The sequence below is a fragment of the Sciurus carolinensis genome, chromosome 9 (assembly GCF_902686445.1).
Source record: "Sciurus carolinensis chromosome 9, mSciCar1.2, whole genome shotgun sequence".
Taxonomy (NCBI): Eukaryota; Metazoa; Chordata; class Mammalia; order Rodentia; family Sciuridae; genus Sciurus; species Sciurus carolinensis.
The window spans coordinates 87,723,882-88,012,239 of record NC_062221.1 but is presented as its reverse complement, the minus strand read 5'-3'; the positions used below and the strand labels follow the sequence as shown (position 1 = coordinate 88,012,239).

General features: G+C 34.8%; 1 protein-coding gene across 7 annotated transcripts; it reads right to left on the bottom strand.

Moving 5' to 3' along the window:
* Positions 1–61,401: 61,401 nt before the first annotated feature.
* On the bottom strand, positions 61,402–268,815 carry Cblb (Cbl proto-oncogene B). Of its 7 annotated transcripts, none has more exons than XM_047563577.1 (19): positions 268,706–268,815; positions 267,036–267,217; positions 253,518–253,768; positions 177,274–177,420; positions 158,722–158,878; positions 151,903–152,024; positions 148,260–148,397; positions 145,006–145,093; positions 141,700–141,831; positions 131,185–131,388; positions 113,561–113,746; positions 111,739–112,104; positions 103,115–103,209; positions 94,346–94,492; positions 91,308–91,405; positions 91,060–91,191; positions 88,057–88,197; positions 80,764–80,883; positions 61,402–64,804 (listed from the first exon to the last, which is right to left on the bottom strand). In XM_047563577.1, the coding sequence occupies exons 2-19, from the start codon at positions 267,201–267,203 to the stop codon at positions 64,545–64,547; spliced, it is 2,952 nt and encodes a 983-aa protein (XP_047419533.1). In that variant the 5' UTR covers positions 267,204–267,217; positions 268,706–268,815; the 3' UTR covers positions 61,402–64,544. The 7 variants fall into 7 exon arrangements, with proteins under 7 accessions (XP_047419533.1, XP_047419528.1, XP_047419532.1 ...); XM_047563572.1 differs by having other exon boundaries at positions 268,593–268,710; XM_047563576.1 differs by lacking the exon at positions 268,706–268,815 and adding an exon at positions 268,273–268,545.
* Between the last annotated feature and the right edge of the window lie 19,543 nt (positions 268,816–288,358).

The window sequence follows — 288,358 nt, the reverse complement described above, 5'->3', positions numbered from 1 at the left end:
GAGTGATTGGCTTTCAAACCCAGGTTGATCTCATTCCAGGATTAGCTCTTTTCATTATACTGCACCTGATTCATTATACATAAGTGTTAGTACCTAGATTATATATTACCCAGAGGCAGAAAGTGCCATTAGTAGTAGAAAGACAAAGAGGAGTAGCCATAGAGTCAGGAGGCAGCGTGTCGGTGAGATTTCTATGAACCAGGAATTTTGTAAAGACTGCCTCCTTAAATAATCAAAACATGCCAACAAGATGAATTTTTTAAATTATGATTCAAGGCATGCATGAAGAATTTTTTTCTTTCCACCCCTTGAGTCCAAAAAGTGTGACTATGGCGGGTGGGAGTGGGTGGGAATTGACTGCTTGAGTTGGTAAGCAGTGGAATAGATCTGCTGAGTCTGGGCTGTATTGTTGAAGTGAGAGAACAGAAGGGCATGTTTTTAACCAAAATATGCAGTGTCAATCAGCCTATGGAGTGTTTGCCAATTTGGCATGTCTTGCTTGAGCATGTATCCACTCTGTTGGGTGGAGCTGTCACAGGAGATATCGATAGTCATTTGAGTCTCATTTGTTACTATATTCTGAGCTAGTTCCATTACCCTGAGAATCTTATTGCTCTGAATTATTTTTTCAAGTGTTATCTTAGTCCTATGTATATATTTAAAAATACCTTCATCCTTCAGGGCCATTTTCCAAATAATAGACCTTACTAAGGACTATATATGTATGGACACGTATGTATTACAAACCCCAGGGGAATATGTGAAGCTATTGTTTGGCTCTGGAGAGGAAAGAGGTGCCCATTAATGGAGATCCTCCCTCTAGAGTTCTCTCACAGCCTGGTGCTTCTCCTATGGTGGCAACCTTAGATCCTGACTTTCTTTCCCTTTCAAGCATCTACATTGAATGGGCATAGCTCTCCCAGGCCACTGTATATTTTTCAACTAATATAACATTAGATTGCCTTCAGTTATATCAATATTACCTGGTTAAAAATACACCACAGGCATATACTAACACATATCTGTCACTTTTGTCCCTCTCCAGCAGCTGCCTTCTGCTTAGAGATGAGCTGTTTCCTGGAGGGAAAGGGCCAGCACCCCTCTGAGATTCAGCCATGAAATCGATTTTTCCTTCCGTTCTCAACTTGCCCTCGAAACAGATGCTGTGCTTAAAAGACAAATTGATCATTTTATTTCAATTGCACAGAGATGATGTTGAAAAAGTGAGCAGACCTTGGGCCATTAGAGCTCAATACTTGGCAGAAAGTGATCTGCTTATCAATTAAAATTAGAAACGCAAATCCTCACTGTTTCTAATTGTCATGGTAATAAAGAAAAATGTACCCCCAAATGATACAGTGTTGACCACCAAATTCATTCTTATGAAACCATGCCTAATGAGATATTTATAAGATTAGTATTGTCAATTAGAGTAGAAACCTGCCAGTTGTAATAGCTAATGATTTATATGTATTTTCCTTTGCCACAAGCCTTAAGAGAAATGTGTTCTCTCTTTACCACATGTTTACATGAACTCATTTACTACTGTTATTTGTGTAATTTAATAATTTCCTTCCTACAATGTTTTTTAAATTTTATAAACAAAATGGTATTTGGACCACTTGCAGTGAAGGATGACCAGAAAATCCAAACTACTTAGAGAAAAGATGAGGGAAAAAAAGAAAGAAAAAGACTCTCATGATTAAATTCCCACCTCTCTTCTGCATTTTATTGCCATTTCCAGTTAACATTGACTCAGTTCCAATTATGTATCTTGCACTGTGCTTAGAGTTATACTAGAATCAAAGAAAACCAAAACAAGGAACTGGAAGAAAGAATGGAAGAAAGAGGTGCAAAAATGACTATAATAAAAGGTCAACCAGGACGAGTAACATGGCACTTGGAGTAGGATGTCAGAATGCAGAGGTAGAAGAGGTTATTTTAGACTACAGAATGCTGACCACATTCTTGGGGGGAAAAAACACTGGAATCTGGTTGTAAAATGAAAATTGATATGCAGGAGAGGGGAGGCTGGAGACTCACCACTAAGGGAAGAGAATGCATAGAATTGCACTTGTATTCAGGCATTAGTTGGGAGTTTCTAGTCTCTGGAACAGGCAGCAAAGGGAGATGCATCTAAAGAGTTAGGTTTAGCATATTTTTTTAAGACTCTTCAGATGATGGGATAGATAGTAAAAGTTGTCACAAACTCAGCTCTTTATGCACATGTTTTCCACAATGGCTAAACTAATTTACATTTCTGCCAGAGAATTCCCTTTCTCCACACCCTCACCAGCAGTTATTTTCTATCTTTCTGATACTAGCCATTCTAACTAGGAGTTTCAAACTTGTGGTTTGAATTTGCATTTCCCTGATGATTAGTTATGCTGATGATGCTTTGCATTTTTTCTTGTATTTGTTCATTATTTGTATATCCACTTTTGAGAAATGTATCTACTTTTGGAGAAATGTCTCCTTAGATCAATCACTCATTTTTAGTCCATTTCTTTCTTTTGTTGGTTCTGTTTATTTATTTTCTGTTGAACTGTTTGAGTTATATATTCTGGAGGTTAATTCCTTGTCAGATGATTAGTTTGCAAATATTTCCTGCCATTCTGTAGACGCCTCTTTACTCCACTGATTGTTTCCTTTATTGTATAAATCTTTTAGTCAATGTAATCCCATTTGTCAATTTTTGCTTTTGTTATATTTTTAAAATATCTTTGCCCAGACCAAAGTCCTGAAGCATTTCCCTTGTGTTTTCTTGTAAGTTGCAAGTCCTGAATGTAAGTCTTTGCTCCATTTTGAATTATTTTTATATATTGTAAGAGGTCAGGGTCTACTTACTTTCTTCCACACATGAAAACACAGTTTTTCCAGCACCATTCTTTGAAGAGGCTGTCCTTTTACCAATGTTACTTACTGCCTTTGGTGAAAATCAGTCGACCATAAATACATGGATTTACTTCTGTGTTCTATGTTGTGTTCCATTTGTCTACATGTCTATTTTCATTCCAGTACCATGCTGTTTTGGTTATTGTATCTTTGTACAGAAGTGAAATCAGGTATTGTGATGCCTACAGCTTTGTTCTTACTCAAGATTGTTTGGGCTATTCAGAGTCTTTTGTGGTTCTATATTAATTTCATTATTTTTTCAAGTTATGTGAAGCATGTCATGGGTATTTTGATAGGAATTATATGCAATCTATAGGTTTGTTTTGGGCAGTATTAGCATTTTCACAAAATTAATTTTACCAATCCATAAACATAGGATATATTACTTTGTGTGTGTTCTCTTCATTAACTTTCTTGATTAAATTTGCTCCTAGGTAATTTATTTATGTATTTTATTGATATAATGAATGGATTTGCTTCCTTGATTTCTTTCTCAGCAATTAGTGTATAAAAATACTACTGAATTTGGTACATTGAATTTGTATTTTGCAACCTTATTGAATCTGCTGATTCATTCCTACAGTTTTTTGATGGGGAGATGTTGAATTTTATTGAATGTTTTCTCTTCCTCTGTTGAGATGGTCATTCTGGTGATGTGATGTATCATGTTTATTGATTTGAATATCTTAAACCATTCTTTTATCCCTGCAATAAACTCCACTTAATCATGGTGCATAATTATTTTTTAATTATTTTTTTTATTTTTACATACTGCATTTTGATTCATTATACACAAATGGGTTACATTTTTCATTTCTATGATTGTACACTATGTAGATTCATACCATTCGTATAATCATACATGTACATAGAATATTGATCTCATTCCACCATCTTTCATACCCCATCTTCTCTCCCCTCTCATTTCCCTCTATGTAATCTAAAGTTCCTCCATTCTTCTCTCACCTCCCACCCCCATTATATATCATCATCCACTTATGTGCTGTTGGATTCAATTTTACTAGCATGTTGTTGAGAATTTTTGCATTTATGTTCACTGAGGATGTTGGTCTGTAGTTTTTGTTAGGTTGTATGTAGGTTTTTGTTAGTTTAGTTAGGTTGTCATTTTGTGTCCTTGTCTGGTTCTGGTCAGGGTAATGCTGGCCTTACAAAATAAGTTTGAAAGGGTTTCCTTTATTGCTATGAAATAGTTCAGAAGGATTGGCAGCTTGTTCTTTAAAACTTTGGCAAAATTTAGCAGTGAAACCATCCTATACTGTGCTTTACTTTGTTGAGAGATTTTGTATTACTGATTGAATCTTGTTATTTGCTATTGGCCTGGTCAGCTGTTTTTCTGTCCTTGTGGCTCAATTTTGCAGATTACAGAAATGTGTCTATTTCCTGAAGGTTTTCCAATTTGTGGGCATATAGCTGTTCATAAAAGTTCAAAATGGTCCTTTTTTATTTCTGTGGTTTCGCTTGCACTGTCTCATCTTCATCTCTGATTTTATTTATATGTTCTCTGTTGTTTATTCCCCACCCCTTGGGTTAGTCTAGTTAAGTGTTCCTCAGCTTCATCTTTAAAAATATATATATTTCATTGATCTTTCATACTTTTTAAATGTCTCTCTTATTTATTTCTCCTCTGATCTTTGGTATTTATTTCCTTCCTCTAATTTTGGATTTGATTTATTCTTGATATTCTGGTTGCTTGAGTTATATCAATAAGTGTTTATTTGAAGTCTTTTCATTTCTTTTTAATTTGTAGGCACTTACTGTAGGGACTTATTGCTATAAACTTCCCTCTTAGTACTGTTCTTGCTACATCCTACAGGTTTTGGTATGTTGTGTTTCCATTTCATTAGTTTCAAACAATTTTCCAATTTTTCTTTTGATTTCCTAATTGACCCATTTGTCAATTCAAAATAATGTTGTTAAATCCATGTATTGTAAACTTTCTACAATCCTATTGTTGATTTCTGATTGTTTTCTGTTGGGGTCAGAGAAGATACTAAAATATCATATTTTTTAAATTTGCTGAGACTTATTTTGAGTCCAATATGTGGTTTATCCTGGAGAATATTTCATAATGCTGATAAAAAGGATGTGTATTTTGGAGTTATTGGATGAAATGTTCTATAAATGTCTGTTAGGGCTATTTGGACCCTAGTGTAGTTTGATTCCATTTTTTCTTTGTTGATATTTCATCTGAATGATCTGTCTGTTGCTGAAGGGCAGTACTAAAACATCCCCAACTATTATTATATTAGAGATTGTCTCTCCTTTTCAAACTATTGCTTGCTTCATGTAATTGAGTGCCTAGCATTGGGTGCATGTATATATACAACTGTAATCTTTTCTTGTTGAATTGATATTTTTATCATCACATAAAATATTTTTTCATTATTTCCTCTCATTTAAAGTTTTTGAATTAAAATCTATTTTATTGATATATGTAGAGCTTCCTTCACCTGATCACTTTTGGTTCAAATTAACAATGTATCTTTTTCCATCCCTTCTATGCACATCTTTACTGGTAAAGTGAGTTTTCTTTGGGCACAATATTTGTATCTTTTAATTGGGGAAATTAATCAACGTAAATTCAGTCATTATTAATAAGTGAAACACAAGCCTAATATTCTATTTTATCTAATTGTTTTGTTAATCCTTTGTTTCTTTCTTCTTCTCTTGTCATTCTTTGTGGTTTGGTGTCTTTCTGTGTAGACAAGGTTTAATTACTTTTCTCTTTCATTTATCTGCTGTATCGTTAGGCTTCGTTCTTCCACATGTTTACATGATGATAGTCATCCTTTTACTTCTTTTTTTTTATTTATTTTTATTTATTTATTTTTATTATTGTACACAAATGGGATACATGTTGTTTCTCTGTTTATACATGGCGTAAAGGCATACCATTTGTGTAATCATAAATTTACATAGGGTAATGTTTGATTCATTCTGTTATTTTTTTCCCTTCCCCCTCCCCTCCCACCCCTCTTTTCCCTCTATACAGTCCTTCCTTCCTCCATTCTTGCCCCCCTCCCTAAACCTAACTCTAACCCTAACACTAACCCCTCCCACCCCCATTATGTGTCATCATCCACTTACTAGTGATATCATTCGTCCTTTGGTTTTTTGAGATTGGCTTATCTCACTTAGCATGATATTCTCCAGTTTCATCCATTTGCCTGCAAATGCCATAATTTTATCATTCTTTATGGCAGAATAATATTCCATTGTATATATATACCACAGTTTCTTTATCCATTCATCAATTGAAGGACATCTAGGTTGGTTCCACAATCTGGCTATTGTGAACTGAGCGGCTATGAACATTGATGTGGCTGTATCTCTGTAATATGCTGATTTTAAGTCCTTTGGGTATAGGCCAAGGAGTGGGATAGCTGGGTCAAATGGTGGTTCCATTCCAAGTTTTCTAAGGAGTCTCCAAACTGCTTTCCAGAGTGGCTGCACTAATTTGCAGCCCCACCAGCAATGTATGAGTGTACCTTTCTCCCCACATCCTAGCCAACACCTGTTGTTGCTTCTATTCTTGATAATCGCCATTCTAATTGGGGTGAGATGGAATCTTAGGGTGGTTTTGATTTGCATTTCTTTTATTACTAGAGATGTTGAACATTTTTCCATGTTTGTTGATTGCTTGTACATCTTCTTCTGTGAAGTGTCTATCTATTTCCTTAGCCCATTTGTCGATTGGATTATTTGCATTCTTGGTGTAGAGTTCTTTGAGTTCTTTATAGATTCTGGAGATTAGTGCTCTATCTGAAGTATGATTGGCAAAGATTTTCTCCCACTCTGTAGGCTCTTTCTTCGCATTGCTGATAGTTTCTTTTGCTGAGAGAAAGCTTTTTAGTTTGAATCTATCCCAGTTATTAATTCTTGCTTTTATTTCTTGTGCTATGGGAGTCCTGTTGTGGAAGTCTGGTCCTAAGCCGACATGTTGAAGCTCTGGACTTACTTTTTCTTCTATAAGATGCAAGGTCTCTGGTCTGATTCCGAGGTCCTTAATCCATTTTGAGTTTAGTTTCGTGCATGGTGAGAGATATGGGCTTAGTTTCATTCTGTTGCATATGGATTTCCAATTCTCCCAGCACCATTTGTTGAAGAGGCTATCTTTTCTCCATTGCATATTTTTGGCCCCTTTGTCTAGTATGAGAAAATTGTATTTATTTGGGTTTGTGTCCGTGTCCTCTATTCTGTACCATTGATCCACCTTTCTATTTTGGTACCAATACCATGCCGTTTTTGTTACTATTGCTTTGTAGTAGAGTTGAAGATCTGGTATTGCGATACCCCCTGCTTCACTCTTTCTGCCAAGGATTGCTTTAGCTATTCTGGGTTTTTTATTCTTCCAGGTGAATTTCATAATTGCTTGCTCTATTTCTGTAAGGTACATCATTGGGATTTTAATTGGAATTGCATTGAATCTGTATAGCACTTTTGGTAGTACGGGCATTTTGACAATATTAATTCTTCCTATCCAGGAACATGGGACATCTTTCCATCTTCTAAGGTTTTCTTTAATTTCTTTCTTTAGTGTTCTGTAGTTCTCATTGTAGAGGTCTTTCACCTCTTTTGTGAGATTGATTCCCAAGTATTTTATTTTTTTCGAAGCTATTATGAATGGGGTAGTTTTCCTAATTTCTCTTTCTGAAGATTCATCGCTCATGTATAGAAATGCCTCAGATTTATGTGCATTGATCTTATATCCCGCTACTTTACTGAATTCACTTATGAGATCTAAAAGTTTTCTGGTGGAATTTCCTGGTTCCTCTAAGTATACAATCATATCATCAGCAAATAGGGATAGTTTGAGTTCTTCTTTGCCTATTCGTATCCCTTTAATTTCTTTGGTCTGTCTAATTGCTCTGGCTAGAGTTTCAAGGACGATATTGAATAGAAGTGGTAAAAGAGGGCATCCCTGCCTTGTTCCAGTTTTTAGGGGGAATGCTTTCAGTTTTTCACCATTTAGAATAATATTAGCCATGGGCTTAGCGTAGATGACCTTTACAATGTTAAGGAATGTTCCCACTATCCCTATTTTTTCTAGTGTTTTGAGCATGAAGGGGTGCTGTATATTATCAAATGCTTTTTCTGCATCTATCGAAATAATCATGTGATTCTTGACTTTAAGTCTATTGATATGGTGAATGACATTTATTGATTTCCTGATGTTGAACCAACCTTGCATCCCTGGGATGAAACCCACTTGATCATGGTGCACTATCTTTTTAATATGTTTTTGTATGTGATTTGCTAAAATTTTGTTGAGAATTTTTGCGTCGATGTTCATTAAGGATATTGGTCTGAAATTTTCTTTCCTCGATGTGTCTCTGTCTGGTTTAGGTATCAGGGTAATATTGGCTTCATAGAATGAGTTTGGGAGGGTTCCCTCCTCTTCTATTTTATGGATTACTTTGAGAAGTATTGGAATGAGCTCTTCTTTAAAAGTTTTGTAGAACTCGGCTGAGAACCCATCTGGTCCTGGACTTTTCTTTGTTGGTAGGCTTTTGATGACTTCTTCTATTTCATTACTTGAAATTGGTCTATTTAAATTGTCTATGTCCTCCTCGTTCAGTTTAGGCAATTCATATGTCTCTAGAAACCTGTTGATGTTTCGAAATTTTCTATTTTGTTGGAGTATAGATTTTCAAAATAGCTTCTAATTATGTTTTGTATTTCAGTCGTGATCCTTTTACTTCTAATGTAGAACTCCCTTAAGGATTTTTTGTAGGACTAGTCTAGTGTTGATGAAATCCTTCAGTTTTTGTTTATAAAGAAGAGTCTTCATTTCTCTTTCACCTTTGAAGGATAGTTTTGCTATGTGTAGTATTCTTGGTTGGTAATTATTAGATTTCTGGACTTTTTTCATCTCATTTTCTCTTGGCCTGTAAGCTTTCTGCCGAGAAGTCTTCTGTTAGATTAATGGGGATTCTCTTATAAGTGACTTGATACTTTTCTCTGGCTACTTTTAGTGTTATTTGTCTTATATTTTTGACAATTTGACTATGATATGCCTCAAAGGGTATCTTTTTTTCAGAATGTATTAGCAGTCCTTTGGGTATCCTGGACCTGAATGGACATCTTTCTCAAGGTTTGAAAAGTTTTCAGCAATGATTTTATTGAATAGGTTTTCTATGCCTTTCCCCCTTTTCTTCACTAGAGGAAGCAACTTTAGCAAGTTTTCTTGCAATAGTGTGTCCCATAAATATTAAAAGTTTTCTTCATTTTCTCCATTTCTTATAATTTTCTTTCCTTTTCTTTTTCTTCCTTTTTATCTCTCTCTGTCTTCCTTTAAAAATATAATTTAGTCCAATTTGGTATTTCAAAAGACCTGTCTTCAAGATCAGAACTTCTTTCTTCTGCCTCATCAATTCTATTACCAAGGCCCTCAATTGTACTTTTAATTTCATTATTGGATTCTTTAGCTCTAGGATTTCTGATTGGTTCTTATTTATCATCTCTACCTTTGGACCGAATTTCTCATTTATATCATAATTTGTCTTCATAATTTCATTGAATTGTCTCTTTATATTCTATAGCATCTCATGCCCAGCTCTATATTCTTCACGGTTACCATTTCTGGCATATATTCCAAATAATTTGCTTATTTTTCTCTGTCATATTAACCCCCAAAAGTACAAGCTCTATGAAACAAGGCCATGATTCCTGGTGCATTCTCAGGTCACAATATAGTTCTAGTCATATATTCAATAAATATTTTAGAATTCTTGAAAAAACCTTAAAGTAGTAAGTTAAGAATATAAAAGTAGAGCAGGAAAGGGCACAGAGCTCTATTTTGCCTTATTTAAGAGTGGCTTGAGTCCTGGGATTCTTTCAATCTACCTTTAACAGGAACTATGGATTCATCTGTGAAAAACTAAGGCACACAGAAGTGGAGGGCTGGTATGGCAATTGAAAAGTAAAAGAAAGAAAACAAAGTTGCACTCACCAATTTTGTTGATTCTGTTGATAGTGTTAGGACTCTTCAATGATACCTCCAAATATGTTGCTTTGGACTTCCAACTGAGAGCACCTGTGGAGCAGGAAGGATAGGCTTTCTCTGAGGTTCCCCTGTCTACCTTGAAGGACAGCTACTCCATGACATTCAATTGTTCTGAATTCCTGCACCAGATATCTTGTCAACAAGGGAAGAGTTGATAGAATAGAAAGGAAGACTAGAGTTGACACTACACCCAAAACCAAGGCAAACTTTACCTCAGGCTCTAGTCTTTTCTTCAGGCCCATTTATCTCCCCTATAATCATTTACTCTTCCTAAGATTACTAATATCCCTCATGTCTCTCTGTCCTATGAAGAAGGTATATGTTTTCAAATCCTAGTGTATTATTAGGTATCACATTCCTGTGATGCCCCCATGCATGTAATAAATTTATATGGCTTTTCTCCTTTTAAGTTGTCTATTATCAGTTTATTTCAGCAGATTTAATTATCAAATGTCCAGAGTGAAAGAAAAGTCCCTTTGTCCTTACAATGGTATACATATCATATTAATATTGGAAGGGCAAACATGATAAAATGTAGCATCAACAAGTTCAAACTATTCTCTTTGTTAATTATTATTAACCTTAGTTTGAAGATAGAGAAAAAAAGAATTCAGATTGAAATCAGGTACTGATCTATGTAGCAGACTGTTTTCTTGTGCAATATCCATTTTTCTCTTCTTCCTTACTAATAAACTCCTGAGTTTTACCTTGAGCATCCTGCCTCTTAGAATGAAAGATCACATATGCTAGCAATCCTTATAGCTGTGGTTATGTGGCTAAGGTACAACCAAAGGAGACAAATGAAGCATTGTGGGGGACTTCAGAAATGTTGCTTAAAAGAGCTGCTCAATTGGGAAAGATCATTTTCAGCAGTAATCCATATTTTCTATGTAACCCTCAACAAGGATGCAGTGTTTGGAAACCTAAGAAATCTAGATGATATTGATATACAGATTATATTGCTATCCATCTGATATTGATATTTAGATGATACTGATGAATGACAGCCAGGTATTAGAAAGGTGAGGCAGAAATATAGGAGCTTCATGTTCTCTGATGATTCAGTACTGTCACCATAGCAGCTCAAGGATGCCCAACTTCAGATAAAAGCATAAGTAAAAGAGCTTCTCTCCTGTTTATGATGTTATCTGTAGCTTAATGAATCCTAACCAAAATATCTGGCTTCAAGAATATAGCAAACAGGTTATTAATGGAAAAGAGTACTGGATTTATATTCACAAAATACAAGTTCCTGTTGCAAATTTCTCTGACAACTATTATCATTTACATCTGGGAAAGAAATTTAATCTTCTTAAGAAGCTGTTTCTTCCATTTTTAAATTTGAGAAAAAAGTACATTCTTGTAAAGTTGTGATAATTAAGTGTAAAACTGCATATGAAAAGTGTGTGATGAACTTGAGTATTGGTAGCAAGTATGAATTCTTAGGGGAGAAGTCTTTGAAAAATAAAATGAAGTCTTTGACTCTGTCAACCTCTTTAAACATTTATAAGAGGCAATCAATCAGTGTTTCATCACACAATTTGACAATTAGAGACCACCTACAATGTACAATTCAGTATTTGATGCTCTGGTACAAATAAATAAATCATGATACCAGCCACAAATCACTTCTAAAATAAATGGAAGGGAAAGTTGTAAATAAATTATAACCCAGTCATGAATTACTTCTGCTCCTCCTCAAAAATAGACTAAATAATGCAAGTGACAAAAAGTAGTCGTTTCCTCTCTACTAGGAATATATATCTGGTAACCCGAATTGCTCCTCATAATAATGAGAAGAGTCTGAAAGTCTGCTGATTACTTTGAGAGTAGTTTCATGCAGATATTTCAAACCACATTTTAGAGTGAATTTGGCTAAATTTCACATTTCAACCTCAGGCTCCTCTATAGCAAGGATAAAATATTCGGTTGATAATACTTAGAAAAAGGAAACTAGAGATAAACAAACAAGAAGTACTATGGATGGCAGCATAGAAAGAGCTATTTTTACATTACTTTCTTACAAGAAATAAAATTAGAAGACAAGGGAGAAATAATGCCAAACCTTTAGACTTGCACTTCTGCAGTTGTGAGGAATAAAAGAATAGGTTGAAAAGTTACTAACAATGTGGTAATTATTAGTGATGTTTACAATTATTTCTGGTTTTCCAACTTCAGCACACATAGAATAATGTACTTAGAAGGGCGATGAGGTATGAGGAGACTATATATGTCACTGTTGAGCTGATGTCTTCAGTTATTGCCACCAGAACCCCTAGAACACTTTCCCTCAACCATTGTCATCATTAATGTTCAGAATGATGGTTCCTTCATTAGATGAAGTTCTAGAATGTGGGGAAAAACACAAAATCCCAGTGACCCACAATTTACACACAGAATAAGTGAGAAATACATTTTAATTTTTTTCTATCACTAAGAGTTTTTTATTCTTTTCTTATAGCAATATAATCTAGCCTTTGATCTGTGTGATATTAGAAAGTTTGCCCTATTGCACCATGGGGAGGCCATCATAGTAAAATGGAGTTATAAGAGACATATATAACTGGATGTTCATAGAAATTTGCTCAACTCCTTATGTAAAGTTAAAAATACAATAGAAAATACATAGCAGGAAAAATAATGTGTTGGTTTTGACTAATTGGAAAATAGAGCATATGGAGTTGTATTCTATGCTGAGGCTACAAATGAATACCAAATTGCACTGTACCTTATATTTTTTTTAAAAAAGGAAAAGGAAGAATAGTATAACTTGAAGATAGAAGTAGTGAGAAACACCAAAGCCAAGAAGACTGGAAAAGTTGGTTTGCTGGAAGGGCGGGAAAATTATGTGATTTTATATGAATTTGAAAATTAAGTATAGAACTGAGTCATCTAATTTGAAATTATATTAAGTAATTTTATAGAACTTGCAATGCAACCCTTTCCTTCTTTTTCCTACAAAATCTTCACCACATCTTCCAAAGTAAATACTGTTTCCACAAAATCTTAGAAACCACTACAGGTTTAGCTGAAATGTTAGGTCCTATTTAAAAATAGGTGTAGGGTAAAACTATTAGGTTCCCATGGAGTCAAGGAAGAATTGATAAAACATTTTCCCTTCTATTTCAAACACTCAAATTAGTCTGTGCTCCAAGAATCACAATGAACCTGCACAAATGAGTCAACAGACTTGTAAGTAAAAAGGTGGTCAAAGCTATGGGAGAATTTATTTATTTTATTTAACATTTTAACCATTTTATTTTTTCTTTTATTTTTATTTGTTCTGTTCAGATATACATGAGAGTAGAGTGTATTTTGACTGGAGTATAACTTATTCTAATTAGGATCCCATTCTTGTGGTTGTACATGATTTGGAGTTACACTGGTTGTGAACTGTCTTTCCTATTCCTATCCACCCCACCTTCCCTTCATTCCTGTTTGTCTAATCCAGTGAAATTCTGTTCCCCCACAACTTATAGTGTGCTAGCATCTACATATCAGAAAGTACATTTGGACTTCGGTTTTTGGGGATTGGGTTATTTCACTTAGCATGATAGTCCATTCCATCCATTTACCAGCAAATGCCATAATTTCACTATTCTTTATGGCTGAGCAGTATTTATGGAAGAATTTATTATCACTATTTTAGTTTTCAAATACATTTTTGGGGAAAAATGGGTTGTTCTTTTGAAGTCAACAGTATTTTTAAAAATACACAAGAGTAACATTGTAAAGGCCATCTATGCTAAGCCCATGGCTAATATAATTCTAAATGGTGAAAAACTGAAAGCATTCCCCCTAAAAACTGGAACAAGGCAGGGATGCCCTCTTTCACCACTTCTATTCAATATCGTCCTTGAAACTCTAGCCAGAGCAATTAGACAGACCAAAGAAATTAAAGGGATACGAATAGGAAAAGAAGAACTCAAACTATCCCTATTTGCTCATGATATGATCATATACTTAGAGGAACCAGGAAATTCCACCAGAAAACTTTTAGATCTCATAAGTGAATTCAGTAAAGTAGCGGGATATAAGATCAATGCACATAAATCTAAGGCATTTCTATACATGAGCGATGAATCTTCAGAAAGAGAAATTAGGAAAACTACCCCATTCATAATAGCATCGAAAAAAATAAAATACTTGGGAATCAATCTCACAAAAAAGGTAAAAGACCTCTACAATGAGAAATACAGAACACTAAAGAAAGAAATTAAAGAAAACCTTAGAAGATGGAAAGATGTCCCATGTTCTTGGATAGGAAGAATTAATATTGTCAAAATGCCCGTACTACCAAAAGTGCTATACAGATTCAATGCAATTCCAATTAAAATCCCAATGATGTACCTTACAGAAATAGAGCAAGCAATTATGAAATTCACCTGGAAGAATAAAAAACCCAGAATAGCTAAAGCAATCCTTGGCAGAAAGAGTGAAGCAGGGGGTATCGCAATACTAGATATATACAAAGCAATAGTAACAAAAACGGCATGGTATTGGTACCAAAATAGAAAGGTGGATCAATGGTACAGAATAGAGGACACGGACACAAACCCAAATAAATACAATTTTCTCATACTAGACAAAGGGGCCAAAAATATGCAATGGAGAAAAGATAGCCTCTTAAATGGTGTTGGAAGAATTGGAAATCCATATGCAACAGAATGAAACTAAGCCCATATCTCTCACCATGCACGAAACTAAACTCAAAATGGATTAAGGACCTCGGAATCAGACCAGAGACCTTGCATCTTATAGAAGAAAAAGTAGGTCCAGATCTTCAACTTGTCGACTTAGGACCAGACTTCCACAACAGGACTCCCATAGCACAAGAAATAAAAGCAAGAATCAATAACTGGGATAGATTCAAACTAAAAAGCTTTCTCTCAGCAAAAGAAACTATCAGTAGTGCAAAGAAAGAGCCTACAGAGTGGGAGAAAATCTTTGCCAATCATACTTCAGATAGAGCACTAATCTGCAGAATCTATAAAGAACTCAAAAAACTCTACACCAAGAATGCAAATAATCCAATCGACAAATGGGCTAAGGAAATGGATAGACACTTCACAGAAGAAGATGTACAAGCAATCAACAAACATGGAAAAATGTTCAACATCTCTAGTAATAAAAGAAATGCAAATCAAAACCACCCTAAGATTCCATCTCACCCCAATTAGAATGGCGATTATCAAGAATAGAAGCAACAACAGGTGTTGGCTAGGATGTGGGGAGAAAGGTACACTCATACATTGCTGGTGGGGCTGCAAATTAGTGCAGCCACTCTGGAAAGCAGTGTGGAGACTCCTTAGAAAACTTGGAATGGAACCACCATTTGACCCAGCTATCCCACTCCTTGGCCTATACCCAAAGGACTTAAAATCAGCATATTACAGAGATACAGCCACATCAATGTTCATAGCCGCTCAGTTCACAATAGCCAGATTGTGGAACCAACCTAGATGTCCTTCAATTGATGAATGGATAAAGAAACTGTGGTATATATATATACAATGGAATATTACTCAGCCATAAAGAATGATAAAATTATGACATTTGCAGGCAAATGGATGAAACTGGAGAATATCATGCTAAGTGAGATAAGCCAATCTCAAAAAACCAAAGGACGAATGATATCACTAGTAAGTGGATGATGACACATAATGGGGGTGGGAGGGGTTAGTGTTAGGGTTAGAGTTAGGATTGGGGAGGGGGGCAAGAATGGAGGAAGGAAGGAATGTATAGAGGGAAAAGAGGGGTGGGAGGGGTGAGGGGGGAAGGGAAAAAAATAACAGAATGAATCAAACAACATTACCCTATGTAAATTTATGATTACACAAATGGTATGCCTTTACGCCATGTACAAACAGAGAAACAACATGTATCCCATTTGTTTACTATAAAAAAAAAATACACAAGAGTTTCATGATTAATTTTATTCCGCAGCATGTTTCAGGGAATGTCATTCTCAGGAAGATATTTGGGATTAAAATAATATTTTAAAAAACTGAAAAGTACACACATTTATGCATCTCTTCTTTTCATTAAATATATATACAAAATAATAATACTATACAACAGTGAACTTGTTCTTAACAAGACTATTGTAAACAAAAGAGAGCTTCCAAACCAGTGGCCGGTGAAGGATAGGGAGGACACCCAGGTAAAGGAGTACTCTGTTCCACCATCTCTCCTGTTTAATCAGACTGTCCCCACTTTTATTTATATTAAATATTAGAATTCCAGATAAATGTTCATAGTTTTTAAGTAAAATGTTTGAATTTTCATTCCTTTGGGAAAGCTTAAATACTTTTCTATGTAATCTCTTTATTTAAAAAAGCATAATCAACAATATCTAACCTAATGCCAAATTTCAAATACTTGTCTTTCTGGTCTCTTCTGAACTATCTCCCTGGTGAGTTCTTTTCATAATGTTTTTTCCAGTCAGCTCTACTTCTCATGAACCTCTCTTCGTTGTACTCTCGAGACAACTGCAGGCCTGCCACACTGACCCCTTGTACTTAGAACATCTGGCACTTGTTTTCACTTCTGTGTCTTTCCCTCTTATCTACTAATGTATTATCATTTCGAATTTTGTTTTTAGTGTGTTATTCTCAGCTTTATATTCTCCAACATTGGATAACACTCTGACTCCTCCAACCTTGTGAGAAATCTATGAATTTGTCAAAATCAAGCACCATAACTTCAGCTGCCCATCTTCCAACTATAGAAACAAACCAATTAAATATTATCTTTACAGTAAAAATTAATTACCAGTCAGTTTTTATGTGTATTATGTTCCAAATCAGAGTTCCAAGAAGGGATCCTATTCCATTTCAAATACAAGTAATTCAAACATAAACTTGCAAATATAAACAATGCCCATTTTTATGATGTCTCTGCCAGGTAAAGTAGTAGTCTATTTCCAGAAAGGAGCACATATTACAAATCATCTAGGAGGGCAGCAAACTTATCTCCCAACTTTTGTTTCCTCAGTCAACCTGTCATAGAGACTTCACCTTCTGCTCACAAAGGCAGAATCATGGAATGAGAAGGAAGAGGGCCAAGTATCGTGTGTGAGTGTGCTATATTGATCACTTGCTTATGCAAATTTGGGACATGTTCATGCCCAGTCTTCTATATACCCCTGCCATTGGGTAATGGATGACTGTGCATGTGTACAAATATGGCTTCATGAAAGAGAGCACACTCAGTGTAAGATGAGGAGTTCTGTTTCCATTTGTCCTATGGGGGAGGTTATCTTTCATGAACTTGCATACGTTTGTCTTCTCAGGGTATTTTGCATATTCTTCTCACCAGGTTCAATAAACGGCATGCCTTTTGTGTAGTGGACAAGTGGAAGGTGCTGTGGAAATGTGACATGGTCAAAATCTCTGTGCGCTGACTCGGGTTAGAGAACTAGAAAGTTAACATAAAAGTGAATAGGTTGTGAAAAGATACTGTTGGCTCCTTCATGTGAAAGAAAATTGATTTTATAATCTTTTCTTACTGAGATTTAAAAGAATCATTTTCCATTTTGACTGTTGCTACCAGTTGCTAAAACCTTTGTTGATTTGCTCCAGTCAAGTATCCCTATTTGATAAAGCTACTCTGATGGAATCACTATCTGATCTGTAAGATATTCCAATGTCACTTTCTAAGAACTATCTAGTTTTTCAATAGTGAAACAGGGAATTAAATGAACTGAAAGGAATAACACATTAGTTTCCCAGAAATACTGTAAACAAGCACAATAAACTGGGCTAAAAGTAGAAATTTACCACCTTAGAGTTGTATAATTCTGAAGCTCAAACTCAAGAAGCTGTGGGGTCCCTGGTTCTCTGGAAGCCGAGGAGAACATCTTCCTTGCCTCTTCTCAAGCACCTAGTGGTGGCCTTCTGTCCCCAGTTTTTCTTAGCTAGTAGTTGTGCCATGCCAGCAGTTGCTTATATTGTCACTAGGTGTTCTTCCTCTGAGTTTCTGTGTCTGAACATCATATTTTTTTTCTCTGTGTGTCTCTCATAGCAACACTAGCTATGTCGGATTAAGGTCCTATCTTACACCAATATGATTTTACCTTAATTTAGCTAATTGTATCTGCAATGACCCTTTTCCCAAATAAGGTCACATTCTGAAATACTGGGATTTAAAACATCAACATATCTTTTGGAGGGATGCAAGTTAAACAATAGCACCATCCCTATATCTTTCCAAGACTTTTACATTGATACTAATTTCTTCAATTCCTTCAAAGATTCAGTATTGGGTTTGGGAAAAAGGATTGCTTTAGGGACAGAACATACTCCTTTTTTTTTTTTTTTTTTGGTACTAGTAATTGAACCCAGGGGTACTTAACCACTGAGTCACATCCCCAGTTATTTTTTTTTAAGGTTTATTTAGAAACAGGGTCTTGCTGAGTTTCTTAGTGCCCCATTAATTTGCTAAGGCTGACTTTGAACTCAAAATCATCCTGCCTCAGCCTCCTAAACCACTGGGATTACAGGTATGTGCCACTGCACCCAGCCACACTCCCTTTTTATTTTAATAGCTTTTACTCTGTTGATTAGGAAGCAGATATTATGATTCTGCTACTTACAGTTTATGTGTATACCAACTATGCATTCAGAAATAACAAAAATAACCTCAGTCTGCATTTGCAAACTCACATCTGTTCTGATATGGACTCAACTTGAAATTCCATTTAACTTCTTACCCCACATCCTAAGACCTCATCTTGATTGTCTCATGGTGACACACTGGCTCCAGAGCCAGTGCCTTAGGCATTGCCCTTTCCTAAAGAACAGGACTTTAGTAAATAACTGTAGGACTTTCTGAAGAAAGCCATAGAGAAATTGCATATTACAAATTTGTGGCACTGTCAAGGGGGACACATTATCTCTTAATGAAAATGTTCACAGATAAGTTGATCTAGAATTTCAACAGGTCTGGGAAGTGGGTGAAAAGCACTAATCATCATAGCAATCCACATTAAGTATACACAGACCAGGTTTATAGTTCTTGTATTAATTTGTACACAAATTTGCAACGCAACAGTCTTCTCTGTCTTAAGTCATTTCCAGTGATTCCTAATTATCAGAACATTTTGATTATCCCTCTGGACTTGACTTCTATTAAAGCAGTCATGTTTACATGACTCCGGTACTGTCATTTACCTTCTGTCTAGGAGGATCAGTGAAGGGTGGGGACTGAGAGGGAGAGATGGGGATTCACACAGAGATTAAGAGGGAATCTGAGAGAAATCAAGAGAGTGAGAGATCAAGATATCAAGGAATTAGCATCTTATGATTATGGGGCAAGTCTGAAATCTTTTCAGAAAGGATAATCTTTCTCAAAGTCAATGAGCTATATTTGTTAACCCATCTTAAAAAATAAATAAATAAATAAATAAATAAATAAATAAATAAATAAAAACACCTTCACATCAAAACCAAGATTAGTGTTCAAGTAACTAGTAGTCACATGACACTATTACAGTCTTCTTTCTTGGATCCATCAACTCTATGAAATATGTCAGAGTACTTAAATAACAGCATTTCATATCTTGATGCTGGTCTATCGGGGATGACTTCTGAAGAACTCTGTGGCAATGGGATTAACATTCTTCTCAACAAAGCATTCTTTTCTTTTCAATGACTTTCTGGGGACTGTGCTTTCTGGATCCTCCAATAGTTATGTGTTGGACAGATACTCTACAGAAAATAAATCTACACCATCATTTCTTACTCTGTAGATATTTGTATTGTTCTTTCTATAATATAAATATTGGAAGGTTTACATCTTCCATAAAAGATGATTTTGAGTCAGATGCACACTCAGTTGTTAGAGGTGGCACACTATACATCTCTGGAGAAAGTACATATACTCGTAAATTGTACCTAGTCCAATGGTTTTGTCCTTCTTCCCTAACTTGGGACTTCAAGACTCTATTCTCACACATGTTCTTTCAGTTTTTGTCAAATGAATGAATAAAACATTAAAAGTTTATATTTTCAGCTATTCCATATCATGTAAGATTTTGGTTTTATGTTCCTTTGACATGTTGAGATCTGGTTATAGGTCAAGAGACAATGACATTAGAGGCAGGATCACAAAGTTGGTTACTGATTGCCAGGTAACTACTTCACACCAGCACTTAGAGGATCTACAAACAAAGAACAAGCAGCCTTCAAAAACAGTTGGCTGCTTCTGCCAGTATGGGAGGATTAATTTTTTTAAATATTAATGCATACCTTTTATTATATTAAAATCAGGCAATGGTCTGAAAATACAAAAACTGATTAAAGAGTACTGTTATGTTATACTTTACTTACAGGATGTTAAATCCTTAGAACTAAGGTTTCCCCTGGAAAAAGATTAATGGGAACATCAATTGCTTTTCAGACCTGATAGTTACTGCTTCAAAAGATAGTTTTTACACAAATACTAAAAAAAAAAAAAAAAAAAAAAAAAAAAAAAACCTCATAATACCATGAATTGCCTTTATTTCAGTATGCATCCACTATTCAGCATTTGGTGCTCCTGAACAGGAAGTGGGCAGTTGCAGCAACATGCCAGGCCAAGTCCGCTGATTCTGGGATCTGCTGTGTACACCAGGCTCCTCCTCGGTTCCTGTTGAACATCTGGGAAGCAGTGGCACCAAAACCAGAGTCTGCACCAGGTCCAGGTTTCTCTGGTTCTGGTTGTTAAATTTCACACTAGATCCACATGGATGATAGAAGCTACCCAATGAGATCCTGTTCATACCTCTTCACTGTCTAAAAGCAAAGTTATTACAGGAAAAGGAAACATTCCAGAGGGACCCTGTGTGCTTACAAGTGTCTTCACATGGCCTTTCTCCATATCTAAATCAGCAGGGACTATGAGTGCTGGCAGGTCTGTGTAACCCTGGTGACTGCCCTGTTCACCTTGAGAAAACCTGAGCCAAAGATGCATCAGCTGAGGGTGACAGAGTGGCAGGGTCCAGGACCAAATACTCATTTCCCAGCCTGGTGCAGAGTGAATGTACATGTTTCCAAAATTAAAGAAGTGTTTTAGTCAGCTTTTTTGCTCTGTGATTAAAAAACCTGACCAGAACAACTGTAGAGGAGCAAAGGTTTATTTAGGGTCTCACAGTTTCAGAGACCTTAGTCCATAGGGTATCTCAGGACCTGGCAAGACCAGACTCATCTCAGACTCAAGGGAATAAAGTAAAAATTCTCTTAAGAAGAGACCAGTGGGACACCCTTCTTGTACAAGGGGGCTTAGGAAGTTTCCCAACATGTTCAGCCACCCAGACACTGAGAGGCCGCTACAGCAATGGTCCCTGGAGGCTATGCTACTGCTCAAGATGACACCAAACCTTGGCATTAACCACATGGTGCTGGTTCTGCAGGAATGCAGGATGCTGGAATTAGGCGGTTCATGGAGGTTTCCATCAAGATTTCAAAGGAATACCTTGGAAGTCACGCAAGGTGCAGCAGTGTCGGAGTTCCTGTGGACACCCCTTGAGAAAGCTAAACGTGAACTTTTGGGATCAAGAAAGTCTATTTAAATTGATTCCCATCATGACCTGTAGGACACATCTAACTCAACTGTGAAAAGACATCACATAATCATCTTGTTGCTGATCATTTGGCCTGGGGGCTCTGCCTTCTCCCCCTCCCCTGCCTGTGCCTACCCTGGGACAGTCCTCCAGTGGGATACTTCCTAGAGTAAAGGTTTCAGGTCACAACCTGGGAACTACTGCTGGGTGTGGGGAGTGATTTGCTTGCATCCTGCTTTCTTTGTTAAATGATGCCCCTTCCAAGCCAGCATCCTGCTCCCCTGTCTTCCACTCCCATCCTTAGCTGAAGCATGGATTGTAAAAATGCCTGATCCTTTACAATATCAAGCTAAGAATTTAAAATCTTGATTTCATTTTGCTCTCTTCATCGCTCCCTCCTTTCTTCATCCTCCTCTTTTTTTCTCTCTCTCTCTCACCCCATCTCTTCCACTCTTTCCCTCATTCCTCCCTCTCCCTTCTCTCTCCAGGTCTCCCCTCCTCTTCACATCCTTCCTCCTCCCTCATTTCATTCCTCTTCCTCTCTTTCCAACTCTTTTGCTTTCTCCCCTTTCCACTTATTTTCTTCCTCACCATCACCCCCTTTCTTCTTCCCCTCCCTTCCTCTGCCCCTCCTCTTTCTTCTGTATCTGGTATGTACAAGCTACCTGTCTAACTTGCATTGTGTGTATTCCTCTCTATCCTTATAAAAGACTGATCTTGGAAATTATCATTCTAACAACACCCAACTTTTATTTTAGCTGATAATTTATGATAATTTAAGCCATTTTTTGTTCATTTTGTCCCATTTACTTTGTGTATTTCATTTTCTTGTGGTATGAAACCACTGCTGTCTTTAGTCCAAACCAATCAGACAATCCCAGATGCTCAGTCTTAAGTGTGAACTTCTTGCTCCAAATATTTTATGAGTATTAGAAACAGAAACAATTCTAGCTATATTCAGAACTAAAATACAAAAAAAAAAAAATGAGCCTTTTTTTTCACTGAGGCTAGTACTAGAACTAAATTCAAAAATAGCCTGCAGCTCTGGTTCAGGCTTCAGAAACAAGAAACCATCATGAAAAACTGATTCTTAACACTGGAAGAAAGAGACTGGAAGTTGGAATATTGCTTTAAGAAAACCTCATTTTTCCTAAACTTTCCAAATCTTAATGGAAGTCCATCTATGGTCAGAATTAATTACCATAAGTAATTTATTAGGAGAGCTCTGGGAAGTAGAGATTTAATCTTTCAAATCTCACTGAAGGGGAATGTATTTGAGGTTGAGTGAGTACTTCCACAATTTTTATCAAAAGTAAAATGTATGGGGCTGGGGTGGTAACTCAGTGATAGAGTGCTTGTCTAGCATGTGTGAAGAACTGGGTTCGATCCTCAGCACCATATAAAAATAAGTGAATAAAATAAAGGCATTGTGTCCATCTACAACTAAATATTTTTAAAAGATGTTTGAAGTAGGCTCACCTTATGAAGTTCTTTTGCTAAGGACCCTGTCTGATTTTTTGTGATGCCTATGTGGAAGTTTTATGCAGTTGATATCCTACAACTTTCCATATGTATTAGAGGATGCGTGGCCCTCTGTCCAATAGTGTTCCCAGTTCAATCTGTCAGGGCAGTAGAGCAGTAAAAGGACTGCTGAAGAGCACTGAGCTCATTCTCAGAGGTTGTGCTGCTACATATAGCTCTGAGAAGTGAGTAGTCAAGGCAGCCTTCTGTACTGCATAAGTAGGAATATTGCCCTTAGATCTTGCACTTTAATTTGCCTTCATTTCAATATATGGCAGTCCTTCTTTCAGGATATTAAGATAGTTTTAAGACTTTGAATACCTCTGCATTAGTGGGATGGTAAAATTGCCCTGTGGAGGGGAAAGCATCCAACCTTACAGCGTTTTGTTTTTGGAGTTGAAATTTTCCCTGCATGGCCAATGTTCAAGTATCAACATGATACCACAGAAAAATGGAAGTGAAATGCATAATCAACTCTTTGGAATCATCAAGAGTGTGCTCTTCACTGAGCCTCAGGGTTTCTAGTACAGTGGAGGATGTGTTCATTTAGCTACAGCTTTGCCTCACCCTGATGACTGACTTGTGTTGGTAGACCTGAGAGCAGCCCTGAAGAGACAGTATTGGGAAGCGAAAGGGCGCTTTATCCAGTTATTTTGTCTTCTTATGAAAAGAAATAAAGGGTGTGTCAGTCTGGAATTCCTAAACTGGATAATTGGGCACATTTGGAAAGCAGGTTAGTATATACCTGATTATTCTTAAGCCTGGAACCATGATTCTTTCTCAGAACCTACATCAGTTTGTTATTGATATTTATGAGCATGATTATCTGATTAGTGCCTTTCTCTGTTAGATCCATGAAAGTCTGAACCCTATATGCTTTTGCTTATTATTTTATTCCCAAGACCTGGTAATTTCACCCAGAATAACAAGTAGTGGGATTTTTAAAATAAACATTGATCAATGAATGAACAAATAATACTGCCTACCAATTTCTTGAATCAACTCTATGCCCATAAATTGCCTACAGATATTCCTGGGTTATATCATAGTGAAATAACTAAATTATTCCTCTTTATGAGCAATGTCCAAATGAAGATTTACTTTCAATTTGCTTTGCTAAATAGGTAAATATCTGCCTTTTAAATCTTCTATATAAGTCAGGTGCCTTTATATTCCTCTACTTTGGATATTATATAATCAAATACTGAATGCAAAGAAATGTACCTTAGATCCCAATAAAATAATATTTCTGCCTTTTATTTATGATAAAGGCTTTCATATTATTCACATCTAAGAACATAGTAAAACCCAAAAAATGGGACACATGAATCATACTGATCTTATTATTATTAAGATAAATGAGATGTTTTTTGTATAATTCTTCAATTGTAGAAAGAAATGGGGATGCCTCCCAGTGAGACACTGAAATTAAGATGAAATCTTCTACTTCGATGACTTTGTCCCATTCTTAATCAACCTGCTGATCTCATGTCTACAACTGAGATCAGTTGTTCATTCAAATATATAAAACCACTTTCTCTGAAGTCCTCCTTGCCTATCTTTAGATTGTTATAATGTGTAGAGGGATGTGAATTTCTTCAAGGGAGATGGAAAGGAAATCTAACCAAATGATATCTGAAAATTAATTTCAAAAGTATTTAGTGCAGAGACAAAAGTCATAAAGAACAAAGAACTGCTGATGATATCTTTTTAATTTTCAATTTCATCATTTCACCATGATGTGAAGATTCTAGGTAAAATTCCTCCAAGTACATTTGGAAAAAGAAATTAACCTTATAAACTAAATCCAAGCAACTCAGTTTGTTGGCTCAACACTATTTCTTGTGGTAATGTCTGCTACCAAAGACAACAGTAAATAAGAAACTTTTAGATTATAGAAAAATCTATGGTAAAGAGGTACATTTACAAAAGGTTATTCTTAGATGGAAGACTAAGTTAAATTAGTCTAGATCTCTACTGTATGAAAGTAAAAGTACTAGATGAGGGGTTAAATTATTTATAAATCTTCTTCACTAAAATCTACATACATACACACACACACACACACACACACACACACACTGTTTTAGTCAGTTTTTGCACCACTGTGGCCGAAACACACAACAAGAACAACTTAGAGGTGGAAAAGTTTATTTGGGGCTCACAGTTTCAGAGGTCTCAGTCCATAGAGGCCAACTCCACTTTTCTGGGTTCAAGAGGAGTTATTATGGAGGAAGGGTCCGGCAGAGGAAAGATGCTTAGTTCTGTCAAGGTCTGGAAGCAGAGAGAAGGGGAAAGAGGATGCAGGAAAAATGAATTCTTCCAGGGCACCCGCCCAGTGACCCACCTTTCCCAGTCATGCCCCACCTGTCTACAGTTACCACACAATCAGTCCACTGAAACTAGGATTAACTCTCATAATCTAATAATTTACCTCTGAATGTTCCTGCATTAACAGGAACTTTTGGGTAACATCTCATATTCAAACCATAATGTCGTTCCCCTGGCCCCCAAAAGCTCATGTCTTTCTCAGAAAGAAAATGCATTTAGTTCATGTCTAAGAGACAGTTTTAGCATTGCCCAAGTCCAAAGTCTCCCCTAAGACCTTAGACAAACTCTTGGCTGTAAGCCCCTATAAACACCAAAAACAAGTTACATATATCCAATCTACAGTGTCACAGAGTAAATATTCTCATTTCAAAATTGAGGCATAGTGGCATAGAAAGAAGGAAGAGGACCAAAGCAAGTCCAAAGTCCAGTCAGGCAAACTGGTCCCAGAACTCTACCTGTAACTCTGTACAGCATTTAGGACACATGGTGAGATGTCATTTCCAAAGGGATTAAATAACCCTACCCCTTTGGCCTTTTTTGTTGCACTGCATAGGGCTCTCTTTGTGGTTTTCTCCACAAGCATCAGAGAGTACATGTTACTCTCAATTCCTGGGGTCTCCATTCCAGCTTTGGCTTCACCTTCACAGCTTCATGCATTGCACCCTCAGGGGCAGTCTGCAGGAACTCTAACCCTGCTATACTTCAGTCTTCTAGGCATTCCTTTGAAATCTTGATGGATTCCTCCATGACCCTTAACTCAAGCATCCTGTATTCCTATAGAGCCATCATCATGGGGATGACACCAAAATCTGCTACCAGATTGTGAAATAACTGGGTTCCCCAGAATCACAACTGCAGTAGTTTCTGCATGTTTTCATGATTTACATAGTAAAACAGCTTCCTAGCAACTTCCATATGAGTAGGGGACCCCCATGATCTCTTCTCAAAGGAATTTTCTTTTCTGTACCCTAGTATCTGTAGTGGGTGTGTCCTTGACACATCTTTCCTATTGTATCTGTGTACTCAGTATGCAAAGTACTCAGTATCTCTTCAGGAGCTATAATCTCTTACAAGCACAACTTCCTTGGCCCCAGTTTTACAAACATTTTCCTAGTGAAACTTCAAGTTTAAAAAAGTTTTAGCTCTATTTTCTGCTCCCAACTCTTGCAGTAAATCTGGCTAAAGCTTCCAGCAATATTCATGCAGTGGCTAGTGATATATTGCCTTGAAATTTCTTCTGCCAGATTAATTAGTCCATCACTTTTTAATTCAGTCTCAAAGTCTCAGGACATTGGCAAAACGTAGCCAAGTTCAGATATAAAATGAGTGGCCTCTATTTTAATTCTCAACCGAGTCCTCATCTTCCTCTGAAACCTCATGAGCCCTGTCTTTACTGTCCACAGTCTTATCAGTATTCTGGTCTTCTGAGTTCCCACCAGAATCTTCCTTAAAACTCTACTACTTAAAACACTCTAAAGCTTTTCTAGTTTGCATCTCTAACTTTTCAAAAGTCCTCCTGTAACCAACTCCAAAGGCTTTAAGTCACATGATCAGGTTAGTCACAGAAACAACCTCATTTCTTGGTACCAATTTCCATTTGAGTCAGCTTTTACATTGCTGGGACAAAACAAAATACCCAAAAAGCATCTTACAGGACTAAAATTTTATTTGGGACTCATAGTTTCAGAGGTCTCATCCACAGATGACCAACTCCATTTCTTCGGGCCTAAAATGAGGCAGCACATCATGGGGGAAGGCCCAGCAAATGAAAGCTGCTAAGCCCATGGTAGAATCAGGAAATGGAGCAAAGGAAGGGGAAGAAAACACAGAGAAAATGTACCCTTCCAGGGCATGCCCCCAGAGATATGTTTCCTTTAGTCATGCCCTCCTGCCTACAATGACCACCCAATCAGTTCACTCAAACTGAATAGGTTACAACTCTCATAGTTATTTTACCTCTGAATATTCCTGCATTAACAAGAACTTTTGGGGGGTCCCTCATATCCAAAACATCACACACACACACACACACGCACACGAATACAAAATGATTGATGTTTCTATCAATGGACTGTGTAATAGTATCCACTTCAAGTATACCATAAAGTTACCTGATTATCTACAATACATGACGTCAATTTATAAGCTTCATAAAGTTATTTGATATCTAACACTCCCATTTTACACATGAGGAAACCACTAGCTCCAACCTCTTATCACCACATTAATGGCATCTCAGACTGATGACATGTTTGTTCAGGGCTATAAAACCATATGCAGTTACAGTGGTAGAGCCATAGACCAGATCTTTTACTTCTAACATTTGAGGTATGATTTTTCTACTCTCTTGCTCTGAAAGTTACCATATGATCCCTTGGGATGAAAAGATCATGGTTATTTAACTTTCTATGCTTTCAAAAAATAAATACAGTTAAAATGTGGTTTGTCTCTACTACTACTGTAGGAAAAAAATTCTTGTTTTTCAATTTCATATTAGGAGTTTAGAATGAGGCAAACATGTAATTTTTTACATTGCATTATGCTAAAACATTTCACTGTTCAGCAATTTGAAGGACAGGGCACTAGCAAGAAAGTATAAAGTACCAAGCAGAACTAAGCCCAGAGGTAAGAAATGCTTGTATGTAAAAATTTCTATAGAATTTTTATTTGTTTTGGAAACTTCTGAAAGAGCAATTTAGAGAGTTGATCACTAAGATAAAAGATGCTCTTTAAATACACTTTAAAAAATGTAGTGCACTGAGAATTAAATCACCAGGCAGCTCCAAACTATAGGGCAAATGAAACTACAAATTACATTTATAGGACACATTTCATCCAGAGGAATCCCAGAGCACTTTATAAATGGATTAGAAAGCATACATCTAGGAATCAGCTCACCCACAACTGAAATACTGCTGCCTCTGGGGCCCGTCTTGGCAGCTCTTTAGCAAAAGACAGCCATGTGACCCTCAGACAGGTGCAAAGAGTGCCCAGCCCTAACCACCCACATGTCAGCTCTGACCTCAGTGACAAGGATTTGTGCATTACAGGTCAAGGTCTTGAAATGAGAATTTCTAGGAAATTACACTGGAACTAGCCATCCACGAAATGATGGTGTTTTTCTCTCATAACATAGTGAATAGAGTATGGACTTTGGATTTAGATGATACTTGGGGGAAAAAGAGTTTGGCCATTTATTAGTTATGTGAACTTGGGCAAGTTATCTAACTTTTCAAAGTTCAGTTTCCTTGTATTTGTTTTTGTAACAAATGATATGGTATAAAACCTTAGCTTGGTGCTTGGAACATTTATTTAATAAATATGTTTCTTCTTTTGCTACTGATTAGAAAAATTATCCTTTGTTTTTAACTGTTAGTATATATCTAAATTTGTTTCCTTCACTCCCTTTTTTATACAGTCAGTCCCCATATCCTTTTGGTTCCACATCCACAGATTCAACCACAGGATGAAAATCTTTGAAACAAAATAACATCTGTACTAAACCTTTAAAGAATGTATTTCTTGTCATTAGTCCCTAAATAAAGCATTTATTGTGTATTAGGCATCACTAGTAGTCTAGTCATGATTTTAAATTAATGGTAGGTTGTACATTGGTTATATATAAATACTATGCCATTTTCTATAAGGGAAATAAGCATACTTGTATTTTGGTGTCTTCCAGGGATCCCAGAACCAATCCTCTATGGACACTGAGGAAAAACTGTACCTAAATTTGTTTCTTATTCATGCTTATATTCTCCTTGCTACCACTATATCTATATATAGATCTTCCTCTCTATATATGTTTGTATGTGTATGTTTATATATAAAATAATATATCTGTATAATAATATATTATTTTACTATATATGCTTACATATATTTAACATGATGTACACTTAAGTACTTGGGAGGGAAGGTTTCCATTTGTTCTCTTGCCCTACCTCCACCTTTGGTAGAGGAAGGCCTGAGCACACATGTGGAATGTATGACATCATGCAGGAGAAAAGAGAGTTCTTCTGGAGTGTCAGGTAGGGAGTCTGAGCCTAAGAATGCAGACCCTCATAGGTGAGGGTACCTATGATGCACATCAGTGGGTAAACAGGCACAGTGGGTACCTGCGGTAGGGTAGTGGCAGTCTTAAGAAGGTTTTACCAATTGCTTCGATTTTCTCATTTTATCAGTGAGATGGAAGCAAAATCATCAACTAGGAGTGAAGGTGTGACTGGAGGTTTGAGAGGTTTGAGGAGAGAGAACAGATGTGAAAGACTCATATAGGAAATAGAGTAAATGACCTAGGCAGAAGGGGCAGGAATTCTTGCTGGTGCTAAAGACCCTCTTGAGGTTTCTGATTATGTTTTAAAAGTGAGACTATTTAGCATGTTTGTGTTCTCCTTTACTCATGTTCAGTGATGTGACTGTACACATGGAGCAGCACAAAATTTAACTTAACCAGTGTCTAACTATGGTCAGTGTTTCCAAGAGTAATGACAATGAGAAATGCGCAAGAGAACATAGAACATCCAGTGAAGGAATCACAATGGTTGGCTTAAAATTAAAGCTGTGAAAGGAGGGAAAGAGAACATCACTGGGGTGAGGTGACCAGGTGGTGGGTTCCCTAGACTGGAGGTTGTTTTAGTCAGTTTTTTCACTGCTGTGACTAAAAGATCTGACAAGAACAATTTTAGAGGAGGAAAAGTTTATTTGAAGACTCAGGGTTTCAGTCCATATACAGCCAGCTCCATTCCTTGGGACTTGAGTTGGAACATCATGGTGGAACAGTGTGGTGGACGGAAGCAGCTCAGGACATCACACCACGAAGCAGAGAGAGAGTGAACCACAGAGACAGACAGACATACACTTCACTTACCAGATACAAATACAAACCCCAAAGTCATGCCCTCATCCTACCTGCCACATCTTACCTGCTTTCAGTTACCACTCAGCTAATCCCTATATGGGGAATAATGCACCAATTGGGTTAAGATTCTCATAACCCAATCATTTCACCTCTAAATTCTCATGCATTGCTTCACACATGAGATTTTGGGGGACACCTGAAGAGATAGGGTTGAGGAATCAGGAGTAAGAACTCTATGGGCTGGGGTTGTAGCTTAGTGGTAGAGTACTTGCCTGGCATGTGTGAAGCACTGGGTTCAATTCTTAGCACCACATATAAATAAACAAATAAATGTCCATTGACAACTAAAAAATATTTTAAAATATTTTTAAAAAGGAGTAAGTACTCTAGAGGAGATGATCTGGAGGATAGGAGATTATGGTCAGAGAACTCACTATGAGACAAGTGGAAGGTTGTAGTTGCTAGCAATGACAAGATCTAGAGTGTTACCCTAGGAAAGAGTGCCTGAAGTGGAACAGAAGACAAGATAGAGTCAAGAGGATCAAAGTAGTTAGGAGGCCATTATATTTTGGAAGGAACATGTACTTATATATCAAATTCAATAAGATTTATAAAAACAATAGTGTGGGAGAAAATTTTATTAATTCGGGGCTTAACATATAAAGGGAATTACCCTGTGACAATAGAGGGTAGTTAGGTATTTGATCTAAGACATGAGATCAAGATTCAGTGGGATCTACTTGACTTCTGTTGATAGACTTAAAGGAAACTAGGGAAAAAATTAAGAATGGAACATTATATCGCCAACCAAAGATGACAGTACTTTGAAATGCATTCTTGCCAACATGTGAATAGAAAGAATATAAAATCAGTAACAGAGATCTGTGTGTCTGTTTCCCTCCTCACTTTGGAGAAATCAAAGAATCTATTGGAGATCTGAGGAAAACAGGTAGAATGATGAACTGGACAAGGAACTGAGAAGAAAGTGTGATCTACCCTCTTCCTCAGGGGGTCAGCCAAGCATGGAACCTCCAGAAAGCTTCAGTCACATCCTTACTCCACACCCAAGAAATAAATAATACAAAGTCAATTACAGCCCATGAGTTGCAGGAATTTGGAAGATGTATCTCTAATTATAAGCTTTGAAGGTATTTTTCCAGCCTGCAATTCTGTTCTATATAATCAAATGTATGAGTTTTATCTGTTGTGGGAAACTGCCATTCCTCCTGCCTCAGTTTCCCTCACAGAGGCAGAGACTCTTCAGGCCAGTGTATAGCACTGCAGAGAACAATTGGTCAATAAACAAAGTCATGTTCTCCAGTCAATTCCACCAGTAATAAAACTTGTTCTTTGATCTCCAGTTTATAATACCTCTGAAAGTGGGAAGGAAAACCAGAGAAGTTGTGTATGTGCCCATCCCTACCCTTCACAGACATCCTTTATTCTTTGTGTTTTCTGGCTTCAATGTCCTGTTCCCAAACGTCATCTCCACAACAAAGCAACATATTTTCCTACAATGTGCTATAGCACATTTATGGTGCCATCCTCTTTTCTCAAGTTTCTACTCTAGCTCAAATTTGTGACTCTATGAAATCACAAGTTAAATTTACATTTTTCAAAGTGGTAAGTTTATTGTTCTCAAACTATTTATTGAATAGCCTAGATTTCCTCAACTAGTTTAACATTATAATGTATATAGCCCAGATAGAAGGTAAAGGCACCCTGGTTTTGGAATAACAAATTAAATGGTCATGAATCAGAAATGTAGAACTCTTACTTTCTGAGTGTTCTTCTGGAAATTTATATTCACTAATTGTTTTAGGCCTAATTGAATTATCCCAGATTTGTCTGTCTGAAAGAGGATTTTGCCAAATCATCTTTTTCTTTTTTTCTTTTAGAAGTGTGTATACTAAAAGCATTTTTTCATCACTTGAAAAAAAAAAAAGGTTATTTCTTGGGGCTGGGGCTGTAGCTCGGTGGTAGAGCACTTGCATAGCATGTGTGAGGCACTGGGTTCAATTCTCAGCACTGCATATAAATAAATGAATTAAATAAAGGTCAATCAACATCTTAAAACATTTAAAAATATTATTTCTTTATATATGATATTTCTTTGTGAGCAGTGAGTAAGGAGCAGGGTGGTTAACAGTACAATTTTCTTTTGATATTATTTTTTGTGTACCCTGGTGTGGTTTTCCTAATTTTTCTCTAAGGATTTATTGAGGCTCTTGGATCAATCTCTGTAATTTTCATCAAATTTCAAATTTTTCCAGCAATATTTCTTCGAATGTTTATTCTATGCCCTCTCACCTTTCCTCCTGAGTCTATATTGATGCTAGAATACTTGATATTATACTATCGGGCAATGATTCTTCTTTTTCGGATATCTCTCTGCTTCATTTGGATATGTTATTGATATATCTTCAAATATTGTGTTTAATTTGTTGTAAGTCAATGCACCAAAATTTTCACTTTAGTTGTTGTATTTTACATCTCTAGAAGTTTCATTTGGCTTGTTTATTTTTAATGGTTAACATTCTTCTACTTCGATTTATATTTTCCATTATTACACACACTCACAACCCCCCCCACACACACATTTACTTATGACAGCTTTTATAATATACTTTTATGCTTATTCCATCACCTGGGGCATTTCCATGTCTGTTTCCATTACCCAATTTTTCTCCTAGCTATGAATTTTGTTTTCTTGCTTCTTGCCACATCTGGTCATTTTGAAAGTATGTTGAACATTGTGATGATTGCTTTATTGAGGGTCTGGATTTTATCATCTGACTTTAAAGAGTTTCTATGAACAGGTAATTAAGTTATTGCAGATCTATTTGATCCCTTTGAACCTTGCTTTCAAAGATTCCTACAGGAGATCTACAGTGCCCGACACTTGGATTATTCTTGTGCACTGGTGGGTGCTAGCCCACCACTGAGGCAAGGTGCAGCTGGGTCTCCACTGAATGACCCATGACCACTGAGGATTTGCTATTTTGGTTGGTTTGAACTCATCCTCCAACCCACTGTGAACTCTGGGATTGATCTTCTTTAATCTCCCTGATCATTCTTTATTCTGTTTTGTAGAGTCCTATTCCACGCATGTGTGGCATAGTTCCCAGTAAAGACTCAAGGAGCTGCTGATACAAATATCTTGGGCGTATTTTCTACATACCTGTCCCCTTTTCTGGAACTCTGATCAACAAATTTCTTCAGCTGTGGTCTCCTTTACTCAGGTCTTTATTGTTCAACTGCAAAAGACTGCCTCATTCTATTTAGTTTTCACCTTCCTGTGTCCATCTTTTGGAAACACTGTTCTCCAGTGTCTGAAAACAGTTGTTCTCAAACATGCAAACTTAGTTTTCTCTTTTATTTTGTTTTTAAATCAGAAGGTTAAGTCTTGTTATGTCTTCATTATCAGAAGCAGAAATCGACTCTTCAGAACTTTTCAATGTCTGCTTGCCACTTACATGAGATCTTTCTTTTGTGTTTCCTTTTAAATACTTGCCATAGCTTTTAGGAATTTTATTATGATGTGTCTATATATGGACTTACTTTTATTTATCCTGCATTGGCATTTTCATGTTTCACAAATAGAATATCTTATCTTCTTCACCATTTCTATCATATTCTCAGAAACTATAATTTGAACACTAGCTTACCATAAATCTATTTTCTCCATCTGTAATTCTGTACAATTAATATTGGGCCTCTTAATTATATCCCCCAGATCTCTTAATCTCTCATTTTTGTCACCTTCTGGTTATTTTCCTCAAATTTACCTTCTTATCATCGTGTCTTTATTTCTAGATATTCTATTTGGTCCTTATTCAAATTTTTTTTGTTATTTTTTCACCTTTATGAGTTTTAGTTTTCTTTACCTCAATAATTATATCCTTATTTTGTGTTGTTGTTCAGGTTATTTTCTTACTTTCTTTTTTTTTTACTTTTTAAAAAATTGTTCTAATTAATTATACATGGCACTAGAATGCACTTTGACACATCACACATAAATGGAGTATTCTTCTGGTTGGATATGTTGTAGAATCACGCCAGTTATATAGTCATATATATACATAGGGTAATAACGTCTGATTCATTCTATTATTCTTCCTACTCTCATACTCCCTCCCCTCCCTTGACTCTCCTCTATCTACACAGTAACTCTATTCTTCTCTAGCCCCCACTGTTTATTATGAATTAGCATCTTCATATCAGAGAAAACTTTCAGCCTTTGGTTTTTTGGGATTGACTTATTTCACTTAGCATGATATTCTCCTGCGCCATCCATTTACCAGTAAATGCCATTTTATTCTTCTTTAAGACTAAGTAATATTCCATTGTGTATATATACCACATTTTCTTTATTCATTCACTGATAAAGGGCACCTAGGTTGGTTCCACAGTTTAGCTATTGTGAGTTGAGCTGCTATAAACATTGATGTGACTGTGTTCCTGTAATATGCTAATTTTAAGTCCTTCAGGTATAGGCCTAGCAGTGGGATAGCTGGGTCAAATAGTGATTCCAGTCCAAGATTTCTAAGGCATCTCCATACTGTTTTCCAGAGTGGTTGCACTAATTTGCATTCCCACCAGTAATGTATGAGTGTACCTTTTTCCCTACATCCTCACCAACAATTATTATTGCTTGTATTTTTGATAATTACCATTCTGACCGGAGTGAGGTGAAATCTAAGAGTAGTTTAGATTTGCATTTCTCTAATTGCTAGAGACATTGAACAATTTTTCATACATTTGTTGATCAATTGTATTTCTTCTGTGAAGTGTCCTGTTCCTTAGCCCATCTATTGATTGGATTATTTGTTTTTTTGGTCTTAAGTTTTTTGAGTTCTTTATTCATTCAAATGATTGTGCATTTTCCTTAATGCTTGCTATACCTCCATTTTTGGAGTGTTTTCCTTTTGGATTTCATAAAGCTTATATATGCAATGAGGTTTTTTAGTTTTCTTCTGTAGGATGGATGAATGATTCAAATTGTGGAAATTAATGTTTCTGACAATTTTTAGGGCTATTACTGGTCATCAACCACTTGATTGATTTAAAAGTCCTAGAACTCTAGGGTACTGGAATTTCAAGACCTAAAGAAGCAGGATATTTATAACTCAGTTCTTCAGACTTTCACAGGATACTTTTTGTCTAACATCCAGGTGGAGATGTGTAAACTTCCTTTTCAATTCCTGTGCTTATCCACAGACTTTTTTCTAATCTGCCTTTTGCAGATATTTGAACACCTTGAGACGTAGTTTTATGCAAGAATTTGCTTTATCTCTTATTTCATTTACACGAGCCCTTGGCCTATTGATGCTCTTTGCATGAGCTTTATAAAACAAGCCTTTCCATGATTCAGAACAATAACAGCCCCTTGGGCAGTCACAACATAAGTTCACATTTATTACTCCAGTTCCTAGCTCACTATTTGTTTCTTGTATCTTGAGATTTTCATTTCTTTCCTGCAAGCTCTATTATGAATTCAAATGAATTTTTGTTTTATTGTGACTACCATCTCTACTTTATTTTAAGGAGGAAGTATTTTGGTATTATAGGTAATTATATTGTTTAACCAGAAATTCGGCATTTTTTTCTAGAGAATCAAAAGAATACATTATTCTTCTCATGAATCACATATAAATGAGATTCACAATGAACAAAAAACATTCCAACTCTTTCTTATCCATATTATCAATTTCATTTAATTTTTGGCAGAAAATTTTACTATACTTTTATTAATATTTTATGAACTCAAACAGTTGAAGTTGAATAAAATATCTTTTGAAAGCAGGTGTTCTGTGCTCAGTTTTTGAATACCACTGTGCAAATGAAAGAGTGACCATTTAATTCCTATGGTAAAACAGAGGTTTGTAAACTCAGCTTTATGTCAGAAATATTTTATTGTGATGAGAATAATTTGAGATTGTGACTCAGTAAACTCTGGGGTTTCCATGTGTAAATGGAAATTTAATCCTATTCCAATAACATGCTGAGACTCTCATGCCCTAAAAAATCCAGTGCCTCACCAAATCTACAATATTGATAACCAGCATCCAGGCAGCCCTAGAATTTGGAAATAAACAAACAAAAAACACAAAACACACATAAGAACCATGGTGTTTTTATTTAGAGCATACAAACTAGTACTTTTGGTACTGTCACTACATGTATAAATTGCCAGTTGGCTCCATTTAGTTTTTAGAAGCTGCAGAAATTTTTATCCTGCTGTTAACTGGACCCAAGTATCTGCTTATTGGTTTTATTCATTTCAGTTTATTTCAATTGAAGATGAGTTTAAGCTTATCTTCATACATGCTGAATTCTACTTTAAACCTCTTTCAGAAATCTCTCTGCTATTCTAAACTGCTATATAGTGTTTGAATTTTTATTTATAATTTTCCAAATAATCTTTTTTCTCAAATATATTATAAATGTATTGGGATCAAATACCCCAAAATAAATAGGCTTACCAATTCTACCACCATATCTAGTATAGCACCTAATACCTTGGTACTCTGCAAATGTTAACTGATCTTATGATCTTTATTTGAGATGCAGTATCCACATAATTACCACTCCTATTTGCTTCCCAGTTAATTTAGTCATCCATCTTTTCACCATACACTTTCTAAGAATCTTAGATATATGATTATCAAGTTGCTATTTCATGCATGTCTCGCCTGAACAATTTCCTTGTGGTTATGTCTATCTACAATATTCCCCAAAGCACTAAGAATTCAACTGAGAATTGTTATGATATCAGAAATCCAAATTCATTGACACAATTTGACCAAGACATTAAAGTCTACTACTGTATAACTTCAAATCTATTCTGGGGGAGAGGACATACTGATATATTAAAACTACTAGCCCAGAGTACCCGTGCTGTTCATGACAAAGTAGGTGGCCTTGGGTTAACCCACTGACCAATAAAGAAAAAATACAAAATGAATTGTGTGTGTGTGTGTGTGTGTGTGTGTGCTTCATGACACTGGAGGGCAACTTAAAGTAGGGTAATCATGCTCAAATAAAAGATATCAATTTAACTGGTTTGAGGATTCACACAGTAGGACTGCCAGGGGATAAAATTTCAGAGAAAGGAGGCATGAAGACAGGATGAAAATTCATTTATAATTTCATCTCAAGTTATTGACTCTTGAATCACAAAAACAAAGAGAAAGATTTTACAAAACAAAGGAGATGCCAGCAACTACTCAATAAAGAGTTGATATTTGGGATTATGCTGAGAATATGTAGATGAATGTTCATTCAAACTCTGTCAAATTAGGCAGGTCCAGTAAGCAGGCATACGTTTGAGTCCCTGAAATACCTTATTCAAGGGTGAAGAGTAAAACCAACAGGCCACATGTAACAAAGACTAAAGCTAACCTTCAAAAGAATAAATAATCCATCCAAATCAATGCACATTTTAAAAATATTTTAATGCTTCTTGGATAAAGAAAATATCATCAAGAACCTCCATAATTTATACACAATGTCTGACATCTAATCAGAAATTGTAAGGTAAAGCCATACACACACAGACAATCAAGATGACTGCAGGTTATAGGAAGACCCATGTAGACAGTTCAGATATTCTATTTTCAGAAGAGAATTTTAAAATGAATACAATTAATATGTTCAAGAAACTAATGGAATATATTTTGCTTCAGGAAATAACTAAGACCTATAAAAGTCAGTCAATGAGGAATTCAATTTTAAAACAGAAAAATGTAAGTCTTAATTATCCAAAAGTTATGCAGAAAGTGTATTGTAATCTCTACATTATCATTGTAACTACCAAGAGAGCAATGAATAAGTACATTAAGTTGATAATGAATGAAAAAGTGGAATTATAAGAAGTTTGATTTGTGCAAAGGAAGGCAAGAAAAAGTTGACACAAACAAAAATAAATGAACACAAATTGCAAAACAGTAGGCTTAAACATAAGTATACGAGTGGTTAATTAACAATCATCTATACTAAATATTCCAATTAAAAGTCAAAGAACAGGGTTTGGAGTTGTAGCTCGGTGGTAGAGTGCTTGCCTCATATGTATGAGGCACCTGGTTTGATTCTCAGCACCACATAAATAAATAAAATAAAGATATTGTGTCCACCTACCACTAAAAGTTTTTTAAAAAGTTTAATAAAGACAAATATCAGCATGCTGGCTGGTAAAGTTAACTATTAAGTAAACACACTTTAAGTATGTGGAGAAAGAATTGAAAGAAAGTATCAAAAAGGAAGATTTCATCTAACTCTAATTAGAATGGCTATTATCAAGAACACAAGCAATAATAAGTGTTGGCATGGATGTGGGGAAAAAGCACACTCATACATTGCTGGTGGAGTTGCAAACTAGTAAGCAGTATGGAGATTCCTCAGAAAGTGTGAAATGGACCCACCATTTGACCCAGCTATCCCACTCCTCAGTTTATACCCAAAGGACTTAAAATAAGTATACTATAGTGATGAAGCTACATCAATGTTTATAGCAGCTCAATTCACAATAGCTAGATTGTGGAACCAACCTAGATGCCCTTCAATTGACAAATGGATAAAGAAACTGTGGTATATATACACAATGGAATATTACTCAGCCATAAAGAAGAATAAAAGTTTGGCATTTGCTGGTAAATGGATGAAGTTGGAAAATGTCGTGCTAAGTGAAATAGGCCAAGCCCAAAAAACAAAGAGCTAAATGTTTTCTCTGAAAAGTACATGTCAATATGTAATAATGGGCAGTGGCAGGGGGAAGAGAAGAATGAAGGAACTTTGGATGGTGTAGAGGAAAAAGGGGTGGGAGGGGGTGGGAGACAGAAAGAAAGTAGAATGAAACAGACAGTATCACCCTATGTATATGTATGATTACATGAATGGTGTGAATCTACATTGTGTACAACCATAGAAATGAAAAGTTGTACCCCATTTGTGTACAATGAATCAAAATACAGTCTGTAAAAATAAACAAGATTTTAATAAAAAAAAGGCATACAATGAATACATGATTCAAAGAACAGCAAATTTACTAATTTAAGAAAGCTGTTTTTCTTTTGGTTGTTCCACATTTTTTATTGGTGCATTATAATCGTACATATTGATGAGATGTGTTGTTACATATTTGCTTATGCACACAATATAACAATATAATCTGGTTAATATCACTCCCGAGCACTTCCCCCTTTCCTCCCCTCTTTTCAGCTCTTGGTTCCTTTTCTTTACTAATCTCCCTTTGGTTTTCATGAGATTCCTGCCCCACCCCCACCTTTCTTTTCCTTTTTCCTCATTGGCTTCCATGTATGAGAGAAAACATATGACCCATGACTTTCTGAATTTGCTTATTTTGCTTAACATAATGGTTTCAAATTCTACCCATTTTCTTACAAATGACATAATTTCATTTTTCTTTATGGCTGAATAAAACTCCATTTTATATATATATAAATTTTATATAAATATATAAAAATTTTATATAAATTTTTATATAAAAATTATATAAAATATTAATATTAAAAATATAAAAATAAATATATATAAAATGTTTCAATAGTTTGGCTATTGTGAATTGTGCTGCTACACAATGTGGGTATGCCTATATCACTATAGTATGATGACTTTAATTCTTCAGGATAAATACTGAGGTATTTATAATTACTGAGCTAGTTTTATGCCTAGACTTCTGAAGAACTAGAAAACTAAGTTTTAAGAAAAGTCATTACTAGAGACCATGGGAAACATATAAGAATAAAGTCAATTCAGTAGGGATATGTAACAGTCCAAATTTATATGCTTCTAATATCAGATTCAAATATAATCTCAAAACAGATATTAAAGTTTAAAAAAGAGAAAAGCAACAGAATTAGGTAGTTACCTTCACAATCAACCAAAAGGTGAGAACTTAAGATATGAAAAAAACTAAGGAACAAACTTGACTTAATCAGCTCAAATTATGCTTATAGAACATTGTACTACACAAATGCAGAATAGATTTTCTTACGTACACAGGGAATATTTACAAAAATTTTCATACACTGGAATAAAAATCCACATAGTTTTTTTTTAAAGGATTGAAATAATTCAAGGTATATTTTGTGACTACACTGAAATTAAACTAGAAACAAATAAGGGATAACTGGAAATTTTCATTTTGTTTACAGATTAACCAACATTCCCCTATATAACAAATTTCACCTGAGAAAAGAACAAAACATATATATATATATATATATATATATATATGTAAATGTATTTATACCAGCTTTATTCACAATACTTATTTATAATACTTCCAAAAGAAAATAGTTCAAATGCCTATCATTGTGTGAATGAACGAACACATTGTAGTTTACCCAAAGACAGCAATTAAAAAAGAACAAACTATTGCCACATGAAACCATATGGATGAATTTTACATGTGTACTATCGACTCTAAGATGTAAGACACAAAAAGATACATACTTCATGATTGCATTTATATGAAGTTCAGTGATTGGCAAGTTTTATCTCTCATAATAGCATCAAAATAGTGATGATCTGTGAAAGAGAAGATGGTACTGACTGGGAAGGCACAAGGTAGAATATTTGAGGTGTAGGAAGAATTTTTAATACTGTTTTCTAGGATGTGGTCACAAAGAATGAGTGTTTCTGTGTGTGAAACTTACTGCGAGTAGATTATATCCCCTTTATGGGCCTTAATTGTGATCCCACTCACATGTTGAAGTCTTAACCCCTAAGACATTTGGAGAAGGGGCCTCTAAAGAGGTGATTAAGGTCAAACACATGGGCTTTAGTTCCATCCAACTCATATTCATATAAGAATAGCAGATTTCAACACAGACACCAGTGGTGTACATGCACAGAGGGACAGTGGTCCATTGCAAACCAAGGAGACAGACCTTAGAACACACCCCTGCCCCATGGCAGCTTCGTCATGGACTTCTTGCCTCCAGAACTGTAAAAAAATACATTCTGATGTTTAAGCCACCCAGACTGTAGTATTTTGTTATGGCAGCCCTCAAAAACAAATACAACCCCCAGAATAGAAAAGTAGGAACTAATATTTTAAGTGCTTCCTATACATATTTGTCCCTGAGTATCCAAAGGAGATTATTGCAGCACCCCTAATAGATAACAAAATCCATAGATACTCAAATTCCATAAGAAATAGTATTTGCATATAACCTAAACACACTCTCCTATATATTTTAAATCATCTTTAGATTACTTATAACCAATATTAATGCAATGTAAATAATTATATTGTATCGTATGGGGAATAATGATGAAAAAAACTATATCGTTCAGTACAGATGCACTATTAAAATATTTTCTATCTACAGTTGTTCGAATTTATGGATGTGGAACCCAGTGATATGAAGAGTAGATTATATTCATCACTCATTTTCTTTTAGCTAGCACTTAACTAGCAGAGAGCAATGGGTATGCAGATATTGCCAGAAAGTTCTTAGACTGAGCTCTGAGAGAGAGAGAAAATTTGGGGGAGTGGGCACTATAAAAAAAAAAGCATTAAAAAGACTTGCATAGAAGTGTGGATGAAGATTTATCCTATTCAAAATTCACGTTTGGAATTGACTCCCCTTTGTGAGGCATTAAAAGGGTAGGCACAATTCAGCTACGGTGTTTAAAGATGGGACCTTTGGACTAGCTAGTGATTAGAATTAGATAGAACCATCAGGGTGGACCACCCATTGTTGATATTGGTGGCTTAATAAGAGAAAAAGAGATCAGAAGACATATGCATATAAACCCCCTGTTTCTTGCATATGATGTTCTGCACCACCAAGGCACTCTGCTAGCAAAAAGGCCATCACTAGATGTAGCTCTTGACCTTGTATCTGCAGAACTGTGAGCCGAAATGAACCTCTTTTCATTAAAATTACCCATTCTGCTGTCCTGTGTTAATTAGCAGCAGAAAATGAGCTAAGACAGTCTGGGACACCAAATAGACAGTCAAGGAATATGTGTTGAATTAAAAATGGAAAGGACCACCAGATTTTCCAAAATGACCTTGTCCTACTTTCCATGTTTTTCCTCCAAACTAGTACTACTGTCATCTCAAACCTCCAATGATAGAAAATATATTATAGACCCATATCCCACCTCCCAAGTTCTGTAAGTTTTATGTATTAATGCTAATCAAATGTGCTAAATCTGCCAAATGTGCCTGTCGAAAATAAAATGTGATCAAGTGGTGAATTTTGGTGCCATATTTTTTCTGTCCTTTAAATATCTTTATTCTCCTCCAGAGCTTTGTTTCATCTGTTTATTGTATTCCCCTGCTCCCTTCCTCTCTGTGCAGTTGTCTCCCTGTCTTTTGCTTCCATTTCCTCTGATTTACTCCCTTTTTGGGGGACTGTCACTGGCTCAGCATCTAGTGATTGATAATAATGTCCTGTTCTCGCACTATAATTGCTGCGTCAAGACAGCAGGCGCAGCAGGCTGCCACAGTTTTAACACTGACTAAAGAGCAGATTTGCTGTGTGCTGATTAATTGGGGTAGGGGGTGTCTCAAAAGAGGAAGTGACTGTTTCTCCAAAATGCCTCCTTTCCTAGCTTAGAGAGAGAATCACCAACTGTACCACTAGAGCATTCACGCATAGTGGTCAAAGTAATTTATCGGTCAATATATTATTACTTTCTTTTGAATCATCTTCTTAGAACTTTTCAAGATAATGCTGATTTAGTTTTTCCCAAGTTCTTTATTAAAGAAAGTAAGGGCAGTTCTACTATTTTTCCTTACACACAAGGAAACAGAGGTCATGGTTCAATTATCTTTCTTGTAGTCTCTATAAAGAATCATTAGTGAAAGAACTAGAATTGTGGAATGTTTTTCCATTAACCCAATTTCAGATTATGCTTATCTTAACATATGCATGTATAGAGTTAAAGTCAACATTAAGCTAGAAAAACATCATTCTAAATGATTTCTAATAGTAATAATATAAAAGCTTGTCACTCAAGATTCTTGTGTGGATTTTGTTGTACTAATGGACACACTCCATCTTATGAGATGTGAGTCTCTAAGGCAGATGTTTTTAAGTGGAGCAGTTGCCTTTGGGGCCCTCAATAGTAGATGTTGCACTTGCAAGAATGAGGCATGAAAAATAACTGTCATAATCTTGCACTAAGTTTGAACTGAAGTTCGAATACTTTCTGATACCATTTGAATTCTAGGTTGTCAGATTAAGTATTTCAAACTAAGGGAAAACTTAATTGTTTCTAAATATACATTAAAACATTTGAACTTTAGCTGGTCTCATAATATGTCAAGAATATATCCTTGCTTTCAATTTACCTAAGAAAAAAAACATTGTGAGTCCTTTTAACTCCCTTTATACCTGCAAAGGATGTTAGGAAATAGCCAAGAAGAGCAAACAGCTCTTAGAAATCCAGGACAGCTAGGTCTGGAATTCACATGATGTGCATACCTCTAAGGATTAAGGGGACAAAGCAACGAGGTCAGAAGGATGAACAGGATGACCTCTTGAAGACCTTTCCAGGTCTATCCATCTGCAAAGAAATCTCATCGAGCAATGCCCCAAGTAAGTTCACGCTTGGCGCTTGGGCTTTAAAGGTTCCCTCAAGTGAGTAGGTTTTATAGTCTATCCTGTGAGTTCTTAAGAGAATGCAAAGCCCTCAGCAGTTGCTAATCTTCAGGTTTCCAGATTTTAGCACTGAGGGATTTATAGCAAACTCACTGCCTTGATGGAAATAAAAGGTCACTCTTCTTGCTCAGAAACTAAACCAGTAAGTGCTTAAAGTTAATCTACCTAATAACCCGCCAAAGTCAGCAGTGTGGTGAGCAGAAAGTTGGTTCAGAAATTTCCCAGAAATTCTGCCTTAAATTGTATTGCCTCCACAAGTTCCTCATTGCTTAAATTCAATCAAAAGTATATTCTTGTCTAAAAAGATTTGCTCATAGTGTTTGTGAATTATTGTTTGTGGAGGTACTCCAAATCAGATTTAGTTGTGTGTCTTATTAGGTTAGCCCCATCAGTCTTTTGGTGGAAGGTAAATAGAAGGTTTTATTATATTCACAGTTGTGATCAAGAGATTATTGATGAACGATATTTTTTTCCATAGATATATTTTTAAAAGAATCTACAGAAAAATGTTAGTCAAAACTTAGTATGTTGTAGATGTACAACTGAGCCTCTCTTATGTGGTTCAAAGGCAAAATTGGCAGACACCAATCTAATTTCTCTGAGTGTATACTTCACCTGTGACTTTTTGTGATAGTGAACTTTACAGTAGAATATTACAGACTAATGACTTCCAAAGTTATGGGTATACAATGGTAGAGGCCAAGAACTTTCTGGAGGCATTTCCCATTGAGACAGTTTTTAAAACTTAAGAACTTGCATGAGAGAGAATTATACGTGGAAGGACTGTAATAAGGGAATTTGGAGGAGATGAATCTGAAAATAATGAGAGAGTTCTGGTTCTCGATCTCTGTAAAAACTGTAATGAATTCAAGAATATTTTCTAAAATTGAGACATAATAGTTGTACATTTTTATGGATACATTATAGTAGTTCAATACATCTTTATAATATGTGATAATCAAATCAGGGCAATAAGCATTTTTTAAAACATTAATCATGTTTATGTGTTGGGAGCTTTGCACTCTTCTAGTCATTTGGAAAAGTATCATAGGTTGCTTTTAGTCTATGTTTATCCCACTGGGATGAAGAAGAATCAGAGCTAATTCCTCCACTCTGTGCTTTGATGTTCCCTGTAGAACTTCTTCCCATCCTACCTCCCTTCCTAGTCTCTAGTGACCACTATTTCATTCCTTTTTTCTACAAGATTGACTCTACAAATGAGTGAAAACATTATATTTGTCTTTTTGTGTCTGGATCATTTTATTTAACATAATAAGATCCAATTCCATCCTGTAGTTTCTCTTGTGCCAGGCTAGCTCATACGTGGGGTAAGGGCTTGGAGTCAAGACCCAGTCTCCCAGAGTTGGGTGGAAGCAGGCTTGTGGTGAGAAGCCTGCAAACTCGTTTATTGCAGGAACAACTATACATTTTATAGGTTTCCTGCCCTATAACAATGTGCCATGGGGGATCAGACCACCAGGTTCCTACATGGGTTCCCTTGGTAACACTGAGTCAACTTGGGGCAGTTGTTTACTTTCCTAGGTAGCCCAAGTGGAATGCTCCTCCCTGCAAGTTTTCTTTACACACTTGAGACGTTCACTGCTGTCAGCCAAGAACTAGGATTTCTCCCAACACCATCCACATTGTTGTAAATAACAAGATTTCATCGTTTTATGGCTGAATAACATTCCATTGTGCAAGTATTACCACATTTTCTTTGTCCATTCACGCATTGAAGGGCTTCTGGATGATTTCGTGTTTACTTATTGTTAATAGTATTGGGATAAATATGGGTGTTTAAGAATCTTTTTGGTGTAGTGATTTCATTTTCTTTGGACTTACACCTAGTAGGGGAATTGTTGGATCATATGGTGGTTCTTTTTATAATTTTTTAGGAATATTCTTCCTCAATAGCTATACTAGTTTACATTCCCACTGATATTATATATAGAAGATCACTTTTCTCCACATCCTCACCAGCATTTATTTTTGTCTTTCTGATAACAGCTATTCTACCTGGATCAACATAATATGTCATTGTGGTTTTGTGTTGCATCTACCAGATGGTCAGTGGGATCAAGCACTTTTTCATATACTTGTTGGCCATCTGTATGTCTTCTTTTGAGAAGTGTCTGTTTTGTTATTTAGCCCATTTTAATTTGCAGTGTTTAATTTTTACATATATATTTAGTGTTTTGAGTTGGATTTCAATCTCTTTTAGGATGAATAATTTGCAAATATTTTCTCAAATTCTGAAGGTTGTCTCTTAATTCAGTTGATTATTTTGCTGTGTACAATCTTTTTAGTTTGATATAATCATGTGTCTATTTTTTACTATTTCTGCCCATGCCCTTGGGCCCTATCTAAAACTAATTGCCAACACCAATGTATTGAAGTGTTTCCCTGTCTTTTCTTGTAGTAAACTCATAGTTTCAGGTTTAACATTTAGGTCTTTCATTCATTTTGAGCTGATTTTATTTTTGCATAGGGTGAGTGGAAGGAAACTTCTGCATGTGTATATCCAGTTTTGACAACACATTATTGGAGAGACTATCTTTTCTTCACTCTGTGCTCTTGGCAGATTTGTCAAAATATTTGGTCATATGAACATGTGTTTATTTTGGGGTTCTCTAGTTGGTTCTATTGGTCTATGTGTTATATGTCTGAATGTTTTGTCCTCTTTATTTTCTTTCTCTTTTTCTTTTGTTAGCACTTATGCTGTTTTAATATTACAGCTTCATAATCTATTTTGAAGTCAGATATTGTGAGGCCTCCAGCATTGTTTTTGTTTGTCTTTTGTGTTTTTGCTTAGGATCACTTTGTCTACTTTGATTCTTTTGTGGTTCCATATCAGTTTTAGAATTTTTTTCTTTTAATATGAAGAAAATTGTTGGTATTTTGATCAGAATCTCATTGAATCCATAGATTGCTTTGGGTAAAAAAGTCAATTTAATTATTAATTCTTTTGATTCATGAGCATGGGATATTTTTCTGTTGTGTGTGTATACGTGTCTGCTATAATTCTTTTTATCAGTGTTTTATAATTTTCATTCATGTCACTTCTTGGGTAAAATTTATTCCTAAATATTTTTGTAGCTATTGTTAATGAGAACACTTTCTTAATTTCTTTTTCAATATGTTAATTATTGTTGGATAACAATACTACATTTTTTGTATGTTAATTGTGTATACTGCAACTTTACTGAGTTCATTTATAGTTTCTAAGAGATTTGATGGAGTCTTTAGGACTTTCTATTGATAAAATCAAATTATATGAAACATGGACAATTTAACTTATTTCTTTCCAATTCGGGTGCCCTTTATTTCTTCCTCTTGCTAAAATTACAAATACTGTATTAAATAAGACTTGTTAAAGTGGACATCCTTGTCTTTTTCCTGATTTTAGAGGAAATGCTTTCAGTGTTTGCCTCATCTGCGAGGTAGTGTCCATGGATCGTTCATGTATAAGCCTTTAGTGTTTTGTAGTATGTTCTTTCTGTACCAATTTGTTGAGATTTTTTTCATTATGAAAGGTTGTCGAATCTTATCATATACATGTTCTGCATCTATTAAAATGGTCATATAGGTTTTTATTTTTTTTGGTACTGCGGATCTATTTTATTGTGTTCATTGATTTATACATGTTGGACCTTTCCTGCATCCTGGAATGGATTCCACTTGATCCTGGTGTATGATCTTTTTTATGTGCTGTTCAATTTGGTTTGTTGGTATGGAGAATTTTTGCATCCTAATCATAAGAGGCATGGGTCTGTAGTTTCCTTTTTTATCGTATCTTTGCTTAGTCTATAGGCTCAGGAATTTATGGATTTCTTACTTTTCTAGCATCTAATTATTCAGAATGGTTACTTACAATCCTTTGTATTTCTGTGGTATCCGATAATGTTTCCTTTTTCTTTTCTAATTTTTTTTTTATTTATTTATTTTTATTTTTTTACGTTTACATAGGGTAATGATGTTTATTTTATTTTTCCCCACCCCTCCCACCCCTCCCACCCCTCTTTTCCCTCTACACAGTCCTTCTTTCCTTCATTCTTACTGCTCTCCTTAGCCTAACTCTAAACCTAACCCTAAACCTAATGCTAGCCCGTCCCACCCCCCATTATATGTCCTCATCCACTTATCAGCGAGATCATTCGTCCTTTAGTTTTTTGAGATTGGCTTATCTCACTTAGCATGATATTCTCCAATTTCGACCATTTGCCTACAAATGCCATAATTTTATCATTCTTCATTGCGGAGTAATATTCCATTGTATAAATATGCCACAGTTTCTTTATCCATTCATCAACTGAAGGGCATCTAGGTTGGTTCCACAATCTGGTTATGGTGAATTGAGCAGCAATGAACATTGATGTGGCTGTATCTCTGTAGTATGCTGATTTTAAGTCTTTTGGGTATAGGCCAAGGAGTGGGATAGCTGGGTCAAATGGTGTTTCCATTCCAAGCTTTCTGAGGAATCTCCACACTGCTTTCCAGAGTGGCTGCACTAATTGCAACCCCACCAGCAATGTATGAGTGTTCCTTTTTCACCACATCCTCGCCAACACCTATTGTTGCTTGTATTCTTGATAATCGCCATTCTAATTGGGGTGAGATGAAATCTTAGGGTAGTTTTGATTTGCATTTCCCTTATTACTAGGGATGTTGAACATTTTTTTCATATATCTGGTGATTACTTGTACATCTTCTTCTGTGAAGTGTCTGTTCATTTCCTTAGCCCATTTGTTGATTGGATTATTTGTATTCTTCGTGTAGAGTTTTTTGAGTTCTTTATAGATTCTGGAAATTAGCGCTCTATCTGAGGTATGGTTGGCAAAGATATTCTCCCACTCTGTAGGCTCTCTCTTCACATTTCTGATAGTTTCCTTTGCTGAGAGAAAGCTTTTTAGTTTGAATCTATCCCAGTTGTTGATTCTTGCTTTTATTTCTTGTGCTATGGGAGTCCTGTTAAGGAAATCTGATCCTGAGCCAACAAGTTGAAGATTTGGACCTACTTTTTCTTCTATAAGATGCAGGGTCTCTGGTCTGATTCCGAGGTCCTTGATCCATTTTGAGTTGAGTTTTGTGTAGGGTGAGAGATAGGGGTTTAATTTCATTCTATTGCATATAGTTTTCCAGTTTTCCCAGCACCATTTGTTGAAGAGGCTATCTTTTCTCCATTGCATATTGTTGGAACCTTGTCTAGTATGAGAAAATTGTATTTATTTGGGTTTGTGTCTATGTCCTCTATTCTGTACCATTGATCTACCTGTCTATTTTGGTACCAATACCATGCCGTTTTTGTTACTATTGCTTTGTAGTAGAGTTGAAGATCTGGTATTGCAATACCCCCTGCTTCGCTCTTGCTACTGAGGATTGCTTTAGCTATTCTAGGTTTTTTATTCTTCCAGATGAATTTCATAATTGCTTGCTCTATTTCTGCAAGGTACATCATTGGGATTTTAATTGGAATTGCATTGAATCTGTATAGCACTTTAGGTAGTATAGCCATTTTGACGATATTAATTCTGCCTATCCAGGAACATGGGAGATCTTTCCATCTTCTAAGGTTTTCTTGAATTTCTTTCTTTAGTGTTCTGTAGTTCTCATTGTAGAGGTCTTTCACCTCTTTTGTGAGATTGATTCTAATTTTTTTAAATTTGGGCTTCTTTCCATTGTTTAGTTTTGGTTGACAATTTTTGTTTATATATTTAGTTTAAATTTTTTATTTATGCTCTGATCTTTCTTCTTTGTTTCCTTCTATTAATTTGGGGTTTGGGTCTTGCTTTTTTTAAGCCTTTGAGGTACATTATTATTTATTTGAGATCTTTCTGTTTTTATGATGTGTGCATTCATTTCTATAAACTTTCCTCTCAGTAGTACTTTTGCTGTATGACACAGACTTTGATATGGTATGTTGTCATTTTCATTGTTTTCTAGAAACTTTTAAATTTCTCTTTTAATCTCTTCAACTACCCATTGGTCATTTAGGACATGTTTAATTTTCAAGTATGTATGTACTTTTATTTCTTCTTGTTTATTTGTAGTTTATTCGTAGTTTTATTCATTGTACAATTTCAGTTTTTAAAAACTTATTGAGATTTGATTTGTGTCCTAACATATGATCTATCCTGGACATGTTCCATGTGTTGATGAGAAGACTGTGTATTCTGCTGCTGTTGGATAAAATGTTCTGTAAAAGTTGTTAAGTCCACTTACTCTGTAGCATGGTTCAACTCAGATGCTTTGTGTTGAATTTTTTGTCTGGATGATTCATCCATTGAGAAAAATGAGGTATTGATGTTCACTGCTACTACTAGTATTATATAGATTTTATTTATCCCTTTAAATATAAGAATATTTGCTTTATACATTTGTGTGGTTCCATGATGAGTATAAATATAATTTTTATCTCTTCCTGCTGAATTTTATCAATGCACAATGACCTTTTTTGTCTCTTTTTACAGACTTTGATTTAAAGTCTGCTTTATCTGATAGAAAAATAGCTACTCTTTCTCCCTTTTGGTTTTGGATTACAGATACATATTTTTCCAACCTTTTTTTTTTTTTTTTGTTAATGTGTATCTTCACCATGAAAGTGAGAATCTTGTAGATGCAATGAGTGTAGCTGGGTCACATCCATACTCCATGCCTCCCCCTTTCCCCCTTTTTTTTCCTTTCAACCTGGCTATCTTTTGATTGATTAATTTAATTTACTTATATTCAGAATTGTTATTCATAGGTATAAACTTATGCTTGTGATTTTATTAGTTGGATTCTGCCTGTTTATATATATATATATATATACATATATATATATATATATATATATATATATATATATGGTTTTTTTTTTTTTCCTTTCTGCCTCTCTTATTTTTTATTTTTTTTTATTTTTACAATTTGGCAGTTTTCCATAATGCTCACATTTGATTTTTCTATTCTTTCTCTTTAGTGTATCTGTTCTTCTAGTGAGTTGTATAGATTCATGTGTTTTCATGATGTTAGTTATCATCCTTACATTTCTAGTGTAAGATTTCTGTACACCATCAGGGCTGCCTGATGGTGATGAATTCCCTCAGTTTCTGCTTATCAGTGAAAGATCTTATTTCTTCAGTTTTGAGGGATAATTCTACTGGGTATAGTATTATTGTTTGGCAATAGTTTTTCTTTCAGTACTTGGAATATACCATCCCAGTCACTTGGGACCTGTATGGTTTCTGCTAGGAAATCTACTGTAAGTCTCGTAAGCATTCCCTTTTATGTGACTTGACACTTTTTCCTTTTTCCTTACTGTTCATGGAATTCTGTGTTATGCTTTTGACATTTTGACTCTAATATGCCTTGGTAAAGATTTGTTTTTAATTGAATCTAGTGGGGGTCCTTTGAGCTTTTTGTATTTGGATGTTTATATTTCTTTAAAGATTTGAGAAATTTCCACCTATTATATAATGAAATAGATTTGCAATGACTTTCTCCCTTTTTTTTACCTTCTGGAATTCCCATAAAGCAAATTTGTTTGTTTGATGGTATTCTTTAAATCTGATGGGTTCTCTTCATTCTTTTAAATTGTTTAAAAATTAAAAAGATTTTTTAATATAACTAGATTAATTCAAAAGAACTGACCTGAAGTTCAGACATTCTGTCTTCTGTTTGTTCTAGGCTGTTCATGGAAATTCTCTAGAGTACTTTTTTATTTCATTTCTTTTTTGTAAATTTTTTATTAGTACTTGTGTTAGCCTTTCTTCACTGTGACCAAAATACCTGACAAGAACAACTTAGAGATGGGAAAGTTTATTTTTAGTTCTTCATTTCAGGGATTCAGTTCATAGTTTGCTGACTTCATTGCTCTGGGCCCAAAGTAAGGCAGAACATCATGGCAAAAGAGATAGTGGAGGAAAGGGGCACTGTTCATGGCAGCCAGGAAGCAAAGAGAGCAAGAAGAAGGGGCCACAGGGAAGATGAATCCTTCCTGGCCTCACTACAGCAACCCACTTCCTCCAGCCTCACCCTAGCTGCCTACAGTTTCCACCCAGTTAGTCCATCAAAACTAGGAGGGACTGATTAGTTAACAACTCTCATAATCTAATCATTTCACTTTTGAATATTCCTGTATTAACACAGAAGCTTTTGGGAAACACCTTATATTCAGGCCATAACAGCACATTATAATCAAAATGTATTGGTTTTTGTTACTGTAACCAAAATACCCAAAAAGAATAACTTAGAGGATGGAAAGTTTACTTTGGCTTGTGTTCCCAGAAGTTTTGTCCATGGTTGGCCAAGTTCACTTCTCTAGTCCCAAGGTGAGGCACAGCAACTTGACAGAAGGGTGTTGTGGAGGAGCACTACTTCATTCATGGTAGCCAGTAAGCAGAGAGAACACAGGGGGAAGGGGCTGCAGGGAAGATGAACCCTTGCAGTGACCCATGACTCACCTGCCTACTTATCGTTATCACCCACTCAGTTCATTCAAAGTAGGCTGAACTGACTAGGCAATAGCTCTCACAAGCCAATCATTTCACCTCTGAATATTCCTGAAATAACACAGGATCTTTAGGGGGACCCCTCATATACAAACTGCAACCCATAAATAATCATGGGATTTATTATGATATATTCACATTCGCAATGCATAATTTTGTCTATTTCTTCTTTTATGATTTCTTTCACTTAGGTGAATTCCTCACTGCTATCCTGAATTCCTTTTCATATTTATTTGTATTCTTTATCTGTATTCTCTTGCATCTCAACAGATTTCCTTAGGACTGTTCTTTCAAATTATTTTTTCAGACATTTCGTAGATGTACTTCAAATTGATATCTATTACTGGAGACTTATTCTCCTTTTTCTCCTCTTTAGCTATCATGTTTTCTTTCATGTTCTTTATTTGTGTGCTTACATTGATGTCTGTAAGTTACCTAGTGTAACATTCATCTCTTCCAATTTTCTAAAGTAGTTTTGTAAAAGTTTTTGTTGTTGTTTGTTTGTTTTTAGGAAGACATAGGATGTCAATTGGATGGGTGCTTTGAGTTTGATTATACCTTAGCTCAAAGCGTAGTTTCTTTGTGAGTTCTTCATCTTGATTGATGTCAGCAGTGTCTATAGGTATCTCAGTAGGCTTGACTACAACAGTTCATGAAGGTAGTTGTATGATTTTGCAGTAGTCATAGACTTATGGCAGACGCTACCACAGTCTTGGAGTTATGCAATGTGGAAAGGACTGTCCCCAGGATTGTCAGGGCAGGTTCGAGTGATATCAAGGATTGTGGTACAAACATCCATGGTCCCTGAGCCTTGGAATATGAAGGAGATCTTTCCCATGATTCTCAGGATGAACAATGAATGGGGAGATGCCTGGGCTTATGGCACCAGAAACCAGTTCTGGAGCCATAAGATGGGATGGGGTCTTTCGAGGTCCTTCGTGATAAGCCCACATGATGCCATGTCTTGAAGTAACCAGGGTCTTGAAGTTTTGGAACACAGAAAGGACCTTCCCTAGGTCCTGTGGGTGACTATGTTTGGTGCTAGGGCTTGTAGCACTATTAGTTTCTCTCATGGGGCTGTGAGACCCAGATGTTAACTTCTTTAGGTCCCAAGGGACAAGCATAAGTTCCCTTTGATACTGGGAGCTATGATCCAAAATTCATGGGCTAGGAAGGAGATGATCTCTGCCTCTTCCAGGGCATGTTATAGGTAATATTTGAACTTGGGGCATGAGTGTCCACATTCCTGCAGTTATAAGATATTAGCAATCTTTCCTAGGGCCTGCAGGTTGAGTACTAATGGTGGTGGGGCTTGTGGCTTAGGTATTTGGGATCCTGGATCTGCAGGACACACATGGGAATATCCCTAGCTAGCACAGGGCCAGGCTCATGGAATTGGTCGTTAGAGTTCCAGAGTTGAAGAACATGGATTCCTTTCCCTAGCCTCAAGGAACATGCTTGAGTGATGCCTAGGTTTACCGAAGGAGCAACTGCAGTCCCAAGGTCAACTGCTAAGAAGTAGATCTTTCCTAGTTCCTAGTAGCCATGTGCCAGGAACTGCCAGAAGCAGCTACAACCATTTCCAACTTTTGATGAATAATGCACACATGAAACCAGACATTTTAACAAAGTCTACAAAAAGTCCCAAGGTTTGGGGTTGGGGAGGAGACTTTCCCTAGTTCCTGTCAGGCAAGTATATGTGTTGGGAGGAGTTGAAGCCACATTTATGGAGCTGCAGGGCTCAGAACTTTCTTGGCTCTAGAAGTATAGGAGCTAATGAAGCTGGAAATATGCAAAAGTGGCTGCAGTCACAGACTTGTATGCTAGGGAGGAAACATTCCTTTCTTCTCACAGGATGAGCACAGGTGGCATTTGAGCTTATGGTTATGGCAGCCACTGGTACTGGGGCTGCAGGATTTTGAGGGGGTTGTCTTCTGTCCACTGAGGCAAGCACTGACCCAAGCTTCTGGCAGGGTCAAAGGTTTGGCTGCTGGCCCCTAAGCCAAGATGGCACATCACAGTGGTGGTTATGGTAGTTTTAGTTCCAGGGCTTCACAATGTACAAAGCGAGTGCCTTCTTTGGAGCAGAGATGTTATTTTAGACCAGCCAATTCCACAAACCGGATGTAAAGCCTCTAAGTATGTGTACCTTTCCTGCAGTTAGGACTGCAGGTTTGCTTCTATGGTGGGGTGTTTTTGGCACTTTCTGGCAGTTGCAAATTGCTTTGTTCATTTCCCCTTGGTTGCCTCTCTGACTTTCCCTGCTCTTGGGTTTTCATGATCTCTTTACTAATTTCCAGAGTTCTTCATTCGCTGTCCTTGAAATACGGTTTCTTCTTTGCAGTCCTAGCTCTTCTCTGTGGCAGAGTCGCATACAGAGCACCTCTATGCAGCCGTCATGGCTCCCCACATTAATAACACATTCTTTAAGAAGTGTAGAGAGCATTGGTGAAGCAGTTTAATGTCTTTTAAATTCATGTGTGAATTTCAACTAGATTTCGAGGCATGTTATTAGTCCTTTCTAGGTAAAGTAATTTTTGCATCCATCATGTCAACTCTGAGGATGCTAGAGTTTAACTTAGTAAAAGACACAAAATGAATGAGAGCCTCAGCACTGCTAAATCTATTCTTTAATTTGGCATTTTTTAAATGTAGTATGTTTTATCCAACGTTCTGACCATTCTCTTAAGGAAAATAACTCTTTTTGATATCTGAACTGACTTTAATCAACAGTGGAGGGTTTGATTACTTTGAATTTTCCAGGTGGAATGGAATCATGTGATCTTCAAGGGGGAAATAAGTGCTCTTGATACCATCTTCAACTTCAAACAAATTTAATTGAAGGGGTTAATATCACAAAGGATTGGTGAGTCCTGCACTGAAGTGGTGGTGGTCCTTTGAGATGAGAGCAGGAACACTGGTCTCCTCAAGATGCTCAAGTGATGAGGAGAGGTCTGAGTGTCCTTACATGTCATTAATGTGAAAAGTGAAGTGTATTCAAGCTGAATTTGCTGTGTCCTTACCATGACAAGTTTACAGCCTCTTAGAGATTAATAGCACGGCTGCCAAAAGTACTCCTGTGCCTACACCTCAAAGCTACGCAAATGAAACAGATGTTTTTTGATTTAACCTGTGAGAATACTTATTTGTTCTCCATCTCTATTTATTAGCTTTTCACTGAATCAAGCAATTAGACCACTTTTCTTTTGCTGAGAAACGCTAAGCCGTAAAGTAAGGTGTTTTATTTTTTCTTTCTCACTTGTTAATAAATACAGTAAATTAAAATTTAAAAGTAGGTATTTATACTCATTGAAAATGGCTAGCTGAAAAGACCATAGTGCTAAGGCACTTTGGAATGCAAATTACTAAACTCCTCCACACTCTCAACTTGCTGATCACTTGGCAGAATTTGCAGTGTGTAGAATCACTACCTGATTCTGGTTTACTTTATAGGACTGAGTTCAGCAGTTGTAATGGTTCAGACTTGGAATGTCCTCTAGAGGCCCATGTTTTGGAGGTGGAGCCCATCTGGAGGAAATTGGTCACTAGGGGTGTGACCTAGAGTATATCTTGTTTTGGTCCCTTTCTCTAGATCCTTTTCCTTCTCTCTGCTTCCTGGCCACCAGGAGATGAGTAGTTCTGCTCCATCACACACTCGCCACCATGATGTTCTGCCATGCCAAAGGCCCAAAGTGATGGGATCATGTGACCAGGGACAAAAACCTCTGGACCTGAGCAAAGTATGTCTTTCCTCCTGTAAGTGAATTTTTCTCCTGGATTCTGTCACAGCAACCGATATGTACACATGTATTTATCTTTCAAGGTCACATCTACTGCAATAATGGTAACAAGTGGAAGTCCCTCATTTTAAATTTTCTTTCTTGCCCGTTAAAGGATGTTTAGATCTTGTGTGATTCTTTTTAGGTCAAATTTTCATAACTAATATGTGAGCTGGGACTAATTGATAGACTATAAATCTAGCTCCTGTCAATTATTGGATGATCCTGGGAAAGATATTGATGTTCTCTGCCTTATAAATTTTGTCTGTGTGCAAACAGAAAATAGCAAGTGTAATATACTTACTTCACAGGAGTTTTGAGATATACAACTTTGAAAACAAAATATAAAACTTCCCTGAGCCCAAAGTGTTGCATAAATGTTTAATTATGTTAGCACTGATTAAAATGTCCAGTAGAGATACATTATTCTTGCTCTAGACCATCTATTCCCCCTTATTTTGCAGGAAATTTCAGATAAATAGACATTGCACATTGCTCTTGATTAAACATTTATACAAATAAATGCCTTGGTACTCCTTTTTTGATTCACATCTGAATAGCCTAGGGCCTAGGCACTTGTGGTTAAGTTTAATTTTCTGCAAAAATCCTTGCATCTTACATTGGAATGGTCCTTTAGGGAAACTGGTTTCTTTTGAGAGTAATTTCAGGACAGTCATAGATATTTGAGGTAGGATACTGCCAGCTGTTTTATTTCTTGCCCCACATATTTACTTCACAAACAAGCTAACCAACAAGGTGTGAATAGTTTGCCAAGGGAGAAGAAATGCCTGTAGTGAAGGCAGTGTAGGGATGAGCTGGCCCCTTTCCTCCTGGCTGACAGAGAACTGGGACTCTGTTGGTGAGAAGTGATAGGGATTAGGCAGAATTTGCAGCTTCAGGCCTGGCAGAACTGAGCCTGCCAGGGAAGCACACTGCTGGGAAAAATAAAACAAGTCTGCCCAGGTTACAGCATCTTCCCAGAGAAGATTCTCCAGTGACTTTCTGACTCTGGACATTTTTTTTTTTTTTTAAATAAGCTAAGGAAACCACCAAAATCCATTCAAAATGAAATGTTCATTAAAAAAAAATAACCAGTTTCTTGAACATTTGGGAACCAGTGGACTGCCAACACAGAATATTGATGTTTGTCCTCTAACCACTGCTTCAATCTGAGGATTTTTCGTCTGCTGTGTATTTGAGCCTCTCCTGTCCACCGTGCCTACTCTCAGCCAGGCTTCCACCTCACAAGCGAGGAGTAGAGATAAGCAGAATCTTCCTTTGCTCCTCCTCCTCCTTGCTCTGCTTCACTGGGCTTAGGACCACGCAAGAGGAGTTTAAGACAGGGCAGCGCTAGTCTGTTAAATTCATAGGCGCCATCATGGTGCATCTTGATTTTCTATTCTGCCTGTGTCATGAGTTCCTGAATGTGGACTGTTTCACTAAGCTCAGGCACATCTTTTTTGGGAAGTCATTCTCTGAGTCACTGTGGGACACATCCCATGTCCCCTGGCTCAACTCCCTTGAGCCTGATCCAGTGGTATACACCCCAAAGGACCTGGGTTACAATGCCTGGCAGGGGCTTCCTTGGGTCCTGTGGAGATGGCTTAGAGATGGGCCACCTTGTCAGTGGTCTGTGAGTCTGTTGGGGCTGTGATGTGACCTTGCTCTCCCGTGGTGTGATGCCTGTCAGTTGACTCACTGCAGTGCCTCTCTTTGGCTTTGTTTTTGTGTGCAGACACTCAGACGGACACATGGGTAGACCACCTTCTATCCAATGGAACTGGATGTCACTACCCCTCTTGGGGCTATAGACGTATGGATTGGGAGAGGTGACTCAATCCAGGACATTCCCATTCACTCTCTCAGGTCCAGCCAGCATCTCCTCCTCACCTATGGGGCAGGTGTGTGGAGACAGGACTCTACCACAGCCACCTGGGTCCTGAGGATATCTTTTAGGTGTTCTCAGGAACACCTCTCAGGAGGCCGCACTTAGCTCTCCTGTGCTGTCTTCAGCTTTGGGGTTTTTGTTTCTTTTCAGGAATGAAGGCAAAGTCCTCTTTAGCATCCTGCCACATTTGGTATGAGATCTAAAGAAACTCACCAGCTAGGTTACTTTTCTCTATATCCAAGGACAAAATTAACTAGATTTAACTAGATTGAACTAGATTTTTAAGCTCAAGAGCAGCTCAAAAGGAACGCATTGTTCTTGGGGTCCCACCACCAGCTCCATCTCTCTGATCTGCACTTACATTGCATTGAGCTTTAAATAGCAAGCAGAAGATGAGTATGTGGTGGTGGAAAAGGCTCAGGACACACAGTTTATTACCTTCTAAGATTTCAGATTTCCTCAGTTTAACCAGAATAATCATATCCCACTGATGTCTTAAGACAGCCAGGATGGCCCCTTGCTATGTGAACTAAGAAGACAAATCAGACCTGCTTCATTTTGCTGTCTACTTTGGGGCTTCTGAGAGATGGATAGTAATTTAAGTTACCTGAGTAGGGTAACCAGTAATGACAGCTGTCATTTATGGTGCATTTATTAAATATCAGTCACTGCTTTTAGTTTCTTTTTAAATCTGTAATTCATTCATCAAGTCCTCTTATGAAACCTTTACATATGGCTGCTATTCCAATTTTACAGATGAAGCAACCAACATACAGATAAGTTGGAATACTTTCCTAAGTCACACAACTTGGAAGTGGCAGAGGTAGAAATTGATCATAGGCAGTTTGGCTCTAGAACCTACACTTTTAACTACTATTTCCCTGCCATGGGTGTTTGTGAGTAGTAGTCTTTTGACTAGATATGTTCATCATAACCTCCTTGTGAAGAAACATTCTCTTATTGTCTTAAGTTACTTAAAGCAGGTTTGAATTCTACCAAAATGTTTTTAAATGTTCTAGCTTTTATGTTGTAAATCTGATATTTTGCAGTTGGTCCCTGTCTAAAAAATGAAACTAAGGCATCTAGTGTGATCACATTAGCAAGTGCTTAATTTTTGGTCCCTGTCTAAATAATGAAACTAAAGCATCTAGTGTGATCACATTAGCAAGTGCTTTTATATACATGTTCTAGTCTGTGTGAAGCAAGAGATGAAAGCAAAGATATTTTTCCACACAGGTTGCAAATGGTTGAGCTAGGAATAGAACTCAGGACTGTTTCCACTATTAGCTGCTCAAATGTGCAACTGTTCATATTTTGGAAATATTTCATTGTGTACCCTGTGCAGGGCTCTATAGGAGGGGGGACATAAAGTTCGTGTCCTTCCTCTTCTGAAGTTGTCTTGCTGGGGCTGTAGGTGAAGTAATCGTAAACCACATGATCAGTGTCACATTGGTGTTGTGTGAGACATGAAAGGTGGCAAATTCTACTGAGCTTGTAGGATAAAACAGACAATGCTTCACAGATGCAATACTTGAACTGGATTTTGAAGAGTGAGCCAGGCTGGGTGAAGGGAAAGAGGACATTTAGGAGGACTAGTACATGCAGACATGGGGTACACTTTGGTAACTGTAATCTCAGCAGAAGTGAAGAGGAACTGTGGAGGGATGCAGACATAGATGTGGAATCCCCACCAGAAAACCACCAAGGATTTCACCTAGAGGAGTGACCTTGGATTTGAACTTCAAGAAGCTTCATTCTATCATTCACTAGAGCCATGGAGACCAATCAAAGGCCATTTAAAATACCAGGGGAGTCATCCTATAGAGCCCGAAGATGATAGGGGTAGTAGGGATGAAAACCCAGCAAAAATAGATAAAAATAATTCTCCAAGTTTCCCTTGAAAACTCAAACAAAATACATGAAGCACAAAAGTTAGGTTTCCTTCAGCTTTGCTGTTAGATGGTCCTTTGATGCAACAGTTCCTGTTAGGCACATCCCAATTCTTCTGTATTCAGAGGTCACTGCCCATTTCCACGGTCACTCTGGTCTCTGGCCTCCAACCAGGGATTCCTGCTCCTGTCTCTGGTCTCTTACCTCCAGGTCCACAGCCCTTCTCTCCCAAGACTCCTCTCCTGTGCTCAGGACCACTACTGCTGGCCTCTGCCTAAATAAAATAACAATGCTTTATCATGTGCGAGGTTCCTCGCTGAGAAGCTTTACCTTGGTGCCTTTTTTAAACAACAAACTTTGCTCATCATTTAGGTCCACAAAATACTGAATGGCCTGTGACTTCAGTATCCACAGGGAATTCGTCATCCTGACTTTCCTCTCAGGGTCCTAAGAGGCAGTGCTGTTGAAAGGACTGAATGATTTAATAGCAAGTTCCTTACTCACAGTAAGGGACCAATAATTCATTCTTCTTTAAAAAAAATTTTTTTTTTTTAGTTGTAGATGGACACAATATCTTTATTTATTCATTTTTTTTATATGGTGCTGAGGATTGAACACAGTGCTTCACAAATGTGAGGCAAGTGCTCTAGCACTGAGTCCCAGCCCCAGACTCCCAATAATTCATTCTTAAGCACTTAGCATAAACACAATTCCAGTACAATATGGTAACTTTCGCACAGCAGTCATCGAACTGGAATTATTTCCTTGTGTATCTTCCATTTCAGTGTATGGGTTTCAAGGGAACAATTGCTATTACTATGCATGGGACTCTGCATGTTCTAATTAATTTTAAAATATTCTATGATCCTTGATATAAAATAAATTAGCATTTAAAAAATCTGTTTTTTTTCCCTCCTCTCCAGTATTTTCCCAGTGATTAGAAATGTCAGGAGTTTCAAGAGAGGATGTAAATGTTGACTGGGAATTGTCAACTATCTAGTATTTCATCTCAAAGAAGTTTGTCCTTTCCAAGATACAGTATTTATTACCGGGAACTTTCATATCACCTTGACTTGAGTTCTATGTTATGAGGACAGTTTATCTATTAGATTCCCTTCAAGTTACATAGTCTTGGTATTTAATAACTAAATCATCTAGGATGGGTACCCCACACCACTTTGTCTAGTTAGTTCTTAAGTGTCTTTTTCTGAATATGAAGAATAATTACAATGGTTAAATGCTCTGAAATATTTGTGTTCATTTGAAAAATAAATACCAACTCAGCATTTTGTTAACATTCATTTTATAAAATACCTTAAAAGAACAGATAAAGTCCTTGATGGTACAAAATAACCAGAATTGAAAAAGAATGAATAAAATATAAATTAATCAAACACATAATTATTTTGCCACATTGGACAAGTTTTTAAAAGGCATTAAAAAACAATAAAATGGTCATGGGGAAGAAAACGCTTCACTCTCTTGCTGTCTTCTGGAAATTCTTATTAGAAGCACTAAAATTCCAGGTTATCAGGCAGTACCTGTATTATTTAAAATAAACGGTAATTTGCTTCCAAATGAATCATTGTAAGAGAGACTTTTTTTTTTTTAAACCAGATTAGATAATTCAGTGCAAATTAAAGCTTCAAGTTGAAAATGTAAGAGGAAAAATATGTCCAGGAAATACTCTGGAAGTGAAAAATTTAAAAGTTCACATTATGAAGACACCTTTGCAAGTGTTTTTGGTGTGTGAAATACCGAGTTAACAAAAGAGTCCTTTGAGGTTACAATTAGGGCTCCACCATTAAGACTATTTGTAATGTGGGCATGGAATGGACAGGGCAGAGCTAAAGGTCTTGTCACTGCATTCATGGAAGGAATTCCAAGTTGAGCATGAAATGCTTTGATTCAATTCTGAAAAATTCGGCTGTGATTATCAGATATCAAGGGGAACATAATAGATTATGGAGATAAATGTACTGAAATATCAATGAGGATAAATTGTCCTACCCCAGAACATATTTGAATGTGGGGATTAATATTGGTCATGATTTTGTTGTAAGCTCATGAATATTAAATACTGGCTTAAAAAATAATATTACCGAATCCTAAGAAATGAGAGGAATGTCTAAATTACTGGATCACAGTGAAAGAAAGCTGGGATCATTTCCTATTAACAGGGTGTCACTATATAAAAAAAATTTTGGTTTAATTACCTCCTCAAAAATTTCTTTTTGAGCATGATGTCATAGGCAATATGTAGCTATAAGTTTTCATCACAGTGTGAGTTTCCCTCATTCCATTCCATTTGATATAAATTTTTGATTCATTTTATTTAATGATAAATCTAATGGCTGCTACTGAGTATAAGATGCATAGAAATTTTGGTGGAGGCTAGAAAATTATAAAAGTCCCCTTCCATAAAAAATTCAGGTTCAAATTTAATAGATCATTGGTTCTTTTCTTTTAAAATTCTCACTGAAAATTTTTATTATTTGAAAACTGAATGAGAATGTACTGTTTCCTAATGTTCTTATTTTACTTCATTCCCTAAAATGTTATCACAAAGAAGGGGCAACTTTTGGGTTTTTGACTACACCTATCATCAGTAAGTCATAAAAAGCCCAAAATATACAGTGCTATTCCAATGTGACATCAGAAACTGATAAAACAAGTTAAAACTCATAACATGGAGTTCACAAAGCAAAAGAGAAGTGGCCAATGCCATTCTAAAGGTGTAAAAAATGGTACTAACTTACCTACTCAAAGGAACAGCATCTAAGGCAAATTTAAAAATCCCCCTTTAGTACCTAACCAGCTGAGTCACCTGAAGAAATTCATACAAGAACACAAACTATGCATGGCCTGTGAGTCCTCAAGAAAGCCAGACTGTAAAGGGCGTGCGTCATTTTGCACAGGAATGCATGAGTTCTCCTCCCCCGGTCAACTTGCCTGTCTGCACAGGTCTTATACAACACTAATTTCAGCAGACTAGCCGATGTCCTGTCATGTCCTGAGGAGTCTCACTCTCTGAGGAATCTTTTTACAACGCAAAAGTGATGGGTGTGAAGTTAAGAATGGAGTGGTAGAAACATGCAGAAACCCACAATTTGCCCATAGTTAGAACACTTTCTGTGGGTCCAGGCATCTTACAGAGAGCTTTGTTTGTCTCATTTCTTCACTAACTTCTCATTAGGAAAAAAAAAATAGCAAACTGGTGGAAAATTCTGAGGCTATAGTGGAAACCTTCCAAGTTTTGTCCATCAGAGACTTCTGCCATCAAAAATACATATAAAAAATAACAACACATTATATTGGAATCAGCCTGTAAGAGTTTGTGCTTTAAAAACGCAGTGCTTAACAGTGCAAAGCACACTGTAGATGCTTAATAAATATTTATAGATTTGTTAAAAGTAATAGCATGTTTTCTGAAGAACCATTTTGCAAAAAAGACAAAATTATATTAATTTCTTTTACCTGACTGAATGGAGCAATGTGGAACAATGATCGCATCTACAAATCAAACATGAACCTGAATGTGGAAAATTTACTAAGAACTTTGCAAAAACATTGCCACAGTAGCATTGGCACTTGACAGTGCATCAGAGATTTAATGTTTCCATTGCAATGTGAAGTGGATCCCATGGCTGTTAGGAACCAGGGTTTGATTGCACAAATGGGAAATGAACTCTATTCCACTTTGGAAAGGATATGTCCATGATTTTATCTTTAGTTTGTTAATATATTTTGGGGAGATGACCCTCTTATTCAGCATGCCTGAATGTAACACAGGCCTAAGTATCAGGGGACTTCATTATATTACCTCAGAACGGCATTGTCTTGTGCCAAGTGTTATGTCTCTCACATCTGCTGCAGTAGTTGCTCTCTCTTATTTTAGACTTTTACAGCATTGTGGCACCCCGGGATGAAGAGACAGAGCATGTGGAAAGTTAAAGGCTATAAAACCTAACTAACAAGGAAATATCCTCTACATTATGTAAAAACCCCTTATAAAAAGGCAGTTAATTGACAAATATATGCTTTATACATTCAGGTTTTTCCCATCTCTCAACAGTGATGGTTTCCAAAGAAAAGACTCAGTAGTGAAGACCACACACATTTTTTTTTTTTTCCTTTTTTGCATTAGTTTGATATGTTGAAAATCAGAACCTTTAAAGCATCTTGTAAATGAAAGAAATGGAACCGGACCTGGGGGCTAGGCTCATGGCATGGATGGCAGAGACCAAAATGAAGAGGTGCTTTAGCTGCTGACATGGACAGCAAGAGTTGATGGGAAATGTTACAGCAGACCTGACCACTCTACAAAGGGTCTGTCAAGAACACAGTACAGGTATCAAAAACAAAAACAAACTTCAACTTCGTCAACTTGTAAACAAGGAAAAGCATTTCACAGATTCAAAGTTCATGGGAAGTAAACGTCTTTAAATTATTTTTGTCAGTTCAACCCTGATTTCAAAGTATGGCTAGCAAAAACAAGGAAGCCGCAGAATCAACATCCTGAGCAAGTGGCAGACTTCTGTGAAGCTGCACTCCGGCCTCCCTCCCAAGATGCCATGCAAGCAGGAGGTGCTCTCCCTCTTGAATTCCATCTCAATCCTCTTTCCATACTCCTGGAATATTTGTCAACTGTTTTCCATTTTGGTGTCTAAAGTTCTGGCTGCTATAGATTTAGACGTGGGGAGACTGGAGGAGGAAAGGCAAATTCTCGGAGGATGCTACGGGCCACTTCGACATTATTCTGGGCTATCTCTAAGGCTCTCTTCACCTCTTCAAAGGCATAACCCTCTCCCATGAGTTTTGCAATTTTTGCATCAACATTTTCCAAGGCTGCTTCAGGCCCATGGGGTTTTCTGTGGTGAATTTCTGGTGCAGTCCTGCGGGGTCTTGGTTTCGGGGGTCTGGCTGGTGCTTGTGAACCATCTGTGTAGATTTTTAAAGAGAGACACCATTAAAACAGATAAAAATGAAGACATTAAAACATAATGGTACTATTTTATGTTAAGTAAAATAATACAATTTTCCATTCTCTTTAGAAATGAACTTTTTTCCCTTTTCATTCCATCGTGGGATAGGTAATATCATTGCCATTTTGAACATTAGAGAAGTTGTGGCAGAGCATATTTGTAGTTTTGAGAAATTTACATATTCAATTCTAGATTTCACATTTTATTCTTCAAGTCATATGAAATAAAAGATACAGAAGGAAAAAGAAATTAAAACCACCATCTAAAAGAGAAAGGTTTTGCTTTATTTAGCCTTACAATTTTTTTCAACCCTGGCACAGACTGTGGCTGATGGCCCTCAGAGGAAGAGTCTCAGGAGGTTTCTACCAGAAGAAACTCTCTAAGTTCATAGATACATGTGAGAGGACATCCCCCAAAATGTCCTCTGTTCCACCTATGACACAGCAGAAAAACTCAAGACACTTTTTGTATGATCTCTTCCTGATTTTCAAGGTCATAACACTATGCCTTACTGAGGCTAGAGTGAAAAAAGAACATAGCAGAGGCTTTGACTCAATTAATCAACTGGTTGAACAGAATTAAACATGGTGCTGTGCTCAACAATTTATCCAGATTTCCATGAAGTATGATGTGTAAGAAAAAGAGCAAGGCTAGATTAAACATCAGGAGTGGAGAAATGGATTCTAGATCAGTTCCCCAAAGATAGTAGTTTCTCAAAGTGAAATCAATGTCATTGGTGCCCATGAATGGACAGTGTCCTTAAGAGAAAATTAAGGCCAGGCCTCTACCCTGTACAGATCCCAGGGCCTGACCTAGCTAACTGAACAGGGCATGTTCATCCATATAGCTATATTCTGTATGGTATTTAAAAAACCTATATTACCAAAATGCAAAAGGGTTAAATAAGTTGCATTTATGGCATCAAACAGTTATGGATTTGAGAGTATCTAGACAACACTTTATTCAACAGCTTTCTTCTTAAACCACTGGCAAATGCCAAGCAACAAATCCAAGGTGAAGTGAAGGTGAAGTGGCTCCAAGCCAACTGCCTCAGGCACAGTGTACCCTCCTGGCTCCTGCTCCCTGTTGCCTTGCCACCTACTCCAGTGGCTTTAGAAGATATTGTATGCTGATCTTTTCAATAATAATTTAAGTCATAAAAATCAATTTGACATGTTATTTCTTTTTTTTTTTAAATAAAGACATGGGTGATATTTTCTTCATGAAAAGGCAACTAAAAAAAAGATCATCCCATTCACAATTCTGGCAATATCAATATTACCTACATAAAATAAAAGTTCTGGGATTAAAATAATTGTTTCTACATCAAATTGGATAATAGTCTTATTTTTAATTTTTTACTTCAAAGATAATATCTAGTTTTAAAAAATAATATAGCTATCAGCCATGCATATTAAAGTCTGCTCATATACAAGAACATGCAATTCCTGGATCTTGCTAAATTCTATATGGTTTGGTATCTGTAATTAAACATCTGAAATTATGATCTGCTAAATTGCATTTTTATTATGTTTTGTGATTCCATTTATTTTTCTATTAAATATTTTCATTACCATGCAGAGATAGATAATAAATCATACTTTGGTTCTAATCATTTTCAAAAGTACTTAGTACTTAATAAGTTTTCCTTTAATCAATCATCATGAAATTCATATGTTGAAATCATTTGTTCTGAGGTACTTTTGAGGAAAGAAAAGCATCTAGACTTAAACACAAGTCATAAATACCTTGTATTCTGCTGGTAATTTTCTGAGAGAGCTCTAATACTATTGCTTTGTTTTTGTACAAATTACTGAGAGGGCAAACAAATGTGATGCATGTTTAAAAGGAACAGTTATACATTCAACTAAAGTAGGAAGGATACCCTGACAGCCAGAGGCACATCGAATAGCATGATTGGCAATAATTGTTAAGAATTATGACTTTTAGTTAAACATGTGTATCGCTGATCTTGGCAGATAACACTGCAAAAGACATAAGTTGTCATCAGTCAGACCAAAAAAAGCAAGAACCTGAGAGGAGAAGGTGGCTGAATAGAGGAGCCCAGCACTCGCGTCCTCCACAAAGAACCAAAGTGATTGTGGATCATTGCGTTCTGAGGCAAGTGACTGTGCCAGAATGCTGCAGAGCAGCAAGAGAGATGCTGGAACGCTGTAATTCAGAGAGCCAGGACAAAACCTTACCAAGAGACACAAAATATGCTGGCATCTGCAGTGCCAGCTCCACAGTTACGGAGGAGCAGTGTCCCATTTGTAGAGATAAGGGTAGAAGCCAGAGTCCCAGCAATTCTGGCTACTGGAAAGTCTTGAAGTCTCACAGGTCTGCCGCTCACTTAGATAAGTAATCTGAAATCTGCAGGGTAGCTTTGCCTTCAACAAAAGATTTCACATTTTCCAGTGACTCCCAGGGTGCTATAACCAAGAGACAACTGAGAAGGGAGCTATTTTCTGAATTTGGACTGTGTGAGGGGTCAGAAACCTTGAATAGTCCCATCTCTGAGTTCCCTCAGACATTTCACTGCACTGGCTTGGGGACAAATGCCTTGCAAACCCAATTTGACCCAGAAGAGTGACTCTGATCCATGCCTGCTTGGTGCCCTGCACTGTAGGGGACTGCTATTAAGACAGGGAATGGAGTACACCATGCTGGAGATCAGGGTGCTTGCCAAGGCTAAACCAGGGCTGAGGGCAGACATGTGTGAACTTTTGACAGTGCCAGGACTAAAGGCAGGTACCCATGTGTCCGTCCCCCTGTGCTGTGTAGCTGATTGTTTATGACAGGGCAGGAAGCTAACACTGGGGTTCCCACTGCTGCCCGCCCACAAGGCTATGCTGAGGGGCCTGAGCAACTCTCCTGCTTCAGCTTTTGCTGCACCCACAGGCACACATGGCTGGGGGTGCCAAGTGCAATTTTGCTCAGCTCTAGTTGAGGTTCCACTCTTGGGATAGGGTACTATCACAGCAGCAGCAGAGAAGAATACCACAGTTCTTCTGCCACCCCATTTATGCAGACACCTTCTGTCTGTGTACCCTATCTGACCACGTATGGCTATCAGGACTGCTGTGAGCACCCCAGAGGGTATGGTGCATTTCCCACCACACCTCTCCCTGTGCAGCATCTGGGTCTCGCCAATGACTGGTCAGAGGACAGTGCTAGAGGCAACTCCTATTATAGGAACAGCCACAAGTCACCAGCCCACACTCATTATTTTCTACACCACACATGCCTCAGCTGATAGGGTGTCCCCACTCCTCTGTTCTGTTGTGACAGTATCTCCAACTCAGACATGGCACTCCCTGCCCAAACTCACTAATCACTGCCAATGAAGTCACAGGGAGTGACTAGTTAGACTAGGGTGTCTAACTAGAAACAAAGCCAACACTGCATTTCAAACCAAACCCAAGACACACTTTCATGAGAAAGTTACTTACTAAGATCAACTCATAGAAGTGGTAGAGATATCTGATATATCTGATCTACCAAATGTACAAATATCAATGTAGGAACACAAGAAATTTGAAAACACAAGGTAATATGTCTCCAAAAGAACATAACTCTTTAGTAACAGATTCCAAAGAAAATGAAATACATGAAATGCCTGATAAAAAAATTTTCAAAAATGATTATAAAAATGCCAAAGCACTCCAAGAGAATACAGATAAATAATTAAGTGAAATAAGGAAGACAGTGCAGGAATATGGATGAGAAATGAGCAAAGAAGATTCTGTAAAAGAAATGAGTGGGAATCTTGAAATGAAGACCTTATTAGGTCAAATAAACAATCCATTTGAGAGTTTCAATAATAGATTAGATCAAGCAAAAGAAAGAATATCAGAACTTAAAGACATTTTTTTTTAAGTATACCATTAAGATGGTGTGGATTATGAATTCGTTCAAGATTTCTTTGGGACATCATTAAATGAACAAACATTAGTATTTTCTGGACTACCCAAAGATAATTAGAAAAATGTTAAGGGCATAGAAAACTTATTGATATACCAGTATAAAACTTCCCTAATGTTGGGAAAGATTAACATTCACATTTAGAGGAACCCAAACAAACATGACCAGAAGAGATCTTTACTATAGCATTTTATAATAGTCATTAAGTACAAGACAAATAATTTAACATATCCAAGAGCAAAGTGTCAAGTCACATTTAAAGGCATACCATTAGACTAATAGCAGATTTCTTAGCAGAAACCTTGCAGGCCAGGAGGGAATGGAGTAACATAGTCCATGTTCTAGAAGAAAGTGATTGATAACCAAGATTATTATACCCAGTAAGGTACCTTCAGAAATAGAGAAATAAAAATGTTCCAAGATAAGCAAAAATTGAGGGAAATCACGACACCAGACCAGCCTTTCCAAAGATATTAAAGGGAGTTCTATACTCAGAAGTGGAAGTAAGATAACTACCAGGATGAGAATATGTGAAAGTATACATCCCTGTAGCAGATGGATCAGAGAAAAGAACGGAATCAAACATTATCAATACAACAAGCCATCAAGCACACAAAAAAATAAAAATAGAAAAGAACAAAGATATTCAAAATAACTAGAAGACCATCAACAAAATGACCAGAATAATTCCCTAGCTATCAATAATAACCTTGAATACAAACATGTTAAACTATCCAGTTAAAGAATACAGACGGGCCGAATAGATAGAAAACTAAGTCAACAGTACGCTGCCTAAAAGAAAATCACTTCACAGTAAGGACACACACACAGACTGAAAAAAAAAAAAAAAAAAAAAAAAAAAAAAAAAAAAGAAAGAAATGCATTTTAAGTAAATGGAAACCTACAGTGAGCAGGAGTGGCTATACTTATATATGACAAAATACACAATTTTAAGACAAAAACTGCAAAAAGAGTTAAAAAAAAAAAGGTCTCTATATAATGATCAAGGGACCAATTTGACAAGAAAATGTAATAGTTATAAATCTATATGTACCTGATATTGGAGAAACCAATTTTATAAAATAAATACAATTCAGATCTAAAGAGAGAGATATGTTCCAGAGCAATAATGGTGGGGATTTAAAAACCCTACAATAGACAGATCACCAGAAAAATATCAACCAAGAAGTTATACTATACTATAGGTCAAATAGACTTAGACATTTACAGAACATTCTATCTAACACCTGTACATTTCCAGATCACAATGGAATAAAACTAGTAGTCAACAACAAAAGAAATTTTGGATATTACAACAAATGAATGGAGACTGGACAATGGACTTCTGAATGAATGTTGGGGTTATCAACAAAGTCACAGGGAAATTTAAACATTCCTTGAATGAAAATGGAAACAACATACTAAAACTTGTGGGATACAGCAAAAATGGTACTATATAAGGGAAATGTATATAATGAGTCCTTGCATAAAAAAACTCCAAATCAACAGCAATACATCTCAAGGTCTTAGAAAAGCAAAACAAACCCAAACTCAAACTAAAGGAAACAATAATAAATATCAAATAAATATCAAAACAAAGGTAAACAAAATAGAGACTAAACAAGCACTAAAAAGACAAATCAATGAAAAAAAATTGGTTCTTGGAAAACATAAAATCAATATACTTTTAGATTGACTAATAAAGAACAATGAGAGAAGATCCAAATAAATAAAATTTGAGCCAAAAAGGAGACATTATAGCAACCAAACCCACCGAAATGCAAAGGCTCATCAGGAATTATTATGCAAAACTATAAGCTTACAAACTGGAAAAACCTAGAAGAAATGGACAAATTTTTGGACATAGATGACCCACAAAAATTGAAACATGAGGACATAAAAAAACCTGAATAGGTAATAACAAATAATAAGACTGAATCAGTGATAAAAAGTTCATCAAAGAAAAGCCCAGAGTCAAACTTTTAATGAAAAACTGACACCAGTTTTTCCCAAATGATTCCAAAGAACTGAAATGGAGAGAACCCTTCCAAACTCATTCTTTAACCACCATAAATCCATTACCTAACCAGACAAGGACAAAACAAAGAAAAAAAAAAAAAAAAACAGATCAATATCCCTGATGAACAAAGATGCAAAAAATGTCAACAAAGGACTGTCAAATCAAATTCAATAGCACATGATAATGTCATTAACCATGCGCAACTGGTTTCATCCCAGGGATGCAAGAATGGTTTAACATATGCAAATCAGCAAACAAAATATCACAAAGAGAATAAGGGATTAAAATCATATGATTATCTCAACAGATGCAGAAAAAACATTTGATAAAACTCAACATCCCATCATGAAAAAAGTCCTGAAGAAATTAGGAAGGGAAGGACTGTACATCAACAAAATAAAGGATCTATATATGACAAACCCATAGTCAACCTCATACTAAATGGAGAAAAGTTGAAAGCATTAATTTCCTCTAACATCAGGAGCAAGACATGTATATCCATTCTCACCATTCTTATTCAGTATAATACGAAAAGTTTTAGAAAAGTAATTAGGCAAGACAAAGAAAAAAAAAGGCATTAAAAAAGGAAGAGAAGTCGTCAAATTATTCTTTTTTGTATAGGACATCATTATAGACACAGAAAAACCTAAGTACCAAAAGAGTATTAGAACTGATAAACAAATTCAGTAAAGTAACAGGATATAAAAATCAACATATAAGAACTCTTAGTTTATTTTATATACCAGCAATGAATTTGAAGAAATTGTGAAAGAAATTCCATTCAAAATAGTTTAAAAAATACCTAAGGGATAAACTTAACCAATGAAATAAAAGATCTCTACAATGAAAATTATAAAAAAGATGTAAAAAACACACACAAAAGCAAAAAAAAAAAGAAAAAAGAAAAAAAAAGAAAAGACCTCAGAGGTTCATGGACAAGACTGGAAGAATTAATTTTATTAAAATGTCCATACTATCTGAACCAATCTGTAGCTTCAAAGCAATCCATGCCAAAATATTAATGACATTCTTCATAGAACTATAAAAAACAATTCTCAAATCTATATGAAAATACAAAAGACCCTGAATAACCAAAGCAATCTTGAGCAAAAAAATGAGAAAGTTGGAGGCATCACAATTCCTAATTTCAAGTCATACTGAGATCCATAGGAACCAAAACAGCATGATTTTGGCATAAAAACAGACACACAGAGCAATGGAACAGAATAGAGATTAAAGAAATAAAACCTATGACTCTAACTGAATTAGCCAACAAATTGACAAAAAGCACCAAAAACATACCTTAGAGAAAGGACAGCCTACTCAACAAATGGAGAGGACCGAAACTTGACCCCTGTTTCTTATGTACAAAATCCAACTCGAAAACTCTGAAACTACTGAGAAAAAACAGGGGAACAACTTCAAGATAGGCAAAGATTTTCTGACTGGGACTCTAAAGTACAGGAAAGTAGTTCAAAAACTGACAAATGGGATCCCACCAAACTGAAAAGCTTCTGTATAGCAGGGGGAACAACAAAGTAAAGAGAAAGTATCTACAGAGTGGGAGAAAATATCTGTCAACCACGCATTCAACAAAGGATGAACATAAAAAGCACACAAACACGAAAACAAAAGAAAAAACAAATAATCTGAATAAAAATGAGCAAATGATCTGAGTAGCTACTTCTCAAAACAAGAAATACAAATGGCCACTAAGTATATTAAAAATATTTCATATTATTAGCCATCAGAGAAATCCATATCAGAACTACAATGAGATACACCTCACTCCTATTAGGCAGATTATCAAACAAACAAAAATAACATGAGGGGAGGATGTAGAAAAAGAACTTTTAAATACCACTGGTGAGACTGCAAACTAATATAGCCATTATGGAGAACAGTATGGAGATTCTTCACAAAACTAAATGAAATAGAAGTCATCAAAAGCCTACTAACAAAGAAAAGTCCGGGACCAGATGGGTTCTCAGCCGAGTTCTACAAAACCTTTAAAGAAGAGCTCGTTCCAATACTCCTCAAAGAATTTCATGAAGTAGAAGAGGAGGAACCATCCCAAACTCATTCTATGAAATCAATATCACCCTGATACCTAAACCAGACAGAGACACATCGAGGAAAGAAAATTTCAGACCAATATCCTTAATGAACATTGATGCAAAAATTCTCAACAAAATTTTAGCAAATCGCATACAAAAATATATTTAAAAGATAGTGCACCACAATCAATTGGGTTTTATGCCAGGGATGCAAGGTTGGTTCAACATCCGGAAATCAATAAATGTCATTCACCATATCAACAGACTTAAAGTTAAGAATCACATGATTATTTCAATAGATGCAGAAAAAGCATTTGATAAAATATAGCATCCCTTCCTGCTCAAAACACTAGAAAAAATAGGGATAGTGGGAACATTCCTTAACATTGTAAAGGCCATCTACGCTAAGCCCATGGCCAATATAATTCTAAATGGTGAAAAACTGAAAGCATTCCCCCTAAAAACTGGAACAAGGTAGGGATGCCCTCTTTCACCACTTCTATTCAACATCGTCCTTGAAACTCTAGCCAGAACAATTACACAAACCAAAGAAATTAAAGGGATACAAATAGGAAAAGAAGAACTCAAACTATCCCTGTTCGCTGATGACATGATTATGTATTTAGAGGAACCCGGAAATTCCACCAGAAAACTTTTAGAACTCATAAGTGAATTCAGTAAAGCAGCAGGTTACAAGATCAATGCTCATAAATCCAATGCATTTATATACATAAGTGATGAATCTTCAGAAAGAGAAATTAGGAAAACTACCCCATTCACAAAAGCATTGAAAAAAATAAAATACTTGGGAATCAATCTCACAAAAGAGGTGAAAGACCTCTACAATGAGAACTACAGAACACTAAAGAAAGAAATTAAAGAAAACCTTAGAAGATGGAAAGATCTCCCATGTTCTTGGATAGGAAGAATTAATATTGTCAAAATGGCCATACTACCAAAAGTGCTATACAGATTCAATGCAATTCCAATTAAAATCCCAAGGACACACCTTACAGAAATCAAGCAAGTAATCATGAAATTCATCTGGAAGAATAAGAAACCCAGAATAGCTAAAGCAATCCTTAGCAGAAAGAGCGAAGCAGGGGGTATTGCAATACCAGAACTTCAACTATACGACAAAGAAACAGTAACAAAAATGTCATGGTATTGGTACCAAAATAGACAGGTAGATCAGTGGTACAGAATACGGGACATGGACACAAACCCAAATAAATACAATTTTCTCATACTAGACAAAGGGTCCAAAAATATGCAATGGAGAAAAGATAGCCTCTTCAACAAATGGTGCTGGGAAAACTGGAAATCCATATGCAACAGAACGAAATTAAACTCACATCTCTAACCCTGCACAAAACTCAACTCAAAATGGATCAAGGACCTCAGAATCAGACCAGAGACCCTGTATCTTATAGAAGAAAAAGTAGGTCCAAATCTTCAACATGTCGGCTTAGGATCAGACTTCCTTAACAGGATTCCCGTAGCACAAGAAATAAAAGCAAGAATCAACGACTGGGATAGATTCAAACTAAAAAGCTTCCTCTCAGCAAAGGAAGCTATCAGTGAGGTGAAGAGAGAGCCTACATAGTGGGAGAAAATCTTTGCCACTCATACTTCAGATAGAGCACTAATTTTCAGAATATATAAAGAACTCAAAAACTCTACACCAAGAAGACAAATAATCCAATCAACAAATGGGCTAAGGAATTGAACAGACACTTCACAGAAGAAGATCTACAAGCAATCAACAGATATATGAAAAAATGTTCACCATCTCTAGTAATAAGAGAAATGCTAATCAAAACTACCCTAAGATTCCATCTCACCCCAATTAGAAGGGCAATTATCAAGAACACAAGCAACAATGGGTGTTGGCGAGGATGTGGAGAAAAAGGTACACTCATACATTGCTGGTGGGGTTGCCAATTAGTGCAGCCACTCTGGAAAGCAGTATGGAGATTCCTCAGAAAGCTTGGAATGGAACCACCATTTGACCCAGCTATCCCACTCCTTGGCCTATACCCAAAGGACTTAAAATCCACGTACTACAGAGATACAGCCACATCAATATTCATTGCTGCTCAATTCACCATAGCCAGATTGTGGAACCAACCTAGATGTAATTCAATTGATGAATGGATAAAGAAACTGTGGTATATATATATACAATGGAATATTACTCCGCCATAAAGAATGATAAAATTATGGCATTTACAGGCAAATGGATGAAATTGGAGAATATCATGCTAAGTGAGATAAGCCATCTCAAAAAACCAAAGGACGAATGATCTTGCTGATAAGCAGATGATGACACATAATGGGGGGTGGGAGGGGTTAGTGTTAGGGTTAGGGTTAGGTTTAGGGTTAGGGTTATGGAGCGGGGCAAGAATGGAGGAAGGAAGGACTGTATAGAGGGAAAAGAGGTGTGGGAGGGGTGAGGAGAAGGGAAAAAATAACAGAATAAATCAAACAACATTACCCTATGTAAATTTATGATTACACAAATGGTATGCCTTTACTCCATGTACAGAGAAACAATTTGTATCCCATTTGTTTACAATAAATTTAAAAAAAGAAAAAATCAACTAAAATAGAACTCCCAAGATAAAGTTGTCCCATTCCTGAGTATGTATTCAAAGGAAATAAATCAGCATACCAAAGACATACCTACAGGCCCATGTTATATGGCAGTAGTATTCACAGTAGCTAAGATATGGAATCAGCCTAGGTATCCATGAACAGATGAATGGATAAAGAAACTGTTACCTATCACACCCACCCACATATACAATTTGAGTATTATTCATCCATAAAGAAGAATAAAATTCTGCCATTTGTAGTTAAATGAATGGAACTGGAAACCATTATTAAGTGAAAAATGTCAAACACAGAAATACAAGTACCTCACATTGACTGTCATGTGGAAACAACAACAAAAGACAGATATTATTACCCTACATACATAAATGATTACACCACTGATGTACACTGGTGTACAGTCAGAGGAATAAGAAGTTAAGCTCTATCTGCGTACAGTGTGTCAAAATGCACTCTACGTCATGTATAAAACTAATTAGAACAACAACAACAAAAAAAAACTTCAGTAAAATAGTGATAACTAGGAATGGGAAAAGGTAGGGCTCAGGAGAAAACAGGATGTTGAATTTGATTAGTACACTGCACGTGTGGAAATGTCACAATGAATCCCATTAATATATATAATTAATACATGTTAATAAAAAATTACCTGTCTATATGGCTGCTGTTCATTCTGACAGTATTTTGAACTTCTATAAAAATGGCAACAGTATCAAAACAAGTTCAAGAACACTCAAAGGACATAAATAAATACATCTTCTTGGAGTACTTAAAGATGTCAGGACATTAATATTTTTCAGTTACTGAAATACAGATATACCAAGGAGTAAAGTGCAGGGTTTGCATGAATTTCTGTGATAAAACACTTGGAAGCCATTTCTAGCAGGTGGTTGTCTACTTTTAGCTCACACTTCTATTGTTCACAGTTAATACTTATTTGGGGGAAGAAAGGTTTGAGAAGCAAGACCTGGTTTAAGAGTAAATCTTGGTTCAGTTTTCATTGTTTACTCATTTGGAAGAGCAAAGAGAAAAGTTCTAAATGACATAGGAAATAGCCTGATGTAAAACATGGCTGGAATAATACCTAGAATGATTTTACTAGGTCATGCATTCTAGACAGGAGCACCATTATCCCCAAAGACCCAAAATTTGTTCTTGGAGGATGAACAAAAAACCATCACAGGTGCTAACATGGTTTGTGTCCCTCCAAAGGATCCACAGTATAAGAAGATCAAGCACGTAGGTTGCATTGAACTTTAACTGTTTGAGGTAAAGGGAGTGATCGGGAAAAATAAATTTCCATATACTCCTCTTAGGTGGACTGTGGTTTAAAAATAAAAGTCAAGCCAGGTGTGGTGGTGTACACCTGTAATCCCAGCGGCTCAGGAGGCTGAGGCAGGAGGGTTGTGAATTCAAAGCCAGCTTCAGCAACACAATGGCAAGGCAATAATCAACTCAGTGAGACCCTGTTTCTAAATAAAATACAAAATAGGGAAGGGGATGTAGTTCATTGGTTGAGTGCCCCTAAGTTCAATCCCTGGTCACAAAAAAATAAAAATAAAATAATAAATAAAAGTCAGTCACACTTCTGTGTAATGACATAATCTACAAATAGGAGTCGATGGTACTTCCACTTTACTGATGCTCTTATTTTTTCCTTCATCATCTAAACTTTGTCCCCCATCCCCATATTTTGAAAGATGTGTCTAAGAAGCAAATACTACTATTTTGACTTACTACTTTTAAAATTTTCTCCTTGTTATATTAAGTCCTGTTCAGTAATAACTATCAACTCAGTTTTTGTACTTGTAGACAAAAGCCAAGGTCTTTAATGGCTTAGCTTTCTTCCATAAAAAGTTAAGGTTTCTGTTAGACTTTTAAAATACTACAATAGTGTTTGACAGCACATAAAAATGATGGACTATCATACATAATTTAAAATGACATTTATTAAAAAATTAATGATGTGGTAAGATATTTATGATACTATGTTAAATGTAATTGAGATAGAATTGCCATATTGAGTATGAACTTAACTATGTAAAAATGTGCATGAACAGAACATTAGAAAAGAGCATTCCAAAACAGAAATAACACTGCTTACTGATGATAGAGTTATAAGTGACTGCTTTTCCTTATTGATTTTTTTATAATTCCATTTTATTTCCCAATGTACATGTACTACTTTTATAATTCATAAAACAACCACCAAAATGAAATAGACTCAGATCCCCTCTGTTAGTTTTATAGATCTGAGATGCTCAGCGACGGATTTTGCTAATGTTGAAAGTACTGGAAGTACTTAGTGAAAGGTTTTTCTAAGGTCATGTGAAAATGACCAGAATCCAGGTTTTGAAATCATTGTACAGTTCTATCCCCTGTGTGAAGTGAAGTCATGACTTCCAATTGAGATTTTTGCAAAGATTACCACAAAATATTGTGGTAATATAAAATTTATTTCACATCCCTCAGTTTTCTTTTAAGCTAATAAAGGAAATATTGTATGGAAACTAATTCCTTTTATAAATGAGATCTCTATGAGATATATTTGGCAATGAGATATTTCACTGGTTACAAACACAATTAATCAAGCTGCACAAAATTATAGCATCATTTTCAACTGCAACCTTGAACTTCCTTGTAAATACTAATACTATGAAAAATCTTCTTCAAGGTTAACTTTGCATCTCAGCACAAGAACTACAGATTTTTTAAAGAATTCAAACTCTAGCAAAATATAATTACAACAAGAAAAAGGCAAACTAAACATTTTGTAAATATTTAAACAGAGCTATTATACACATGGGCTACATGTGAATAATATACCCATGTAAAAAAAAGTAAGGAGATAATTAGCAAAAAATTTGTCCCACATATACTATGTGTGAATTTAATACAGGTTAGTCAAATCTTATACTGATTATGTTTATGATGTATTTATGTGATTAAACATCAAAAGTTTAAAAATCTTAAAGAAAATTATAAAATATTTTCTCTGGGAGGACTAAAACATTTGGAAGGCTCTTTGTATATGTAGACATGCATGTTCATGCACACACTAATTTTAGATAAGACAAAGATATTTTGATATCAATGAAACTACAGTTTAGAATTCTTTAGAAATACTCTTTACAGCATATCCATAAGTACGTTACTATGAATTATTTAGCTATCAATAAGATAATAGAAATTGAATTTATTAAGTACAATAATCATACCACAATCCTTTTGTCATTTTAAAGAGACTTTGGCAAAAACAGATTGGTTACTACAAAATAAGGCAATTGGAATCCTGAAAACACATGACATCCTCACATCCAATCTCAGGTTTTGAATGGAAAGACCTAATCCAGAGAGCATGAAATATATCGGCAGACAGCCTGATAACCCAGTGAGGTGCATGTGCACAAAAACAAGTTGGAAATCAAATCTTTTATTTTCTGTGGTTTGTATTTGTAAAGGCAGTTTAGAGAGTAAGTTGAAATAGTTACTTTCACAGCTGAGACCCTCAGAGTAATTATCACTACTATTTTTATTGCTTAGGCAAAAACTAGATCAGGCTTCTGCTAAATGGCTATGTGGGGATATTTTCAGCAAGGTTTGTTACTCAAAGTTCTTCCCGAAATTCTTAGTGTAATGCTAATTGGGTTTTGTATCCCTGGAAATCATACATGTGAGTGCTGTTTTTATGGGCTCCACAACACCCATACATTATAAAGAAAACAGTCAAGAAACTGAAATTAGCGCACTATGGCCAAACTCTTCCCATGACTTGAGTATGTTTCTTTCAATCCAGAGTTGGTGGTGTTGAATATGTCATTTTAAATCAGTCATGGTATTTTTTTCAAAGATGTATTTTAATATTATTTCCTTAAAGGATTTGCTTTTTTATATGCGATTGTCTCTCCTTATTATTAAATCTATCATTCTGAATAGAACTATAGGCCTCCTATGGATATACCTGAAACCTGAGTAACTAGAAGTAAACTGATAAGAGAATATGAAAGGTTAGTAAGATTTTCTATGCTGTCCCAAATCATATACAAAAGTTAACACTTGGAAAACTATAAAGGGAATTCTGCCTATCTTATGTACGATCATCTATCCACTCATATACTCATCCATCTGTCCGTCCATCCATCCATCTATCCATCCTTCAACTATCTACCCATAGCCTATCTATCCACCCAAGAAACATGCACTGGGAAATGCTTCTGGACACCTGGGGCTACAGAAGTGCTAAGGAATGTTCACATCCTCCCCAAGTTCTTTGCTAGAAGCCTAATCCCCAGTGTGATGGCATTTGGAAGTGAAGCCTTTGTGAGGTGATTAGGTTATAAGGGTGGAGCCCTCCGGAAAGGGATTTATGTCCCCATAAGAGACCCAAGCACATTTCTTTGCTGTTGCCAGGACACAGGGAGATGGTCACATATGAATGAAGAAGAGGGCCCTTTCCAGAAACCAAACACCAGTACCTTGATTTTGAACTTCCCAGTCTCCAGAAATGTGAGAAATATTTTTTAAAATATTTTTAAAGCTACCTTCATCTATGGTATTCAGCAGCTCCAGCTAAGACAAGCAATGAACCAAAGAACATGCCTATATTCGAAGTGTTAGTACTCTAGCAGAGGACACAAACAATAGGCAAGCAAAGAAGGAATAATGCAACTTTAGGTAGTGACAGGTACTATGAAGCAAAAGGGGGATGTAGAGTGACTACAGAATTTGGGGTGCTACTGAGATGTGGCAGGCAGGGAAGGCCTCCTAGGAGGCAAAGCAGCAGGGTTTGGCTACTGATGCTGTGAGTATGACCTATATTCACCAAAACGGAATATCCTTGGACTTGGTGGTGAGCAGTCGAACACTGCACAGTAGCTACAAACAATGAGAACTAACAGTTTATTTAATAATATTGGTTTGGTGCTAGTAGTAATTCTAAAGAGAATTCTGCCTTAATGGAGAAATGTGAGAACACGGCATTTCAATGTACAAAGAGATTTTCCCCACTTCCCTGATCTGATAAGGCAAAACAAAAGTTAGAGAATGAATAAAGCTTGAATTTAAGAAAGTGGCTTTACTGAGTGATCAAAGACAATATTAAGTCTGATTTTCTCTCTTCCCTGAGGCAGTTTTGTGAGTGTTCATTTCATAAGGCAAGCTTTATAAGCAAAATGCAAAGGTGATAAGAATCAAATACTTTCTTAGACAGGCAGTGCTCATTAAAATATACAAAGAAAAGAAAAGCAAAAGCACCATATAAACTCAAGGTATTATTATCACTGTTACTAGCCAACTCACCTGTAGATGAAGGAAGCTGATCATAGTCCTGTGATGTTCTGTTGGATTTGACAGTTTCTCCTGGTAATCTCCTTGCGGGAGGCAAAGGAACTTGGCCACTTGCTGGATCCAAAAAGGGATCTTAGAAGTAAAGATAATTTTGAAATTAGAAGAATGATCTCTATCAATTGGCTGGAGAAAAAATATATAAAAATTGTCTATAAAGACTACAGCTTATAAAAATAAATCAGAAAACTAATCCCATAATTGATAGTAACCATCTTCTACTTTGCCTACATATTTTCTAATTTAAACATCACTTGCTCAAATGAGCTGCCCCATTTATTTCTGGATAATAAAGGTTACAATTTTTTTATTCACACTTTGCAGATCTCTTATTAATTGTAAAATTATTGATGATGCAAATTCTAACTTTTAATTTCTGTCCCAATCTGTCCTTCCAATGAATGGAAGTTGTTCAGAAGAAAAAAAGGAAGAAAATTGGGTTTGAATATTGCCTTTAACAATATTATCAAATCACTTAATCTCTCTAAGCATTAGGTAGATAAAATCTGTAAAACAGACCTGAAATTTGGGATCTGCGGGGATTAAATAAATTCATGTATGTAATTGTTCTGTACACATCACAGGTGCTTTTTATTAACAACACTACATTGGACATCCATTGCTAAAAATCAGTATTGTTAGTTGATTCACTGAATAGATCAATTGTGAAAAAACAATATGCCATTGCTAACACTAAGGTCTGAATATACATTAAAATTTACTTTTTTTTAATACCACATTGGCAATTAGAGATGGGGCATCTAAGTTGTGAAAGCTATAAAATGTAGATAATGTAAAGAATATTTTACTCCTCTGTCTACATTTACTAGCTGGAACTACAAAGAGAAAGTTTTCTTTTTTTTTTTTTTTTTCAGTATCGCTATATTAAATCATTAAGATGATAAACTTAGTTGGTTTAAAATTAGGAGTTGGTGGCCTTTGATCCTTAGAACTGAATCCTTTTTCCAGTAGATGAACATTATCTCTGCAATCTTTGGTTCACTTATAATTTAGCTGGCTATCACTTCCAATTCGGTTTCTTCTCTCACATTACCTTTCTCAGTTGGCAGTATCTCCAAAGGGACTACAAGTTCCTCTGAGAGCAGGGATCCTGTCTTACTCATGCTGTTTAAATCATATCTCCTAATTCAGGGAGAGCGCCTGCTTGGCAAATACTTTGTACTTAATATTTTCTTTTAACTACTAAAAATAAACCCACACAGATTTGGATTTTTCATAAATCAATGTCAGTGAAACTTGAATTGCTAACATATAACAAAAATTGTAAATATTAAAAAGAGTTGATTTTATTTCATTGATTTTCATCTGAGTTTGACATTAGTAATATATAAAAATATAACTATTAAAGAAAAAAATACATGTTTAAAATCAGCTATCTTTATAGTAAGTTGGGACTAGATAATATAAGGCAGGATTCAAAGTCAGGATTTTTTTTAAACCCTTTTTGGAATAAAATAATTATCAACAGTTTTGCTGGGATCTTTTTGACTTAGGCAAGGTTACTTTGCTTGCTTTCATTGATTTCAAGATCAAAATAATACCCAGATTTTGAGTTTTCAATATTGAGTGAATGCTCCAGTCTCATTAATTCTGCTCAAACATTTTAGGAAGGAATGAGAAGATGAATCAAAATCTGTGACAAATGCTTATCTTTCAATTGATCTCTTGGTTGTGAGAGATACCCAAACATGGGGTTTATGCATAAATTTGGAAATATCCCAAATATTTAGATTTAAATAGTCAATAAAATGTACTTTAGGTTCTTTTGCACTCTGAATGCTGCTAATAAAACATAAGTCAGAGGAAAGATCATATTTTACAATACATACAACAGCTTATTTCCTTGGGGATAATTTAAAATTTTATGTAATATAATTTTATGTTACATATGATGTACTTATTTCAGTTCATCTAAGGCTAGAAAGTAAAATCTGAGTACATTTCAGCACCACAAATAGATGATTAAAACACAGTTATACCTACTGCTCTATTACTTAAGAAGGAACTAGATACAAAAATAAAGTTATCATAAATAGTAAAAATATTTATGATTCAGTACTGAATCACTACCATGTTGTATCTTGTTCTACACCAAGCTTGCTCCTGGTTAGGTACAGGGTAAACAGGGCTCCTGTGGGAGGTTACAAAGCTGGAAGCATTTGGGTTTCAAAGGGAAGGACATTGAATATTTCGCAATTACATAGTCTAACAGCTACCAGCTGTGCTCTGATAAGGAAATTGTGAAAAGCATTAAAGCTTTTCAAAAATAAATTCTTCAAAAAGTAACTAAAGTCATGTTTAACATTCAAATTTAGGATTAAAACATGCAAATTAAAAGTACTAGGGTCAATGTATTGTTTATATGGTAATAAGTTTTTGAGAAATGAATACAGACAATGGGGATCAATCTGTTATAAAAAGTAAAGTTCTGCTGCCTGTGATTTTATAGCATGGTAATACAAAATTGAAAATTTAATACTTATTTTAGAGGTTTATAAAAAACTAAAGAAAAAAATGAGAGAATGGTTTGCTAAACAAAAAAGACGAGAAAATACGCATCAATCTAAATTATTCTATGCAAGAATATTTAACATTAATGATGCTCATAACATTAAATGGAAAAGTTTATAAATAGAATACACTATGACATAAATTTGATATAAATATGAACTTACAAATGCATAGGTTCCTTCCTATCAATGATCATCTTTGAGAGAATATAGTATGAAACTTTAAATTTTTTTCTGAAACATTTCCAAATATTTACTCAAGAGCATAAAAAGAACCAATAAAATTGAACAGTTAAAACAACAGCACAGGGCTGAGGATATAGTTCAGTTGGTAGAGTGCACAAGGCCCTGAGTTCAATTCCCAGCACCGCAAAAAAAAAAAACAACGACAACAACAAAAACAACAGCACATTCCCTCTGTGGCTGTCCATAATCTGGAAGATTTATCAGTTAACTCCCAAATTTTGAAAGAATATATCAATGTAGAATCTAATTGCTGGGAGGGACCTGAAGAACCATTTAGGTGACACACAGTTCTTCCTCTTGCTGCCCTTGCTCTTCATCTCATGTTCATAGAACCTCCAACATGTAGTGTCTGGCCTCTGACTGAAATCCTCCACTGTTAGAGAAATCACAGCCCCTGAGCTGTAACAATTCTTAATAATTTAGGAACTATCTTTAAATGATGAGTAAATTTTCATTGTCAACACTTCTTACTGGTGAGGTGACATGAAAGAAATATGATCCTTCTTTCACAGATACTGTAACTGAAGACAATTCTAATATATACCCAAGGTCTTGTCTTCTCTGGGATAAATGGCCCGAGTTCCTTTAAGGCACTGTAGTTTCCTGGGGTGGTATGAATTTCCTTTATGGTCCTGGTTGCAGTTCTCTGGAAATTCCCTAGCGCAGTGTTTCTAAAACATGAGCATGCATCAGAATATGCCAGAGGGCTTATGAAAACACTTATTGCTGGGTATTACTCCCAGAGTTTCTGATTTACTAAAAATTCTAAATTTTCATTTTAAAGCAATTTCCCAGGAGCTGCAGATGCTGCTCTTCTGGAAACCGTGGTCTGAGATTTGCTGTTCTAGTCCTTTAATCCATCAACATCTGAATGCAGTGGTCTCCACATAGGCTGAACAATGTAGAAGACTTTGCTCCTCTGACTTGAACTGTCAGTACAACCCCCAAATGCCATGAGCTCCCTGGGCAGCTACACCACAATAGTGCTTCGTAAAGGCTGCAGTTTACAATACTCTCTGATCTTTTCAGTAACTATTGCTAAAGATCCAGTTATTCTTTGTATTTTACCTATGTAACTGTATTTGGGTCCAAGTGGAAAAACAGATTTACCTTCAATAAAATCAAGTTTATTAGCTTTTAGAGTTGAATTGCCACTTAAAGACTGAATAAGGACTTCCAAAGAGATTCCAGAGGAGAAAGTGAAAAAGAGGGGTGTAAGGGCTTCTGAATATATTGCATTCTTTGCACACAGCCCAGACACTGGGTAAAGGGTGTGAGCAAGACTTAACAACTGGCCTTGCTTTACTCCTCGAGCACAAGGCTCTCGCATAAAGTAGCAGGAAGGGCACCTGTTCCAACCTACCAGCACAAAGGAATGTTTTCAATCACACAGAAGAAAGTACACACATCCTTCCTAGTAGGAGTCTTAGGTTTGGATATAGAACATTATGAGGTTTTTGTAGAGGACTCTAGGCTTTGTTAAGGTATGACTGGCCTGTCCAGAATAGATGGTTCATATAGAGCAGGGGGCACTACTACTTTGCCAAAAGAAATCTTGTAATGTCTAAAATAGAAAACAGATAAAAGAAGAACCAGAGTCATTCCCCCACTTGACTTCCCCTCCTTGATCCTGAGGGAGCCATGGGTGCCAATGGAGGAACAACTGGAATCGGAGAACTGCAAACTCTAGAAAAGGCTGGAAAGCTGGACTCAACTCTATTGTGAAGGAAACTGAATGCTGGACAAGGAAGTGGGCGTGATTAGGAAGATTAATGTATCATTAAGAAAACCCAACCTCTGTTTGTAAGGCAACTATCCTGTGCCTTTAATTAGGGAAAACTATTTTCTCAAGCAAATCAAATCTCAATAATTCTTAGAAAACATTTATCATTATACTGGACCATGACTGCGCAGATTGAGCAGTGAAAACCACAGGAGTAAAATTTACCTAGGTTTAAGATTGGCAATAACCTTTGTTGACCTCTTATGATTCTGAAACTACAGACCTCTGAGCTTCAGCAACCACAGAGAATTCTTTCACTACACTCAATTCTTAGGTGAAAAACTGCTGCCAAGACTCTTACACTTTCTTTAGTTAGTACAATTTCTTATATACTTTGCAAAATGATACTCATTGCCAAAAGAAACCTTTATTTTCTGTGACACTGTGTAAAATAACAAAAAATAATCCTCTCTGAAAAAGAGGAGAAATTGATATATGTGGTTTTAAACTGAATAAAAACTTGTCACAATGGAGGTCACGAAGGATCTGGTATAGACTAAAAATTGTCATGTTAATGATATAAAAGATTGAAAAAGGGAAAAAAGTTTCAGTATTTTTCTGAGAAGTATGAATATCAGGAATGTTATCATTCTTGGGAATACAATCAGTATACTTCCATACATAAGATGGGGACAAAAGAATCAAAACGTTCAAGTGATACCACCACTGTGTTCCCATGTGAGTCTCATGCTCTAGGTTGGGCATGACTGCTGATGAGCTCCCAGGCAGTCAAGCAAAAGCAAAACAGGCAAATCTACAAATAAAATGATTTATATAACCCTCATTTTATTAAATACAGGAGGCATTTTCAATTTGAAGTATTTTACATATTTATGTATTTATTTATTTATTTTAAAATAACATTTTGGTACCAGGGATTGAACCCAAGGACACTTACCCACTGAGTGACACCTCCAGTCCTTTTTATTTTTTATTTTGAGGCAGGGTCTCACTAAGTTGCTTAGGGCTGCACTAAGTTGCCGAAGCTAGCTTTCAGCTTGTAATCATCCTCCCTTAGCCTCCTGAGCTGCTAGGATTACAGGTGTGTACCACCATGCCTGGTTGATGTACTAATTTATTTTAGTGATTAATCTTGAGATGTGGTTTATGAAGATTTTATATAAAAAGGCAATGAACATTGTAATTAAGACAAAGAGGTAAAATATTTTACAATTAATTCTTCTGATACAGGTCAAAGTGCTTATTTATACAAAGTGTTTTAGTTTCTGCAAAGCTTTACTTTAAAAGAAACAACACTGAACTTCATCTACTGGGGCTTAAGTCACATCTAGGAAAGGTGATTGATATGTTGTAGGAACCCAACTAGACTATGTAGAACTAACTTAAGTTTCATAAATGCTTAACTAAGATTTAGAATGACAATATGATGTTAGTTAAAGTCCATGTATTAGAAAAAAGATCTGATTAAGTGAAAAAAAGTAGCAAAATGTATCAGTGTGTTTACATAGCTACATGAGTAAAAGACTAAGCATTTGACCATATTTTCTGCCTGGTCCAGAAGGCTTAGGTCACTTGCTCTTCGGGAGCATCCACTGAATCTGTAGGCTACCTGAAGGCCGGAGACATCTGACACAGGGATGAAACAGTGGATGACTAAATATTTACTAATGAAAAATGAAACCACTTTTCTCATTGAGGTGTACAGGTAGTAACTGAAGAATAAACTGAGAACTTTAAAAAAAGCTTTCAAGATTTATCTAACATTTTACCAAACCAATCCAGGAGGCAAACATTTCAGAGCACAGATCACGGAATTACTAATAGGTAATACCAGCAGATCCAACATAAGTGAATGTATGCATATTATTTTCTTTTTCCCAATAATTCTGATTAATGCAAGCAGATAGTTTATTAAGTCTCTTCATTTTCATTTCTACTATTAACTTCAGAAATTTAAATATATAGATAAAATGTATTAGTTTTCTCGAAGACCAATAATTTGAGCAGATACACTGAAACATTAAAAATATCAACAAAATAAAATGCAGATATTCGAAAAAACTTACTGATTCATGTGATAACACTGTAATAAACCAAAATCTTATGTTTTGAATAAAATTGTCACATTAAGAATATCTTGTAAAATTTTGAGACTCTTAGGGAAAAAAAAGCACATTATGTTGGAAATAGGGAGCAGAGAGCTTAAATTTTCAGTCCTCGATTAGCTGAACCACTAAGTCATTCTAATTTTTAGGGATGCCTTTTTTTCATTTTTTTGGAATAGGGATTGAACCCAAGGGTGCTTTAACACTGAGCTACCTCCCCAGCTCTTTTCATTTTTTATTTTGAGACAGGGTCTCAGTAAGTTGCTGAGGTTGGTGTCAAACTTGCAATGATCCTGCCTCAGCATTCCAAGTTGCTAGAAATACAGCCACCATGCCTGGCTAAAGGTGTCTTTTGCAAGCCAAATAAATAAAAGTGTTATTTATATTGGATGAACTCTATAGCACTATTTGTAAATCCTATGACACCTTATTGTTCTTGCCATCTTTGTACTTTTTGGCATTGAATCAACTGACAAAACTATTCAGTTGCTACTCTCACCACCAAGAAGCTTTTCTGCTTGGGTGGTAGAGGCTTCGAATCAATAACATAAATTTTATAGTATAATCTTAGAAATACTTTTACTTTAAGTGAAAAGTTTTCTTTGGCTTTCTTCCCTCTTACCTGAAGGAAGAAGGAAAAGGTCCTGTCCTGAGGATGGCCGGCTACTGGAGCCAGGAGGTTTTGAATGCTCTATGAGACTATGCCTCGCAGGAGGTGGAGGAGGTGGGAGGGATGGGGGGAGGGCATCAAAAGCATCTTCACCTGCATTTAAAGAAAGGTCAATATCAACAGCAGAACTTCATTAATCAAAACACAGTGTCAAGCAAAAGTAATGATTGATTTTCTCTTGCTGCTTATAAATAACTTCACTTGCAAGGTTTATCCAGCAGTTCACTGACTTTGATAATGGGATCTAATTATTTTGTGGGAGTGTTTGGAAACACATACACACATTCAAATACACCCATGCAAACTTTTCAAACCTCCCAAGTCTTTCTATAAAAAGCAATACTGAAGGTTATAAAATAGCTTATGGTTCCTTTGGAAGTTTTATAGTATTAGGAAAGTGGAACTTGGAACTAAAAATTATTATCCATCACACCACAAAACAATTCTTTGCAACAAAAACAGTTCATAACTTCTAATTAGAAAATCTTCCCATGCACATATAATTTAATGCCACAGATTAGATTATTCCATAAAGTTTGTTCCACTGGATTTTAATTCATTTCAAGTAATGTTCCAAATATTTGATTAACTGTCATAATATAATATAGAAAATACACTTAGAACAGAGGATTAAAATATTTTTAATCTAATTGCTATCTCTAAAGAACAGTTCAATATGAATTTCCCTTTTGTGGTCTGAAAGATTACATCTTTTTATTTTTCAGTTTTAAGAAGTATAAAATATTATAATACAGTTTTATTTCTATTTACTTTTCCCTGCTACACCTTACTACTTTACTTATATTTTCCCTTATATTGATTCTTCAAGAAAATGGAAGTGCACTATATGGCATTTCTAAAGCTACCTCAAATACTCTGAGAATAAGACAGGGTGTAAACACCTACAGGTTCCAATGATAAAATCCATAGGTATTTAAACATAAAGGCATATTGAAAAAAAGAGTTTTTTCCATTCACTGAGTCTATCTTGAAAAATTATTCAGAATACTTTCTTAGATTATCATAAGTATTTTTTTAATTAAAAATATTTAAAATGGGCACAGTGGCACATGCCAGCAACTTCAAAGGCTGAGTCAAGAGAATCCTAAGTTCAAAACCAGCCTCAGCAACTTAGGGAGGCCTGGAGCAAAATAAGAAATAAAAAAGGCTGGCTTAGTGGGTAAGTGCCCCAGGTTCAATCCCCAATATCAAAATAAATAAATAAATAAATAAATAAATAAATAAATAAATAAATAAATAAATTTAAAGACATGGGAGAGAAAGCTTTGTTATTATAATCTTTTGTGGTGACACTGTCATATTCAAATCTTTTTTTAACCATGAAAAATATCACACACCATACTATGCAACTGAGTGATGTGAAGATTAAAATTGTGTCTCTTGTCTCAAGGAGTTTATATACCATGAAAGGAGGGGAAAAGTGTTCAGAATGGTATGATTCACATGTAAAAATGGTTTGTCCCATAAGAGAGATGCATGCATTGGAAGAAAGGAGAGGAAATGTAGACAAGTGGCACATAGTGAAGTACTAAAGAACGGGAATCCTGGAATATCAGAGGGTTCAAAAACATTTATTCAGGAAACGCAAGGACGGGGTCTTCTAAGCACAGAGAATAGTAGGAACAAAGAATGAGAAGCACAAGCAAAGCCAGAGGAAGGCTTAGGTCAAAAGATGTGTTGCAACACCAGCATTCTCCAATTAGGCAGTCATTGTCCTTATATGGCTATTTAATTTTAAAAGAATAAAATTCAGTTTTACAATCCCAAACATGCTCATATATAGACCCTTTACATCCCCACAGAAAGTTCTACTGGACAGTGCTGATCTAGGTCATGAAGACTGGGGTAAAAGGTCAAAAACAGTGTATAGGAAGAATCGGAAGGGTGAAAAACAATATGGGTCAAAAAGTTAGGAGGCTCTGTAATCACTGTGGGTGAGAATGAAGACCCAAACTACAAAGGGAACGCAAGTAAAAGACATTGCAATTGTGCAATTCAAAACAGTGTTTAATGATGTTCCTGAGAAAAGAGAAGGTTCCTTTCATATTTCTGGTGGCCTAATCGTCATTTCAGAGAAACTTACCATTATTTTTTACATTATGGTGAAACTGTTATTTTGAAGCCGTATGTCATCCTCTAAAATTTTGAAAGCTTTCTCCCTTTATTAATGAAATTAACAGTGACTGCCAATTTCCACATAAATACACACCTAGATTCACCTCCACCTGTATTCACACAGATACACTTTAATATGTAATTCTTATAATTTGACACAAAGAAATTGAAATTCTCTGTGTTATAGTTGTAACAGATTTACTCTTGGTTTTCTATAAACAAACAAATAATTTTATTAGTGTAAGTGGGACTGGGTCATTTCATGCTAAAATAAAGATAAGTTCACATTTATTAACAATTATACACTTCCAGAAAATATCAAAACTTCAAATCATCACTTCAAAGTGCTAGAACACAAGGGCATAGGGGGTGAACAAGGCTCTGGTGTTTTTAGGAGAAAGACAACTTGATAAAACACTGTTGATGGCCAGCTCTTTTATCATAACTTTTCCTGTTTTTAAAAGTTTTTAAAAAATTGCATAGTAGAATGTAGTTCTGAAACAATCTAGGCTTACTGTCTTGCTCTGATTATAAAAGTGATGCATCATAGAATGTTCAGATACAGAAAAATTTAAATGTCACAAAAATCACCTGCAATTTCACAACTTAAAACCATTTTCTATACCACTACTTTACTCATCTGAATGCAGTAATGGTCACATAAACTTGGCAGCCACCATCACCTAGAGAATCCATTCTATTTTCAGGCTAGTTCACAACCCAATGAGTCTGCATTATGTCGAACTCTAAATTCTGAAGATGCAGATAGGGGGAGAAGAGGTGAGAGGGGGTTGTTTAAAATTTTTTTAAAGTTTCAACCTAATGGAGGGATGAGAAGATCATAATCAGAGGGCGTCCTGTTGAGTGAAGAACCATGCTTTGGATTGTCCCGAGTTGGAGGCCTGGCAGGTGGTAATGGCACTGGATCAGAGGCTGAATCAAAAACATCTCCTAGAGGATAACACAAAACCTTAATGTATTTTCAGTATAGTAAGGGCATGGAATTTTGCCTTTAAATTCTGACCATTAAGATATAGATTGCAATGTCGAATATATTCCATACGTACCCTTTAAATATATGCCTAAGTCAGGGACATTTGATTTCTTCACCTCTGAAGATGTACCATGTGTTCCATTCAGGATACAATGGCCATTATCACAAGACCTAAAGTAGAGATAGGAGGGCGAAAATCATATAAGGATTCAAAGACCCTTTAAAAATCACTGGGGTCAGGCACAGGGAACTAGTATTCCTGGTCATATAAAAGTTTGAAACTAAATACACTGTCTTTTCTGGAAAAAACATCAGTGTTGGTATCTAGATACCTTTATTTTTAAAATCAGAAGTAAATATCTTATGGAAGACAATTAATCTCTCTTAAACTAAAACCAAGAAATACAAGGGCTACAAAAATTGTCAATACCTTAAATGCATTTGTGAAATTAACATGCTTTTTGGAAGAGTTCAGCAACACCTGGTCAGGTATTTGTAAAAAAGAAGCATGTGCAAAGGCCAAAAAAAAAAAAAAAAAAAAAAAAAAGAGAGAAAAAAGAAAAAATCTGAATCAGTTCCATTGACTTTGTTTTCTGTTCATGGTATTTAATATATGTTTCTGTCTCTATCTTGAGTTTTCCTTCTAACAGAAATAAACTAGAGCCCATAAAAAGAAGGAAAATTATTAAAGTTTCCATAATTTCATTCAAATTCCAACAGTATATTCAAAGACCTAGAGCCTGTAATACTACTTCACTAGTGCTGTGAACAAAACTCTGGCTCTCTGACCCTGCGGGAAAATAACAACCTGAGTGTTGGGTATACAGCAAGTATTTTAATCTGACTGTACATAAAAGTTAATAATCACTACAAGAGTTTGTCTGTAGTTGGCATTCATACTTTTGGAATTAAGACTATGACCACAGTGGATAAAACTGGGTCATGGAAGACAGCAGTGAAAAGAGGAGTGCTTTTTGCCTTCAGCATCTAGCTGTGTAATAACCTTCCAACAAAGGGCTATAGAAAGCAAAGTTTACATTTTACTTTCCACTGAATTATTCTGAATTCTTAGAGCAAAGTAAAAGTACATACATAATGGAGGAGATATAGTGGGTATTTGAATAGATATTGCAAGAGTGCTTCATCTGAAATTCATTTCTATTCTCTCCGGTGGCCACTTCTCTTTAAGGAGCCAGATATGGTTCATTTAAAAATAGTTATCATGTATTGAATCTTCATAATAATGATGGATTTTTACTGAAACTGAACTGAATTATTCATTTACTGTTTCACTTTTTCCACATATTGACAATTTTCTTCTCCTGATGTTCCAAAGAGGGAAAACATACAGGGAAAGGAAGTGTTAAGCTTAAAGAGTACTTTGGAGAGGACATAAGAAGATACTTCATCCATCAGCTTTCAAGAAGAAATTAGATAAAGAATCCACTCCAATTAAGTTTAGGAATTATCAACATTTATTACTTCTCTATAATGGTAGAAAGATGGTAATGATGGTTATAATTCAAATTTATTTTCAGGATTTGGGAGGCCCGCCACCAAAATCTCATCCACTATGATGTGACAATTAAAATTTAATGTCTTAAAATTACACTCCTCACTACTCCAACAATGAAAAAAATAAGACTCCCAAGAAGACCAAAAAAGCTTATCCAATTTAAGTTTTTAAAAATTACTACACGTTTGTAAGAGCAAAAGGAACTGAAAATTATAACAATTCATATGTGATGAGAAGGAATAACTTTTTTCTCTAATAGATCAGTAGACACTTGGTCCTTCTGATATAACAAATTGCCTCCCAGTTATTTCTCTGTCTTCTCAATGATATTATTTTATCAACAACTGTCTTAAACACCAGCAATTAGCAAGAAGTACACTGATTCTTGCTTTGACAAATGAAGCCCTGGAATGCAGAGTGTTACTAAGCCAGGTTAATAATTCTGCAGAGTGCTGATAATTCTAACCAGCATCACTTATTAAGACAAACCTAAGGTTAAAATGAAGATTTGCTTCTCTTACCTTTTTATTTCATTTTCTACCTCAGTGAAATACTTGAAGAAAAGCATTAAACACTGTTAAGTGTTTTCATCTGAAAAGAAGGGAACACTCCACTCTTACATGCTTTCATACAACTGGCTTGACCTCAAAAGGAAATGACACACTAAATGAAGATGGCTCAGAGGGTTAGTGTTCAACTGCTCTCCCACCCTGTCAGTCAGGAGACACCAGCAGCATCTGAGCCCTATTGTGTGTGCCCAGCACAGTTCCAGAAATGATACAAAAGGGAAACTGGAGCTAGAGAGTTTGTCTTAAAGATGAGATTGGATCACTGAATACCTTTTATGTGCCAGATATAAAGTACAGAAATACTACTAGACTATAGCTTAATGATTCAGTTATATACATGTGAAATCATGTATACAGACAAACAATATTTCTATACACAGCACCCATTACTAATAATTCTTGTATACCTCAAAGTGGCTGCTACTTCAACAATCTAGAATATTCCCAGTATAGAGAGAATAATGAACAACAGAAGGAACAACAAAACCATTATTCCTTATAGTCTTATCTAATTCAAAGGGAAGGTAAAATAGAACTTGATAAAAAAAATAAAAACAATTTTAGTTTTCTTTTCCACTTCTACATGGTGTTAATAGAAGTTGTAGCATATTGAGAAGGGAAATAAATATGAATTATACTGACCTTCACATCTTGAAGAAAAATTCTAAGGAAGGTTGGTATAGTATTTATTATTAGTTTCTAAGCACTAATTTTTCTTTATATGTGCTTGGAATTGATAAAATACATTAAAACAGTTTATTGAAAATGCATGAATCACAATTACATAAAATATATAACCACATTACAGTAATTTTTTTTTTTTGGAAGAGGGCAACGAAATGTTCCATTATGTTAGTTTTCTCCTTAAAAGCCATACAAAAAAATAGTGTACAGGAAGAGGAGGCTTTGAGCAGGAAACCAGGGATTTTTAACTCAAAACATGTGATTCAACGATATAAAAATGAACCCCACAAATGATAATGCTTATGCAGATGTAAGATGGTACAAAGCTTCCCATATGCTTACCTAATGGAAGTTTTTACATTATGACAATGAGATGGTTGTGCATTCGGGGGAACAGGATGGGATGAAGGAATCTTGTATTCATCATCATCTTCCTCTCCTAGTTCTCTTGTTTTCTCTGTAAGAGAATTTGCTAACGGACCAATACACCTACCAAGGGAAAAAAATCGAACCTAATTTAAGCATGATACATATTTGAAACATCAACTCTGATATGATAAAATCAAAGAAGCTACAAAGTCACTTACATTCATTTTTCAATTACAGAGTAACATCAGGGGAGTTGTTCATATACTAAATAGAAATGCAAAGGACTTTTAATGTTTAGTTAAGACTTTCTTGCCAGGATAATAGAATTCTCAGACTTGATAATTTTAAATGACACAATAAGCAAAAAACAGTAATCTGTCAAATAAGGGAGAAAATCTTGGAGTTATAAGAGAAAATGCACAAAATATTCAAACCAAAGCTATTAAAATATTAACATTTTGTCCCATTTTAACTAAAATGGGTAAGATGACAAAAATATATGTATCATAGTTTTATATGTTACTGAAGTCTCCTTAGAAGAGTCAAACTTTGTCTCTTGTGAATATTCTCTGTAGTTGAAGAAAATCCAGTTAATTCAATGAAACTAAACTCCCCTGTAAAATAATTCAAGCTACAGGTTTTTTTTTTTTTTTTGACTACTACCAACAACTAAGAACTAAAAATGAATGGAATAATTAGAACCAGATAATAAGAGAACTTGTTAAGGCTTTGGAACACATTACTAACTTGATTTCCCTGGTTAAATAAAAGAGAACTAAAATGATTAAGTATCTAATACCAAAAGAAAATTGCAAGCATTTTACTTATCCTTTTGGGTAAGTAAAACAAACAAACAAACAAAAAGTATTATTTTCCATAACTGTTGCTAATGAAGTTTAATCTAACCTTTTTTGGTGCCACAGAAAAATATTTAAGGAGAAAAGCACAAACCCAATCTTGCCAAGCATAAGACAATGGTAATACATATGGGTCTATATCTTTTTTGTTGATCATAATGGACCTCATGATAAACTCTCTACCAAGAAAGAAAAAAGAGAAGAAGGAGAGGGAGGAATGAAGAAAGAAATGGAAAGAATGAACCAAAAAACTCCCAAACCAACAAGGGACCGCAATTTTGCAGCACCTTCTGTAGAGGGAGCAAGAGGCCTTTGGTACACAAAACTATGAAGCCTAGGATGAATTTTCATTTGACTACTTCTTACCACAGGTTAAGTATCCCTTACATTTCCTGAAATGCTCAGAACCAGAAGTGTTCTGAGATTTTTTTTTTTTTTTGGAATATTTGCAAAAACTTTTGCAGCTGAGCATTCTTAATATCATGCTCAAGAAGTTTTGCATTTTGGAGCATTTTAGATTTTCACATTAGTGATGCGCAACCTGTAGTTAGAACAGGAAAAAAAAAAACGGGGGCGGGATGGTTCTTTGTGCTCATTACAGGAAGATATTTTGAAGCCCCTAAGGGTTTCAAGTTTCAACCATATATTTAAGTCTCTAGAAAGTTCGGAGATCAAAGAAAAAAAAAATCTGTCCTAAGATTTATCAAGTTTATTTTTACCCTTTGAAGAATTTTTCAATACTGATCTTTGCATTTTCATTTGTTAAAGCAAGGTTGGAATTTAAATGACAGTTAATGGTGAGATGAAAGCACAGTGTTGCAGTGTCGGAAGGTCTGCTGTCACAACCAAGAGCACAAGCTAAGAACCTCAAGAATCACCAACTATGGTTTAACCTTGGAAGATTTACTTCCCAAATGGAGGCAGGTAGGTCCATGGGCTGTAGAATAGTAATGGCATTAGAGCAGGGTTTTAAAACATTACTTTTTCACAAGTACTTGTACACATAGACATCAATTCAGCTGTCTCAGGGACCAGAATAGGTTCTATTACAAAATGAAATGAATGCCATGTAAATATTTTCCATGTCCTTACATACTTTCATTCATAATGCATCATTTTTTCTATGCTACTCAAGCATATACTGCACAAAAGGAAAAGGAAATATTTTGATCAACTATTCAACAAACACATCAATGTCAGTAATGTTCTAATATCTGTAGGTTACTTCCAAAGATTCAATAGCTTACAAAGAAGCATTTCATTATGAGTCAATGGACAATTTGTAAAATAACACCCGTTTTAGCTAATTTTATATTTTCTTTAATGATAGAGAATTCTGTGTATGTAAATTTCATCTACTCTTTCCCTGTGCTGCAAATCAACTGATTAAGTATTCCTCAAAAGAATGAAAAGCAAGCCTCATCTAATATTTTATGGAATAATAAGAACTAACTACTAAAACTTACTAGTCATGGATTGATAACTTAAATGGATTTTGGTGAATTCTATTTAGAAATGAAAAAAAACCATGTCAAGTGGAATTTGTACATAAATATGACAAATAGCATAATTACAAAATATATTCCCATTTATCACCATTTTAATAAAGTTCTAAAGTTTCAGATTTTTTCAATATAAAATTCTTCTATAATATTCTGTTTGATTAAAAATAAGTCAATTAATAAGACTATCAATCCAGCAAACTTTTTCATTATATTTTTATTAAGAATAATCTGAAAGGAGAAATTAAACGCAGTTTCTACCACAAATGGAAACAGAAGACAAAGGTAAAAAAGTATAAAGGAGTTTCTATGAAATATTAAACACAAAGTTCATGTAAAAAAATCACACTATTTGTGTGCTAGGGTAGTGGCTCCTTGGTATAGTGCTTGCTTAATACATGTGAGGCACTGGCTTCAATCCTCAGCACCACATAAAAAAAGAAATAAAGGTAAAAAGAAAATTACAGTATTACTATTGCAATTGTCTGTGGGACTTTTTTCTCCTTCAATAACTAAAAAAAGTAGGCTCAATTTTACTTGCAAATAAATAAGTGCTAAAACAATCAGACATAATTATTCAGTATTTCCTCATGTATATATTTCTTTGGCAGTAGAAAATAATTCTAACTTATGGAACATGGGAAAATTTCAGTTTTTTTATTTAACTCATGGAACATTTTAAGGACAAATCAAATTTGGATGGGCCCAACTTAAAGAGACCAAGTAAATCATGCTGCCATTTACATCTAATACTTCACTAGTTTTATATCATCATCATACATTCCTTCTGTGTTCTCTTACGGTGGTTATCATTCCTGAGTTAAGACGCTGGTAATGCATAAGAACACACATTCTCAAACATGCAAGACCATCCTCCCTGCAACATACACTTTTGTTTAATTCATCACTGTGCATAGGTTATTGAAACCTTCCACACAACATGTTCATTGTCTACATAAGCACACTGGAAGTACACCAAGAAACATGAATTTTCAGGACAGCACAGGGAAATGTTTTATAATGCTGTACTTAATTAGAAACTTATATTTCAAAACTGAACACTTGGGCTGGGGAGATAGCTCAGTTGGTAGAGTGTTTGCCTTGCAAGCACAATGCCCTGGGTTCGATCCCCAGCACCACGAACAACAACAACCAAACAAACAAAAAAACTAAACACTCATAAATGAATTCCTCCAGGGTACTTTATATGCCTGGGGTGAGGCATATCATCTGATGAGGGGTGAACTTCTGAATCTCCTATCAGCTTGAACCCTTGTAATTTATATCTTGAACATCATCATTTCCAAGTAGTTTTCTTTTCTAAATTGTATAAATTCTGCCACCTCAATTATTCCATCACTTTCCCAGAAAAAGAAATAAGCATAAGCATTCATTTATTATGCATATGTGAAACTCCTATTACACTGATCTATAAACTCAACGATTTCTTTGAACCTCAATTAATCTTTCCATAATGTGTATTTAGTATATGTCCATTCATTGATGTTGTGTTTTCTATAGACTATACTATGTTAGTCTTCTACTTCTGTTTTGAATTGCAAAATGTTTAAGGGTCCTTGAGTTCACTAAAGTTTCGAATGGTATGCAAGTACCTGAGGACTTACAAGCTTTTTAGACAAAAATAATGAATGGCTATTAGAGAAATAAATATGAGCAAGCCAGTAGGCAAAAAAAGATCAATCATTTCTAGTTCAGAAATTGTGATACTGTTTGGCTTATTTTCTAAATATATGAATCTTTTTTCTCAATAATATCTGAAGGTAAGGTGATAAAAATATTTTTTATTAGAATCTTGAGAGCATGTCATAAACATCATTCCACATTTCTTGTGCTACACTATTCCAATCCAAACAAGGAAATATGCCTAACTCAGAGAGATCATAACCCAGAAAAGAGGTAAAACAAAATAGAGCAATATCTGAAATGATTATTGCATGACTGCCACATATAAATCATTGCCTCAAAATATTAGAGTGAGTTAAATATATATGCTAATTTTGAAGGTTCTTCATTATATTGAGAAAAGTCAGTGTGGCTTACCATTAAGTTTTAAGATGAGGTTTAATTATAAGCAATTTCATTGACTAGAAACTAGAAAAACACCCGAAGTCGCTTTGCACTTGTGTTCTGTCCTATGTCAACACCTCACACATTTGGAATACCTGGCAACAGTTCCCTTGCTTTTGGGGGGTTCTTTCTTTAGGACCTCATTGAAAGCAAAAACTCTCTCATTATTTACCTCCCTCTGCTTATTTGTCCTCCCAGGACTCACCACTAGCTGGCAAGATACAATATAGTTATTTGTTTACTTTCTGTTCTCCTTAATGAGACCATAAATTCCAAAGAGGATTTTATCTTGTTCTTAGTGAATCTCCAGTCAGTATAGTAACTAGATGAAAACAGAATATCGAGACAAAATTTGGATTCTGTGTTCATGGATCCTAAAACATCAGTAGCTTATCTGTTTATAAAAAGCATAACAACAATCGATAATACCATCTTTAATAACAAAAAAATTTTTTACAAAAATACAAACCAAATAATACTGATTCACAGATACTTGAAAACTTATAATATGCCAGAAGTACAAAAGGTCTAGTTCTAAATGACAAGACACAAGAAAAATATTCTTATAAACACTCCATTTATGTATAATCTATCAAAATGTATAAATGCATTCTACTGTCATGTACAACAAATCAGAATAAAAAATACATAAAAAGAAATGATATTCCTCAGTACTCTAGAACATTATCTAGAACTAATTACTTCAGTATTAATTTAATAATGTCTGTTAATCTGCCAGTTTATAATGCCCAATAAAAAAAATAATTTAACTCTTTAGTTTCATTTAGTTTAATTTAAAAAATCCAATTATTTCAACATAAATATAAATTAGTAAACACACAATATGAAATACAAAGTAAAAATAATCCATATGATTTTTATTCTTCCTCTAAAAATTAAATATTACACGTTTAAAGCATTTACTTAAAACTTCATATTTATAGCTGTGTCAATGATGTTATTAAATAGAAACCATTAAGAAAAAACATTATTTCAGAAAATTAGGAATATCTATAAAACAATTACAATTTCTGTTCACTTTTACAACAATTTTTTTTAGAAATAAATTCTACATTACTGTAGGTATCAACATAAATTGCCTCAGCAAGTCATATAATTACAAAGATGAACTTTAGCCAGAAAGGAAACCTTAGCACAGATTATCCTCTACCCTTAAGTAAATGGAGATCAGAATAACAGTATCAAATATTTAACAAATACACTTCAATAAATATTAATCAATGTAGTATAAATTAAACGCTAAATGCTAGCTTTGATATTACTGAATTTAACCTTGAGATTTTCACCATGTGGGATAAGTGAAAAAGATTTTGCATCAGTCTGATGTTGAAAAACACACTAACACAGCATTGGGTACCTGAATGTCCAACCCAACATCCCTATTTCAGTATGTGATATTTTGCTAAGACTTTCTGCTCTATGGTCCTCCAAGAATATATTTGTACTCTGGTTGTACACTCTAATGAAGCCAAAGCTGACAGATGATGATGATGATGACATCCAATGTTATAATAATATTAAAATAACATTAATAATAATATTATTGGTAGCCATTAATCCAACTTATACTGGTTTCAGGAATAGGTTATGACTACCCAAGTATAAATGAACACTCATGCTTCCAAAATTTCTACATAATTAGTGCTATTAATAAAACTTAAAAAGCATATTGTGTAAAACCTAAGAAGTGGCCTCTCAAAAGGGTTTGAGAGATTATTTAAGTTAAACTGATCCTCTCATTAATCAGATAGAGAAAGTGAGGTCCAGAGAACTTGAACTTCTTCAAAGACAAATACTTTATACTATAGCAAAGTCCAGAAAACAATCTGATTTTATTCTACTCTTTACTTCAGAATCCCATGCTGGTTTCATAATAAACAGTGCATAAACAATTAAGAAAAATGTTTACAATTATACTAATGTTTGTGACAAAGGAGGGCATAAAATTATCTCTACAATATTATCTAAATGGTGCTAAAATATCTAAATTTAAAACTGTCAAAATGATAACTTTGGACATTGATATATATGATATGCATATGTGTTGTTTCTTTTATATAATTTACATAGTTCCTGCAATGATCAACTGCAGAAACAAAAAGTCAGAAACAAAAAGGGGAAAAATAAGTGTGCCATTAAAATCTAACACATTTATTACTAATTATGGCTAACTTGCAGCATGCAAAATAGAACACTAATGTGCTATTACATATACATTGTTAAAATACTTCTCTAGTTAAAACAATTGAACTGTTTTTGAGGAAAATATCAAGAATAAATAGGGAGAAAGCATAATGGTATGACTGATCTTATGAACTGAAGTATTAGAAAAATACCAGTAAATTATACTGTACTCTGATTTTGCTGTTTTTACTTTACTTACAGGAGAAACAGGTACAATATTAAGTACTAATGAAGCAAACTGCAACCTCTACTTCTCATTACACTTGGCAATATGAATTTAATAAGCAATGTAAAAGTTTACTTGAAGATTTCATGTCCTTCATTTTCTGGAGTTGTTTGAATTAACAGAGATAACTAAGTATAGATGCTTTACTACATAAACATATATGCAGACTTCATTGGGGGCTAGAATATCATCATGTGTACTCATTGATTTTCAGTCCCCTACACAGAACATGTGTAACTATTTATGCTCCCATGTCTGAGAAATATGGGGCAGTTCCAAGGAAAGTTCCCATTGAAGAATGGTCTAATAAGTTGCTTCCCAGAGTCCCCTGAATGCTCTCAAGTTTACACTCATGCTTTCCTTCACACACTACCTTATCCAACTGTGTCATTCCCCATGACTCTGGACATTACTGTACCCTCTAGGATACATCTTTGACATACAAAGCTTATAACAGACTCTCCTTCAAACTCTATGAAACTAACAAGTTAGTATTACTTCATTTAGTGCAGAATGTTTTCTGGCGATTACACATATGTTAATTTTATTTTCTAAAGTACAGTGCAAATATCTTGGGGGCTGAGATTTAGCTTATCCTTCTTTTCATCTATGTAGTGGGTGTTCAGTGACCTACAGAGGAAAGGAGTTAAGAAGTTAAGATTTTCAATTAGAAATGAGGGCCTCAGCAGATAAATTTAAAATCAATCAACTGAGCAATTGAGAACTCTTAGGGAAGAATTAGAGAATGTAGACAACGGTTTTGACTTCAAAACTTTATATATCTTTTTAAAATTAGAAAACAATATAGCATAATATGTAATTGAATGTATAACAAGTAAATGAAGGAGTACAAATCAGTCTTAATCATTAAACAGAAGTAGTCACAGAAATTGTCATACAGAAATAGAGCCTGACAAGGACATGTAGGATGAAGTTTCTGGAAAGATACAGCACAGAAGGTAACAGAATAAAAAACTCACAAAGCCAAAAAAAAATTACACAGACATAATTATAAGGCAAATGTTAGGAATTGCTGGAAAACATTTTAGTTGGATAAAATTCTGTAGCATCTTACATAGCAGAAGAACATAGAGATAGTTTGGGAGAAAAGAGGAAGAAGTGGTGGTAGTTTTGATGTGGGACAAAGATCTGAGGAAAGCAGAATTAAATGACATCAGCTGCAGTGAACAAAACAGCAGGAGAAAGAACTAGGCGCTTGGCTTTAACCTGATTTAACCTGGGGACATATCACTTTAATGTTCAGTGTGCCTCTATGTCCCCATTTTTTCAAATTAGACACCCAGGTAAACTCATTTTCTAGCTCTAAATCCACTGATGCTAATTCTGAGATGATATGTGATGATCAGATAGGAGGCTCCAGCCACGCAAACGCAGGAAATGGGAAGATTAGCGGAATACAGAAAAACTCCAGAAGAAAACTCAGCAGGACTTAGGGACAGTTGACCTGAGAAACATGGAACTTGGAGGAAATGGAGACTTTCTGATGTCAAACTACATAGTGCTGACAAAATGTGACACCTCAGAGGAAGAGAGAGAAACTGAAAGATCGGGTTCCCTGTACTGCTCTCCCTGTTTCTCTTTTTGGATGCAGGATGTAGTAGCTTTCTGGCCCCATTTCCCTATGCACAATCTCAAGAGATTAGATAAACCTATAGAAGATGAAACTCAGTTGCCGGCAAAGAACTGGGAAGGATCTTGATATCTGGTACTTGAGTTTATAACTGAAATTGGATCTTTTATTCCCTTATTGATTCCTATTTGTCAAGTACTGAGAACCTGAAAACCGCAATTATACTGTCTTTATATGCATGGATAAATGATCTCCAAATTCAATACAACTCACTTTATGCTGGGGAGAAGGGTAGTAACTGGAGGAGGAGGAGAAAGCCGAGGTGGAACATCATATTCTTCACTTCCAAGGTGACCATTGGAAAAGACCTGGAAAGAAATCAGATGGTTTTAACTACTAGAAGAACTTAAAACTAGAATATATCTTAGAACTTTGGAAGATTATATAATGTCCATTTGTTTAAACTTATGAAATATAATAATGTAATCAGTAGCATCGCAGTGATGATTCACCACTACCCAAAGTAGTAGCAGATTAATTAAAAAAGAGAAAGAGATGATTCTTATGCATAACTGAGAGGGAATATTATAAATTTATGTAATTCATAAATATAGATGGTCAAATAAAAAGGTAAATAGTAAAATTTCTCAAATATGATCAACTTCTATTGACGAGCCAGGGATTGGGTGAAGAACAAAGCAGCATTTGTGCAATTCTTATTTCATTTTCTTCCAAATAAAGTGTTCTGATTGATACGTGTCTAATCAACAAAACAGTCTCAAACTTCCTGGTACAATGGTCCCTGAGCATAATCAGAAATGTCTTTGTTCTGTCAAGGTCAAGGCTGCAGAGGTAATAGTAACTAGAGATCTGTTTTGGCATTCAAAGCCTAGGCAAATTTAAAGGTAATTTTCAGTCTATGGGCCCAAGCCACAGCTATTAACTTATTCATAGGTACCACGGAGAGCTAGGAAATCATTACTCCAATTAGGAAATTCTGATTTCCAGGTTTCTCAGGTACATATTATAGGAATTGTCAGAACAACTGCTCTTTGCTACTCTAACAACTTGAAATTACAGCAACTTTAAGTTGCCTTTTACAGGAGAAAAATGATTTCACAAAGACATTATCATGAGAAAAGATTAAACATATAAAATTTGTAAGTAATAATCAGATTTTTATCACAGATCTCTTTTGTAAACTCTTATTAGTTCATATGTATATAAGGCAGACCAAGAGTGGGGCAAAAAGAATGTAATATAACTTGAAGAGCCCAAGGTAATTCAATCAAGGATCTAGCTGTAACTTTTCCCTCCCTCCTATTTCTAAAGTAGTGTTGAAGCTTTAAAATTCAAAACTGAAAAAAACCATACCTTACTTATCAACTAAAAATAAGAAAGGCAACAAGTTAAATGAACATATTTGAAATATATCAGTGCTTGCATTTCCAAATTATAAAATCTAACATTATAGCATTAAGGTTTTTCATTCTAAAAACCAGGTCCAAGCTTTCTTTCCAATTTCTGGTTTTTGAAATCTCCCTCATTAGATTCCATATACTGTAGTTACAGCATGACAAAATACATCTATTTAAATAATGTGATTTTATCATGGGTGTTTTGACTATGGGCCAAATAACAGAACATGGCAAAGTTTCCTGAAATTTAATAGAAGAAATTTTATAACAGATATTAATCATTGCAAAGTTCAATGAAAACCTATACCACAAAAAAATGCCTTTTAACTGACCAATCATATATCAAACCACAAATGCTCATTATAATTACGGACATTTGTACTCATTCTTAATTTGAACTCTTTGCAACTCTTCTAGAGTAGATATAATGCTAAAAATTTCTGCAATCAAATCTTTATGCTCTCTCACTTAAAATGCATTCTGGAAAGTTAAATGTGAATTCCACATGCAATAATTTGAACTTTCAGAACAAAGTATCTAACATGTACATGCATAATAAAATTTCATTGACAATCAAATAAAAAGTACATATGAAAATGACAGTTTGTTATATTAGAGTCAATTTAACAATATACCAAATATAATTTTATGATCAAAACATTGGGAACATACCTGAAAAGAAATACCAACACATTCAAATCATCTGTTGATACTGAAAATGCTTTCATTGTTGCAGTATGTAAATGAGAGAATAAATGTATTAATCAGAGATTGCAAAATATTTTTATGTATTCTCATTAAACTTCATAAAGAGAAGTTAAACAGGCAGTGAAGTATATCAATGATAAAACCACAGAGTAGAGTTAATGAAGTAACTCTTTCTTTGGGAAGGCAATAAATTGAGGTAATTAAGTGACTTGCTCCTAATTTTGTGAAATAATCAATTAATACACTTTAAAGTGCAAATATCATGTTCATGTAATTACATTAGAAATACTATTATTGATATGTAGTGACTAAAAATTTCTCCTGACTTTGAAATGTCACAGTGTTTTTTCTGAACCAATTCATTTGGTGATTGGCATGTGCTGATATTTTCTTATTCTTTGTATATTTATGTTTTGTGGCAAAGAATTCATGCTACGCTGAGTTTCATTCAGAACAGACTCTTCTGAATTTATTTTATTTCTTTAGGTTCTGTACACATAGTAGGGATTAAATGAATACCGACTTGATTGGCTTAACTGACCTTATTAATAGAGGCACGAACCAATGAAATGGCTTTCCTTTAATGTAGCTGAAAGCAGCTCAGTGGATTACTGAAACACTGTTGGCAAATCTATTTAATTTGTTTAATGGCTGATCTTCCTATAACCTATAAACTCTTCTAAAATATGCACTGAGTTCCTCCTAATCAGTAAACTGAGATTACACAAAGGCCTACAGGTAGTAATATGTATAGGTAGTAAAGTGATGTTCATATTTCTATTCATCTAAAGTGATCATGTACATTTCTGGACAGTGGTTGGAAGGCGAAATTTAACATCATGTCATTCTAAAAACCTGTGATCCTACCTCACTCATCTCGTTAGACCAGGCATTATCACAGCTACCATTACCTGAGGGACTGCAGTGTATCACAGGTTCCTGTGCTAAACATAAATATTTTATGTTCTTTAGAATTCTGAAAAAAATGTTTGCTAATGGTAAACAAACAACAGTTTCTCAAATCTACGCAGTGATAGTATCACATGGAAACTTCATTGCCTCAGCTAAGGAAATATCCTTTGTCTCTGCCTTCCTAGCATAGGGTCCCAAATCTACCAAAAACTCCATTGGAAATACTAATGACTTAAATGCTTAGCATTCATAATACTGATCCTATCATTCTTCTGCCAAAACAACTTTAAAAAGCTCTTTCCTGTCTACAGAATTAAGATAACTTTATGTAGAATTCAAGGCCTCCACATAATTCAACCTATATCGCTTATATCAAGTTTTGCATCACTCGCCTCTCCTCTGTATGACCTACACTCCATCCAAATTCCACCTCATATTACCATACATATTTTCCCACCTCCATGTATTCCTTCCTGTCATGCCTATGAAAATGACAGCTTTAAACTTTAAATGTCCATAGCCACTGACCCTCTTGAATGCAGCTCTCTTTATTTCTCTTTCTATGCTGCCTTTCGTATTTCCTTTTGTGGATATTTCCCATATGCCTTATCACTTCACTTAATCACACGTCCGACTCGTCCTCACTAGAATATGCTTTATTCACCTTTGCATTGCCTATAGTGTTAGGACCATCCTAAGTACCTAAATAGTTGAATCAAGCTGAAGGAATAAGGATACATTACTGGAAGTTTGTGGAAAAATTGCAATCTAGATTGATAATATATTATAAATCTACATTATCCCACATTGTACTTTTTTTTCATGTTTCTAGGTATCATATAATCCTAATTTTGACATTTAAAATGTTTTCTTATGAATCAGATTCTGTCTAAAACAGAAGATTAAAACATCTGGGACCCTGAAGATATAGAGAAAAAAAATAATTTTGTGAAAACTTTAGCACAATTAAGAAAAACAGTTTCATATTCTTATAAAACTTCAAATACAAATATGTTCCTCATTCTACTTACATAACTCCCCCATACACATACATTATTACCTGAAAAATATCCCTATATTCTGTCTTCCAACACCAGATTGGATATGAAACCAGTGTTCTCAGAGGATTTATATTTTGAAAGACAGCCTTTGATATTTACAGATAAGTTTAAGGTCACTCCAATTAACACATGCCTCTTCATCAAAAGTGCAAAAAGCCACAATCTCAAAAGGGGGTGATCATATGATGCACTTATCTGGCAACATCTTCAAAAGATTATTATACATAGGGTCAGTCATCTTTAGAACAATGTCACTGTAAGTAACATGACAAGTTAAAGATGGCCTTTATCACTTAAGAAATAGCAGTGTCCTTAATCTCTCAAGGGAACAAATAATGATAGCTGGGGATAATATTAACATCTAGAAATAAGTAGATAAATTTCAAGTTTTTTATTGTATTCCAAAATATTTTAGTTCCAATATTTTCACCTTAGATAATTAAAACAAGCCAACAATAACAGTCAATATTAGCTAACAGGGGGTTTATTAAGGAACAGGTTTATAAAGTGTCTAGAATACGAGAATTGCAGAGAATGGAAATATTGACATAGGAAAGAAACCTCTTACCAATAAAACAAGATAAATAAACCTAACAATTCTAAGCTTGTAGACTTATGTTAAAATTAAAGTATTACCTTAGTTAGCTTTTCATTATGCTAGGTGAGAGAGGGAAGAGAAAAGGGAGTGAATAAACATCATAGAAAATTCTTATTCTTCATTTGGAGTATGAATTAGAGGTTTCTTTTTTTTATTTTTTGTATTTTGTACTCTATAATTAGAAAATAGAGTAATTAGAATTTAATTTATTCTTACTCTCCTAACCATTTACCTAATGAATGTGGATATAAATTAAAAAGGCCAGTGGCTCTAGTGTTTGGTGGAAGCCAGCAGCACACAGACAGCACGTAATTGGTGGGGGGCCTTGCCCACACACAGGGTGTAGTTTCATAAATTCCCCTGGTGTGCTTCCATATGTACATTTAATTTTTATTTATCCTTTTATGACTTATTTAAGATTTCTTATTTTTAAAATGGAAAGGTGATATTTAATTTGAAGTATTATCCCTAAAGAAAACAACTAAACCTCAAATAATAACAACAGAAGTTTTACTATTTGCCCCATAAGATGTATTTGCTTATTACACTTAGAGCAACTAAATGGGTCATGTGAAGATAATAAATCAGCCTTCAAATATCTGAATCTCCACACTTTTTGTCCCTGATATAACACAACAAACAAAAACCCCACAAACTGTGCATCAGGAATTAAGAGGGGAAATACATTGTTATCATTTACCATTTTCAATGTTTATAGTAGTTCAATCCACAATAGCTAAACTATGGAACCAACCTAGGTGTTCTTCAACAGATAAATGGATAAAGAAAATGTGGTATATGTGCACAATGGAATATTACTCAGTCTTAAAGAAGAATGGAATATGGTATTTGCTGACAAATGGATGGAACTGGAGAATATCACGCTAAGAAAAATAAGTCAGTCCCAAAGAACCAAAGGCTGAATGTTTTCTCTGATATGCAGATACTAATTCACAATAAGGGGGTGTGGAGAATAGAGGTATTTTGAATTAGACAGAAGGGAGGGAAGAGGGCATGGGGGTAGGAATGATAGTAGAATGAATTGGACATTATTACCCTAAGTGCATATATGATTACAAGACCTGTATAATTCTATATCACGTTAAACCAGACGATGAGAAGTTATACTCCATTTATGTATGATGTGTCAAAATGCATTCTGTCCTGTATAACTAATTAGAACAAAAACAAAAGAAGAAATCAATTTTAAAAAATGCTATTCTCTTTAAAAACCAAAATTGTCCCCATTCCCTTTATCCTAATTTTCTTATTATTTGTGAGCTACCTACTTAAAACTAATATTCTTCTAAAGATAAAAAAGATAACTCTATTTTAAATGTCACTTCCCATCATCTGAAGCATAGAACTAGCAAGATACATTAAAAAATCTGTCTGTCTGTGACCCTGTGTATTGTGAACATCCTTTCTCCCAATTCCCTCTTCCTCTGTCCTTCTACTACCCAGACTCAACTCCAGCAGAAATTCACTCTTCTGCTTCTATCATTAGCTTTAGCACTGTAATAAGGCAACCAAGGCACTCTTCTGCTTCTATCATTAGCTTTAGCACTGTAATAAGGCAACCAAGTTATGGAGTCCTTACTATGGATGTGTTAGGAACCATACTGACTAAAGACAGGGGAAGACACACAATGATTTTGGTTTAAAAAAAAAAAAACTATTTTGAATAAAAATGTCAGCTCTTACAACTTATTCTGATATCTCATGTCTGGCTGTTATTTTCAGTTTTATTCCTGAACCCAGAGGTATGAGAATTTAGGTACTTGGAGGCTAACTAATCTCCTAGATATCACATACTATTATTATTCCATTTTGTAAAGCAATGAAAATAAATGGGGTTGAGGGCAGGTGAAGATGAAGTAAGTCACTCATATCCTCAAAGCTAGCAAATGTTAGAGCAGGAAGTGAAACCCACTTCTGGTTCCAGAGCCTGGTAACAGTACAACCCAGGATCACAGAAACTGAGAGCTACAAGATCCTAGATTAACTCAGTCTTGGGTGAATTGTTACTTCAAACCCAGCCTCTATGTCTCCCAACAAAGAAATGAGAAGATGAATTCAGTCTTTTATACTTTATGTAAGTTCTGGTATTCCCTGTAGTCTAATAAAAGTAGAAACACTTTTCCCCTCATAAAGATAATAAAAGAGGAGATATGTTCTGTTTTATAGCAATAAATGCATTAACTAAATATATAAGTCCTTTTTAAAATCTACATTAGAAATCAACCAATGAGGTCAAAATTAAGTATCTTAGAAATCTAATTTTGGTTGGAAACACCAATTTCAGAGGTAATGTGAATTTATTTAATGATATAAACACAGTACTAATACATATAATATATGAGATTGGAAACTAAGAAATCTTAATGAGGGTAATTTAGATTAAACTAAAGATTAAAATCCAGCTCTGAGGGAGAGATAAATTTTGCAATTCACTGGTATACTATCTATATCAATGATCAGAAGATGAAAATTCAGAAAATCACTGAAAGAAATCTTTATAACTGAACTCACTTTATCTTTCATTCCTATCGTTAATAAAATTTCATGTGTGTAATATAAGAAATTGCACCCCAATTTTTGAAACTATAATATCCCATAAAATATTAACAGCAGGGTTCCAGGGCTTACAAGGGCAGCTTTATATTAGTGTTAAAATGATGTAACATATTTTCTAAAAGAATCCTGAAACAGGAGGTCTTCAATGAATTGGCTATGATAATTATTGTATTTTAAGTGTTTCTGAAGTCACTTAGAAAATATATTGTACCATGTTGCTGAAGTATGACAGTTTATTCACATTAAAGTTTGTTCCAACCCTCTTCTCAAGACAAGTATGATAATGTGAAAAGGAACAGAGGCTAAGGTAGAAAATATTGAAAAAAAAAAAAGTACAGCAAGTCCCTCCAGTCAGGACTCTTAAGTTGTGGAGAAATTCTTTTGAGGATAGATTCTCCATTGTCAAAGGATGTTATCAAATGGCTTTTCTGAGTGCTTCTCCTAACACTTGCATTACATTTAGGTGACCTCCAGGAAACCTTTAGAGATGTTCATACTCTCAGTAGGGAAGAATTACAGTGCTGAGCTGAGTCACTGGCAGAGGCAAGGGAAATCACCACTACTCCATGTCTTTGTTTAGAATGGAAACCAGAGAATTTTGGCTCTTCCTATCCTGACTGCCCTAGAATACCACTGATACAGTGTTAAGCAGAGTTGGCATTATCACTGTACCAACACACACACAACCTAGAGGTACTGAATACATGTCATATTTCACATTTGTTCCTTCCTTTCTGAATATAAGATAAACTCACCAACTTCAAGACATTACTTTGAAGAAATGGATTACACTCCCTAAAATGACCATTTATAATCAAGAGAGATAGGCTCACTCTAATATTATAGCTTTCAAAAGAGGCAACACTTCCTCCAGTGGAGGGAATAACAATCTCAGAGCCAAAACCCAGAAATCAATATAGTCCAGGTTCACTAGGGAACTATGAAGACTTCTAATCTCTGACTTCTGTTGCTGCCTCTTTAGTCTCTGAACACTTAAATTCTTTCCCGTACATATAAATGATAGTGGAAAGACCCTTTAAGATCCTCAAGAGAAAACTCAGTAAGTATGAGAAGCTCTTTCAGTTTTATGGGTAAAAGCTTATTTTGTAAGAGTGAACTAGGTTTCATAATTTTAAGTATGTGAGAAGCTCATTTTACCCACCTGTCTAAAGTGTAATGTCCTATATAACAACTAATTCCAATGGCTGATTTATGATGTGTGTGTATAAAATTGTATAATTCTTTCAACTTTGAAAGAACTAGGGAGAGTTTAAAAAAATACAGTGCTGAGTCTACCACCACCAAGTTATTAATGGGAGAAATTTTGGCAGATGAAATAAGGGAAAGTGAAAAAAATCTCTGGCAAATTGTCTAGTGTCTTCACACTAAAATTAAATCATTACTTAGAACCTTCTTACTGACTTCTTTTAAGTTCAAGTTTTAATGAGCTTCTGATTATTTATAACTCAGAGATAATTAAAGACCTGCAAGGAAGTCCCACACTAGGTAGGAAAAAAACAAACAACCCTTCACCCCGGGAAAAACACAACCTAACATTCTACTACCACATGTGGGAACAGTTTATAAGCAGATTCTTTAGCTGCTGCTTTGTATATTTCTTACCTTGGCTCCTTCTAAAGGCAAATCATGGCGTCTGTGTTTCCGCATAAGCACGGGGTCAGAGCCCATTCTACTGTGCCTTCCATTTGTGTGTGAACTTGCTGTGATTCCAGGCTTTGGAGAGCCATCGCCCAGAATCCGACATCCCACCAACTGGTTAGTCCCAAACACGTCCCGAGGGCACCAGGCTTCAAGAGGCATTGGCTGGTCCCTGGAAGGCACACCTTCCACATGGTGGAAGTGTCGACTCAGTCTGTTGTCAGGTGGAATAGGGGGAGGCCTTTCAGGGGGAGGAGGTGGAGGGTCTCTTAAGGGAGGAGGTGGTGCTGGGAGTGGTTTGTCTTGTTTTCTCACCATGCAAGGAGAAGACTAAAGAGACACAAGAAAAAAAGAGCACTAAAAATTGTGCCAGGCATCAAGAATACTATGTTATTATATTTGTTTTCTAAATAATAATGAAACAGTGTTAGATATCTAGTTTCTTTTTATTACTTGTTAATGAAAATTTTAAAAATTAATGGAAAACTTACATAAATACCTTTCATTAGAATTTTTGAATGAGCATGTAAAAATGCAAATGCTATGTTATAGAAAGTACATAGAAAGATCAAATCATATCACTTTGATATTATAATATCATATCAATAATTCATTTTTTAGACATTTCTGATGCAGCAGAGACACACAAAGAATCCATAAAGTTCATTGTGTTTGTTTTACTTTTTTTGAATTTTTGTTTTCATTATTACAATACAGTAGAACTGATGTGAGCAAATTCTGGATCTTTGCTTAATCAGTTGATATGGGAATAGAAAAATATCACAAATAATAGAGCAGCATTATTTCAGAAGTGCTTGAATTTTATAAATTCTTGAAATGGAAAAAAAGTCAATCTCATTTTTACATGAAAATACCTATATGCATCCTTGACTATTTGTGTCTTTCATAGTATCTTCTCTTTATTTACATGGTTCATCTAATGAACAATTTGTGCTTTTAATTCTAGGAGATATCAGAGAAAAAAAATGTGTCATATTTTTATATAACTCTAAGTCACATCCTAATAGGTCTTCACATAAGCTTCAAACCAAATTAACTATAATTCAAGAAAAGCAAATACTGCTAAAAATATTGTACTTCTGACTAATTTTGGATTATAAAGCATATTACCAAATGGAATTAGTTTTTAAATCTTAAAATTAATAAAGTAAAATATGTCCTTAATATCAAATTTGGAAAAAAGAGTCCACATAAAACTAAAATAGACTGTAGGTTTAAATTTATGGAGCTAGAATTATGCCTTTAATATTAAACAGTAATGTAATTACTTTGCAAATATTGTAATTTGTTGTAATTAATTCCTCTGGGTATAAAATGTACATATAATTCTCTCTTCTGAGTCACCTTGAAACATGGGTGATAATTTATCACACCTTAAGCCCTTATGCAAATATACTCCCATCACATTTTTCTTGTCATGACATTATGAAAATGAGCGTAAAATATCATTGGATAACAGCATGCAAATTATTTTAATGCATATAATGACCTTTTAAATCCATTTTACAGAATAACTATACTTACAGTGCTATTTATTTTAGCAAATCGGGGGCTACAGACATGTGCTCTCTCTGAATAATAATGAAACTTTTTTAGTAATAAAGGAATATGACAATGGGTTCACCATAAACAAAATAAGTCCATCAAAGTTGTTCATAAACAATTAAAAACACAAGAAATATGAGTAATGGAATTGTAAAGAACCTAAGCAATTAATAATTGCCCCATAGAGCTGCTATCTCTGTTTCCAATGAAGTAGATTTACCTTCGGTGAACCAGTTGGGCTGCCACAGGGAGAACGAACTATGCCTTTCTGAATCAGATCCAGGCGAGGAGGCACTGGTGGCAGGCTGAGATGTGGGATCTGGAGAGGGTCTGAATGGGGCTTTCTTCTCTGAGCAAGGGGAGAGGATCCTGGTGATGTGACCGGTGAGTTCTGCCTGTCAGTGCACTAGAAAAGAAAATGAGAAAGATGCTGCTGTCTCTTCTACCTGTAGAGAGTAAGCCTTCTGGTTATTAAGGAGAAGTTTGGTTTGGATTAGGGGTCTGCTGTTGCACGTTTGTTAAACTGAACTCTGAATAAAAGATGCGGGAACACATTTTGTCCTTCAAGAGTAATATTGTGAAAGAATAGATGGATAGGTTTCTTCTACACATTGCAAAGTGCCTAGGAAGAAGAGCAGAAGTCTAGTGTAATCGGGTTCAAAAATTCTTCAAGAAATTGGTCATATTATGAGGAGATGAAAATGCACAATGAACTAATGCTATCATTCTTGGTTATCCAAATTATAAAATTTTCTTAAAGCGTTGTACATTCTAAAACTTAGGAACTGCTTTGCTCCATATGAAATATGTGTTCAGTGCACATTCTGTATTACTGCAAACCTTAAATCGAGGGGTTTAAAAATAACATTATGCTTAAAATAAATAGGTTTAAGTCCAAATATTTTTTTCTTAAACCTTCACATGGAAAAGAAATCTTCAAGTTAATTTTTTTAAATAATTAACAAAATCTAAGAAAAAAATCTGTATTTCTGCCAAAAACTGATAAGGTTTTATGCTTCTGCAAGTTTTCCATCTTGTCTGGTGGGAAAAACTGCATCAAAAAGTCAGGAACAAGTACTTTATATGTATCTAATACTTCCTATTTTGGAAGTACTGGTTCATCTGTGTGTCTGCTTTAATACATATAATCAGAATGTGATTAACATAAAAGCCATTTGTAGTTAATCAAATAGCTATACTAGAATAAACAACATTCTGTTTTGAAATACCAGGTGGTTTCCTTTTCAAAGCTATGTTACCAACTCTTTGAAGATGTAGGCCTATTTTTGTAATCTATTACATTAATCTAACATGCTTTGATATTCATCTGCTTCTGAATGCTGTTCTTTGTAGTTTTAAGCTTGCTCTTAAGCCATTTTCCTACTAACCTTTCTTACCTTTATTAAAAAAGTTAATGTCAATACCTAACCATTTAGTTTGAAATCCAGCAACACTGAGGAAGGTTTAGCCATTCTGTCCTCATCTGAGATGGAACAACAGAACTGTGTTCACACCCACATGACGTTAGATTGCGTAAGACTTTTTATTAATTAATTAAAATTTATAATTTGTTCAAATTTCCAGAGTTTTCACCCAAAGTCCTTATCTGCCTCAGCATCACAACTAGAGTTCTACATTAGTTCAGTCATCAAGTCTCCTAAATTTCCTCTTGGCTCTGACAGTTTCTTGATACTCATTGGTTTTGATGAACTTGACAATTCTTTGAAGTATTGGTCAGATATTTTACAGAATGCTCCTTTACTGGAATTTGTCTGATGTTTTTATGATTATCCTGGGGTTATAAGTTTTGGGGAAGAGGACCACAGAAGCAAAGTGTCATCTTGCCCATCTTATCTCAAACAGTCCATACTATGAACATGATCCACTGCTGCTGATGTCGATCTTGATTACTTGCCTGATATATAGTTTATCAATAGCAAAACTCAACAGTTTGTCAAAGTGTCAAGTTTCTTCTCCTCCTTCCTATAGTGCCTCCTTCCTTTGCAAGGAAGTCAATAAACAGCCCACATTTAATTAATAGGGAGTTATGCCTCCCTTTGTAAACGATTTTAAAAAATAAATATGAGTGGCTACTAGGAATATATATCCAAAGGAAATGAAATTGTTACATCAGAGCTACCTGCACTCCTATATTTATTGAAGCACTCTTCATAATAACCATGATATAGGATCAAACAAGGTATCTATCAATATAGGAACAGAAAAAGAAAATGTGTATATACAAAATGGAATATTATTCAGCCATAATAAGGAATAAAATCAGATCATTTATGGCAATACGGTTGGAACATTATATAAATGAAATAAACTGGGCACAAAAAGGAAAACACTGCATATCCCACCCATATGTAGAAGCTAAAATGTTCCTCTCATAGAGGGAGACAGTAAAGCAGCAGTCATTGGAAGCTAGGAAGGTGTTATGGGAGGATCATGAGACTTTAGATAATGGGTACCAAAATACAGTTGACAAGAGGAATTAATCCTAGTGTTCTATTGCACAAAATCACAGACTATAATAATTATTATATAATCACAGACTATAATAATTATTATATATTTTTAAGCAAGTAGAAGAGTTCCAAGTTTTCAAAAATTTTATAATTACGGAAATTACAAAGGAGGATATGGAAATGTTAATGGAAGGATTTGATAATTACACATTAAATATATATATATCAAACATTAAATATGAACAAATATTAAGTTAATTAAGAAATTTTAAAAAGGAAGAAAAAGAAAAAAATAAATTTGAGTAGCTAAATAGAAGCTTCTTGGTCATACCTTAGATATGCCTGGAAACTGTCATGACATTGCTAAACTGAAAAATCTTTATTGTTATCATGTTTTGCAAAGTAACTTAAACTAATTCAAAAAAATTAGACCTAATTTTATATGAAAATTTTTGTGTGTGTGGTGCTGAGGACTGAACCCAGGGATTTACAGATGCAGGGCAAGTGCTCTGTCTCTGAGCTACATCCCAGCCCTTGTATGACAATTTTAAGAAACTTTTCTTCTTAGTAATTTCATGAATCTTCATCTACCTTTTAGCTTGTTAGGGTAAGTATAATTTTTTTCCATTATTACTAAATTGAAAAAGGAAAAGGCAAAATCTCCATAGTCATAAACTGATTTTAAAGTGGCTAGATTTTTAACAAAATAATAATCCTACTCCAAAAGTCACAGGACCTCACATGGTTGCAAATTTAGAATATCTGGAACAAAATCAATCCTGAAATAATCATAAACAGAACAGAAAGCATTTATGACTTGAAACTATTTACAGAAGTGTAGCACTGCAGATCAGGAATGTCACAGGACATCTGATTATCCACCATTTTCATTATGTATTCTCAGAACTACCAAAACTGCTCTTTGATAAAAAGGCTCTGTTGATCTTGTGACTACCCTTTATAAAGAAGAATAAAAAGAAAAGCAATTCTCAGCTTTGAGCTCCAACAATACCCCCCACCCCACCCTACTCACACACAGAGGATGTATATGACTTCATTCACTTAGTGACTTGCAGACATTTTTCATTGCTAGTCACACACACTGCAAAGATTGCTAAACAGGACCTATGCTCCTCTAGGCATTTTTTCTTCTGCAAATATTTCACACTTCCCTCATTACCTGAAAAAGGACACAGAATTCTGACACAGCCAACAGCCCATCACCACTTTTAGAACTTGACTTTCGCCCTAGACTGGATTAATTACTAACTAATGTTTAAGCTGTTACCACATTCTTAGCATGTTTAAATAATGGGATGGACCTGATTTGAAATGGGTGAAGAGCTTATTAGATACTGAAAGGGCATAATGAAAATCCTCAGAACACATCTGAACCAATGTGTGTGGCAAAGTAATAATCTTGAACTTTTAGATACTCAAAGACAAGCAGATTCTCTGTAGCTCTGTAAATGTAATTGGAAGTAAAGATTGCTTAGCAACATTCATATTGTGTTCTGTAGGTGATTATATACTGTCCTCAGTTGTTTTAGTTAGAGGATTTTATGAAAGGAATATATTATTGTGTGAAGAAACAAAAATGTTTCATCTTTATTAATAATATGGATGAAATTCACCATAATATTAATTTTCCTGAGTTCTTCTACATCATAGTAAAATTTCCATGTAAAAGTAGATAATTTAACAATATCCTTTGGACGGTAATGCATTATTCTTTGCTGCACTTTTTGCCATTTCTATGAACAATTCTACAGTTAGAGTAACAAATCTTTGCAATGATTTTTATTCTTAGTAAAATTTTAATTCTATGAAAATTTGAAAACAGGTCAGACACAGTGGTGTACATCTGTAATCCCAGAGGCTCAGCTCAGGGGACTAACGCAGAAGGATCATAAATTCAAAATGAGTCTCAACAATTTCAAGAGGCCCTAAGCAACTGAGACCCTGTCTCAAAAATTAATTAATTAATTAACTAATTAATTAATTAAATAAAAAGGGCTGAGGACGAGGCTCAGTGATTAAGCACACTGGGTTCAATCCTGGGTACCAAAAACAAAACAATAAAACAAACAAAAAACAAACATCTGAAATACATGATTTTCATATGAAGGATCACTTTAATGTACTTAAGTAATCAGAAATTATATTTTTCTGTTTATCCTGTTTGAAAGTCTTAGAAGAAAAGAAACTCAGAACAATGTCAAATAATCCAGCCCATATAATTAAGTTTTCTGAATACTGAATAGTCATTACGTCAAAATATATTACCTTACTTTAAAGAATAAAAAGTTTGTCCTTTTTCCCTACTTAAAGAGAAATAAAATGTATACATTTTTCTCCCTTAGATGACAATGTTGTCTCTATATGTGCATTTTTTACTGGCATTTTAAAGGATTTCAGTTGTAGAGTCATGAAATTTCCCCAGCACCTGCAGCTATCAGGTAAAACAAATGCTTCTAAAGCTGAGATCTGATAAGGGGACATGGCCACTTCTTCAGTCAACCACTTTATATCACTCCCTAAAATGACTACCTGGCCAGCCATTTCCCCGGACTCCTCTAACCTTATTCTTCCACAATTCAAATCTGCATTCTAAGATCACTCAAGCTTTTATCATTCTCTGCTTCCCATTGAGATAATGGAGTGGTTTGTGGGAAATAACAGTCAACAAGCACAGAAGCAACCCTCTGGTTAGTTTTAAATTCACAGGCCGGGAACCAGGCTAACTTAGTCAGCACTACTGACTTGTCTAGTGTTCCTTTTAATCGCTATCTCTTCTCTGTGTAAAAATACAAGCCTAATACATAAGCATAAAACAACTTGGGTAGAATAATAGTAAAGCATTTATTTAAATTTTGATTGATCACAGATAGGATTTTGTTGATATGGACACTCCTGATTGAAAAATGTGAATTTTTGGATTTGTTGACTATCAAATTAGCCTATAATGCCAACTGGTTATAAAGAAAAACATTTTTCAATGCAAAAATAAACGTACAATCTGACTATAAATACACAGTCTTCCTATGAGAGATTATTTAAATTTCAGCTAAAACACTAAAATGCTATGTAGTCTTGATAAATAACTATCTATTGGTATTGGTATTGGCAAATTGCAGAATAAGGTCAATCCACTTCATGGTGTAGTACTGGCTAATAAAATTAGATACATTATAAAATAAAAGCTAATGTGGGTTTGTCTCTGTGTCTTCTATTCTGTACCATTGGTCTAACCTATTTTGGTGCCAGTACCATGCTGTTTTTGTTACTTATAGCTCTGTAGTATAGTTTAAGGTCTGGTATTGTGATGCCTCCTGCTTCACTCTTCATACTAAGGATTGCTTGGGCTATTCTGGGTCTTTATTTTTCCAAATGAATTTCATAATTGCTTTCTCTATTTCCAGAGGAAATACATTGGGATTTTAACTGGAATTGCACTGAATCAGTATAACGAGTATGGTGATTTTGACAATATTAATTCGGCCTATCCAAGAGCATGAGAGATCTTTCCATCTTCTAAGGTCTTCTTCAAGTATTTTCTTTAGTGTTCTGTAGTATTCATCGTAGAAGTCTTTCACCTCTTTTGTTAGATTGATTCCCAGGTTTTTTTTTGGGGGGAGACTATTGTAAATGGGGTTGTTTTCCTAATTTCTCTTTGAGAGGATTCATTACTGATATATAGAAATATATTACAATTATAGGGTGATGATTTTATATCCTGTTATCTTGCTGAATTCATTTATTAGTTCTAGAAGTTTTCTGGTGGAATATTTTGGACCCCCTAAATGTAGAATCATGTGGTCAGCAAATAGTGATAGTTTGAGTTCTTCTTTTCCTATTCGTATCCTTTTAAATTCTTTAATTTGTCTAATTGCTCTGGCTAGAGTTTCAGGGACTATGTTGAATAGAAATGGTGAAAGAGGCCATCCCTGTCTTGTTCCAGTTTTTAGAGGGAATGCTTTCTATTATTTTCCATTTAGAATGATGTTGGCCTTGGGCTTTTACAATGTTGTGGTATGTTCCTACTATCCCCATCTTTCCTAGTGTTTTGAACATGAAGCAGTGTTGTATTTTGTCAAATGCTTTTTCTGCATCTATTTAGATGAGCATATGATTCTTACCTTTAAGTCTACTGATGTGATGTATTACATGTATTGATTTCCGTATGCTGAAACAATCTTGCATCCCTGGGATGAACCACCCTTGATCATGGTGTACTACCTTTTTAATATGTTTTTGTATGTGATTTGTCAGAATTTCATTAACTGGTCCTGGGCTTATCTGGGTTGGTAGGCTTTTGACAGTGTTTTCAATTTCATTGTGTGAAATTGACCTGTTTAAATTGTATATGTTCTCCTGATTCAGTTTGGGTAGTTTATAAGTTTCTAGAAATTTGTTGATGTCTTAAGAGATTTTCTATTTTGTTGGAGAACACATTTCAAAATAGTTTCTATCTTCTGTATTTCAGTAATGTCTGTCAAGATAATTCCTTTTTATCATAAATTTTAGTAATTTGGGTTTTCTTTCTGTTTCTCTTCATTAGTGTGGCTAGGGGTTTATCACTTTTAATTATTTTTTCAAAGAACCCACTTTTTGTTTTGTCAATTTTTTCAATTGTTTCTTTAGAAAAACCCACATAAATACAGTTATCTAATACTAGACAAAGGTGCCAAAAATATACAATGGAGAAAAGATAGCCTCTTCAACAAACAGTGTAGGAAAACTGGAAATCCATTTGCAGCAAAATGAAATTAAATCTCTTACACTGCACAAACCTCAACTTAAAGTGGATCAAGGTCCCAGGAATTAGACCAGAGACCCTGCACCTAATAGAAAAAAAGCAGGCCCAAATCTTCATCATGTCAGCTTAGGACCTGACTTTCTCAATAAGATTCGTAAAGTGCAAGAAATAAAATCAAGAATCAAAGTTTAGTTTGGACTCAAACTAAAAAGCTTCTTCTCAGCAAAGGAAACAATCAATAATGTGAAGAGAGAGCCTACAGAGTGGGAGAAAATCTTTACAACATACATATCAGCTATAGCACTAATCTCCAGGATATATAAAGAACTCAAAAAATCATCAAAAAAAAAAAAAAAAAAACCAAATAACCTGATTAATAAATGGGCTAAGGAATTGAGCAGATACTTCACAGAAGAAGATATACACTCAATCAACAAACATATAAAAAAATGTTCAACATCTTCAGTAATTAGAGAAATGCAAATCAAAACTACTCTAAGATAGCATGTCACTCCAGTCAGAATGGCAATAATCAAAAATACATGCAATAGGAAGTGTTGGCAAGGATATGGGGAAAAAGGTCCACTAATACATTGCTAGTGGGACTGTAAGTTAGCTTAACCACTCTGGAAAGCATTATGGAGATTCCTTAGAAAACCTGAACTGGAACTATTATTTTACTCAGCTATCCCACTCCTCAGTGTGTACCCAAAATCTACATACTACAGTGATGCAGCCACAACAATGTTTATAGTAGCTCAATTCACAATACTAAGCTATGGAGCGAACCTAGATGCCCTTCAATAGATGAATGGATAAAGAAACTGTGGCATAGATACACAATGGAATATTACTCAGCCTTAAAGGACAAGAAAATTTGCAGGTAAATGGATGGAGTTGGAGAATATTATGGTAAACATAGTAAGCCAATCCCCCAAAACCAAAGCCCAAATGTTTTCTCTGATATGTGGATGATGATCCATAATGGGGGGGGGGGGGTAGATGAATGGTGGAACTTTGGATTGGGCAGAGGGGAGTGAGGGAAGAGAATGGGGTAGTGGGCAGGAAAGATGGTGGAATGAGATTGACATCATTAACCTAAGTACTTGTATGACTGCATGAATGGTATGGACTCTACATCATGTATAACCAGAGAAATGAATAGTTGTGCTACATTCATGTACAATGAACTGAAATGCATTCTGCTGTCAGGTATGACTAATAAGAACAAATAAAAATTTAAAAAATTAAAAGGTAATGTAAAATATTTAATTTCTATTTTGACAATATAGTTAGGAATACTATTGTGATACAGATGGGATAAAATCCAATCTATTAAAACATTTCCAAAATTCTAAGTACTGCTTATTCATCTTCACTACCAAAAAAAATTTCTATCAGAAACATCTTTAAACAGTATGTCCCAACCTTGTTATTTCTTATTTTGTCCTAGACAATTATTCTTTCAGACCTAAACAAAGTAATACTAAGGAAACCAAACAACTAAAAAATTAGTCTTATAATGCATTCAAAAGCCATACACAAGTGCCTTAGATCATTTGCTGCTACTAACACTGACCACTAGAAAAACAAATTAAGAATTGACTTAAGCACAAATTTTTCTTTTCTTTTTTCCTTAGAGTGTCTTAAATGCAGAAATAGTAAAGTACAGGAGGAGAATCAGTTTAGGAATTATAATAGGTTCCTAAGTTTGGGGACACACATCAAACTCTTTGCCATAATGGTTAAACTTGTTTCAGTACCTTTCTCTTTGTGTCTTCAATTTTCTCCTTATTTACCTTTCTCTTCATTCAATATGAAGAATATACTTTCAGCATAGTAAATTTTGGAATTACAGGAAAATATAAAAATGTTTTGAAAAACACACGGCTATTAATGATTGTTACTAACCATCATTCACTCTACATTGGGTCACAGTCCAACAAAATAATTTTTTTTTTATTGTAAACAAATGGGATACATGTTGTTTCTCTGTTTGTACATGGAATAAAGGCATGCCATTTGTGTAATCATAAATTTACATAGGGTAATGTTGTTTGATTCAGTCTGTTATTTTTTCCCTTCCCCCCACCCCTCCCACCCCTCTTTTCCCTCTATATAGTCTTTCCTTCCTCCATCCAACAAAAGAATTTTAACTGCCCCTAAACATTTTTCATGAACAGATGTTTAACGGCACATCATATGGATGTACTATCACTTACATAAACATTCTTCTGGTATAAACATTTATGTATTCTTAACTTTCCACTTTCAGAGTAGTTTTACAAAGAAATCTTTAAGCATACATATTTTACAAAAAGAATCATGGAACTTTCTGAATACAGAACAAGAAATATAAGCAAATTATGAAGTAATTAACTCAATAAAGCACACAAATAGGACGTGGACACAGAATTAACTATACAGAATTTACTGCACAATGTAGAAAATAATTTATTAGTATAATTCTATTTCCTTATCCTGATTCTTAGGTAATTCTCACTTTTTCCCATATTATTACCCATGCTTTCAGAACTTTAGAATAAATTATCTTTTTAGTTCAATTTCTTTCAAAATCCAAAGGCAGGGCCTGCCTTATTCTGTCCATATTATCACACCAGCATATTTGTCTAACAATTCCTCTGAAGTTCTCCAATACAGGTAGGTAGCTGCTGAATACATCTTTCACAAACTGGGATTTGGGTACTTGAGAATATAAAAACCACAGTGAATTGTTTTATGTCTACATACTCACCAAATTTCTCCAGCTTTCTGCTTTCCGAAGTAAATAAATGCTGTTCTTTCTTTCTCTGACAAAATTTACAAAATCCTTTAGCACTCAGAATGAAATGCTAATGACTGCCATAACAAATAGAGGCTCTGAATTTTCAATTTTAACATAAAATCCTGACAGAAAAGCTCAAGATGGAAAGTAGTCAAAAGCCCATCACAGTACACTCAGCAATTATGAATAATATCCCAGGATTCCTTCTATTTTAATCACTCTTCATTTTATCCACTCTTTAAAGAATGATTTTATAAAAGCTTTAATAAGATCCATTATTATGGAAATGGCAAAACATTTGGTAAGAAACTTCAAGCCCAGTCAGGCTATTATAAAAACAGGACAGAAGGAAACCTCTCCAATTACTAATAAGATAAGAATTCTGACAATCCTAGAGATAATCAGTCAGTTTTATAATACTTCTAGCAAGATCTTTACTTAATGACTTTTTATATTTGAACAAAGTAGATACACGTGTTATAAGGAGGATGAGAAGGACTCAGTCAATGTTTTCCCTAAATGCATGAAAATTAATGAAGGAAGCTGATAAAACTTTTATCACATATAAGAAACACTCTATTTTCTTTACTGCTAACCATTCTCTTGTTTCTAACTTTCTCATATTATTTAAGTATTTAAAATACCCTATAGAGAATATTATTCAGAAGGTACGTACTATAGCAACGTTAGTGCACATGGTCACACACCATATGTAGTTTATAGTTCAAGTATAAATGTTTTAAGTTATCTATCATTGGTTCATTTTATATAATAAACAAAAGCTTGTTTGAGAAATGTGGTATCAAAGCAATACAATCATCCTGCTTATCCATAATCATCCTTCCAGAAGCTTCAATCTGTAAGAAGTTAGGAAGAAACAGAATGAAACAGAAAAGTCCTAAGTAGGGAACAATTCTGTTGCATTTCTTCCTATAGGAAGAAAATGAAGGAAATGTGCTACCTTATTAAAGAATATGAATATCTGATATGTGTATAAAATGAAGATGAATTAATATCTGCATACCAATAGTAACTTCTAGAAATTTTCATATACTACAAATTAGAAGCAACAAAGAAAAGGAAAACAGAAACTAACACATGGAGAAATACTAACTGAAATAAGATGTGACTGACTACTTCTCTTTTCTTTCTTTCTCTTTCTCTCTCTCGCTCGCTCTCTTTCTTTCTTTCTTTCCCCTCCCTTCCTCCCTCCCTTCCTCCCTCCTTTCCTTCTTTCCTTCCTTGGAATTGGGGATTGAACACAGGGGCACTTTACCACTTAACTACATCCCCAGGCCTTTTATTTTTAATCTTGAGAAAGGGTCTCACTAAGTTGCTTGAGCATAGTCCTGAAATTGCAATCCTCCTGCCTCAGTCTCCCAAATCGCTGGAATTACAGAAGTGCACCACCACACCCAGCTAGGAAGTGACTTCTCTTTGAGGTTTGACAGGGAGGAGGTCAACCAAATTTCCAATAGGTTCTATTGTAAAGTAAAACAGTCTCACCTTGGTAGTAACCTCAAGCACACCACTCTATTAAAATAATAAGCACTGGGGCAACACTTTCTCCTTGAAGGACCTTGAAATATTTTCCTGGTGTTTGTAATGGCTTCATATGCCCTTTGGCTCACTCAGCTGCATAAGCAATTTTGAGAAGGCAGGGAAGGGTGACATATAATTCAGAAATATTTCCATAAAAATGATTGAGAAACAAGAACATTTGAGTATTAAAGGTATAAATTTCAATCACAGAAAAAAATGCCTTCATGCGAAACCATTGTTGCTCCCAATATACCAGGTACAGCTGGTTTGACAACAAAAATTACTATTTGGTTAGTGTAGTTCTCCCTACTTCAGAGAATACTTAATCATTTGAATTCACTTGTTAGTATAGAAAATAAGGATATCATAAACTAACAGATTATTAAATCCTTAAAATATCAGCTGACATGCACGCAACTTCACATTTTCTGAGTCTCAAACATGAAACATGGTTTAGCAGTAAATTATTTAAACTATGTAGTAGCAATATGTTAAAGAAAAGTAAACAACTACTTGCTAAACTAATACAGCAGTTTTGGTGTCTAACTGTTCCTCAGCAGAAGGAAAGGTAGGAATATTTAATAGAAAAACCTCCACAGATATCTCAAAAACACTGATATTTAATTCTTAGTACCATAGTATTTTAGGAGTTTTATTTGATTGATTGATTGATTAGTACTAGGGATTGAATCCAAAGCAGTACATCCACATCACTTTCCATTTTTTAATTTTGAGGCAGGGTCTCACTAAGTTGCTAAGGACTTTGCTAAGCTGCTACACTGGTCTCAGACTTGTAATAATACGCCTGCCTCAGCCCCCAAGTCAATGAGATTACAGGCATGCACTACTGTACTGTCATTTTAGGAGTTTTAAATCTATAAAAATACAATGTTCATAACAGCAAATATTTACCATGTGCCAGTACTGTTCTAATGGCTTTTACCTGTATTAACCTGTTTAACCTCGACCCTGAGAGACAAGCTTTCAGAGTTAGGTTCCCAAGGTACAAGGGGAATTACAAAATGCAAGGCACATAGATACTAAATAGCAAAGGCAGAACAAGAATTTACCTAGTAAGATTCCAGGGAATACAGCTCTACTTCAGAACAGTAAGGAACACTGTCCACCACTGATCAATCAGCACAAAAAACCTTAAGGGCCTAACGTGTCAGGCACTATGTGAGGCTCTAAGAGTGAAAAGAAGTCCAAGGCACAAGAAATTCTTAAGACTCTGACAGCTGGTCAGAGGAGGGAGTCTCAGAACTGGGTGTAAGTTCAAGCACTTGCTTCTCTTCACATGGTACATTACACATTCAAGTAATTTTTGAGGAATACTCAAGGTCTTCAAGCTCACTTAAAACATGACATAGCAGCTGGATGAGGTAGTAGTTTTATTTGTTCATTAATATGGGAAATGCCACTATTCTGCATGAAGAATGTTTAGACAATCAGGAAAAAGAATCCAACTGAAAAAAGAACCATGAACCTGTGCCTCCGGATTGCTTAACACAATGAGGAGTGCAGCAAGGCAGGGGTGAAGACCCCTGGCACTATGGTCAGAATAATTCTTCTTGGATGGCACCAAGACTCTTAGCTCTGCCCACTCAGAGCCAGCACCCCACACCCTTACATCATTATGGAAACCAAGAACACCCCTGTATATTTCTGAATACCCTCGGGAGGTATTGAGAGAAATAAACACACATTCTGAGTGTTTATTTTTAATTCTGTATTTCACTTTTGTTGTAACTTTTGCCCTTACTGCACCAACATGGATTCTCACCTTGTGGCTGGGATCTAAATACAAAGTATAAAAAGGCAACACCCATCTAAAAACACTGAAAGAGCACTGTGATCTGTACACATAACCCTTTCCTCAGGATCAGGGATATTATGAAGGCTTTTTCACATATCATTATTACAAAAAGCAATAATTAGTTGATATGGTTTCACTAACAACAGACATTTAAATCGATAAAGGAAACATTAAGAGAATCTAAAGTGAAAGGTAAAAGAATAATAATTCCCTTAATCTCTGACTATATCTGCTTTTGTTCTGATGTAGTCAGCTATTTACTAAGATTTTAAATATATTTTAAGAAAATATAATGTTTAAGACCATAGGAATTAGTCTAGGTTCAAAAACATATTCTATATGCAAACTGTTTATTTTGCATGTAATTTTATGTAGTTGGTGACTGATATTCCATGGATAATTGCTGATGTAAGACTTTCTTACACATTTAAGAAAATAAAGCAAGTCTCTGTTTAGCAAGAAATACCTCTTCTTAGCTCTAATCTTACTGAAGTTAGAAGACTGTGACATTCTTACCAACCACACCTGGCCTTTTCAGGCCTCAGATCTGATCAATTATCCTGTAAATCTGACAGCTCAAGAATTCAGGCAATGACACAAATCCAAGCCAAATCTAAAACAGCTCTAATAAAATACCTTCTATCTAGGAACACAATTGGCTTAATGTTTTATAGACTTACATGTTCTTTTTGCTTCTGTAAAGATTAGCATTAGTAAAATGCACTGCATAAAACAAGTAATAAAAATACATCCTATATGTTCAGCCTGCCACTATTTATAAACTCCAGCTGTGGTATATCGCCATGGTAACAGGAACACACAATCAACTCAGTCTTCCACGCTATGATGGAAGCATTACTAATTTAAAGAGTGCAAAATGCTTAAGATGGGCAGAAACAATTTCATAATATAGTTGTCAACTACCAGCTCACAGAAAAGGAGAAAAATGAGCACCTGAAATGGCAGGTAAAAATTTGAATCACTTTACTGGCAATGACTAGTAGTTATTCTCTGAGCTGAGAAAATGAAATGTTTTTGAGCAAATTAATGAATGAGCAAATGAATGAATGAGATAATAGAAATAAATAAAAAAGAGGAAGAAAACCCATACAGAGGAGCTATTGTGTCAAAGTGACCATGCAATGTTTGTCACACCCCTCCTATAATACAGAACTAGACAGAACCTACAAGAGTTGGCTGTTTGCATGTGTGTATTTCATCTTCAGATTGGAGTAAAGATTAAAAAGAGCAGATCCCTGCCCTCCAGGAACAGTGTGTACGCACATGTTCATGTATTTGTTAGTTCATTTAGTAAATGTTTACTGAGTGCAGTTAAGTGTGAAGGAACACAGGATAAATAAGGTATTGTCCATGGCCTTGAGAATCAATTCTCTAGTGGAGAAGCCATTAGACTGGAGAAACCATTCCTCTAAATATAAAATTTAGTTTAACTCCCAAAATACAAGTGCATATGAAGTACTACAGAAACATAATATCATAGCAATATTCCAATTATTTAGAAATAATTCATGCTTGTTTTCTATACCAAAATTGAAAGTTAAGTGGCAGCGAAAGACAAAATACTCTAAAATTCATAATCTAGAAGCAGATTATGATACATAATCATAGACGCAGATCAGTGGAATAAAGGCATTTAATTAAAATATGATTCCTCAACCTAAAAACAAATAACTACAAGCTCTCTAAATTTCTAAAATATCTAACTGTCATACGAAAGTACAAGGCTGACTGTAGTGAAAGTTCTGCTAGTTGACACAAGCCACTGAAGTGTGAATTCTGGGACAAGAATGCCTGTTTACTCCTCTTAAACAACAGAGAGGATTAATGTCAAAACCTTTCAGCTCTCCAACTGAAAGCTCAGGAGTGAGCCAAAGAGAAGAAAGCAATCATGGTCTTGGGAGTGGATGAAAAGATCAAGGTCACCACCATTGTCACTTTGGGACAGGCTGTTTCTCATTGTAGGTCACCAGGGTTTCCTGTCACTTGTCACTGCCATTGCTAAAGGGTGCCTCAAGCTCCAAATAAATTCAAGGGGAAATGGGCAAGAGTGCAACTCTTCCCAAACTCCTACAGGGCAAATATTTTCTTCCTCAAGCAGTAAGGTATACAAGTTCTTGAAATAATTACTCTTAAAACCTCAGCCCCCACCTCCATGTGGAATAATGAAAAAAGAAAACCCATTTAGTAAAGAAATTTCCAATTTTTTTTTTTTTTTCCTGGTTAGAAAGCATTACCACCTAGGTCCCTTAAGCCACTGCCCTGTTGTATGTTTCTCAAGTACTTTTCTGTCATTCCCCATCACTCATGTGTTCAATAAACATCTTTCAATGCACACTGTGTCCTTGAACTGGGGCTGCAAACTTTTGCTTAAGGGGCCTAACAGTAGACATTTTAGGCTTTGCATACCCAGTTGTAAAATCGATGCAATTATGCAGGCACCTATATAATCACTTAAAAAAAAAAAAAGAAAATATATATATATATATATATATTTCATGTGTATAAAGTTATTTTACTTCATAGAAAAAATGGCCACAAATCAATAAAACCAACATTAATAACATATACTATTTTATTCTCTCAACAATTCTGGGAGGTAGGTGCTATTCTATCATTTTTCAGGTAAGATGAGGCTCAGAGTACTTGTGTGACCTGGCCATGTGAGTGGCTGGCCAGGGACACCATGATTTAGAACTGTGTTCTGGTTCACAGGTAACAATACCTCTAACAACCTACATGGAGCTTTCTCACAGAGAGATGAAGTAATTAATCCTAATTCAGGTTATGGGATGTATCCTTGAATATTTATCATATGATATTACTAATATAATTAATATATGGGAATAAGTAGTAATAGTCACAATTTCAATGACATAACACTAACTTCTTAAATTCCTAAATCTCATTTGATCATCACAGTACTCAATGGGAAGTCACTGTTACTACCCTGATTTATTTAGGAGGAAACAAAGGGAGGCAGAATTTAAGTAATTTGCCCAAGATTACAGTATAACTCTACAACAGAGTTGGTACTTTATTCCAGGTCTTCCAGAAGTCAGAACTGGAGTTGGTTTGAGATTCAAGTATCATTGCTCTATTTTAATCTGAAATTGTTTTTTTCCTTCATCTTTTAGGACTCATGTAGAATAATGACTTCCTCTCATCTATCTCTTGGCTCAAAGGGATCACATAATTAAAAACTAAACACTAAATATAGTTGTTGGCATTAAAGGTTGAAACATCCTATATAGTTTCTCCATGGGTTAACTTGGGAAATTCTGAAAAAATAAAGATGTGAAGAAAAAGTCTTCCCAGCACAAAGCAAGATTTCAGAGTACCCATGTTGGTGATATCAACATATCTTCATAAGTAAAATTTTTTTATGTAAAAAATGCTAAGACAATATCTTTGGTCTGCAAAGAACACTGGAACAAACAAAATGCGAGAGTTTGCCATCAGGCAAAGTTTGACACAGGTTTGAAGTAACTCAGAGAAACATCTCTTCTGTTCTTTGCAGCAGGTGTTTTCCTACTATGAGGATACAATTACACAGGGAACACAATCTGATGCCACAGCACATTATCATCACTCCACCTGGATGGCAAATAGTTTTCATGTTACCTGCCAAATCATAATGAATCACAGTGAAAGGTTTTGTAAGCCAAGCCTAAACTCAGTGGGAAAGAGTGCTATGACTGATTAGCCATGTCTGCATGAGTCAGCAGGCCCAGTGGCACCCTATCTGCAGACCCTTGCGTAACACTTGCTCCCATTTCTGATTTTTGAAGCACAAAACTTATTGTTACCTGAATTTTATGTATATTTCTGTACAGAGAGTAGCCTGATATCCAGGAGTACAGCTCTCTTGATCATTACATTTCTGATTCATAATTACTTAACTGGCATTTTGGTGCACTGAACAGTCTTTTGTGAACTGGCTTATATAAACTCTGAAGGGCAGTAGCATCCATCCTCAGTGAATTGGCAATGATGATGAGCAAATCCTGGACTATGGCAAATTCACAAAGGTAAACCTTATGTGACCTCTTAAAAGCAAAATGGAAGGATGGCCTTCTTGCTAAGAAAATAATTCTATTGGAGCTTCTTCCAGACTGAACCAAGAATAATTTCAATGATTCAATTTTAAAAATGCCCTTCATTAAATTTTTTGTTCAAACAGGTCTTATGTCACTCTTAATGTCTCATTCCATACAAACACTCTCACCAACTGTAATTGTGAAGATTAAACCAGTGTGAGTACCTTAAGTAGACTGGTCCTCCACCAATGACTTTGTGAGCCTGTCAACACTACTTACATTTTCACTTTGCTTTTGAATCCAGAATCCTTTTTTCCCCAAGCCCAAATACACTCAGACATCCTCCATTTGTGGACAATACTTTTTAATGTCCTCACACCACACTAACTAAACCCATTTTTTTCTAGTTTTACCTTTCGAACATTTGCCAACCGATTCATCATCAAGGACTCCTCTCGATCATCATCGTCGTCCAAGTCAAGCATTGGCATGCCAAAAGGGTCGATGATGCTGCAGCATCTGGAGCCTTCATCTCTGGGGTCAAAGGGGTCCACGATTATGGGCTCCGTTCCTTTTATTTCACAACGACAAAAAGGGCAGCCCTGGCCATCAGACTCCTAAACAAACAGAAAATGCAATGATTGGTCTTTGTTAAAAACAAACAGTCCTAAGACATATCAATGTTCCACATCTATAAAGAGTTGCACAAAAGAAAGTGGGTAGGAAGTAGGGAAGAAGAAAGGAAGAAGTCTAATTCTTCATTTTCCTCAATGTTCACTTAAAATTCTAATGTACCAAGGTTTTAAGCCTTATAGAATACTGAAAATTAAATCATGTTCCTGTGTATGAAAAGAGACCAGTGTTTATTAAATATTCTATGAAAAGCAAATTTTGATGAATTCATAATAGATAAAACAGCATCTATAGGAACAATACATTTCAAAGTCCATTTTGAAAAGTTACTGAGGATATAACTGGTTAAACATATTAATTGCCTAGGTTTTTAAAAATCTTGATTGGTAAAGAATTAGTAAAAATAAATTTATGTTTACAAACTATCATGTACCCAGAATGCCTTCCATCTTGATGTAGCTCATTTGGAATATTATACTCTGTGAGATATTAAGTTTTGTTCCTAATTTTGCTTTCAAAGTAGACACTGAAAAAATTTTGTTCAAATGAATGCCATTTATAAGTAATTATTGGAGAAAAATGCTCAAAGCCTCCCAAACTCTGTTTTCTCTAACTGCATTAAGAACTCACCATTAACAGGGAATAAGGATAAAACTGTTTTTCTTGTCCTTCTACAGATAAATGGTTGTACAGTATTCACAACCCTATTTTTGTTTCACATTATACTCTGACTTTAGTAGTATGTTATTCTAAAAATAGTGAAAATCATAAACTTATTTTAAGGGAGAAATGGAATAAATTAGCATCATTTTAGAAATTAAATAAGGATACAAAATGAAATGTCCTGTGTCTAACTCTGCACTGTTCCATCCATTTGCTTAATGGAAAACTGTTGATCCACCTGCCCTTCAGCAATGCTGAGGCCAGTGGTAGACATATCTCCAGCACTCCTCTCATTGGACAGCTACCATACATCCATTCTGGGGCAAATCCCATGGTAGCAAGTTTCTTTAAACTACTTCTGGATTAACAAATTAAATATCTCCTTTATCATGTGAACTGTCAAAAGAAAACACTCTTTGAACTGCTTAAAGAAAAAAAAAACTGCAATATTTTCTTGTTCATATTCTTTTATATATTTTGAGAAAAAAAAAAAAAAAAACTTAGATGACCAAATTGTTAAAGCAGGGTGGTGTGAAGGGACACAGACTTACATAGAATCTTATAGGTCTACTGCCATATATTTTCAGGACTGGTAGGTTTCAAAGCAACTTTGATCCATCATTTTTCAAGATATATAACTAAGACTTAATTTTGGATAACCTTTTCAAGTTGATATTTTTAACATAGGAATAAATATTTACATAAATCTAAAAACTTTTCATCTTTCAAAAACAAGAACATTAAATTTAAGACTTTATTCAATATATGTTATCATTTAGACACAATCCCCTATTACAAAAGTCAAAAGGGATCCATATTCTGTGGCTGGAGTGGACTTTTCTTACAGACCTACATAAGTTAATTCTATTATATGCAAACAAGCTGTGAAAATCTGCTAGGATTTTTTTGTGTTGTCTTTTGTGCAGGAAGAATGGAAAACAAATACTATGAGCCCTAAGTGGATACATCATTCATAAATGTATTTAAAAATTATTATAGAAAATTTCAGACACACAAATGGAAAAGGTTTAATGAACTGCCCACCCCCGACCTCAACAACTTTCATTTCACACCCAATCTGATTCATCCACGTCTTCACTTGCTCCCTCCACTTTTAGGTTATTCTGTACCGTGTCATACATAGACATAAATTCATCAATAAATATTTCAGTATGTGTAATTCAAAACAGCAATTTTTAAAAAAATAACAATGTGATTATTGTAATTAAAAATTATTTTACTCAATCTGAATCATTTAAACCAGATTATTTTTGAGTGCAGAACTTAGAATATGTAACAAACTATGAGGTTACCCAGGATCTTCTTGGAACCCCCAAGGTTGACTTACAGGCTGCTATGGTTAAGGATGACTCCAGTTTACATGACCTATTTCCCTATGAGGGTAACTAAAAAGATGCTAGTTTTAAAAGGGAGGAAAAGAAAGGCGACATGTTTCTTGATAATACAAAGAAAAAGACTAGGAACTGCTCATCTAAAACTGACTTTAGGTTTTTCTTTAATCCCCTACCCAAAAGATCAATGGTATACAAATTATTGACGTGTGTTAGAGTAGCTGTTAAAAGAGTATATACATCACAGAAGATGTTTTTGGTTCAGCTTTACCTGTTGTTGAGAGTTTACCCATGAATCAACAAAACAGCTGCAATGCACATTCATTTTGATTTGCAAAGGGATCACACTGACTGCATCACCTTAATAGCACTCACTTAATGTCACTGCACCCGTTACTTTGTCTATAAACTGACTACTGTCACATGCAAATTAAGTTTAACCATAAATTCCCAAATGCCACTTTGGTTATTCTGCCCTAGTTTCTGTCATATGGTTGATTGAATACACATGAAGCATGTCTATATTAGATGTATATAACTCATCGGAATGTGGCTCAATAATTAAAATAATGATTCTGTCAACATAAAACTTAATGCAAGATCACAGAACATATGTTGATGAAGAAGAAAAAACAATAAATAACTCCTTTTCTAGTCCTCAACATATTCACATTCTGTGAATGTTAAGCGGAAGTACTGAGGACTTCATCTATTGTGATTAATTTAGTAGATTTCACTTCTTCAAATAAGAGATATTTCCAAACTGTAAAATAGAGAAGTTACCAATGAATACCACACACATCTAAAACTTACCTATGTTATATATTGACGATAAAGTAATTCAGACTCTCATCAATACTAAAAGTTAATGATATACTTTGGGTAACCTCAGAATAAATTAAGAGTAACAGATGAGCAGAAAAAAGTTTAAACCTTCAAATTCAAATGCCCCTTTCCCTTCCAAAACCCTTGCAAAAATTGCAATCAGTATTGTCAGTACCATCTCATCATTTCTATTTAAAAGTTGTTCAGAGAGGCACAGTATATCTTATTTTCTCGTAAACATTTTTAAGAAAAACATTTCATGTAGTACAATTTATTTGCTTCCAGAATGACTATTAAAGGCGCACCTTGACTTATGGTCAATCACTCTATGCCTTCCCACATATATAATACACATTAAGGGCCCTGGCAAATATATACAGCTTCATGAGTTCCACTGCGGAGTTCATTTATATTGAAAGTGTGTGTGTGTGTGTGTGTGTGTGTGTGTGTGTGTGTGTGTGTTCTTGTTTATTGGTAATTTCTAATTTATATTAGCTTTCTGTATTATATGTAGCTTTGAAATATTCATATTTTTTTCTTTAATGTGGCAATTCTATTTGAAATAATTAGCTATAAATAGATACATTAAGGATTGGTTGGGTATATACTAAACATTTTCAGTGTATAGTATTTCTCACAGATGCTCAGTAACCTCTTAATGAAAGAATGAAGGAAACAATAAATGAAAACAGTCAACTGTAATCTTATACTAAATGTCCCAGAGTACTTTTGGGTTTGGTGATTTTTAATGATGGACCCTAGTTTATCTACACTCTTAACTGATCTGGGAGGCCCATAAAATATGCATGGCGAATCAGAAAAAGTGCACAGACATTCTGATTTAGGACACTGGGCTTAAACTTCCACTTCCACCAATTATGCTGTGACATGGGACAGGTCATTGCTTCTTATTTGCAACGTATAGTGAGATACTGCATAACTAAAGGAACATCTTAAAGATTAACTGAGATAAATTAGTTCAAGCTCTAAAAAGTGTGATACAAATTTCAGTTGATATAATTACTATAAAGTAATCACAAAACAAAGAAACATCACAAAACTAAGGACATATATCTTAGCATCTGAAATCAAACTTGTATTTCCATGGGAATTCCATTTAGCAATTAAATATGATTTAAAAATGAGAATTATCAGTGTACATTACTTAATCATAATTAGAAATACATCTCCTATGTGATACTATCAGTTATCACATTTGGAAATACAGTAAAATTCCAAGCCCTGTTGAAAGCATTATCTAAATATTATTTCATTTAATCCTATAATGTAGGCATAATTATTATTCCCATTTTACCAATAAGAAAATTGTGAGTTTAATAATTTGATGAAGCTCAGAGTTAAGTGGTACTAAGTAGGAAATCACAAGAAGGGGAGTTGTTTTGTGAGCTTATCATTACATATCTAAACTCTCATATTGGGATGTAGTAGTTCATCAGTCTCAGATTCATAGCCTATATTAAAATAGTTTAAATACAGCTTCCCTTAACTGATCATTCATTAATAGAAAAAAACTTTCTAACTACTTTGCTCAAATTGAGAATATTAAAATGAAAGAAACTACAATAATGAATATTCTGCTTAGCCAGAAGTTTCAGCTCTTTAATAGGAAGACAGAAAACTTGTCTAAGTATTAACAGCATTACTTAGGATATAATTTTACAGAATAAGAGTTTTTTGGTTTTAATATTTGTTGCTCACATCCAGCTGAAAATAATAATGCATGAAATGTGTAAGTTTACAATGTGAAGACATTTTATTCAACATAACTTCAAAACACCTGTAAAATGTTCATGTTAGAGACAAATAAGAGTATTTCCAAAGTGTTAACATCTGCTGCTGTCCTGGCACATCATACTACAGTGAGGGTCCAACTAATTTAGTCACTGGACTCAGAGTGAAGTACCTACTTCACAAGATTACTCTTCCTCCTCCCTCCCCTTCTCCCCCCCTCACTTCCTCCTTCTCTTTGGTAGAGGACTTAACTCAGGGGCACTTAACCTCTGACCACTGAGCTACTTCTCCTGTCCTTTTTATTTTTTATTTTGAGACAGGGCCTTACTAAGTTGCAGAGGCTGACCCCAAAATTGGGATCCTCCTACCTCAGCCTCCCAAGTCATTTGGATTACAGGCATACACCACTGCTTCTCGCCTTCCACAAGATTGCATTTCCTCAAATCTATCTCCTCCTTTTCATTCCTACCACATTACTCTACTTTGTGATGTCACTAACATTTTTGGACAACACCTGCAGACCCTTTATTACTCCCAAGTTGAAACAGAAGCTCCAACATTTCATTTCATCTACTTTATACAAAAAGATACAGAATTATCAATTTAAGACATTTTCAAAGGTTAATGTTATTTTCTCATTTTTAGTATTAAAGTTACAAAATTTCAATGAGGCAGCAAATCTGAAGGTTGGCTGCTTCTGAAGGAAGATAAACAACTATCTCTTACTGTCTATGATACATGCATTTGACCTTGCTTCTCACATCTCTTGGGCAACTACACATTTCCCCAGCAGTGCTCTCTAAATATAGGACTCTATAAATCCCTTTAATCATATACAATATTAAAATCAGAGCCCACTGGTTTTCATCTACTGAATTTTTTTGTGAATTAGTGTTTTGAACACACCAATCTTTCCTTGCAATTCTTCTAAAGAAATATGAAGGAAGAACAATTATCATGAAAAAATACAATTTTACTTTTAATTGAATTAACAGTCTTGGCAGTAATTCAGAAAGCAGGCTCATTTAACAAAGATAGTCATTACTGTTTTGGAAGGGAGACTTGAAGTACTTAGTTTCTGCCATTCAGGAGGACAGATGTCATTTTTTAGATTCCTTGAAAAAACACAAACAATTCCCTACATTATACCTCATGTGGTAACTCTGCAGCATCACTGCTACACAATATACTGCTGTACAAAAGAAGATGTGGAGAAGCTCAGGGCTATGAAGATAAATGTTTTGTTAATATGCTATTAACATGTGGAAGTGAAAGAAAGCTCACCAAGCTTTATTAACCAAGGGTAGAGCAGAAATGCCGCACCCAGAGCAAAGCTGCTCCAAAGGACGCCTCTGGAAAGGTGATTATTCGACTGACTTAGTATTCTGTGGCAAACTCTGCCAGGCTTATTCAATTTATTAAATAACACAGATGTTTCAGAAGGAGAAAAAAGCATCTGACACCTCTTCAGGGGCATGACTAATGGGCCATTATGACAGCAATTAAAGAGTAACCACTTGCAGCCCGTAACAACGAACTGTCACTGCTACTGTGCATTTCTTAGGTTTTCTGTTAATTACATAAAATTTAAGTCTCTAATGAATTTCAATTAAACCAAAGTGGGGCAGCAAATGGAAGGAAATGTTGGTGAAGAATGACTTGATAAAAATGCACACGGGCTGAACACATTATGTTTTATGGTCAAGGTTTAATATTTCCTATTGGATTCTGACTGATTTATCATAGGCTTCTTGGCAGACATGCAGCCTTTAAAATCATTTTCATATCAGCATGCCCAACCAAAGTAGCGGAAAGTAACGAAAAATGTCTAGCATCCATAATTAAATTTGAAGGATAACAGGATACTTCTTTTACATAATTATTACCACCTCCCCCCCTTTATAAAACTTTCAGGTTGAATTTTAACTTCTTGAAGGTAGGAGCAGTCTCTGAATGTTCATTTTAGCTGGCAGATTAGTACAGAAGTGGGACACAGAAGCTGTCCAATGAATGTTTCCTAAATAAATGAATGGATTTGAGATCTTGGGAAATCAGGACTGAAATAATCTAGGTTTTCTACTACCAAACCAATTCGGGTAAGCAAAACACAAATTATCCCTGTATACAATTTAACTTGAACCTTAATCTCTTTTCTAATAAGAAATACAAACTATCACATAAATCAAATTTAAAAAAACACCACTGGATTCAACATCAGAAAACACAGCACTCTATCATTTCTGAATAAAATTTGAAAAAGAGTGATATGTCCTGCTACCTGCATCCATGTTCAGAGCCCTAATCCCCAAAACATTTCTCCCTACATCTACAAGCCTAGATACAACGTTTGATAATACAATGCAGAACCAAAGAGATGTTGTATAATTTTGTTCTTTTCATTCACACATTCACCATCACTTAGGTTAACTCCAGTAAGCCCAAAATTGAGGCTTCAGATATGAGGTTTTTAGAATATATAATGTTTTATGACTGTTTTAACTGGATTAATTCTGTAAGACTTTATTAAATAACAGGGACCTTTTTGCAATAACATGCTCAAATGATCACAAAACATTGCTTTTCATGCAGTGACATGAAAACTGCCAAAACAAATCTGCTGGTTGGCAGGAAGCACCAATGTGTGAAATCTTATGTAAATGCAGAATTGCTGGGTTATGCAAAAGTGAAATTTTCAAAAGTTGAAACTTCCTTAACCAATAAGATCCCAGTGAGATACAGGGACTACGGAACAGCACTTTAGAATTCGCAAACCTTGCCCACAAAGAACAAGTGTATTCAGGAAAAAGGAAAACTTAAATCAGGGATCACAGTGCAAGTTTCTGGGTGTAAAAAAAGCAATAAATAGAAACCTGGTCTTACTGCCTGGGGGTTAGTGTCAGCAATATTGCGAACAATAAAAGTAAATAACAGGGTTCAAATATAGGTGGGAAAAAAAATCAAAATGTGGGAAGCTAAAGGGAATCACATAACGGCTACTGCATGGAACAGATGGATCTGAGGCTTAGAATTTCTGGGACTCATTCTCAGATCTACAGCATGATAAAAGGTCTGAAAGATATAGATACTTCTCAGTAAAGAACTGAACTTCTCTGAACAAAGACATTATAAGGCTTTTCACAACTGATCTACAAAATTATCTTTTTATTTAAAATATTAGACTTCTTTTTTTTACATCTAGTATATAATTTATAAGTATTGATTAACGACTAATATGTAAAATCTTATGATCAGTACAGTATAACACTATTCACTAAATGGCATAATTTATTCCAACCTTTTGAATACTTCTGAAATTATCGTATTTTATAACTTCAGTTAGTAAACTACCACTTTGTTACTACTTTTTCATATAATTTCTGCTAAAATTTAACCTAGATATTGCTTTCAGTACCTGATGATTTATGTACTTCCCCAATTCTAAAAGTAAAACTGAGAAGTACTTCAACATAAAAAAGAGAGATAGCAAATATTAACTATTCATAAATATTATTGGATATACCTTCACATAGGATCACTAAATCAATATGAAAAATCATGACATGAATCAAGGAACTGATCAGCAATTAGCAAGGGGACATATAGCATTTGGAGAATGCACAGCAATATATAGAACAGCTGTGGTGATGGAATGGGCAAAGCATTAATAGTATAGCAGTAACAACTGGGAAATAATCCTATCTTTTATGTAGCAGACCTTTTACAAATTTGACAAATAAAATAAAAAATAATAATCCCTGAAATTTAAAAGAAAGATACATTTTCTTTCAAGAAGTATATAGAATGAAAAACATTAATTTTCTTGTTTTACTTTTGAACTATACTTTTAATTCAGTTCTACTTTAAACTCACCCTAGGCTACTGGGTAAACAGATGTATAATGTTTTAAACAAAAATTTTACTAATCTAAAGTTTCTGCCAAGCTAACATAAGTTTGATTCTTAACCCACTTAATCCCTGAATACTAAGCACAGCATCAAGTTAAAGAATGCTTGTCACATGTATAAAATGTATAGCTGAAATGCTTGGGACACATTAGCAAACTGATGGGTTGTCTTCTTCCAGCATGCCTAAGTGTACTGGAAGTCAGTTTTAAAAAGATATCACAAGTTTACAGGACTACTACTGTTAACAAAATTAGCAGTCAAGTACCTATATGATAAGAATGATTTTTTCTGATGCCATACTGAACCTCCAACAATATTTCCCTATAGTAGGCAAAAGTCATCAAAATAATGAAGGGATGATAAGAAATAAAGAGAAGAATATTGAGAAAAGCGTAAGGTAAATCCAAAAGCATACTAAAGGGGAGAAGTATGGGAGGTTAAACAATTTTACTCTGCTAGCAAAGATGTCTGTGAGTTCAGAAAGGTTGAAAATGTTAACCTATTGTAATTTACCTCCAAGTTCTTCTTCATCCTGATCCATTTTTAAAAAATTGCCCCCAAAACATCAACACCAACAAAAGGAGGCCCTTTTTAAAGACTATGAAAACGTGAAAATCATTATATTTTATTACCAAGTAATGAGCTCAACAGGCACCGATGCCCTCTGAGGCTGTGCACTTCCTGTATGAACCTCACAGCCCATCCTTCCTCATATAATGCAGATGGATGTCCAGGGATGGAGAGAGATGATCAAGGACTAAGAGGGCTCAGGAATAGGGATGCCAATTATACACTCACTGGCAAATCTTTTTTAAAGACTTAAAAATTTTATTATTTTCTTTTTGAACTCTATTTTTCTGGTTTCAGTATACCTATGCTAAACATCAGTTGCAAAAATTTTTTCAAAATATTCTGTGAATCTTTCAAATAATCAAAACTGGAAATTCTGTCTAAAGATTCTTTATGTTTTTCTTGTTTTTCACTGAGCCACATCTCTAGTCCTTTATAAAAATTACTTTGAGATAGAGTCTCACTAAGTTTGTGACCTTGAATTTGCAATCCTCCTGCCTCAGTCTCCCAAATTGCTGGGATTATAGATGTGAGTCACTGCACCTGGATCCAAAAATCCATTTTAAAATCCGCAACTTTTATTACAGATAAGGAAACAAGTTATTTTCTAGGTCCTATTACAAGGTATCAAATAAATTTAATTTATATTTATCACATGCCTGCCTATAGAAAGGCAGTTCATTTTAGATTTGGCTTCTGTAAACTGGATATTTTAATGCCTTTTGTGGTGGAAAATGTTTGGGAGACATTTTTCTCTGATTGTCCTAGTTTAGCCCTAGAAAGCAATGGTAGACATGTGAGACAGCAGCCACATATACTTGGGAGAAAAGAGATTGGGTTGAAAATATCAACATTTTGGTTGAAAATATCCACATAAGATTTATCTAGTATAGTTTATTTTGCTTCACAATCTATGAGTAGAATCTGACTTACAATAATAAATATGGTTAGTTGATAATATCTATGTGTCATCCTGAAGTTAGTGGTACTGAAGAAATACTACTACTTAGAACTAATAAAAAAAATTGCTACATATGCAAAAGAAACATAATTATAAAATAGCAAAAAAAAAATCATACAAACCCAAAAATGAGCCTTTTAAAACAACCACTTCAAACAAGCACTTATTAGACTTATTTCCTGAACATTAAGAGGAAATCAACTAAAAAGAAATATTATAGGGAATACAAACAAGACATATATGTTGCTAAATGAACCTTGATTATACCTGCCATGCTGTAAGGCAAGAGGTGCACATCAAATGCCCACAAGGCTCAATCTTGACATCTTTGTCATTCTCTGCACAAATTTTACAGAGTTGAAAAGTGGAGCCCATTTCACAATATAATTCATATTGTTCCTGGAATATGGGGGTGGAAAAGAGGCAATGTTAATGCATTTCTAGTATGAACCATTAATATTAAATTTTCTCAAGTAAAATAACTTACAGTAAATATCTCACACTTGATCCTGTCAGAAATGTTACCATTTAAGACATTTTAAATTGATAATAAATATTTAAAGCATTTGAGCTTTTATCAGGAATTTTGTAAGTTTTTTAATACTTTGGATTATTTCAGGTTTCCTACTATTCCCTTAAAAAGACACTAATTTCAATAGTCACAGTGATTCAAACAATAAAACCCAGCGTTTTAAAGTGGCAACATATACGATTTTATCTTCTTTGTAACTGCCATATGCTTATCTAATTTCACTGTCAAATTGAAAAAACAATGCCATTCTGGATGAGCATTAAATTTTATAACTTTTAGATATCTTTAGAAATCTCAGAATCAAAGATCATCAGCATCTGCCCTTCCCGCATCTTACACGTTGTGGCTATATTTACTATTTCACATAATATCCAATGTATCACATATTTTGAATTTAAGAAAAATACCTGAGTCTCAGTAAGCCTCAATTATATATCTCAAATTCTGTATTACATGTCTGACTTGAAAGTTCATGCTTTTCACCTAACACTGTCAAGAGAAGTAGTTATTTTAGTAACTAAAAACTGGTTTATTAAACTTCTGTTCTTTCTACTTACTATGTTTATAAGCTTAGGACAATGTTCAGTAAATTTCTCATTGTTCAAATAGTGAAAAGATCTATGTCATAAACAAGAAACAGATAGATTGGTAAATGTAAAGAATATTTTTAAAAGTTGCTTATGAGAGACAAAAAAAATCATGAAGTAAAATCTGTACAAAGCAAGGATTTAGTTCAATAAATGCCTACAATGAACACATGTGCCTGACCCTGAGGAGGATTAAATTCATGGCAGTATTTATTTAATCTACTAAGAGATTACCATGTTATAATCCTGGTTAAATGCACATATATTTTCACACATATACACAGACTTAGACATAATTATACATGAACACACATATACAAAAACATCTACTATGATATATGTCTATATGAGAATATACATAATTTTTAGGAAATTAAAGAAAAACATGACAGAATGAATATAGAAAAGAACTATTATCTAAAGGAATCCAGTATCAGTTATAAATTGTTGAAAATGTATGTATCTTTCTTTTAAATTTTAGGGATTATTATTTTTTATTTTATTTGTCAAATTTGTAAAAGGTCTGCTACATAAAAGATAGGATTATTTCCCAGTTGTTATTGCTATACTATTAATGCTTTGCCCATTCCATCACCACAGCTGTTCTATATATTGCTGTGCATTCTCCAAATGCTATATGTCCCCTTGCTAATTGCTGATCAGTTCCTCGATTCATGTCATGATTTTTCATATTGATTTAGTGATCCTATGTGAAGGTATATCCAATAATATTTATGAATAGTTAATATTTGCTATCTCTCTTTTTTATGTTGAAGTACTTCTCAGTTTTACTTTTAGAATTGGGGAAGTACATAAATCATCAGGTACTGAAAGCAATATCTAGGTTAAATTTTAGCAGAAATTATATGAAAAAGTAGTAACAAAGTGGTAGTTTACTAACTGAAGTTATAAAATACGATAATTTCAGAAGTATTCAAAAAGTTGGAATAAACAACAGGTTTATAATTATAAAATAATTATAATAAGGTAAATCACAGATGTATAACTTAATGCAACCTAAGAGTTAAGAATATTTATAAGTAACTACAGGGAAAGATATTACTCCTGAAGATTTATTTTGAAATAATGGTTTTATAAGAAGGAAATTTCTCTCTCTGATTGATATCCTTTTATACATTAGAAAATACACTACAAAATTACCACATATTTTTTAAATGGGCAATTATATACTAAATATAAAAGTTATACATAGTCATACATAAAAAATGTTAACAAGGTGTTTCACTTAATAATATCAAGACCAGCTGGGTGCAGTGGCTCACATTTGTAATCCCCAGTGGCTCAGGAGGCTGAGATAGGAGGATTGCAAGTTCAAAGCCAGCCTCAGCAATGGCGAGGCACTAAACAACTCAGTGAGACACTGTCTCTAAATAAAATACAAAACAGGACTGGGGATGTGGCTCAGTAGTTAAGTGTCCCTGAGTTCAATCCCCAGTACCCAAAAAACTAAAAGTAATATATATATATATAAAATATCAAGACCATAGGGACTGAAACCTGAAGAATTACAAATAAAGGAAATACCATGTATGGTCTTGGAAAAAAGAAAGATTTCTCTCTGATTTCAGTTTTTTCCTTTGGTTTTTATTATTTATTATAAATACAAATCTAAAATCTAAAATATTTTAAATTAGACTGTCTGCAAAATAAAATATTCACATCTCTCTTCAATCTCTCCCTGATACTGCAATCCTTTTTCCTCCTCAGTTAAACACCATTACCAAGTTGGTGGTTCTGGAATGCTTACTTGTATGTTCATATATAACTTCTTATTTATTTATTTACAAAACTTGGGCATACATAATGTAAAAATCCAAAAATTGAGCTTTACACATACGGATTTTTTTAAATAAAACACCATGCAGAAGTTCTCATGCAAATATGTACAGCTACTCCCCTGTGGATAACTACTCTGGGTATGTGATGGTATATTTAATCTATTATCGAACACTTTGGTATTTTGTAATCTTTCACTTTTATGAGAAATCCTACAGTGAATACTCTGTTGTACAGAATTCTTGTGTATAAGTGGGAGTGACACATTCATTATCTATGAGATTGCCAACAATGGATTTAGAAAAACGTAATCATCTTCAATCGTCTTCAATTACTCATGACTCTAAAAGTCATGGCATAAAACTCTTCTAATCTATTTTTGTATTTTTACATATTAAAGTTATCTTCTCATATCTGTCTACCTATGGATTTATTTATCACTGTATAAATGCCAATTTTGTATTGCAAGAAAAAACATTAAAGCTGAAATTTTATGCAAATTTTATGTAATTTCTTTTCACTCTTAGGATTCCTGGAGATATCACTTGTATTAAATATTTGTGCATGATTTTAGGCATAGTATAAGAAGAGATTCTGATTTATTTCAAAGGTATTATAAATACCTATTAATTATATTTTTCAGGAAATTGTTCTTACCTGTGTAACTTTTATATGATCATGGGGTGTAGGTTCACATAATCCAGTTAAATCAGGATTGTAACTCCTCCCATCAGGATAAAGATAACTGAATTTAAACAGAAACTTTATTACCTTAAATATACAAGTTTTAATTGTATTTAAGCTTAATCAGGTTTTTCCATAATCAAATACATTTTTGTGCTTCCTATTTTTGTAACAAATCAATAAAATTTTTCACTATTTTATACTATTGTAAATTATTTTAAGGCACTTAAAGTCTAGAAATGACATTCATGTAATAAATACATAATAAGGACTCAGCCACTAAAGCAATAATTTTCAATTAAATACTTCTAATGTGTTCCTTATAAAAATTAAAAATTTATTTTACAGTTCATTACATGCTATTCTAAAAAAGGGTGAATATACATTTATTTGCAATTAATATATCCTTCATCTGATGCTGAGGAAATGCTAACTATATCATTTTATACCATGTTTAATATCATATGAAGAGGAAAATAGAAATAAGGTCAAGTCTTTCCTGCAAGTTCTCAGAATACTTCTGCAGTGTTTCTTTTTCTATAATATCCTAGTATCTTTCTTCTGAATCACCTTCTATTTTCTCTAATAGATCCCCATGTGCACCCACCTCCACACATACATATTTTTAAAAATCATAAAATGTTACAGTTCTATCTTTCATTGACTCCAATAAAGCCATAAATACAGAATGCTCTATAAACATAAGGTTTTATTATCAGAGAGAATGGGAATCTGAACTAAGTTACCATAAAGATGCTTTCTTCCTGGGTTAACTCAAGAATTTTTACTCATTATTCAGAAAATGATTGAAAGTCAAGGTTATTGTGTTGGTAAATATTTTTGACTAAAAAAAAAATGCCAATGTTATTGCTAGTATCATCAATTTATTATATTATAGTTTATCCTGTTTAATATCATTCTAACTAGAGGTCTTAAAGATTAAGAATACAATACTGTAGATGTAAATATTTTAAAACTATACAAAATTATTCTGTGGAATAATCAAAAAATGTTTATCTTTAAGTGAACAATCTACAAAAACATTTAAGTAACTAAGTATTAGAATTACCCCAGGAAACCAGATAAAATAAACTTAAAGTACAGACAATACTGTATAGTAAGGGACAGATCAGTGAGATGATTTTTTTTAATCTAATTAAGGAAAGGAGATAACTACATTTGCATAAGACCCAAAATTTGAGTGTCATTACAGGGAGCAGTTAAAAAATTTCACAAATATTAAATGAGGAATAATAAAAGCTGGTAAGTAAGTTGCTTATCATATCCTAAAATGTCCATTTAAAGAATTATTGTGCAATGCTTTATCACACTTCGAAAACACATAGAAATTGTAGGAAAAAAAATCAGAAATAAAAAATTGTAAAAATGAAAATAACGATGCCAGAGGTAAGGAAGAAAGGTTATATTTAACCTATTGGGGTAACTCGATGATTTCTGTCCTACTCCGGATACTGCTGATGAGATACTACTGTCAAAGGCAGTGAAGGAGTCCGGCTGATCATTAAAATAAACTCTCAATCAAATATATCATACAATGGCAGACTAACTAGAAAGAAAAATAGCTGACCTTGATGATAGTGGACCAAATGATATCCTGTGGTTTTACTGATCTTAAGAAAACCTCTAACTAATATACTAAAATCTATTTTATCCTAATCTACTTTTGAAGTTTGGATTACATTAGCCAGTCCTTCTGAAGATTCCTAAATGTGTGTGTGTGAATAGTACGTTAACTTGCACAAGAGTCCAGTGGCTTTGCTGTACTGAATACAATATTATAATTTGTTACTCTTTAATTGGTGTTTGAAAAATAGATGGAAACAATTAAAAAATACAAAAAAGAAAATCAAAATTATTCTATGTACAGATTTACCCACTCATACTTTCTTTTTTTTTTTTTTTGATCTCAAATATCTTCATCTTTTTTTTTTATTGTAAACAGATGGGATACATGTTGTTTCTCTGTACATGGAGTAAAGGTGCACTATTTGTACTCATACTTTCTTTATGAATTAAAACTTTAAAGTACACTTTCTAAAAAAGCAAACCTACAATCATAGTTAATCAAAGGTTACAAATATGAATGTTTAATGTACTAGAGGTAAAGTATAAAGAACAAATTTATGAAAACTAGAAGAAAAAAAGAGAGAAAGACATTTGGTCCCACAACCTGCTGTGTAATTATTACATAGCTAATGTCTTAAAAACTTGTAGCTTAAAAAAATATATTCCTTTTTCTTCACATAGATCTCCTCATGTTCTTTTTTTTTTAAATTTTCTTTGTCTAATTTATTTTTTGATTTGTTTTTGATGTCTGTTTATGTTTTTTAGTAATTACTTAGGAAAAGGGAAATCCCAAATCATTTGGTCTTCGCTAACTTAGTAGACTATCTCCTACCAGGTTTCCACCACAGTTCATCCCTATCAATGCTACAAGTTGAACCACACTTATCTCTAAGTTACTCAGCAAGGCAAAGGGTAAAAAAAAGCAGGGTGCTGAAGTGACACTGAGATACAAGGACAAAAAGGAGGGCACGGGACTAAAATGAATAAGAACCAGATATATTTACAGAAAATGGGTCAAATAGATAGTTGAGACTTTCTGTGAGGAAGAAAAAGTCATTTTTTGACAAAAGAGAAGAATTTATTTTTATATTTCAGAAGAGAACAGCATGACATTAACTGAATTTTATTAACATATAATTCTGAACTATAAATTCATTATTAGTGTGAATAAAGGAAGGTATACAAAGAAGAAAGGGAAAGGAAGGGTGGAAGAGAAAAGGCTAAAAAAGGAGAAACAGAAAATCCAGCATCACCAGTCTAAAGAAACAGTATGACTAGCAATTTTAGCTTCACATGAGACAAAGGAAGTCACTTATTTGAAAGAATTTACTTTCAATACATACACATCTATTTGACAAGTATTATTAGGTCTCAATTTTTCCTATAAAATGTATAAACATGTAATTTGATATTGGAATGTGTTTAGCTACAAAATATAGTTAGATTAAAAAACTAGACTACCTTAACATGGCTATTTAAAGAGACAAACAAAAAGAACTAAGGAGCATCCATTTCTTAGTCTTGAGGTTAAAAAGCAAACAGATTGCTAGCAACACTCTCTGTTCTTCCATCCCTATGCAGTAACTACTTTTCACATCTGATAGGCTTTAAACACGCTGACTCCCATTTCTTATACTTACAATCCTTCCCTGCTGCCATCAATGAGGGCTTGAAATAAGGGCTTGTTGTGAGGTATGGTCTGTAAGATATTGCCATCCCCAGTCACATAGCCAATGGCCCACTGTCCTAGTCGAGTGCAGCTTAACCGGAAAATGTAGCTACAAGACAGAGAAAATTATGTCCAAGTTCAATCAAAAAGTGTGACAACCACTAAAGAATTTGTTAGTTTTTTTTTTTTCTTTTTTTTTTTAAGCAATAGAATACACAGAATGACTTAGAATTCCTGATAAAATTTTCTTTCAACATGTTTTAATACCATTATACTTCTCTGTTGATTTGTATAAGAAACACTGATACTCATTTCTTTTCATTTTAATATCTTAAGAACTACATGAGAAAAAAGAAGTTCTAAACTATCAAGTGATTTATTCCCATCACCATCCAGGATACTGTGCATGAAAATGCTGCTGGTATAAAATGGTTATGACATAAATTATTTTTGGAATGTAAAAATTAAAAAAGTAAAAATTTAATTTGTTCACCACAGAAACGGAGTTAGTTTCTACTACTGGATTCAACATATTACTTTGTGACTTAAACATTAAAATCATGCATTTAAATTGTAAAACAACTTGACTTAAAATAATACACTTTCTTTCAAGCATTTTAGTGATTCATCTTTAAACTCTCAAAAGAGCCAAAGTGTATTAATGAAAAAGCAAGCTGGATAAGCTCATATTTTCCATTTAACCCCACCAAGTTAAATATCTTTCAATAGGAAGTAAAAATAGCTCAAAAACATAAATCGAATGAATGACAAATCCCTTAAAACTAATTCTCAATGAACAGCGACACTACTTTGACTTTAAATTTATCATTTATTTATTCACTTAGCTATCTATTCCAGTTTAAATAATTTCTATTTCTGTGCATTATACTCAACCTTGCCATCATGATTTCCATATCTAGATTTTATAGCAGATCAAAAGTAACTTAAATCTGTTGGCTACATTTGGGCTACTATATGAATGTAATAAATAAGAGAAATAAGTATCTTAATTTACTTATCAATGAATCACGGATCATGTAAAAATATTTTACAAGATGTAAATTAGCATTTGTAATGGTGATTCAGTCACTGGCTTTAATTAAGTTGTATATTTAGTGATACAATGTGATTTCTCTCAAGGAAATTGAGTTTCAAAAGAAATAAATAATCTGTGATTTTTAAATATTAGGAACCTTACATTAGTGATAGAACCATCAGAAAGAACCTTTCCAAAGAAGTCTAAAAACACATCCCCTTAGAGAGCCTGAACACAAGATAGTAACCTGTCAACTATTGACATCTTCAATTGGAATCAGTTAAAATAATTCTGCTTAGAACAATGGTTGTGATGTTATGAGAAGAACCATAATATCATAGAAGGTCATTATAAATTATAATTTTGGAGATCACTACAAACAGATTATATCAAGAAATGTATACGATATAGTTCTTCTAATTACTAAAAGGTATCAGCAATCTTAAAGATCTGTGTATACCACAGATTTTGCCAGAACTTGTAGAGTAGAATACTACAATCAAGAAAATAATAACAAATCTGCATGGTTAATATTTTTAAAACATTTCATATTTATTCATATAATAAGAATCTAGTAAATAGAGAAAAGCACACTTGTGAAACTGCTCAGGATTTTACTCACATCACTTTCTGTTTCCTAAACACTGTACTAGGACGGTGTTTCTAAAACTGATTATACAGAAGTTCAAGCAATTCATGTGGGTAGACTATAGCATTAGTAACACCAGGTGAGAGTGACAATATAGTTTTGGAATAATTTTTTCCTCTCCTGAACTTTTCTGCTCCACAGTTTTACTTGTACAACTCTTAAATCACTTGCTGCTGACCCTCTTCTTGGCAGTCACTAATTTCCAGCCTCATGAAGTGGACTTTTGCTTTATTTCTAGCACATTACTCTCCAACAATGGCATGAATAACAATTGGATGAAATAGTTTCATGTTTACAGGGTGGGCTACTCTTTAACACTAAACGTTATCTAAAGGATATATCCTGTGATTCTCAAACATAGTTTTTTTCTTTCTGGTGCTGGGGGCTGAACCTGGGGCCTTGTGCATGCTACACAAGTGCTCTACCACTGAGATATATCCCTAGTCCTCAAAAGTATTTCATCAGGTAACTAATATTTTGTTAGTTGGAACCCAAATAAAGCAGAACATAAGGAACCCAAATGTACTTGGAATAGACCCAACTATTTTCTTTAGTACAAAGCCAATGAGAAAGACAAATTTGGGAAAGCAAATATTTACCAAAGGTATTTGAAATGGTCATGAAGAGATGCCCTAAACCCAATTTAAATATTCATATCACACATTACATATGACAATTTATGATAGATTACCCATTTCATCTCTAGCTATACAAAAATCTGGTCATGAGAGAGGCCTGAATAAAACTAAATCTAAGTCCCTCTCAACATACAAAAAATTTGACCTGCTCCCAAAGTCACAATAATCAATTCTTAAATAGAAGACAGCAATGGAAGTCAATGTTTTCTGTACCGCCAGCTGTTTTTTATATGCCATAGTAATTCTCATAAAATGGAAATGTTCATTATGACAGAAATGATAGCAATTAAAACAATCAAAACTGCTGGCTTATACTTAAGATTTTTGTTACAGGAAAAATACCCTATGCACTACAAACCAAATAAAAATGGTTCTAGAATAAAAAGGTAGACTTAAAAAATAAAACAAACTCATTTTTAAAATGAAACAATCTCTATTTGAAAATCAGTACACTAATGGACTTTGGAATGACATCTCCTACTATCTGTGACAGCCCTGAGGACAGGTATGCCACTTCTGCTGATGCCACAGCTCAAATGCCTACTATGTGCCTAACGTACTTCTAGATGCGACAGAGAAAAAAGTACTCAGACTGGAAGGACACAGATTTTCTGGACTTGTCACTAGTAATGTGTGTTCTGTGGTCAAAGCCAGAAAAGTTGACTAAACATGCAATCTTTGTGTGTCTTACTCAATTTCATCATCTGAAAAATAAAATACGAATTCTGAGGCTATAAAGAAGTATGAGGTTTTAAAGAAGAAGCTTTCAAGGACATGAAATTGATTTGGATTTTAACAATGCACTTATACATGTTTATGTACTTGTATGTATTTATCATGAAACTATACATGTACTTAGATGCATTTATACATACTTTTATGTACTTATCACAGAACCTAATTAAATCTTAAAAAAATCTTTAAAATAATGAACATAAATCTGTTCTATTTATTTTAACTTTAACATAATATTCAAGTATTCAAATATACACATGTAATTTTGTAAACAAAGATAAGAATTATGAAACAATCAATGTTAATATCCTATTCTAAATTGAAAAGTCAAACACGGGGGACTAATGAATCTTTATTAAATTACATAGTAGTCCATTCCCTTTCTCTTTATGAACATGAAACTTTAGAACAAACACAATTTATCAATTTACAGGGCTCAATAAGAAGCACACTTTTGTTTTACTGGTTCTTCCATCCCACCCCACCCCTTACTTAGAAAGGAATCGTAGAGGATTTTTCTTTAAACTCATTACATATTATTGGTAAAAGGTCTTACCTTCCAGGTTTGGTACTGTACTTCTGTAGCCGTGCTTTAACTTCATCATATGTGAGAAATGCCATATAACCTGGATGTGTTACAGCTAAGAAATTCCAATTCCGTAAAATAGAGCCCCAAGGCTGAAAATATAAATAAATTCAAAGAGATTACCTAGAGAATATAAACTAGTGATTACATACCAACCCATTACTTCATGTACTTAACACAATTCCCCTGTATATTTCTGAAGTTAATATGGGCTTACATGTTAACTTTTTCTAGCTATAAGCAAACATGCATTAGTTTATTCTTGTTTGGAGAAAGAAATGTTATTAGAAGGAAATTTCCTAAGAATAGCATATGGAGAGCAAAAAGGAAAACCAAGTAATCTCTAGTTTGTTCTTAGTATAGCACTGTGATCATTACGAAACATAAACGTCATACTCTTTAGTTCAAAACCTTCCACCTTAAATAAAAGTCAAAGTCCTTGTGTACTGCCCATAAAGACTTAATGGACTGGCCCTTATGGGGTTTGATCCCCAGCTGCCTTTCTGTTTCCAACTGTTATAATCTTCTTTCTGCCACTTCTTAGTTGCCCTAACCTTTCTGCTCTTGTCCTGAACACAAACCTCTTAGGCACCCTAGAGGCTTTGTGTTTGCTCATTCTTCTACCTAAACTTCCTTTCCCCAGATGTCCATGTGCTTCCTCTTTCCAAATGTTACACTAAGTGAGCCTCAATGAACCTATGTGTATAACTATATGCATTTACACATATTTATATGTATTTCTCATATAGCCTACTGAACGTCTTCAAAAATACCCTGAAACAATATGAAAACTTTTGACAAAAATAAACTGTTTAGAAACCTATTGAGCTTTGCAGTTAATATCCTAATTTATAACCGTTGATATTAGTGGTTAGGGCAATTAATTTTTCTAAAAATTAAAATAACGTCTCTTTAAAACTGTTACATCTTGAGGCGAGGGAAGAATAGAAATTCAGTGGAGCAGACAAAGGGGAATGAAGGAAAGGGAGACAGTGTGGGAATAGAAGAGACAGTAGAATGAATTGGATATAACTTTCCTATATTCATATATGAATACAAACCAGTGAAACTCCACATAAGATACTAAGTTATACTCCATGTATGTATTATATGTCAAAATACACTCTACTGTCATGTATATCTAAAATAATTTTTTTAAAACTGTTACATCTTGTCACATTCTTCATCTGCCAATTTGTCTCTTCTGGCTACTACCAGGCCCTCAGGTACCTCATTTTATAACTTAGAAACCACATGATAGAATTTAAGTGTTTTGGAAAGGCTTACACATTTCCATCAGCATAAGGAACATGCCTATCTCAATCATCCACACATACCAAAGCCATGAATAGTATCAGATACATACTAATCAGTCAAGGATGATTGTTTTTAAACAGGTTCCTTAAATAGTGACTTGCACTAAAAGGCCAGTGTTCTTCCATGGTAACAAGATACTGTACTCACATTTGGTTTACCTTACACAGCTATAAAGTTAGGAAAGGTATAGGGTTTAAAAGTGAGTTATATAAAAACTTTTCACATAAATATTTGGTTTGTATCAATGCATCAATCTCTCTTTAATCTGATTAGCTGTCCCTCCAGTTACCATGGCAAGAGAAAAAAGACAGCCAGTGATAGACAACTTTGCTTGAGGGTGTGGATGAATCATCTGTGCAATATTTTTGAGGCTGAAGCCACATTTATTCCAAGAAATTGGCAGCATGCTATATGTGATGTGCCAGATTCATAAATCTTCTACATAAAAGAAGGAAAAAAGGTATTTATGTTGCCAAATTTATGCTGTTGAAACAGTTATCCTAGACATGATTATTGGTAGAGAGTTCCTGCATTTGTTTGTTTTGAGAATTGTTCTTCATTATAGTAAAGCAAATTTTCAATCTACAAGGCAGAATTCTTCAAGGATTCTGTCCCCTGAGATGAGAATAACAAGGGAAAGAATGATTTAGTAATACAAAGCATTTTAGCCTTTTTTGACAGAACAAGAAATATCTTTGGGGTATTTCCCCATCTCACTAAAACATCTAATTGGGTTAAAAGGGAGGTCTGGAGAATACTAACATGAAAGATTGTGTCTTTGCACTTGAAAACAAAACGCATGTTCTTAATTTCCTTCTTAAGGCATGACTGAAAATTGCATAAAACAATACTTGGAAAAATATCAGCACACGTCAAAAGAAAAACAACTGAGAAATAACTATCGTACCAGGTATTTTTGTTTTGTTCCCCCACTTACAAAGGATAAGGATAGAAAGAATATCAGATATATTTTGGAGTCAGTTTCATTAAAGTTCATACACATCAATGAAATAATTGTTTTTAAAAATCCTCAATTTATAGAGAAACAGTGCATAGTTCAAAATTCAAGTGAAAAATAAAAAATGGGAGTTGAGAGCCAACTGCTACAGTATTTAGCAACAAGTTCTTAGTACATAATCCAGAGGTTCAGCTTCTAATTGCAAAAATATTTACGTAATAAAATGAGTCTGTGCTGTTCTTGTGAATACAACCCACTCAGAACAGTCAGAAACATGTGGGGTGTGTGTGTGTGTGTGTGTGTGTGTGTGTGTGTCTTAAAGTATTTTCAAACTAATGGCTTAAAGAAGGCAAACAAAGTGCTTTGAATAAAAAATCCTGTAATTCATTTTTTCCATTAAAGGAAACTTTTTTTTTAACACACATGAACACAAAGCTACATTATTTTTTTAAAACAATTACAGAAATTAATGCAGTGAATTAAAGACATTTGTTCCTCCATTTTCCTGAAAGACACTATTTCAAGAGTCAATTACTGACTTATCACTTATGCTGATAGAGTCCTCAGCTAGTCTGCCCAGATATACTGTCTTTCTTCACTCTAACTGAAGACTTGCACCCTCTTATTTCTTTCCCCATTTCACTAATGCTCTATATTCCAAAGTGACTAGGACATTCCTCCAAAAACTCCTTCCTTTTCCTGGAACTCTTCAATAGTGCCCATTTCTCCGTGACCCAGTCCTTTCTAATGCTGGGGGGAAGGGAAGGGGAAGGGAAGGAGAAGGGAAGTACAGCCCCAGGGAGAGGGAAGAGAGAAGAAAAACCCCACATTCCACTCTAGAATGGAAGCACCTGCCTAGCTCCACATCCCTCAACTATTGGAAGAGGAGAAGGAGAAAACTAAAGGAAAAGGAAGAGAAGACTAAAGGCAGAAGAGAGAAGACTAAATGAGAAAGGTGACCACATAATCACAGTGAGATCCTTCCAAGGACTCCACAGCATTTGTTCAAGTTCTACCTGGGATGGAAGGATGAGGGACAAGAGAAATAAAGATCTCTTACTTCTTTCATTCACTATGCAATCCTTTCATCTCAGTCTCTGCTGACCCCTTCTTCAAACCATTACACTGAGTTCTCTCCTTTACATCCCAAATTCTGAGTGTACCTTACTCCCTTTCAGATCCTACCTTTGATAAGTACCCCACCAATCATTTAGAGCTGAAAGACTTCATTGCCAGCTACCCACCAATATCACTCTACAGTAAAATGTTCACAGTTACAGTATTAATAAAACATTTTATATAGACTTTATAAACATATGAACAAAATAAACATCATAAATTTAAGAAAATTAACCCTGAATTTTTAAAGTAATGTAAAAATAGAAGATCAGGAAAAGCAAAATCTCATAGAGCAAATTTTATCATATTTACCAGCACATGTACAGTTATAGTCAAAGCATCTGAATAATGCATGTAGAAACCAAAAACAATGAAGAATGTCAGAAATGATCAGTAGATGAAACAAATGAATGTTTTTCATTTACTTCTGTAATTATGCTTTTTTAAAGAGATGAGGCATTTCTTGGCTCAGTTAAGATTTTGGTTCTATTATCTTCAATTTTTCACAGTAGCTGTACTTAAAAGGACCCCTTTCCTCTCCCAACCCAGTGGACATAAATAAGATACACAAACCTTAGAATATCAAGGTTGCTCAGGTTGTTTTAATGTGAAACAGCTTATAAGAAAATAAGTGCGCGTATTAAGCAGCAGTTTGGGTAAGCATTTAACCAAAATTAAGTTGCTCTCATGCCTTTAATATATAATTCCAAGGCATTTTAGCATTTAATACCCACACTAAAAAGTCACCCAAGCTTCCCACAAAATTATACATTTTCTAAACTGAACAGTTAGGTTTAATATGTGAAAATGACTTTGCTTTCTTCCTTCACATGGTGAAGAAGCAAAGCTCCTATTATAGAGACTGTCTTATACTGTATTAAATAAATTATTTATTCTGTAAAATTATCAGAAACTTCTAAAGAAAAGGTTTCATTATAAAATGATAAGCTGACAACCTATACATACGAAGGGAAAAATCATGAAACTATACATTTAAAATAAGCAAAACATACTTTTTGCAGTATCTTAATTTTTTATCCTATATTCAAGGCAGAATTATGGTTCTGAAAATTTAATAAAGTAAAATTCACCCTACACATACAGACAGGAGTTCATTTGTCTTATATTAATGAGTTATTTAATAAATTAAAAGTTAATTCTGTGCAATGTTGCTTCCTTGCATCAATCTGTCACTTGAATCTTTGCCAGCTAGTGTCAAGCAGTTGTAAATAAATTTATTAACATGGAAAAAAATGAAACTAATGTTATATCCTAACGTGTTGAAAGCATGTTTCAATAACAATAAATAATACTTCATATTGCACTAATAAAAAATTGTGTCAGGATTTAAGTAAGCCTGGCTTCTAATTGATTTATCTCACTTGTAATAAAATTTGTATTACTAGAATTATAAAAATTTTAAGCAGGACTCTCGTTTTGTGACTACCTCAATTGAATCCCATAAATGATATACATTTCAGTGGCAAAGCCAAACTCAAAAGACAAATTTTGAATCTTAATGTTAAGAATAATTCCATGAAGATATGCAAAGAATAAAAGGTAGCTACCATATGATGCTACTGCCCATATGATGCACTACTGGATGTAAAGAATTATGGAGAATTAAGTAAAAACAATGAGTAGAATAACAATGTCCATCTCAAAGCTGGTAGTATATCTACCTTTATACTAGGTAGATGGCAGGGGGAAAAATCTGAATTCTCCAAAGGAGAGTTCTGTTACATTAATACTGACATAACAGTTTTGATGGAACAGTGTACAGGAACAAAAAATCATATTGATGAGGAGTATTATACTGACATGGAAAAATGTTCATTTCATAAGTTTCAATGAATGAAGCAATTTTTACTATACTATAAAACCACAGTATCTTTCTTTATACAACAGTTTACTATTTCTAACTTTACCATTCATGTTCTGACCTAATGAATGGCACAGGCAAAGAGAGTTGTAAATTAAAACCACACCAAGATTTCATCTCACTCCAACAGAATGGCAATTATCAAGAACACAAGTAACAATAAATCTTGGAGAGGATATGGGGAAAAAAGTACACTGATAAATTGCTGGTGGAACCGAAAATTTGTGCAACCACTCTGGAAAAAGAGAATGGTGTACTACCAGAGAAAAAAAACAGTTGCACCCCATTTGTGTACAATGAATCAAAATAAATATTTTTTTTTAAACGTTAAAAAAAAAAAACTATGAATGGAACCACCATTTGATCCAGCTATCCCACTCCTTGACCTATACCCAAAGGACTTAAAATCAGCATAATACAGTGACACAGTCACATGAATTTTTATAGCAGCACAATTCACAATAACTAAGCTCTGGAGCCAACCTAGGCACCCTTCAACAGATGAACAGATAAAGAAAATGTGGTGTATATACACAATGGAGTATTATTTAGCCATAAAGAATTACTTTTTGACATTTACTGGTAAATGGATGGATCTTGAAACTATCAAACCAAGTGAAATAAGTCAGTCTCCAAAAGTCAAAGGTCGAAATGTTTTCTGGTATGTGGAAGCTAACCCAAAATAAGGTTCGGGGGTAGTTAAAAAAAAAAAAAAAAAAGGAATAGAAGAAAGATCACTGTAGTAGACAAAGGGAGATGAAGGGAGAAGAGATGGGATAAGGAAAGACAGTGGAATGAATCTGACAAAACATTCCTATGTATATGTATGAATATAAAACAGACTCACCGTTGTGTACATCAACAAGAAATTAATTTTTAAAAAAGTAATTATTACAAATAAAAAAAAAGAAAAAGAAAAACTAACAATGGGTAAATGGCAGAAAAACCAGTAGAGGGAAAGAAGCAGGGGTTGAGGGGAGAGGGGAAGGAGGAGAGGGACTGGGGACTGAATTAGAACAAGACATATTCCCTGCTTTTATAATTAAGTCAAAATGGATTCTACTGTCACGTATAACTAAAAGAACCAATAAAAAAGCAGAAGAGAGAAAGAGAGAGGCGGGCGGGGAAGGATGGGTTGAGATACAACTCTAGCAAATGCCCACCTGCAGTGGTGCATTCTATCAGGACTGGCTGAAAGGTGAACAAAGTAAAGTGAGAAAGTATACAGGGACTTCCAAACCAAGTTCTTTTGCATGCATCTTCTCAAAGCTGACAGGGCTCATAGGACCTGAAACTCCATACTTACTCCAAAATGCCTCATCTGAACTCAGAGGAATGATCAAACACTCACGTGAATAACATTATAGACAGCCAAGAATAAGACTTTTCCATCAATTTGGGTATATGAGTGAGAGAGACACAGAGAGATACAAAAACACACGTATCCATACATACACATAGCGGGGAGACAGGGAGAAAAAGGACATATAAGTTAAGCAAGTCTACAGCTTACCTGAAATAGCCTGGTAAAAATATCAAATTCAAAAACTGAAATATAATCATTGCAAGTTAAATCAATTGTGGATTTTAAAGCCATTGCTTCCAGGCCAGAGCTAATTTGATGGACCTCATGAAGGCACTGTCTGAATACTTTCCATGGCACGATGGTTCTGTGTAAGGGAAAAACAAAACATGATTGAATCAAGCATCATTGAAGACATATCTTCCATTGAAACAGAACAAATAAATAAAAAATAATATATTTCCATTAAAATAAATAGTTGAGAATACTTTCATAATTCAGGTCACATGTAATGGGTTCTACTAAATTGATTATTTTATATTTTCTAAGAATATGACAAAAATTTAATTTTTTTCTCAATAGCCTTTAGCTATCAAGATATCTCTTGAAACACATGTATTTGGGTCAAAGTTCTATGTATTGTGATTTCTTCATTTCTTTATACAAGTTCACTTAACTATGAAGCAATATTAAATTTTCCCATTCTGTTTTTAAAAACTAGTTATAAGATGATGGGTACACATAATAGTAGGAATCCTTTATTCATTACACAAGAAATGTGTATCCACCATTTCAAAAGATTGAGGTGGAAAATCATCAAGACATATCTGCCCCTTCCCTCATGTTTTCTGCAGAAACAAGAAACAAGTTATTTATCTTTCCATATGATGCAAAGATACACCTAACTTTTTAAAAAAATAACAATAATGGCTATCTCTTGGAAATATGTTTATGCATCTACTCAATTCATTTTCATTAATCAGAAATTTTTAATAGGCAATGTAGTATGTATTTCAATAATTAAGGAGAGCACAGAATGGTACTAGAAAAAGTTTTTCCTCCTAACCTACCCCTTGCCTGAACAGTTTCCAATGCTCCTCACCCTCATCCCTCCAATGAATATCAGTAAAGCCCATTATGCTTTCCTTAGTAAGCTACCTTCTTTACAATGGCAAATGCCTATTTCTGAGTAGATGGAAGGAAAAAAACAAATATATTTTTAAACTTTCAAACTGCAGTTCACAAAATAGCATCATATAAGACCTATGTGTACCTTCTTAAAATGCAGCCAACAATTGAACCCCAGATTTTTCCTTACCATTGTCTCCTGAGAAATAAAAGCCTAAAGCAGAATAGATTAAATCTTGCCTGGCCCCATCATATATCAAACCTCCCAATGAAGCATCACCACTAAACTACTACTTTAGTATTTATGAATAACTATAACAGTGATTATGGAACTTCAGTGTACAGCCAAATAACATGAAGAAGGACTTCTTAACAAAGTTTGCTGATCTCCCACCCAAGATATTCTTTAGGCCTGGTTAGGGCTTGAGGATTTACAGTTCTAACAAATTCCCAGGTGATGCTCATACTGCTGGGCTGGGGAGCAACACTTTGAGAGACGCCTATCTGCTATATCTATCCACTCACTGGTGTAGAAACACAAGATACCATCTCTATTCTTAAAAAGTATACGCTTTGGGGTAAAATAAGATTTGTAGTGCTAAACAATACAGAGGGAGAACATAAAAGAAGACTGGTTGGATGATGCACAATAGAGGCTGGAGAAATTCCAGGAGTCTGTAGGAAGTAGCATAAATAAAAGATGAGACAGGTTTATAATACTATGCTGTACTTGTAAGAGAGTTTAGGTCTGATGTACCATTAAAAAAAGAAAAGTATGAAGCTTAATACCTCAAAAGGCTTTTCTCTATGTACGAAAAAAACAGGAAACCACAGAGAACTGAAGAGAGACACCACATCAGACGCCATTTAGAAGAAAGACACGTCAGACTCTGATTAAGGTTAACAAAATGCTGCTGTTTTAAAAGAGCAAGGAAAACTTTTAATAATAGAAAGCCATTGGTTTATAGTGAAGTGTAAATACGTAATTATGTCCAGCTTCATTACAGTGACCATGAAAGTATTGCCTAAGAGGTACGTTTTTCTTTTCCAAATTAAAGTTTCCAATACTCAAAACACAAAGAATATAACCATAGAGGGAAAAGAGTTGATCAAAGAACTACTGACTTCAGCATGGCATAGATACAATCTCTTTTGTATGGAAAAGAATTATTCTGTTTTGTGTATAAAGTATAAAAAGAAATAAACTGATCAAATAGAAACTCTTGGTAGTTGTTTTGTGTATAAAATGTGAAAGTAAAAAAAAAGATTGAACAGACATCTCCAATTGCTGTCATAAAAATTATTATCATCCAATATTTAAGGTATAAGCAGATCATAATACCACTTGAACACTAAGCACATTATATAAAATGTACAAACTTCTAAAATTTCTGTCACCACACCACCTTAGAACAATTTACAAATGGGAAAGCTACATTTCCAAAGTACTTGGATTAATGAAACTTTATTATAGCTCATTTGTGATAAACCTAAGACACAAACAGGCATTATTTCAATGGAAACTTAATTAAGGGTGGTGGTAACAAGGATTAAGAAGCTGGGGCATTATGAGGCTAATTTATCAGAAAAGTTTGTACAACAGATTCTCCTCCTTTGATCAGCTCAGTAAAACAGCCCTATGTAGTAGGTGGGGGGACTAATGAGGAGGGTATTTTAAAGAATAAATATAGAATACAAAAAGGACTTTAAAAACAAATAAACAACAGATTGCAGGCAGGACCTATACTCCCCAAAGAGAATTTAAGGTTCTATAACATTTGTTCATGAGTTGTACAGGGTGGGCGGGGCTGGGAGAGAATAAGTTTTTACCCTTTTAATTACAATTGCAGTGACAAGCCTGTGGTGTTTCCTACTACCTCTTCTGGGGAGATGAAGTCAGTGAAAGAAAATATTAATGGTACATTGTTTTAAGAACATGTAGAAACTAAAGTGGTGGCAAAGACCTAGGGAACAGGAAAGAGAAAGAAAAATTGAGAAAAAATTAAAGGGCGAATTTAGTCTTCAATTCTCACCAATTCAGACAACTTTAATGTGTTCTTGCCACTTACAATTACAAACCACATTAATTGCAAGCTGAATGAGTTTAAAGATACACTGAAAAGGATGAATAACTGTCAGTCTACAAGGAAAAAAGAACACAAGATCAATGAACAGCCAGGCACTTGTTGTAACAGTGCGATTTCAGGATCTTTAAACTTCCAAGAAGAACAAGGCTGCCATTTACTGCAACCACTCAGTACTACACGGAAATCCTTTGATAGCTTTTGACATTATGTGAATCTTCTATAATGTCATCAGAGACAAAAATTTGATATATAAGGCGCTAATATAATTCTATTAGAAAATTAATCCTAATCTGCCAGTCCAAAAAAAAAAAAAAAAGAATTATCTTTAAAGGTCTTAAAAAATATAGTAACCTTTCAGAGAAAATAAGATCAATCAGATGCAGAAAAACAAAACTGTAAAGGTGGTGTGGTTAGTGTGGTCAGCAGTGGAGGCACATTTAAGCTTCCAGGCCTGTATCCTGCTGGGTAAAAGTGTTAAAAAGTCTGTTAGGTAGTCTAGTTTGAAAATCCTGCAATTTTAAGATATAACTAAAAAGAATAAAAGCACGTTAGGAAACTGATACCAACAAACAAAAAGGTAAAACATTTTTTTTAAAACTTCTAGTTATAAAAAGCTGTAGGTTTTATTTATAACTCATGAAGAAAAAAAGAAAAGGAAAGGAAAGGAAGAAAGGAAGGAAGGAAGAAAAGAAAGAAAGAAAATAAGAAAAGGAATTGATTTTAACAAAGGTGTGAATAACAGCACAAACTGTTAGGTATACTCTTGGTGTGAATGAGAATTTACACAGCACTTCTAGAAAGCAACAAGTTTGGAAACAAGATTCAAAATATACTCAGAAAGACTACTTGTAGAGGAGTTTGCCTTGAGATATTTATATCCAAAAAATACACAGCAGTACAAAAACTTGCCCAAGATTCTCTGGCAAGCAGGACTATTTATAACAGCAAAAACTTAAAAACAAGTAAGTTCATAAGTAAAAGTAGAATATAACAGTGATAAGAAAGTTTTACAATTGAAATTGTACAGAAAAATATTTTTCATGTAAAAGTGTCCATGGCATATTATTAAATGAGAAAAATTATTCTTATAAGTCTTATATGATCCAATGTTCAAAACTATTTCTATGTTTGAAGATATCTTCAAAAGTTGAATAATTGCCAGTGGACTGCGGAAGGAGTATACATGTCTTCTTAACATTTTATCATTCTGGTTTGTTCATGGTTTTTAACACTTTTGTTTTTCTATATGCTCTAATAAATTTTAAAAAAAACAAAATATATTAAGCTAAAATAAAGTAATGTTTCCCTATAATATGGTTTTAAATGTATAAAATTTTAAAATTATATACTATAAGAAATCACAAGAGAATTGAACATGGTTGCTGAATATGACTAAGATAAAAAATCTGTTTCTATATAACTACAATATGTAACTAGAAACCTTGGTTTTTACACAGTCATGTGAAAATATTAGATAGGAATAAAGCAAGAAGAACAAGGCTAAATCACAAACTCACACATGCACACATACATGCACAGAGATGTAAAAGACACAAATAAAAAGATATAACACTTTAGTAGATTGGGAGGTTCAGTACTATAAGTATGTCAATGCTGCTCAAAATGATTTATGGATTTAATATAACCTCAATCAAAAATCCCAGGATGTACTGCTGGAGTAAGAATATACTGATTCTAAACTTGATAGGAAAATACCAAGAGCCAAGATTAAAAAAGACAAGCCTCATAAAAATAATAGCAACAAGCTTACCCTCTACATTAATAAAAACTGTGGCACTGACACCTGGACAGAAAGACAGATGAAACAAAACTGAAATTTTAGAAATAAATGCACCCATAATTAGAAACAATATGTCAATATCAATTACATATGAGCAGCAATGATGAAAAGATGATGTTTTCTAAAATGTTGCTGGATCAACTGGATATATGCTTGGAAGAAATTGATTCTTGATCATTACTTCCCACCATATTAAAAAAAAATCAATTTTCAACACATCTTACACTTAAACATAAAAGGCAAAGCAATCAAGTTTTTTTTTTAAGATAAAACATAAGAAAATATCTGCATTACTTTGGAGCAGGAAAAAAATTCAAACATGACCCCAAATGCTCAAAGCATAAAGGAAAACATAAATTTAAAACCTGTGTTAATGAGAAGATACAATAAGCAAAATGAAAAAGAAAGTCACATATCAAATTAAATTACTAATATACATACAATCAACAAAAGATTCACATGCATAACACATATAAACTTAAAAAAATAAATAAGTACAAACAAAATGGGCAATTTCACACTACTCAATAAAAGGAAATCAAAATGTTCAATAAGCATACAAAGATGTATTCAACTTCATAAGTCATTTACCTGATGCAATGCATTTCCATTCTATCAAAATAAAATGACTTGTTTGAAAAAGATGGATGACATTATAAAGTGTTGAGAAAGATATGGAGCAATGGGAATCTTTTGGCAAACTAACAGGTATCAACAACAACCCTGGAAAACCACTAAAGCTAAAACCATGCTTACACTAGGAGTCAGGACTTGTGCTCATACATACAGCCATCAGAAATGCACTATATCCATTTAAAATGCACAAGGAATGTTTACTATTAATAATAATCCAAAAGTGGAAGAACTCAGTGACCATCAACAATAGGATGAATAGCAATGGAGCGAAGAGAATGAATAAAGTACTGCTACAACCTTACAGAGAGGAATTCTATGAACATAATAATCAAGGAAGCCAAATTTATCCTTATGGTATACCTGCCTAAATTTTTATAATTGGTATGGTTTTAACTACGTATGATTCCCTCGTGCTCTGTGAGAACACAGTGGGGAGGCAATGGCTACACAGGACTTTCGGGAAGAGGAGGGCTTCTCAGTTGCAGGTGATATACTACCACCTTATTTAGCGAGCATTTACATTGATGGGTTCATTTTATAAAAATTTCTTACTCCTGAATTAGTGATTTGTGAACTTTTCTGTATGATATGTTCAACTTCGAAAAATATTACATTAAAAATCCAAGACTAAGGAGCTGGGCTGTGGTTCAGTGGCAGAGCACTTGCCTACCAGGTGTGGGGCACTGGGTTCGATCCTTAGCATCTCATACAAAAATAAGCAAATAAAATAAAGGCATGCTGTCCATCTATAACTACATTTTTTTTAAATTCAAGATTAAAAAGAAATAAATGTGGAGATGGACAATCCATTCTAAGTAAAAATAAAATGAAGACTATCAACACATTTGATTGCTGACTTGCACCTATGTTAGTGGTGACAGTGATGGTAGTTGTTTAAAATCCATTCTAAAGCTCAGGAATATATGTCATCTTGACTTGAAACATCTCTATCAAACCATCTTCTATTTTTAATTTTATGTTGAAGCTTTCAGAAAGTTTATCTTAATGGGTAAAAATATATTCAGTGTTTGTACCTTTAAATTGAGTGTTGTTTTGTTCAAAGTAGAATATTCATAATGTATTTAATAAACTTTGATTTTTTTATTATGGATGTAAAACATTAGAATTGTGATTCCCAATTATGCTGACACTTCATACAGTTATTACTTAAATATAATCTTTTTTTGTTTTTCTTTTTGTTTTTTTACATAATGACTATTTCTTAAAGGAAATGAAAACAGATTCTCATCAAGCTATCACTCACTGCCCTCGCCATTCCATTACAAGGGAACACCATGGTTTTCCAGCAGTCTACAGAAAGCACATCAAAACCACTGTGATCAAATAGTTGTCTTTTGAAAACTCACCATTGATAGGTAACCATAGTTACCTAGGTTATTAATAATTAGATCTGACAATTCTTCCTCAGAAATGAAAATTCCTGACTTTCATAGAGAAAGACACAGACACTGAGTACTTGTATCAGATGTCTTTGCCTTGTCACAAATTTTGCAGCACTCTAAGGTACAGACAGGCATTATTTCTCTGCACAGTGGACAACTATCATTCTCATTTTCATAGTCTGAAACCTATAATTTTTATGAGACTGTGGAAATAAGAAAATAGCTTCATTTGTGTTATTCCTTATATACTCAACATCATTAATATGCTAAATTTGATCCTTCTAACTTCTGTTCTCACATAATGACCTTGAAACATAAAAAACAATAAATAAACTATAGCCAAAAAATTACTTTATACATAATTACATTTTCTGACATTGATAATATAGCTAATTTATAGAAAAGGATGGGAAGAGAATTTGCAAAAATAAAATTCATAAAAATGTGCTAAAATTCCAGTTTTAATTTTCATATTTAGTAGCTATTACCACAGAACAAGAGAAAGATTCTGGTCTTACAACAAGAAATATCTGTTCTTTTCTTTCTGAAGCACAAATAGTCTTCATTATATTGTCTCTGAAAGTTTAGTAATGCTAGGAAATTCACGAGGTACAACAGCAAAAGGGTCATGCAAGATGTCTTTGATCTGTTACAGTCAGATTAAATGATATCAGGAAATTCTGTACACTAAAATTAATAAGCCCTGGACAGAAGGGTTTAAGGAAGGCTTTAATATTTTCTCCCTTTTAGCAATAAGAACTCAGTCTTACAAACAAACACAAAAGTCAATAACAAAACAAAATTCCTCATAAATCTCTCAACATAAATACTCAAACAAAATACAAAATCATGAAGAAATCAACATATTTCTAGAGACATATGATCTACCCAAACTGAATAAAGAGGACATACACAATTTAAACAGGTCAATTTCAAGCAATGAAATTGAAGACATCATCAAAACCTTCCAAACAAGAAAAGCTCAGGACCAGATGGATTCTCAGAAAAGTTCTACAAGACCTTCCAACAATTAACATGAATACTCCTTAAATTATTCAAGGAAATAGAAAAGGAGGGAACTCTTCCAAACTCATTCCAAATGAGGCTAGTATCACCCTGATACCAAAACCAGTCAAAGACACATCAAGAAAAGAAAACTTCAGACTAATATCCCTGATGAACATAGATGCAAAAATTCTCAACAAAATTCTGGCAAATCACATACAAAATATATTAAAAAGATAGCGCACCAAGATCATGTGGGGTTCATTCCAGGGATGCAAGATTGGTTCAACATATGGAAATCAATAAGCATAAATCACTATATCAATAAATTTAAAGACAAGAATCATATGATCATATCAATAGATGCAGAAAAAGCATTTGACAAAATATAGCACCTTTTCATGTTCAAAACACTAGAAAAACTAGGGATAGTAGGAAGATACCAGAACATTGTATAAGTTACCTGTGCTAAGCCCAAGGCCAACATCATTCTAAATGGAGAAAAATTGAAAGCATTCCCTCTAAAAACTGGAACAAGACAGGGATGCCCTCCTCACCACTTCATTCAATATAGTCCTTGAAACTCTAACCAGAGCACTCAAAGAAATTAAAGGGAAACAAACAGAAAAAGAAGAACTCAAATTACCACTATTTACTGACCACATGATTCTATATTTAGAAGATTCAAAAAACTCCACCAGAAACTTGTAGAACTAATGAATGAATTCAGCTAAGTAGCAGGATATAAAATCAATACCCATAAGTCAAATGCATTTCTATATATTAGTGATGAATTCACTACAAGAGAAATTAGGAAAACTACCCCATTAACGATAGTCTCAAAAAATAAATAAATAAATAAATAAAAATATTTGGAATCAACCTAACTAAAGAGGCGAAAAAACCTCTACAAAGAAAACTACACAACACTAAAGAAAGAAATTGAAGAGGACCTTAGAAGATAGAATTCCCATGCTCTTGGATAGGCAGAATTAATAGTCAAAATGGCCATACTAGAAAAAGTATTGTACAAGTTTAATGCAATTCCTATTAAAATTCCAATGACATTCTTCATAGAATGAAGGAATTTTGAAATTCATTTGAAAACATAGAGACCCAGAATAGCCAAAGCAATCCTTAGCAAGAAGAGTGAAGCAGAAGACATCACCAGATCTTAAACTATATTACAGAATAGTAACAAAAACAGCATGGTATATGCACCAAAATAAACACACAGACCAATGGTACAGAATAGAAAACACAGAGACAAATCCAAATAAATGTGGTTAGCTCATATTACAGTGATGCAGCCACATACGCTGAAGAAAAGACAGTCTATGGAACAAATGGTGCTGTGAAAACTGGAAATTCATATGTAGCAAAATTAAATTAAACCTCTATCTTTCACCCTGTACAAAAATCAACTCAAAGTAGATTAAAGACTTAGGCACTAGAACAGACACCCTGCACCTAATAGAAGAAAAAGTAGGCTCAACTCTTCACTATGTTGGCCTAGGATCTTAACAAAATTCCTAAAGCACAATAAGTAGAATCAAAATCAATAAATGAGATGGATTCAAACTAACAAGCTTCTTCTCAGCAAAAGAAACAATCAAAATATGATGAGAGAGCCCACAGAATGGGAGAAAATCTTTACCATACGCTTCTCAGTTGAGCATTAATCTCCTGGATATATAAAGAACTCAAAAACTTAACAATAAAAAAAACAAATAACCCAATCAACAAATGGACTAAGGAACTCAACAGACATTTCATAGAAGAAATACAATAGATAAACAAACATGAAAAAATGTTCATCTCTAGCGAATAGAGAAATGTAAATCAAAACTACCCTACAATTTTATCTCACTCCACTCAGAATGGCAATTATCCAAAATACAAGCAACAATAAGAGTTGGAGAGTATGTGGGGAAAAAGGTACACTCCTACATTGCTGGTGGGACTGAAAATTGGTGCAAACATCTGGAAAGCAGTATGGAGATTCCTCAGAAAACTTGGAACGGAACCATCTTCTGATCCAGTTATGCCACTCCTTGGTTTATACCCAAAGGACTTAAAATCAATCTACTACAGTGACACAGCCACATCAATGTTCATAGCAGCTCAATTCATAATAGCTGAACTATGGAACTAATCTAGGTGCCCTTCAACAGATGAATGGATGAAGAAAACGTGGTATATATTCACAATGGAATATTACTCAGTCTTAAAGGAAGAATGAAATTATGGTCTTTGTAGATAAATGGACGGAGCTGGAGAACATCATGCTAAGTGAAATAAGTCAAACCCCAAAAAACAAATGCCTAATATTTTCTCTGATAAGCAGATACTAATCCATAATGGGGGTGCGGGGTGGGGAAGAATGAAGGAACTTTGGATTGTGCTTAGGGAAGTGAGGGGAGGGAAGGGCATGTGTGGATGGGAAGGACAGTAGAATGAGATGGACATTATCAACCTATATACATGTATATACACTACTGGTGTGACTGCACCATGTTCAGTCAGAGGAAGGAGAAGTTGCACTCTATTTGTGTACAATGTGTCAAAATGCATTCTACTGTCATGTATAACTAATTAGAACAAACTTAATTTTTTTTTAAAAGAACAAGAAAATCTTTTGAGTCCAAGGCACATGATTAAATATTTTGTAAGGAAATCAGTCTTTCTCTTAATATTTTCCTATGGGGCCTCTTTGTAATATAATGTAATATTACTTTAAATTAGCTTGAAATAAAACAACATTATAATGAAATCATGAATCATCATATTAAAACATTTTTAGAAATGCTGGGTGGGTCTTAAATTTCACTATAGGATTAACTGTTCAGAAAGTAAAAATGTAAAATAACTTCTGAGAATAATCATATAAGTAGCTTAAAAACTGTTGCAATGAATTAATACGGAACCAGTTAGCTGACTAGAACTAAGATATGAAAATATATGAAGTTTGTTTTTTTGCTTTGACTTAAATAGAGTACTGCACAGGAGTTTCTATATTATATTTCAAAAACACAGTTCAGGAACACAATTTTGGAAATATTAATGATTAGAATAATAATGGTCAGTATATTTTTTTTCTTACTCAGCAGAGCAACCCTCCTCCCCTAAAAAGAAAAAAGAAAAAGAAAGAGAAAGCTAACTAAATATTTCTCAAAATGAGAAGGTAAAATAAGTAGATACAGTTAGATGTTAGAGAAAAAGGTCATAATTTTATCATTAGAGATGTTAGAAATTTCAGAATAAGAAAAGATATCCTCAGACTCTACCTCCAAGTCTGGCTGCCTGTCATTCACCAAAAGTCTTGGTGGATGGACAAACAAAATAATCAACCTGCTCACAGCACAGCAAATCTAAAGCACCTATTCAGTGCATATCTAAAACTAAATACACCTACTCAGTGTACACCAAGTCCCAATATAACTACTCAGCATGAAGAAAATCCAAAATACTTGCCTGTACACTAAAAATCATCACACCTACTCAATAGATAACAGCCTAAGTAACTATTCAGGGCAACACAAGAACCTACTATAATTTTGGTCAGAAAAGAGATGAAGAATTTTAAAACGAAAGAATAAGATTATTAATGCCTTGTTATTACATTTATGTAAACTTTTTTTTTTTAAATCTAGTTTGATTGTTCACTATTATTACCTGATCCAACTCTCTCTTTAACTCTTATCTTTCTTTGGGTCTTATAATGCCACATTCTCAAGGATTTTGTCCCTACTTATCCAACAACTACTCCAAAATTCCTTAAATTTCCCTTTGTTCATATTTCATTCATCAGAATTATTTAAGTGTCTGTTCCTTTCATTCTCTCCACACCTTCTTTATTGTCTATATCAATTAGTCCAGTGGTTTCAAGGAACCACTGGAACCAGAGACTATAAAATCACTCATCTGAGGACAGGTAGATAGTGAAAACGGGTGGAGATCCAGGTAAGGGATGCAACAATGGAGGAGAGGACATCTAGAGAGGACAGCTGGCACCACTTGCAGTCAATCACTGCCCAATCACAATGCTTACCTATTGCTGCAAAGGCTCACATTTTTTTCAATAAATTTTAAAACAATGTTTTTGTAAAACCAACAATTTTTAAAAGCTTGCAACTCCATAGGCTGTCAGTCTGCCAACTCATAAATGTACTCATAATTCTAAAGTCTCTATTTTTTCCCTAACCTCTAGACCATATATTCAACCTACTAATCAATACCTCCACATATATTTATTTAGATACATAAAAGTGAACAAAGGTCAAACAGCCTGTTGCCAAATTGCTTCTTGCTGTTTTTCCTATCTCAGTAACTAGTATCCAATGTTTCAAATCACAGACTGAGGAACATCTTTTTAATAATTAAGTCCTATTAATTTTATCTTCATATGATTTTCAAATCCATGCATTTTAACTTAGCCACTATCATGTACACTAGTCTCCGACTTTATTTCTCTCCTGAAGTATCAGTTTCTAAAGTGTGTGGGGAAGTGACAGCCATAGACCTAAGAAGGTATATAGAAGATCCTTTCTAGGATGAGAAGAAAATACTGAAATTCTTTTTGCATTTTATATAATTTTAAAATTTTATGTCATAGTATTTCCTTTATTTGTATTATGAATACAAGTCTACATATTTTTGTAAAGTAATAGATATTATAACTTGTATACATATGTACATATGCAGATGATTGATAGGTAGATTGTGTGCTTTAAAAGTATTCAGTTATAAATTAGGAATAAAGGGTATGATCAGGGTTTGGAGTCTACTACTCAAATTCATTATTCATAATGCAGCAAGAGTGATCCATCTAATGTGCTAGTGTGAACACTTCCCTTCTAAAACCCTACCAATGGGTCTCAATTGTTCTTAGGGCTCCTAAGAACAGGGGTTTAAAATAGAACTTAACTTATGAAAAACAAAAGTCCAAAGGGCAGGAAATGGACAGAGCTTTCAGAATATAGTAAAGGAGAAAGCGAGCCAGCAGTTTTATATATGCTGATTCTTGAGAAAGGGGAGACCCTATTATGGATTACAAACCACCACCCCTTATTTGAATTCTGTGCTCACCAAGAAATGTTCTGAGTATAATATTATTCCATGTAAAATTTATCTACAGTGATGCAAACATTTTCCTGTGCCTGACAGTGACATTAATCTTTGTAAATGAGTAAAACAATTTTTCCAGATTACAGATCTGTTTACCGGTTTAGTTAATTCATGTCCATTCTCTAAACATGCTCTTGATCCTATTAAAATCAAGTTTCAAAGATGAGGAACAGACAATATATTTCAGTGAGGTAAATGTCACTTTTCAGGGTAAAGAGGAGAAGAAAAAAGATAAAGAAGATGAAGAGGAGAAGGAAAAGGAAGTTGCTGTGTACCCTTCTTTTGAACTATAGCAGACGCCATAACAATCCAGTATCACTCATGACACTCCCTATTGAACACAATGAGAGACTTCTTATTAATATATACAACCTACACAAAATTCTGGCTCCTTCCTAAAGGTCCAGAACTCCTCTGACAATCATAGTAAACAATTACTAGGAAATTAACCTACTGTGATATCTCTGAATTATTTTTTAATGGTAAAGAATTGATTTTAAGTATTTATCATCTCTGTACATCCTGTCTTTCCCAAATTGAATATACACTGTTCATAATCAGAAAATTATAGTTTGACATCTTCTTTTCTTCATTGTATCTGGAAATTTTTAAAAAATGAGTTGAACAAAATAAACCTGCAATAAGTATGCAACTTTTGTTTACCTATTGACATAAAAATAGTTCGATTTTTTTTAACTAGAAAGGCTTGGAGTTTTCAGTTGTTTTTTTTCCTTTCTTTCTGAAGAAACTGTGACAATTTCACTGTTAAAGTCCTTAAAAGTCTACTGTAACTTCTCTTTTAATTAAAAATAATTACATTGCATTTTATTTAACTAGAGGGAGAAAAAACTATTGTAGTTAATATGCCAGAACAGGTATCTTACTCATTGGAAAGATAAAGAAATAATTTTCCCTTTTTTATTTATTTATTTTTTTTATTAAAAGAGAATGGAAAATACAGGAAACCAAGAGATGGTCCATACCACTTCTCTAGGAAATTAAAGGTTGAGGGAATACACTGAAGTAGATCACCCCCATAAGCAATATCATTTCCTATCTCCAATTAACTTTTATAGAGAGATACACATAATACCATAATGCTTTTGTTTTTTATTTTTCATTCTTTACAACTTTTGCTTTTAGATTGCTAGGGAATATGGAACTTCCATCATACTAAATCAACTACTAATTATATTAAATTTATAATTAATAATAAATATGTTCACAGTACTTTGGGTTAAGATCAAAGATTTGAATTGTTTATGATTTCATAAATAGACTGCTTTTTCTGTGTCAAATAGTTTTATGTACCTTGTATGTGGATTTTAGCCTTCTTAACCTCCATAGCAACCCTCTGTGGTAGGTATTATTAGTATCCTAATAGGTATTAAAAATGGGGAAACAATTGTAAGGAGAAACCACATTGCCTCCCTAAGTGACAAAGCTAGGAAACAATGTGTTCAAAACTTTCATGTGGGCGCTCTGGCTCCAGAGCCTGCATGCACAATCCGAACCATGTTGCCTCTCAGTGAGGCAAGAAAGTAGTCTGTCTCTTCATCTTTCTGTTTCACACATACACAAGGCACATGCACATTCCTCTACTTCTCAACTCAACGATTTACAATCATTCCTGGAAGTCTATATATGACACATTGCCAAACTACCTCTGAAACACAAGGATGAACAAATAACCATGAAGTTGTGAGGTTTACAGAACAATGGAAAATAAGATAACTGGAGAAATAACTTTAACAAAATAATAAAACTAGTAAACGCATAAAGATAAGCAAGAGCTTACAGTAGTTTAAGAAGTAGGAAATCTAATAATAACAACAGAAGAAGGGAATCATGAGCAGGATGGACTTTGAGGGATTAGTAAAAGTTTTATTGAGATTATAAAATATTTAAGTAGAAGGAACAATATGAGGAAAGACATAGAAACCTCCAACTGTGGAGGTACCAAAGAAGAGTCAAATAAGTCAGCTCAACTGAACACTGGAAAATAAGTAAAGGAAAAGAGAGCTAATAGCAGAAAAAATACATATGTATGCATACATTCAACTCACAAGTACTGAATGTCTGCAACAAATACAGTATCCAAAGGATTCATTCAATAACCATTTAAACAACAGTTTAAAGATTATATTGAAAATGGAACTGGCATTTGTGAAAGCATCAAGCACTGAATTTGACAAATAATGTTAATAAAAATGGCTGTTTTTACTAAATTTTGGAAAAAAAGTCATTGAAGATCCTCACAATGAAGAAAGATAAATTCATGCAGGAAACACAATAATATAAATGTGTCTAAAGTACAATAGAAACTTTAAACTAAGCCCAGGGAGGAGAGGATACCTAAGAGCATTCTGGAATTATAATTGATTCTTAATGAATTACAATTTTTATGACTAAATCTCCAACTGCTACCTGTCTTGCTTAGAAAAATAACTGCCACCCAGAGTCTTACCTACTTATTTCCTTTGTTCCTTCCTTCCTTCCTTCCTTCCTTCCTTCCTTCCTTCCTTCCTTCCTTCCACATCTTATAATGCACCTTATGAGCTGCATGTTTAAAGTTTCAGGATTATAAACTATCAGTCCAAACTATAAAGATTTAGTTTGGTACTATCTTGTTTTGCATAACCTATTTACACACATTTATTTAATAAAATTTTTCTTATGTATTTCTATCATCTCCTCTTCAACAGACTGAAAAACCAAAAGCAGGACTGAACTGTTAAAATATTAAATTAATGTGCATAGAACATTAACAAATTCAGGCATCCCCAGTTTGCCATGACACTTTTTTTTTTTTTTTTTTTAATTGATTCACTGGGCCTCTAAGCAGGCAGACTCTCTTGGTGATGGACTTAGGCCCTGAGCAGAAAATTAAGCCTGCCATGATGTAACAATGTTGGGAAGCACATAAGGTTTGAATCTTGAAATTCTCTTTATCAGTTTTATCAAATGATCAATAGCTTATTCCCAATTTTAATTCAATTTTAATGTTCTATTATTGTTGACTCAATTCCTTTTGGAAAATAAGTCATAATAATAATCTCTAAGATAAAAGGTGTTTCTAAAAAATATCATAAAATGTTTGGTTTTGTTTAGAATTAGTCTCTCAACGGTTATTTTTGAATACTGTGCTATTGTCAAATTTAAAGGCATTGGCTAAGTTAAATAAAAGTGGCTCACACAGCATCAATGTGCAGTGAGATCAATGTCAGGAATGCTTCCACATAGAACCAGGTTAAGGAAAAACACAAACTGTATTACAGTTCAATGAAGATAAAAGAATTCAACCCTTGAGAGGTTACACTCTTCATTCATTTGCTCATTAATTCAATAAAATACTCCAAAAGTACAAGGTGAAAACCTCTGTGGAATATAAAGAAGGTATCTCCAATAATCTCATAAAGGTATCATTAATTTGGATGACTACAGAAATATGTGTAAGTCCTGGAAGTGACTTGAAATTTGGCTCTTATCCTAAAAATAATGTTAAAGACAAATCATGCAGCTTTCTGGAGCTAGTGGGATGCAGAGACAAAGGGAAAGATCTGGAAAGTAGGGAAGCATTTAATTGGTATTTCAAGGACCTCCCATTTGATGTAATAGTGATTTCACTCATGTAGCATTAGCACAGAAATTTCAGTTCCCCGATGTCTGTGATTATAAATAAAGGGAAATAAAGATGTCTCAAACGCATAATTCTCTGTAGGTTAAGGTGCCAGCAATGCAAACTCCTCTTTTGAAAACATGTGAACAATCTTTCCATTTTTTACTGACCATGTGATGTCAGGGGCGGGCTCTGAGGGCCCCAGAGCCGCACCGTGGCCTGATCTCTAAGATGGCGCCTGGCAGCTTGCCAGACATAGCTGCACTCATATACAAGTTTTAGGAAGTAACTCTGGTTGGCTGTTGTACATGAGGCGATCCTGGTATCTGCCTGGAGACTGTTCCTTGATAGGCTGACTTTCCTGGTAGTCTACTCTCTGATAGGCTGATGTTCTCAATATAAGTCTGAGACTTGTGGAATAAAATCCCTCTTTTGGTTCCTGTGATCAAGAAAAGCGTACGCGTTGTGATTGCCCACTGCCTGTGGGCGGTGGGCGGTCATAATGTGACAAGTAAACAATTTTATAACTCACCAGAAATTTCAGTTTCCAAAAAGAAATACCACGAACAATTTGTCCTGTATATTTTCTTAAAATTTTAAGAGGAAGTTTACTTTGAAGGTTACCAACTGTTTGCACTAGGTTTATAGTGCTAATTCACTTTTTGCAAATACTCATGTTCTTCCTCCACAACTCCCAAACCCTTTCTGATTTCTACATTCCCAAATATTGAATTATCATACTCCTAGGAATCTAATTCAGATGAGGCAATAAAGATGAGCCTTATCCTTTCAAATTCCTCATTGTGAATGTATATAAGAACATTACAAATAGCTAGATTTCTAGAACACACAATGTACATTTAATGGTTAATAATGGCATTTCCCCCTTTACGGTCTAAAAATAGTTCAGAATACATTTTAACATAAGAAGTGAAAAACAGCCTTTAATATTTTTGAAGCCAAAAAATTATGTATCTATTAAAATGCATATTAGTCAAGTACATTCTAGTCATGGTGGTAGCTATAGATAAGCATGGCACTTTGTTATAGGAAAAAAAAAGGAAAACCAATGCTACATTTCACCAGTTTAAAAGCCCTAAAGCTATCTAATTTCATCAGTTATGGAATAAATACAGACTCTTAAACAAAAGAGTAAAACAATAATCCGCATATAAGTCACCACTCTTGCTCTTTACTATTCAGTCATAGTGTTGCCTGTATTCAAGGACATCCTAAGGGTTCTCTCTCATTAAAGGGATCTGTACAAGGTTCTGAGGGAAAATTTGTCTTCTGGTGCTCACTTCTTCATCATCTTATTAAGAAATTTCAGACAAATTTTCTACTTTTCGTGTAAATTGTTCCGACTTCAGCCCTCCAATTGCTGTTATTTACCAAACTCACCAGAATTTGTGTCTGGGGAGTAAATATCTATTGGAAAACATCTTGACCCAGCTACTTTGTGATGTGATGCAGTCTTGTGATAACATTACTTATTGATACATAATACTTTTTGTATAAAAATACAAAGAAAGACTGAGTCGGCTGCTAGGACCTTCTCACACCTCAGTTTCAGAGCTTAACCAAGTTTACTATTCCTAATCCTTCAGGAAGCAGTCCCTGATTTCTGTCATCATAGAGCAACCATTTCCTTCTGACGTATCGGCACAATTTATTTATGTCATTTTTAAAGCATATATTCTCTTCAACCTTCGATTTTATATAAGTGTCTTAGGTGTGTACTAAGTTATAAGGAGTTAAAAACTTCTCATGTGTACAGACTGTCTAATATACCTCTGCTTCACAGGGTAAAGAGTAACTCAACAAATTCCCATAAAACACATAATGCTGTCTGATATTTGCTTTGAAATAACAAAAAAAAAATTTATACAGAACTGTAGGCAAGAATAGGTCACACTTGAAAGATGGATCCAAATAGTAAAAATGACTTCTACTTACTTGTCTCCAAAAAACTTTCTCCAGAATTCAGCAGCATCTGCTTTTGTGATACGGAAGTTATCTCCCTGAAACTGACCATTGGGAAAGATTGCTTTGATTTCTGCCAGCATGTGACTGAAGATAAGGGACAGTTTTGTAAGATTTCGTCTGTGGACACAAAAGAAAAATAAATACATATGTATGTAAGTTTTAATTGAAATCTACTAAGTCAAAATGACAGATGTGTATCAATCTAGGTTTTGATTTTTGATCATAAATCTCGACTTGCTATCATCCCTAAAAACAATGATCATAGAAAACACTGTATACTGAAATTCCTAACAGGATTTCACTTTATTATTTACTCACGTATTAATTTAACATAAACATGAACAAAGGAAATTACATGATTTCATGAGCTCACAGTTTAATGGTAGAGATAAACACTTCAAAAGAAGTGAAACATGAATGACGAATACAAAAGATAGATTGACTATTTCTACCTGGAAAAGTAAGGAGGGAAACTGCCATTAGAAGAGAATCGAGGAAGACAAGTAGTTGTGTGACAGATGAAAGACCTGGAATGAACAGAAAGAAATGGAAGGGAAGGAAGGAAAAGGTACTTTAGGCATTAGGAAAAGCATTTAAGAAGTACTCAGGTAGGAAACAGAACTATTTTTGTAACTTCTATGTTTACAAGGCTAGAGCAGAGGGTAACAGGAAGAATCTGACATAAGCACAAATCTAGATCGATGAGCAAAGTTTTTGTCAAAGACAATTGCCACTCCTACCCCAAATTCAGATTTTCAGATGATAGGTTTCACATTTTGCATATTTTCGAAGCTCCCAGGGCAGTACATTGCACCATTAAGTGATTCTACTATAAGGAATGGGGAGCCAAAATGGATTAAAAAGACTATGGGCATGATGAAGTCTCTGTTTTGAAGGGAAAAAGTTGTGATGGTACAGAAAAAAAATGGTTTAGAAAGGAGGGAAATTCAGGTGTCACCTCTGTTCTGATTTCTATGTTTCTGGGGTTTCTAATGATTTAACACATGCTTCCTGTTGCAAAATGCTATCTTCGTCAATGGTTCTTAGTATTAAGTTTACAACATTAATTATGTTGATCAGTCCCAGACTGCCAGTGCTAGATAATAAGGCAATAACTGAAACACAAAATACTAAAAGAACTTCTCAGTTATAAACTTTTTTTATATTTTTGTGCAGAATTACCAAATTTCAATAAATACATATATAAAACAAATATGTAAAACAAATAAAAAATTCAATAGAGACACATATATAAAACAAGTTTTAGCAATTTTGTGAGTGTACAAGGGCTGAGGAAAAGGCAAATGCTTTAGGACTCAAAGAGCATAGACAGGAAAATTAACATAGACATGTAACATTTCTGCAACGTGTAAAACCATATAAAACTTCAGCATGCCTTTGTCATTAAAAGTTGTGGTTCTTTGCCCCATTTTTACTTAAGCACCCATGTTTAATGACTCAATTAACAAACCAAAAAACCCCAACAAACCAAGGAGGTTGGGTAATATGCACCTACCAAAAACGTCAATGGGTGTCACTCTTTCTAAAATATTTACCAAAAAGCCCATAACCTCCTATAAAATGAATACAGAATAAATTAGGCACTCATTATAAAAAGTAGGGAACAGAAAGATAAAGAAAAATCAATAAAGCAAACTCTATTATCTGAATAAACTCATCTTCATTATAGAAACAAAAATGTCAGCTATTTTTCAGAGCATTTATCATTTATGAGAAGTTGTCTTTGAAATGGGAGTCAGAACTTGGGCTTTATTTTAGTGCTTGAACTACAACAATCACAGAAATCATTATGTTTATACACAAATGCTCTACCACTGTCTTAGATCTAGTCACATTTCTGCACACCTCAACCTAATCCAAGTGCAAATTTTCTGATACTCAGTTCAATCTTTCTTTTCCTTTCTTTCTCTCTCTCTCTCTCTCTCTCTCTCTCTCTCTCTCTCCTTCCTTCCTTCCTTCCTTCCTTCCTTCCTTCCTTCTTCTTTCCTTCTTTCCTTCTTTCCTTCTTCCTCCTTCCTTCCTTCCTTCCTTCCTTCCTTCCTTCCTTCCTTCCTTCCTTCCTTTCTTCCTTTCTTTCTTTCTTTCTTCCTTTCTTTCTTTCTTTCTTGGTACCAGGGATTGAATCCAGAGGTTCTTAACCACTGAGCAGCAGCCCCAGCCATTTTTGGTCTCTCTAGGTTGCTTAGGGCCTCACTGAGTTGCTGAGGTTGGCCTCAAACTTTCAGCCTCCCCAGCCACTGGGATTACAGGTATGCACCACCCCTTATTTATATCAATACATCCTCATTTAGATGATGGTAAATACAGATTTTTCAGTCTTTGAAAATGAAAAGGAAAATCGTTATACTATATCAAAGGAATTAATTATGGTTAATACAAACTGCAAATGACTTTTAAGATTTAACTTTAAGACAAGCACAGTCAAGTTAGAAAATCTGCAATGAATTTATTCTGATAATTAGGCTGAAGGGTTAACTTTCCACTAAACTTCCAATTGATACATAGAAAAAAAAATGAAAAAAATCAAGATGGTTATAATTAAGGAAACCAACTGTTCCTTATTTTCTGAATTGGTTGCTCTCCATCTCCTTTCTTCTTTGTTCTTTAATCATATCCAAATGTTTTTCATTTTTACTTATTCAATCTAAAGTCTGAAACACAAAGTTAATGATAACTCATCTTGGATATTTGGTCTACTGGCTATGCAGGCATTCGACTTTTAAAAAGAACTAAAAATATTTTATAATTTATAATCCAGAAGTTCTAATAATCACTATTAGTACCTATATAACCTATATATAACTGGTGAACTATAAAATGTACATACAGTTCCATTTTCTAGTTCCTGCAAATAAATCAACACATACTTATTTAACTTTCTGAATAAACTAAGTCCAAAAATATATTTCGCCTTTAGTCTTGAAACTCAAACTCATGCTGGTAAAAAATATTTGAACATATCAGTTTCATGATACCTTTTTCACATACTAGAATATATTCATATTTATGATTTTTTATGTTTTTACTCACACACGTGTGCACATACACAACACATATATTTAAATGGTCATTCTGGAAATTCATTATTGAAGAGATTGATTTACAGGGATGGTAGTCTACACTTAGGTAATAAAAGAACTCACAGTTTAATCTACTTTCTGATGCCATTTAAATTCATTTTCACAGCAAGTAGGTTTTCCTTTTTATACGATCCTGTGATGTTTTTCACTCTATTTGCTACGTAGTATGTGCTTTCTTTGCAACCTAGATACCCATTTTTTAAATAATCTCCAATTTTGAAAATAAAATCCAAGAATACAATTACCTCTAACCATCTAGACATAGGGAAAGGCAACAATTATACAAGTTCTTTTTAAAGAAATGCTTTTCCTCTTATGCAATTATTCCATACTTAGTCAATTTAATCTAAGCCCACTTGATTTCTTATCCTATAACCAGAAATGTTGACTGCTTAACAGGGGTTTTGATACTTACTAATAGGAATATTTCTGTCACTGAAACTCCCCTACCCCCAAACAATTAAAGAAAGAAAGAAAGAAAAAAAAATCTATCCACAAAGACTCAATAATCTTACACTGTTAATTAATTTTAGGTAGAATTTTGTAGCACAGGTTCTTTCATTTATAAGACAAGGTACGTATTTATTATTGCATATCTTCACTAACTATCATAAGGTGAGCCACTTTCAAATTGTGTGGGATTTTATTTAGAAGAAATGATTTCAGAATAAAAGTATTTTGAAATATCATGTAATCAAAAAGTAGATGTCAATATTTGGTAAACTGTGCAAGAGATTAATATTACAGCAGACTGAAGAAGAGAGAGGGAGGGAGAACTAAAACCTAAACAAAACATAACAAAAGGTGTGGAGAAGGGCTGGGGATATAGTTTAGTTGGTAGAGTGCTTGCTTTGCAAGCACAAGGCCCTGGGTTCAATCCCCAGCACCACAAAAAAAAAAAAAAAAAGGCATATGAAATGCATCAGCAATGCCAAGGATACCTGCTAAATTACAAGGTACTTGTTTTGTCCTGGATTCAGTCATCTACAGTGTATTTCCTTGTAATGGTATGGACCAATTTCTCTAGAAGTCAAGTTACCTTGTGGGTTCCACATTAAAACTTGGGGTTAACCAGAGTGAATCCATATAAAGATTCTGTTGGAATGATGGCACTTTACTGTTCTGAATAAGTCTTACTAGTTTGTGGTGGTCACCACTAACAACATAACACTGTAGCTTATTAAAGGTCCAGTATGGGAAGACACACTCTAACCCTTAGAAGGGCACACACAATAAACGAAGAGATCATTACAATACAAAGTGGTGGGGGCAGTGTACCCAACATGGTTTGATGATTTAAATTTCAAAAATGGATTAAAAATATATCAATTCGATTTGTAGTCACTAAATATGAGACACACAAAGAATGTAATCTAATTAGACTGTATGTAGTGCCTGCATTTTCTCCATTTAAGAAACAGCTGTGCCATAAATTGAAGAGGAAATAAAACACTTTAAATGCTGAATTAATGAATAATTTTAAATGACATTTTATTTTAATGAGGTACAAAGTTTGTGAGAATGTATTGCTTTTGGTAGAAGAAATGGAGGATCAGTGTTTTGTCCAAAAACTATTAATAATTCAATTTTCACATTTGAAAGCTAGAACATGCTCCTCTTAATCTTTACAAGGTGAAACAAATTCAACATAAAAAGAAAGGCAGGACATAAAGAATATAAACAGCGGCACTTAAAATGAGACTCACGTCCAGTTAAAGAGCAATTTACACTGTATTTGGGACATAGTACCCTCCAAGATTGGTTTAGTGAGTTACTTCACACCATTTTTGACCTTGGGGACATTCTGATTCCTAAGTAAGTGAGGAGACTAGGCTGATGTAAACCTTGTCTTTCATTTCTCCCTCATGAGAAGAGAGTCCATTATTAAGATGGGTCCTGGCAGACTTACATAAAACTGGATTGTTATTCATTACCTCTGCCCAAATGCTTTAAAGTATTCAATATCTCTAAAGGGAATGAAAAGAAGATGTTAAAAATCCAAATACTAAGGTAAAAGTGTAGCTGTGGTGAAACATACGCCTAGCATGAGTTCAATCCCCAGCACTTTAAAATAAATACACAAACAAAAAATACAGTCCAAACACCATTGAAGACTCAGAGTCTACCCCAAGTCATAAAACAAGTCAACCGTCTAACCTGAAACACAGGCAGTAGAACAATCTTCAACCTACCCTGTTCCACTTCTTGAAAAATGGACTACAAAATAAAAAGGAATTTAATACATGAAGTCAGTTCAAAACACTGCATAACCAAAACAAGGTCTTACATCTCCCTTGAGTAGGAACTACCTCAGCATGACTAAGAAGGCCAATTCAGAATTGTAGGCTGGGAGAGTTGAAGCGTGGGCAGTCTTTGACCTCTATGAACCAATCTGTTAAAAGTGTTTTCTACAAAGGCTTGATTATTAAGTGCAAGGGGCTATCCCTCAAAATAAGGTTTCTGCCCTAGGGCAAATGTATTTCTTTTTAAAATAAATAACTAAAAAAGATCAATTTACAAACGCCCTATTTAAAATAACTCAAATATGAAATGATGTGTTGATTATTTGCAAATGTAATATCCTTAGAAAAATCCTAAAAGATACATGGAGTATACTCTGCTTAATTTCTCAAGTATCCTATGTTAAAGAGTTTGACTGTGAAGTCTGACAGTACTGGGTTCATATCCTTATTCTGCTTATAAGTCTTGGAACAAGTTAACCTCTCTGAATCCATTTTTTCATCTTTGAAATTTTTAAATAAAATAAGTGCCTCACTGAGCTCTTATAAGGAATAAATAAGGCACGAAGGCAAGTGCCTAACACTGCTAAGTAAAACCAAAAGATACATTAAATAAATAAATTTATTAATTTTGGTTAATAGTTCTGCTTAAATTTATAATAAAGTTATAGTAAAATATAGTAGTCTTTTTTCTTTTTTCCATATAGCATTATTATCCATTAAACTAATGGTGATCTGGAGAAGCTTCTCACATCAAGATTTTCAATCATCATGGTAGTCTTTCATTATTCCATAACAGCAAAAATGGGCAAGTACTTAATATCCATTCAGTCATTTATTCCACAAATCTTTAATGAATACCTATTATATGCCAGGTTTCATCTAGGCACTGAACATACAAAGATAAAGATGACAGAATACTACCCTTAATTAATTCAAGAGTTTCAAAGATCTCCAAAGGTGAAGAATGACATAGTGAAAATAAAGTTGAGACAGAACCAGTGCAGGGTGGCAATCAGTGTGAGAGAGAAGAGTCTATGGATGCTGAGTGATGCATTTTGGACCACAATATACCCTGTGAGAGGAAGTTACCATGGAGGGGAGGTTGAATTAGGTTAGGAAACAGATAACTCTGGGATTGAAAAGGACTACTCTTGTGGATTTCTAAATGTACTAGGATTATGACTGCCATATGCATAAAGACAAGGACTATAATAAATCTTACCTTGATGCATTTCATAAAGCTAGCCAAATGATTTTTTTAATGCCAGTTATTTTTAACTTTGTGGCAATGCCAAAGTAGGATTAACAACATCTCTTTGATGATTTCAACAAATGGTTTTATCTGGAAAATTTACTATGAAAATCTACTAAAGTAATATTTGATCACTCATACTTGGTTTAAAAGCTTAAAAAATACCTACTTTAATAAAACTCTTTTGTCTTCACTAATAGTCTTCTTTTCATTGAAACTAATCTATAAAAAGTATCCTTTTGTAAAATAAAGCTTAAAAATGTAGACCAAGTCTATTGAGACTGAGAGAAACAGAAAAACTGAACTTCCTCTCCTTTAATATAAAATGCAATGAAAGTTCTACCAACTAGGTAAAAAGTTGTGATCGCCAAGAGATTCAAATAGAAACAACCAGAACACACACTGTTTTCTTTGGTTCTTTTTCACAAGAAAAGAAATATTAGAAATTCTGACTATACTTTCATGACCTGGGGTAACATGATAAAGAAGAATCTTATCAAGAAAAAAAAAAAAAGCAAACTTGACCTTAGAAGAACAACAGCAACACAACTTAAAAAAGCACCTGGATTCACTTTTTTGCCATTAAGTTACCCATAAAAAATAAACACAAAACTACAGTAGAGTAGCAATCTGAATAATCTTAATTAGTCTGGGTTTATTATTTCTGATCCTCCATCTTAATTATAAATATATAAATAAAAAGGATATATAATCATTTATTCAAACCTCTACCTAACCTAGCAAGAAATTTTCTTTTACCTGTGACTTTAATTTTAAGCTAAAAATTCTCTTCAAATAGTATTTTTTAAAGAATTTCTACTGTCCATGACACCACACCACCTTCCCACGACTTCTCACACCAATTTTCTGAGTTCTCCCCAAAAGATTGAAAAAAAATCCCCTGCTTTCCCTGATCCACACTGTGGCTAAAGCCATTCCTTCCTCCTCCTCTGATACAATCCCTTATGCCTCAGCCTGTTGAACTCTCAACTGTGCCAGTTTCATATCAAAGTATTCCCATAATGCCCTCTCGCTCTCCTCCCATGAGATCAATCAGGCTATTAAAGGCCACACCATAACTATACAACACCGTTTTCCCTAAAGGGCATTCCTGGTTATTTTATGTACATAGTGCATTTCCCTTTTATTACATCAAAAATCTTTGTTGGAGAACGTCTTAAATCTGCAACAACTCTTACAAGTAATAGATAAATTAAAAAAGTTCTTGATGATTTCAGAGACCATAAAAAAATTTGAACACCTATAAATAAGAAATTTTTGAACCCAGGAATAGTAAACAAAAGTAAATCATAGAAACACTGTATATTAATGCATCTAGTTTCCAAATCTGGGTGAAAAAGAATTTTTTACCAAAAGCTGTTTTAATAGAAGTATGGGGTTTCTAAATTAGAAAACAAAATTTTTGCTCTGTGAACTGTGATACCTTTTCTCTCCTTATCATGTTTCCCCTTTCTTCACAAATGGGAAACAGAATATCACAAAGACAAAAGGAAACTAATGCTATAGTAGTTTGCAGAAACTCAGTAAGTGGAACGAATTTGCTATACTTTCTGAGGAAGTAAAAAAGCAGAGCATAGTTTCTTATCACACCAACTACTCCCTGACAGTCCTTCCTCCTTTTGGCTCTGGAAGTTTTCCTTAGTTTTACCTTTGTCTCACTGCAATTTTGCTCTCTTGGAATGGAGCAAGTGGAAAGAAGAACAAACCACAGGAGGAAGAGAAAGAAGGTTCATCTCCCTGGTGCTCATGTTGTGCCTGTACTGACAAAAGAAAACTACAATCATGAGATTGATTCTGTGTCTTCCTTACCTTTTCCAAATGGTTGTCCCAAATATAGGAAAAAAAAAAAAAAAAAAAACAAGTACAAACTTACCAAGCAATTCCCATTCATTTTAGGTATAATCTGATAAGAAAACCACATTACAACACTGTGAAGGGAGGCAGAGGGGATGAAATCAAAGTGGGAAATGAAAATGCAGGATAATAAATAGTATGCCCAGTACAACCAACTTCATAGAACCTTGACTGTATTAAAAAGCTAACAATGCCAGGCATGGTGGCATACTTGTAATCCCAGTGGCTCCAGAGGCTTAGGCTAGAGGATCACAAGTTCAAAAGCATCCTTAATAACTTGGCAAGGTTCTAAGGAACCTAGGGAAACCCTGTTACAAAATGAGAAATAACAAAAGGGCTAGGATGTGGTTCAGTGGTGGGGCACCCGTGGGTTCAATCCCTTACACCAAAAAAAAAAAAAAAAAAAAAAAAAAAAACCTAATGTCATATATTTTGTAAGTAGAAAAAAAACTGCACAATATTCAAAAACTGATTTTTACTGTAGTAATCTCTGGATATCAGAATTCTTATGAATGGTTTTTTCTTTAATTCTTTAAATTGTCCTATTTTCAATAAGAACCAAACATGCCATGGAAAAGCCATTATACTGATTTTCTCAGGCAAATCTGAAATGTGTTAATAGAATAGTCAATGGACTTCCAGACACATTGCAATGCCCCAATCCCCTGAATGGCTCCACTGGTAACTGTGCTGCTATGGCTTTCAAATCAAAAAGCCATCTCCAGTGCACTCACCACAAACCACTCATAGGACCACTGATTCCTAATTTTCTAAGAAGTACTGCATTAGTCTTCTCCCCACAGTACATTCACAAATGGCACACCAGTATTTTTCCAAATCCTTCCCCTTCCCAAAGAAGGCCTTTTAATTGTAATTTCATATTTTTAAAATAAAAAGCAGAGAATGTAAAGGATAAACACTTAGGTTCACAAAGAACTGCTCAAGAAGAATGAATCTGGATCCTTCAATCTAGATATTGACTTCATTTTCTACCTTTAATAACAATCTCCTAACAAAGAATACAACTCAGATTAAATTATTCTTAGGGACAAGAAAGTCCCAAACAGTTTGATCAATTAGTACATGATATGTAATTTTTGCCATAAAGGAAAAGTTTAAGTACACATGACTAGAAGATTTCACTGACCACATTTTTCTTACATTTATCAGATGTATGGATATCATATGTACATATGATAACAGTTCAAGAGAAGGGGACTATTTTAGACATCAATTGCCTCATTGAGAAATGCTATCTTTTCAAAGCAGTGAGAATATGCTGGACAGATCTTATATTTCAAAATGAAAAATAAAAAGGCAACAAAATCATAGAAAAATATGGCTGTGATAATCTACCAGTTATTAACAACATAATTTTTCCAGATCACTATGAAAGTCTTAAACTTTCTGAATACAACAATAGATATATAGATATATTTTTAAAAAGTCTAAGACTTTTTTCAGCTGGAAAAAGTTACAAAGGATACAACTTGTTCCACAGCTAAGTAGGGGTGCTAAGACCATCCTGGAAAGGTAGATACTATATTCCTAACAACAGTGCAATAGTAGGATATTGTAAAGGAAAGCATTGTACTGGTAGCCTCAAGTCTGCCACTAACCTTCTTTTACCTAAAGCATTTTACCTAAAGCATCTTTCTCTATAAATGAGGCGGGTATGGGATACAAATTCTAAGACTCGGAAACAGTCTCTGGAATGATCACTACTTATATTCTCCACAGTAGCCAGTGACTAGATAGCTCTGGCACTGAGAAGACTATATGCTACAGGCAAAACCTGTGAATCCATTTCAAAACTTGCAGTTAACATCAAAATACAACAAGCTATATTGTGTTTTCAACTTACAAACTTTCCTCAGTATGTCTCAGTCTTAGACTGTCAAAATTCTGATATCAGATTGCCAATAATCTAACAGAAAATTCAAATTATAGTAAGTACAAAAACTTTCACTAGAACATTTGGAAGCCTTGACTTTTCTTTTGTTCCTTACCAGCATAGGTGCCTCTGCCTTTTTTAATTTTCATCTTTTTTCAACAAAGAAAAATCCACAAATAAAACGAGTTCTCAAAACAAAACCACAAAGCAGCAGAAACAACCAAAAAAGGGAAATTTAAAATCTCCATGTTTCATGTTAATGAATAGTAAACATCAGAATATTGAAACCATATGAAAAATGTGAACTGCAGTAGAACAGAGTATGCCCACTGGGAACATTTGGGTTTAAAAAACGGATTTTATTTATTTGTTCCTGGTAGGGGGGGATGTGCTAATATATGTAGTAAGCACAGGACAACATCAGATCTAAGAATTTTACCTTTCATCTCACCCAGTGATTCAGAAATATCCAAATTTGGAAAGAATTTTACCTTTCACCTCACCCAGTGATTCAGAAATATCCAAATTTAGAGAGACAGCTACTTCTACCACATCATGGCTACTCAATAATACGATCCGAATACACTGACAATCTCAATGATTGCAAATGGAATAATTGCTAACATCAATAAAACTACCCTCAGTTAACTGGCTTTGGAGTACGAAGCTATACCTCATATGCCTATGCCACTAAAGGCAATATATTACAATGGCTAAAAGTCCCAGCTCGAGGATCAAAACTGCACCTAATTTCAAGCAACACTTAGTTATTGGATGACCTTGGGCACTGACTTAGCCTAATAAATTATAATAGTAGTCAACTGACAGAATTTGTGGAGAGTAAAGATGCCCCAAAATTCTTGTGTTATTCTTCTCATCATTCCAGGGAGAAGTCTCACTTCCCTTGTGTATAGAATTATCTGTGACTTGCTTTGATTCGTAGAATGAAGTAGAAATGATAACTGTGTGATAGCGGGAAAAACAGAAATGCTAATGTGAAGCTAGGTCTTAAGACATCTGCAGTTCTGCCTCTGCCTCTTTGAAAGTGATCTTGGAATCGGTTACCATGTAGTGCAGAAACCCAGGCAAGCTTGTGGAAAGGTCTACATGAACCCACAGTTACCAGGCAGCATGAAACGCTATGTATGTGAGGCTGCAGTACCTCCCAGTAGAAACAGAACCCTGACCAACATTACATGAAACAGAAGCATCCAGTCAACACACAAAGTCTTATAAATAACAACTGTTGTTAAATCAAGACACACAGTTTCAAGTGGTTTGCTATACACAGCAGTAAATAACTAGCTTAGGAAAAAAACATGTAGTAAGCCTCTGATAAATGTTGATTGCTATTACATTATCTCTAATTCAAAATGCTTGGGACCAGAAGTGTTTCAGATTTGGGGTATTTTTCAGATTTGGGAATATTTGCATACACAGGAGGCATCGTGGAGACGGGGCTCAGATCTACACATGATCTTCACTTATGTTTCATGTATACCTTAAAAACATAGTCTAAAAGTAATTTTATGTAATATTTTTTAATAATTTTGTACATGCAGAGTTTCATAGTGTAGAATTCTCCAGCTGTTGCATAGTGCCAGGGTGCAAAAAATTTCATATTCTGAATTTTCAGGTTGTGGACTTTGATCTATACTACTATTAGTGCTCTCAATTTACCTTTTTGTAACCAATTTTTAATGTTCTAATTAGTTATACATGACAATGCATTTATACATTTTGATAAATCATACAAAATGGGAATATAATTTCTCATTTTTCTGAATGTACATGTTATAGGATCACATTGATCATGTAGACATATATGTACATGAATAATCTGTTTTGTTCTACCATTCTTCTTACTCCCATACCCCTTCCCCTCCCTTCAATCCCCTCTACCTAATCTAAAGTAACTCTATTCTTCCCTGGAGCCCCAAAAGTCCCCATTGTGAATTAGCATCTGCATATAAGAGAAAACATCCGGTCTTTGGTTTTTTGGGACTGGCTTATTTTGCTTATTGCAGTAGTCCTTCATGATCTGCAGGGCGAACTTTCACCTTTTCACTTAGGGAAGCACTACACAGCTTCTCTTTTCATATTAAATTTGCTAGTATCAGGACTCTTGTACTTTGGGCATTACTAAGTAAAACAAGGGTTACAAAGACTGTAAGGCCATGTCAGTTGATGTAAAAACTGCAATAGATACTGAGTGACTAATGGGCAGGAAGCATGCCCCATATTCACATGCTAGACAAAAAGATGATTATGGGCAGGATGGAGAAAAATGATGCAAGATTTTTATCATGTTATGCAAAATGGGAATTTAAAGCTTATAAATAGTTTATTTGGGGAATGCTCCACTTAGTTATTTTCAGATTGTGATTGACTATGAATAACTGAAACTGCAGAAACTGAACTCAAGGATAAGGTGGGGAGACTACTCTATTGCCTGTTATGGTTCAGATAAGAAGTGTCCCCTAAGGTTCATGTATCAGACAATTCAAGAAAGTTCAGAAGTTAGATGTTTAGATTATGAAAGTTGTAACCTAATCAGTGGATTGATTCACTGGTAGGGACTAACTGGGTGGTAGCTGTAGGCAGGGAGTGTATGGCTAGAAGTAGTAGTTCACTGAGGGCATATGAATTTGGGGTTTATATTTTGCTCTGGTGGGCAGAGTTCATTCTCTCTGCTTCCTGGTAACCAAGTCCTAGGCTGCTTTCCTCTGCCATGTCCTTCCACCAGGATGTTAGGCCTCACCTCCCAAAGCTATGGAGTCAGCAGGCCATGGACTGAACCTCTGAAACTGTGAACCAAAATAAACTTTTCCTCCTCTAAGTTGTTCTTGTCAGGTCTTTTGGTCACAGCAACACAAAGCTGACAAAAAAAAATTATCATAATTAAGATTAAGAGTAAAAAGAATTTGGTCCTTTGCTCTGTAAATATGAATAAGCAAATTACTATGAATAAAATATCAAACATATTATTTTAAAATTTTATTCCTAACAAAGTATCATTTCTTTAGAAATAATATATCTTATATTTTCTGTATTTTCTCTGGTACCAAAACCAACCAATCCAAAGAAGTTGTTAAAAAGAAATTTGAATTAATTAGAAAGCAGTCTACTAAATTTGACTGAGAAGGAATGACTGCAATCAATTTCCAAAACATATTTACTTAAGATAACCACACAATGAATCAATCTGGTAAAATATTAAGCTAATCCACTGATAGTATAAATAAAATAAACAAAATAAAATACTTAAATTTCTGTAAGACTGAAGTGCTCAAAGGCAGAGAACCTCCTGACATTATATACAGATAAAATGTAAGCAAAGAAATGGAAATATTTATAGAGTTTATAGCAGTCTTTTAAATCATGAGCTGTCATTTAAATCATGTGTTTTCTGAAGGCACTTCAACAAACACTAGATGTGACATATGTCTAGAAATCATCCTGGTTATTGGCTTGTCTGTTTCTATTCACTGGAGTCTCTATTTAAAAGGCAAGCATTACTAATAATACCTGACTTACACTAAAAAACATGCTTTTTTTAAAAACATAATTCTTTTGGTTCTCAACTATACCTGAACCATCATTGCAATAATTTTGAGAAGATATTTTAAAATACATATGAACAGAACACTGCTCCTGTCTACCCATGTTAAGGCTTTAAGTGAAATGATTATGCAGTATATGGCCTGCTATACCTAAGACTTGCAGGATTTAATTTATACTCTAAGCTCTAAAATCAAGCATTATTTCTCAACTGGAGAAACAAGTCATTTAAAATTTAAAGATATGTAAAAATCAGAATATTTCAAAAGAAAATAATTTTTAATGTTTCAGTTATACATTAGAATGATGGGAAGATTATAAACCAATTAATGAAAATTTTATACCTTGGTTATTTCCTGCTTAATTATGTTTTAGGGGATTAAATATTAAAAGGGAGAAAGCTACAAATAATCCACAAAGATTATTAGTTAATCATCAGCATTAGTTAATCTCTTCATTTTCTTGCACACCTTACTCATGACATAGTTTGCTGCTTCTTTGTCTAAATTCCTACCTTGCTTGCAAAAATGCCAGTTTCCCCTGCTTTTTGAATGGTTTCATGTGCATTGGCATTGTAATCATCATATATGGAATCCCACTGATTTAAAATTTATTCACTCAATCAATGCTTTTTGAGAACCTGCTATGATCTGCCACTACACTATGCAATGGAAACAGAAGTTGAAGACCGGGTTCCTTCCCTAAGAATCTATAGTATAATAACTGTTTAAAGAAACACACAATTACAATACAGAGTAATTGTATGGAGGTTGTAAAGCACATAAGTTAAAAGAAGAAAATGCTCAATTCTAGAAAGGGCTAAGAGAGGCAGAACAAGACAGAAGAACATGCAAGATAAAATGTAGCAAGCTTAGGATTAGTAGAGGAAAGCCTGCAGGTGCTGCTCTCAGTCTGACAACATGACAGAACACAGGGTCAGAGTGATGGGCAGTCAGGAAAGAAGTCTGTCCATGACCCAGCAGAGGTCCACTCTCTACTTGTGCTGGTCAAGGATGCAGAGGTCTGCACATGCAACCATGATACAGTCAGGCAAAACTGCATGATTGGGAAAGGGAGGAGTGGAGGAACTGAAAGAGAAAAGCATGTTAGATTAAATGTATAACTAAGTACAATTTAATCATTAGGAATGCTTAGATCTTTATCCAAATTGAAAAGCTTTGTTGAAGAAGTTTTTTCTGTTGTTAGATAATAAATGAATTGTGATGTCTTCTTCCCAGTGTCCTTGAAAGAATATAACTAGAGCTAACAAACTGAGAAAACGAGCAAAAAAAAGAAAAGAAAGAAAAAGAAAAGAAAAGAAACCATAGAGCACACAGAGGAATGCACCAGAAGCCTAGGTCTTCGAAGCAGATGTTCTGCTTTGGCAGACTCTCAATCCCTGGAGTATTACCATTTGAAACAGGCTCAGAGATCACATTGCTGATGCACTTCTGAAAAGATGTGTCTCCATTTCAAAATACCACAGTAATTCCCTCACTTCCAGATATGAGTCACCAGATAAATATTTAGAGTAGTAAAGAAATGTATCTTTTTCATGATCAAAAATAGAATACTAAGGCAAATACAACCAAACTCAAACACACATTATCAACAGTCAGGGAATTACCATGCCAACATTTGCCATCCTTTTAGGTAATTCCCTGGATAGGGAGACGCCTCAATGTTCTCAGAAATAAACCCTGTTTGATTCTATGGGATACACTAAAATTTGTTCTTTAAAAATGAACTGTAGCAGAGCCTTATATTTTTCCATTAGACTTTATGGAGGCTGGATATATTTCCTGTGTCAAAATCTGTCACAAAAATCTGTTTTCCAGACAGCTGTTTAGTGTCATACACGTGAGTACAGTGCCACATGGAGATGTCTACAAATAGCAATGTGTAGCCCACATTGCTTTCTGATTGGAATGTATTTCCAGAATGCTGGCTATTGAATTTAATTTGGATTCTCTTAAAAATCTATTATTTACCACCATTTTTCCCATGATACAGCTATATGGTATTTACCCCAGGGAATAATAAAATATCTTCTTCATTGTGAATAGCGTTTTTCTACTTCAGTATAAATAAAGAAAAGCTAAACATACAGAAGTATGAGGGACACTACTTATTTAAATAAATGTCAAACAATGATACTGAAACTTTGGTCCTCAGACCAGCATGACATCACTTCAGTTTTAAAACTGCAGACTCTCCGGCTCCACCCCAAAACTGCCATATCAGAATATGCACTTTAATAAGATCCCCAGATGGATACTCTGCAAGTTTGATGTCTGAAAAGCTTAACTGACTTAACAGGTACTACCAAAGTCTCTTTATTTTTGCTCTTCCTTTAAGTTAAACTGCATCTAAAACAGCCTCAGGATCTAAACACCTATTTAAAACTTTGTGAGAGAGATTCTACTCTGTCGTCCTGAATCACACACTTATCAGTCCCTCTGGTGACACTAGCAATCTGCTAGCAGCCTTCGAAAGTCACCAGTGGAGGACACATAATTGTTTTAGAGTGATTTACCTTCTCTTTCAGGTCAGATCTCAAGAACAACATTGGTGGGACATTCATTTGTCATCTCTCTTGCTCAATAACCCTAAAGGACTCAGCCCTAGTCCTTGACAGCCCAGTCTTGGGACAGTCTGTACTTTCCACTGTTGTAAATATCAACATTAGAAGGATAATATCCTCATCACCACACCCCAGTTTATCCCCACATTTCTCTCCTGGGAGAAAATAATGCTCTTCTGATGTTCTAACAAATTTCCAGAGGTCAGAGAGAGGGCTGCTGTTTCCATGCTTCCTCCTACTACAGGAAACACAAGATGACAACACACATCCCCAGTTCACTGTGCATGTGGTTGACCTATGCCAACTCTCTGAGGAAGAAGCAAGTTAGTCTGGCCCTATAAAATCTCCATGAGTGATGCTTTTCATATTGAATTCTATTTTGTCTGCTATTAAATATTTCCAAACCTGTCAAAAAAAAAAAAAATCTCCCAGTCTCCATTTATCTTTGAGGTTAACAAATGCAAGCAATCTGTCTCTTATGTCTGATTCTACCCTTCAGATCATCAAGAAAACAAAAGGTAAGACCTGCCAGCAGGAAAATAAAATTTTCTTCTGCAAATGCACCAATAAAGTACTTTCCCCGCTAGAGCTGATTCTTCCCACTGATGTATATCCCCTTTTAACTCCATAATAAAAGAGCAATCAGGGGCCTTCCTGCCTACCCCACCAGCATAAATATCCCTGGCAAATGTTAATCAAACTCCACAATTTTATTTTGTTATAAGAACCACTAATCAGAGAGAGAGGTAGGTGCAGTCTGTGGTGGGTGATGAACAGAACACCTCCAGGTGGAAGAAGGAGCTGTAGCATCCTGAGAGAGAAACCATCACATTCTGGCACCTGAGAGAAGGAAACTGAAAGGCAGGAAGATACTCTATAGGCAGAACTGGCTTAGAGAAATAAATCAAGGGTCAAATTAACTAAGGGTCTGAAAATGTGCCATGCAGAGAAGCAAGTCTTTAAATATAAAATAATTGATGGAGGAAGGTGTTCTTTAAACCACTGATTTCCAGATGTTTTTATTTAAAAGGTCCTGAAATGTTTGAACACAAAAATAGGGAAAACTAACATAGGACACCCATTTATTTCACCAATAAAAGCATTAAGACAAAACCTATAATCTACTTGTCACCAAATAACACATTTATACCAGAAGAACAAGGGCAAAAATTTCAGGGAAAAAAAAATGTATTCCTTTAATGCAGATAAATTTAACTTCACTAAAATGCCTGCCACAGATGGGCACAGAGGAACTCCTGTCAGGAAAATGTGCATGGTCAGTGTTCCACTCGGAAGGAGCTCCACACACCTCTAATCACAGGTGAGGAATCCAATGAGGTACACCCCACAAGATTTGGGAAAAAAAAAAAAAAAAAGGAAACAAAATTGACGAAAAAGCTTCTCACAAAAGTGAACTTAACACAGCCTGCTAACAATTAGTTACTACTTACCCGTGAAATATTAGCTCACTTTTTCCAACTCTGAAATGGACGTTTTATAAACCAAAAAGGTCACAAAGGAAAAAGAATGGCCTATTAAAATAACCAAACAACACTGAAAATATAACAGGAGACAATGGTCCCCATTTAATTCAGGGAACTCAACTGGAAGTTTAATATGAAATACAAAGGTATTTTTGGACATACAATTTCAAGTTATCCAATTATTTGAAAAGTAAAATTTTATTGCTATAACTTAATTTTGAATTTTTCAAACTTCCTGATAATTATAAGCATGCAAAATAAGAAAAAAAATCATTTTTTAAATACGGGTCTTAAATGAATTCACCCATTACATTCTACTTGCTTACTGAAAAACCTAGAGATCTCTACATATCCATACACTACTTAATTATTGTAAAAATAACATGATCTGACATTAACCTTACTAGGTAGTTTTATTCTACTAGAGTTAGCAGATATTTACAAAAGAATAATCCTATAAGATTTTTTTTTTTTTAGGAATCACAGAACTGTAGAAATAGAAGAAATCATTTATTTTGATCTTTATTTTTATTGAAGTTTTGTTGCAAACTCAAGAGGCTGTAATAGTCCAATGTCAATGACTAAGAGGGGATAGAATTCAGTCTTTGAACTGCTACTTATACTGAAATTATACATATGCTATTACTGCCCCTAAAATAAACAGGAAATACTTTCCTGTGAGCTAACCCCATTTTGGTGGGCTATTCTACTAAAAGAGAGTATATGCACACCCCACAATGCAATCACTTTATTCTTAGCTATATATCCATCACAAATGAATACATATGTTCACCAAAAGACCTGTACAATAACTTTCATAGGAACATTACTTAGTTTATCAACAGAATAAATTGTGAAAAATTTGCAAAGCAGAATACTAAGCAATAATGAAAATGAACAAACTGCTCCAATATGCAACAATAAAGGTAAATCTCATGTTGAGCAAAATAAACCAGACACAAACAAATGTAACATAGTATGCAACAAACGAGGATAGATACATGTTGAATGTATGTCAAATATATTTATTTTCCCTTTTCTTTGGGGAAAGAAATAGGAAGAGATTCGGGTTCCATTTTAACATTAACTCCTTAAACACAAGCTTATGACCTCAGGAGATGGCCCTCCCCACAGCTGCTTTTCTATCAAAGCCTGAACCCTAAAACTAAATATGAAATCACTAGTTTGTCATTTAACCTAAGTCCATGAATTGGAGTTAAAATCAGAAACAAAGCTGGCTCATAGTTGTTGTATTTTGTTTGTTTGTTTGTTATTTGTTTCAACTTACATGTGGATATCATAATGTTACAAGTTTGGGGTTCTTTTTAATGCATTTTCCATCTTCCTTCCAATGAAAAGTTCAACCACTAGCTTCACATAATAAAATCTGAATTTCAATAAAAATTCAGTTTTCATATAAAAATGCTTTCACATCCATGATACGTGCATGAAAAACATGTAGATAAAATTAGAACTGATTTAAGTTGGTAATTTATTTCAAGTTTGAATTTTGTGGGAATGAATTTCTCTTCACCAGCATCACCAAGTTCTGTACACTTAAGTAGAAACAATAATGGAAAATGGATACTCCATCCTTTTTAGTAATCTATCCAGCCTCAAGAGCAGTACAGTTTCCCTTGCTTATACTCACTACAACAGAGGAGAACTGTAGGGGCTAATTACCAAGCTGCACCCAGTGCCAGGTAGAGAATAAGCCCAGACCAAATCATTCTGGTCCTTCTATATGTTAAGTGGATATACATTACCAGAAGCAGGGGTACATTTACTCTCTACAGGAGATGGGCTACTCTCCAAAATAACCTTAGAAAATTAAAGAAAAAAAATCTATTTTCTAAATATGCTACTTCAAAATTGTTATATTGAACAGTTATATAAACCCTGCTTCAATATTTTTTTAAAGGAACTATTTTAAAAGCACAGGTATCCCACAGTATTGTTTGAATTCTGTCTATGTTAATTTATTACTTATTGGAAAGTTAATAAATTAAAATTATAAAATCAAATGCAATCAGTAGATGAATTAACTGTTACTGATTTTTGTTTTGTCTCAAAAATAAGACAGAAACATATGGGATTCAACAATAATTTATGTACTTCAAGGTTTCGTTAAAGAACTATTAAATCTAACCCCATCTAGAGATTTGAAATGTTGACATGTAACACTATAAATACTCACAGAACTATAAAGCATTAGGCACAGCTTTCTGATCTCCTGTTACAAATCATTAACAAAAACATCTGACCCACAGACTACAATAAAAATAGAAATATTATCAGAGATCAAACTGTTTGGGGTAAGAGCAGGCTGAAGGGAGATTTAAGTCTTTTACTATTTTTTTTATCCCATCTGTAGTCAGAACCAGATGTTAAAGATTGAGATTAGGGGTGGGGGAAGGAGACTTCCTCTTTTAAAACCCAAGAACTACCCTTTTCTTTCCCTTCACTGCTTGAGTGACAAGAGTTTATGCAAACATGCAAGATTTCAAATGACAAGCTGCAGCCTAGATGTTGAAATCTCTTAACTGCCTGCTGGTGTATGTGTGTGTGAGAAGGGGTCAGATGTTTAGGGAGGCATTTAAGTTGTTTTAGATGGCAGGACATCACAGAGAAAGCCAACAGTTAATTAGAACAGTAAAAGGGTCTCATTTCTCTTAAAGGAAGTATCAATACTGGTAAAAGTCAACATGAGATCTCAGGGGTGATAACTAGTTATTGATCTTTCAGGATCCAACTCATCAATATAGAAAAATGAAATATACAGAAGTGACCAGAATACTGAAGATAGAAATAGAGAAAAGAACAAATGGGAGAAAAAAATCAATGATAAAGAACAGGAAAAAACAAAAGAACAAAGAAGATCCTGACCAAAAAAAGAAGAAGAAAAAAGGATGACAACATAAGTAGTAGCAAAAAATAAATAAATAAAGACAGGAGAAACAAGGATATTTTATTGAACAGCTGCATAAGAGAACATCTAAGCATGGAAAAGTTACCTCTTGAGTATCTTACTGTGTGTCAGGGGGTGTACTGGGATCGAACAGAGGGGTACTCTACCACTGAGCTACATCCCCAACCTTTTACTTTTTTATACTGAGACAGCATCTCACTAAATTGCCCAGGCTGGCCTCCAACACGTGATCCTCCTGCCTCAACCTCCCAAGTTGGTGAAATTACAGGGTGGCACTACTACAACCAATGTGGCTATCTTACACTTAAGTGAACTATGATTAAAAGGCAGGAGGTGCAGCTCAGTGGTAGAACATATGCACAAGTTCCTGGGTACAATCACCAGGAACAAAAATAAAAATAAGGGCTTAGTGGCAGAGTGCTTGCTAGAATGTGCAAGGCTCTGGGTTTAATCCTGAGAACCACAAAAACATAAAAACAGAAAATAAAAAATGAAATTATAAATAGGAATAGTTAATACATATTTGTTAAAAAGATGAGGCAACAATTGCCATAAAGTTTATTTTAATCTCTTTCACATATAGACTAGTCCTATTCACAAAATGTCAGCATAACATCAGGTATGATGGCACAGGCCTGTAATCCCAGGGACTTGGGAGGCTAAGGCAGGAGGATCGTAAATTCAAGGCCAGTTTCAGCCACTTAGCAAGACCCTATCTCAAAATAAAAAATTAAAAAGAACTGAGGATGTGAGCTCAGTGGTTAAATACTCCTGGGTTCAATCCCTGGTACCAAATAAATAAATATACAAAAAAAATTTTTTTAAAGGTTAGTAAATCAAGAAATAAAAAGGCATTTCAGAAAAAAAATATTTTTAAACATTCAGTTTTAAAGTCTAAGGTGGAGAGAGCATCAAATATTCTCCTGGCTACTGGGATTTTACCATATATTTTCAATGATCTACACTGCACCCTCCTCACCAACCTAACCATACACAATCCAACTTAGAATAGACTGATAACCTACTCCAAAGAAGACCCCCACTGTGACTCCAAAATACACATAAATATAATCACAGTTTTAAAAGAAGCATACTATCTAGAAGCATATCAAAATCTGAATGTCATTTATTGAGCCCATTTGTTAGAGAACCACAATTTTTTTAAGAAAAAAATGTTTCCAAAGATCTTATTTCCACATAGGGTGAGCATAGAACAATTTCCCATAATAAAAACCAGAAGATGCTGAAGCATAGTCAGAAAAGTAATTCTCATAAAATGTCCCTATTTTTTTTCAAAAGGATATCTATCTTGTACCTTAAGGCCATTAATATTCTTTGAAGAATAAACAAATTGTAATCCATGCAAAAAGATTTATAGAACACATTACAAAGTAGCTATGAATTCCTCTTGTACCTATATTCATGTGCCTTTACTTCTCCCTTTAGGACCTAAAGACTTGCTCCACCCTTGAAACCAAGGTTGTTCACGTGAGTTCTCAGGCTAAGGAGCCCATAGCAAGCGCAACAGACACAGAGGCTGTGAAGGTTCTAGACCTTGGTGGGTCCCCTCTGATAATGCCAGGAAGTCTTATGAATTGTGTAAGTATGCCCAAGCTGTTCTCCTTGAGGATGAGATACACACACACACACACACACACACACACACACACACACACATACACAGAAGCTCCAGCCTGTTGCTGAGGTCATAGACACACACAATGAGGTCATCTTAAGCCACCCAGCCACAGCTGTGCACCCCAACCACTGAAGCCACCCAGCCAATCCCAAGAGTCATGAAAACTACTCAATGATTTGTTCTTTTTCGGGGGTGCAGGTACTGGGAATTGAATTCAGAGGCACTCAATCACTGAGCCATATCCTCAGCCCTAATTTGTATTTTATTTAGAGACAGGGTCTCACTGAGTTGCTTAGCACCTCACGTTTGCTGAGGCTGGCTTTCAACTCATGATCCTCCTGTTTTAGCCTCCCAAGTCACTGGGATTATAGGCGTGCAATGATTTGTTCTTTTAAGCAATTAGGTTTGCTACGCAACAGAGCAAACTATTACTAATGAGCACTGAACACTATAATGATATCTGCAAAAGGACTCAGCATAGCATTCAGCATGTATGATTACTTTATATCTGCTACCATCTTATTCCTATTCTAGGTCCTTTAGAGAATGCAAAAACACACAGCAAGGGAAAACTGGAAATCCATATGCAACAGAATGAAACTAAACCCCTATCTCTCACCCTGCACAAAAATCAACTCACAATGGATCAAGGACCTTGAAATCAGACCAGAGACCCTGTATCTTATAGAAGAAAAAGTAGGTCCAAATCTTCACCTTGTTGGCTTAGGATCAGACTTCCTTAACAGGACTCCCATAGCACAAGAAATAAAAGCAAGAATCAACAACTGGGATAGATTCAAACTAAATAGCTTTCTCTCAGCAAAGGAAACTATCATCAATTCAAAGAGAGAGCCTACAGAGTGGGAGAACATCTTTGCCACTCATACTTCAGATAGAGCACTAATTTCCAGAATATATAAAGAACTCAAAAAACTCTACATGAAGAATACAAGTAACCCAACCAACAAATTGGCTAAGGATATGAACAGACACTTCACAGAAGAAGATCTACAAGCAATCAACAAACATATGAAAAAATGTTCACCATCTTTAGTAATAAGAGAAATGCAAATCAAAACTACACTAAGATTCCATCTCACACCAATTAGAATGCCGATTATCAAGAATACAAGCAACAATAGGTGTTGGCGAGGATGTGGGGAAAAAGGTATACTCATACATTGCTGGTGGGGTTGCAAATTAGTGCAGCCACTCTGGAGAGCAGCGTGGAGATTCCTTAGAAAACTTGGAATGGACCTACCATTTGACCCAGCTATCCCAGTCCTCGGCCTATACCCAAAGGACTTAAAATCAGCATACTACAGAGATGCAACCACATCAATGTTCACAGCTGCTCAATTCACAATAGCCAGACTGTGAAACCAACCTAGATGTCCTTCAATTGATGAATGAATAAAGAAACTGTGGTATATATATATATATATATATATATAATGGAATATTACTCAGCTATAAAGAATAATAAAATTATGGCATTTGCAGGCAAATGGATGAAATAGGAGAATATCATGCTAAGTGAAATAAGCCAATCTCAAAAATCCAAAAGGCAAATGATCTCACTGATAAGCGGATGATGACACATAATGGGGGGGGAAGGGTGGGAGGGAAGCAAGAATGAAGGAAGGAGGGACTGTATAGAGGGAAAAGAGGAGGGGTGGGGGGAAGGAAAAAATAACAGAATGAATCAAACATCATTACCCTATGTAAATGTATGATTACACAAATGGTATACTGTTACTCCATGTACAAACAAAAACAACATGTATCCCATTTGTTTACAGTAAAAATAAATTAAAAAAAGAAAAACACAAAGCAATCCTCACCATATAATAGTATCAGAAAATCTAGAGGTCATTTTAAAACACTGGTAACTGTGCTCCACCTCTAGAGTCTCTGATTCAGTAACTCTTGTGAGGACTAACCCCAGTAAGTTCCAGAGTTCTGCCGATGATTCTGTTGCTGGTCTGCAGATCACACATTGCAAACCATTGTCTTAAGAGTTTTCAGGATATTTAACTCATGCAACAAATACGTCTTAAACACACTGATGTCAATGAAGATGCTACAATGAAGACTAGAAAGACAATAAGCCTAATATGTAAAGGAAGATACAGGTTACAGGCTACCAGGGAAACTAGAGATGGATTTGGGACTGTTTGTTTGGGAAGTAAGTAGATGTGGGCAAACAGATTATAATTACCCTGAATACTTCCTCTCCCCAAAGGATACCAAATATATAACTTTTCCCCAAATATATCAGATCATATAATTAAATTAATATATTTTCAAAGTTTATTCCTTTTCTGATATTCTCAAAAATTTATCCGAAAGTACTACTCTAGCTTCTGTCTTTGCTATCATTAATACCATTTATTGATAAAGTATACTTTGTCATGTATAGTGTAGTCCTAACTTCAACCACAGGATCAAGGAAACTTCTAGAGAATGACTCATGTTATAACACAAACATTTATAGTTCCTGGCCAACCTAGTTCAACCTAGTTTAAGACAATCTCAGTTCAGTTATTTTTTTGCCTGATTTACTTCCAAAGAATGTGGGCAAGTTAAAGGATATGTGAATGTTTCTAATTTCTAGCTCCTAATTTATGAAATGTTGTAAATAAGGCTATGACTGAATCTTAGCTATGAATTTTCATATTCCCAGATTAAACCAGAGAAAAATTTGTAATTTTCTAGACTAAACAGAGAAGGACCATAATTTTATGAGTATTTCTAATATACTAAAATCCAAACTTTTATGAAATTACGTGACACCCTGGTAAAAACACTTGACAACAAGTCTGAAGATCAGAATCCTGGTTCTGATTTAAAAAAAAAAAAAAATTCTCGGTAGAACCTTAAAACACGTCTTAAATATCTGATAAACTTTCACAGGAGGAAAAAACATTTTAGATCACTCTTGACTTCAGTCAGTTGAAAGTCAAATTTTCAAAAGAATCTGCCTTTCTTTGGGGCTGAAATCTTGGCTTATTAACAAAAATAACCTTTAGAGCACTCAAGAAAATAGCATAAAAAGCAGCAGCAGCCATTATTAATAGATAAATGGCCTATAACTTTAATAGTTGACAAAACACAGGTATAGGAGGACAAATGATACTTAATCACTGTGTTAAATACCATGCATATAAAAGAGGTAAAAGATACAATTTCTAATGAGAAAGCATATCATAATTTAATATTTTAATGCATTAGAGATTATATAACATGTTTAGTTACTTCACGTATAATGAATTCAAAGGTTAAAAAGAGTAATCTGCTAATAAATGGCTAGTCAAATTAGTCATTGAACCTTTTAAATGAGCATTAAGCATTAAGACAGGTCTGAGCAATTTTAATTTTCATTTTACAACAGCTTTGATGTGCTTACCCACATCACTGCATTCATTTATGTGAACTGGTCTACTTCCCTGCCTGAGTGGTACAAAGAATAGTTAAGGGGTTTCCTACAACTGGCTGGGCCTTGACCACTCCCTGTTTTGAAGACTCCTTTGCTATTGTTGTTCTGGTCTGGCCAAGTACAACTATAAGCTAATCTACTGCTAACAACAGCAGCAGCAATAAGGTCCATTAAAATTAAAGGTCCATTAAAGATAGAGGTGTTTACTAAAAATCATGCTCCAGAAAGGGCACCGAGCTCAGAACTCCATCTCAGTCAATTTGATGCTCTGAGTTGTAACCTACGGAAAACTCTGAAAGGTCCAAGGAATGTGAGGGGAAGAAGAGGAAGTTGCTTAAATTCTAAGAGGGGCTGGGAACTGCCTTTTTCAAACATATAAATTGAAGAACATATATACTGAAATCAGAAACAATAAAGAATATCAATTTGTCAAAACTAACTAGCTGGATTACATTAATAATTTTTAAAATATTCTTGTAAACAAACCACTAATGTGACATAAATCTGAACTACCTCAAGAAGAACCTCACAAACGCACCTAAGCCCACAACATAGTGGATATGGGTTTCCTATTGTTCATTACCTGACTTATTCCCTGCTGCAACTTTCTCACTCAGGATCTGCAGTTAAGTTAGCAGGTAGTGTATACCAGGTACTAGTGTCCCCTTCCACATCCAGTCCTCTCCAGCTGGACCAATTCCCAGTTTGCTTCTAAGCTTCATTAATTCCTCCTTAACCAGATGTAATATTGTCCAGGTACTTAGGGACATTTTTCTGGTAGAAAGAATCCAGAGATCTCTATTAGATTCTTAACGGTATCTGAGCTGAAAGCAGTTAGGAACCAATGTTTTCCAGAATTGCCAACTAAAAATTTAAGTGAAAGCTGTATAAGGGGCTAGATACCAAAATAAAATCCCAGATACCAATGTTCACCACCAATGTAGGTACCACAGGGTGGCCAAAGGTTTCACAGAAAAGACCAAAACATGACAAAAATGTTCAAATCCTAAAGGCATCTACCCATAAAAATCATTTATGTATCCCTATATTTTCAGAGATGTTTAGAGAAAATTAGGAAGATGTATAATCAGCTCTATCAGACACACCCTTGATCAGCACTTCAGGATACAACTACTGAAGAAGTAGCTCAGACAATTTAGTCAACAGTGGATTGTACTATTAAATTATTTGCTCCCTAAAACATACACAAGACTTCAAACTTCATTTAATAATTGTAAAACATTAACAAATGTTAGCAAGAAGATTAAATATATGAATAAAGAAGCTAATATTTTCTTGGAATTTAAACATATATGTATATATTTTGATACAGTATTGCAATTTGCCAGTATAATTTAACTTCTTGATTCTAAGAACAGAAGAACACTTCAACACTGAGGCAAGTAACATTTAAACCGGGTATGTTGATGAAAATTAAATTAGAGGAATCAGCAAAGTCTTCCCACCAACCAAGTCAAACAAGCTCTTCATTATAAATAGCTCTCATGCATAGTCATTTTATGTACAAATTTTGGTTGCTAAAAGATACTCACTGAGCAAGCAATTCCAGGTAATTTGCTAGTTGTGATTATTGTAATATGTAATTTTTAGTTGTGATAATTACCCAAGAGATTTAGAATACACAATTTGTAGAATAATTATGGAACCTTTATTTATTTCTTTAGGCTCAGTATTTGAGAAGAGAGGCTATTATTTATGAGGCCTAGGATTTCTTTTTCAAACCCCTGTTGATTTATCTTTGTACTGCAGTTTGTATGTCTCAGATTATCTGCCATAACTGCTATTTGCTATTAAACACGCTCCTATCAAAGTGTTGAGGGTACTATAAAGGTGGTCAGAAATTATTTTCCTGGAGTGGACCACCTCCCCCAAGTCTTCAAACCTCAGTGAGAAGGAGCCCTGCTCAAAGCACTCCTCTCAAGTCATTTGTCTTCCTCAAGCTGAAAGTCGGGTGGCTATTTGGGACTCTGTCTCATTTGTGCCTTCTTATGTGTCCTACAATTCTTTGAAGTGATTCTTTTAATTGTTCTATTATTCCAACTGGGAGTGACGGCTGGGAAGGCAGTCCATGCTTAGTGGAAAATCAAATTAAAATAATCTGGAGATTAATATAACAAAAGTTAATAAAGTTGGGTACATACTCTAAAATAATTGTTAAGTTTTATCCCACGAAGGGGTTACTTATATTTTCACTGCAACTTTTAAGTTACATTTTTCCCTCAAAAATATGTGCCAACTTAAAAATACTTAAAAGTAGGAACAGTTGATGTAAATTGCATACATTCACGCAGGAGTACATTTTAGGATAATGCTGAGAGTAACTTTCTTGTATTCACCCAAGAGCCCATGGCTTTCCTTTTAAGTTACAATTTAATTATGTGGAATTGGCAGTTTTCACATGACACTCTGCACATAAAACTGCCTAACTGCAGCATTACATAGATAGAGACAGATATATAGATACAGATGACTTAAAGCTACGGCCTCCTAAACACGAATTGCCCAAACAGTGGTTGTCAAGCACATGTGCAATTCAGCACTTTAGACATGATCAGCATAAACTGAGATGTGTCTTAAGTGCAAACATACACTGGACTTTAAAACAGTATGGAAAAAAGAACAAGATATTTAATGAAGAAGTTATTATTTTTATAACACAGTAAAAATACTTTAGGCATTTTGTGTTACATGAAATAAATTATTTAAAATAATCTCATACACTTTTTTACTTTTCTAAAATAGCTATTAGATAATTTTAAATGGCAGGTGCTTGCATTATATTTCTATTGCACACTATTGTCCTTTGAGCTCATCAGTTCCCAACTTCTGTTATATCTATTACTTTGTTTCTATTTCTCTTTAGTGTTTAATGTCCTCTTTCAGGAACCTTGAATCCAATTATATATCCTCCAGTAGCAGAACAGTTTTCCCTTTCTTCTAATTCTGTAGTCAGAAAGTGTCCCAGCCCTAAGACCCTTCCATGCCAACCATCTCAAAAAAGAAGCAACATTACAAGTCATCAGCTCCTCATCCTTACTGCACATCTACTTCCATAACCACCACCCCCATAACTGCTGTTTCTGAGCTCGGACCCTCACTATCTCCCAACCAAACAACCATGATCACCTATTCATTCCTCTTCTCCAGTCTATTCCCTGTAACACTAGCTACCACTGTTTGGGCAGTTCATTTTAAGTATGATCTATTCCCATGATCTGCACACAGCAGGAGTTCGATGTAATAAATGTTTGCTATATACAAGAAAACAAGATGAATAAGATCTGAGCTGGGTTTAAAAACAGAAATTGGAAGAGATTCTTAATTCTTGATTTAATGTTGCATTACATGTAGAATGGGTTGAATTAATGAATTAAGGAATAAATGTCCATATTCACTAAAGTAAACATTATATCTAGACTGGTCTCAACAAACTTAGCAAAGGTTGGTAAGTTGGTATCAACCCTCAGTGGTACAGTACTTGACTAGCACAAGATCTTCAGGGTTCAATCCCCAGCACTGTGAAAACAAAACAAAAAACAACTATATTCAGAGCATAAGTGAAATTTCAAGGCAATGGACACAGTCCTCTAAAGAAACTGTCAATATTCTCAATATTCACCAGATCCCAATATAAAAGTAGAATGTGTTTTTTTTTTTATTTTATAAGGTTTAGTGAACTGACTCATTAAAACTTCTCAAAAAAGATGGTTAAGTTTAAGATCATTATCAGCTATCAGCGAGCAGATATTCTTTTTAGAGGTCACTAAGATACGATAAGCCTCAGCCACTACTACACTTTGCCAAATAAGCTAGCTGAAAAGCAACTCAAAGAAAAGAGGTGTAGTATATAAAGCAGCAAGTGTTATACCAAGTTATTTTCATTTTTAAGTTGCAAATTAATGGGTAAAAATTTCCAAAAGGGAGGAAAAGGATACAGCAAAAAATATCTGAAAAAAAATTTTAAATACTGACCAGTAATAGTATGGAATGCTTGGAAAATTAAGTCTAATTTACCAGAATTGAAGAAATTTAAAGGAGGCTGATTTGTGTAAAATATTTGCTATTGTTTCAAAACCCTAAATTGTTTTGTTTTTTTTTTTTTTTTATGCAACCACTTTGGTTACACACCTAAAAACACAACCATATGCATTTCTAGGCTACTGTTATTCAGTGGATCAAGAATATGAATATAAATCTTTTAGGCTTTCTCACTATCTAATTATACTCAGTTACTTTTGACTAATATCAAACTAAACATTTAGGTCAATTAGTACTTAGAGTAGTTCATCAGATATACATCCAGTAGAATACCATTGTACAAAAGAAAACTTTAACTTTTCAAATGAATTTCTACAGATACTAAGCATTATCACTGAAATAAATTTTACTAGATAAAATTTTGGAGGAAGATTAATATCTTATTTTCCTAAAGATTTAACTTTTCCTCCTCCTCCTCAAAAAAAAAAAATAGGTAATTTTTTATTATCACCAATTCAATTATTGCTCGAACTAGAATATCATCTCTAAAAGAATCCTGAGACTTTGATGAGTCCAGTAAGCAGTTTTTAGTAGTTCAAATACATTGTTTTATGTTCAGAAAAAACACATACAATTAAGAGTAAAACAAATTTCATTACATAGAGGGATAGATAGCTAGAAAGATAGGGGCAGATGGTTACCAGACTTACTCCTACGATCTGCATATAGCAGGGAATCGATAGAATAAATGCTTACTAAATAAAGAACAAGGTGAATGAAATTTGCACTGGGTTTAAAAACTCAGAAATTTCAAAATGAAATTTTCACTTTAATGTGACTACACACACACACTTTGGACACATATATTATATATATGATAAATATATGATATAGATAGTAACATATAACAAGAACATACAACCAAACAACACCTTATTTGTTTTAAAGAAAAAATAAAACTGTGATCCTTCTCAAGATTATCTTGTTAGTTAGGCTCAAAGATTATTCAGATTATAGCTTCTGAAGTATATATCAATGGAGACCTGGAAATGACCTTACAGATGATGTCAGGTAACTCCCAGAATTGTTGGAAAAGGAAAGAGATCCAGGGGACCTGCCTGCTATCATACAAATAAAGTAGAACCTAGACTAGAACTGGAATTTCCTGATGTCTCAATCAGTGCTCAGTCATTATACCACCACTGCAAAGGTAATGAATGTTTCACTGTTCCATGTAATCAGAACTTTCCCTAAAAGATAATGGTGATGCTTTGGCTGTTCTGACAGCTTGGCTATTCAAGCTTCCATACTAACATCTTTCTTCAACAGACCCTTCTAAAACCAGTATGAAAAGTATCTTCCACACAAATTTTAAAAGAAAAATATTAAGATAATTTTCCTACCTTCTTCAAAATTATTTAGCATTTTCATGTAAAATGTTAAGTTTCCTTAAAAAAATCCTTAACATTAAAACTAAAAGACTGAGCTAAATTATTATTCTCTTTCTCCAATCTGATGTCATATCTACTCCCTGCGTCACATATTTCAGTAATGTTTGTTTCTCTAAGGACCTATATGTGTATTTGTTTTTGCAGTCTTGATTTTACAGATAAGTTGTCCAAGTATTCATTCAAGATCACATTGGGGCAAATTCTGTGTTTTCATAATATAAACATAATGCTAGTTTCATGCTTTATCATAGACTTTGTTATTACACTTCATAAATTTCTTGAAGGCAGGAGTCTTATTTCCTGTGTCTTTTGTTTCCCTGCACATGCTTTATAAATGATAAATATATAATGACTGTTCTTTTTTGAAATGGAGTCTCACTATGATGTCCAGATTGTTTTGGAACTCCTGGGCTCAAGTTATCCTTCCCTTCATCCTCCTAATTAGCTGGAACTACAGTCATGTGCCACCATGATGTATTAAAAACTGTACTTAAAGATAACAAAATCTCAGTGGTAGAGGGCTTGCCTGGCATGCATGAGGCCCCAGCTTGAAACCCCAGCATCACACACACACACACACACACACACACACACACAAACCTGAAATCTATAACTTAAATCTCTCTGAGTTATTAATAATATGTATTCAAGTCAAAGTGCATGCTGATGAAATTAGCATTAGATATTACTCACTGCAGGTATTTAAAAAAATAAATATTTTTGTTTGTTTATCTGGTCATTTGCTTCTAGAAACTTAGTAATTCTTGATCTAAATGCTTTCCTATGACAATTTGTAAAAAAGCATTTACAGATAAATACAAAAGTATATTATATTTAAAAACTAGGAACACTGCAAATAAATTAAGAAAAACTCCACTGCAGAGTAATGTATTAGCTGACTCATTTGTAGCTTTTAGGTTACAAGATCAGAATCCATGTTATCTGTCAGGTGTTTAAATGAAAACACAAAACATTCCACCACTTGGACAGATTTAGTCTATCATTCAGTTATGAAATATTTATTGAATTCAGTTATCTGTCATGCAGAGTTCTGGGCAACAGTTATACAAACACCAAATGTACAGAAAGATACCAGGATAAAGGAATGGAGAGACAGAAACACAAATACACACACAAAGCAAATTTTGAAAAAAAATACCTTTGGTTTCATTACACTACAGCTTACTGTAATAAAATCAAATGTAGTGTAGGAAAAAGTTAAGGACAAAAACAACATATATTTCATCTACAAGATGATCTCAGGAATCAAACGGACCCAAAGTTTGAATTTAATCCTAGTAAGTTATTGATGCAGCATCAAATCAAAAGGATAGAACACCACTATTGAAAATTGTGATAGTCATGTGATGTCTCTCAAAGCCTAAAAGGCAGCCAAGGGTTAGCAAGAGACCCTACAACCAGCTCAGCACAATGCTTCTGTCACACAGTCGCTTGGGAGCCTATGAATAGCTTTTTCCTTATTTTTTTAAGCAGTGTGTAGTCTTTTAAGAATAACAACCAAAAGAATAACCTCACCACCATTGGGATTTCTTAATCCCAATGTATCTAATAAAAGGTCTGCTTTATGTTCACTGCTGTTTAGGTCATTAAAGTCATAAACCCAATGACTGGGAGATAGGAATGTGTACAAATCCCAGGCTGGCCAGCAAACTGCCAAACACTGTTCCTATTGTCCTCCTTTGCAAATCCTGGTTGGTTACCTACTTTCTCAAAGAGATGGAGGACTGAAATGGGGCAAAGGTCACATACACAATTTAACAGTACATAGCAAAATAATAAAGCATTGGTAAACTACACATCTGGTTTTCATGTTCCAGTATCTTGCTTCTGAAGTGAAAAGACTGAGTGAGAAATGAAGATGACACATTCAGAAACAGAGAACCAGCACTCCCTAATAACTAAGAATTTTATAAATTAAGTTAAACTGGTTCTGCTATGTTTGTGTCAGTTTAAAATCAATCAGTATAGAAACAGTGTCAATTCAAAGAGAATTTATATTGGAGACTATTTTCCCTCATTGTATCCAATATAATTTATTATATTTCTCATGATATTCATGGCAGCAGGCTCTATTTCAAAGTTTCTTGAGTCCAAATCTTTAAGAAATGTTTTCCTTGTAAAATATAAAAACACAATTAAAATGCCTTGAATTATTCTTCTGTAAATCAGATTTATTTGAAGTAGATTAATTTTTGTTTTAAAATCCTAAGAATTACAGATTTAAAAACACAAGCTATATTGTCACACACCAGCTCATCTACCTTAGAAAAATGACAAAAACAAAGTAGAAGGAAGGTGATACATATAACTTGAATCACTCAGGGGAGAAATAGCCAATTCTCAAAATTAAAGGTCAGAGGACACTTAAAAACTGTACTATTAATGTCAAATACTAAGGGAACTTAGAAAGCTAGTCAGAGATATTCCAAGGTTTGGGAAAATAATTTATACTTATAAATCATTTTCCTATAATTCATCTGCAACTTGGGAAGAAATTTGATTTTTTTAAACTCAATTCCAACATGAAGTCAGACTCTCTTCTTAATTTCTTTGTACTGCTTGTTAGGTGTGAGGGTCTGCTACTTCCAGGAAATACTAAGTAAGGCTGCCTGTTGATCGATTGATTTCAGGCACTTAAGGCCTGCATAGGTATAAGTTTAAAACACTACTTAATGCACTAAGTATACATATTCTATAACATATGTAGTTCAGAAGCCACATGTTTAAAGCCTATTAAGTCTCCACTTTTATTACTACTTTTTATTATCAAAGCAATTAGATACCAGAAGAAAAGCATTAGCAGATATGTATGTGATTAAAAAGATTTCTTTTTTATTCTAATCCAAGTGATTAAAAGGCAGTTTCAGGAAACCTTAATTAGGCCTTTCCTTGAATAGTGGAGGACTCCTGCTGAGCAAAAACAAAAGTAGAACTTTCATTCCAATTTCTGACATGGATCCAAGTTGATAAAACTAAATTTTTTGACTCAGTATAAACACAGTTGGCTAAGAGGCATAGTTAATATCTTTCTACAAAGGAAGATTAGTCAAATTCTGGCACTAATGCTAATGAACAATCCTGATACTTGCAGAATGCTGGGACAGAATTCATGGCTGGTGGGCAACAGCAACGTGGAGTTTAAAAATCAATTTTTTACACCTCATGGCTTGATTACCTTGAATAAGTCACTGAAGCAAATCTATAAACTTTTATTTTCTCATCCTTAAAAACAGCTCACCTACACACACACATACAACACACTCTCTCAAATAAATGTATATGTAACTGGAGAAATCTGAAAGAGCTCTGTGGACACCAGTGTCAGTTTCCTGCTGGATACTGGGCTATAGATTTTAACATTGTGCTACAGATGTTGAGTTTTTTAAAATAAAATCTTTCAGAGAGAAAGAGATTTCCCTAAATAAATCCCAGCATTCCATCCAGTTCAGAAATTCTATGCCCCTGTGGAAAAAACACTTTTCTTCTAAGTCTTGATCTCAAAATACCCCCTCCCTTTCTCCCATTGCCTTTCTTAAATTTGTTTGCTTGTTGTTTTAACTTGCCCTCCAATGACTTAAGCATACCAATAATATTCACATTACTGCTTTGGGACTAGAAGTACACAGTAAAATAGGGCAGATTGGTAAAGCAGAAACTGACCAATATGACTGGTTTATTATGAATGTTAAACGACATTGCTACAAATTTCAGGAAGGACAGTTTCTTACAGCCATCCAATCAGCTAACAAATATTTACCAAGCACCTATTATGTCTCAATAGTTGTGCTAGTCATTGTGGACACAACAATGAGTAAAAACAGAACTAGACACTTCACAGACAACACAGAAATCACAGGTCAGAGGGAACAGGCGGGAACAAAACTAGCAAGCAAACAAAACACCAAAACTGTGCCAAAGGCTATGCCAAGTATCTGACCAGAGTAGTGTGGAACCCCTTTCCTTAGGCAGATGACATAGGAAGGACAGACTAGAGACATGGCCATTTCCCAGAAGAAATGAGCAGGGGGGTGGGTGCGGGGGAGGAGATAGGCAAAAGCTCTGCTTCAAGACAGCACAGCAATTTAGAAAGGGCTACAAATGATCAGCATGAAAACAATAAAGGAACCAGGGAAACCTGATGTGCTGTGAAGGCAGAGAAGACAAAAGGCCAACATCAGGAGGATCTCACAGGCCATGTTTAAAAAGTGAGCCCTGACAAAGCCCAGGGATGCTTACACTTTGTCCTTCCTATTTCTATACAAACTTTATGTGAAATAATTCCTAAGCTTCTCCTTGACTTCTGTTTTAAATAAAATCAATAACTTAATGTCAGAGTCCTAATTTCTTATTTCAATGTAATCATCTTAAGCAGGTCATTTAAACTGACAGTCTATCAATTTCTTATCTATAAAATGTAAATAAAATCATCAACCTCATTTATGACTCAGAGTTATTAAGAGAACTGGTGGCAAAGTACATTTTGAGTTGTATATATTAATTCAAAAACAGTATTTCAAATACTATTAAAGCTAACCTGCCAAAATAATATTTTGTAGATGGGTAAAATCCAGCTAAGTCAGCAAATGCAATAAAGAAAAAATGACAGGCTATTTTCCCTAGAAAGAAGAAAAGTGATAAAATGATTTAAGTAAAAACTGGAGAGAATATCTCACCTCATAATAACACTTTCTTCCTAAGTATCAAAAGCAAACATAAAGCAGGAGGAAGTCAAATCAACTAGATCAAACAAAGCCTCAAATGTGAGTATCTTGGGGCTTATTTCTGTGTCATTGTTTTATAGGCGGAAATATTTTAAAGACTGCTAATGAATAATATGGAAATAAAAGAAAACTCACACTGAAGACAAAAATTTTTTGATTACTCTAAATTCCTACACAGTAAGTATGTGGTTCCTTAATTGCTTTACCATAATTACAATACACAGATGTAACATGCAGAGCTATTTTTAAGTAATGTTTTAAAAAGCAATCATTTCTCCTCCTAAATATTGGCATTTTTTTAGTCCTAAATTTATTTGGAAGAATGAAAGACCCATAATAACGAAAGCAATTTTAAGTCAAAAAAAAAGCAATGCTGGAGGCATCATAATACCTAACTTCAAATTATATTACAGAGCTAGAGTAACAAAAACTTCATGGTACTGGCATAAAAACAGACACACAGACCAATGGTACAGAATAGAAGATACAGAAACAAACTCACACATCTACAGTTATCTGATCCTTGACAAAGATGCCAAAAACACACTGGAGAAAAGAGAGCAGTGTAATAAATGGTGCTGGAACAACAGGTTATCCATCCATGGAAGAATCAATCTAGATCCTTATCCCTCATTCTGCACAAAATTCAATTAAAAATGTATCAAAGACCTAGGAATTAGAAACTATGCAATTCCTAGAAAAAAACAAAGGGTCAAAACTCCAGTTTTTAGGCACAGGCAATGATTTTCTTAATAGTACCCCCCTTAAGCTCGAAATAATGACAAGAGTTAATAAACAGAACAGCATCAAATTAAAAAGCTTCTGCACAGTAAAGGAAACAACTAAGAATGTGAAGAAAGAACCCATAGACTGAGAGAAAATCTTTGCTAGCTACTCTTCTGAAAGAGGATTAATAACTGAGAATATATGAATAGTTCAAAAAAACTTTATACCCAAAAATCAAATAATCCAATTAATAAATGGGAAAATGAACTAAACAGACACTTCTCAAAAGAAGAAATATAAATGGCCAACAACTACATGAAAAAAAAGAAAGCTCAACATCATTAGCAGGTAGGGAAATGCAAATCTAAACCACACTGAGATTTCATCTCACACAGTCCAAATGGCAGTCATCAAGAATACAAATAATAATAAATGCTGGAGAGGATGTGGAGAAAAAAGGAACAGTTTTACTCTGCTGGTGGAATTGTAAATTAGTACACACAGTATGAAAATCAGTATGGAGGTTCCTCAAAAGACTAGGCATGGAACCACCATATGATCCAGCTGTATCACTTCTCCGTATTTACCCTGAAGAATTTAAGTCATCTTACTATAGTGATACATGCATACGTATGGTCATAGCAGCATAATTCACAGTAGTCAAACTATGGAACCAGACCAGGATAAAGAAAATGTGATATATATACACAACAGAGTTTTACTCACCCATAAAGAAAAATGAAATTACGAGATTTGCAGGAAAGTAGATCAAACTAAAGACCATCATGTTAAGCGATATAAGTCGAACTCAGAGGTTAAGGGTTGTATGTTTTCTTTCATATGTGCAAGCTAGAGAGTAAAAAGGAAAACAAAGGTGGGCGGCCTCCCAAAAATCAAAGGAAGATCAGCAGAGAAAAGGGACCAAGAGATAGAAGGTAGAGAGGGAGGGGGAAGTGCTGGGGAGTGATATTGGTCAAATTATATTGTTATAGTGTGTAAAATATGTATGTGTGAATATGTAACAACAAACCCATCAATATGTACAATAATGCAACAATAAAAAAATGAGGAAATAAATATCAGCATTTTTTACTATAAAACGAGTCCAAATTACAATTACAAATTAGTTTTAACTGTCAATTATTCCTCAATAAAGCTGGCAAAAAAAAAAAATAGTCTTTCAAGGTTTACAAGATTATGTTCTCAAGAGCTAAAAACAATACTATATTTACAATTATCATAAAAAGAATAAAGAATATACAACTCTGTGGAGAAAGACTCACACATGTAGCACAAGCTGCTATACATATGGAAGCAATATTACAAGATTACGGGTGTGCCTACACCAAAAAACTCCAGTAACAAAAACACCAAGTATAGCATTGCTCAACTGCTCTTAGAAAACCATGACTGTTTCCTATTCTTCCCAACTTCTGGGAAATCTGCTTTTCATCTCCATCAAATCAGGCAGCATTTCAATGAAGAAAATCTATCTAATACAACTGCCTGCAAGGCCTATTATACTCTCCCATGCAGAAAGATCTTAAGACAGGAAAAGTTGATTGACGGTATTGAAACCACATCTGTATATAGTCTGGCTTCAAATGCAGTTCAACTAAACAATTTTGATTGTATGTTTTTTTTTTTTTAATTCTCTTTAATGAAAATGAAAGAAACATCATCTGGTTTTTATGTCCAAATAATCATACTCCGTAACTTGAGAAATCAATGAGTGAAACCAAAAATCTGAATAGATTTGGGACAAATTTAAATTCTCTCAACCAAAGCTTTTATATGCTTTCTGTTTATATGTGCATAAAGATAATGAGAAAATACAATGTGATGAAAAATAAAATTTACAAAGTAGAACCTAGATATGAGGACTTGTTGATATGCCTAAATTAACTGATCAGCATTCCTGTGGCTAAGTAATTGTTGCTTTCATTTTGTTTTGTTCTATATAATGCTAGTTGTAACACTATTTAAATTCTGGAACAAATCTTATTTGTCATGACAGAAAACACCCTTTGATGCTAAAACTGAAGTAATTTAATCAATTAAGAACCTTCCACCAAAGAACATATTGGAAGAGCATAGAATACATGTAACCAATACTGAAAGAATGACTAAACAGATTCATGGAGTCTAAAGGAACATGGCATAAAGTTTTGCTGATTCTTCTGAAGTCACTCTTGTGCCCATTCCTTTTTCCCCATTCCCACTGCTATCTCTTAAGGTTTCAATTTTTTCTTATTTATAGCACCTCAATGGTTTCCTAGGAATGTCCCAACTAACAATTTCATAGAGCTCAAATTTATCCTTGACAGTGGGGTGAAATTTTCATAAACACACCTTTGGTCATTTCACTGCTCTTCAATTATTCCTCATTTCCTAATGAATGTGACAAACTTCCATATTTTAAGACTTAAATTCTTCCAAGATCTGCTATTACCTACAGCCAGAAACAAATTTTCTATCCCTCTCACAACCACACCACTGTGTATTTTCTGGCCCTACATCTTGTACATATAGTCCCTCCATCTTTCATCTTCAAACATCAATATCCCATCTGTTTCTGAAGATAAATTCAAATGCTCTTTCCTCCACAAAACTCTCAGTAACCAGCCCAGTCAAGTATAAGAAATCTCTTTGTGCTCAAGAGTTCTTTATTTAGAGTTGTCTAAAAGTACTTCCCAGCACATTTCTATGCAAAAAAATCATACTCTTTTGTAGAAGTACATTGTTTTCCTAATTTGGGAATTCCTTCAGGGCAATCTGAGCTTTATATGTAGGAGGAGTGCCTTATATACCTATAGGTACCTACATTTGTATTGAGTAAATAAAAAAATCTTTATTCCCTTATGTGGTAAATATAAATAAAAACATCTATTCTGTTCAAAAGACGTTAAGCAAAAATCAGAATAACAATCATGTAAATGGTTTTATACTATAATGAAATACCAATGATAACTTTGATCAGATTCAACAAAATTAACAAAGACTGCTTAAGTGTCATGTGATTTAATAGTTTTCCACTTTGCAAAGCCATGAAATTAATATGTTGACTGCCATTATTTTTTTAAATTAATTCTTTTAAATGAATAAGTTTATCACCCCATAGTCACCTGAAACAAAACAAAGATGCCAAAAACATATGTTGGATAAAACATACTCTTTTTAACAAATGGTGCTGGAAATCCACATGTAAAAGAACAAAACTAAAACCCTATCTCTCAGTAGGAGGGAGGAGGTAAGGGAAAGACTAGGGAATGAAACTGACAAAATCATACGATGTGTGTGTATGAATTCATCATGACTTATTCCAATTTTTTATGTATAACTTAAAGTACCAATTAAATAAAGAAATAGAAGGAAGATCAATAGGGCAGAGGAAGTAGATCAAGGAAGGGAAGAAGGAGTAAAAGGGGACATACTGGAGATTGAAATGGAGAAAATTATGTTATATGCATTTATGAATATGTACAAATGAAACCCAATATTATGCATAACCACAATCCACCAAAAAATAAAAATTAAAATGAATTAAAATGAATAAATAAGTAAATAAATAGAAATAAAACCATTCCAGAAAGTAGTCTATAAAAAGGAGCAAAGCACACTATCTTTTAGAGTTAATTACAGGGGTGAATTATACATAAATTAAATTATACTTTATGCTTTCACATAAAAAGGTATACACTTTCAAGAAATATTTTCTGGTTTAAAGCTGACATATTATCTCCTTAATCAATTCAATCATCCATCAAGTTTACTTAGCAATAAAAGATGGGCACTACACTACTGTAGTGACTTGGCTACCAAATAATACATGATCTCTATCAAAGAAACTTATATTTCAACTAGATAAAAAGTCTACAACAATTCCAAATACAGTAGATCCCCCACCCCAACCCTTGTCCATGTGGATAAGTTCCAAAAACACCAGTAAGTGTCTAAAACCACAGACGGTACCAAGTCATACATACATGTTTCATTCTAACATTAGATCTCAGCAACCTCAACGTAATTTTTTCTTTCTTTCTCTCCTTATTGAGTCAAGGAAGCAAATCATGGCTTCTCTAGGGAATGTAAGAATTGCCGGCATCACTACTATTGAATTCGAAGCTATAATTATGTAAAATAAAGGTTACTTAAACACACTCACTGTGATAATATGGTTAACTGACATGATAAGTAAGATGGCTACTAAGTAACTAACAGGCAGGTAGTGTATACAGTGTAAATATAGTGGACAGAGAGATGATTTATAGGGGGAGATATAGTTGGATGGTACAAGATTTTATCAGGCTACTCATAATGGCACACAATTTAAAACTCGAGAATTTTTTTTTATGTCTGGAATTTTCCACTTAATGTTTTCAGACTGAAGTTGATCACAAATCACTGAAACTATGGAAAGCAAAACTGTGGATAAGAGGAACTACTTAATATAAAACAAAGTATGCTTTGGCATACACTGATATCCACGCTCTTAAAATCCAATACAGTGCCTGAAAAGGAGAAATCAGCAAGGCTTAAATCTCATGGAAAAGTCAGGTTAGGAATGGGTGGGTCAGATGAACAGATTCCAGATGAGTGGGAGAGAAATCATGACTAAAGACACAGAAATAATAAGGGGCATGACATTCTTTTAGGGTTATAAAGGAATGAAAACATGTCTGAAGTGTTAAGAAATTAGATGGAGGAATGGGGTTGTGACTCAATGGTAGAGCGCTTGCCTAGCATGTGTGAGGCACTGAGTTTGATTCTCAGCACCAAATATAAATAAATAAATGAATGTCCACTGACAACTAAAAAAAAATTTTTTTTTTAAATTAGGTGGAATAAGTAAATAAGCCAGACTACAAAAAGGACATCTAATCTTCTGTAACAAAAGCAAATGCTCACATGGGATTCAAGTGTTAAGGAAGCCTTCTCTAGCTGTAGCACCATAAAGGAACAAAATACTGGAAGGCAGCCATGAGTGATCATCTTGCCATGAGTGATGGAAGGCTGACATAATGTTCACAAGAACAGAGCACTGGAAGGCGCAGCAGTTAACTAAGGAAGCTATATTAAGGGAGAGGTTTTCAATAGAACTCAGATTAAAAGAAAAAGATTAAAACAAGGGCGGGGGATACATTACCACTGGTGACCTGAAGTTGATGACACTAACAAAAGTTTTGGAGAATACTGGCATGGAAGAGAACCCAACGAGAAAAATGTAGATGGAGTAGATTCGAGGTAACAAGGAAAACGCAAGGTAACATTACTGAAAACCAGAGGTGAATATTTAAAAAAAGCAATGGGAAGAGCTGGGGATATAGGTCAGTTGGTAGAGAGCTTGCCTGGAAAGCACAAGGCCCTGGGTTCAATCCCCAGCACCACCAAAAAAAAGGCAATGGATAGTGAAGGAGAGGCCTGAACAGCAAGGTCAAAAGAAACATAGTAGAGCAAGGTCTGAAAACTATAGCATTTCGAAACTTAAGCAATAATAGACAACATTAGTTTGGAACACTTTTAAAAGAGTTTTGCATACCACTAGTTTGGCAATAAAGGCAGACAGAAAAGTGACTATGTCAAAGTTCTTGGTTTCTGTGGGAAATGTACTTGCATTTAATAAGCAGGTCAGGTATCTGAGGTATTATACATACAGGCATAAAGCAAGGGACACTGTCATAACCAGTAAAACTGAATTTGCCTTTATGCACTTTATGTCTATCAATTTATCCTTTTAATTCACTATGCCAAAATTTGTTTCCCAGAATAAAATAAACTTGCAAAAATAATTTTCTTGAAAAACTTAATTATGTCTTCTTTAAAATTCTAATTTCTAGAAATCCATATCCTTTCCTTTAAATGTGTCACAATAATATTAAGTGGTTTGTTCAGAAACATCACAAATGTTATTGGACTTAATAAAAAGTTATAAACAAAGTTCTGGGGCTGGGGCTGTAGCTCAGTGGGTACAGCACTTCCCTAGAAGGTGTGAAGCACTGAGTTCGATCCTCAGTACCACACAGAAATAAATAAGTAAGTCGGATGAGGTGGCACACACCTGTAATCTCAGCAACTCAGGACGCTGAGGCAGGAGGATCGAAATTTCAAGGTCAACCTCAGTAACTTAGCAGGGCCCTTAGCAATTCGGTGAGATCCTGTCTCTAAATAAAATATTAAAAAGGACTGGGGATGTGGCTCAGTTGTTAAACAACCCAGGTTCAAACCCAGGTACCAAAAGTAAATAAATAAGTAAAATAAAGATATTGTATCTATCTACAACTAGAAATATTAAAAAAAAAAAGAAACTTCTAACAATTATTCCAAAGAATGGAAACTAATAAAATTAGTAATAAAATGTAAGTAAAGGTCTAATAGTATAAAACTTAGATTCTAGATAAAAAAAGATCTCCCATCCCATAATAATTCCATTTAGTAAATAAGTCATTAATTTTAATAGTTTATCATCATCAACTATCAACATTTATTGAGATTATACTTTTACACTGGAAAAAAAAAGAAGTCTTGAGGCATGAAATCTCCAGGCGTTGCAGTTAGGGCAAATGGAAAGACATTTAAAAAATAATGAAGAGAGTTCATATTAGTAGTAATATCTACTGAAAGTACTTGAGCAATGTAAAACTAAAGCACAAGGACAATAAAGCTTTTTAACATTACTGAAAATGCTGGGAAATTGCATTGACATTTTTTGAGATTAGACAGCAAATAAAACTTCAAAATAAATACACCAGCAAAAATACCTAGATAGTTCTGATCGCTTTTTATGATAAATATATAACAAATGCCACTTTACATTACCACTGAATTTAAGGTAAATACTTCAATTTGGGGCAACAAAAATATCAAGGATACTTCAACCAATAAAGATGTGAAAAGCCTGGTTTAGAAAAATGGATGATTATACAGGTTAGTTTTATTTAAATAATCATAAGTAGGGTCTGCAACTATTGTAATTTAATCATTTCAAACCACTTCGAATTTTTTTTAAAGATGCCACTTTTTTGTTGTTTGGTTTAGATATTGTTTAGCAGTTTTTGAAGTATATAGTATAGAAACTAGCAAATTAAATTTAGAAATGTAAGGCCATTTCCCATGTGCTATTAATCTGTTTTTAAAAACACTCAGTGAAAATAAGCAAAAAGTGGAGGAAAAAAAAAAGGTTAATTTCAACTCAACTCTTGACTTCATTTCACAACTGCACCTGCCAATCTGCAAAACAGAAATCCTTCTACTCACAAGTAGTTATACAGTAATTCCACTGTGCTACATATTAAAATGCTAGATATAGTCTAAGTCTGGCTTCATATCTCAACTGAACATGGTCAATTAATGTAAAAACCACTTAAAAAGAAAACTATAAAAACTTGTTAGAGCATCAAGTTTCTCTGAAAATCAAATTAATAGATTCATCAAAAACATAATAGTGTGAATGAAGATATATATCTACAATACAGATTCTGGCCAAAAATAATCAAAAATTTTGTTTTTGGTTAATTTGCTTCTTTTGTGTTTATTTATTTGTTCCCATGCTCCTGAAAACTTTAAACTCTGATTTATAGAAATACAGTATTCTCTGAAGTTTACACTAATTGATGAACTGATGCAGAGCAAATTTCTTTAAGAGGATGCCATTTTCAGGTTTACTTGCTGCATATACAGAGTGTCAAACAATTCCAAAGTTCCATTCATACATCACTTTCCTGTTAGTACTTAGAAAATACATCCTTGTAATGAAAATGTTATATTTGTAGTAAAATCTCATCTAAGTGTGTTAGAGTTAGGAAAGAAGCTACCACAAAGAAGTTAAATAGCAGAAGAAAGATTTACTTTGAATTTAGGGAGAAAATTGTAATACAAATGTACAGAAAGCCAAGGGGTCAAATGCTCACTAATTAGGAATTCTACCCACCACTCATCCCATAGTTTGTTCTTATGGTGACTAAGAAACATAAACCTGTTGCAGCTCAGAGAGAGAGAACATAGGCATTTTGTTTTAAGCCCCTCCTATAATTAGGTTGTATGAATTCCACAAACAAAAATTAAAACGTACAGAAAGAAATTGTTTGGGATAATGCTTTAAGAATTTAGTACCACATAAATCAAGCAAACAGAAAAACTAGATTCTGCCCCAGTAAAGGAAATGAATAGAACTGATAATGTGAATATTCATTTTGCCTCAAAGGTCCTAGAAAGTTTATTTTTTCTATCTTTGCTACCTCCTGCTCCACTTTGATCTTTACTAGAGAAAGTGAAATTTTAATTTTATGAAAACTAAAGCGCCAACAATTTTAATGGAAGTTCATGAGATATGATCTAAAAAGAGTAGTTTACCTAAATCCCGGAGGGAGGATATGAAGGGAGGAGGATCATGAGGAAACTCAGGACACCATGATCCCCAACACTTAGTTATCATGCAAATGCCAAAGAAAAATACTGTTTCTCTCTTCCAAATCTTATAGGATAAAGAAACCTGATCTAGGGCTGGGGTTGTAGCTCAGTGGTAAGAGCACTTGCCTAAGATGCGTGAGGTACTGGGTTCGATTCTCAGCACCATGTATAAATAAATAAAATAAAAAATCTATTGACAACTAAAATATCTATATATATAAATATTAAAAATAAAAGAAACCTGATCTAGGTACTTGTTCTGTTTTTTTTTTTTTCTTTTTAGATAAATATGACAGTAGAGTGTATTTTGACATATTATACATACATACATGGCATATAGCTTATTCTAATTAGGATCCCATTCTTCTGGTTGTATGTATGTGAAGTTTCACTGTTGGCGTATTCATATATAAAAGTAGGAAAGTTGTGTCCAATACACTGTTGTTTCTTATATCCAAACACAAAAAATATATCCATATACAAAACAATTAAGTGCCTAGCTAAAATTATTCAGTATTTCTAGGTCCTTAAAGATTAGATATATGGAATCTACTATTCAAATGTGATACCTGGGTCCAAAAGATCCACAAATCTCTCAATGCCAAATAAACAATTCAAAGGTTTACTCATTCACTTGGTCCCTTCTAGTCCTAAAATAGTATCCCATCACAGAAAGTACTCTGTAGACAGAATGTTAAAATTTCACAGTAAGAGTACAGATTCACATAAATGTTACTGGGGGGAAAAATGAAGAAGAAAGCAATCCTTGCAAGGCAGACAGAAAGAAAACCTGATTACCAACATCAGGCCATGACAGATGTGCCAATGCCAAGTGTGCATTTGGACTCTCCTCCTTGAACACACAGGCAAATACTGCAATCCTCCAACTGGTGACCTGGCTTTCTCAAGATTCCCAGGAATTTAAATATATACAAGTGAACTAAAACAGGACTTGTGCTCATGACTTGCCCCCCTCTCTTCCTCAACTGACTTTTAATCATTTCAGTGTTTCTTCATATCTTTGCCTGGCTTCTATCCTCCAGACTCAGAAGAGGCAGAGATCTCACTTCCGAGGCCATGATTTCTTTCCTTCTCACTTCTCCCCACAATTCAAACATTAAAACAGGTGGAACTACCTATCCCTCAGCCTCCAGAGTCCATGAGATTTCAGGCATGTGCCACCACACCTGGCTACTTCACTGCTTGTTAAACCAAAGGGTAGAATTGCTTCCCAGAGTGGAGCAGAGAAAGCTCTTGAGCCTTGTCCCTTTCCTCACCCGCGCCTGGCTGACATGCTATCTTTGTGATGCTTGTGTTCCTGTTTATGGCTGAGAAAAGCACTTGTTTATAGAATCTGTTCAATGCCCTATTCATCCCCAGAAGTTAAGTGTGTTGAAATTAAAAGGCTGTGCTTGATTTCGATAAGTGAAATGACAGAGGGCAGAAGGTCTGAACAGCTTTATCTTAGACCCTTACGAAAGGCCCTACAACTCAAACATCGCCTCTGACATGCTTCCTGCTCCTACCAAAAATAGACAGCAAGTCTGAACTCCACTGAAACAGCTGTTTCTGGCTATGATCAGTGCCAGTGACACAACCACACAGATCGGGGCAGCCCAGAAACAGAAGGCTCCCTGGCCTGGTGTCACCTCTGCCTCTCTTGGAGGCCTTCCACCCATAGAGCTTAGGAAAAGGGCACAGGAGTGCTCCTCCTGACTGACCTAGTAGGATTTGCATTCTTCTTCCTATATCCACCCCCATCTGCCATAGCTCTCTCAGCTCTGACATTTCTCAGACCCACAAATCATTTTTTAAAACATTATGAGAGAACTGTGAGTTCCAAGAAATCAATTTAAAGAACATGTAGGAGATTTCACACTACTTGATTAGCTTAGTCTACTTCCAAATCAATCTACTCCAGAAGTTCAGTCTTCTGCATCCTTAGGTTCACAAAGGAACTGCCAGGTAGCTCTTCCTTCTACCAAACAAGGACTGAGCCACTCACCTCAGCAATCCTGACCTTTGAAAAGGAGGATGCTTATCTGTCTCAGCCACAATCACCCTCTTAGTCTCAAGTTACAACTAATCTCTTGTGCTTAGCTCTAATTGGCCAGGGTCCCCTGAACTCTGCACCCAGAAATTCTCTTCTATTCATAGTTAAAAAACACCCTACAGAGCTCCTTTGACTTCCATTCTTACAATTTCCCTATTATTTCCTTCCCTCAGTGCCACTCTTCACCCAACCTAGTCCTATTATTAATTTTGAAGAACTGACTTGGGATCAACCCCCCATGTTCCCTTTTCTTCCCTAAAAAAATCCAAATAATATCCTTTGCATTTCCCCAATATTGTCACCATTCCTACTTTACCTTTTGTACTCACAGGTCCTCTAGAACTTCTGCTTCTCTCCACCATCTGTCCTCCTGAGAAGCAGGCAGTTAAATGGGAATCACAACCTTAAGCTTAGTGGCATCTTCTTCCTGTGACCTCAGCAATCTCCAAACTCCAGATTTACAAGTTGCCAAATCCACCAGAGCTCACTCTGTAGCTCTTTCTGCTAACTCCCACAGGATAAATGTGGAGTATTGACAGGAAGGGCAGGTTACTGTACCGCAGTCTTCTTCCTCTGTAATACAATTTTATGTATAAGGGGCCTTATGAGGTGCATCATTTGTGGAGACTGTTACCAGTGACTAAATTCAAGTGTCAAACACCTCTTCTGCTTCTGCATGTAAACTGGTTATAGTTGGTGTTCTGCTATCCTAGCAAGTTCACAAAAACATACCTAGAATCTAAATCAAATGTCATATATGTCTGTCACACAGCAGATAAAACACCATAAGCCTTGGTTCAGAAAAACTGTGAAGTACAGACAACGTGCCTTTGTGAATCCCTGTCTCCCTTCTCTGGGTCCCTTTCTTCTTTGCTCCTTTCCCTGGTGCCCATCTTGTAATCTACACCTAATTCACAAATGGCTATGGTAATAACATCTTAAAATAGGATGGTGATGCCAGCTGTGGAACAGCAGGTGGAATGAGGAGGAGGAAGCTGACCACAGGCGACTTAGTAACCCTGAACAGGCAGCAAAGGACAGTCAGGGCGGGGTGTCTCATACATTCTTCCGCCTCTCTCCAGTCACTGAAAAGGTCACTATCCCACCTTCTCTCTTCTAGAAACAGACCTTCAAGAAGCAGTAAGCCTCCATTCCTTACACACAATCCTAGAGGATGACCAAAACAGTACCTATAGCATTACTATTAAGCATCCTCTCAGGATCTATCCTCTTGCCCTACAGCACTCTTCCTTGAAGAACTTACTGCTAAAATTTTTCTGTGAACATTTTAGTATTTACTGATTTCTTGGTGGTATTCCACCTCCTCTTCTTTTAGCATCACTGAAGGAAATGGTGAATAAATAAATTAATTAATAAAAATTTGGAGTAAGGTAAATTAACAATTGCAGAATTTACTTCCAAGTATCTCCTGCCTCAGCAACTAGAATAAAATCAGCTTCCATTACATTGATTTAAGGTACAAAGTGCTTTGCCATTAGTTGATATTTTGACCTTCTTTTGATTGACTCTTCCTGATGACAAGATGTGAAGGCATTAATATAAAAAGAAATGATGTCACCATTACTGACCGATGTTAAGCATTCACTTTCCAGAATATTAAACAATGTACCATATCAACAGATAGATCCTCAAACTTTCCACTCATATTTCATTTCCAATCTGAATAATATCTTTGAGAGTATTATGATGACACAAAAATTTCTAGAAATTAAACACAATCAATTATTAAGATTTAAATTCTTAAGAAAATCATTTTAGTTAACAACCTAAACAACAAATCCAAATGGTCTTGAAGCTTCAAGACAAGCATACTGGGCTTTTAAATGGCTCCAGTATCCCACATACACAATGCTATTCACTGTATAATTCCTGTAGAGCAATAAGATAATAGACATTTCAGAAAATCCATTATCTCCTTGACCAGAGAAATGAACACACTCCCATTTACTACATACATAAAATGCTCTCTATTAAGTCATTCATAAAGAAGTAATAAAACCATGTAACAATGCAGTATAAAACATGATCTCCATTAAAAGGAGATAAAGTATTAAATAAGACATGCTAACCTGGAAAACACCATATCTGTTCAATATAAAATCCAACAAATTTCCTACTCCATTCCCCAATCTTTACCACTATCACATAAACTGTACTGAAATAACCTTTTATGTGCATTTTACATGGTGCCATTTCACTGCTTAAGAGCCTACAAAGATTTCGTAAGCTCAAATCTGTGCTTCTTAACCTTCCACCAAGTTTGCCACCAACTTCATCCACCCTTCTTTTATCATTCTCTTAAATAATTTCATATTAAAGTAAAAGCAGCTATGAATAATTTAGATGACTAAGTTCCTGGAATTAGGAAGTCAACTATATTAGATAGTTGGCCTATCAACCTCTTCACCAGGTGGATGTTACAGTATCCTACTTAGAAGTAGGACACTGAGACTCAGAGAAGTTAGTAGACTATGCCAATTATAAAGTTAGTATAATTGGAAGGCCAGGGCTTGGATTCAGATCTGTATGGCTAATGACTCATGGGATCCAAACTCAGTATGGATAAGAGAAGTCTGAAGAGAATAAAGATACCAGAAGAACAAGAGGACAGGTATAAGAGAGAACACCAGAAGTTATGGTTTAGATATGAGTTGTCCCCCAAAAGCTCAAGTGTGAGACAATGCACAGTTTAGAGATGAAATAAATGAGTTAGAAGAGCCCTAACCTAGTCAGTGCATTAATCCTCTGATAGGGATTACATGGGTCACAAATGTAGGCAAGTAGCATGAGGGTCCCTGGGGGAAGTGTCTTTGGGGTATATATTTTGTCCTTGTTCAGTGGAGCTCTCTCTGCTTCCCGGTGCCATGTTCTGAGCCACTGTCCTCTATCTCACTCTTCTGCCATGATTTTCTGCCTCATCTTGGTCCCCAAAGAATGGAGTCAGCTGTCCATGGACTAAGACCTCTAAAACCAATGAGCCCCAGAGTAAATTTTTCCTCCTTTAAAATTGCTCTCCTCAGGTCCTTTGGTCACAGTCTCAAAAAAAGATGATTAAAACATCAAAGAAGCTTAAAAGCAGGCTTCATGAGTACAAGAAAATAAAAGAGGTAGAAGGGTTAGAGGGTAAAGAATAGCATTCTGGTATTAAAGACTCCAGATGGTAGCATGACATGGCCAGAGACACACATGGCTGAGTGGAACAATGGTAACAATTTCTGTTAGTGATGTCATCCACATGCGTATCAGAGTTGGTTAAAATGACAGGAATAGTGCAAAAAGATTGTGGGGAAAAAGTCCCCTTCATATGCTGGAGTATGCTATGAAGATTGATAGTGACATCTACAAGAAAGTGTCTTGCTAATGAAGTCAGAAAATTGTGGAAGACTTGAGAGGAAATGTTTCTGAAAATGAAGAGAAAAGCAACAGTGTACACAGTGACTCTAGTGCACCAAGTGAATTCCAATTCTGCTTTCAAGATCAGGAGATGGGGAACTATGTTGTTAAAGATTTTCTAGATTGATATGGAAGAAAATGTTCCCTTTACTTTTCCATTCACATATAAAATGAATTTTAAAATGTGAATGAATCACAGGCAAGGAAAACTACATGTGTTCAGTTTCAGGGTTTTTTTTAAGTGCAAGATGCCTTTCATTTGTATGCACTTAGCTATGCATAAGGAATATGATACAATATGGCACATTACAAATATAAAACTTGGGGAAAATATCAATAGAAAGATATGCATTGTTCCCATATAACAGTCCTTTCAAGTTTTCCCCACATATAGCTTCAAGCATAGTTTACAATGATTTTGCCAAGTATAGAGTATTTTGATATAATGAAATGTAACCAAATAACTTTGGATCATATCCTTGTCACTCAGTGAAGCTATATTCCATATCCAGTGTGATGATGTAAGCTGCCTTTTGGACTGAAAACAACAAACCAAACACTGCTTTCTGAAAATCTCTCATTCATCATTATGAAACTTTTTTTTTCCTAGTACTCATCTCCCGCACGGATGTCGGTTCCCATAACATTCATGAATTCTTGTAAGTGGTATTACTCAGTTTAAAAGGTTGCAAAGTACAGGGCCTTTTTCCATCCATTATAATGAGTCCACAAATTCCCCAAGCAAATAACTGAATTTCACCAGTGTGTGTGTGTTCAGGAATAACACCAGGCACCTGGTTTCTATTAGGGTCCATGGGCTTGGGTGAACTAGTCATACAGACAGAGCAGCACCAGCACTCACCCAGACACCAGCAAAAAGCACAGGGAAATAGAAAGACATGGGGGAGAAGAAAGAGAAAGGAAAGTATGGCAGGGAAGACACACAGGCTAAAAACAGGAAATCTGGACTATCAATAGGTAACATCCTGTTTAAGCCTCAATGGGTCATAAAATCCAACAGAGTTAGAGACAGTCACAAAACAGCTTAACATCAAACAACTGTTTTGCATAAATCACAACAATACAATATTGAAGAGCTCTGTTAGTATGAATCTGGTGCTTGCCTTCGGCTAACCAGGGTATACTTAATAAACCTCTATTTCATGTGACAATGCCTTCACATCTTATTATACAAAATTTAAACCTCAGGAAAACAGAAAAATGCTGCAAAAATGATGGATACCAGTCATAATGGTGACAGGTTTTAGCATGTAGTTTTTGCTATGTATGACGAAAACACAGAGTAATACCTGCTGACTCTGATACAGTTTATTTCCTTCTTGCTCTAAGTATAGCAGCCCCAGTCTAGAGGTAATCAAGGACCCAGATTCTTTCTCCCTCAAAGTTCTGCTATCCCTCGAGCATCATCTTCCTTTATCTGGCCAGGGATGACTCATGACCATCTCACATTCTATCCAGCAGGAAGCAGGAAGACAGGAAGACTGCACACAGTCTCCCTTTAAGGGTGTGATCTAGAAGCTTCACAGCTCATATCTACTCAATCCAATTGTCAAAATTTACTCACAGGGCACATCAGCTCAATGTGAGCCCAGGAAATACCATCTTTACTATGGACAGATACAAAAGGGATGATATTATGACAGGAAATATGTAAAATGGATTTTGGAGGCAATCCAAAATCATCTTTAATACAGATGATGATGGAAATTACAAAATTATTTACATTAGATATTAAAAGATCTTTCACTGAATTAATCAAGCCAAAAACAAGTTTTTAATTTTCATCTTTCTTTAAAGGAGAAAATAGTTAGATGCCAAGATACCTTAAGCATAGAATTATACCAAATTCTAGGCAATTTTTAAATCAACAACAAAATATTTTTCTCCATTGTACTCCTGCACTATTTTAGCAATAAACAGAAAATAAACAAACATGCACCATTAAGTTAAATAGTATTACTCCTGACCCTGGGGCAAAACACTCTCCATTTTTCCTTGAGACATACATTCATGAGATGATAATATATAAAAAATACACTGAAGTACTTTTAAAAATAACTTTCTGTCCTGAACACAATCTATTTGATTTTAAGGAGAATTAGCAGATGTAAAGTAGCCTGGTTGTGAGTCCAGAAAGGTCAAATGAAGTTTTACACACCTTTCTTTAGGTACATTTGAGGGTATCACCTACATTAGCAGTAATGAGGCAGATCACAAAGGTGAGAAGACATTTCAACCACAGTGGAACAGAGGCTTCTAGGAAACTTCTATGCCACTTTTCCAGACCAGAAAATTTAACATGTATAACTTGTTGCCACTCTCCTTAAGTTACTTTCTTCCAGAATATAAAAAACAATTTTAGTAACAATCAATTTTGTTTTACCTTCCTTTCCCCTATGTAGTAACTCCAAAAGAGATGCTGTGATATTCTCTAACGTAATGAAAAAATATTATTTAAAAAAATACTATTTTTATGTAGCTTATAAAATAAGCCTACTTTAGGAAATGCAGGTTAGTTTTCTAATCTGGTTTTAAGTAGCTTATGACAAAGTAAATACTTCAGTATTGAACATACCACACAGGTGAAATAAATGTAATGAATGCCACTGTCTAACAACAAAGACATTTTGTCACAGTGAAGGCAGAAGATCAACTCTCACACACAAAACTGCAGCTATCTTTATTATAGGGAAAAATATATACTGCTAAAATCAATTTTCCCCATCCTTTTCTTCTCTAATTCTATGACAAGAAGACTATATCAATAATTCCTAGCTCTATGCCCTTTCACAAACCTTCCAATTATTGTTAGGATGGCCCAATTTTTTAAAAAAGAAAATCCTTATAAAGTTAATTAGCATTCATTTTAATTTTACAATGTCATATCACTTAGTCTAGAATATTGCAAGGTTTTTAAAATAAGATGATACATTATTATAATTTTCATATTTCTTCATATTTTAATTATCCCAAGAGCAATTCTCACTGTTGAAATTCATTTTAAGCTGAACAAATCATTTATAATTATTGAAAATCTAACTCAGAACAACCCTACTAACATTTCAAAAACTAACTTTTAATTTAAAGGGAAATTTCACTGTACATGCAATTAGTCAGGGTACCTGTAAATTCAAGAACCCAAACTATCAGGTATATTTAACTTTTCTCTCTTATTTCTGGAACACTTACTCCAGGAGACTCTAATGCCTTAGATGTTTAGAAACAAATAAGAGAGCAAAGCAGAATAATGTACAATTATACTTGTACTTTCTATCTCCCTTCCCTGAACTAATGCATTGTTATCAACATCAAAAACAACTTGTAAAACCTTGTATGGTATCATTACCTTATAAATCCTCATGAATCATGATGAGAAAAACCTTCTAATTAAAGTCATTGAGTAGGTGTACAAAATTACCTAATAAGGTCATCAATTGTTTATATAACACTTAGATCTTTGTATTTAATTTCCTAGAGGAAGCAATATTTCCTATCAGACTTTTCCTCCACCATACGTAATACTTTCCCCTGACTCAGCACTTCAAGGATCTGAATGTTTTCTTCTGTTACAGGAAATGCTAGTAACTGTGATACAGAATCAATCTTATGAAGCATATGAAAAAAGAAAAATCTATCAGATTTATTTGTAAGAAACAGATGAAAACTCGATTTATTATCTCTTATAAAAAACCTCTTCTGTCCCTAGAAGTGTTTTTCAAATAAATAAAATACATGCTAGGATTAAGTTTTGAAGTTAAATTTGTAGAACAGTAAAATATCTGATATTTAAGAGACAAAGCTGTGGATGAATATCAAAGTCAGGCACACATCTATATGCAATTAAAAGTTTATCTCAGAAGGAGCCTGAGGTGATCTGAAGCAAAAGACCTACTACAACTTCAATTAGAGCATACTATGCTTTGGAATGAGTATCCCCCAAAGGTCTACTGTGATTAAAGGCTTGGTCCCAGGTTGGTGGCATTAGGAGGTGCTGGAACCTTTGGGAGTTGGAGCCTAGGTCCTTAGAGCTGAAGGTAGTTCACGTGTGACCCCCTGAGTTCTCATGAGAGAACTGTTATAAAAGGAGCAAGCCTGGCCCTGCCATTCTTTCTTTCTGCTCCTGTTTGAGATGTGGCACTCACTTGGACATGTGTTCCCACCACTGCCATTCACCGTGTGATCATAACCAGAAAAAGGCCCAAAAACTTCCATGTCCTTGAATCTCCAAATCTGTGTGCCAAATAAAAGTTTTCTCTTTATAAAGTTGGTTACCTCAGGTATTTCACTGAAGCAATGCAAAGATGACTAAGACAAGGCACGAAGAAGAAAAATCACCAAATATAAAAGTCAGACTCTGTTACCAAACGTTGATTCAACTGAAAATTCAGTGATTACCCACTGTACTTACAACAAATGGTCTAGAGTAAAATTAAATCAAGCAAAACACAAAGTTAGGAATCAGCAACTCCAAACTTCAAAATGACTAGAATTGAATTGATGAGAGGCAGTTACCTCATGAGATAATCAAAATGCAAACCTTTGTCATTTAAGGTCTGTTGTATACTCTCAGAGTGACACACTTTCTTGATTTGTTTTTTCTAACATACACCCTCCAAGATCATAAACATAACCATGCTCATGGCTGAAATCAGAAAAGCAAAAGAAAAAAAGTATGAAAAGGAAACCAAAATCCCCCAGTCTTACACCACTGAGATATCCAACACCACGAGGCCCAGTATGACATTCTTTCACATACTTCTGTGGTAAGTGTATACTTCACACTCTCTTAAATGTCTTCCGTGATGTCACTGCCTGTTTATACCTAACTCCTACCCAAGAACTACTTTGAGCATTAGTCCAGTATGCTTCCCCACAAAGGTTTCTCAGATCCTGAGGTGGACTCAGGTGCCCTCAACTGTGAATCCTGAGGATCCTGAATGTCCCTGAACCAGATGAAAGCATCAAAGAATCAAGATAGAACTCAATTCCTATGCCACAAACTATAATATTTTGATAGACATTAAAACATCAGGAAAGCACAAGTTCTAGCACTTGACTATTCAGAAAATGCTTCAAGAATAAGAACATCTCTTGTAATAGGAAAAGGAAGTAACTATCAGGAAACATTCAGAACACTAACTGTGACAACCTATTTGACAGCATCAAAGAACCATCTACAGAGGTGATATTTACTCCAGATTTTACTCCTCCTTCCTCCCCAATATGAAAAATCAAGGGAAAAACTTCCCAGGAAGAGGAAGAAATATAAGGACACAAGGTAGAAAAAAATCTTGGCACAACCCAGAAATTCAGATTAGACAAGTAAGGATGAAGTAAGCAAGAAAGTAAAGTGATTTTGTTTTAATTATTTTAAATTAAGGGAACCAAATAAAGTTACAAGATGGAATACTGCAGTATGGGATATTAAGCAATGGAATACTGTAGAAAATGGTTAGGAAAAGTAGATTAAGGCCAAAAACTAGTTTTAGGGGTTTTATACTGGTACAGTTTGAAGTAAGAAACCACTATAAAATTGTTATAAGATAGCATAATATAATTTTTAAAGCTGGTATGCCTCTACTTCATGTACAAACAGAAACAAGATGTATCCCATTTGTTTACAATAAAAATAAATTTTAAGAAAAAGCTATGGTGACAATTATTTCAAGAAAGTACAAGGTAATGTCTAAATACTTGTGAAATACTATTCACCTGTTTCATGACAGAAGTGCACAAAGATTCCTATATACAATGTATACAGGTATTACTATATTCATAACACATTCACCAACTTAAGAGTTACAACCAAAAATCTACTCAAGATCAGTTTTGATACAGGAATTTTGAAATTTTAGTTTAATCTGCATTAAGAAGAAATATAACATAGGTATATTAGGTTCCAATTTTATACTTTTCAATAAAGTCTTTAAATATGTTAATTCTCAAACTAATATATAAGGAATAATTAAATATGTGGAAAGCAGTTTCACTTGTGATTCAGATGTTTTGGCTCTACACAAACACAGATTCCACACAAACACTGGTTCTAATTATGGATCAGTAAGCAAAAGAGTTATGCATGTGGCTGCATGGCCTTTATTATCCTTTCTAAAATGTCACATGAAAATATAATCCTCAGCTGATTAAAAGAAATACCTCTGGACCATACCAGATTAACAAGCCAAATTTAATTAAATTTCTCTGGCTTATACAACACTATTAAATTTCTCCTTCCACCCTCCGAAAGAAAATAAAATTGAACTAAACAAAACAAACCAACATCATCTCCTACTGTAGTTTGAATATGGTTTGTCCCCATCAAAACTCATGCTGGGGTTTAATTAACTCTTCAATACAGCAGAACTGGGAGGTTAGATCTGGAAGGTGTATCGATCACTGGGACATTCATTTATGAATGAATTAATGCCATGAGTTCTCCTTCCTGTGGGGCTGGATTAGTTACTGCAAGTTATTTATCATAAAACAAGTTAGCTTCTTCAGTTTTCCTTTGCTTCCTTTCTCACCATGTGACGTTTTCTATGCCTTTTTGCCTTCCCTCTTTTCCTCCATACTTAGAGCATCATTAGGTATTCAACAAAAGTCAATCAATCAGAGGCAAACACCCAATCTTGAGCTTCCAGGATCCAGAACTGTGAGCTAATTAACCCTCTCTTGTTCAGAAATTACCTAGACTCAGGTGTCCTGCAATAGCAAACAGAAAATAAACTAATAAAAAGGCTTTGGGGTTTAATAATGCTTAGAGGTATAATGATAATCCTATCTACATATAATTTAATAATGCCTTCCTTGTTTTGTAATGCTCCTTAAATAGCATATAGGTTCAAATGAATGCAAACCCATACCTCATTCCTTCAGTACATATTAATTAAGTACCTTATGTACAGGAACTGGGATAGGTTCTGAGACAAAAGTGGTGAAAAAGAAGAAATAAAAATTGTAACTGGATCTAGAAGCAACAGAAGATGGTACCATGAAAGAAAATAAGGTGCGGAAAATCTTAGAATGATTGGTAAAGGAAGGCCTTTCTGAGAACCTGACATTTAAGTTAAAAACTGAAGAATGAGCAAGAGTTAGGTAGCTGAAAAAAAAACTCCAGCAGAGAGAGGTACTGAAGGACAGAAAAATTGACAAATGATGAGTGGCTGGAGCACAGAGATCTGAGGAAAAGAATCATGAGATGGGGCTAGAAAGGCAGATTAGGGAGAAATATTAATGATAAGCTCTTCACATAAATGCAATGCTTTTTGTCTTATTTCTCAAGGTTGTAGGCACCACAGTTTCTACTGATTTCAGTTACATGATCTTAAATAATGGAAATGGCTAGCAAATAACAGAATTCATTCTATAGTGTGAGGCTACAATTCATCAGTTATGATGCTTCTAGAGAACATTATAGAATCTTGATCTTGCTTCTAGCAGAATAATGAAAGAAAACCAAGTATCTCCCTTTGAGACAGTCTTACTAATTTCCACATCCAGCTAAAGACAAAAATTAAAGATTTGAATATAAGATAAAAAGGTATAACTTTAGCTTTCTCATAATTCGCTGGCTTTTAAAGTAATACTCAGGAGGATATTTTATCTTTCTGCTTATAGTTTCTTTTTTTTTAAAAGAAATGCCGTTAATGATTTATTTTTATGATCCAGTGAAATTATAAGTAAAAATTTTCAAGTTTATTCATGATCTGAAGGGAAATAACACTCATTCCTAGATATTATTTCTATAATTCAAATAATTTGATTATTAATGGAAATTTCAAAAATTTAATATGCTTCTCTTTGAAGTCGCACCATCAATGACAAATAACAGGCATTTTTTAAAATCTTGGAGCAGTGTAAATTTTAAAATGAAAATTTTCAACTTTATATAAAGCTTCTTCTAAGACATTTCAACAATCACTAGAATTGTATCTCAAAATAATTAGAACTTCAAGATTAAGTAGAACCTTCAACTTTTCTAGTAAAACCGAAAGTAACAATTTTTCTAGATCTTAAGGTTGCCACATCCAGAATTAACCTGACTTCTCAAAACACTCACTAAATAGCCCTCTCCATTTTATTTTTTGTTAACTGCAAAAGAGATTTAACTAATGTCATTAAAGAATATGTCAGTAAAAAACGTCACCAGGGGAGTGGGGCATGTAGACGTAAGGTGATGAATGGGGAGATGCAATTCAAAGGATAGAACATTTCACTCAGACCAGAGTGACAAGTTCAAGGAACTCACTGTGCAACATGGTGACTGTAGTCAATAATAATGTATTGTGTACTTGAAAATCACTGACTGCAAATTTCAAGTGTTCTCAACATACACAGAAGTAAACATGTGAAGTAATGGATAGGTTAATTAGTTTGATTTAGCCATTCTTCCAGGAATACATATATTATCAGAGTATCATGCTGCAAACCATAAATATATACAATTTTCATCTGTGAACTTAAAAATAAATAAAACAGCAGGAAGTTGAAAAGCAAAAATTTCTTCATTGTACATAAAAGTGAGTTCAGCTTTCAAAAACAAACATTAAGGACTGGGTTAGACTCTAATGATAAAAGGTTACATAGGGAAGATACAGCGTAAATAGGAATATCAGGATTCTGCACTTCTTTTGCACCACTGACTTCACCAGCAGAAAGAATTCTTAAATTCCCAATATAGTAGACTTTCACTCAGAATTCAAGAAACTACTTCTTATATAGTTGTACACAAGAAATGGTATCATTCCTATTAAGCAATGCTAACTGCTACTTAAATCAATGAAGGAGCTAAAGGAACTACAAATATGCTTCTAGAATTGAAGAGAAAACAAAAGATTAATATATAGCTAATGCACTGCATGAGGACATTTAGGTCAGTCACAGACCACACAGATCACTGTGGTCCCGCAAGATTATGAAGAGCTGAAAATTCCCTGTCATCTACTGACATCAGAGCCATGCATTACTCATGTGCTTGTGGTAATGCTGGTGTAAAGGAATCTACTGTGCTGTCAGCCACATACAAGTGTAGCACATACAACTACGCACTTTGATATTTATAATAAACAACTGTTACTGGTTTATGTGTTTACTGTACTCCACTTTTATCACAACTTTAGAGTGTATTCCCTTCTATTTATCAAAAAAAAAATTTATAGCAAAACAGTAAGCCATGATTAGTCATCAGCAGCCTCACCCACCTCATGCTTTTCATGTGTCAATTGCATCAAGAGGGCCACATCAAGTAACTGACCTATATCAACTAATTTGTGTAAGCACACTGCACAGTGACAGAATAGCCTCACTATAGTCCTCAGAACATATCCCTGCCATTAAGAGACATATGTCATTAAGAGACACATGACAAATAACTATGTAATGCTGATATCATATTGTATCTACATCCAATCTTAACACAAAATTTACTAGTGGACTAAACATCAATCTGAAAAACAAACAAGCAAAAAGACTCATTTGTGTTCCAAAATGCATACACATGGTTGGTTTGCACAGGTCTTTCTCAAAATTTTAACATTATTTTCTCTAAGGATATATATACCAATTAAAGAAAGTTCAACTATAACTCTACTACTGCCATATCACAAGATATTCTGTATTTTTCAGAAATACTGTAGTCTCAAAGAGGAAAAATTCATGAATAGGACCTTTCATTAGAAGCTCTCCTTGTTTGCCAATTGAACTATCAACATATGCCATTCCAGAGCTGATGAGGTGCACAAACTATGCAACATTTCACAACTCAAGGACAGGCTGCCTTTTCACACATTACTTGTTAACCTCAATGAACTACCAGCATCAGCCGTTTTTCAAGGTTGTTTATTTTTAATGGTAAGAAGCAACTGCTTTTCTAAAATTTTTATAATTATTTTTGCAAAGAAAGGGTGACTTTACAAAGAAAAAGCTAAGAAATTTTGCATACATGAATTTTTTTCTTATACCATGTATAATTCTAAAAACTAGCTTCAACTTGGAAAAACCCACCCTGATGCTGATTTCAGAGAAATCATTTTGTGGAGTGAATTTTGAATGATTTGTAACAATCACTATCTTAATGAAAAAAAAAAAAACAGTGAAGTTGTGGGATATTAGAAATAATGACCTTTTAAGACAATGAAAATGAGTTAAGTGGAAGGAGACGGTAAGATAACAGGAGGAATTTTTAAATCTTTAAACTCCACAGACTTGATTTGATATCCCTACTAGAAATTTAAATAAGTAGAAACATTTTACTCAAAGGCACACTGAGACTCAGTGAAATATTTACACTCTTAAAAATATGACCTACTAGTCCCAGATCAATTAGGTGCAGTGTGGATTGTTAACAGAGTAAAATACTTGACATACACTCCCCAATTCTTTACAAGCTTCAATGACTTGCAGTGAATTGGAAACTTCTTAAAATAACATCTAATTAAAATTCTTTAGAGTAGTTTGAGATTGCAGTACAGCAAATAAAGTTCTACTCTTGCCTTGTTTACTTGACATCTGTCTCTCTTAAATATCAAGTAACAAAAATGCTAAAAAAAAATCCTATTTAGGCTTCTCTGTTATTATAAATACACCTATAAGACAGTTTACAAAAAAAAAATTGTATACAAAGAACAATTCAACTTGCTGCGGGAAAGATGCCACACAAATAGTAGAGGAAGGAAATAAAGAATAGTTACATAGTATAAAGTTATCTGGAACACCAGACATCCATACTGACCTTTAAATATAACAGTAACTTTGGATAATTAGAGGTAAACTGTTTGCCTTTTGTATCTCATCTATAAAGCTTTACTTCCCAAGTTCAACATCTTGAGAAAGATGTGGGAAGACCACAATGTTGCACAACTCCCAGGGGTGCCACAGTCTCTTAGGAAACAGTGGAAAGGTCAAGACAGATCTGCCCAGGACACCTCTTCACTAATGGCTTCTGAAATCAAAAGTCCCCTTCAAATCCAGGACCCCCTTCCTCTCCTTCTGACAGAGCCACCATAGACTTGGTCACACTTGATCGGAATAACCCTGTGAGAACAGGGTGTGGTGGCACATGCCTGTTAATTCCAGTGGTTCAGAAGGCTGAAGCAGGAGGATCCCAAGTTCAAAGCCAGCCTTGCAGTTTATCAAGGCCCTAAGCAAGTTAGTGAGACCCTATCTCAAAGTTAAAAAAATAAAAAATAACTGGGGATGTGGCTCAATGATTAAGTGCCCTGGGTTATATCTCTAGTATCATAAATAAATAGATATACATATTCCCAGGAAAGAATATGTGAACTTGGAAGAGTTTCTAAACTTACCATAATAAACAAAAATTAATTCCCATTATAGAAAAACTATCGAAATAAACTGAAAGGGTAATTCAAGTAGATTCTCAAATTAGTTTGGGGAAATACCAAGAACATGTCATAGAGGCAATGTGAAATAAGAAAAAGGCAAGGTTCTGACCTTCATGGTTGTAAGAGAAAAAATATTTGGAAATAGTTTAAGGGCAAAATATTTTAAGGGCAAAGTTTCAGTATCAAAATCTGGCCTGAGAAATGGGGTAAATGTGACGGTTTCTTTACGTGGAAGGATCATGGCCAACAAAAATGGTAAAGTTGAGATAACTGACATCCTACACTAGTTAACTTACAAAAACACACAAAACCACCCCCACCTTGGTATAGTGAGTCAAAACAAACTGCTGACAAATCCTAACAGCTATGTGAGGGGGCGCAACAATAACACGCAGTGAGAACACACATGACTCTGTTTTCCTTTCAAGTCTGTTTCTGAGTCTACAATGGCTGATGTAAGAAAACAGCAATTCCTTTCTACAAAAGCCCTGCCTACGTATTCAAAATGTCTCAGATGTATCTCAGAGCTAATACGCTTATACAAATACGAGAAAAGAAGAAGGAACAGGGCAGCATATGTGACAAGGATACCAGATCCAACCACCCTGACTTGCCTTTTAAAAGGAAAGAAAAGGAGATGGTAGCCTGGGGACATAGCACAGTGGCAGAGCACTTGTCTACTGGGGTTCAATCCCCAGCAGCACCAAGATACAAGCAAACTGAAAAAAAAAAAAAAAAAAAACAAGAAAAGAAAAAGTGGTTAATAAAAATCCAAAATATTTTAGCTGAAATTTGAAAAGAAGTTTTCAAGTTTGAAAATCCTTATCTATATCAAGGACCACCATCAACAAGAATGTAAGACAAGGTGTTTTTTATTATCTGTGCACGTGTATTTATGCACTCCCTCAGGAGCTGTGAATGACATAACAACCATCTGCTGCAGAGCAAGCTGAGAAGAGGATGGAGTACTTCTCTCAATAACACAGACCAAACGAAACTGCACCATTCATGTTGAAAGCTTAGATTTTGGGAGGATTCCCCAGTTACTGAAAAGTCTTGTGTCTTCCGAGTCATGAATACAACATAGCACAGAAACAAAAATGGTCTTTGAAGAAATGTTAAAATAAGAATAAGAGGAAGTGAAAACACTCATAGGCATTCAGATAGAGAACAACTAAGTCAATAGTGGAACTGTGTAGGCTCACTGGTTGTGTAGTCTCAACTGCAGGCACAACAGTGAAGCTGGGGACTTCTCTTAAGGATTTAACCTACAGGCAATAAAGAAGCTACCAGGGCACTGTGTCACACAAGTGCTTCAAAACTGTAGTAATTTCATGAACTTTGTTCAAAAATACGATTGCATTAAAGACATTTGTATACATTAAGAATTAAAACTGCTTTAAAATATAATTATTCTATAATAAATAATAATGATATTACTATACTTAGCCACATTTTTTCCTTCCAAAATCACTGACACTCACTGCCAAATCTGAAGGTGATATTCACAGTTTACTTACAAATTCTAAAATGCAGGCTTTTCCAAACAATTTCCAAAATTTTCTCTTTACCCTCTCTCTGTGAGTCCTGGAAACTCATCATCTAGGAATAAATGAGGCTTTTTAAATAATCCTACAGTAATCTGGAAAAATAATCATTATTACACTGTTTGCCAAGTATGATGGACAGTTCTGAATGCTGTTGTAGAGACACAGAAGTGATTTTCCCCTTTAAAAATTTATGAGACACTTAGTGGCATGTCTTGTCACCACTTAACAAAGATAGCAATATCTGACAATATACAGTTAACTGCTACAGGAAAGCCCTGGATAAATGTTGTAGTCAAAGGACAGAGAGGATGACACTCTGGCTACTGCAATCAGAAATTGCTGAACAGAGGTATAGGAATGGGGCAGGGTGGGAGCCTCAGCTGTACTTTTGATAGAAAAGAGGATCTGTATAACCAGGAGGAAACAGGGAAGTAAGAGGGCAAAGGCAGAATAAAGACAGGCACACAAAGGTGAATTCTAGGGCTAGTGAGTAGGCTAAGCTGAAAAGAACATGAAATGAGTTTCAATCCATACTTTCCAACAAAACACCCCTAAAGGCCTAACAGAATAGCATCCTTCCTGAGTATTCTTTAAGTGACTTACAGGTGGGAGTAGACTCCTACAGTTGTGACAAAGAAAGCTTAATAAGGTGAAACAATTCTACACACCCAGGATTCTATTCCTACCTGTGCCACCTCAATGCTCCTTGGTATCCTTATACAAATGAGTTGATCTGACTCACAGGGATGGTAGAGCAGGCAGGGTATCAGAAATGGCTGGGATACTTTTTAAAAACATGGATGCTCAGATCCCACACTGATGAACTCAGTAGGTTTCATACAAAATTTGGTGCTCTATACTTCATAATCATTCCAGAGGGTTAGACTGATGAGTGATCTGATCTATGGAATATACAGGAAAGCCACTAGATTAAATGCCTATCCAACACTGGTGGCACAGCTTATGTTAAAAAAAAAAAAAAAAACTCTAACAAGGGCCTAAATTTATTGTACTTTAAAATTAGTAAATACATCAGAATATTGTCACATTAGAAAATGTTATTCTAATAGGGCTTTACCTATCAGTCATTGACTACCTACTACTAACTACTAACATTCTGTTGCTCATCGAAGATCACAATGGTTAGCAATTCATAAAGTCATCACTGCCTTCAATAAGGCAGAAAAGACAACAACATGGAAAAGAAAATATCTACTTTTTTAAATGCCAAGCTTCAAAGATTGCTATAGAAGATTTTATCAATAGTGCAGGAGTTGGCAAACTTTTTAAATAAAGGCCCAGATAGTAAATATTTTCAGCTTTACAGGCCATATAGTATGTGGCAACTACTTAACCTCTGCCACTGTAACCACAGGCATTAAGTAAATGAACAGACATGGCTGTGTGCCACTGAAAATGTACGTTAGAAAGCAGCACGGGATGGATCTGGCCCAGAGGCTATAGTTTACCAAGTACTGTTAGAGTCAAAAAAAATGCATTATGATACATTACCAACTTCAATACTTTGCTTGCCTTGTAAAAACATAATTTTACACTTGCATTTGTAAGGAAAATAAACTAAAATTAGAATTACACAGGAAAATATATATAAATATTTTGTAAGAATTTGCTGTTTGTTAAAATCCACAAAACCTATTTTAATCAAATAAATGAAATCCAGCTGACCCCTATCAAAATCTTTTAGTCTAGTTATGGTTTTCTAATATTTCTGGAATAAGAATAATCTGGACAGCAAAATCAAATGCCCCACAGAAAACCTTTGGAACAAAAATGCAAGTGTTTTCAGCATCTGTAAAATAATCTGAAGTTTACTTTCATTAATATATTCTGGGAAAAAATATTTAGGTACAATAAAAGGAAGAAAGAAACTTCACTGACTAGACAAAAGGTTAAAAAGTCTACAGATGTATGTAGATTTTTAAAGAAAGTGTGCTAAAGCAATAAAGTTTTAAATATGTCTTCTGAATTTAACTAATGAATTCAAACTGTCTTGCTTAAAAAAAAAAAAAAAAAGGTTTCACTGAACTAGTATAATGAAGATGAGAAAACGGTCATTTTCGTAAGCTTTTTTAAATGTGCTAATTGTTCAAATGAGTCCTCCTGAAACAAAATTGAGAAAGCATTACAATGCTAATACCCTTCACGTGGCAACAGCTGCAGGCTAGACATGCCAACTGGTAATGAGATAGCACTTAAAAACACATCACATGAACACATATGTACACCTGTCAAGTTGTGTAACTTCCACATCAATGTCTCTTCTCCAGAGAATGCAATTACACAACTTGCCACTTATCTTTGAGGTATGGATATCATCATTGACAACCTAAGTAAATACTTTTCTTGTAACACATAATTTCAATCTTCCTCACTTAGTGAAACCAGTTATTTAGGTTGAAACATAAGCTTAGATATTCAAAGTTCAAAAGAGAATGAAGTATCCTCAAAGAAAAGGTAAAAAACAGAATTGTCTTCTCCTTTAAAGGGTTAACAGGCTAGAGATGAACCACTCAGTATATCTGTTTTTTCTTTAATTTTTGATTTTATTTTTTCTCCCTAGAAATTGACCAAGAATAGAAAGGGCTTACACTACAGAGTTTTCACTGACTGGGGTATGACTCCAGTCATAGAGCACTTGCCTTGCAGGAGTGAGGCCCTGGATTCCCATTCCCAGAGAAGTTTTAAAAAAGAAAACAAAACAAACAAACAAAAAAAAAGATCTCTTCATCTAGACAACATGCTTTTTCACATGAGATTTTTAATATATACATTAGATATGTCATATACATAGGTAATTTATTACATATTAGAATGGCAGAACTCAAGATTATGGTCTTACTAACAATACAAAAGTGTTATTATATCCTTAGTATTAAGTAGCATTTAAAAGGTAGAACTTAAGAACCAATTATGGTTTCTAAGAAAGAACTGAATATACATGTTCTGGGGAAAACACAGGTCACACATATTTGGTCTCTGGTCATGTCTGCCTTTGTTTGGGACTATCCTTTTAGGAAATTCATACAGCAACAGCTGAGGATGATAATGATAGTGTCTCCCTCTAGAACAAACAGTAAGTTTATTGTCCAGAGCATTAAAGAGAATGCTTCCTTCCAGGGCAAAGATCATAATGGTCTGCTGTCCATTATTAGTGTTGGGGTTCTTCTAAGATCCAAGTCACACACACAAAGGCATCACCTAGCCGTCACCATCGCTTTCACACTGTTCTGTAGGAACTAGGGTACATGGATGTGGCACAGTTCTTGACAATATATTTTTTTCCATTTATGCATATTCGTGTTTTTATTTAAAATAGTCTTAACAGTCAAATATTTTATATTGACAATATAAATCCCATCCAATATTTATAGAGTAAAGAAACAATGGGCATTTGCTTATTTTGTGTTCAATATATTGTTAATGTTGAATTCTTCATAGACAATAAGAAAACAATATAAACCCATCAAAATCAAATACCAAATTTTAATCACAAATTAGTTGACAATATATTTTTAAAGAAATAAGCCTTAAAACTAAGTTATACCACAAGATATGTTTAAATAAATTATGTCTGTGGATATCTGGCTATCTATTTTGACAGATACCATGGACTGACAAAACACCTTTTCTCGGTTCCTTTTCTTCCTTGCCTTTGTCTACTATAGAAATTGTAATTTAAATTTTTCAGCACAGTCAATTCCAATTTTGTAAGCAGAGGTAAAGACACAAGAGAAATCTGGTGGAGGAAGCAAATGGGGGAAAAGCTCTGGGTCTTTCTTTGACTCAAGATTAAAGGAACACAGACATGTGTCCTGCTCCCTTCCCCTTGCTCTGTGGCACAGTCTTGAAAACTATAGACCTGCAGCAGTAATTCTACAACCATGAGGGGAACAGAATGTAAGTAAACCCAAACCACTAAGGAAGGGGATTACCAAACCAGAAAGATCCTGGGTCTCTGGCAGCACTCCTCTTTATGTAACCTATTGTCAGTGAGGTATCATTACCATTAGCCAAACACATTTCCCATTGATGACTACTTTATATTCAGACTATTGATAAAATACTTTCTATATTTTTAAGTAATTTTCTTTGGCATATTCTACCCCAAAGTTTTTTTACATTTTTATGATATATACTCTAAGGAGTTTCAACTTCTTCCTCTACCTCCTTAGTATAGATTTTACCCAGCCATAGTCAGTAACTTTCATGAATTGAACTGTGTCCTCTAAAAAAATATGTTGAAATTCTAACCTCAATGCTACCTGTGAATGTGACTTTATTTGGAAATACTGTCTTCGCAGACAATGAGGTTAAGATGTAGTGATTAGTACAGACCCTAATTTAATATAGTGGAGTCCCAATAAGTCAGAAATCTGGCCACAGATATACAAAGAGGAGGACACCAGGTGACCCAGGGACTGGAGTCTCTGGGACACAAGCCAAGGAATGCCTGGGGCCATGAACAGCTGAGAGAGATAAGCAAGCATCCTTCCCTGGAGGGTTTTGACTGAGTGCAGCCTGCAGGCACCTCCATTTCAGACTTTCAGCCTCCAAAGCTATCATTTCTCTTGCTCAAGCCACCCAGATTGTTGTACTTTGTTATGACAGCCTGAGGAAATTAATACAGTCACACATTTGTGATTTATTTGTGAAGTAGTATATTATAATCACATGACTGAATGCTTACAGCAATACACTTCAATAATACATCCACATTATCCTTCAGTTTAATTTGTTCCTCAGTGTCTCTACTGAACGAGATGGGCTTCAACCACTATAATTTTAATATGTAAATGGTACTTTTTGGAAAGTTCTCATAAGTGTAGGCTGGGATAATTAGCACAACCATAAACAACCAATGTATGGTGAAATACGAATGAGTAAAAGGAGACAAATATTAATATTAAAAATGGATTTAGAGAATGGAATACTTACAAAGTACTTCACTTCAAAATAGATGTAAGTACTATTTACACCCTACCCAATTAGCACTGAATACTAATCTGTTTGGATTCCTGGATACTCTGCTTCTTTGTGAAATCACTGAAAAACAAGACTCGTCTCAGGCTGCATAACCAAGCACTCCTCAGGCTACAGGATTATCACTGCAGCTTGTCTGTTTTATAAACAGACTTTAATTTAGTTTTGTAAGAAACTGCCAAAGGAGCTTTCTCTAACTAAATAACAAATCTGCCACTTGAAAGACATCATTCATCAACTTTCTTTGTGGGAGTATTGTTATTATGAAAGTAAAAACAGGCATTCTTTCTTGAGTGCTTCTGGATTTTAATTATCAAATTTGAATGTCACCAGATATTTACTGAAAGGAAAACATCAATTTTAATAAGCTGCCTTAAGACTGAAAAACATAAAAGGTATTCAACCATAAAGCCAAGTTCACTTGAGTCTTGTGAGTTTGCTTATTGTCTTATCATGTAATGTTTATCTAGGGAATTTATAAACATTTAATGAACTCTAATCTGTAGGAAAAATTCCCCCATTTAAAATCTAAATATTATGTGTGCATAACACATAATCCAACTTGAAAAAAATTCAAATAAGTGGCAATAAAATTTTAGTAACTAAGAAACAGGAGTTAGGGGTTGATGGTATTAACATGGGGCTAAAAATAAATAGACAAATTAAATCATGAATAAATGGGTTGTATATCAACAATTTATTTAAAAAAATTAAATTTCTTTTGTACTTTGAAAAAATGTAGCCCAAAGAAGCTACTGCTAGGGGTGGAGAAGAGGAACTCTTTCACTTTTCACTTCAAGAAGAAAATTACTTTTTAGCTAGCCATACAGAGGGCCATAAAGTCTGTAACAGTCAAAGAGTCTGCAAGTTCTCACCTGCCCACTCTAACAGACTCCCTTTGTTTAACTTTGAAAACATTTGTCTAAATAACTTACTTGTGGCCTCTACTTTCTTGGTGTGTTAAAGAAATGAGCCCCTTCATTTCCAAACTTGAGGAAAGTCTATTCACATTTCTCAGATGCTTGCAATATGCATGAAAATATTCTTATAAAGACTAAATAAACTCTTTATTCATTTATGGTAAAGCAATCTCAGAAATATGTTCAAGTTTTCTAAAGAAAATTCCATTTCCTACCTGGCAGACATGCTTCAGACATAACAGGATTGGGTATTACTACTTTTCTTCTGAATCTAATATGTGATTACATCTATACTTGATTATTTTGAAATAGCAAAAATTGATGTTTTAATTTCTCTAGTTTCCCATTTAAAGTAAAAAATGCCTAAAATGTATATACAGAAAAATACAGATAACAATTGAATGATATTAAAAAAAAAAAAACTTGTGCTCAAAAGAAATTTGTAGTCTTATTTAGAAATCATATTTTCTACTTGTAATTCATCGCTTGTCCTCATGAAACTCAAAGTAATTCAACAAACAGAAAAGTTATACAAAGACTAGGTTAATTTTTAAATTGTAAAATTATGTAAATGAGTATAAACCATTCTCTTTCATACATCATTAAATAATAAATGTTTCATGGAAAGCATTCAATATAGTGCAATTTATTTATAAAAGACAAAATCTCCTTATGATTAATTCTGCTGCAAGTAATTATTATAATAAAAATATTTTTACTAAAAAACTACTATTGGATTTTAAAAAGTATTAAATGATGTTCCAAGAGCAGTATTTAGTCTGAAACAACTACATCTTCATTTTATGATGTTGAAATATCTGAGATGAAAAGGTTATGAATATCCAGAAAGTAATTTAAAAACTGAAAACTACATTGGAATCTGAAAACCAACTAAAGTTACAAAGAACACTAGGAACAGAAATGGCATCAGACCATGAGATTCCTTAGCTCCACATTCCTATACAGAGTTAAACCACTCTTTCTTCACTTTCTCCCCAACATACAGAGCTGCCTATGAGAAAGCATGGTGCTAAATGTGGCATTATAAGCAAGGCCTTTATCCTGTGAGGACCAGTAATTATTAAAACTACTTGTTAAAGCCCAAATTGTATATACAGGTCAATTGTATATTCAGGTGGTGAACTGAAAAGCCATGAGGAATTTCAAAACGACCTTGAGGAGCATGCAATCAACAAGTACTTTTAATTATACAAATTTAAGAATTTAAATTAATACCATATTGTTCTTGCCAAAAGCAATAATATCACACAGTGCTACGAGGACAGGAAGTCGGTTTGTTTATGGCTTTGTGTTTTGTTACATAGCTGCTGAGTTTGAATACTTATTTTTGTTTGTTTTTTGATTCAACTTATAACCTAGCTATGTATTTTAATACGTCAAGAATATTCCAAACATTCTTGGAACACTATGTCATAAATTACAATGCAAGTATGGTGACAGCAAGCAAATGACTTATAGTCCTCAAAGGGGAAAGGCACTTTTTTAATGGAGCAGATTATGCATTTTCCTTTGTTCAGCCAGGTCAATAGAGAAAAAGATTTTGCTTGGTGCTTCTGAAAAATGTCAAATAAAGTCTAACCTCCTCAAGGATTAATTTTTCTATGTTGAAATACTTCTCTACGAAATTTTAAGCAGTCTGGATATTACCATGTAAAAATGCAAACACTCCTCCCCACACATACATACATCCCAGTCTAGAAATTGATTTGTCTTCTACAACACCAGTGTGTAAAGAATGAACAAGGGACTTTGAAATGATATGAATAAGAAACATCTATGTTTCCCTCTTTGACATTGATTTTTTTTAAAGATTTCATACTCTTCAGATTTGTCAAACACAGAACTATTTTTTTCCACTTTAGTTGACTTTTGGTTGTTTCAGTGATAAAGCCAAGTATTAGAAGGGAAATGCGTAGTATTTCCCTGACTCGCTAAGGAAGTTCTAACACAGGGAAAACTTCAGTATCATTAGACCATCATCTCTGGATGTTCTCAAAACCATGGTGTCCAGCACTAAGCCTGGAAGAGCAGTGGATGAACATATACTTTCTGATGAAAGAAGAAATGTTCTATTTAAAAGGTCAATTGATCAAATTGCCAAGATTTACAGAAGGTCCCTCTTGTCCATGGTACATTTGACAGCAACAAAACTACCTTCACATCTCTTTTGACTTTTGCCACTAAAAATAGCAGTCTGATAAGAGCATCTCCTCTTCCTTGTACTTCAAACTACATGTTTCATAACCCCTTTCCCCACACACACTTTAACTTGTGGGTGCCAGAAATCACTGAATTACTCTTCCCAGAATGGTTTAGTCACTGGAGAAGAACCAACTCAGTATGAGATTCAATCGTCCGTACAAAGAAAAAAGAATTGGCAAAAAAGTAAATTACACATGGGGAAAAGCAACACAAGAGAAGGAGGTTCACTGTAACTGTGGAGGGAGGTACACAGCCTACTCAGGTCTTGTCTCTGCTGCAAATCACTATTCTGACCATTCTCAAGACAAGAGGTAGTCACTGTGCCTTAAACGTCTATTTTAGCAACAAATACTTTTACCTAACTATAATTTCTACTTCACTCCTCCTATAGGACAGACTTGAGTATCCAGGAAATATATGGACTGCCATTCATTTTTTAAATTTAATTATTTATGTATTTATTATATTCAAAGTATATTACATTTATGTGAAATTGCTTTGAAATTTCAGGCTACTCATTCTTCAGCAATCATCAAAACAGAACCAGTTTGGGAACTGATACCATAATTTTTTTTCTATTTACTGTTATATTATATTTAAAATCGGTCCAGAAAGAAGATTATGAGTGGCACAAGAGAGATGCAAGAACATTAAAATAAACATTTTGATTCATGAACTCATTCCAATTTTCTTCAATAAAATGTAAAGTCACTTGAGGTAATACTGGCTTAATCGATGAATTTCAAATTACTATTTCTACTATAACTGTCATTCAGTTTTAACTTAATGATACTAATGTCCCTAGTGAGCTACTTGCATAAGCAAAGAGATTTTTCAGAGAATTTATGATATTCCCAATAATGACTGTGTCTTACATGGTCACTAGAGTCATTCTTCTAAACAGTATACTGTTGTCTAACTACCATAAGAGCATTCTGGGAAGTTTCTGTTATGTTCTACAGAGCAGAATGCCCAGAGCTCCATGTGCATTAGCATACTTGATACCAGTTTGCATTAAGAATCCTAACAGAACTAAAAAGTGATTGTATACAACTATATTACTACCAGAAGAAACAAATCAAAAGTCTACATCCTTGTCATGGTGTACCAAGTGTGGTACACTATTATGAATTAAGATTAGGCAATTATCTAATGCAAATTTTGCACTTAAAAAAAAAAAAAACCTGGCCACAGAATACCATCAGAAAATGGAACATGGATGATAGCAAAATCCAACTAGGGATATGCTACATCAGCACAGAAACTAATAAATGGTTGAATTTAGGAAGGAATGAGCAAAATTCACTTGGACACTTAAAATGCAAATGCAAAGAATTTATAGAGCTGCCTCATCATGATCTACCATCATCCACAGAAGTCTGTACATAATCAAGCAAAATTTATAGAAGTCCCCCATGTTTTGCTTTCATGTAAAAAAAAAAGTCAAAAACATTAAAATTTGTAATTGTAATGGTAAGTATAAAATGTCTACTGAGTTAATGAGTTAAAAATTGTTTCAACTTAATATGGAAGATGTAAAAGTGGGATACAAGTTTACTACCTCAATACTACATCCAATTAAAATCCTATTTCCACTCAAGTTTCCAAACCTAGAAATTGCACACATTGTTAGTGTCCTAATACCCTAGAAAGTAAAATTTAATGAATGACTTAACTGGCTCACCAAGAACTCCAGAGATATTAAATGTGAATTAAGAGTTATAGTGACATCTATAAAACAATTTAGTTTCATTAAATCATAACAGGTCTACCAAATGAAAAATATAATTTTCAGCTGGACAAGGTGGTGCACAACTGTAATCCGAGCAACTCAGGAGGCTGAGACAGGAGAATTCCAAGTTCAAGTTAAACCTCAGTAACACAGTCAGGTCCTAAGCAAGGGAGACACTACCTCAAAACATAAAAAGGGATAGAGATGTGGCTCAGTGGTTATGTGCCCCAGGGTTCAATCCCTAGTACCAAAAAAAAAAAAAGCGTGTGATCCTTCTCTATCTTATTTCTGGAATTCTGAGGCAATTCAAATTCCCATTGGTACTTCTGGAAAGTCTTAGTGCTTTAAAGCTACAGAGGAACTGGAATACTTACAACCCTCAAAATTCTATCAGTTGTAGTCCACGCATATTAAGTGAGAAGCCCATAGTTAACATAATTGGTAGACTTAGGAGTATATGGAGGATCCATCCATCATCAAGTTAAGAGAGAAGTTTTTAAATATATAAAAATGTATGTCATTCTATCTTTGACAGAGGGTTTTTCTGTTTGAATTTGATGACTTTATGTACTATGGGTATTTCTTTGACCAGTATTTACAGACAACTTTAGAGTCCACATATCTAGATAACTGAATTTTCCATTATACAAACTTAAACTAAATAATGCTAGATTTTCCAACCTGAAAGCAACATTAAAGGTTTTGAAGGGGTTTTCCTAAAGTAAGGAATATAAAATCCAAAGAGGTTAAGTATCTTAAACTAGATATAATCAATGTTAAGACATTGCATATTTTAATTAATATGGGTTTTCTAGTTAGAAATACATTTTCGTCATATCACCAAATACTCTAGATAAATTTTAAAATGCTGAGAAATGGGGAAAAAAATCTATCATATTCTTTATTTGGCTTAATGTGGATCATGAAATTAAATAATGAAAAAGCCAAACAACAAACATTAATGAGGAATCTCTATGTTAAGAACCCTGACCATAAAAGGACTCAGCTGATGTCCCTTCAGTCTCCACCACACCAGTCCAGTTTGCCATGTAATAATAAGTAGAGAGACTGATTCTACATCTCCTACCTATGGTTATGACACCCAGAGATTCAATCCAACTGTGTCTTAAACACCTTTGTCTCCAATCCCAAATGCTGATGTGGAAATAGCACACTGGGTATTCTAATTCATCCCTGGTGGGGATGTGAAATGGTGTAGCCACTTTGGAAGATAGTCTAGGAGCTTACAAAGCTAAGCATGGACATATCATATAATCCAGAAACCATGCTCTTAGGTGTTTACTCAAAAGCTTACATGCATACAGAAACCTGCATGCACACTCATTTATAGTAGCTTTTGCACATAATTGCCAAAAATTAGAAGTAATCAAGATGTTCTTCAATATATGAGCAGAAAAACAAACTGTGGCATAACCATAAAATGGAGTATTATGACGCAGCCACAACAATGTTTATAGCAGTTCAATTCTTAATAGCTAGATTGTGGAACCAACCTAGATGCCCTTCAGCAGATGAATGGATAAAGAAACTGTGGTATATATACACAATGGAATATTATTCAGTCATAAAGAAAAATAATATTATGGCATTTCCAGATAAATGGATAGAACTAGAGAATATCATGCAAAGTGAAATAGGTCAAGTCCAAAAACCCAAGGCCAAATGTTTTCTCTGATAAGTTAAGGATGATACATAATGGGGGTGGCAGGTAGGGGAAGAATTTAGGAACTTTAGATTATATAAAGAGTAATGAGAGGGAAGAGGGGGCGGGGATATGAAAGATGGTGGAATGAGAGAGACATCATTACCCTATGTACATGTATGATTACAAGAATGGTATGAATCTACAATGTGCACAACCATAGAAATGAAAAGTTGTACCCCATTTGTGTACAAAATGCAGTATGTAAAAATAAAAATCAAATTAAAAAAAAAAAAAGAAATGAACTATCAAGCTATAAAAAGACATGGAGAATTCTTAAATGTGTATTAAGTGAAGCCAGTCAGAAAGTTACATATTGTATGAGTCCCATTATAGGACATCAGGTGAAGGCAACTATGGAGACAGTCAAAAATCAGTAGTTGCCAGGGACTCAGGAGTTAGGAAGGGGTGGGGAAAACAGGTGGAGCACAGGGCATTTTTAGAACATTGGAACTATTTTTTATGATACTTCAATGGTAGACAATTATATTATGTATTTATGAACCACAGAATCATGAAACAAACAGTAAACCCTAATGTAAACTCTAGGTTTTAGTCAATAATAATGTATCAATATTGGTTCATCAACTATAACAAATGTACCTTGCAAACAAATGTGAATTATACAAAAGGGGGGGTGGTGAAAACTACACTTTCTGCATAATATTTCTGTGAACCTAAAACTGTTCCTTAAAATAAAGTCAATTAGGAAAATAAGAACACACTCATGAACTAGCTATCATCATAAACAAATTTATGTAAAACATTAAACAATGTGAAAAGCAAACATAAAAAGTGAATGACATTTTCTCCAAAATAAATACATGGTGACATTTATGTCAACTATAAGGCAAAAAAAGGCAACATTAAATGACAATACTAAAAAAATAATAAGTTGAAATATTCTTACCTGTCCTGTGACTGTTCTTCATACATCCTCTCTTTGCCCTCTTTAAAAAGTCTTATTGCTCGTTTTGACTTCTTCATTAGACTATCAATGTAAATTTTAAAATACTCATTCTCACTCAGTTGGGCAAGTTTCTGGTTGTCATCATATTTGCTCAATATAAGTCGCAAATGCTGATATGTATCAGGTAAAATATCAAGTATATAAGGTGGGCTATTTTTCAACTGAAGTTTAGGATTTTGGCACAGTCTTACCTAAAAACAAAGACAAAAATAAAATATTCTTAAATGAATCATATTTTTCTTCAAAGAAAAATGAGAAATGAATAAACCTTTGCTGTATTTCATCATTTTCCATAATATTAGTTATGATATTAAGTTACTAACTCCTGTTTATGAAGAACTAGCAAATTTTCACATTTGTCTTAATACAATCAAATCCTATTCTCTTCTTCTCTAGTGCAGGCTTTACTATACCACATCCTAACTTTCAACCCCTAACATTTAATTATCTTCTACAATGTCTAAATGCGCTGATTGCTATATACCACTGACCTCTTTATTTTTTTTAATAAAAATGAGGAAATGGCCCTTTTCAGCTAGCAAACAATGTCCCACACTTAGACATTATTTTACTACACTGAACTCCCAGCTAAAGCTCTCTCATAGATTTTAATTAATGTTTTGGTATATTATTTCTCTACCCTGAGGAGAATAAAACAAAGAGGCGCAATTTTAACAACTGAGTTATTAAGTAGTTAAATGGGTGTCAGGTCAGAACGAGTCTTTTCCACCTCCCCACATCATCTACTAGGCCTATAAACATGGATGCCCAGTCACTGCAGCAGGTGCCACCCAACCACTGGGGCATTCAGGGCTGCCTGCAGAACTGAAAATGCCTCTGCCACCAGAAAAGGGTAGTAATTCTACTATGTGCTGCATTCACTTCCACATGCTCATGTGATTTAGCCAAGAATAAGTAAGCTCAGCTCATTTCACCCATCCAACTGGAATATCAAGAACTGTCCAATTCCAAGTGTTCTCTCTGATGTATGAATACTAGTACACAATAAGGTCAGCAGTGGGGAGAATAGAAGTTCACTGGATTAGACAAAGGGGAATGAGGGAAGGGGGTGTAGGAAGAGGAAAGACAGTAGAATGAGTAGGACAGAACTTTCCTAAGTTCATATATATGAATACACAACCAGTGAAACACCACATCATGCACAACCATAAGAATGAGATCCTAATTAGAATGAATTGTACTCCACGTATGTAAATTATGTCAAAATACATTCTACTGTCATGTGTATCTAAAAAGAAAAATAAATAAAAAATAAAAATATAAAAATAAAATAAATGGTTATACAGGAAATAACTATCAAAAAAAAAGAACCATTCGATTAAACATTTCTTAAAATCTTTGGAAAATGTACAAAAGCGTAAGTAGTGTAATAGTGCAGTAATTTACAAAAGACAAAATGTATACATAAAGTCAGATTTACTGAGAAGATGGTGAAGTGTAAGCTTCCGTGCCCCGGGGACACATGACCTTCTAGGTCCTCATCACATATCATAATCATATGCTCATATAGTCATATGATCATAATTTTTTAAACGTTTTAATAGTAAAATGTCTTAAATACAATTTATTAAAATTTGTCTCCTTCCAGTATGACTTCACTTCCATCACACTTTACCCCACTAGGTGAACTGGAATGGGCAATAGGCATTTCTGGAATCTTGCAGATGAGAAGCTGAGTTGGACATAAGATTTTGGGTTTACTGGAAGTTGTATATAAGGTGTGCAGCCACTTCTATAAAGAAATCATTGTCAGCAGTCCGATACAAGCAAGGCATAGAAAGAAAATAACTGATTTCGTTTATATAAAGAATGTAAAACTTAATCAAATAAATAGAAACAGAGTAGAACGCTGGTAATTAAAGGCAGGGAGGGGGAGGAGAATGGGAAGAAGCAGGTAAAAGGGTGCAAATGGTAGTTAAGTAGAATGAACAAACCTAGAGATCTAATATGTAGCATGAAGACTATGGTTAATAATATCTCGTATGTTGAAAAGTGGCCAGGAGGATAGATTTTATGTGTTTTTAACCAAAAAACCAAAGGTAACTAATTACAGAAGGTAATTGGACATGTTAATTTTTCTGAGGTAATCATTTCACTATACATGCATATAAAAATATCATGTTGTATACCTAAAATGCAATTTTTTTCAAAATTTAAATAATACTGAAAAAAAAAAAAAAAGAATGGTTCCAGGAATATTTCAAGCGCCTACAGTGCCTACCATCTATGATGGCAGCAAAAAGGTCCAGTTCGCCAAGGACTAGAAGATATGTGTGAGTAACAGAAGAGAATCAAAAAACATCCAGAAATGGTGGTGTACACCTGTAATCCCAGCAACTCAGGAGGCTGAGGCAGGAGAATTGCAAGTTCAAAGCCAGCCTCACCAACTTAGTAAGACACTCAAAATAAAAAAAATAAAAATAAAAAGGGTTAGGGATGTGGCTCAGTGTTTAAGCCCCTCTGAGTCCAATCCTTGGTACCAGAAAAAAAAAAAATGTACAGAGCCAAAAACTAGTCTAGATTATGTCACTGGTATCTGTAGATAAATTCTAGAAGAAAAATTCACTTTCATATCCATTTTGTATTCTTTATCTTTAAAAGTCCCCTCCAAATGATAAGGGTTTCAATATTCAAAAAACATGATACTCACAAAAAGCCTAGGACAAACAGAAAAATAATCATTTCAAGAACCACAAACACAACCAATTAATGTAACAGCAAATGAAAAAAAGAATACTTATGCTATCAAATTGCTTTCTTTAAGAAATTATTGCATTGAGGGGTAGGGGGATCTGGATCAAATTACCAAGCATCAGCCTTTAATTTAAGACAACTAATTCTCACATTAACCTAAGACATTACTATGTCTTCTTCCACTTTGCATACAGTGTACAAAACAGAATTCTTTAGAACATAGTATATAACTAATAAATGAATAATGAATGGACTAACCAGTTCACTTATTTTGGGGGAAATGTACAAATACATACATATAGAATGTTTTTAACCTAAGGTATTATAGTTTATTTTCATAATCATATTCTACAAGTATTCAAATTAATAATCCAGATATAGGCTTAGTTTAAATATAAGATTATTTTGATCTCCAAAAAATTTCTGAAAAGGTAAGATGGTATCTCATTTATTAAACAAAACAAAGATTTATGAACATATATAGCTTTTCTACCACTTTTTTACTTGTGTGATACACTGGTATAACCAGGGAAGCTCACTGCTCCCAAAAGACTGATTAAGATCCAAATATGTCTGTGATTAAACAAATCCTGATTGAAATAGGACATGGTTTTTCCATTCTTTAAACCAAAAGATACTATCACAAATATACAGAAGTTTCAAGAACACTGCCACCAACTTCCTGAAGCCAACACAGTTTAATTTCAGCAACATGTATTTGTACAACATGTCACATATTGACAAATCATTAACTTGTAGTTAGTGGACAAGGCAGCTTCCAATTCATTTCCTCCAGTGGTCAGTTTTTTAAATAATTGTTGAAAATTTTCTGTCAGGTATTTTTTCAGACACTCTAAATAACTGTTCTCTGAAAGATAATTTTAAGCTTTAGGGATATTCATTTCACTATTCTTTACCTAATCTTTGCCTCATTTGCTTTATTTAAAATTTAATTCCATGTTGGAATGTATTGTTTCATTGGGCAAAATTGTTTAAATAACTATGATATATCAGGTATTGAGTTTAGTGCCAAGAAATTATAGATGACTAGAATATACTTCTTGCCTTAAGGAGTCTGGCAGAAAAGACCTAGTTCTCCATAATTAACTTAGGAGCAATGTAATTCTTGCTCTAAGGGATCTTAGTAAAGATCCCATCCAATTCATCCATTTTCAGATAAGAAAACTAAGAACTTCAAAGATTAAGGGACTATTAAAAAATCATTAATCCAACACAAGAGCCTGCATCTTCTGAATCTCAAGCTGATCTTTCTAACTATATCACAATTTAATTAGAATCAGGCATATAATTAATGGTTCCTTCTAAACTCATTTCCATTTTTATTTTAGTTCATTAGTAAATTTACATGAACTTCAGAACCCATGTGTTAATTCAACAAAGGTTTATATGTCAGGCACTGTTTTCAGCAATGGGAATACGGACAGGAATAAATCACAGACCTGCCCTCAGGGAGTTTTCTAGTGGGCAAGCCTGGTGGATCAAGAAAGAATTATAGGAGAATTTAGGACCATGATAGAGGAAAGTGCAAACAAAGTGCTACAGGAGAAAAGAAGCAGCTCACTCAAATTCACAGGAGCATCAAGAAAAGCACACCTAAATTTGAAACAAAAAATAAAAAAGAAGATTTCAGACAGAGCAGTGTGGTAGGTTTCAGAGGCACAAGAGAGCAAAACATGTTGAAAGTAAAAGCAGTTATTCTAAAAGATGGAAGCGTGGGAAGGCTGTAGGTTAAGTGGCACCAGAAAACTGAAATAGACTGGAATCAGTTCATCAAGCCTCTGGGTCACACTGTTTTCTGAATTTGCACTTGGAAAGTGCAACATACAACTCTGAACTACTATATGCCACTGAGTGTGCAGTTCATCAGTAGGATTACTATTAAACTCCGTGACTTATGACAGTTCCTGCCGAAAATGAATAACCCTACACCAGGACTATAACTTCAAAGCAAGTCAAATTCAATTCCATTCGATAAATATTTATTGAGTGCCTGCTATGTTCAAGGAACTGCAAAAGCCAGAGAAAGAAAAATGGCTTTTCTAGAAACAGTATATTAAGGAGAAAAATCAAGCTAACCACAAGATTCAAGTTCACATTCAAATGGCTTAGACCTCTTCTAGAAATAAATGAGTTGCTCCCTAGAATGAAAGCTGGTTCCAATACAGAGAGCTTTCACAAAGAAACAAATCCACAGCCCCATTATAAAATTATAAACTTCTTAGGGCGTCAACGAGTGCATAAAAGAATTGTTTCATTAGCAATATCACTCTTCTCTTGAACTAAAAGTCAAAGCATTTAGTATTGGAATTAGGCTAAAAACTCCATTGTAGTCACTGACTTAATTTTTTTTATTGGTGAATTAAAATTACACATAATAGTGGGATTCATTGTGACATACTTGTATATGAATACAACATAATGTGGTCAATTTCATTCTCCAGTATCTTCCCTTTTATTCCCCCTTCCTCCCTCCTCCTGTTCCCCCTCCTATACTCTACTGGTCTTCCTTCAATTTTCATGATATTCTCCTTATTTTTTCCTTTCTTCTCTCTAGCTTGCAGGTATGAGGAAAGACATAGGACCTTTGACTTTCTGAGTCTGACTTATTTCACTTAATGTAATGCTCTCAAGTTGCATCTGTTTTCCTGCACATGACATAATTTCTTCTCTTTATGGCTGAGTAAAACTCCACTGTGAATATATACCTTACTTTCTTTATCCACTCATCTGTTGACAGACACCTAGGCTGGTTCTATAACTTGGCTATTGTGAACTGCGCTGCTATAAACATGGGTATGCATGAATCATTACAGTATGCTGAATTTAATTCTTCTGGAAAAAAAGCAAGAAGTGGTATAGTTGCAACATGTGATGGTTCTGTTCCAAGTCTTTTGAGGATTCCATAGTGATTAGACTAATTTACAATCCCAAAAACAGTATATAAATGTTTCTTTTCCCGAACATTCTCATGAGCACTTATTTTTATTCTTAATGACTGCCATTCTAACTGCAGTGAGATAAAATCTCAATGTACTTTTGATTTGCATTTCCCTGATCATAAGCCATGTTGAATATTTTTCATGTATTTACTAGAATTTGTATTTCTCTTGAGAAATATCTATTTAACTCATTTGTCTATATATTAATTGGGTTAGTTGGATTTTGGATTGTTTTACAAGCTCCCTATATATATGGATATTGACTCAAAGAATTTTGGAGTCCTAAAGAGGACTTTGGAATCACCAAGAAAAATCTCCTCATTTGGAAATGACAATACTAAAACAGAAATGCAACTAGCTAAGGTTGCTGCTCAGAACCCTGATGTTTGGACTTAAGAATCAGGTACTCTCTCATTCAATTTTTGCTGTTGGTGTTCTTGTTGATAGTTGTGCAGGGGATAGAAACCAGGGTATCACACATGCTAGGCAAGCACAATGCCACTGAACTACACCTCCAGTCCCCATCAGTACACAATTGATTTCCATATTTAAGAGTTTTTAAAGATTTTTTAAGAAGACTCTGTACACGTAGTCTGCACTGCTTCAAATATATAAAATAAATGTATAAAATGCATATACTATAGATGGGTGCAGTGGCACATGCCTCTATTTCCAGCAGCTCAGAAGGCTAAGACAGGAGGATTGCCAGTCTTGGCAACAGTGAGGCACTAAGCAACTCAGTGAGACCCAGTCTCTAATAAAATACAAAATAGGGCTGGGAATGTGGCTCAGTGGTTGAATGCCCCTGAGTTCAATCCCTGGAACCCATTCCAAAAAAAAATGCATATACCATATATGTATTTCAATAAATATGTATTCACAAACATATATATTCTACCATATCAAAGCAAAGGCACAAATATAAAATTAGGATGTTACTACTACAATAATTTCAAAACCATTAATTATCTGGGAGTACTTTTAACATTTAAAGAGATGTCTAGTCATTCCATAATTTAAATTTTCAGCTAAAATGTAAGAAAGAGTTATTAGATAGCTAAAATATTACTTGCAAACAAGGTTCAAAGCAAGCCTAGGATCAGGCCTTGCCCCTTATTAGCTCTGCAACCTTGCTCAGGGTTCTTCTTCTGGAAACATCTTAGTGTGTTACAATTCTTAGAAAAGAAAATGCAAAATGTTCTTCTCAGTGCCCCATAATCAGTACTCATTTTTTTCCTAGTATTTTTTCTGTCCATATTTTATATTCTCTGCATATCTGGTCAAGGTATGAGAATGAGATCAAAGGCACTATACACTTTGTTGAAAGTCATGATTTTTAAAAGTTCTTTTAGCTGATAAAGTTCTTCATGCTAACTGAAAACTTTAAAGTATTTGGAATGTTCTATGTAGGAAATAAGTCCAAACCCAGGTAATATTACATGGAATCATCTAGTTTTTTCAAACCTGAGAGATTCTCAGATTTGGGGATAAGTACTCAATCTCTTAACAGGTAGAACATTAATAACTACTTTTAAAAGCAGCTGTGTTAAGAGTACGCTTAATGATTATTTAAATATTAACATGCTAAAAAGCTATAAAATGTTGTTGAATATTACCAAAATACATCTTTCATTACTCAGCAATATATAAACACATTTTAAAAAACAAAACTTAATAACCAGAATGCATAAAAATAGCATGGTAGTACTATTAAAGTCACAGCATATAAGATGATTTTAATATAAAAGATGAGAAAAGATTTCCATTTCAATTGTTTTCTTATTTATCCACTTAATTGCTAGAAAACTGCCTAAAATATATAATGTCTATTCCATAATATACAATATTAAAACATGGCTTAAAATTACAAATAATATGCCTTAATTTACTTTCTAACAATCCAACGTGAAATTTATAAATTCCTTCAGTACTTCTCTGTATTTTCCTTTACTTCCCTCTTGTCTAAGTGGAAGATACATTTATCTACTACTGGTTAACTCTGCTACTTGTTCCTAGCTTTTCCCTCCCACATTATAATCTAGAATGCCACTTATGCTGTTATTTCTTCTTCCCTTACATCTTAAGTCATTCTCTACCTGCATCCCTTCCCATAAATCTATAACCTCTCCTATCATGAACCCTGCCACAATACACTCCGAGAGTTAGTTTCAACTCTCCTTAAATTCTCAAGCAATCAGAACTTTCTTCCTATTTATCTGTTACAACTCCAGAATATTTTTTAAATGACCTACATACTCATTTAATATAGCCCCATCATATAAGTGAAGTTACTCTATAAATATCAGCAATGCCCTTGAGTCATGAAATTCAATGAGTCCCTTCTTTTTGCTGTTTGGTTTTCTCTACCTGAACTTGAACTTAGTATTAACAGAACTTGAAACTACCTTCTGAAAGTTGTTTCTCCCCAAAAAATCAATATACCCCAATTATTTTTCTACCTTTCTCATCCCTGTTCTTTGTAGGATTCTGTTTCCTTCACTGCCCTCTAATTATACTCCCCATGCTTCAAATTTTTGCTTATCTGACTTTGTCTCTGACTCTCTTCTCTTCATAAGAAATCTATTGCAGTTCTAAAGATTGAGATGCTAACCTTATGAACACATCTACCAAATACACATTAGTTTCAACTTCTTTCTGGAACTGCACACTCATTCTGACTTCAAAATGGATTTCTCTCTGGCAGGTGAAACGCAGTCTACATGGCAGCAAACAAACTTATACACCAACCCCCTCTTTTCCTTCCTATGTTCCTTATCTCATTAAGGGCATCACTGCCTTCAAAGTCAACTAGGCTGAAAACCTCAAGAGTCACTTTCACTTCACCTTCTGTTTCATATACTAATACTGAAGGATCACAAAGACCTATATTTACCTCCAAAATGTCGTCCACTTCTGAATCAACACTTGCTGTACCTACTGTCAATTCTTTACACCAACCCTTGATGATTTCTTACCCATACTGTTTTAATTCCTCTTCATAATTTTTACTGCCTTCAGTTTCTTTTCTCTTAATCCAATCTTCATAGTCTAGAGAGTAACGTATCAAGGGATAGTGCTGACTTTTCCTCTGCCTGTACAGAATACTTCAATGGTTATCTTCCTATCAAATAAATTAAATCCAAATTCCCAAAGCAGTCAGAATTTCTATCATCCTTTAATTCACCTGCTCTCACTTAACAATCACTTATCATCCCTTCAGCCTAATATGCCCACTACTTCATGATAATCCAAAAACAGACCTTGACAGTACCAGCTTTCACCAGCTTTCCACCCTCTGCCAGCAACATCACTTCTAACACCTCTGTGACACAACACTTCATACCACAGTAGCACACTTATTACATTCTACTGTGTGGCATGGTTGTTTATAAGTGTCTACCTTTTACAGTTGGGATTTAATAAATGAAGGAAGAAATCAACAGCATATATAGCAACTTTTGAAAGAAAGGAAGTCAATTCAATCTACTGAAAAATTTCTCTTAAGAGTTAAAAGATTACAGATTGAAGTGTTCATTAAATGTATGTCTTCTATCACAGGAATAAACCATGGTAACTCCTGGTAGGAGTCTTTTAAGTCTTTTACTCCATCAATTGAAGCTTTTCCTAGAGGTTACAAGTAGCAAACTTTGGGATTACTTCATTTATCTCAGCACCAATACAAAACCTACTGGGTCCGAACAAAATTGTCCAGACATTTAATGTGTTACTATTCCCTGTTCAAGTCTGTTAGGGCATGGAATTCTGCTAAGGTAAGACAACATTAAAGAGGAAAAGGAAATATGTGAAGGAAAATAATTCAAATAATGATATGCCATTTCAGGTCCCTAGGAAGGTGAAATCTTCAGACCAACAAACACAAAACACTGGCATCTAAACCTAACTTTCATTCCATATGAAATATTTCTTTGAAGTATGACAAATTTTACTTAAAAACAAACTTTACTTTTTAAAAATATTGGTATATAATCCAAGCATCTTTAATTGACAATCCAAGCATCTTTAATTGACAAACTTTAAAATATATCTGGTCACAGTAAAATTATAAAGATAGAGAATGAATTATATTTCAAGTTTGACGAATGTATTAAATGTACAAGAGGTAAGTGGCCGGAAAAGTCTATTTGGCATCATCACTTTTTAAATGCTTTTAAAACTCCTTCCGTAATGTAATTTCAAATAAATGACAAGGACAGCAAGACGAAAACATAGGCGGGTACTCAACTTGCTTTGGTCTTTAGCATTAATTAATTATTTTCTAATTTCCCGAGCATCCATGTATGCTCTGTACATTTAGCATCTATTAGATAGAAAATTGTTTCTTCTGCTTTCCATCACCTGGCTAAGACTCTCGTGAAAACCACACTCAGGAACCTCGTATTAATAAATTATGATTCCGACCATAATGATTAGCAATCATTTCCTTACCCTCACCTCAGCATTTCCAACAAGAGCAACAAATGCTATTCCTAAAAGGCAATGGCCAGCAGAATACAGACATAAAACTATCTGAACAGTGGCCAGAAAAGCAAGATGGCTGTTCTCCACTCTGCTCCCACTATACTTTGCTTGGGTCTGCCTGTATTACAGTCCTTTCCACACCAAATGGTAATTATCCATTTACATGCCTGACTCTGGTGCTGTTCTCAGAGTTTCTGGACAGGTCAAGGGCAGGGCTATGTTTTATCTAGCTTTGCATCCTCAGAAATAAGCACTCAGTAGGAACAAAGTAGGCCCTCAATAAATGCTTATTAAGTGTTTACTAAAAGTCTGTCTCTGGAATAACTTTGGAACAAACTCCACATTTCATTTTGAATATATCTGAACCTAGGTTTACATTCATGAGTAGCAGTTCTGTCACGGGATCAAAAAGGCACCACTGACTTGAGAGATCAGGGGTCAGCTATTGACCTAAACTGACACACAGAGTTAAGGCCAGACAATCTAAATAAATTGGATGCTTTGGGATATGCTACTATTCTTTTTCTCAATACTTGTACTATGCTAACTCTGTGCTGCTGATGTTGTTACAAAACTCTCTACATTTTACAAGAAACACAACTGAGCAATTACTTTCTTCTACTCTCAAGTGACCTTGGAGAGAAAGCCTGTCCCCTGAAAACAGAACAGTAAGTTGGAACTGGAATCTAAGTTGATCATTTTAAATTCTAAGGCCAAGGAATGATGAAATGATACACTTACTAGATGTTTTCTTTATGATCTAAGACTGCTTCATTATCACCTACAAAGTTATTATACTTTGTAGTTATACTATACTTCAAAGATCTGCCCAGTGAAAAGGCTTCCTAAAGAAAAAAAAAGTGTTAACTACACACTTAATCTTGCCTTTTCCTTAACAACCAATTAAACCTGGAAATTTACTATTTTCTCTTGTTGACAGGCTAAACTCATGCTAATGCAGATATTTAAGAGAAAAAAAAAAACAGGGAATGTGTCATCAGATTAACTTTTTAGACTAATAAGAAAGTTCCTGATGCAATCATCAAGACAACATTGATTCTCTCACCACTGACAAATAAGATAAACACATGTGGAGGATGCTTCCACCTTACACATTTCAATAAAATATACTACTAATTAGTAAGTATCAGTGCCTTTCTATTACTATGTGTTAGAGAAGAAATAATCATATTGAATGCTTTTATGACAATTTGTGATTTTTTTCCCACAAAGCCCACAGATGCATTCATCATTTTCATCTTTGACAAATAATGAAGATAAACAGGGAAAGCCATAGTAAAGAACCCATGCCAACACCCGCACCCACATCCCACTAAGTAGAGACTTTGGATGATCAATATCTTTGTGAGTCAAGTTCCTCAGCTACAGAAGCTAAACCTAAACCCACAAAAGGGTTAATAAAACAAACAATGCCAGATGCTTAACCATCAAATAACTATCCATTTTACCATAACTCATGGGGAAATAATTAAAAACAGATAAAACTTATGTTAACAACCACATGTAGACCAAAATTATGCACACCATTTTTTACTGTTTCAATAATGACTTTACAGTAACTATAGCTCACCACTTCCTTATATAAATCTTTTTTATTTGATGTTCTAACCTGCATCATAAATATTCAAATTTTGATCACTCAAAGAAGGGGTATGGACAGGGAATAACAGTTCCCCTATAAAATCTGAACTATTTGTTGACCATTTACATAACATACATTAGAGAAAAGGCTTGAATTTCTTCTTTTACCTCAACTGAAGATTTAGGCAATGAGAATGACCTTCAAATTCATACTCTTTATAAAAGCAAAGAGAGTACTGTGCCTGCCAAATAAATGCAATTTTTCCTACTTCATACTCCTCATTCTTAAGTATCCAATGTTAAAACCAAAACCTGACCCCAAGCAGCAAGTTGCAATGTTCTGACACTATGACATCATTCTGTCTGGAGCACTTTAATATAACAATTTGAATAAATTGGCAGAAGCTTAAATAGGTCACACTGAAGCCCAAAACTAAGGATATTTATCTGGCAGAAATATTCTGGCTCTGCATTTAACACCAGTGGTCACAGAATGACAGGCCCATCATTCATCTATCTTATCTGTACTTTCCATAAGGATAAAAGAAAATAAAGGAAATCTTGGCACTTGCCTGTATTGCTAATACTACTGACAGTGGCTTTTCTGTAGCCAATATTTGCACAGAGTAACAAACCAAAGCAAAGGTGAATGCTACCATATGAGTTCATGTAGAATTTAGCACATCCTTACAAAGGAATATTCTTTAAACCTCCATTTCTGCAGTTATAAAGGTATCAAAAGTCTCAACTAAATTTATAATTAGTACCAAATAGCTATGAAATAATATCATAGGTGCTACAAGTATTACCAATATATAGGGACAATGTTACTGCTTTAAAAGCAGAAATTCTTTAATTTTTACAAAGCAGGAAGCTATATCTTAATCATATTTATTTCATAATCCTACTTAGTGCTGATAGCTACAGTTTTACAGTATATTCCTATATGGTGTTCAGGTTGCCTCTTTAACTGGACTTCTCGAAGAACTGACATCCAGCTTGATTTCTTCTTGTGAAATTATAGAGTTCATCTGAAATCAACAAGCAGAAACCACAGAAGTTTCTGACATGCTCAGCCCCTCCACCCCCAACATAAATTTTCCTTTCACAATAAACAATGTGCAATGGAAAAGATTTCCTGTTTCAAAATGGAATAGTAGATGAAAGAAACTCTAAGTATACCATTAAAAAAGTTTCTTAATGAAGACAAATTCTCAAAGAACAAAATGGAAACTCTCTCAAATACTGCTTCCTCACTTAAAGACTAATCTGGTTCTTTCCCCAGTAAACATTCTCAGTATCACACAAGTGGTATTCTAAATGCTCCATCAGAGACTTTTCTTAAATTGTTTGTACCCTTTTTGTTATCTAAGAGCAACACAACCTCACATAAGACTGAACAAACACTTCTAAACCATACTGTGACCATACACCCATAAAAAGCAGCCAATGGTAAAAACTTTGCATATCTGAGTCATATAGAGGAACTCTGAACCTTGTAGAGTAGAACAAAAAGTAAAAAAACAAGTCTTTGCTCTGAATCCCACTTTTCAAAACACACAGAATGGAAAAAAGAAAAATAGTCCACACAAAAAGATTACTGCCCTAACAATAATTATTATCATTAACAGCATATATAAATAAAGCTTGAGAAACCATACCCAGGGTGAACAGGGCCATGTATGGGCACTATTCCACTTACCACTTTGTCCATGAGTTTCCAAGTTTTCTCCACAGTCCTACGATCAGCTGCAGCTTGCTTAGGGGGGCCAACTGCATCCTGGATAGCATCAATAAAACCCAAAATTCGCCCTTTTCGGGGATTTCCTCCTCGACCACCAGGGTTTCTGCCATTCATAGAATTTGCCATCTGGAATCGAAGTTCTTTGAAAGGCAGATTTAAAAAAAGAAGAAGAAGAAGAAGAAAAGTTAGTTGGGTATGACAATATTTACCCAAAGAAAGCTGAACAGACTAACTTGTAACTACTTCTTCTCCATTCTTGTAACTACATTCTTCTCCATCAATGAGAACAAAACCAAGGGTCCCAGATTCAACTTTTCAATAATGGAGTGAAATTACATTCTCCAGTTCAACACAAAATAAATTTAGAGCAATAACCCTAGATTTGTTTTTAGAATACTAAGCTTTAAGGATGCATCCTCCTCAAGTTTCAAATAGCTAAAGCTTAACTAACCCAACTCATAACAACACCACCACAACTTAAATAGGTTTTCTCACTCTACATGGGAACACGATGTTCTCCCCTTTTGCCTTCATCCCAAATCAAAATACTAGAACAACTGTAACTCCTAGAATACATCTGGGAAGCCTCACTTAGAAACCTCACTTTCACTTTGCTAGATTTCGGCAAGTTATATAAATGTAAAAGAGTGTTCTACTCAAGCATAAGGGACAGGTCTGCTGTCAACAAAGGCATAGGATTTGGATTTCCCCCGCTAAAACCACCTAGTACGGACATAGGGACACACGGTTCTTTAAACCAAAACTGTGAGTAGTTATTCCCAAGAGCCAAATAAATCGACAAACAAATAGCCCATTTTTAAAAAGCGGGTGAGAAACTGACAAGATCGGGCAGGGAAAGCAGAGTTCACTTCTTTCGCTCCTTGCCCCTAGTCTCACCCAAGGGGGATGGGGGAGATCCGAAGCTTTGTTTCAGGACGTCTCTGCCCCGACCCTGCTCAGGCCTCTTCTCTGCCACCCTCCAATCCCAGCTGGGGAGGAAGACGAACGAAAAGCGGACAAAGTATCCCGTCGCTCCTCCAGCGCCCCTCAGCCCTGTCTGCCTCCAGCGCTGTGCGCTCGGCGACCGGGAGGACGCACCTCCCGGGCTGTCTGCAATCCCAACCTCCAGTCTCCACTCTCCCTTTACTCCCTCTTTCTCCTCCCCACTGCCTGCCCGGTTCCGGTCTTTAAATACCCCACTTCAAACTGAGGACAGCAGGGGCAACAGCAGCTAGAAGCTGGGGCTGTCCCCTCTTCCTCTGTGGCCGGCGCCTGGCTGCCCAGGGCCCTCGGGCCAGAGAGACGCGTCGAGCCTCCCCAGCGCCCCCTTCCCTCCTCGTCTTTCGGCGCCGAGCCGTCCCGAGCCACGCGTGTGCGCGGGTCCCACTCTACACGCACGCAGCCCAGGGTGCTTGGGTCGCCCAGGTGGGGAATGTGTGATCGCCGTAATAGCACGCTCCCGAGGAAGGGGCGACCTAGAGCTCCGCCACCGAGACGTGGAAGCGCAACAATTACCGTCAAGACAAATCCACACCCGCTCTCCCCTCCCTCCACACTCTCGGGGAGGCCGCCGCAGCACTAGCTGGAGGAGGAGACCACTCGCTGGACACCCCACCCCTGTAACATACACAGAGAGCCAGGCGCGGGGCGGAGCCGAGGGCGGAGCCCCGCCCCACTGGGCCAATCCCGCACACGGTGCACTGCCCGACAGCGGGAGAAGCCAATAGGTGGGAGGCGCCCGTCCTCCTCGCACTACCGCCAGGTCCACGTCCTCCACAGTACACAATGGCCCCAAAGGAAGGCCCGCTCGTCCAGGTCCTGAATAGAAAGAAACTCGGAGGGAAATAGGCCTGGAATTGCCTGGGAACCAAAGTGGAAAATGGAAAGGAAATGGAAGAAGAGAGGCAATGCACTAAGGAGCTAACCAATGAGGGGTGGGCAGGTGGGCGTGAGCGTAGGGAGCGGGAGCTCAAGCGGACGGGGGCTAAAAGGCGGGACTTCCTGCTTTGCTCACCTTCCTAGTCTTTTGTTTCATAGCAACAGAGTAAAGGCTGGAAGGGTGTTGCTTCTCCACTCTGGGCGGGTCCCAGGCTTAAGAAATCCATCTCCCTAGGGCTGCCAAACTCTTCTACCCAGGACTGCAGCCAAACAGGTCTAAGGCGGTTTTCTTCTTGGCTATCTAAAAAGAGCAATATTCACCAAGCCTCTAAAATGAAGGCTAAACCCTACATAGGGTAGGCTAAGGATAAATCTTTTACTGATGGCCAACTAAAACTTCCTAAATTTCTGAATGTTTCCCTTTTACTATTAGTTCTAGAAGGATTCCAGATCAAACACTAGGAGATGAAAAAGCAAGTAGTTAACAGCGCGGGCCAACAGTTTGCTAACCATGCCAGCCCAGTAAAAGTAGTAGACAATGGGAATGTTGCACCTTTTTATTTCTACAAGCTAATGAATAAATGACTGAAGAGAACTCAACTGTTGTATTGTCTGAGTCACCTTTACACTACATAGATGTCTTTCCATTTTAAAAACGACCTGTATCTGCCATTCTCTTCCAACATGTTTAATCTCTTTTTGTGGTTCATAAAATAGCATATATCTGACTAGTCTTAAAATGAAAAGACTACTCTCTTGGGACCCATCTTTTAACAAGACCATTGATTAAACAAACACCTTTCATTTCTTTCTATTTCATTTCTACCACACATGCTACTAACAATTGCTCTGGATTTTCATGCTTTGAAACTTTTTCCCACTATAGTTGATAGTGTTGGATATACACCTTGGGCTTCTCAGTATGATCTTTTGCATCACTTCTTTCAAAAAATATTTCTAATCTTTCTCTAATCAATTAGCCAGATTAAATGTTTCTCAATGCTTCTAACCACTTTCTAGCAAGTAAGCCTTTTAGTACTGTGATTATTACTGTAAAAGATTCTAAATTGTTATAAACATGCTTTACTCCACATTCCCAAATTCAGATGGTTGAAATTTTCACTTGATGAAAACAGAAGAATGTGTTCTTTGCAATAAGTGATAAAATATGGTTCAGTAAGTAATTTTGTTTCTATTTTATTATTTCTATGTGAATTATTTTTAAAGTTTGTCATTTTTACATTTCATTGATACATAGAAGTGCTGACCTCTCCATATATTCTTCATGCATCCATGTCTTCCTTATTTATAGTAATAGTAGCTATATTTCCAAAGGACAGACTGCAAAAATACAAAATCTTATTGGATCACCTTTAAAGTAAAACAAAAAAGAATTAAAACAATGTATAGAAGGTTTCTCTGCACACTAACTTAAGGGAACATTTTAACTAAGTATATTATTCATAATCATATCTGTATATATGTAGAATAAGCCAAACACAGGTGTACAGCACATGGCATTCATTTTATATTGTGTTTTGTAACTGAAAGAGATGAGAAAATGTCCCTGTCTGTGTATGTGGTATCTAGTATATCAAGTTGATGGAAATGACAAGTTCTATGGCATATTGTTATACATATAGATGTATGTATGGTATGTGTGTGTGTGTGTGTGTGTGTGTGTGTGTTTGTATTATGTCTACTACTTTTACTGTGCTGGCATGATTAGCAGACTGTTTTCTCTATACATACACATATATATGTATATTTATATAAAATTGTATATATGTGTTTATACAGTACATAAACTGTATATACATTTATATATGCACGTATCTATATATACATATACATACACAAAAACACACGTAATCAAGGAATTACAACTTTATTCTCAACATGTAATCAAGGAATTACAACTTTATTCTCACTAGATATATTCCATTATATCTAGTGGACTAATGGGGCAGCAGCCCTCCTTGCCAATTGTTAGCAGAAGTTAACGTGCATGGGAAAATAAAGACTCACTGGGGCAAAACTGAGCCATAAGAGATAGAGTCTAACAAAAGACTGCATGCTGAGTGTTATGGTTTGGATGTGAGATGTCCCCCAAAAGCTCATGGTGAGACAATGCAAGAAGGTTTAGAGGAGAAATGACTGGAGCCTTAATCCAATCAGTGAATCAATCCCATTATGGGATTAAATGAGTGGAGGAGGGTCATTAGCAGCATGCCTTTAGCATATATATTTTGTCACTGATGAGTGGTCTCCCCCACCCTCTCTCTCTCTCTCCTTCCTTCCTGATCATCAGGTGAGCTGCTTCCTTCCACCACACTCTTCCACCATTATGTTCTCCCTCACCTGAAGCCCCAAGGAATGGAGCCTGCTGCCTATGGATGGAGACCTCCAAAACCGTTAGCCCTCAAAACAACTTTTCTTTCTCTACAATTATTCTTGTCAGGTCTTTTAGTCAGCAGGAAAAAAACTGACTAAAACACCGAGGAACTATAAATAAGAGCACAAAGAAATGTTATCTAAAGGAGATTTTGTGATCCTCAGGACATAAACAGTAGTGCTTCGGGTAATAGAATTGGCTAAAGAAATGGATGGATCTGGAGATTATGATGCTAAGTGAAGTAGCCAGTCACCAAAATTCAAAGGTGTAAAGTTTTCTCTGAAAGTCGGAAGTTAACTATCAATAAAGGATAGGGAGGAGGGGAAGGGGAGAATACATGTGCAGTGTATTAGACAATGGAGAATGGAGAGAAGGGAGGGGAATAAGCAAAGGAAAGACAGTGGAATGAATCTGACATCATTTTCTCATATATATTTATAAAAACAGCGAAGTGAATCCCACCACCATATACATCTATGAGAATTGGATTCTAGCTAGAATATAATTACATAATTATATCAAAATGCATTCTGCTATCAAATATAATTAAAAAGAACCAACTAAAAAATTAAAAAGAAAGAAAGAAAGAGTCTCCAGTACTGAAGTTTAAAATGAATGGGGCCTCACTGGTAGGCATGGGTATTTGAACCTGGAGAGAATGTGCATAAGGTCTCCTTATTTAAGAGAAGTGTTCTGAAAGATCCTGACATGAGGTAAAATGATGGAACTCCTACCTAAAGGTCTTGCAAGTGCTGGAGTAGCCAAAAGATGAATAATATGTAAATAATATGACCAAATTGACTATAAGCACATGTGAAGCATTAAGAGACTTTGTGGAAGTGTACTTAAAAATTTTTGTGAAGACAGCTATGAAAACTTTTTTATCTAAACTTCAACTTTTGGCATTAATATTGTATGTGTCATAGACTGGTGTCATCTGGGAAATTGCAGATTATGTTCCTGCATTTCAACACAGGACCTTAAAAAAAAGACAACTCCCTGGGGGAAAACATTTAACCTTCTGTACAGTTTTTCTTTTCTTTTCTTTTCTTACTTTCTCCAAATTCACAAATGATCCCTTATTAGACACATGTTCACTAAATTTGTCAATAATTTATAATATTAATGCATTCTACCAAACTAACACAACATTGATTTTTTTTGTTTGTTTTGTTTTGTTTTTCTCAGTAAAAAATGCAAGTTCAAAACTAGCATTGAAGGGGAACTTGTTACTGATTATATCTCTCAGCTTAGAAGATCTGAAACTCGCAAGTTTATCCAGGGTGATCGGGCCCTTAAAAATATAAATAGTAAACCCAAAGATATCAATTTATAATATTAAAAGCTATGTAATTATGTGAGGAACTGTTAATCACACAAATACTAAAATGGACCAGTTATCTATTCATTTTTCTACTCAAGAAAAACAAAAAGATCTTAAATGAATATGCAAATCAGAGAAAGAAAATGCCCTCCAAGAGTAACTCTAACAACACCAATATGGATTTATTATGTCAATTCTACAGAAAGTCTTCCATAAGTTCCCATTGTCAATTACGAAAACATAATTGTTTTCTATTTTAAATCTCTTCTTGGTTGTTTTAGAAGACAAAGTCTATCAGGCATCTTTAATTTTATCAACTATATTTTTTAACTATCTATTTATTTAATAAGCCTGTTTTGAACCTCAAATATATGCCAAGAATTACTGTAGTCACCAGGAAATGCAAAGATGATTAAGCACCAGTCATTACTCCCAAACAGAAAGCAGGTGCATAAAGAGGTCATAATAAACTCTAGGGGTAAAAGCAGTGAATTCTGTAGGCAAAGATCATTATGAGAAACTGAGGAAAAGTGGCCAACCCCAGTTGGAAAAAGCACTTGTTAACCAACACAAAACTTTGATAAGATTAACAATTAATCATAGAAAGGTCATTCTAGATAGAAGACTGCTTATGAGCAAAAGCATAAATGAAAGAAAAGATCTATTTATGAACAGAAAATGAGGAGTTTCATTTTGTGGAAAGCAGTGAATGGTAAGCAAATGGTAAAATGTGTCAAGCAATGGAATGAATTAAAATTGTCTCATGTATCTAGTTAAAGAATTTGGACTTGATCCCTTTTTGATGGGAAACCACTGGAAGATTTTTGAGCCAGGATAGAATGTGTAGAAACAAAAGAGGCTAAAGAGATAGCATTGTAACCTCGGTATATGAGAATGTTCCCTGCTGTTCAGGCTGACAATGGATTGGAAATGGGAAAGACTGAGGCAGCATGGCCAATTAGGAAGCCCTGCATTAAGTGATGCTGAGGACCTAGAATGGAGCAGTGGTAGTAAAGGTGAAACAGAAATGACATATTTGAAAGATAGTAAGAAAAGTGGTTTCCAAATCCCTCTGCACATTAGAATAACAAATTCCCAGGCTCTACTCCCAGAGATTCTGTTTTAATTGATCTAAGATATTTTTAAAGCTCCCTAGGTGATCCTAGTTAGCAACTAAGGCTGAGAACTACTGATTAGTTAATGTAGTAGTCACTGATAATTACAGGAATATCAGATGTGCAGAAAATGGGAGATTCAAGGATGACTGCCAATATTCTACCTTTAATGATAGAATGAAAAGCCTCAGAAACCAGCACCAAGAATATCAAAGCACCATCTATTCCCAGGAAGAAGAAAATGAATTTGGTTCAGAAAATGGAAAACTTAATGCATTTTTAGAATAAACACGTGTATTTTAATTATGCAATTGGTTATATATGATGTTTGGCAGCATTAACAAGTGAATAATACCTGAGAGTTATTAAACTATAAAAAGATATTACATAGAGTAAGAAGAGTACTGAGAGTTGAGCCCTGAGGTTCAGAGATCGGCAAAGGAAAAAAGGAGAAGAAAACGAAGTACAAAATAGTAAACAATACAAAAAAACTAGGTGTGTCATGACTGATACTTTAGTAGTATCATGTAAAAAGCAACAGTTAATACAGGAACAGGGCCAAACTTTTTTTTTTTAATTCATAGGAATTAACAATGGAGACACCATTGATGACTTTCAGAAAATTACATCAACTCAAGAGTAGTTTGAAAAGAATCGATGATGAGTAAATAGGTAGAGATTAGTCTTTTAAGAAATCTGCATAAGCATGAAGATAGAATTTAAACACTGCCTATGTATAAACACAGGTTGGATGGGAGAGCAGAATTTTCTAATGAGACAAATTTAAACATGAGTGTGCAAGCTATGAGGTGATTCTGAAGGACAAAGATAAAATGGCAACTCATCCTATGAGCATGGAAGAAAAGGATATATTTGAGAATAAAAAAAGTTACATGAACATGGGAGGGGGCCGTGTAGTCAGATGTGTGTAATGTAAATACATTTCAAGAGGTGGTATGAGGTTGAGGGAGATCATACTTGGTGTCATCCAACTCGGCCAGAAGAAGCATAGACAAATTTGTCTTTTCAAATTGAAGGGAACCTAGGAAAAGTGACAAATGTTTTGAGTAAATGGAAGAGAAAAGGACAAGAGAAAGACTGTAAGGCTCTTTTGTGGGCACAGCAGAATTTGGAGATCCAATGGAATTGAGCATTAATGCCCACCTGAAAGAATTTGTTCATTTCTCCAGCAAAGCAAGGGAGAAGGATGATCATAGCTTCACAACAGGTTTGTGTTTCAGTTGTGCAGGAGTTGCAGAGACAAAATGAGAGAAATCAAGGGTTTTGGTGAGATAGTATTTCAGAAGAGCTACTGTGGGGTTCAAACAGAATCAAGAAGGAAAAGAAGAGAAGGTTGTTCTGTTAACATGGAAGCATGAAGTACTAGAAGAAACATCTAGTTCCAATATTAAATGGCAAGATTATGTTGCTATGTAATCTTTGGAATTAATGAATAAACAGATGTACTTTTAAAATATAATCTCATGGCCAGTGGGCAAGGACAGAGGAAGGATGAGGTCAGGAGATAAGTGTAGCTTATATTTTCTGTATAGTGAAAAGCAGCGTTCATTTTAATAATACCTATGAAATATAGATCAAAGCCTTTCTTACCAGGGAAACTGCATCTGAATATGAAGAAAACTGAGTGTGAAAATAAAGGCGGCCTTTTGGAAGAGACCGGGGTGATGAAAACAATTTATTTCCGACTCTCCTCCCCCATGCCAGCTTTCCAAACTCTCTCAATTTTCTGTCCTCTGGAAGACCACAGGTAAATTGCTGAGAAGGCAATCAAAATTGTGAATGCTGATTTTTTTAATGTACATAAAAGGATAAATGAAGGATTGTATGAGTTGAATATAAATGGGGGGGGGCTCACTAACACCTGCTAAAGTTAGCTTCCTAAGAAATATTGGGGGGAATTTAAATTCTTGGGGAAATGGTCACTTCAGTTCTTTCCAATTGTTAAATCTTTTGACAGCCTTTCTTCTTGTTGTTTGTTGTTTGTTCCAAATAAGTTGTTGTTGTTTGTTCCAAATAAGTCTGCCCTCTGCCCCAAAAAGAAAGAAAATTTAAAAAAAGAAGAAAAAGAAAAATGTTACTGTTCAGTTCTGCACAGGTCTTTCTTCTTTTTCTCATATACTTACCTACTTATTTTTTAAAGCATGAAAGAGTTCTGCTGTTATGTCAATACATATACAGAATAGTCAGAGAGTCTTTTCTCTGGATCAGGTGTGAGGTAATTCTTGCATGAAATTAGCTATTTCTTGGCACAGCTAAAAATAACAAACTGTTTGAGATGCTACATGGCTCATTCTGCTTCCACACAAACTTCTTTCCTAAATTCCTTTGTGGATAGCTTGTCCCCTGCCTCTTCAGCTTTACAACCCCTGATGGAAGCATTTTGCCTACCTATGGATACCAAGAGATTTGCTACATTTTTTTTTGAAGATTGTAGAAAATACATTATTGTAGAATTATGATTGCATATATGCAATAAATAATACCATTGGTTTAAAAATCAACAAGGATATATTACATATATAAAGTTTCTCTCACATGCACAGTAAGTTAAGTGCTACTTTGTTCAAAATACATATACCACAAAAATACAATTATAGTGCTAATTGTAGTGCCTACTATAAAAATATGACAGAAATGTGTGTTTAAGATGGGCATGGGAATGCCCACTGAGAAAGTTAACCACCTTCAAGAATATCAGGGGAAGGAAATATACAGAGATGGGGGTTAAATATAGGAGAATAGGATGCACACAGGAAGCACAATAAATAATCAAATCTATATGCCCCAGGGAAAGAAAGATGTCAGTTCTATGTCAGAAAATTCACAAAGAAAGTGACAAAATTCAACAGATAATACAAATTAAATCATGGGAATTTTAATTCCTTGTTAGTTTGAACCAATTCTATAGTCAAAACAAAATTTTATCTGGAATTTTCTATAGTGAAAATGGATAAGGTAAAATAAAATCAGTATTTGAGGGATGTATCATTAGTATAGTGAAATCTCTAATATCAAAATGAACAGACTCGTAGTGAGGGCTCTTGTTGGGAGGCTATTGACCTTGTTTATGTTTGGGCAGTTTAGGTTCTGGAACTGTGTGGAAGAACAAACAGGGAGAAGAAGTTAAAGGGATGAACATTAGATATGCTTCTTAAAGAAGGATCATGAATTTAACTCTAATTTGACGTGGCTTAAAAACTATGAGTCTCCTTTTCTCTCTCTCTCTTGCTTTCTTCCTTTCCATCTACATTTGATAAAAATAAGGAAGTCAAACATGGGAACAGAAATGGGGTTAGAGTGAGTTCATTTTTATACACCTAGGTTTAAGATCATATTACATCATAAAAAAAATGTCTTTTTAATGGAGGTTCACTACTTTCTTCTCTATCACAGTATCTAATAATATCTGGCTAAACACTCATCAGTTTGATATATGGAGAAATACTTTAGCATAGAGTAAAACCTCTGGGTTAGGAAGATCCAAAGCTTCCAATTCCAAATACATCCCACTTTATGGTATAATAGCCTCTGCTTTACATATTAACAGAATAGTCCATCCCTACTTCGGCACTTGTGATGGGGAGAAAAAAGCTCTTCCTTACAAAGAGCTAATGTCTATGTACTACTAGAGATACTTTGGTGACCTCAGTTTTCCAAATTGGGGTCATAAAAAATGCAATCTTTCTTTTGGAAGAAAGCACTTCACAATATATCAGTATGACAGTGTATATTTCCCCTATTCCTTAGATAAATAACCTTAGTTTCTTAAACTTATATTCAAGTTGTTTGCTTTTTGTGTTTCTTCTGAGGCCATATTCCAATTTGTCTGTATCTCTTAAAATTATGATGTTCAGAAATGAATACAATAATAGTCTGATTACAGAATGTACTTGATCATTTTACACACCGTAAGCTTATTAAGATAGATTTCTATACCACCGATGAGGTCTATCAGCTCCTTTATTTGTTTAAACTCTTGTATATTTCATCCAAAAAGTTACTCTGTTTTTTTTTAAACCATCTTATTGATTGTGTTAAACAAGCTATTAATTACAACTTTCTCATGACTATCATTTAAAATGTACAAAGAAATACACACAAACCCAAACCCACTGGTGGATGGGACCACTTACCACAGTAGCAAACCCAAAGCTAGGGAAGTTTTTCAAGTCTACCGTAAGGATCTCTACTAGGATCAAGGATGAGGCTTCAATTCCATTTCACATCAGATGACCTTTAGCTAATGCCTGTAATGGGTAAACTTATTAACCTGTTGATAACTTACAGATAACCTTTGAGGTGTTTCAAAGGTGAACTTTTATTAGAAAATTAAAAGAAGAAGAAATCTTACAATAACTTCATATACAACACATCATTAAAGAGACATGCTGAATCAGGATTTAGGAGGAAAATTCTTATGCTTATATATTTTAGTTTTATAGTTTGCATACACATAGTAGTTTCTAATACGTAATTCTCAACTAGATAAGGAAGCTTATCACTGTGAAAACAAAAATATTTACTCAATGTCTGAAATGGACTGAACTGGGTGAAATTCATTCCAAAAAGCCTTCACTGAGCCTTGTATGATAAAATCCACATTAAAAATAGAAAAGGAGTTAAAACGGTCATTAAAACACTATGTGTAAGCCCAGTGCAGTGGCTCACACCTATAATCCCAATGACTCAGGAGGTTGAGACAGGAAGATCGTAAGGCTAAAGCCAGGCTCAGCAACTTAATGAGGCCCTAAGCAACTTAGTAAGACCCTGCTTCAAAACAAAAAATGAAAAGGGATGGCTCAGTGGTTAAGTGCTCCTGGGTTCAAACCCCAGTACCAAAAAAAAAGTGAAAAATTTGGGAAGGGATGCTGAAAGTGAAGGAAACTACTACATAAATAAAACTTGAAGTGATGATTTTTAATGAAGCAGAAAAGACACAGCAATAGAGGAAATGAACTAAGCAGTGACTAAAATTAACTGTGGAAGTTGGTAGTCAGGAATTTCAGTGAAACCCACCCTGTTCATAATAACAAACCAGATTCACTACAGTTTCTGATATAAAGACATTCAAGCAAGTTTTTGAAATTGTGATAGACGAATCAGAATATTTATAGAACCTGGAGTTGGGCACTGGCAAGTCAGATTGCATACAGTGATAAAATGTCACTACTTTGTCACAAAAAAAAAAAAAAAGAATGTTCACTCAGGTCTGAGGAAGCAGAAATTTTAGGAAGAGGATAATCATATCATCATAATAATAATGACAATACCTGTCATATTGTTTGCAATTTTAGGAATACAAAAAGAATTATAAACTGGGCGTGGTGGTGCATGCCTGTAATTCCAGCTCCTCAGGAGTCTGAGGCAGGAAGATCAAAGTTGGAGGCCAGCCTCAGCAGTTTAGCAAGGCCCTAAGCAACTTAGAGGTTCCTTTTTCAAAATAAAAAATTTAAAGGGCTGGGAATGTAGTTCAGTGGTTAAGTACCCCTAGATTAAATTCCCACTAACTCCCCCCAAAAAACTTGTAGGAGGCACTTAGGTTGTAGACCAGCTTATCCAGTTGGACCTCAAGGATCACCAAGAATAAGAAAGAAGGGAAATATGACAATGGAAATCTGCTGAAATATTTATTTGTTCACCAAGCCAAACTATGAAAGTAAAGAAAAGGGAAAAAGTAGATTAGTTTTAAAATTTTTTAAATAAATAGCAATATTTAAAAATAAACATTTACTGCTCAAAATGTTGATGTTTTGAAAACATCCATAATTTTGGTTTAAAGTATTTTGTTTTTGAACACTGAATGTTTTTGAGTAGAAATGAAAAGGAAATTTTTTTTCAGATCCTTAATTCTTCCATATTGAATAAACATGTTGATTAATTTTAAATCAGGGTATGTTATAATCCTTAAACACTTTGATTTTATTTAACTAATAGGCACTAAGCATCTTTTTTTTTGGTACAAATAGAGGCATGCTGTTATATAAAGATGAAGGAAATAATGTACTAGAAATTCTAGGTCAAAGGTAGAAAAACCAACTCAAGCCAGTTCAAATAAATAATGGGCAGGAGGTGCAGGGAGTTGTGCACTTTGTGCCAAGTACCCAACTGAGTTTCCAGGAGCTCCAACCTCTATCATGGTGCCCCAGTACTGGACCTGTTTTTAAGCAGTGTCTCTCAGGTGGTAGCAAGTTAGCCATTGGCAATTATAGTCTTTCATCTTCTCAGTGCTGATTATCCCAGTGAATATCATCTCTTCCCAACAATTTGAGGAAACTCCTGAACTTGGCTTATATAAACAGTTCTGGATAGATAGAGGGTTTCATTACAGCTACATGGAGGAAGAATGAATTGAGGGAATCATTCCTTCAACAGTTGTTAACTAGACACAAACCAAGCATATGGTTACAAAGTGTCTCTGTGTGAGATGAGTAAGAAAATCTGAGTTTATTTCTCTCTATTGAATACTGAGTTTTCAACCAATCTTACTAGCTCTCAAATTTCTAGTAAAATGAAAAGATAAGTTATTGGTCTCAGAAGATAATGATCTGTTCATCAAATGACAATTTGAGGACAACAAAAGTTCCTAGTTTTACTCTTCCTCCTGGGGTACTCCTTCTTATTATCTTCTGCCGCATCTTCTTGCAGTTGATCTCTAATGTGAAACTGATCAATCCTCTGATCTGCTCTTCTCTATCTTCATCCACTCTTATGACGTAATCACCATATTTTCTTGGTGGTGGGGGGATACCAGGGATTGAACTCAGGAGTGCTCAACCACTGAGCCACATCCCCAGTCCTATTTTTTGTATTTTATTTAGAGACAGGGTCTCACTGAGTTGTTTAGCACCTTCTTTTTTGCTGATGCTGGCTTTGAACTCACGATCCTTCTCTATCAGCCTCCCCAGCCGCTGGGATTACAGGCATGTCCCACCACGCCTGGCTTAAATACCATCTTTATATCCATTCTAAATACTTATCTCCAACTCTCACTTCTCCCCACAACTTCAGAAGCATGTATCTAAACATCTGCATGAATATTCGATAGACCCCAAAGAGAACTTCTGGTCCCAGGAGCTTTCGCTTCCTCTCTGTTTCATGTATCACTAAACAGCATTGCAACCCATGCAAATACTTGAGACAAAAATTAGGAATTATTCTTGTTCCTGTTTCTTTCTTTATCCTTCACTTCTACCTTATTGACAAATCATGAAAATTCTACTTTCAAAACTTTCTCAATCTCTACTATTAACACTGCAGCGCAAGAAACTATTATATCATGTCAACTGGCTTTCTAATTATCTCCCTTGACTTCTTATATCCTACTGTCAGCAGAAAAACCAGCTTATTCCTGATAAAATGTAACTCATGTCACATCACACAAAACTCGCAATCCTTACTCAGCTTCCCATCTCACTTGAAATAAAAGCCGTTGTCTCTAATTTTATGTACAAAGCCCTATGTAATCTGACCAACATTATATTTCCTATCTCATTTCTATCCTCATTTCTATCCTCACCCACAGTAATTTATTCTTGCCTGAGAAGTTTCATGTTAACCTATCCATTTGCCTTCTCTACCCTTCATCTTCTCATTCCTGGTTCCTTCTGTTCAGCTATTAGTTAACATGTCATCTGTGTGAAAGGCTGTTCTCCAATTACTCAATCAAAAGTGGCCACTCATTCTTACTTTATTACAAGTATCTGTAAACTTTTTCAGTAAAAGACCAGATAGCAAATATTTTAGGTTTTGCAGACAGTAGGTTCTCTATCAGAGCTAATTGATTTTGAAAAGCAGCATTGACAATATGTAAATAAATGAATGTGGCTGTGTTCTGGTAAAGCTTTATTTGCAAAAACCAGGCAATGTAGTTTGACAATTCCTGACCAATAACATCAAATTCTATTGATCCTCATCTTAATGGAATGTTATTTGTGCACTGTTTTCCTTCAATAGAATTTAAACTCTGTTGAAACTACAGCAACTTTGCTTATGCCACTCATTATTTTATTCCCAATACCTAATACCTAGACCACAGAGGAAAATCTTTTTGAATAAATGAAAAAAATGAATAAATGAATAAAACTTGTATGTAACACCCAAAATACAATGGAAAAATCAAAGCACCACCTCCAAAAGCTTAATTTTTCATTAGGATAACAAAGATTAGAAAAATACTACTGTAAGCAGATAATTTTACTATTTCAAAGTTTTTAATTATTCTTTAAGTATAATTATACTACCTAATGACAGAAAACACAAAGGGAGATTTAAATCATGATTGCACAGTACATATTTTATAAATTGTATTCATTTTTGCTTTTCATTAAGGCATCTTACTTGCATTAGTTGTTCTCAACTGGGGTGATTTTGCCCCTCAGGTGACAGTTAACAATGTCTGGAAAAATTTTTGATTATCACTACTTGCAGCAGTGGGGGAGGGTATTACTGGGGTATAGAAGATAGAGGCCATGAGTACTGTGAAGTATCCTACAATGCACTGGACAGATCCCCCAACAGACAACTACCTTATCCAAATTGCAGGTAGTGCTAACCTTGCCTTAGGCTTGTTGCCCATGAAGTAGATCTTTTTTGTTGTTTTTAGGGTGATTCTCATGAAATTCCAGGACACTGCTTAAGTCTGTAGACAGGTTTTGAAAATGTTTGTAAAGGCTATAACTTTTATGTGAAATACAAAGCAATTCTGAAGAGTTCATTTCACTTGGGGGACAAAAAACAAATCTCACTGTCATTTTTGTATTCCAAGAACACTCAGCCAATCTGATAACCTCCTTAGAGGAGTTAGACTTCCCACTGCTGCTTGCAGGCTCACACAAGGTTAAATGCATACCACGTTTCATGATATTCACTGGCCAAATGACAACAATGACAGTAAATTTGAGCTGACATCCTATGGCAGCAACAAAACAGGAAAGGAAGGAAGGAGCATTCCAAGGGCAAGAACAATCCAGCAAATATCCTTTTATAGTTTTCATGTAAGGCACTGACTTTGTTGTTACATTGCTGATACCATCCATTGTTGAGTTAACTGGCCCCAGGCCACAAGAGCTCAACAAGTCAGGCTCAAACAATAGCTGTGGTTTCTTTAACTTCAAGTAAAAGATTATGTTCCACTTACTTCTAGGTTTTGGGTTTTCTTTTTTCAGATCTCAATAGAATATAGCAAGACTGTGTATAAAGAGTAATTTTCACAACCATTTATATTATACGTAACACAACAGGGGAGCACACACACACACACACACACACACACACACTCATTGGGGGGGTGCAGAAGATAACTAAAGGTAATGCCTACACATTTTTACTGCTGTTCATATCTTTATATAAATCACAGATTATACACAAAGAAAATGGGTGATCAAGTGTTCATGAAACTCCAAGATGCTTCATTATCCAGATTACACTCGTCTCTGATTTTTCCTTCCTCAACACTTTCCTAGGAATGTCTTCCTTCTGTTTTCATGTGGTAAAGTTCTGTCTTTGGTCTTGCTCATCTCATTCTGTATTCTACTTTAGGATTTCATCTGCTCTAATAGATTCAACTATCACTTCCCTGCAATGACTTCAGAAACATTTTTTTTCCTTCATCTCCAATAGCTACAGATACATGTATTTGGAAATCTTGATGCCTCGAATTGTACATATTTAAGACTCAGCTCACAGCCTCCTCCTCTGAGGTAAACTTTTTCTATTCAATCCCATCTCATTCATTTGATTGGATAATACAAAAATGCAGAGGTTACCCTGGCCTTTCTGTTAGTCTAAGTAGAAATGAGCAGGAATGGGAGGAGAAAAGGGTGGGAAAGGGAAACAGAGATACAAGAGCCCCTGATGGGAATTCGCCCAGAGGTACCAACCTCTTCCACATTCCAGAAAGAGGCCCAGCACCAGCTCCAGTAGATTTATGGGCACATATCATGTTCCCAAGGTAATGCATGGACCTGCAAGCTGCTCCTCCAAGGTCAGATGACCCTTATACAACCTTCTACCAGTGGCACTGGACTAGAAAGAGCAAACAACTCAAGCACACAAGTGTACGCCCTCAATTTTAGTGCAGCACAGCACAGGCATATGATTTCCCCCAAATAGGTAGTGGCTACAGAAAAGCATGGGCCAAAAGAGACATGACCAAGATTTCCCATCACTGCAAGTCACCATCCTATCCTAAACAAGGTCAAACCTTAGTCAGCTCAGAGCATTTCAGTCCCTAGCTGATCACTTGTCTCTCTAGGGTGTATCTCACTTTCTCTTGCCTTTCCCACACCCTGTAATAAACCTGTCCAACTGCTAACTCTGCCTGAGCACATACTGTGTCTGCTCTGGGATCACTGCCGAATCTTAAAGAATTATACTCCAGGACCTAGAAATAAATCACAGCTCTCTAGACGACTCTAACTTCAGGTGGCACTTCCTTCTCTCTAATGCAGAATGCTGAATCCATCATAAATCATAATCATTTACCTCTGCAACATTCTGAAGCAGGTTCACTTCTCCCTGCACCTCTGCATTACCACTTCTTCCAACTATGCTTAATATTTTCAGCATCATCCTAAATCTTTCAGGATAAAGGACACTTGGACATAAACTGCAGGGACCTGTGTGATTTGGCTCTTTCCAGGTCCTCTGACTGGGATGGCACCTTCCTTCCCACCCTCTTGCTCAGCACATGGCCATCTTTCCACTTTTCACTTATCTTTCCTCTCTCCACAACGTGTTGTCACAGTGATGGTGCGTGTTTTTACAGCACACGGGCACATCTCTGAATGTATGTTATTTTTTAACATACATAAAATATAGCAATTGTTCATATTAATGAAGTACTCTATAATTTTCCAATACACATATACATTTTGTAATGTTTAAATTACAGAAGAACTTTTGTTGTCTTCTTCTTCGTTTGTCTCTTCTCATCCTCAAAATTCAGTTAGTGTCGTTTTAGAGGGGAGGCACACCCCATGAAAGCACTCTGTATTGCAGCCTCAAATGTAAGTATTTCCCTTTATGATACTTGTTACACTTTTTTTGGGTATATATTTTCAAAAATATTTCTGTCTTCTCCAATGGACAATAACCGATCTACCTATGCAGGGTTTTACTAATGCATTTATCCATAAATAGCAACAATATTTCCTTCAAATATGACTAAAAATTAAACCCATCATATTGACTCATTAATCCAGTTCTGAATTTCTTATATTTCTCAATTTTCTAATTCTGATACTATTGCCATCATCTCCTCATCATTTGCTTGGCTTCTTTCTCCCTTAATTTCTACATCTACTGGTTTGCCAGGTACCACAGTTTCTATCTCTATATCACATTTCCCATGAACCACCTCATTGCTGCTCTTTCTGGTGCAGTTGCTCCCTGATATGTGGGTTATTGCACAATCATGTTCCACATCTAATCTCTTCTCCTGTCAATCATTATTCTGATCTTCCAAAAATACAGGTACTATTGCTCCTACAATCAAAGTAATTTTATGGTCCCATCTATTCCATATAGCAGTCAACATTCAGCTTCTCTATCATCTTGACTCAATGAACAGTTTCCCAAATATCTTTAAACATCCTCCTTTTCACATTTTCTATTCCCACCAAACTGAAATATTTTGTGTAACCAATGCAGCATGCATTTACCTCTGGTAGGAGTTTTTTTTGTAATTCCTTGTAGTTTGTTATCCTTCAAGCACAAAGACTACTTCCTTCATGGTCACCTCAGATTCTTCCGGACAGGCATATCTCCCTCATTTAAACCACTACAAAACTTTTATCTTGTAGCTACCTAAATTTAAGTCTTATTTCCTTTACTAGACTATGTCCTTGCAGACCAGGTCTCTTTCCTATTTAATCATTGTACAGACTACAGTGTTTAACACCAGTGCTTTGGACACACAAATGTTCAACACAAAGCTATATTTGTCTCATTTCTTTATTTTTCCTGTTTCTTTAGTCTATGAAAGGTAGATATATTTCTTATGTATTTTAGGTTTCATTTTGATTTTTTCATCTTTTCTTGAAAAGGCAGCTAAATAATAAGTTTTATGAAATCTGTTTCCTTTGCCTTTTAAGAGTACTTCGTTATTTTTTTCCAAAGCAGACAAATGGTAACAGTAAGATTTTTAAAATTATGATCTGAGACTGATGAACATAAACACTTTCTTAAAATGTGTAACTTTTCCTTAAAGATGCAATTCATAAACTAATCGAAGACTAAATAAATATGAAATTTATCTAAATTAATGACACATACTATAAGCATGAAAATAATAGCCCTGGAGCCAGATGTGGTGTTGAATGCCTGTAACCCCAGTGGCTCAGGAGGATCAAGAGTTCAAAGCTAACCTCAGCAAAAGTGAGATGTTAAGCAACTCAGTGAGACCCTGCCCATAATAAAATACAAAATAGGACTGGGATGTGGTTCAGTGGTTGAATACCCCTGAGTTCAATCTCTGGTACCCCCAAAATAAATAAATAAATAAATAAATAAATAAATAAAGCCCTGAAACACTTCAAGTTGACTTTTACCACAACACTTACCTTTCATCTCAACTGTATTCTTTTTTTTTTTTTTTTTTAAGAATTTCAGCTTTTTTTTTTTTTAAACTTTATCTTATTTAGTTTTTTATTTGGTGCTGAGGATCAAACCCAGTGTCTCATGCATGTTAGGCAAGTGCTCTACCACTGAGCCACAATCCCAGTCCTCAACTGTATTCTTGAGGATGTTAAAGGTGGGTGTTTTCAACACTTCCTACCAAGACAATGTACTTTAGTATTCATTTCCATGGAAGTTAACATAGAGCTATAATTTTAGCTGCTAATATCATAGATTTTTTTCTTTTCTGAAGAAACAAAGCAACTTGAAAAAATAGAATTTTATTTTTTAACATACATAAAACAGAGCAATTGTTCATATTAATGAAGTACCCTATAATTTTTCAATACACGTATACATTTTGTAATGCTTAAATCAGGGTAAATGTACCTATCTCCTCAAACATTTATCATTTCTTTTTGTTGCAAACTTCCAAATCCTTTCTTAAAGCTTTTAGAAATGCATAAACCATTATTGTTATCTATAGTCACCTGATTGTGCAATAGCATACTAGAGCAGGCCTCAGTGTCACACACCTATAATACCAGCAACTCGGGTGGCAGAGGCAGGAGGATCGTAAATGTCCAAGGCCAGCATCAACAACTTAGTGAGACCCTCAGCAACTTAGCAAGACCTCATCTCATACTAAAAATAAGAAGAACTGGGGTTGTAGCTCAATGATAAAGTGTCCCTGGGTTCAATCCCCAGTCCCCCCCCACCAAAAAAAAAAGAAAAGAAAAGAAAAAGAAAAAGAAAAACACATCAGAGCTTCTTGCTCCTATCTAACTATAGCTCAGCACCTATTTTATAATTATACCTATATTGTACCAAGTGCTTTGCACATATTTTCTGGTAAAACTCTTCCATATTTTAAAGCAGCTTTGATCTTCTGTTTTAAATATTCTTTCTACACAAACTGTAGAAGTTTTAAGATTTTTTTACTAAGCAGATATCACTGTTTTTAACCTTAAATGTCTTTTACATATACCATTGCTCAAAACCATATGTGTACACATATGCAAATGCACACACATTTCACAGTTCACACAGTATAAAAGCTTTATAAGTTAAAATGAGAATGTGGGGTTAAAATGGTATAAAATTTAAATACCATCTCTGAAGAATCTACCCATGCAAAAATCACAGTGGTAGAGCCACACAGCAAATGTTGCTTTATTTCTGTTTGATTTTCTTTGAAATCACTTAAAAATTAAAAAAAAAATCTAACAATTTAAATCATATTGGAAAAATATTTTACATCCTTCTTTATATTTCTACCTCCAGAAATGTGAACACAGTTTTCAGTCAGCATAGGTCTGTTTTGTACTTTATAAGCACTATTGTGACATTCACAGATCAGTAAATCCCAGCTTGGAGGGATAGGAGTCAGAGATGAGGCAGTTGGGTCAGAAGGGATTGAGCTTAATGTCAGAGTTCCTAGTCTGGACAAATAACCCAGGGCACAAAGCTTTTAGTTTTACACCATTTCAAGTAACATGGGAAAACAACTCAAAGTCTTACAAAATTAAATATTTCCCCAGGTTAAGTTCTGCAGCAAAAGTTACTGGCGGACAACTGCCTCAGTATCAGCTTAAGCTGCCTACTGAAGATGAAGGACCCTGGAGCAGCCCCTTTCCCCTTACAGGTCCCTCTTATTACAGGACTTCCAGATTTTATTTATGTCTTAGAACTAGTCCTGGAATTTGGTAAGATAATACCTGGACTTCTGAGAATCAGCAGATGAAATAACCTCTCTTTATCTTTAAACTGTATACTTGATCCATATCCTCCTTATTGCTACTTCCTCCTCTTCTTGTCCCATCTGCCTTCAGAATCCAGCGAGTATTCCCAAAGTGCCCTCATTAAGAAAAACTATCCATCCATGCTGATGCACACCCACACCTGGAGAACATGTCCTAGTGTGGATGTTTCA

Bases quoted from the DNA above. Each gene is read 5' to 3' on its own strand.
- Cblb (XM_047563577.1), bottom strand. From the start codon at position 267,203: ATGGCAAATTCTATGAATGGCAGAAACCCTGGTGGTCGAGGAGGAAAT. The intron at 148,398-151,902 runs GTAAGACCTTTT...TCTGTCTTGTAG, and splicing joins TACAGTACCAAACCTGGAAG to CTACATTTTCCGGTTAAGCT. The intron at 64,805-80,763 runs GTGAGTTGGCTA...AAATCTACACAG, and splicing joins TCAGCTTCCTTCATCTACAG to ATGGTTCACAAGCACCAGCC.